Here is a 277,187-nt window from a genome sequence, read left to right as displayed (position 1 = left end):
TCTCCTGGTAATAACCACCCAAATCCAGCAGACTTTGTAGAATGACAATTTTGTCATATTTTAAGTAAAACTTGACAAGTTACAACAGAACCTCAAAGGAGGGGGGATTTCAGTGCCGATGTTTTACATTTCATTCCACTTGCTTGAACAGTGTTGAACAGCTACAGCATCATTCCTGAGAGGAAATGTCAACAAGATACACGTGTGCAGCCAGGGAGGGGAGTTGGGGGCGGTGTGGACGTGGGATACATGCACACGCTTGTGTGAACGTTTCTGAGGACCAAGTTCAATGACTGCTGAAGCAAATGGGAAAATTTGGGTTGTGCTGGTCACAAACTGTAAAGAGAAGGGTGATTCTTGGGTGTGCAGTGTCTTCTGTAGTCTTACACCAGATGTTTGGCTGCCCAGTCTTATCCCCATGAGTTGTATCACCAAATCTCATGGAAATGAAGCGGTAAATTTCAGCATGGGTGTTGTTGTTTCTCTGCTGAGTGTGATACCAACCTTGCATTTTCACTTGCAAAGTAGGACTGAAATAATTTCTACAGAGCAGCTGGTGATGCTTCCAGGCTTAAGATTGGAGAGATGAAGCTGTGCTCTTCACCTACAACCATGACGTTTCTGAGTCATAAAATAATCTAAGTTTTAAAATAGTGTCAGCTAAACTTATGTTGTGGAGATGAGTTATTTCAATATTTCTATTTCTTATTAAATATGAATTGTGTGCACTACATTATTTTTAGGAAAGATATTTAGGGCCGTGTGGGTGGAATTGGGTTTGTGGCCTCCATTTTCCCTTTCACTTTCATGCAACTCCTTTGCCTTGAGAAGAGCTCCTTTTGCCAGAAAAATGTGAAAAAGGGGATCTGACTTCATTTCCCAGAGCTCTCCAGTGCACTGCTGCAGGAACCAAGCCCAGAGCAGTTCCTGGAGGGCACAGCCCCTGCAGGTGTTGCAGGGCTCATGCACATGAGAAGAGGTCAAGCTGTTTTGTCTTCTTTATTAATGTTAAAGTCATAATTTGCCCACAGTGTGATTTCCTTGTGGAGAGTGGACTTTTTTATGGCAGAAAGTACGAGAAGGTTTAACAACAGTCTAGTCTTTTCCTGAGATAATAAGCAGTAATGCAGCCCTCCAAGAGGCACAGTTGATCCTTCTTAGAGTGGTTTCTTTGCCTCTGGGTGGGATATCTTTAACTTTGCTGGGATAAAACAGGATGGATTTCTTTTGTGTTCGGTTGAGATGCTACAGCTCCCAACCAAAAACTTCAGGTCCGGGTCACCATCTGTTTTGGTGTCCAAAGTAGCTACAGTTCAGGAGTTCCCAGTTTGGTGCTTCATCTTCCTAATCTTGATACCTCTGAGTTACAGGCTGCACACACTAATTAGCTTTGCTCATACAAACAGGGAGCCTGCAGACTTTCTGTGAAGTTATTAGTGCCAGGATTTTATAGATAACATTAGTGTCTGCAGAGTTGACCCAATGTAATTTATGTTCTATTTGCAACTTGGGGAAAGCTCTTAGATGTTTTACATCACAACACAGTAAAACTGGGAGATTTATTACAGGGACAGAGACAAGAGGGCACTTGAGCTGCTCTGTTTATCATAGAAAGCTGGGTTATTCAGACATGCACACCTGTCTCCTGTATTTTCTGGGTTTGTTTCCCTGCTGCTCTTTGACAAGCTCAGCTGTAGAGGAAAAGTCCTGGGTGCTTTGGCAAAAGGTTTTGTAGTCTATGGGAGAAGAATTATATTTGTATGTCCAGTGGATGTCTATCTCCCTCCGTTCATAGAGAACTGACAATGTACAACTGAGCTCTTGATCAGGCTGCAACTTCGGGAGAAAGGCAATACAAGAAATCCCAGTGGGTGGATTGAGAGGGTGCTCCCAGACTGTGCTGGAGCTCTCAGTGGGATGTCAGCACCTCAGAAACGCTCATCCCAAAGGATGATGGTTGCAGGTAAAAAGAGATAAACTAAAGAAACTGTTTAGAAGGCAGCTAGGAATGGCTCTACAGGGCAAGCTGGAGCTTTGTGGCTCACATCAGACCCCAGCTGGTAGAAGCAATAGGCCAGTGGAATGGACCTGGGGAGGATATCCCAGAGCTAAGTGTCCTGGTTGTTTTGGTTGGCTCAATAAGACATTCCTTCTGCCTGGAGACCTCTTCCCACCACTGTCCTGAGATCCCTGTGGCTGCCACAGCCCTGCCTCTTGGGGGTTTCTGCAATACCAGTGTGAGTAACATCCGAGCATTTTGGGAGGGGTTGTAGGGAAAAACTGTGACTTTGGAGGTGCAGTGACCAGCAGAAAGGGGTTTTCCCAAACTGCAGAACTGTGGCTGCACTTAAAGGCATGAGCAGCATCTGCCAGATGAGCAAATGTACAGCCTGGATGTGCCCTTGGGGTTAGACTTTGTCCCAGTAAAGAGGCAATCCATCAGAATGGAAGGAACCAAAGTGTGGTTTTCCCTGAGCTTAGCATGGAGTACTTTTTCCAATAAATTTCCTGCTGTTACTGGCACTGGGTGTCTCAGGACCATCTCCATCCTGCCTGTTATAGCTACTCTTTCTAGACCAGTCATCCATATACTATGGACATGTGGGATGCAGCAAATCGAGTTTTTCTGATTCTCCCAGGCCAGCAGCAGGAGAATCCCTCCAGGTTTCTTAGTGGCAGTGGTCTGTGAACAGAAAGAGAAGGACTGTTAGCTTTGCAAGGCTCCTGTGATGTTCAAGCAGGGTGAAATGTCTGCATCTGTCCAGGCATGCCTCTGGCACAGGCGTGGATGGGAGGGCAGTGGGAGGCTCCCTGCCAGACTCAGGGAAGTGGGGTCACTCAGCTGACTGGTTCCTTGGTCTCCATACAGCCTCAGCTAGCTTCCAGCTTCCTCCTGTCTCTCCTCTCCAAACACCTCCTTTGGAGGCTGCATCAGCAGGAAAGCTTTGGTTAAGAAGGAAGAAAACAAAAAGGCAGATGCCTTCTCCAAAACAGCAGCCCTGCAGGGTGGGCTCATGCTCAAGGAAGAAGTCCTACGGGGACCGGAGAAGCTGAAGCAGATCTAGCACGTGTCTCAGGAGGATGCATGGGCAGCTTCCTGCAGGACAGGCTGGGGAGATCCGCTAGCCTCAGCATCAGTGAGAAAGGAGGGAACTGAGTGAACTGGTGTTGCCTGTGCAGCTGAGGGTAGTTAAGCAGCAAAACCGGTGACTTGATGGGATTGTTAGGGCTTTCAGGTGTGGTGAAGAGGGAGCTGGGGGAAGGAGTGTGTTCTGGATTGTTGGCGGGAGTGTCTGCTGCTTCTCGATCCCAAACAGCAGGAAAAGATGTGAGTTAAACAATCCACAGGTTTTGGACTTCCCCTCTCTGAGGGCAAAGGGGGAAAAGGGAGGTGTTTGTGGCAGTAATTGTTATGCCATTGACTTGGGGTAGAGGTTTTCTGGGCAGAAGTGGGCTGGCTTCTGAGGCTCTCTTGGGGCAGGGAGTGTCTCTAGGCAGGATGGTGGCTGTGCTCCTAGGCTGTGATGCTGCTGTCACAGCAAACTTGTTGTCCTCCACAGACCATGTACCTCCCCAAGAACTGGCAAATAAATGCTCTCTGGAAAACAGCAGGGCTCTGGTGCTGCAATGACTTGTCCAGTGCTTGAGACCGAAGTGTTTTATGGTGAATTGGGGCATTTAAAGCAGGGAATTAGACCCTGCCATGTTTCCATCAGCTGGGGTTTTTCTTGCCGTGGGTATAAAACCAGGAGAGTGGTCCCTGTCTCCTGGTTGCTATGTTTATCCCTCAGAGATGGAAGGACAGGCCTGTCCCTGCCATGGGTGACCAGCCTGTGATTGCCCAAGAAAGGCTCTCAGGGCATGTATTCTGTTCAGCTGCTCTGCTGTCACCCTGTGGCCTGTGCTGTGGCTGGGGCAGACATGTCTGTATTGTTTGGAGTTTGTGAAAGGGCTGACTGGGGTGGCTGTGGCCACAAAGAACTCCTACAGACCTTGTAAGATAGCATTGTGTTGTGTGATGTAGGGAGGAGGGTGCCTTTTGCCCCCCCAGATGAGGGTCTGAATAGCTCCATGGATGGCATGGATCAGATTCAGCTTTTCTCTTCAGGTTGCTCTTTGAGTGACAGGTACTTCAGTGGGTAGTTTGTAAGCCCAACCATGCTTTCCTGGCCCAATGCAGGTATCCTTTAGGAAGCACAGGGTGCCTTCCCGCATTGTTAACAACCTTAAACCACTGTTGCTGTGTACTACGTACAATACTCCTTACATACTGTCCAGAGACGACCAGGCTTCAGACACATGCTTCCTGGGTAGAAAACCACATACCCGTGTGATCCAGTTACCCAGCTCCTCAGAATCTTGCCACAGGATGTGTGGAACCAGGTGTGTCTGCTTCTTTACTTCCCTCTTATTCCAGCCCTGAATAACTCCCAAGTTTCCTCCCGCTCTTTCTCTTAATGAGTTGTGCTGCACTGGGACAGACATCTTGGCTGAAAGAGTCTAGTGCTGGAATAAGGACCAAGTACCCATCAGAGTGTTTGCTGGTAATTAATTATTGCCTGTCACTGCTGAGAAGCAGAAGGGCTCAGTTGCAGTCTAACAGGCTTACTGGGGCTAAATGATCTTGTTATTTACCTGCAGGTTGGTGGTTGCTCTCTGCTTGTAGGGCTGCTCTTCTGGGGACATAGGAGTCATAAGCCCCTGTCTGTATTACGCTTTTTTTTTTGTTCCCCTTTTCCTCCATTGGTTGGGGTTTTTTTCTGCAAAATCTTGGGGTTTCTTGCTCATCCTCACTGTCTTTAGTTGGTTTAAATGGATGGTGTCTCCCTTACCAGCCAAACCTTGTTCTCTAGGATACCTCAGAGAACTAATTAACCTGCCAGACTGCTCAACAACATTACAAAAACATTTATTCTAACTAAATACAGGCCATATCTGCTGCCTAGTTTGCTTGTTTTAAATTTAGAAAAGGTGCAAAGCTGGTGGGGAGAAGAGGAGAATTCTGTGCATCCAAGTGGAGAACTTGGTTGACCACATGGTGGTGATTTACGGCCGGGTAATTTTCCAGCTGCCATAATTTGTGTCGGCTCAAATGAGACCTGATGGCAGTCTGAGTTAATAGCTGATGCAGTGAGGACCTGGCACATGTAGCTTTGATCTCCTCAGCCAAGGACCAGGCGCTTCTCAAATCACCCAGGCTTCGCTGCCAAAGCTGAGAGGAGCGGGTGGGCTCCAGCTGCGTGGAGGGACGGGGGTGTGGGAGGAAGGAGGGAAAGTGTGAACGCATCCAGACGAGACCCGGGTTTGTGTGTGGGGCCCTCAGACTGGGCGTTACACTCTATATAAGGCGCTATTTTTTCACTGAATTATTTTCTGTTTTAACACTGATAAAAAGAGGCTTTTATTCTGATGTTTGTTTTTAATGATTAAGAGGTATAATAAGACAATTGCTGGCAAAGTGCATTGCTTATAGCAGAAATAGTCTTTGTTTTGAGGCTTTCCTGTGTCAAGGTTCTTCAGTTGCTCTCATTAAGAATTGCAGTACCTGCCAGCCTTTCACAAGCAGCAGCAGGAGGAATGTAGCCTCGCAAGAAAAGTCTAAAATATTTATATTTAAATAACTTGCCTCAAAAGTTTACTCTCTGAACGTTTCTTGCCATAGTACCTGACCAATTATCATGTTATCAAAGGAGTGTGCAAACCTATAAGCTGTGGGCCTGGAATGGCTTGACAGATAAGCCTTCCTGATGGGAATAGCTGTAACTTCACTATTATCAGTCGGGTTCACTTTTGAATTTTGAATTACTTTTTTTTTTTAACTAATAGTCAATTTTATGCAAACTGCTCAGTGATTAGGAGGTAATTTCAAAGATCATCCTCCATAAAGTCTCTTGATCATATTTTATGCTTCCTGTGACTCATGGATGTAATCTTGTATCCCTGGGATATTCATGGCATGCTTGTCTAATTCCCTATGGTAGCTAATCTCACTTCTCTACCTTAAAAAAATATTAAAATATCTTTAAAGCATGACTGGTAAGAAGGCAACTTTTACAGCCAATCTCCAGCTCCAATTGCTCCTGCTGGGGAAGTCATAATGATGAATTTGTGACATAATTTCTACGGCAACATGCTGGGATTTCATAAATGGGGATGGTGATTATAGAGCAGGATCAGGTGAAGCTGGATTGTGATAGAAAAAGCCCTGATTCAAATGCAAATTGTTCAATAATGGCATAGGGGATACCAGAAATTACTGGCAATTTATTTTATTTGGGTTAAGCTCTTCATTCAATCTTCTTTAGTTGGAAGTCGCTTTTCCAAGGATGTGAGCAAAAGAAATGGCTGGAACAAATATTTTTCTCCTCTCAAGAGAACAAAGTTGTTCTAATTTAATAATAATTAATCAGTTAGTGTAATTAATAAGGATGTTCTCTATTTCGATAATTTCTCCAATTCAAGACTCTCCAAGTGCTTCACAAACCTTAATTGATTCCACCTTAGTACTCCCTGTAGCAGGACCACATAATTTACCTCATTTTCTGGAGACAGAGGTGTGTGAGCCAGGCAAATTGATTTAACCAGGTTAAATGATTTGCCCAAGGCCAGACAAAGAGCTGAAGTCAGGAAAGAACAGTGTTTCAGAGAGCAGCCTCTACCCAGCTGGGTTTTGCTGTGGGAGAGTGGGTGCAGCTATTGCACAGCCACGGGAGTGGGGGCCATGCAGTTGCAGCCTCCAAATAAATCTGCTGGATTTGTGTTGTCCAGCATATGAAGCTGGAAATAGGAACAAGCCCCATGAGCACACACTGGTGGTGAAACCAGCTGAATTGGCTGTTCATTAGTTATTCTCACTGAAAGTGGAAACAACTTGGTTTGTTTTCTGGATTTTCTTTTCCTCAAACCACTTGGAATTTAAACTGTTTATCTGAGGATTAAACTAATTGCTTCTGCAAAATGCCATTCCCACACCATCTAGTGTACATCTGTTAACTGGGGAGGGATAACTGAACCAGTTGCCAGATGGTCTCTTGGATTTGGGTGGCGAGGAGCCAAGGAGCTGCCAGTTGGTGGTTTGTGGGGTTCTAGCAAAGCAGTCACGCTACATGCACATTCCCCTCAGTTACTCTTTTCTGCCTTAATGAAGATATTGCCTAATGCAATAAAGCAGCCATTAGCCCCCTCTCTGCACTCCCTCCTTCCCAAAAGGGGTGAGTTTATAAGCCTGATTTGTCTGACTGAGGCAGGCTTTTCCAGGAGCTCGGTTCTCTGCACGCTATGTGTGCAAAGGCACTTTCTCAAGTATTCAGTCCTGTGTCTGCCGGCTGCCTCTTTCTATGCCATAGTGGAAAGATGCTGTACTGACAAAGCTGCTCTTTGAAAGATGTTTTTATAGCTAGAAACTCAAAAAATCATTACTTAGTCTTGATTATCAAATGACACATATACATCTAAATGCAGGACATACTGGCCCACATCATACTGGCTATTTTAAAAACTTCAGCCTGAGGGCTGGATGCTGTACTTTGCATTTTAAAAGCATGTAATATTTGCCAGTGCTTGGAGTAGAGCACAACCCCTGCTGTGCTGGAAAGAAGTGTTGCATCAGAGTCTGAAGAGACTGTTCCTGTAGGGGTAATACAGGTGTCTTTGCCAACACTCAGAACATCTTTTCCAGGATGGGACCAGAACTTGGGATCCTCAGGGCTGACAAGTAGGTGGTGTGCTTTGCACGGGACTGCTGTGAGGGGGACAGCTGGGGCACCCAGAACCCAGCCTGTTTCTGACGATGCCCTGGCATGGGCTGTGGTGCCCATTAGCTGTCACAATGTGTTGTGGAGTGAAAACCACCCATCTTGAAATGACAAAGTGACAAGTGACAAAGCAGCTTTCATCTAGTTGAGGAGGTCTGGGGTGGTGCAAATTATTTTACCCCTTCTTACACCAGCAAAGTCTTCCCTGCTGTAAACTCACAGCAGGGAGGAATTTATGTCTTCAGCATTAAAAAAAAAAAAAAACAGTTTGGTAGCTAAGATTTTGGTTTGCTGTCAGAAAGGTGGTGGACATCAACAAAATTCAACCAAAACAATTTGTTAGAGGGAAGTCAAATCAATGTTTTTTTCTCCATTCTGTGAAGTGGAGCAGCAGCATCTCCAAACTCACCAGTGCTGGGGCCAGACTGTGGGGCTGCACACCCAGCCACACCATTTGGCTACATTAAAGATAGAGTTAGATGCACTGCTAAGCAACTCCTTGTACTTTGAGAGGTGAATTTTATTTTTTTTTTCTTTAAAGGAGGAGTTTGGCAAGGGGCAGAAGTGATGTGTGCTCCCAGGGCTGGTCTTACACCACTTGCAAAGCTCCCCAGGGTGGGTTCTGCTGGTGAACAAATCTCCTGGCATTGCAAAGCAGTGACTGTTTCCAGATATGGCCAGTGCTGAAGGGCAGAGCTGAGACTCCATCTTTGGGGAGCTGCCCTGGGTGTGTGCAAGTCAAAAAGCTCTTTGCTTTTTCTTGGAGAAATGCTTGGCCAAGTTGTGCACAATCTTTATTGCGACAATGTCCATGTGGCATCACTTAGTGAACAGCTCTGGGTGGAAGCAGGGCTGGAGTCTGTGGGACAGCTTGCGTGGGCATGGGAAGCAGTCCTGGCCCTGTGGAGCTTTCTCACAGGTCGCTATGGGGCCCTGGGCACACTCCTGGGGTTCCCTGGCTGTGCCTGGTGCAGCACATGAGCACAGGGTGGGCAGGGGCTGTGTGTGGTGAGAAGAGCATCTGGCTCTACAGGGAGGTATCTGTGCTACTGTTCCAACCCACATCCCTCTGCTGCTCCTCTGGAGGAACAGCACGTTCCCTGCCAAGCCCTGTTCTCTGGGGGAATAACACCCTGTCCTAAGGCTGCTGGGAGCAAGCAGCTGCCTAGCCAGAGACTCAGGGGATCTGAGGTACCTATGCCTTTTCCTTTTGCTCCGGCTTTAGTGTGACAATTCCTGTAGAAAAATACACCTGAATACTTCCCTGGGCAGGAGCAGGGAAGGGAGGGAAGGGAAAAGTCTCTGAGGGAGCTCCCTTTAAGTTCCAATTTAAGTTTCATCTGCCCCAGCCCTGGGAGTGCCACAAAACGGGCTTGTGGATGCAACTACCACTGCTGTCTGTGTGTCACCATTGTCCCTTGACTGCTGCAGCTCTCCTGGGACCACATCAAACCTGCTCCCAGTCCTCCTGCTGAGGCCTCTGTTGCCCATTTGGCTTTGTGCCTGCTTGGCTTCTTATGTGCGTGCAACACTGACGGAGAATTTGCATGTGGCACTGGAGAAAGAAGATGAATGGAGATTTGGGCTCCGAAGGAGTTTTGTCTGCTGTCTACATGCAATGATGTGGTTAAGACCTTGTCTGGAACTGCCAAGGGATATAAAGTAGAAAATAGCACACTTTCTTGGGAGTGGAGAAAGCAAAAAGATGTCCTGAACATGATCCATCAGGAGCACAGTGCTGCTGCTTGGATGCTCAAAGAGAAGGGGCCCCGAAGCTGCCCTTGGATATATCACCAGGAGCAGATATGGCAATGTGCAAGATCCATCAGGAGTTACACACTGCCCATTTTTGAGAAGGGAGCTGGTGCTTTCTCAGCTACTTCTGAGAAACAGAAGATGGAATGTGACGCAAGACTTTATAGCTGTTTTTAAGGATGAATCAAAGAGATAAAGGCAAGCTGGGATGCTGAGAAGGTGCACATATGGAAGAAGCTCCTTTATTGAAATTACAGGCACACAAATCCAGAAAAGCCTTGTGGGTTAGGTCTAGGTGCTGATTTTGGTAAGCTTCTTAATTGGCATGATCCCTCCTTGCCCGGGTTATGGGCGAACTGACCTTCAGAAACCTGGTTTGGGGATGAGCACTGGCAATCCCTGAGGCTGGGTGGTGGCATGCAAGGGCCCTGCTCCACGGGGCTCTGACACAGGGCAGAAGACTGAAGGAAACGGTCAAGGGCACAGGGCAAATCCCTACTCTGACTCCCAAGACAATACTGATCTGGAATGCTTAAAGAGGATCCTTTGAAAATGACTGGTGGTGAAACACCAGCTTTGGTTTCTGTACTCATCCATTGCACTTTTAGGAGGGTAGATGTTTAATGTGGTCTTGAAGCTCAGGTTTATTGCAGCCCTTGTGCAGAGAGGATCCTTGGAGGCAACAAAAGCCGTGGGCAGCTTGGAAATGCCAGGCTGGCTTTCGGATGGCGTGGGGCTGTGCAGGAGCCATCCTGCTGCGGGGCCTGCGTCACTGCTTCGCACATCCCGGTCCCTGCAAGGAAACTCAGGGCATCATCACTCAAAACTCTGTGTCTCTCACACAACAGGATTGGTTTCTCCAAGCTCATTTGGAATGTGTTTGGGGGTCAGATGAGAAATGAAGCAGGATCAGAACCAGCCTGAGGGAAGCTTCCATTTATGTGCATTTCTCTTTTTTCCAAAAGAGGTCTCCAGCATATGTATGTTCAGCAGGGAGAGGTCTGGGCAAGGAGCACGCCCTCAAAGCAATTCCAGTTCTGCCTTTGGGATATGCCTTACATTTCACACAAAATGAACTGGGTCCAATATGCTCTGCATGATAGAATATGGCTTTGTGAGCACGTTCATATGTGAGACTAGCATTAGGGCATTTGCGCTTCAATTTGTGCTAAAAGCCAACAGATGGGGAAAGTAAATGCCAGGAAACCAGGCCCTGATCAGGTGGCTTGAGCTGTGCTCACACTGTATTTAGACAATAGGCTGTGTTGTGTATTTGGAGTCTGATCTTGTGAAAATGAAACCCTGCTGGTGCTAACCCACAGAGGCTTTGCACACTGGGAAAATGGCCAAATTCCTCTGGAAAATGGTGAAGCTCCAGCTGGGAGAATTAATGAAAGTTCACTTTTGCCAAAAATGCAGAACTTCATCTCTTTGCATGAAAAAAATTGGCTGTCATTGATGGAGATTCCCCCTCTCCTGCCACCCCATCTCACACATATACAAGAGGAACATGGCAGTCAAATACCCAGACCTGCTGCAGGGATCACAAGTAATTTGTTCCCTGTATCTGAAAGGGGTAAGGTGAGAAGTCAGGGTTTGGGCTGCAGCAGGAATGGGTAGACTTCATGCTGAGAAACCCTTCCTAAGTGTAAAGGGTGGGATTGCCCGGGACATCTGTGGCACTGTGGGGTGAGAGCAGCGTGGTGAGCACGTCTGCAGCCATGCAGGTTTATACAGTCTGCGTTGAAGTGGGGGAAGAGACTCAGGCGTCTTTTCTAGCTCAATTTCCTATGATTTCTGGCACCTTCCAAGCTGTCTATTGGGCAACTTGGACCCAGGTGCTGGAGGAAGGTGTGCAGCTCTCCTGCTCCCAGCACTGGCCTCCTGGAGTTTTACTGTTTTTTGGGAAGCTTCATAAGGATTTGGCTGTTCATCAGTTGAATCTGGCTTTGTTTGCATGCTTCTTTAAGTCTCTCCATCCAAAGGGAAAGCAAGCTTTTTCTCTTTGTACCAGCTATGTAAGTGAGCTCCCAAAAATGCTCTGCCCTCTTCCACTGCCCAGACTGACTGCAGGGAGGCCAAATTCACAAGGGTTGCGTGTATGGGGCAAGGTCTCTAGAGGGCAACAACTCCTCAGTCCTCTGTGGTTCAAGACTTTCAGAGAATTTTGACCTAAATTACCTTCCCAGGCCGCTTTTTTCAAGTTTCCTTCTCTAGCTTCCAACCCACAATTTCTGAGGTGGGCCTGCAGTTCGCCTCCACAAGGCCAGCTCTTCCCCTCCCCTGGCACGGACTGGAGGATCTCTGCTGGTAGCACAGGCAAGGTAACCACCTCCGGTGAGCAATCCAGGCATTAGTTTAGTCTTTAAAGTGCAGTGAAGAGCATTTCAAGGATTTTGCCCTTCTGGCAGAGCTGTCTGCCTGTTTCTGAACAGAAACCTGATCCAACTGCTCTTGTAGAGCTCTTATTTTCTTCAGTAGTCCAGTGGTTAAGTTCCTTGACAGTAACTCTGAGCCAAACTGGCTGATAATCACAACCTGACCAAGCAAGGACAGTTTATCTTAAAATACAACAATTATACAGAAGAAAAAAACCTGAGCATGGTGCTCTGCTGTGTTTTTCTGCCCTGCTTAAGGAGGATGGGCTGCAGGACGACCTGAAGGATGGGCTGCTGCTGTACTAGGCTCGAAGGCTTGTCTGAAATCCAACCTTTGACCTTGCTCCACTGGATTTTTGCTTATCGGGGGGAAAGGGGACAATTCAGGATATTTACAAATTTCTAATGTGGAAGGAAAAAGAATTATCTGGGATCACTTATCACATATTATTTGAATGACCTTCAATGAGTTGCATTTACGGAAACTTGACTAACTTTAAAAGAAAAACGGGATTTGGGTGTAAATTTTTAGCCTCCTTGAACAATATTGCTGCAGTTCCTGAGAATAACCTGTAGAAGGATTTTTCTCCTTTGGGGAAAGGCAGGTCACAGTGCTGTTGGAGCTGGGGATAAGGGAATTCATTGCTTCTAGTGCAGGTGTGGAGCCATCACCCACTCCTTGCTTGGCTCCAGCAGGTTGAGTTTGCCCAGGTACATATTTTTTGCTCCCTGTAACAAAGGCTTGTCTGTTCATCTTAAAAGCTAAGGGTTGCAGATTTCTGGCAGCTGATGGAAAGGAGTTTTTGGAGCCCGGTGCCGTTGGCATGCAGAGCAATGGAGGGTGTGTGCAACACTCTTGGAGGGTCAGGGTGGCCAGGTGGGAACTGCCCAAGTTGTCTCCCTCCACACCCAAGAGCTTCCCTGCTGCGGGATGGGCGGCCTGAGTGGAGGTGCAGCTCCTTTGCCCTGGGCTCCTTTGCAGGCCCTTGGCCACCGAGGGCTCTGGGGTCGCAGTGTGGGTGCAGCTGCCGCCCTGGCTCTGGCTGCCCACTCCCCAGGGCCCGGCATCCCACCCTCAGCTGAAGCACTGGCCTTGGGAACTGCCTTGCTGGATTTAACAAATATGGACTGTAGGGAGAAATGGGAACATCTTTAACATCCTCGGAGAGATTTGGGTCATGCTTATGACTTGAATGTTTACTTGATGAAGAGTGAATTGCTTCAGTCCCCTTGCAGCCCTTGGGAACCACTTGTGAAAGGAATAGCAATTGTTCTCTGCTCAATTATTCTTATATAAGTGAATGCCTTGTGGTGGACATCCCCAGAATGGTGCATAATTGATGCACTTAACTGATGATTACACCAGAAGGATCTCACTTTGCATGGCAAAGTACGGGGAAAAGACACAATGCTGGCGGAGCTGTCCTGGCCTCTGGGAAAGGGAGTGTGCAATGGCTGTATGGGAAGCTATTGTGCCCAGTGCGGTGACCTTGAAACATATTGAGCTTATTAGGAGTGCACGATGACTGAGATTTCAGTGTGACTGCATGGCAAAGCAGTCAGGCCAACGAATATGTGATAATATTTTTTATAAATGTGATAATTAGATAAAAGAAGAGGGAGTTGGAGTTTAGACTCGAAGACACTAATTAAATTCACATTGACAAATCAGCATATTGGTCTTGTATGGATTAAAGCAGCTCTGAAATGCTTCTTTTGTTTAGATTACACTAATTAAATTCACACGTTTTGCCAAGCCATAACAGTTACCTTGAAACACAGAAGGCTGAACCTAAAGCTTCAAAATGCATGTCAATGAATGTGTCAAAGTCAGAGCATTTTTGCAGAGGAAATAGCTGAGGATTTTAAGAAATTTTGGGACTAACGTTTGTGAAGTTTTTATACCCTTACAACTGAACACTGTCAGAATGATGCATGCTCTTACTTAAATGCTGAGTGCTTAACTGCAGTTTTAAATTATGCTCAGTGATGAGGTAATAAAGTATTTCAGCAAATATGTCTCAGAGGAGAACTTGAGAAAGAAAAAACCACATCTATTCCCAGCAGCCAGTCTTTTCAGGTCAGTATTTAAAAACCATAGGTCACACGTCAGAGGGTTATGAGCTGCTGCTGGCAATATTTTTGGAAGTTAGGACTTCATAAATATATCAACTACTTGATGCAGGGCTGCCCCACAGCAGCCACCACTGAGCCAAAGCCAGAGGATGGGAATTTTGAAATTTAAACCAATATTTGTGTTCTTTCTGCTGGGTTAAATCTGAAAAAAAAATGAGCTTGTTGATGTGCACATTGCCAAGAAATGGGAGAGGTGTTGTCAAACTGGAGCACCCTGCTCTGAGCTGGTGGAGCCCCTTCCCTGCAGGGCAGGGAGGTGCCTTGGGAAGATGGTTTTCAGGGCTGCAAGGTGCTGTTCCAGCATCCCCTGCCTGGAGAGGAGCCCAGTGGCGTCACAGGGTTGTGTTTTGTGCTGTACAGTCCAGGCAAAAGCCTCTCTGTCATCTTTAAGGACAAAAATCTCAATGTAAGCATTACTGCCTCATTGCCAAAGCCTTAGGTGTGAGGGCCCCACAGTAATCCTGAGTCATCACCATCTCATCATTAGTGAATATTCTATTTTCTGTCAGTAAACACAGTTTACCCACTTTACAGTTAAGCTTCTTAAGATTCATAGCTGATGAGGGAGCAATTAGGACAGAATTTAAATGAATACACACAAACTGGGGAGTTCCTGCTGGGGGAAAGGAGAGGCTCAGGCTCTGCCTAGAAAAGTGCTCAAGGCACACGGCAGTAAAATGCACTTAACAAGAAACTCGTTACTTTGGGGCTAATTCGGTGAAACTTTGCTGTGTTATCTGCTTCAAATCTGTCTGTTGAATGGACAACTGGACCTGAAAATCTCTGAAGTGGGGAGGTTTCTACTGAAACTCATGCTGTATTATTGTAATAATTTGTTCTATTTCCTTGATTACATGAAACTCATTGGGCTCCTCCCAGAAGATTTAATAGTTACAGGATTTGATCCAAGTTCAGGGAAAGTTTTGGGACTTTATTTTAAAGGCTGGACTTTAAATGCATTTTAAATGCAAGTGAGCCTGCATGGGGCAGTGGGACAGACAAAGGCAAGGGCTCTGTGAGGGTTGACAGCACTTCTCCTCAGAGGTTTTTCATCTCTGCTGTGGTGGGGTTTATTTTTATTTTTTTAATCAAAGCACTGAAATACTGGTGGATGGAGAGTGCTGTATAAATGCAAATCTCATTTGCCTCTGTCTGCCGTCAGCTGGGGTGCAGGTGGATCACAGTTCTCAAGGAGGGAAGGATGAGGCAATGCAGGGATAAATGAACATCATGGGGAAATTCAGCACCTCTGGGGCTCTGCTCTCTCTGCTCTGGTTTAAACAGCTGTGGGGACAGCTGGGCAAGGGCACATCCCAGTGATGGCACTGGGCCCCTGGAGCTCTCCCAGCATTGGTGTGGGCCATACCTGTGGGAGCAAAAGGGGATGGCAAAGTGGCTTTGACCTTGAGGAGGGTCCACTGGAGTCCAAGACAGAGCAGCTACAAGTCCTTGTCTTCAAACCTCTTTACATGTGTTGATTAATTAATTCTACCTAATTTGATCTGTTAGTCTGTGATTTGCCCTCAGTTATCACCAGCCAGGTTGAGGAGTGGCTGGCTACTGCCACACGTGTAAAGTGAGAGCTGGTTGCTGAGACTCTTCTGCTAGCAGTCCTCATTTTGGGAAAAAATATTGGTCTGTTGCAATATACGTTTTCTGTCATCAGTCTTTGCCCAAGGTGGGTTTCTGCGTTCCTCCTGCCCTGCACGGTGATGGTTGGGCTGGCACCAGTACAGAGGCCCCAGCTAACGGTGCCCAGCGGGGAGGTGGCACTGCGTCTCCGATTTGGATCAGGGAGAGACAGTCCCTGTGCACAGCTGTCACTTCTCTGGGATGGGTGAAAGTTCCCACTTGAGCGCTGAAAGCTCTTAAAGGCTCCGGCTTTGTCCCGCGGGAGCCGCTGCTGCGGCTGGGTTGCAGTTCTTGTGCAGCTCTGCTGGTGACAGTGTCGACTGAGCTAAAACCCGCTGCGGCTCTCGGGGTGGCAGAATGCTGACTGCTCCTGTCCCAGCCCTGCTGGGATGCCGGGATCCAGCTGCGCCCCGGGACGTGCCTGGCTGCGCATTGATGGATGGCAAGGGGACTGGAGATTGGCACTGAGCTCTGGGGGCTGGAGAGCAGGTGCAGTTTGGGATGGGAGGAGTGATAAAGTGCAGGAGGTTCAGCCAAGTTTTACCTACCTATCCAGATGTGACATTTGTGTCAGCTAGCCAACACTCAAGATAGAGGCTACTGCAATTAGTTTAAAAATGCCCCTTGTCCTGGAGGGTGCTCAGGTCCTCAGCCCTTATCCAGAAAGGTGCCTTGGGAGATGGGCTGGTTCAAACCTCTGAATGCAGGTGTTTTTTTGTGGGGCTGCACCAAAATCACCCCCCTGAGATGGTCATATGAAAATTGGAAGTGGCAACTGTCCAAGGTAGCTCCAGGTCTGGAGCCATCCAAATTCTGGACAGCACGAATGCATTTTTGTTTTTTGTACTGGATCACAGAGGATACAGAACAAGGCACTCAGATGAGTCTGCACCTTTCCCAGGATTTGCCCATCCCTGTGTGCTTTGGCTGTGTGGTTACACCTTGCAGAGGACCTGTCGGTGCCACGTGCCCAGCCTGCAGCCAGTGTGTGGGAGACAGCCTGGCCCTGGAGACACAGGCTGGGCTCTTCCTCTCTCAGCTGCTGACCGGTGTCCCTGTAAGAAAAAATGCTGAGCTGTGCACTGGAAAATTTCACAATAAGTCAAGTCAAGAAGAAACTTGGATGGGAAAGAATTAGTTAATGAAATAAATGATTGCACACTGCCAGTCTTCCTTCATGTGAGGGTAATGAGTGCGTAATTCAGGTAGTAAGCAGAAGCTAAGGGCTTACCCTGCCCGTGTCTGGGCAGCAAAAGCAGAGAACTCCTTGGGACTTCTCTGACCCTGGTGTAATTCAAATTGTTGATGTTCCACAGTGCTTTCAGTCCTCTGGAAAATCAGGTACTCTTAGTTGTTGCCTGTCCCATTCTATGGCAAATGCCCCCTCCTGCTGATTACCCCTTCCCTTTAAAATTAAAAAGCACCCACCGTCAAATTTGAGGATGATGAGCCTTGCTACACCTCCAACCTCTGCTGTTCTTGATGAGAACTTGCACCTTGTGGGCACCCTGGGCCTGGCAGCTTGAGGTGTCCTTGGACTATGTGGATGCCAGGGATGTCACTTACCACACAAATACCTGCTGGTGGAGAGTGGCTGGGGATGCTTACGTGCACAATTCATTTTTCCTGAGGCATTTTAGCTGTAATATGGCTCTAAAGATAAGTTTTCCCACCCTAAAGGAGTCTGGTAGGTATCACAGATGTCTTTTAGGTAACATAGCAAATCTCTTTTTTGGCTATTTGCAAGCTTCCAAACTCAAAGCTGTCCTTTCTTTTTTAGGACAAGCTATGCTATTAAAAAAAAAAAAAAAAAAAAACAAAACCAAAAAAACCCAAACAAAAAAAAAAAAACCCCAAAAAACCAGACCAACAGAATAATTTGTTTAAGCCTCAAATTCACAGCAGCAAGTAAGATATAATTGCACCCTTTGATCTTCAAAGATCTCATCCACTGTGTGCTGAAGTCAGTGAAAGCCACTCTGTTTGACTTCAATGAACATTTATAATATACAACTCAGAAATATCCTTCCATTTTATCTGTACATGTCTGAAGACTCTCTGGTGGAAATAAACTTCAGTATGTAAGTTTGGGTGTTTTAACATAATTTTATGTGGCATGAAAGTGTTTCATATTTGAACATGAAAGGAATAAAATTTGTTTGCCCTGAAAAACACTCCTGCTATTAAAGAAGCATGTGGCATCAAGCCCAGATCACCTAGCAGGAGTTAATACAACACTTGTAGCTGCATCAGTATTGCTGAAACAAGTGCTCAGTTGCTAATGAGCTGCCTGCCAAGCAGTGATGCTGCCATCTGAAAACCTTTTTGGTCCTTGGCATCTGCCTCTAAGAGAGATATGAGCTATATAAACCCAGAAAATGATCTTCATTGTGTCAGATTAATTCTGCATATAGTCCAGTGTTTTAGCCTACTGTAAAACTAAAACTATCTCTATGTAAATACACTAAATAATAATCTGAAATTTGCCTTGGTGTGGATGTTTGGTGTTTTCCTTCTCTACTTCTATGTACATCCTCAGCACCAAACATTACTGACTAGTCTGGAGGGGGAGGTTTAGCAGCATGAGAAATTTGTAATAGAAATCAAATATTAGTACAAGCAAGATGATATCTTGCCCAAATGAGACTTGATTACATAATTAATCTTGATCGTTATATGTGATTTTGTGTACATGTGATTTGAATACTGGATTTAAAAGCCAGGAGGTGAGCCACTGAGATGATTTGCTTTCTAGGGACATCCAGGCAGAAAGGTGAATGAAATTTCCATGGGCCCTGGGATAAGTTTGAAGGATTTCATCGTGCTCAGATTGTGATGGAGGCCTTTCCCTGCAGAAATTCTGGACCAGAGCTACCCATCAGCCAGGCCACGCACAGCAAAGCGTTTCAGCACTGGAACTGAGCTCTCTGGTGCAGTTCAGCGCATGCTCATGGTTTTGGTGATCAGGGATGTTTTTAAGGACGCATTAATGACAAACAGCATTATGGTCTCAGTACATATTCTTCAAACATGTCATCACCTCATGGGATATTCCCTTTTGTGCACAGCCATTGCTGTAGAGCCTTATCTCCCTTGCAGTCTGGTTCTGCCTCGTTCTCTTTCCATTGTTGTTTGTACAGCTTTGTACGCCCCTTTGCACCCCACAGCATTTTCAGTCAGGGGAGCACCAGGCCGTGGTCTCGCCCTGCTATGGTCCATCCTTTGAGGTGGGTGTTGTGGGAACTGCTCTCATCAGCCTCTTCAAGCTCAGTGAGAGCTCTGTGGCACAGGAACCTGGAGCAGCTCCCGCCATGGATCGGGATGCGCATGTTAAGGATATGTACATATTAAGGATCTGTCAGACTAGATCCCAAACATTTCAAAGACAAAATATTTCACATTTGGGGTGTTTGACATGTGATTTTTTAAACAGACTTTTTATTCCCTAATTTTTGTATGAACTCGTGATAATCAGAGGAGGGGGATGAAGCCTCAGTGTTTGATCCTTATATTTACTTTTCAGTGGAATTGTTCTCTTTCTTCTACATGTTTTTTGAGCACTGCTCACAGTGTATGAAGTTCAGCAAACTAGGATATTGCAAAAAAAAAGATAACTTCTGCAAAAAATCACTGAAATCTCAATTTATATGCTTATTTATTTTAATTACAGCTGGACAGTTGTTGTTCTTCCCTGTGTTTGAGAGTCCTTTAGGAATCTGCTGTGATGGAGAAAAATCCCCTAGAGAACCTTTGGAAAAGTAAAGTAAAGTAAAGAAAAGTAAAGGCATGCATGTGTTGGTTTGGCATAGGAATGATGACAGAGAATAATCTACTGTTGGAATAAGAATTACTAGCATTTCTAAAAGGCCTGAGGTTTTGGACCATGAAGAGGGAATAGTGAGTCATGATTGTAACCATTGTCTTTGAATTTTGCTTTTTAACCACCTGCTAACTGTTTGTTTTGTGGTGGAAAAGGCATGAACACATCCATTCCCCCATTTAGGACGTGATGCAGCAGCACTTCTGAGATCTGAGCCTGTGGCTTTGCCCAGGATCCTATTTAATAAAGTACTAGCAAGCAATTATTTTAATTTTGATTTACGTCCCTGAGAGTTATTCCACTCTTTCCCCATTCCTTAAAACCCAAGCCCACCTTGATGAAGCCCACAGGGTTGCTGTCCCTCTGACAGTTCTTCTTTGGTGACGGGCACTGCAAGTGTGTTTTCCCCAGCAGAAAGATGCAGGCAGGAGAGAGGATGTAGAAAGCTCAGGGCATAAACCTGGTGAGAAACCACAAACACAGGTGATACTCCAGGGAGCAGTGGGGTATGTACAGCTGTGTGGCTTGGACTTAGTTCTTGGGGATGGGTTTGCGATTGGTGTTCCTGTCTTGCTGGTTTCAGAGGAATTATCCTGGGTGAGGGATTTTTATCATATCAGCTAGATTCAAGGCAACACGAGAGGAGCATGGAGCAGCAAGCAGTGAAAGGAAAGTGCTCTCCATGGAGAGGGGCCTGTGTGGATGGGGTACCTTGCAAACTTTAGGTGCCAGCACTGGGTGGTTCTGTAAATCTTACTGCTGCTGCCATGTGCATAACACGATGCTATTTTAGGAGAAACCTCGGGGAGCAGATACAGCCAAGATGAGAGATGGATACTGTGCCCATTGGCATTTCTGGTGTTACATGTCAGCATAAGTCCACGACACAGACACCTAATCCAGCATCACAACTGGAGAGAGTAAATGCCACCATGTTCCCAGGAATATTTTGGAACTCCTGCCATTAAAGATTGCCTTAAATACAGATGGGCTCAACCGGCCATAGCTCAATTTTAATGGTGCAACAGTGACAACCAGTGGCCAGCTGGGCTAATCCGGGATGAGTGCCATCCCTCCAACCCAGAGCCGGGCGCCTCGGGGGTCTGGAGCCACACTGGCACAGCTCTCTCCAGGCACTGGGGGATCCACCAGAGAGGCTCCTGAGCGTGGCAGGCTTTGATGTTTCCATCTTCTGGGTCATGATCCCACATTGCTAATGGGTGAGATGTTAGTGTAGCATTTTGGGGTTGAATTTCTGCTACTGAGCACTCAGCTGCTGGAACAAAATTTGAGGACATTTTGTGTGAATGGTTGGAGAGGGCAGAGCATAGGTGGGGGGCAGGTTATCTAATTATACTAGATCTAATATATATAACTAACTATACTGTACTGTATCTCTAATTATACTAGTTTATATTTGGAGTTGTGCCTTGCCTCCAATAACTTTATTTCCATATTGCACCCTTCTGTGCTTAAATAGACGTGACCTCAGGCACAGCACAAAACAGTACATGGTTGAATGTCTCATGTAAGACTTTGTTTTTCCCTCTCCTCAAAATCAAAGAAATCATTTGGACCCCAAAGTGCTTGTCCTGCACTGTGTGCAGAGAACCCCACGGCTGACCAAACACTTTTATTGTGGGAAAAGCAGAAATTCCCCTGCCTGCCTCCACCCGGGCACTGCTGTATCCCACTCACAGCATACCAAGGATTCAGTGCTGTGCCTAGCACATCGTCCTAGCGCAGTCTTTCCCCTCCCAAGAGAAGTTTGGGGCTGTGTGGGAGCTGGTGGGGCTTGAGGTCCTCCTGCTCCACGTCTGCCATCTGTTTTGGGCAGGCTCGGTCCCTTCCCAGGGCCACTGCAGGGAGGGCACATGGGGGAGGGCAGCGTTTGCTTTTCATCTGCACGTTTGGCAGTTCAAAGGCTCCTGCTCCTTGTTGCTGCTCTCAAATCTGTAGATGACACAGATGTGAATATCTGGTGATAGCACAGGGAAACTGTGGTTCCATAAGCAAGGGTCTGAACAGCTCGAGGACTGCCAGTAAGGTGCCGTTTGCAAGATCTGGACGTTTGAGAATTTAGGACAAAGGTAAGACCCTTGTGAGCTGGCACACGCAGCCCAAGGCTATTGACCCTTCCTGTGCAGTGACTGGTGTTGGATCAAACTGTCCCACAGGCACTTGTGATGTCCCTATAACATTTTGGGTCTCAACAGGCAAATTTTGCTGAAACCCAGAAAGCTTTGGAGAAAACTTTTTGGTCTTTCTTGTCCCAGTGCAAATATGTTGTATGTCTCAGTTTGGTGAGTTGCAGCTACCAGTGTTATGATGCTGATGTCCAACTGCAATGTCAGTCACCTTAACTGAGACTGACTCACTTCGTTGAAGTTTGTAGTTTATAAGAACTTAAATTGTTTCCTCCTTAACCACTTTGACCTCTGGGTTCCTTTGGAACAATTCTGGTTTGTCTTGGATTTTTAAATTTAATAATTACTTTAGAAACTCAAGAGTTTGGGCAATAGGAGCACCTGGGCATGGCATGGAGCTGCTCCCCGGTGGGGAGAGTCAGAGCAGAGCAGAGAGTCAGGCACACCGCCGGGAGGTGCCCGGGGGCTGGAGAGGCGGCAGGGAGCGGTGGCCGGGCAGCACGGTCCCTGTCCCTCTGTCCCTGTCCCTCTGTCCCTGTCCCAGGACAGAGCGGTGCCCGGGCAGCACGGTCCCTGTCCCTCTGTCCCTGTCCCTCTGTCCCTGTCCCTCTGTCCCTGTCCCTCTGTCCCTGTCCATCTGTCCCTCTGTCCCAGGACAGAGCGGTGGCCGGGCAGCACGGTCCCTGTCCCTCTGTCCCTGTTCATCTGTCCCTGGACAGAGCGGTGGCCGGGCAGCACGGTCCCTGTCCCCCTGTCCCTGTCCCTCTGTCCCTGTCCCTCTGTCCCAGGACAGAGCGGTGGCCGGGCAGCACGGTCCCTGTCCCTCTGTCCCTCTGTCCCTGTCCCTCTGTCCCTGTCCATCTGTCCCAGGACAGAGCGGTGGCCGGGCAGCACGGTCCCTGTCCCTCTGTCCCTGTCCCTCTGTCCCTGTCCCAGGACAGAGCGGTGCCCGGGCAGCACGGTCCCTGTCCCTCTGTCCCTGTCCCTCTGTCCCTGTCTCAGGACAGAGCGGTGGCCGGGCAGCACGGTCCCTGTCCCTCTGTCCCTGTCCCTCTGTCCCTGTCCCTCTGTCCCAGGACAGAGCGGTGGCCGGGCAGCACGGTCCCTGTCCCTCTGTCCCTCTGTCCCTCTGTCCCTGTCCATCTGTCCCAGGACAGAGCGGTGGCCGGGCAGCACGGTCCCTGTCCCTCTGTCCCTCTGTCCCTCTGTCCCTGTCCATCTGTCCCAGGACAGAGCGGTGGCCGGGCAGCACGGTCCCTGTCCCTCTGTCCCTCTGTCCCTGTCCATCTGTCCCAGGACAGAGCGGTGGCCGGGCAGCACGGTCCCTGTCCCTCTGTCCCTCTGTCCCTGTCCATCTGTCCCAGGACAGAGCGGTGGCCGGGCAGCACGGTCCCTGTCCCTGTGTGCCCTGCCTGGGACCTGCTCTCTTCCTGCGCCTTGTTTCCCTGACCAGATTGGGCTGCAAGTAAAAAGTAAAACAGGAGGTGAAACCCTTTTACTTCTGTTTGTTAATCTTTCTTCTTCTATCTTTCTTTCTCCCTCTTTTTTTCTCCCCCTTTCTTTCTTTCTTTCCTTCTTTCTCTTTTTCTCTTTTTTTTCTTTTTCTTTTCTTTTTTTTTTTTTTATTAGCAGGGCTCCTTTTTTCTCTCTCTCTTGCCTCAATAGAAAGAAAAAAAGTTTTGTCAGCACTCCTGTTTCTTTTGTTGTTTTCTTTTTCTCAGAAGTCTTTTCTGCTTTTATCCTAATCCCAGGCATGCATGAGGGAACAGTTGTGCTCTGTTGTTTGTCTGTTCTGGTAGTTTTGAACCAGTAGGGCTCCTGCTTTGTTCTCTTTATTTTCTGAACACAGAAAGGTAAAAGAGTAGGAATAGCGATTGAAACCCTTAAGAAGAGAAACCTTCGATATTTATTTAGATTTAATTCATTTTTTGCCATGTTGGTAATAATTAAGGGATGATGACAAATAAAAAAAAAGAGGGAGGAAAAAAAAGGAAAAGGAAAGAAACCTCTTTTCGCTCCCCTGAGATCAGAGTTTTGCTACCCAGAGCATTTTTAACTTGTACCCCTTGAGAGGCACGTTTTTAACTCTGTTGTCCAATTTATTCACTCTCTGGAACCAGACAACAATTTAACATATGCCAGGGTTGTTTTTTTCCCCTAAACACAGAATTACTCCTTTGTAGGGCTGCCTGTATGATTTGAAAAGCAGTGTTAGCCTGGTTTACCTGATGTGATGTCAGCCTGACTTTCAAGTCACATCTCAGTTTTAAGCCTTATATTTATGGTTTTAAATGCACTCTGGTGCTTCTTTTTGGGGGGCATGTTGCAGAACTGTCACTAAAGGTTTATTTATGATTTTCCAGGTATTTCTTTACTAGTTGGGCATGCTGGCTGATAAATTGCCTGAAATGTTTTTAAAAATTAAGCTAAAACTAACATGGATCCATCTGTCTCTGTTTCATTCCTGCAAAACAAACCTTTTATGATTTTGATACCCAACATGTGCTTGTTCTCCGTTGCCATGGAGATGCTGTAGGCCTGAATTTTTTTTCACAGGCTCTTACGATGAAGTTTTTTTTGAAAACTGTTTTGATTAATTTTTCCTCCACTTCAACTTCTCTCTCACTTAAACTGTTTTCCTCTTTTGTTTCCCACTTGATTTATGGCAGGTCGCTGTCATTTAAATAGATGCGCGTTTTGAAATTCCTTCTTTCTGTTCCAATGCAAAGAAAAAAAAAGAGAAAAAAAAATAACCCATGCAAGTCATGCTCAAAGACTTGGTTATTGTTGCTTGTTGGATTTCTGCTCTCTGTGGTTGTCGGGCCTAATTCAAAGTAATTCAGGCTACTCAGTGGGGGCAGTGCATAGCTCCACAGGAAATTATGATAGCAAAAGTCTTCCTGTAGAGCTCTACACTTGGCACTACAAAGTGCCTTGGGCTGCAGTTACCTGAATAGGGTTGAATTAGACCAGACAACCGCATCATCCCACTTCTTAATCTATTAGAGCGATATACAAGTGGCAATTGTTGATTGCAAAAATGGGATTAAGAGGCTCTTCAAGTGAATTGATTTTCTTGTGAGAACAAAAAGAGGAAAGAGAAGGCTCGTTTGAATCACACAGCCAGCAAGTTTCGTGAATGGGTTCCACTCCAAATGTTAGAATTAAAGCAACCAATATTTCCCCATGAAGCATGCAGGTGAGAGGAATAAAGTGCTGAAAAATAGAAAATTATGTCTAAAAGTTTGTGGCGCTCTCAGCAAATCTTGGCTCTTCCTCCATGATCCCTCCCTCCCTCCCTGCTCCAGGCAGCAGCAAAAACAAATCCTTGTTTGAGCCAAGCACTTCATTGCTCTTCATCATCCTCTGCTTATTATTCTTTAATCTTTATTTTTACCCACACATTTCACTTATTTATTTTGCTTTATCTCAGGCAAGAAATGGGGTGAGAGAACAGCTCCTTTGACTCCTGCTGCTTTTCCCTGAATCTTTCCACTTATTTCTTCCCCCCACCAAGACCAAAGCCAGTGCCATGTCTTTCCCAAGGGACCTCCAAAATCTGTTGCCTGCATCACTCCAGAGCAACTCCCCACAGGGATTTCACCCTGTCCCCCTGGTGCCTGCTTTTCTCCTCATGGTTTCTGTTTTCCCTGAAACCACAAGTTTTGTGTGTCATAAATTTCCCACTAACCTGAGTGTATCATCCACTGGGAAGAGCAGAGCCTGGCATCTACCTTCACTGGGATGGGTCCTGCTATTTATTTTTGGGTGGTTCTCAGTGATGCTGGAAATCCTTTCACCTCAGCTGGAAGACAAGCTGGTTCTGGGCTGCAGAGGAAAGGCAGTGGCGAAGGCAAGTTCTGCCCTGGGTGTACTGGAGAGCAGCGCTCAGGCATGGCTCAGTGTCAGCAGTGTGGAGAATAGAAATGACACCCTGCAGGGAAAGGAGCTGCTGGAGCAGATGGAGGGAGCCTGGTGCTGTTGTTTGCCTTGGGAAGGGACAGTGGGGAGGGTCCCCTCTCAGACACAGGGATGAGAATCCTCCCCTCCCACCATAAAGCATGAGATCTCACCCTGGGTGCTGGCGCCAGTGCAGGGGTGAAGGGCGTGAGCCCCTTTCAAGCGGGCTTCAAAGATTTTGGGGCAGGGAACAGTTGGCTGAACTGAACTTGCTCCGTGGGCTGGAGGGTGCGTGTTCCTCCTCACCAGCACGTCTGTTCAGGCTGGCTATGTGGTTGGTTTGCCCTTTCTTTAAATTTGCTATAGCAGGCTTGTTCCCTCAGCTGGACCCTGCTTGGGATGGGGCTTGAGAAGTGTCTCAGAGCAGAAAGGATTGATGGAGTCACTGCTGTGAACTGGAGGGGGCACAGCCACCAGGGAAACTCTCACGTGATGTTTTGGGAAGGGTCAGAAGTCTATTTGGAGCAAAAGCACCATCTCAATGCTTCACTTAATGATTTTTTTTATTTCAGGGGATAGTTATGTTGTTGCAAAACTTTTCCTTTTGGGTAGGAATTGTAGGACAGGGATGAACTTTCATGGCATCGGAGACTCCTCTTGCATCCCAAGAACCTCCTGTGCATGTTTAGAAGTGCTGCAAATCCAAATGAAACAAGACCAAATGTGCCTCCCTTAGGAGGTTGCATTCGTACTTCCCTGAATCCCTCACCATGAGCAGGCACTTTTTCCTTTTCCCAGCACATTCCAGCCCTTCCTACCTCTCGCTCAGCTCTCACAGTTTTAAAGGGTGCTGTTTCTAGACACACATTTGCATGGGTTTCCCTTTTTCACCTCTTCTGCCCCATGGAAATATTTTTGCCAAAATCGCAGTCACAGGATTCCAGGAGCACCCACCAAGTGTTAGCATCCATGAGGAGCAAGCAGGCACAATTTTTTCCTTTGGAACAACATCAGTATCTCTAACTGCGACCCGGTAATTGCTCTGTATTTAATTACCCGAGATTGCACCAGGCCCGCGTGCTGTATTTGCGTGTGTGCTATCAATTATGTCATAATAAATGAATTTCCTTTTCAGGATTCCCTGCAGCCGATGGCTGGGCTTCTGTTCCTCCTTGACTGTTCTGACTTTGAACAGGTTTATTCAGCTGTTGTCTGCTAAGCCCTACAGAAAAGAACAATAGCTTCTGATCTGCCTTTTATGGGTTATTGGAAACTGGTGGTCCGCACTACAGCTTTGGTCAGTGATTAACCAGAGTGAAAACAAACTACACAAGGCTAAGTTGATGTTGGAGGAGGAATGAACCCACTTCATTAAGGCTTTAAGAGGAAACCTTTTCTTCTTCAATGCTTGTTCACAACTTTTCAGGTCTCTATTTAATCACGTAATTCTCTCTAAGTAGGAAGAGAAGCTTGCCTCACAGCGAGAGGTCTTTTGCCACATGACAACTTAGAAAGATAAATTATATATAAATATCTTCATGGTTTTGTGGAAAGGAAACCAAATTCAGTTTCACTGCATGCAGCTAATTTACCAGAGTCTTAGGTGTTGTGGGCATCCCAGTGTCCATTGCAGGTAGAGAAATTTTTGCAGCAATTGCCTTAACTTTTGGTGACTGTCTGTGTGTGTAGGGTGAGCAAATCATATCTGATCAGTGCCAGACATGGGCAGCTGACAGGGACGGAGGGCAGACGAAGAGGCAGCAATTATAGCAACCCTCCTTTACAACCACTGAGGCAAAATGGAAGTGCTCCCCAGGGTGGGGGTTTGTTACATCTTCTGGACATATCGAAGCCTCCTGCATACTCAGATCTCTTTGCTGTTGGCAACCTAGGGAGCAGAAATGAAGGACAGGAGATTTAGGGTGGATGAATTTGGTGCTGGTGAATATGATGAGTGACTCCAGCCCGTGAGGTCCAACCCTCGTGCTGTGCTGGGTAATCACACAAAGTGCATCATGTTGAGGCAGCCCCTGGGCTTTTGTTTAGTGTAATTTATTATTTAAATTTTTTTAGCATGGCAGTTAATAATGGTTTGAAGAGCATATGACTTTAACCCAAAGCACAGCCATAATAAATCAACCCTCTGGCTCCTCTGTGGGTATTGAGCAGCAGCAGCAGCAAAGTCTGTTTTTTTCCACAACCCCTGCTTTTCCTGCACTGTGGGCAGCAGCTCCTCCTGGCTATCAGTGCACGCCCAGGGAGGGATAACATGGATACCCTGGCAAATGCCAGGGAGCTGCTTGCTGATCACCTTTAGCAATTCCTGGTGGACAGCAGAGATCTTCATCAGGTAGATGCCTGAAATGCTGAGGGGCATGTGTTAAACCGGTGCTTGTGGCATGGGCGTGGCTGGCCCAGGCTCCTGCTCATCTGTTGGAATAAGCAGGGGTTTGTTTGGGGGGCAGGATAAGTAGGTTGCTGTTGAATGTATGCAGGCCATGCAGTCTTCTAATGTTTCCCTCTGAGAGCTCCAGTGGTGATGTGTAGGAGATCCCACTGAGCACAGGTGACTGTGGCCCTGGGCACCTGCGCTGACCCACCTGGGTGCAGCAGTCTGCCTTCCCTGCAGCTCGCTCAGCACCCTGAAACTCCCCGTTCAACACTCCAAATCCAGCAGGAATCCTGGGTTTGAGTGCTCAAGACCCCTAGCTGCAGTTGTGCTCCCAAGGCCTGGGGGCACAGAGCAGGGTGAGTCCCTGCATGCGCCCCAACACCTGCGGTTTTTCCAGGGCTGCTCCCTTCTCCTGCCAGCCCGAGTCACAGTCCTATTCCTGAGCACTCTTCCCATCTAACAGGGTGGATGCAGCATTCCCCTTCTACTTGCCTCAGATGGTGCACATTGCTCCTTTGCAATCTGTTAAACTTGGTAAGCACAGCATGGACCTTGATGAAAGGATATTTGAGGAGGAGGAAGCTCTAGTCCCAGTGAGACAGGAGATGAGCAAGAAAGTGTGACTTTGCTTGGGGCTCTCTCCACACATGGAGAAGCCATAGAAAAAGTTTTGCTCTCTTCTTGGTGCAGCAGTGCACCGAGGAAGGATGGACCCATCAGGGCTAGGAACAGAAAAATCATCACTCCATTCTTGGGGGAATGATGACTGCAACTAAACAGGTTGGGAAATATAGGAACAAAGAGGGTAAAATGTATGTAGAGATCTCCCAGTTCTCATGAAATCAAGAAAAGTAATGGATGATCATTTCCTCAAGTTAAACAGCAGGGGCACAATTTTTCCTCCAGAGATTCATTGTGAAGCATGATTTTCCATAAAACTATAATTTTGTTTTCTCCAGGTGTTTTTAAATTGATTAATTTTGGGTACAGAAATGTTTAAATATTTCATTAGCTGAATTCTTTGAAGTCCAATTAGAGAAGCTTGTTGGAATAATTCAATGAAATGCTTTGGTAGGAGTGGAGGATGGAGGGGCAGGAAAGCTGGGGTGCTGGGATGGGAGCAGCCTGGATTTGCAGCAGGTGAGGATCTGTCCCAAAGCAGGGTTTGGCTATTAAATTACAGTGCTAAGCTGTCTCAATTAATAATTAAAATGTGTATTTAAATAATACATCAAAGGAAAATGCCTAAATTGCAAACTTGAGATTTTTGGGGTGAGCTTATATTCAGACTCAGGCTTCACATGTGGGAGGAATTCAGATACCTAATGTACCAACATGAAATGGGGATTTCAAAAGCTTTTGCTTTTGTGTTAAAATGATGAAAAGATATGTAGGAAAAGAGACTGCTGAGCTCCTTGGAGTGTTTGTGAACAAAATAGCACCTTTTTGGGGAAACAAAGGCAACCGTTCAGAATCTATCAAACAGTTTATGCCTCAAATACCAAATACCACAAAAATTGGTCAGCAAAAAATGTGAGAGATCCTTTAGATGATTCCACCAGGGGGAAGGCTGGGTTGCAGATCCAACAGAGAACACGAGAAGCAGATGTGCCTTGGACAAAAGGATTATCAGAGTAAGAGCCATTTGGGAGTCTGCAGCTGAATGAGGAGGAGAAACTGAAGCAAAGTGAGACTTCCAACAGTGTTTCATTTCTGGCACAGAGGTGTCCTTGGAGGCTGTGCAGGGTCTCATGGCGCCAAAGCAGGACCTGCAAGTGTACCTGGAGGTGCAAGATGTGCGCATCATTCCTGTAGTGAGGCCCAGTGCCTTCCTGTGCCCGTGGCAGCTGGCACCAATCAGTTCCTGGCTGTAATCAACCATTCTTGGCTTTTCTCAGAACTTGTGTGGTGCTGGGTGGTTTTTGCTCTCAGGCCTCTCTGCTGGGCCAGGCAGTGGCAGAGCTGCCTTGAGCAGGCACTGCCTTTGCTTTGGCTGGAGAAACAGAGAAGTTGGGCTTTGCCAGCGTCGTGTCCCTGCTCTGCTCTGGGGATGGCACTGCCACCTTTCACCCATCCTGCATGAGCCTGGCTGGGCTCCTGACCCTTTGGGTGCTTGCAGAGAGGCAAACTTGCCTCCAGCTGCCCGCTCCCAAATCCCCCTCTCCCGTGCCTGCCCAGGGATGGGGTTGGGTGGCAGTGGCATGCTCAGGCTGGCTGTCACCATCGTATTGCCCCGCCTGTAGGGCTTGGCCACGCTGATGTCTGTCTGGTTTGACTCCAAACACAAACTTCTCTGGGGCTGAATAGAGGGGATTCCTCAGTGCAAAAGGCTGGCTTTCACTTCACACATGAGGGATTTGCTCCAATATGCTTTGATGTCCTGCAAGGAAGCTGCTGCAGCATCAATGGCGTCTAACACAGTGACACATGTAGGGCCCGAGGGCCCTGGGAGCAGGTTTAAATAAGAACATTGACTCATCCACCCGTGCACATGACTGGCGATGGCAGGAGCCCAGCCATCGATTGAGCTGTCAATGTGTGCCCATGGACCACGTTTTGGTCTTTCTGTCCTGTGCAAAAATGACTGGTCTTGGTGCACTGGGCCTGATCCAAGCCTTGGAAAAATACTTGGCTGCTCAGGAAGTGACTAGGGGGTACATGACCTGTCCTCTGTGTGTGTAATTAGTGCAGCATGGCTTTCTCAAATCTGTTGAAATGAAATCATTTCAACTGCAAATTGTTTCCCTCCATAGCTGAGCACTGCACAAAGGAAAAAGTCTCCATTCAGGGTTATTATTACACCCTGGGGCTTTGGAGATGTTGTTCCTAATGGAGAGAGAAGTAGATGGTGTTTAACCAACAGAGGAAATAGTGTTTAACCATAAGCATGTCTCTCTAATTTCTGCTTACAGTCCTAATGATGAGTGGGTCTGAGCATCAAAGGCAATTTTGCTGAGGCCGAGACCACAGGGATTTCATCCCTTTTACCAGGGCACAAGAAAAGTCACTGCTTTCCAAGGACAGATTTTCCCCCAGATTGCTGCTTCTAGTCCAGGCTTCTCCAGATGGAGATGGCCTTGGAGACTGTGACCAGGCAACTTTCCCTCCAGCCTGCGCACAGTGCTGAGCTCTCCAGCAGCAGCCCAGTGTGCCACCTCAGCCTTTACTTACAGCAAGCACCTGAGCAGGCCTGGCTGGTCCAAAGGTACATCCTCCAGGAGGGAATGTGAGTTTGTTTATCACACAACAAGGTGCAGGTGTTTGCTCATCTGTGAGGTGCCTGTCAGCATTCCTTGGAGCACACAGATGGGATCTTCAGAAAACTGGACCCGTGCACTCAGCCTCTGAAGTGATGCCCAAGTAGGGAGGCTCTACGTGGGATGTGGTTATGACTGAAATTTATTAAGGACATTTAGGTGTCTATTCATTTTGGCTGCTCTTTGTGGCCCCAGAACCTCACTTTTCACCTGGGAACAGTTGGACAGAGGGTCCCAAAGGGGAGAGGTGTTTCACAGCAAGCAGCTCTTTGCACCTCCTTAGAAAGCATGTACTGGGAGAGTAGCGAAGCTGCTGGTCCTGGGACATTGTGACTCTCTGCAACAGTGAAGAAAGATGATACAGCAGCTTTGAACCATGCTGGCTTAACAAAGTAATGTGGAATTTCTGTTTCTTTGTGAGTAGGTGAACTTTTTATTCAAAATTTTTCTTTGCAGAAGCCCTTTAGCAAATGTACATGGTAGTGTACATCTGCTAAATGGTAGGGAGGGGTTTGGAAGAAGACGGGTGATGTTGGACTTTCCTTAGCCTTGCAGGGAGTCTTGGATCTTGCTGGGATGCTGCTGAGGGGAGGCCTGGAGGGCAATGCAAGGTCTGTGGGATTCCCAGGGCACAGCAGAGCAGGGCCCTGGGAAAGCCTTGGGAGAAATGAGCAGGGCAGCTGGGGCAGCACAACCCCTCCATGTGCAACCAGCTGCAATCCCTGTGGTGGAGTCCATGCTCCCAGACCAGCTCCCTGCCCAGTAGGAGATAGCCTTGGGCTGATCCTGGCTCTCTGCATGGCCAAGGAGGGCTGGTCAGGATTGTTGGAATCCCAGGGATGGCCCTGCTTTAACAATCAAAACCTCACCAAAACCTGCATCTCTGCAGAAATTCACAGCTCTGATAGCATGGAAGTTGTGGAGAGACCTTGCCCAGAGATGGATTAATTTCAGACCCAAAGTAGGGGGTGTAGAATCAGTTCTCTAGCCATGCAAGGCAAGTTTCTGGCTCTGGTGACTTAGGATTAGTGCTCCAGAAAGGGAGGGTAGGAGCATTATAGCGAAATGTGGAGTCTCCATAGGAGGCACTGATACATCCTGATGGTGCGGGGAGGGAAGAGGGGGGAGAAAGGCATCTGTGGCCCAGTCAAGTTCACAGAAGGAGCCAGATTGCCCCTGCCAGTGCCCAGGCACAGGTGCCAAACCTGAACAGGACGGGTGGAAAGCACAGCGTGTGTACCTGCAGGTAACGCCCCACGGGAGGCCCAGCCCTGGTCCTGCAGCACAGATCAAAGGATTGCAGAGAGAGGACGTGTAAGAGGTGGGAAGAGAAAACGTGTTTGCCTGCGTGTCGGTGTTCAGGGCTAATGTTTGCTGGGAACTGCAGTTAGGAAATGCATGGTCAAGTGTGAAACAAGGACCGAGGTTAATGCTGTGAAGGAGCTGGCTCTGTCAGCTCTGCACCCCTGTGTGAGGGCACACCCTCTGTGGCACAGGCTGGCCCTGTGTCCCGTGTGCCTGGCAGACACAATGCCTGCAGGAACCCACCTGCATCTCCACATGGGCCGGGCAAGAGGAGTGGGGGAAGAGTTTGTTGTGGGAGAGTGTTTTTTTCCCTTGCTCTCAGAACTTAATTTCATCATGAGAGTGCTTCTCTTAAAATGCAGATGGGGAGCTTCTACTGCTGGGTTGAACACTGCCACGGCAGGTTAACCTTCCATCAGCCTCTGGCATCAACAGCCAGAACATGGCATTCCCTATGGAGATGCTCAGAGGAGGAGCTGGTGCCGAAATAAAATCTCCAACTTTCTGGAGCATGCTAAAGGGGTGAAGGCTCTGGTGGGATGGGGATATGAAGGGTGTACAGCTTTGCAGCTGGGATGGGAGGGAAAAGCCAGTGAGTGCTGGTGGTGCCTCCTCTGCACCCACTGCTTCCTTCCAGGACTCTGGGACACTGGAGAGCAGTGTTGGGGCTCTGGGGAATTAGTTACTTGCATTTAACTCACTTTATCTTCCACTGGAAAAATGGCATGCACAAGCATGTATGTAGTTTTCTCTATAACTATTTTTTTAATATGTGTGTATATCTACATATATATAGATATATATAGCTATATGTAGTCTGAAGACTTCTTGTGAATAGAGATCTTGGAGGGTAAATACAGGACTGAAACCAAGGAATCTTAATTTTGGCTCAAATTTTGGCTATACTGTTTCTATAGAGACCAAAAGGAAGCTTTGGCTCCCCCACTCAGCTATTAAAGTTTAGTGCATTGAAAACTGTCTTCATGCTGTGATACCCTTTCACGGAGTAGAATAGGGTCTGAGCTAATCCATGAAAGTTGTCATGCTATGAACTAGTAGTCAAGCTTTTTCCTTTCAATTGAGTCTAAAACTATACTGTACTTCACACTTGATTGGCCCTTCAGATGGCAGGACTCAATATCCCTGCTGGAAATAAGCTCGTCTTCACACAGTGATGTTGAACGTGGAAAGATCTTGTTTCTGTGGCATAATTACCAGCACCGCAATATGAAAGTCGTCAGGATGAGACTTCTTTTTTTTGGTCTAATTAATATATATCAAACTTTGCTTTCTTCTCCTCAAAGATCGGGGAGATTTGGGTGCTAGCAGCATGCCAAGAACCTGGACCCGAGCACAGGCTCCCGCTTGCTGGGGCGCTTTCCTCTGCTCAGTGTTGCACATACAAATGTAGCAAGGCAAAGTTATCATCTGCACACCCGCCTCAGCCTTCCCCCATTGAGTGTACTGTAGCAAAGGTAATGAATGGGTCTTTTTTTTCTCCTTTTTTTTCTTTTTCTTTTTCTTTTCTTTTCTTTTCTTTTCTTTTCTTTTCTTTTCTTTTCTTTTCTTTTCTTTTCTTTTCTTTTCTTTTCTTTTCTTTTCTTTTCTTTTCTTCTTCTCTCTTTTTTTTAAAATGATATTTTTATTATTTAAAATTTTTTTCCTACTGTCTATAAAGATAACTATATAAAACAGGGGTTTGCACTTGGGGCAATTTTTCTAATGGAAATCAGCCCGTTCCTTTGACCTTAGCCGCTACTCGTGCGTGTTCACAGGGGCTAAATCGATGGCAGGGACAGTGGACTGTCATTAGGAGGGAGCAGCCATGAGACTCTCGATTAAGACTTCACTAGTGAAAAGTTACTGTATTTTTATGATTAAATTTTTAAACGGGGAAAATGCCTTGAACTGTATAGACCAAAAGGGGGCACCAAGGTATTAAAAAAAAAAAAAAAAAAAAAAAAGCAGTGTTGGTTTGGGTAGCTTACCTTTGTCAACGGTGGCGGTTTTTACCATAGCTTTCGTGCTTAGTGTAGTTCCTAAACAAGCACCACAACAAAATTTCTCCTCAAAGTTTATGCAAATTTCCAGTATTTTCACTCTTCCGATGTGGCACTGATTCAGCTGGGGAGGCTGCTTTGGGGACTTCTTTTGGTCTTTTTTTTTCCTAATCCTCATCAGTTAATTTTTAAAGATTTGTAGAGGTTTTAAAATGCAGAGTTCAGTTGAATGGATTTTCTTAATTCAGGAGTGATATTTTAGAGAATAAGCACCAGATTAATTTAATTAGATAAATTCTTAAAGTATTGTCTGCTTTTTCTGGAGCATTCATTGTTGCCTCTGTCACTACTTTTAAACAGAAGTTTGCTGTTTCCTTTTGCACGAAAGGAGGAATTCTCCTTAGCTGGCCGCGGGATGCAGGGGAGGGCACAGGTAGGGACAGCGTCACCCCCTCCGCTGCAGGAACCAGCTTTAGCTGCAAGCAGCCTCATTTCTGGGCTGAAATTCTGCCCTGTGACAAACAGGACCCCAAGGGTCTCTTCTCACACTGCTACGAGAAAGGAATGAAAGTGCAGAACAAACCTATATTTCTTCCATTTTCCATTCCTGTCCTGTAGCCAGATTTGGTTAAAAGCCTTCTCTCAGTGAAAGGCTGCAGCACAGGGAGGGTGCAGGGCAATTGTGCTCTTGAGTCTGGGGGTTTTCTCCTCTTGACCGTGTGGAGGTTTATGGTGCTCAGTTTATAATCTCCATTTTTTACAAGCATCTAGCACGTAAAATGCCAGTCAGACGATTATGGCTATTTTGTAATTACTATGGTCTATTTGTGCTTTGTAGCTCTGTTTAGAGAAAGTCCTTTCATAAAATTTTCAGATTAAATTATTTTTCACACCAAATTGGAATAAGTTTGTTTTCCTTACTTTTTGAAACCACCTTTATTAGTTTTTAAATAATTTAGAAATGAAAGATGGGGTATTTTCAAGCACTGACTACAGTGTTTTATAGTTTAATTTGTACTGAGACCTAAGCCTTTATTTTTGGTTTTGTTATGTTATCTAATTTATTGGATCATATATTGCATAATGCAAGTCAACTGAATAGCTGAGGTTACATTAATAATTTTGATACATGTGGCTAATTAGTTTGTATTTTCTGTGGATCTCAATTAAAGAAAAAAAAAGCAGAATCTACATATCTAGTTTGGATTTCTGCAATAATGTTAAACACAGTAAATACCTAAATACAAATATTCATACAAAATTGTGAAATTTACTTTTAAAATATAAATAACATGGTATTATTTTTTAAGGGACTATCCCTTTGGTATCTCACAATTTGTTCACAATAGAGTACACTTGTCTTATCCATCCATCATTTAATAACAACACCTACAAAACTGCAGGGCACGAACCTGGTTTGTTCTCTGGTTTAAGAAATGGCATTTTGATCCCATCAGCCACCTCCCAAGAAATGTAAAGTCGTTGAGGTTTTGGTAGCAAATGCTTTGTAAGAAAGTATGGAAAGAAGGAGAGACATTAACACCATAAACTATCCCAAAGAATTTAGTTGGAAAAATCATTTGTTTGTCTAATTTTCCTCTTGTTGTTTTGCTGCAGTTTAAATTACTCCATGATCTGAGTATATTAGTACAATATTTTAATTTAGTTTTTCCAACTAACTAGTTCAAAATAGTTTCTGGATTTAAAAGGTTTCCTTCTGCTTTTGCAGTTTACTTGGAAAAATAACCACTAAAGAGCATTAAACTTCAGTTATTCATTTCATGATTATGATAATAATAATAAAAAAAAATAGAGTCTTTCTATTGAAAGCACTAAAATATTGTGAACCTTCTGCTGCCCTGTTTGGCTATACCCTGTACACTTCGATCTTGTTTTAAAGGTCTGCCATAATTTATTAAACCAGTTAACAAAAATATGTAGGTAAAGAAAACTCATTCAAACACTAACATGAACCACTTCGAGCAAGAGCTGCAGAAAGCTGATTTATCAGGTTAAATTCCCTTTCCACAATGAATATTATTTTGCTCCAGAATAGATTTGCAATGTAAAATTTATTATTTTTTTGTGGGAAACAGAGAGGGAAAATAAAAAAAAAGATACTTTCTTAGTTTAGCCTACATATCTTGCTGCAATTGCAAAATAAGGTTTTATGTCTTCATTTCAGAGGCATAGAGGCAAACATTGCCTCTTCTGCTCCCATGTAACTTGGGTAAATCAAAAGTGCAGATGTATAAAGTGCAGGCAGAATTTGAAATCTGATTCCCTCTCTGATTTACAATTACAACGTATCAAAAGAAAAGATTTAAAAATTGAATATACCCCCAATTTTATTTTTCCTTATCCCTTGTGCTTGTGCTTTTTAAGCAGTGGGAGGACCTGTGCTCCTGCTTTGGGTGCTGCACTGTGGAGTAAATTATCACCTGAAATTTTTATTGTTTGAAGCACAGAGGAAGGGAAAAATCTGCCTCATGCTACTCCACTGGCATTGGTACCTCAGCGAACGCAGCTTCCTTGCAGACAAATGTATTAGCAGAAGAATTTCCTGCTGGTTTCCCTGTGCTCTGCATGAACAGGAGCAGTTTTTTGTTTTGTGAAAAAGCAAATCAAGAAGCAAAAAAGGCAAGAAAACAATTTCCAATTCCTTGTTTGGTTAAATACTAGGGATACAAGTGCTCTGTGCCCGTGGCTGTGTTGGGAGTCTATGAGCCCTGTAAAAGCTGGCATCGTCAGAGCCGTAATCCAGCTGTATTTTAATTTTCAGGGTAGAGCAGAGCACTTATTTGCCGAGTCTCTCTCTGTCTCCCTCCCTAATGTTAGTGCAGAAAGGAAACTTAATCTCTTCTGTGACCCTGCTTCTGTTCTTTAGCTCATAAAAGCCAAAAAAAGTCAAGCCCCAGGCTCCTATATGTGGCAGATCCTGTAAATTACCCCGTAGCACTGACAGGATAACACCTTCCAGGGAACAGATTTTTTGCCTGGACTCTGAGTTTTATTTCCTTTTGTGAGTTTAAGAGACACTCATGATAGCAAATCCATGTATGTGTATGCACAGTATTTGATCTATAACAAATTGTTTTATTATGGACAATGACTGGAGATAATTATGATGGCATACAAATTTTTAAATGAATTCCAGGGTGTTGATGCCTCGTTACCTATGCAGAGAGGAAAGCTGCTGTATTTCTGCCTGCAAAAGCAGAGACAAAATTTAATCAATGCATTTAGAAATAAAGTCCTAATGTCTCATTTCAAAGTGGGCAAATTAAATGCACAGCAGAGCAAAAATTTTAACACTGTCATGTATAATTAGTGACTCAAATGTAGACAGATATTGCTAGATTTTTTTGCTTACGGCTGATTAACTTAATATTGTTACAGAATAAGGGAAGAAATGGGTTCTGGCGAGGTGGTTAGGACAGGAGTCTCAAGTATGAGCTGGATTTGGTGGTTTTATAAAAATGTGAAAAAAAAAATTGCCATTCCATTCTGCTTCTTGCTTTGACACTGCCTAAATTAAATACAGAGTTGCATTGGCTTTGCACGTTGTTTTTTGCTCATTTGACATTTAATACTGTTGTATCAGGACGGCTCATCTCAGCTGAGATTCTGAGAGGAAAATATGCAATTTAGACCAAATGTGTGAGGGACGGGCTGAAGGCGAGTGCTGCGAGCAGGGAGGGAGTTTGCTGGGCTGTGAAAGGCAGATTGCCCCAGGATGTGGCTGGGCAGTGCTGCTGCCAGCACAGCCCTGGCACCTGGGCAGGCACCATTCCCTCTTCCTTCTGTAATTGCTATTTCCTTATGCAGATGGATGAAACGTGCTTTCTCCATAAAACTCTCATTAATCTTGTGTATAAAGTATACTTTTTAAGTTTATTGTAAGCAACAGAGTTCTCCAAGCTTTTTAGTATCACAAGCACTGCAGCACTACCACATTCAATAAATATCATGTTATTGTACGTCTGAAGTTCAAAAAAAAAATAAAAAAGGAAGGGGGGTTTAGTTGCAATCTGTAATTAAATCCAGCGGTAAGTATTTCCTGAATAGCAGAGACCTTTCACACTCCGTTACCTAATTCTTTACAGGTGATTTTCTCCCCAGACCCCCTCCTCTTTTTTGGCACTAGGAAATGGTAGTCATAGCAAAACTGGCTGGATTGCAGAGCGAGAAAATGCTCTGTTGTCTCATAGTGAAATGGGTAAATGTGATGGCTAGTCCTTAGAGTGAGAAAAAGTAACTTCATATTTAGTTTTTCCTCCATAAAAAGCAAAATGTGATGGAAAGGATTTGAAAATAATTCTTTTTATTCCAAAGTAGCCCTCTTTTGGTTGAAAACAGCTTGGTGCAACGCTGCGCTTTGCCGCTTTGTGTCAGACACGACGGGAGGCAGCGCGGGGCCGGGGCCGTGTTTGCCGCAGCCCGGGGAGCCCGGGCACGGCAGAGCCGCTGCCCCTGGGCAGGGTCTGCCGCTCCCCTCGGCCTCCCTGCTGCGGGAAGGGCTCTCCCGGGCGAAGCAGCTTACGCTGGGAGGAGCTCTTGTGGCCGGGCTCGTCTGTTCTTTGAAAAAGTGGCCCTTTCCCCCCACTCCCTGAAGAATAAAGTGATGCAAAGAAATACAAATGGCACAGCAATGACTTGGGCTGTTACATTCAAGTCTGATTTGATATATGAGGTCGGTTCCTATAGGATAATTCTGCTCTGGTTTCCTTCCAAGCTTTGTGCTGAGCTTCTCATCCAGTGTTTTGATAATCTCTTCTGAGCAACTCAAGAGTCAGTTAAAACCATATTTCTTCCAGGCAAATAAATGTATAAATGCTCCCCAAACACACTTGCAAGCAGAAATGTCAGCTAGTGTTCTCCAGATATTTTGATGTTAACAGAATATCATTTTGCATTGACAAATATGGAAATTTGTAACGATGTGATGCAACAGCCTTCAAAACAGTAGATAAAAATTCAGCAAAATTTCTTTAGTGTTGATAGAAAATATTGTTTTAATTAAAAAAAAAGGGCAATTGCACCAGTTTAGTGATGTTCCTGACCTCTTAGTATCATCCTTTGTACAAGGGTTTCCCTGCCAGTGGTTGCCACAAATGCCGCTCCTCTTATCTTGTGTTGGCCACCAAAACGCATCACATGGGAGTTACTGCATTTCCATGGCTTGGGAGCAAAACTGTCTCTTTGAAGCCCACAGCTCTCAGAGAAACTAAGTCACATGTATTTTTTCATAATAAATGGTGCAGAAATTCCTGCTTGCCTCAACACCAGCATTAGCACTTTCTCCATGGCTGTAGCTGTGGATAGCACTGCTAAAACAGGACTAGGGGTTTGGAGAAGGGGGAGATGTGGTGTTCCTCACTTCCCACCTGGGAACAAGGAGACCTGCCACTTTGGTATTGCCACAGCTGAGCTGATTTGCCTCTTGGGACGCTGGAGAGTCCCAGAGCTTTGTAAAACTATAGGAGGAATACAATGTCATTGCTGAGCAATAGCCTGCTTTACGTTGGCCGCTCTGAGAGAAGAGTCGCTGGCTCATACCAGCCCCAGAGTGTGTGTGTGTGTGTGTGTGTGTGTGTGTGTGTGTGTGCAGCAAGTCCTGGGGAAGCTGCCATGTGGTGGGTAGGACACCAACTCCCCCGCTCTTGCAGCTCTGCATGGTTGCACCAGTGTGCAGCAATAAAGTTCATCTGCAGGAGCTATCCTGTGAGTGTGTCACCATCTCTGCTACAGGCTATGTGCTTTCTAAAGGGTCTGGGTACATCAAAACTGTCATATGGTGTTTTGCCCCACCAGTGGCAAAGCCTCTAGGAGGCTTTGCCTGCAAATCAGGCTGAAGATCAGCTGGTAACAAACACCATTGGTGCTGTGTGGGTGCAAACAAATGGCAGTCACAAAGCTCTAATGAAGGTGACTTCTCTTGACTTGGCCATGGTTTGGGTAACAGTACCTCTTTCTTCTCCTCCAAAATGCAGCTGTTTTCCACTTCCTCAGTGGCTACAAACTGTAGTGCTCACTCTCTGGGAAGCAGCTGATCTCTTTGTTGTATCAATAGAGCCCAAGTAGCCCAACCAATGCATGTAGGATTGGAAAATACAACCAAGGGGTTGAGTGCTTTGCTGTATCTGTTCTCAGCACAAAGTGAAAGTATCTCATCTGCACCAAACCTCACTCATTTACACTTTGCTTATCTGCAAATTCCATAATTTTCCTACTTTCATTGGCAGTGATTTTTCAACTTTATTAGCAGTGATTAACAGCAGAACACTGCACGAGCCCTCCTCTTACTCCAACTTCATTACTTTTACAAAATAGGCTACAGCCCACTTAATCGAAGATGCTTTGCTCAGAAGAATTATTGATGACTAAAACCAAGCTGCACTTGTTAAAATAAATTACTTGAGTACCTTTGGAGAGGCAGCAGCCCTTCCTCCTCAGAGCAGTTGCCTGCCATGGTAATTTGCACCACACAGGCACTTGCAGTGGGATGGCAGTGCTGGTGGAGGCCCTGTGATGCCGTGGTGCAGGAGGGTGCATGGAACTTATTTGAAGTCTCATGTTTCCTTGTACTTTACCAATATTACATCAGCTGTGCACCTAGTCAAGCTTCATTGATAGGGGAGGTTGATTTGCCATTGGATGCAGAGCTCGGGTGCCCCAGGATTGCTTCCTGTCCATGTGGTGCCTCTGGGTTTTGCACGTGGATGCAGGAGTCAGCTGGGAGCTGGATGGAGAGGTGGGGAGCTCCTTGTTGGCTGTGAGATGAGGTGACATGAGGTGGCAGAGAAGAGCTTTTACTTTCATTAATAGTTTCATTATTAGGAAGGAATTATACTCATGAAATTTGCTTCAGGTCTTCCACTTAGAGTAATATGTAAACAAGTGATTAGACTTGATGATCTCAGAAATCTTTTCAAACCTTGATGATTCTGTGATTCTTTGGAGAAGCAGAAAGCAGCTGCAGACATAGTGAGAGCATGATGCCTGGAGGGTATCCAGGGACCTCCATCGGTTCCTGCTGTTGAGTACCCAGCTCACTCACTTTCCTTGGCATGGGATAGTTCCCCCGTACCTGCACACATAGAATTGTTTACATTGGAAAAGCCCTCAAAGCCCTCTGAGAGTTCAACATGAAGCCAGCACTTCCAAACCCACCACTGAACCTTGCCTCCAAGTGCCACATCTACACATCATCTAAATGCCTCCAAGGACAGTGAGCCTGTTCCAATGCATGACAGTCACCTTGGTGAAGAAATACTTTCCAAAATCCAATCCAAACCTCCCCACGTGCCATGTTTCATCTACAACGTGGCTCATCAGAGGTGTTTTTTGGGGAGCACTCAGTTTTATTGCCAGAGTTGGTTGTACAGAGATGGGTTTGTAAAGGACCTGTTTCTGAACTACCAGCAGTGTGTTCACAGCAGTATATGGGGGAAAACTTATAGGCAAAGCAGAACTTGCAGATGAAGTTGCCTTTTTAGACTGAAGCAAGGGGAGATGCATTAACACCCACAAGTATTAATTATGCTTTCAGTGTTTCTTCTTGGGCATAGGCTTAAAGCACAGAGGGAGCCTCTGACAGGCAGTCACAGGGGTTCATATCTTGAGGAGAAGACTCTTCTCCCCTTGCAGAGAGGTATCTTCAGCAGGGTGTCCTGGGTCTATGGGACTCAGTAGCCTCTGTCTTGCTGCAAAGCAATGCAAACCCTGAGAAAATCGAATTTCCCATCTTGGCAGTGAGTGCCTAAAGCAATGGGAGCACCAACTGTAAACAGAAAGAACAGTAGATTGCTTTAGAGGAACTGTATTTTATCAGGCAAATTTTTTTTGTTTATTTTAAAAAATAAACAACAAAAAAAAACCAAAACAAAAAAAAACCCCACCAACAGAAAAAAGGAGTAGTAAATCAAACATCCTGGGGAATGGAGTAGAGGTAATGCAATAGTTTTTAATTGAAAAATTAACTCAGATTGGTGGAGATATGGCTGCTGCTGTCTGGGTTGAAAACTGGCTGGAGGAATGTAAAGAAAAGACAACGAGAAACAGGATTTGGTTGAGGGGTGGGCCTGTGCTGCTGCAGACACACCAAGGGTGTATCCCCTCTGAGCAGCACCCTGGTGGTGGTACAGGAGGCAAAGTGGGCAGGGGAGGTACCCATTGCACAAAAAAAATTGTGAGGAAAACCTTGGCTAAAGAATCGAAGAAAACGTGTGAGCTCAGCAGGAGGAAGGTGACAGAGGAGATGGGAGCCTCTGGGAGTGGTAGTCAGGACTTGGAAGCATAAGGTGAGGGAGAGTGCGGCTGTGAGGGGTGGCCAGAGCCCTCCCAAAATACCTACCCTGGCGAGCCAGCCAGTCACACCAGGACCCTTCTGCCTCTGAGGTGGGATTTCACTGAGGTGCTAGTAATGCACATTAACCACCACATCAAATAGACCTTTATTTTTCCTCCCTCCCAAACAGTAATTATCTATTAGAACCAGATGCTTTTTTTCGGTAGGAATTTCCAAGCAGGGAATGCCAGGCTACTTTGTTGTAGTCAGAAAGGTGACGATCTCCTCATGAATTTTTGCTTTTTCAGGCACATAGAAATGCAGCCTTTTTCCTTGTGATGAGAAACATTTGCAAGGAGAAGAGTTCAGCAGACACTTGTTGTTGAGCAGTTTGAGGGGCTGCAGCACAATGCCCCGAAAACTTCACCCACTGTATTCACTGAGACACTGCAGATGCACACGGATTATTTCCATGTTCTCCTTTGTGCACCTTGGTCACATTTATTTTTTAATGATGTATGAGTTTGTTTTCCCCTTTTTTTCCTTTAATAACATTTATTTCATTTATAGCTGTTTTGAAGTAATAGACACCTTTCTAGGTAGCAGCTTCTTACATCGTATAAGCCCATTTATCAAAGGCAGGATTTGCTGCTGTTGTTTTTCTATTAGGGAGGAATTACACTAAGCCTGTAGCAGACATTTTGTGTTACCATGGCAGCCCATATTTCCTACAGGGTTGTGACCTCTAATGACTACAGTGGAAAGCTAGGAAAAATGGGGACTCTTTGAAGATTAGTAAATAAATGCATACTTATGCAAACTATCCAAGAGATGGCTAAACTATAAGAGGGGGGGTGGCATGATTCAGAACACTGAGTAAGTGGCTCTTTGTAAATACCTGTGTTTTTTAAAAATCACCTTTCATTTCTCCATGCTTTTAAAAGGCTGTTTTGTTTCCATCAAAGTGGCACACCAAACACATTTTCTACATAGGGCTCATATTATTTTTCATGTAATGTTATGGAAATACAGAGTTCAGAATTTCAGCAAAAGATGTTTCTTACTACCTAAATAATTCCTTTTTTTATAGCCTTTTCAAATATTATTGCCATCATGATTGAATTTTCAGTGTTCTTTTAGTTCATCATTGCTAGATAAAATAAGGCAGCAGAATGTACTGAACTTTTAAACAGACATCTCAGTGGGAGCTGTCTTTATTCTTTTAAAATAGCGTATTAAAAAAAAGTCTGTTTTTAAAAAGAACAGATTGATTTTTACGTATGGGATTTAGTAAAAAGGAAAAATTGCATCAATCGAGTAGTACACAGTACTTGTTTTGGACCATTAAAATACCTACAAAAGGTGTTTTATAGTATTTGTTTGTGAATTTTAAATGATCCTGCATTGTACTCTGCAGTGATCTCCTAAATTGTATAAAGCCTCTGTAGACATGCTGGTACTCTGTGCATCTTCAGTTAATGACCCTTTTCATGTAAGCACAGCTGTTGCAATGTAAAAAAAAATTAGCAAAATGTGCCTCTTCTCCCTGCAGCTTCCCTTTACTTTTCTGTGGATTTCAGCATTTTTCCCCTTCAGTTAGTAACCTTCCAGACTCTTGCAGCCCAGTTGTGTGGTTCCAAACTCTCTCCCATCCATGCTGTCAGCAGAAAAGGAGCACATCAAGGTCTTACAAAGCAAAAACCAACACCAGCCAGATCCTGAATTTCCTGTCAGGAATGCCGAGGTCAAGACAACACCATTGTTCCTTACTACGCAGGTTGTTGTAACCCTATTCTCTTCCTTCTGAAAATAAAACAAGCCCTTTGCAGATAACCCCCCACACCTGGCTGTCACAGAGAGCACTGGAGTCCCCTGTGCTGGAGCCACATCTACTGACGGGTGCAATGCAGCCAGATGTGGGTCCCCCCACCACAGACTGGGATGCTCTGGGAACACATCACCCTGGTGCTGAATCTACCCACCTCGTGGAGTCCTCTTTCATTTGGAAATCATGGAGGCTTGGGGACACCAGGAAGGACTGGAGAGCAGTTTTGTTGTACCCTGGGAGACACAAAACTGCTATCCACAGGGCTATGCCCTGTTCCCAACAGGCTTGGCTCTCTGACATGTTGGGTGCCCACACAGGATGGGGGAGCCTGGGTGAGTTTGTGATCCACACTTGTATCAGCATCTATCTAATATTGTAGTGAATTTTAACAAAGTTTTGGGATAGCTGCAAGGGATGTGGTGTGGGGAATTGCTGTGCTCTCTGATGCACAGGAAAATGCTGGAGACTTGAGGCAGATGGCAAAAAGCATTAGTTTTGGTGTTGGCTTTGATTTCTTTGCATATGATTTTGCTTCTTGATAGCTGCACTGGCAGTACAAACTTAGCAGCCTCTTGTAGGGATGGGGGACACCAGGTGCCCTCTGGGTTAGTTTGCATTGCTGAAAGCTCGTGGTGTTAATTTCCTTGGAATTGGGAAATACAGTACAAAATGAGACATTCCCAATGTCATTATCCTGCTTCTGTTGCACAGCACAACGTGCTTATGAGCCAGGGTAATTTATGCTCCTCTTTCTTCTCCTCTTGGTAGCTCTGAGTTCTCTGTTAATTGTCAGCAATTCAAAAAGGGCTACCTGGGGAGGTGCCTTCTCCTCAGGCACTCCCCCCTGCTGTCAGGAATGAACCCTGCCTGGAGCAGGGATGGGGCTGCACAGCCTCAGCTCCTGAACTCCTGCTCTCCTCACCCGGGGACAGAACTGCTCCTCTCCTTCCGCATGGCTCTCAAAGCTTTTTCTGGCAGCTGGAACTTTTCCAACGCAAAGGTTTGCCTGCTAGCCAGCCTAACCTCAGCTGTGAGGTGTGGGCAGATCCTGCCCTTTACCTGATCCCAGGCTCTCTGAAAATCCTGCCGTTAGTTTCCTGGGCTCCCACAGGATGTGTTCTACTTTTTAAAGCTCAAAAAATTTCTGAGAGAGAGGGGTTGAGTGCATGGCCTCCATCTGTGTGTTGTAGATCACTTGCCTCAACCATGAAGCAACCCTATCCCCCTGCCCATCATTGAACACGTAGTTTCCAGTCCAAACTACTTGACTAATCTGACCCAGACTAGCTAATCACTTCAGGGTGACCAAGACCTTGTATCTGATGAATTTATTATTCAACTGAAAACTCTTTAGTCAGGTTCAAATGTAGAGGGGAAACTGGTGGTTAAGGCAGCAGGGAGGAAGAGAGGAAAAAGAAATATGGTGTTGAATATGAGGGAGGCTGAAATGGGATCCTGATGTGAGCTACAGGGCTGGCAGAGCACTTTGGAAAGGGGATCTCCCTGGTGGAGGACCCCTGTGTCCTGGTTAAGGGGACACCCTTCCACCCCTTCCAGTGGTTTTGTGAAATTGCTCTGTCCTTCCTCTGGTTAATATCTTTCTTTCTGTTTTATTTTGAAGGATATTTTTTACTAGTTCTTGAAAGCAAAATTTTTTGTCCCTGCTGACATGAGGTCAGAGGGATACTCGTGTGAAATGAAAAGGGCAGCGTGGCCTGCTTTGGAAAGTGGTGATTTGGTTGTGCAGTGTGGCAGCTGAGCAGACCGTTGTGTGATTTTCCACTCCAGGCCACTGTCACTGAGAGCTGCTGCCATCCCCAGCACCCCCGTGGGCTCCCTGCGCTCCCACCTTGTGCAGAGCCCACTGCTGGGCAGCAGCACCTCAGGCACATGGGCACCCTCAGGAGGGCGGATGCAGTGCATGTCCTGCTCCTGCCTCTGCCCGCTGAGAGCCTGCAGTACAACTGATTGAGAAGATTTTGCAGCCCAAATGCAGCAATTCTGGGAAAAATGTCTTCAGCATTTTGATCCAACCATCCTCGGAGCTATGATCAGCCCACCACCCCTCTTCCACCAGGCTCACCCCAACACTGGTGCTGCAGCTGGGGGTGACTCATCTGCTTTGCTTTTTTTTTCTGAGGCTTATTGGTTTGCCAGTTCAGTCCAGCTGAAAAATCAAATCTGTATGTCCAGTGTGCTTTCTATCTAGTTAACTAAACACAAATAATGCGTTCTGCCTCTTCACTTTGAAAGCTTTCAAACCTTTCTCTTTTATCTCTGCCTGTATTGTTCTTTAACAGCCTGACAGTTGATTATTACATGGTTTCTCTTTTTCCTTTATCCTCTGCCTATAATACTCAATGATTTTTCACTGGGCATCACTCCCAAAGTGCCTCTGTAAATTCAGAGCTAGGCAAGGTTGGACATTGATATGATTCTTTGATTCTGAAAAATCACAGGTATTGAGAAGGTGTTTCTTCTCTGGGGCACTTAATCTTTTCTGGTGACTCGAAACTTGTCTCCAACCCTGCTAGAGAGAAATTTTGGGGAAATTAAGCAAGCTGAAATGACACATGCTTACTGCCAGCCATTTTTTTGGCATGTTGTACTTTCTGCTCTTCTGTCACCAAAACCCCGTTTCATGTCTGTGCAGCCTGATAATAATTAAATTGCTTTAACGTGGTTTATTAGCTGCTGTGGGGAGTGTCTTTGCCTGCCATTGCCTGTGACAGGACGGTCCCCATCAATGAAGTCACATTGTGCTTGTTCAGCAGTGCTCTCATCCACTCTCCCATATACCCAGCACACTGTGGAGGGCATTTCTGAAGCTCCACTTTCCAACATGTGAGTTTTAGCCAAAAATGCTGATATTCCCCCTAGATATTTTTACCTGGTGACACTGCAGACTGGTGTGTATCTCCTTGCTTATTTGACCAAATTAGGATAAAGCCAAGCTTTCTGACTGAAATACTTGTGAATATTGCAAAAAAAAATTATTTCTCTATTTTAGGAATTTTAGTGATCTTTCTTTTCTTTGTGCATCTGTGTTGCTGGCCCCCATGACTTTTTCTGCTGTGTTGGGCCCATGCATTTGCAGAGTCATTTCTTGCCACTCGTTCTCAGTGAATAGTTGTGTTATGGTTATTGGTTTGCTGATAAAACTGTAATTTTGATGACTTTTAGCCTTTTCCACATTAGAGCTTGAATTTGGGCTGAATTAGAAGCAATAGTCAAAAGAAACAACTCTGTAAAGATCAGGTTCTTTTCCAGCCATTTCCAGCACAGGAATTGCTAACACAACCACTGCATAGCTGCATGTAAAATGTGGACAGAAATATTTGTAGCAATGATGTCAGCTGGAATGAAGTTACGGAATTCCTGCTATGCTGAGACACTAAAGTATGGTTTAAATTAAAACTGAGGCTAAACATATTATTCACTTGATGAGTTTTGTTCTACTCCTCCTCCTGAAAGCAGGCTGCTATTTCTTCTTCTATTTTTTTTTTTTTTTTAATTCCACTAAGGTAACTGATGTCCTCTGAGTCAAAATGGCACTTAATATTTGAAATTCACCTTCACTTGGTTGCACGTTTGGTCATGTCAATAACACACTGGTGTTGCTTCTGTTACTTGAATGGCCATGGGTTGTTTCTTATGATTGGGAAAGGGCAAGAAGAGAGGCAACAGGGAAGTTCAGCCTCTTGAGGAGATGTGATACCAAAACCAGCGTCTTTTGCAGCCATTGCTATTTTCCCCCTGGTTGAGGCAGTGCAGGATTCCTAGAGGCATCCTAGAGACCAGAAAGGACTGGCAGCTGGAAAGTTCCCAGTCTGAAGGTGGGATCTGGATTTAATTTTCTCTCCTTACAAATGTATGCAGTAATTGGGCACTTGTAAGTGCCTTGGGTAATAAACAGTATCATTGCATCCCTGTCTGGCTTCTTTAGGAGGCTTTTTTCAGGCTGAGACCAGACCTTCTGACTTCCCAGTCTGGTACGAGGCCCAGCAGAGTCAAAGGCTTCATCCAGGAGACTTCATCACCTCCAACTCCACTGTCATAAAAGGGAAGCGCTCCCTAGGGAAAGTGCCCACGTTACAAATAATCTCGCATAGTCCCTCCAGAAGCTGATTCACTGCTCAGTTGCCCTCTCTTACAGATGAGCAGCTTTTTCCAGTTCATGAGTGCTGTGACCTTTGGGGCTGAGCTGGCTGTGCAGGACTGCCCAGGCAGAGAGGGGTGGGTGTGCAGGGTGCACCAGGGCTGCAGGGAGTCAAGGCACTTTTGTGCTTTGCTTTGCCCTGATTTTTGTGCAGTTTGTTCAGCAAATGAATATTCCTCGCTGCCAGATCCAAGGGCCTTGCTGGGTTAACTCCGATGTGCTGGATCTGCAAGAACCATCTCTGGGACTTCCAAATGGCTACTGCCCTCATGTTGTGTCTTGAAACAAATCTGAAGTACATGAATATGTCATATTGGCCAACTCGGATGCACCATGTCCTCACTCTGCCTGGTGATAAAGTAACTTTTTGTGCTGGCTCTTGAGATGTTAAGTATAAGGACATGTGGTGTGAAAGGGTGAACCAGCCTCACATTATATTTCACCTTTTCTTAGTCCAGAAATGGTGCAGTTTCTGCCTGCATTGTGCAGCGATAGCCAGGAGCTCACTGTGCTGAACATATCCCTGTGCACTGTTGGGCTTTATTTTGGAGTCCTCCTTCAGTTTCTGGGCCCAAAACAAGCAAGGCAAAAACAAATGGCTTTCTTCTACACAGATTTGACATGAAATAACTGGACTATTGAAAATGGAATAAGTAGAATAACTAGAATATTTTGATCTTGCCAAACCATGTGTCTTGTAAACAGAAATCATTGCTCTCTTGTATTTTTAGGGCACAGAGAAGGCAATCCTTCTCTGCAGTAAATAAATCACAACTAACGTGGGGTTTCAGCAGGACCTGATGCAGAAGGACTCAGTGCTCCTGGCCCACCCTGAGCCTGCCAGAGACTCCAGAACAAACCTGGAGGAGCCTGACTGGAGACCTTGGCACACGCCAGGCCCCCGCAAACCTCCGGCTCCACTCTGCTGGTCTGGGAGCCAGGAAAGGTCACCAGAGAGGGGGCCAAGGGCCTGGCTGGTGTTTTCCTGGGCAGGGAGAGGGCTGGGGCTGAGCCTGGTGCTGCTGATGTGGAGCCAGAGCTCCCTGGACTCTCCTGGCACCCCACAAGGCAGCAGCTCCTGCCTGATCCAGATGGAGGGCACAGCAGGGACACCTCCCCACGGGGACCGTGCCGTGCCACAGCAGGGACACCAGGAGCACCGGGACAAGGGCTTGGCGTGGTTTGATGCAGATATGGAGCTGTAGCTGCTGCAGGTGGTGACACCTTTGGCATGGAATGGGCTGTCCACAGTTCTTTGCTTGGTTTGTCTGTCTGCCCTGCATCAGAAGGCAGACTGAAAACAGAATTTGTGCTTTAAATCATCCAGGCTGAGGTGTAGATATTTCTTCCACTAATGTTTCTAACCCTGTGGCTGCTAATTATCGGTTAACAAGGAAGTTTTCAGAATTAATTCAGAATAGTGGCACTTCTTTATTGCATTCCTTGCTTTTCACACACCATCTTGCTCAGTGGGGCTCTCTGCTGCCTGCACTGCTTGGAGCAGAGGTGAGAAATCCACACCCTGAGCAGCATGGAGGGTTTGTGGTGGAGAACAAATCTGAACCAAAGGACAGAGCTCCTGACTAAACAGAACTTGTGGAAAAAATTCAGAACTGTCAGCACTGAGACCAGGGAGAAGAAAGGAAGTAGAAATCTTTCCCTGCAAAACTAAAACTTGTTTGTAGACTTGATAATATTTCAAGGAGACACATTTGTAATTCTACCTGGAAGCCAAAGCAGAAGTTAGTGCATGTGCATCACCAAACCCAAAGCTGCAGAAAAAGGAATTGCCAAGATCAAGAAAAATGAATATCAAAGAAACATAAAGGTTATGCCCAGGGGTCCTGTTCTAGGTCAGAATACTTGTTCTTTGGGTGCGGGGCACAGTTGCTTCCCTCCCCTCTGCCCTGTGCTGCCCTGTGCTGGCTTTCCATGCAGAGCAATCCCTGGGCAGCAAGTGTGGGATATCCAGCACAGAGCTGCAGCACAGGCAGAGGGGCATGTTTCACCCCTAATATAATGGAAAAAGGCAAAATTTAAAACAAAGACTTTTTTCTTCTTGTAGTTTCACAACAACTTTGCTTTGATGAGTTCCAGGATGCAAGCTAGTTGTGGGAAGCGGAAAGATACAGATATTTTTCTTCTGGAGTGCTTAATTTATTTTTCATAACCTTGTACCATTCACTGGTTTTAGTATTCTGGACTGCATGGTCTGTGTCTCCTTCTGTGCTAGATCTAAATGTGGCTTCTGAGAATTTTGTCAGAGAGCCTTGGCTGTACTTTTGTACTTGTATGCAGCAGCAGAAGCAATGGCGTCCTGTGGGCTGCCCAATACACCTGGTCCTGCCTGAGAGTCTCCTTTCTGACTAAGGATCTCAGCTGGGAAAGGACTCTCCAGGGAACCGTGAGGAACAGACTTCCTTCCATTCTCACTGGAAAGCTGTAAGGTAGATTTTTTTCCACTACCAAACTGCTTTCTTTATGCACAGAGAAGATGTGGAGGGAAAGGAGCAGCAAGACCTCAAGGCCATGAAAACAGAATGGAAATCAGGCAGCCCCTGAGCTCCTAGGATGGGATGTGCCTGTGTAGGAAGGCCCATGGCTGAGGACCATGGTCTGTGGGGCAGCCTGTGATATCACCAGAAGTTACTAACATTTCCAAAGGTCATGAGAACTCCAAAATTTCTCTCCAAATTTCTTTACACCTTGGCTAAGGCAGCCTAGGATCTGAGCCTCCCCTTGCTGGGTATTTATGAGATACCCCTTGCTCTCCCAGGTAGTCTGGCTGAGTTCAAAGGCACTGCTGCAGTTTCCTGGACAGGGATTATTCTCAGGAGCAAATCTCCACAGGATCAGGCCCTAGGTGTGCATGACATGATATTTACAATTTGATTTATTTCTATTTTAAATTCCTTCACTTTAAGCCTGTAGGTACATTTACTACACAAGTTCTGCTTGCTAATATTTACTTGGAAAAAGCTAAGGGGAAAAAAACCAACCCCCAAAGCACTGAAATAGATGGCTGCCACAATAAGAAGGATCACCTGGAAGTCACCATCTTCAGCCAAAGCTGTCCCAAGAGGCCTGTCTCTGTCCTAGCATGAGATGAAAGCCTCCATGGGCAGACGGGCTCTGCCTGTGCCCGGGAAAGGAAAAAGCCTGGATCAAAGGAGACTGGGATCTCTGAGCAGCAGCCAGCCTCTGAACCACAGCCTGCCGACGCCCCAGTCCTGGCACTGCGCCATGCCCAGCTGTGGGTGACTGACCTCCCCTCTCTTGTCCATCCAGGGGTGAGGATCCTGGCAGGGCTGTGTCCCCTTTGCTGCGCCTCTGCTGCTGTCCCAGGAGCCCTCCAGTCACCCCAGGGCAGTTAATCCTGTGGCTGGGAATTAGGGAGGCGCTTTTCCGTGGTGGACAGGCACAGACAGGGTTCTCAGGGGTGGGTGGGTCCAACACAGCACTCCCAGCCTCCTGGCACGGCAGGAGCCCCACTGTGCATGGCTCAACACAGCCCTGCGTGGACCTGCACAGGCTGATCGAAATCAACCCCTCCTAGTCCAAAATCTCTATGCCATGTCCTGTCACAACAGGCCCTGCTGAAGTGGTTGTCCCCACCTTTCTTATAGCCTCCTTCAAGTATTGAAAGGTTCCAAAAAGGTGTCCCTGGAGCCTTCCCTTCTCCAGGCTGAACAACCTCAGCTGTCTCATTCTGTAGTCAAGGGAGAGAGGGAGATGTGTATGAAAGGAGCCTTGCCTGGGCCACTGGGATCTCATTTGGCAATGTAAATGCTGCCCAAGTCACTGAGACACCTGCACAGAAAGCCCAGCACCCAAGTGAAGTGCTCATGTCAGAGCCAGGATGGACATTCCAGTAGTTGTCTAAAGATCTGTACAGTTCTGAGTCAGTGTGCAACACCCCTTTCCTGAATGTCTTCAGATGTTTATTTCAGAAATGCAGCTGGGCTGACCCATCTCTCTCCAGTGGTATGAGAAATGGAGGATCAGTGCTGGGATAGCTTAGACTTTGGTAGAGTTAGTGTTGTGGGGATGGCTGCAAAACCTTTAACCTCTTGTTAATGATTTTGATTGATTGATTTTGCAATGACCAAAAGGACAGTGGTTAGCAGAGGTGCCTCTGTTTAACGATAATGATGATGATGATAATAATAGGTCAAAGAATAAGAATAACATGCATAATAATAATTAAAATAATAAATAATATATTACATTTCTTGTCTCAAAGTCATGTTCAGAAATAATAACACAGTGAATTCCAAGCCAGGTCCACAAAACCCTTGACTGTAGTGCCAGCATTGCAGGCAGCCAGGCTGGGCCAGTGGCATTTGGGACAGCAAAAGTCAGAGGTTCAGGAAAGGAGGCAAAGTGCCTGCAGCACGTGGGTATCTGGGCACCTCCTTCACAATCACCCAGTAAAATACAGCTTCTGTTCTCGTTTTCAAGCTGCACTGTGTTCAGTGGAAGAACTTTGTTCCAAAGGGAAGCTGTGTTTGCTGAAGCCATTTGTGTGCTGGCATGTGTTGCGTCAGCTGAGAACAAATGTGCTGGGTGAGGGCTTGTGATGTGGCTGGTGGCACCACATGTGGGGACTGGGACAGAGGCTAAAGAGCACTCTGGAAGCGAAAGGAAGTCAAAAATCAGTTTTGAAGGGACACAAAAATAAAGCTGGCATGTCTGGTTTTAATCTACTTCCCAAGATGAGACTCTGGCTTGTGATTTTGGGTTGCTTTTTTTCTGCTCAGCACATTTTTCTGAGGGATTTAAAAAATGGTCAGAAAGCAAATTGCTTCACAATAGTTATTCCTTTTCTTTGTGAGTTAGAGTTTGCTGAGAGTTTATACTCTTCTTTTCATGAGAAAAAAAAAGCTTGAAAATCAAACTCTGTTGGTTATTTTGTGACTGATTATTTTCTAGAAAATTCACCTGTATGTTACCCAAACTGGTTAAAGAAAACTAAATATCTTGAGGGTTAAAAAAAGGATACTTGATGGAACCATAAATACTTTCCTTATAAGAATATATTTTCTGTAGAAAATATTATTGACAAAAAGAAAACCCTGAAATCCATATGGATTTTTTTTTTATTATTTGCTTTTTTTACATATGTGGAGCTGTCTGCTTGCATGTCAGATATATGTGATCATTTTGGTTGCAGTTGATTCATTTAACATAGGAAACAGAAGGGTTAAGAAATTTTTAAAGCTGGTACACACATCAATATTTTGGCTTTGAAGCAAGCAGCCTTGCTGTTTGGATGTGCACACATTTTCCACATTTTCTCATCATGTTTTGTCTTCTGTTAATAGTCAGCTCCTGTTATTGATGGGAGGCAACATGGGCAGCACCCTGACTGGCTCTTTATTTGGATGTGTAACTCCAGGCACTGCAGCTCTGGCTGTGTTTGGCTGTCACCCATGCTACGCAGTCAGCAGGAATCCAAAATTATGATGATCGATATTTATCCTTTGTGTTATGACATCTTTTAGGAAACCAGCTGAGTGCTGTGCTGCTCCTTCTAGGCATGGCTTGTACATGGGAAGATGGGGTTTGCCCTCTGCATCCTCTGGCAGACAAGGGACAGGAGGGAGAGGGGAGTCAGCTGAACCAACCCTGCCCTGGCAATCCTGCACAGATTTTAGGGAATGCGTCAAACATTACTCTTTAGAAGGTGGTGCCCAGGCAGGGAGTTTGGGGAGCTCATTATGGACACAGGGAGAGGAGTTGTGGAGGTTGTCAGGGGTTACAGCAGCTCCCCTTCCTCAGCAGGGATTCCTGCAGGGTCCCCCGGGCATGGGCTGCGGGGTGGGATCTGTCCTGCTCGTGCTGCTGCCTGATAAGCTCCATCCCAGCTGGTTGCTTTCACAAGAGTTATTTTCAACTGAGCAAGAGTATTAGGCAGCCAGATTAGGGTCTAAGGTTTGGCTATTGTATCTAGAGCAATTAAAGCAATTTCCTTCTGCAGATGTTACGGGGGAACGGCTTGTTGGCTTCACTGGGAGCTGTGCCTGTGGAAGGAATCCCAGGCTCTTGTGGGTAAGATTTGCTTATTGCTTCTCTGCCCCCTGCTTAGACATCTCTTTGAATCCTGTGTCTGCAATATATTCAGAGCTCCAGTCTCTTGCAGATGTCCTCTGTCCAGAACTGGTGCTGGCTGTAGACTTTCCATGGTTTGGAAGCAAACATGAGAGTCTTGGATTGGAGTTGCGCCCTCCTGTCAGCCTCTGGAGACAACAGGTTGTCCACCAGCCATTTGCACATATAATGCTAAAGAATTCAAACCTGGAAGACCATCTCCTGGCTTTTCTTCTTCCATCTTCCCTTTCAATTGCAAGTTCTGCTCTGATGAGCAAATCTAAATCCCACTGTAAGCAGGTGCTTTTCTGTTGGGTTGGCAGCCCTTCTGAGAGATATGGATTCAACATGCAGACCCTAGTTTTGGAAGGGTTATCCTGAAGTCCAGGTTATTTCTAATAGCTGGGCAGCTGTGGACCAGGTAGGATGACAGTATCTCCCTGGAAATGTCCCACATTCATGCTTTTATGTGCAGTGCTGTTGCAGAAATGCCTGTGGCTGTGGTGAAGAAGGAGCAGGAGGAGTGGTAGGGCACAGACTAAGCCCATGTGCAGTCTTACCGAAGCAGCCTCTGTGGCAAAGCACAGCCCAGGCTTGGTCCTGTGTGCCATTGCCATGGTCCTGTGTGCCATCCTTGGGTCCTGTGTGCCACCCCTTGTGTCCTGTGTGCCATCCTTGCTTGCAGCTGCATGACTGCACCAGGGCTTTTGGTATGTATAAGTGAACACACAGCCATGGAAAACATCTCTCCTTAAAATTGATCTCAGTTTAGGGGTGGTCTCCCTGAACATGCTTTGTGCTTTGGATGAAGCCTGTTTTTCCTCCTGTTCTGGAATATTCATACCTTTCAAACTGATGCTGTTTCAACCACCTCCTGAAACGCAGCTTTGGTTTTCAAAAGCCGACTGCTGGGGAGGTTGTTTTGGTTTCCCAGCACACAGTGCTCTGTCTGCCTCTGCTTTGTCTGCCCCTCTGCCCAACCCGGCCATGTGGCTTGGGATTCATGCCCTGGTTGGAGTTCTCTCATTTAATTTTCATGCATCATTTATAGCTTTCTGTGGTGATTTTGTGAAGTGAATGTATGTGGTTAACGCAGGGGGCTGACTGGGAGCCGGTCATGCAGCTGTGACAGAATGGTTGCTCCCTGCCTTTGTCATTATTTTCTGTACTTGGAGTGTGTTGGTGAGAAACTGCTTCTGGGCCGAATATTCAGACTTTAAACTTGATTGCTTCCCTGAGGAAAAAAAAAAAAAGGATTGCCTTCCCTTTCCTGGAAATCTGGAGAATTTCCTACACGCGACTTCTGCCCTTCAGACAGACGGGGTGCAGCTGAGCAGGGAGACCCTGAGCTGGTTAATTTAAGAGAGTGCAGGGCTCTGCTCCTGTGAAATGATGGTGACTCCTGAAGCCAAGCCAAAAAACAACATCCAACTGCCAGCAGGAGTTTACACAGGAAACTGCCTTCTGATGTGGGCAGCTGCACTCCCAGCCTTTGTGTTGGCCCCTCCTTTGGGCAGCCTGTGTGGCCTTTGGTGGGAAAAGGTAGGCTTGGAGGGGAGCTGGTGGAGAGGTCTGGAGGTACAGTTGAGAGCAGCTGTCCTCCTTTCCCCACCCTTTCCCTTTTCTTGGGCCAGCCCATTAATTTCACAGATTTATTTGATCTATTTAATAGATTTGCTTAGGCTGGGTGACTTCCTGCAGTGTCTGCATTTCTGGTTGCTTGTATTAAGTTGTTTGCTGAACTGATGTGTATAACATCAGCTTAGAAATTACTAACAAGGAGAAGAGAACAAGAGAACCTTATTGATTTCCATCTGGTTTGACTGGCAGCACTTGGAAATGGTAGAGGAACTGTGTCCAGTTTGAAATGCCACATGTTCACAGGCTTGTGCCACCACTGGAGAGGTGATGGAGCAGACGACTTTGAGCAGGGGTAGCCAACCAACCACCATGGACCTCAGAACAGGGGCTATATATGAGTGCATGAGTTTGATTTGTTATTTTTATTGGGCCAGTTCGGTGCAAATCGTGCCCCTGGGATCCACAGAGGCTGGACACCTCTTAAAAAAGGATCTTCATGCTTGCTAGGCTGGAGCTCTGACAAGGATATGCAGGGTGTACTGGGGTGAAGGATGGAGAGCCTGAGTCCCTGTGAGCCAGGATGGAAACTGGAAGTGATATTTAGAACATGGTTTCCCCCAGGATAATGCCTGACTGGAAGGTTTAAACACAGACATGCAGTAATAGCTTTGAAGACAGCCCAGAGGTGGTGCTTCATCCATGAGATTTGGGAACGAAAATCCTTTTGGGAAGGCAAGAGGTTAGCAAGTACATCCAATCTGTCTGCTGGATGACATGCAGTAAAAGCTGGACTGGGATCCAGAACATAAAGCAGTGATAAGGAGACATGTTATGACCTTGTCTGCTGTTAGCAGCTTACACAGCCTGCCAAGGAAAAACCAGCCTGCATTACAAGAGCCATATGGTATTTTACTAACTCAGTGTATAAATCCCTAATACAATTAGAAAATCCAACTTCCATGCTGAATTAGCGCCTCTATGTTGCTTTATCTGGAGGAATTTCTGGATCACTCAAGATTGTTGATATCAGGAAGGAATAAAATATATATGAATGGACAAGGGAAGGGGTCTGTCAGCCTCCTGCATGCAGCAGCCCTCTTTCTGGCCTCTACTGTAAGAAATCCTCTTTCTGGCTCGTGTAGGCCCTCAGGAGCTGCCTGGAGCTGGCCCTTTGGAGCTGGCTGCCCAACCTCATGGTAGCAGTCATCTTTTTTTGCAGGAGAATTTGTGCAGGATTCCTGAGCGAGGTCAGGATTTCCATAGGAGGCCATCAGGAGCTATTGCTAGCAAAGTAGGGTGAGGAGGGCCTTGTACCCTCAGCCCTCTCCTACCTGTTGGGTTTGTCTGGATCAGACAAAATTGTGGGTGCAGGAGGGAAAGGGATGCCCATGGTGTCTGGGGAAGGCTCTGAGCATGCCAGCTCCAAAGGTGCTCAGGCCCAGAGCATGGGCTGCCAGTGGTGATGGGCATTGAGAAGAAGTACTGGGGGAGGACTGGGCAGATTTGGGACTGTCTTGTGTGATGCAGCCAGTGGAAGGGCAGAATGTCCAGAGCAGGTTCCACATGCTAGGATCATCCCTCTGAATATAGATCTGTCCTTAGTCTTATCACCTCTTTTTCTGATTTGGCCTAGGCAGGTTTACCCTGATGTTACCTGGGTCTTCTCAAAAAATTTCTGTCTTTATTCCAATATATGAACCTCTTCAAGAGTTACCACTTCATTTGCAGATGAGAAGGGAAATGATCACATTATCAATAAGCCATTGAGTTCTCTGAAGGGACGTGGCTGTGCTTAATGGTATCAGTATTGAGGGACAACCTTGAAGCAGGCTGGGATGTGCTCTCCTTTTCCCTGCAGATGCATGTATTTTCTCCCTGCCTCAGTTTCTTCCTCTTACAGAGCTGGCTGAGGACATGTCTTGCCCTGCTTTGTGCATCTCACAGAAAAGTTGCATTGCTCTTATTTTCTTTGCTGTAAAATGACACAGGCACTCAGTGAAGCAACCTCCCTTTTACCTCTGTTGGAGGCAACATAGCTTTTATATGGATGGTTGTAGCTGTTTAAGCTGATCAGATGCCTTGTACAACTACACAAAGCCATTTCTTGGCTGTGCCCTCTCCCTTCTCTGTGCATGCCTATTTCCAAGTGAGTCGCTCCGTGCTGGAGCATGTAATTGCAAAGTGCAGCCCTGGCTCTGCAGGAAGAGACCCTGAGCTGGGAAGGATTCACCCGGGGCTTGGCAGGTGCTGGTTACTGTCAGCTCAGAGCTTGGAGGAGGCAAGTGCCACGGGGCAATGTGTGTGGATGAGAAATGTACTTTTAGCAAGAGCTGGATGCTGCAGGTGGCACAGCCCAGAGCTCAGCCAGTGAGTGCTGTGCCCCTGTGCCCCACGGCCCTGCTGTGCTGCCAGCAGTGATGGGCTCATCCTGCTGGCACGTGTCTCCAGGTGTGTCACCTGTCCCACGGCAGCCCAAGGGTGTCGGGGTGGGGTGATGCTGATGCTGCACCACTTTCCCCCACTTCTGCAACTCTGGGCATGGCAGGCACAGGCACTGGATTAGGGGCAGTGACTTCTTTCTTACTGTGACCATCTGGCAGCAGGCTTCTGTGCACAGCCTGCATTTGTTTTGAAGGGAGGAACAGCAGTAATGCATGGGTTACCTGAAGTTTTCATCAAGATGAGACTTTCAGAAGCTTATTTGTTGTAGCTCCTATGGTAACTATTGCTTGCTCAGAGCTTGGCTTCTCTGAGCCCATAGTCAAACTGTCTCGCTTTTTTATTTTGAAAAACTTGAGAAATTTTTAAGTGCTGTTACAACTCTGGAGCACGAATAAAAGTATATACACATACAATCAGGGATGAAATTGCTGAAAGCTCCTTCAATGAAATGGCCAATATGGCGGCAATAAATTCAGAGGAAATGGACATTATCTGCTGATTGACCTTCTGGAATGTTAAACAGCTTTTGCTTTTGCCTTGAGGCATCTGGCTGCCTGACATGGTCAATTATCCTATGATAACATCAACTTCATTGGGTCTTATTGCTTCATTATGAAACTGCTTTAGCTGATAATTCACTGCGATTAGCAGGCAAATATTCTTGAGAAGGGAGATAACTCCTCGCCCACTGTTCGGCCTTGGAGCTGTGCAGTTTATCTGCCAGCAGTGCAGAAGGCAATGATTTGGGGAAGGTCCTTTCCTGCTCCTGAGAGCTTCTCTGGCAGCAGTGATGCTGCTTCCCCTGTTTCCCTCTCTCAGCTTCCCATTTCCTACCTGGTTGCTTGGATCTCTTCCTTGTCCAAGTGAAATAATTTGCAAATGTTTTTATTTATGGCATAGCTGTCTTTGGGGAAACAAAAGTACCAGTGCTTAGTCCTTACTTGCCTGGAGCACTGAACCCTTTTCTGTTGTAATCAGAGCTGTGCATAGCTCTTTGTATCATGATCCAGCCTGGCATGTTCCTCCCTTTGTGTCCACATCATTAGAACAAAAGAGGGCCTCCCCACAGAAGCACTTCATCCTTACACCCATCTTCTCCTCCTGGCCAGTGCCAGTGGTGGATCAGAGCCTATGGCCATGACAGTGACAGGTGCCAGTGCCGATCCCATGCATGGAGTTCTGCTGTGAACCCACTGTGATTCTGCTCAGTGCCCTCTTCCTAGAGTCCTGTGGATGTGCGAGACTCCCCACAGCATTGAAAATGGGAGACTTGTCCCTGGGGAGGGTGAAAAAGCATGAAAATACTGCTTGTCTTTTGCAATTTTTTTTCTTTGTCATGATCAGAGCAATGGAGGACTCTGGTGGAGATGCAGCTCCTGTTGAAGAGCAGTGAGGAGCCATCCTCTCTCTGACACCCGCTGATGTGCATCACCACATTATGGGTGTCAGTGTCCATGCAGATAAATTACAGGGCCCAAATTCTGCAACCATGTGGTGCTTGTGGGAGTCAGAGATTTTAGGGGCCCAAACACTCTTACATGGTGAATATAGTCCAAGCGTACGTCTCCTTGGCACCCTCCTCGTGCCCTGGGACCTGCCCTGGGCATGGAGTCACCCAAGAGCAGGGACCTGGCCAGCCTGGGGGCCTGGCTGTCCCCCAGTGCCGAGTGCAGCCCAGCTCCCGGGAGCACCCAGCGGCGGGCAGGGCCGGGCTGGGCAGGGCCGGGCAGAGCCGGGCAGAGCCGAGCCGAGCCGAGCGGGGGCTTTGTCTGTGCCGGGAGGACAGCGAGGCTCCAGATGGGAGCAGTGGGAAGGGCAGATCAGAGGCTTAAGGAAGCCAGGGGAAATCAGCGGGCCTGGTGCAGCTGAAGAGGGAAGATCAGAGTCCCGGAGCAGCTTGGGGGGAGATGGGATTAGTAGTTGAGAGATCAGAAGCCCGGCCCAAGCGGGGAGGGTGGATCAGACGGGCGAGGAGCGGGGAGATCAGAAACCCCGCTCGCCCGCGGAGGGTTCGGGCAGGTCGCGACAGCTTCGCAGAGGCGACACCAGCGGGGCGAGGGGTTTGCCAGCGCTGCCTGCCTCTGCTAAGCCTTAACGCGCTTTAATGTGTGCTGGGTTGCGTCCCCCGTGAGCGCGCTCTGTCCCGCCGAGCGCTGCCGTGCGGAGCGCGGCGCTGCCCGGGGATGCCATCTGCGAGCGCCCGGCTGCAGGCGGGAGCACCGCGGAAACTGCCCTGTGCTTCAGTGAGAGCTCCCAAGAGCCGCTAAAATGCTGCAATCACTGCTGAGACCCCGACTGCAATGCTGTGAAACGCTTCCTCCCACCTGCAGGCACCATTCACCAAAGGCTGCGTTTGGCGAAGTAGAGCCCTGACATCCTGCTCCTGCCCATCCGAGCATGGAAACGCAGCAGTCGTGAGGGGGAATGAGCTGTTTAACACAGATAACTGATAAACAGCAGCTGTGCTGTTTCATCTCCGGCACACTGGGGTCCCCGTGCAGGTCCAGCACCGGTTCCATCTCTACACTGATTCTTGGGGCACCAAGTGCAGGCAAACAGACCCATCCACCGCCTGTGCTGGCAGCCACCCCTCCTGCTGCGCTCCCGGGAGCCGCAGCCTGTGGAAAGCAGCCCCAGGAGGGCGGGTTGGGCCATGGGGCGTGACACATGCCTGGCAGAGGGGACAGCTCTGGTAGGAGGCGGGTCCCTGCCCCGCTGCCAGCAGTTAGGCAGCACTTCGGAGGCTTCTGCTTCTCTGTCTTTTCCCAAAGGAGAATTTTCTGATTTTCCCAAAGGAGAAACAGAAGTGAAGATGGACGGAAAATCTTTCTAGAGTAGAGAGCACTGATCACTTCTCTAGGTGTGTGCTGTCCTGACATTAACTGCCTATTAATATTGTCTTTCTTGGGCTTCTTTGCTTCCTTTCCTTAAGCAGTGTGGCTTTGGTTCCCGGTGCTGCTTTCTATGGTGAGAACACCTGAACACAATGCAGAGGTGTCGGGTGACCCCCAGAGCTGTAGGAGTGCCTGGTGGGGGAGCTGGCTGGGTGCTCAGTGCTGCCCCTAGACCATCTGACCTCCGTTTTGGATCTGGCTGCTCATGCCTTGATTAAAGGGATGGAGCTCTGGCTTCTTGGTGCTCCCACCTTCAGAGATGTCACCTAGGGCCTTTGCCAGGTGGGCCTTGGCCCTGTAACTGGTGAGGACACTTTGTGCTGGCTCTTTCCAGTGCAGACTTTGGTGTCCTCCAGGTGCTGGGCAGAGCCATGGGTGGCTGGATGGAGGCAGATTTATGGAGCATGACGAATTGTTTTGTTGTGCCTTTCAGGCCCCGAAGGTGGGCTCAGGCTCTGAGGATGCGGGATCAGAGAGAAAGGGAGTGAAGCAGGACCACTCAGAGCAGCCTTGGGTTTGGCTTTGTGGTCACAGGCAGGACATGGATGAACCTTTTGTAGAATTTCTGGATGTTTTCCTGTCCCTCACCCACATTCTTCTGTTTCTAGTTTGGGTTTCTTATTTTCTGATGTTTCACTGACCAGGGAGATGTGCCTCTCTGGGATGGAGGGCACTGCAGCACAAGCTGGGCATTCCTGTGCTGGCTCCAGCCCCACTGCCATGAGGTGCACTGGAGCCAGGGCGGTTTGATCCCTCTGGATCTGCTCCAGCCTGGCTCAGCCCAGCTGATCAGGGCCTCCTCTGCACCCTGTGGGAGGGTAAAACCTCTCTGCCCTGTGGGAGGTGTAAAAAGGAATGTGTTGGCACATGGCAAAGCACAGATGAGAGGAATGCTGCAGTTTGGATGATGTCCTTGTTGTTCAGTCAAAACAGTTTGATAGCAGAGATGGGAAAATTATTTATACGCAGCTGATTTGAGAGACACAAATAGAGGGAAGGAAGGTGTTTCGCCTGGATGATGATGCCGTGGTTTTGGCCATACTGGGTCCAGTACACAAAAAGCTGAACTTAAAGCAGCCCACAGGGAAGACATTGCCAGCACCACACCTGGCATCTCACATCCCTGCCATCCTGAGCCCCTCGTGTTCAGGACACTGTCTCCCTACACTGCAGGCATACAGAGCTCCAGGCCCCGTGCTTGGGGTTTCTAAAGCCACAGCAGGTCCTGCCCCAGGGAAGCTGCAACTGCTGGGGCTTGGGATGTGCCTGCAAGATGGTTTAAATGGAAAGCTAGGACAAGCTCAAGCAAAAAGGCAACAGCAGAAGAAGAGGAAACCTGTAAAACCTTTGAGCCATGTTATTTGCTAAGCTGATAAAAGGTAAAGTGCATACATTTATGGAAACGGGAAATCCCTGCTGTATTCATATAGACTGCTTTTGGTTTGACAGTTAAGTAAATATAGTTCAGAATAAGACCCGCTTAAAGGGAATCTGAGAACATAATGAGTCTCAGAGAATTGACTGGATAGCTTTCATTTGAGATTACAAAACCACAGTGTAATATAATGTTTAAATACAAATATGGCTTCGATATTACATAAAATAACCAAACTGAGATAAAACCACTGATCTGTCCTAGCATCAGCTGGTAATCTTATTACTGAGTTAATATATCCACATGTGTTATGATCACCCTTTTCCACTAACTTGACAGGCCAAGGGAACCAATGAAAAAATATCAGAAAGGGAGCACATATTGCTTTTAAAGCTCACCAAGCTGCAAAGCCTGGTGTAAAGCAAAACATATACTGTGCTGCCAAAATGTTGTCACCCTGGCATTGGATGGGGCAGGAGGGAGGTCTTGATTTTGGGTGTCTGGAAGAGACTGGGAGGATGCTTCACAGTGCTGGTGTCAGCCTTCATGTAGCATGGGAAAGACTTCATGTTCCTGGACAGGGAACATGACATTGAACTCTTGAATTCATTGTAGAAGGAAGGGAGGTGAGAGGGGTGAAGGTGTGCAGTGGCTGCTGGTTTGCAGAAGGAAAGCACAGGTTTTCAGTCTCTTGTGGTTCCTCTTGTGGCTCTTGGGCTGAAGCACAGTGCAAAGAATGTGTGTTGGGACATGGTGCATCCCCACAATGGATTCATCTGACACTCTGTTGCATCCTTCCACATGGTTTGAAGGGGAGAAAGTGAAGAATTTACTGCAGTTTTGTGGCTTTGGTCTGTTAGTGTTGTTACTGGGAGATTGAAAAATCTCCCTTGTTTGGCTGCCAGCTTTGCCCAAGTGATACACTGTTCTGACACAGCCATCCTGGCTGCAGCATCCTGGGAGGACGCAGAGGAACATGCAGGAGGAGCAAATGCTCCCCAGACCCGTCCACAGCATCCCTAAGGGGGCAGATGTCCAGCACCAGGAAGCCAGGAGGAAGCAATGAGCAGTGAGCATCAGGGGAAAACGGTTACAAATGATTAACAGTAATCTAAATTGATTATGTCCTTTTTCAGTGGAGTTTCTGCCCAAATGGTCACCACTTATGTCAGTGTTTTGGGGTGAGAACCATGTTTTGTGGTCAGCCAGGGGCTACAGCTGGCAACGGGACCAGCACAAGGGATGCTCGTTCAAGGCCCCTGTAGGTGTGGTGCAGTCAGAATGCTGCTATTGCTCCTCTGGGACCATTTTTTCATGTTGTGTGGAACAGTGGGCAGTATTCTCAGTGCTTTGGCATCTTGCAGGTCTCCCTCTGGTACAGTGATCTGGCTGCCTCGGCAGAGGCTCAGAGGTGAAGGGTGGGGGACGCCCGGTCACACCCCCAGGGTGTTGCAGATCTCAGGGTGTTATTTGCAAAACATGCCAAGATGGCTTGGCCCAGGGAAAACAAATACCTTCACATCCATGTTCACAGCCAAAATGATTTGCTTAGCTTTGAATTGTAGTCCAAATGTTTTGAACTCTGGGATAATGCTGCTCAGCAAACCCAGTACCTGAAAGGCCTCTTTTATGTGACTATTACTTTGGTGACCAAAGTGCCAGGGTTTTACAAGAGCTGCTTATCCTTTGATAAAACAAAATCAGTGAATTTATGCTGACAGCTTCAGATGCTGTGGAAACCTGAGCAACCTTTCACCAGCATATGTTTCTTGCTGGATTCTTCCTCAAGAACAAACCACAGAAGCATCTTTAGTAATTTAATGAGCAATAAAGGAAACTATAAAAAACCAAGGATAATTAAATGCAATGATAGATTTTAGCACCCTAAATGGTTACCAGAAGTGCTTAATCAAAACTAAGGTTTCTGCTAGGCAGAATGAATGGTTCTTTGTTGCCCCATAATAGAAAACAATTAAAAATAAAATGCAGGGAAATATTTAGGATATGTTGGAATAACAGAATCGTTAAAAACCATCACAGCCTGCCTCCTAATGCCCCTCTGATGCTTCGATAAAACAAATAAAACAAAGCAAAATTAGCGAGCTATTTTGTATATTGCCTTGATCTTTGTTTCACCTTTTGAAAATATTTATGAAGAGTGCTTTAAAACTTTGGCTTCTAATTTTTGGATTGGGAAGAAGAAAAAATAGATTGACAATGCTAGAGGTTAGTCAGGGATGTGATTTTTTTTCCTTCAGCCTCCTGATGTGGGAGGTATATCCCAGAGCATGAAACATTGGCTACCTAGGCAGAATGAAGGGTGATGTGTGTTTGTGTGTGTGTACTGTCAGGGTGGAGGGTACACATACTCCAGCCTTGTTGCTGCTCTCGTTTCCCCAGGAACAGGAAACTAAGGAAGGCACCAGAATTGCCAAAAATTCTTTCTTAATACAATAGCGTTTTGGAAAATCTGTGGATTAATGAAACATTTTCATGCAATAGCATGATGCTAATTGTTTACACTAAGTCACATTTGCTTCTGTGATTTGCCTTAATTGGTAAATTCTTTAGCTTATAATTGTCATAGAGTATTAAAGAAGTGAGGAAATATGGAGAATGTCGAGACAATGCTGTGCAGATGATGCTCAGGTGTGATTCAGGGTGACCTAATCAGTAAAGCCAGGCACTCGTTCCTGAGGTACAAAAGCGCTTGGAACGATGTGGAAGGATTGTGTGAGTTGCAATTCTGGCAGTGCATGGCCTGATCGTGCCCTGGCTGCTGCAGGAGCCCTCCCTGAGCCGGGAAGGGAAGGGAAGGGAAGGGAAGGGAAGGGAAGGGAAGGGAAGGGAAGGGAAGGGAAGGGAAGGGAAGGGAAGGGAAGGGAAGGGAAGGGAAGGGAAGGGAAGGGAAGGGAAGGGAAGGGAAGGGAAGGGAAGGGAAGGGAAGGGAAGGGAAGGGAAGGGAAGGGAAGGGAAGGGAAGGGAAGGGAGGAGGGCAGAGCCCGGGCCTGTGCCGGTGGGGCGCGCAGGCCGAGCGGCCCCAGCGCTGTCAGAGGTGCGGGGTGGAACCAAAGCTCTGCACTTCAAAGCTGCCCCGTGTCCGAGCCGGCCGCAGCTTTTTCAGCAGCGATTAGACACGAAGGTAGGTAGAGGAGCGGAAATGCCGGGCCGTGCCCCCCTCGCCCCCGCAGCCCCTTTGTGCTCCCCGCCGCAGCCCCGGCCAGGAGCGGCCCGGCCTTTTTGCTCGTATTATTCTCACCATCTCCCTGACAGGCGTAGTAATATATCAAGCTATCTCAAGCTGGGACTGTTTGAATGAGGAGAGATTAAAAAAAAAAAAATATTAAGAATGAGATTTAAAGTGTCTCACCAGAGGTTGGTGCTGCAAACTGCCGCTTCAGGAGGGTGCAGGGATAGAGGAGCCAAAATTGCTCCAGGGAGATGGAGGCTGCCCTCGGGAGCAGGCGGAGCTGAGCTGCACCGCCGTGTACCCATCGTCATTCAATACAAGTCACTTAATACAAGTTGTCCAAGAGTGTGTTTACAATCAGATAGGGCTCTCCTACTGCTGCATTTAAAAAGTACTTTTTTTACTTTGACTCAGCAACTATTCTGATGGGAGGAAGAACATCACCCTTTAAGGTCTGAGATCTAGTTAAATGTTTTCAGCATAAAAACCCCAGGCAATATCTTCATATCCTGCTGCAATGATATTTCATGGTCTCATATGCCCAGTGGAGTTGTATTCTGGATCACTAACACTGGTCAGAATCCAGCCATATTTTAGTGAGGGGAGGAGGGGGTGCAGGGGGGAAAGGGAGGGAGGGAGGGAGGGAGGGAGAATAATCAAATATTCTCATTTTTTTAAAATTAGGCTTATTTGTTCTTAGTTTTACTTATGGCTATCCACAAAATGTTTTCTTAAGAGTATCTATTCTTGATGCTATGTAAAGATTGGCGGTCTGTAGCATCATAAAGAAAACGTATCTGAAACACTTGCTCAGTGGAGTCTCAGAGGCACCAGGCTGTCCAAAATTGTTAATGCAGGCAGGCTGCTACTAAAGAGGCTTTTGCAGCTCCATCAGATGTATTAATTTTGAAGGGTGTTTCTTTGAGCATTAAGCCTTTCTCATGCTGCATGCTGTTGGCACTCTTTTGTCTTACAAACCTTTTAAAATTTATCCCAGGACACTTCAAGTTGAGACTTTCTCCTTTTTTGGGGGAGGATTTTTTTTTGAACACTGCCTGTTTCTGTCTTAACTCAATAAACGAAGAGCGGATGAAGGGCTGAGTGAGAATTTCAATCTCCCTGCAGGATAGTTTTGGAAAAGATTTTATGGAAAGAGGAAAAACAAAAGCACGTGTGTTGAAAAATATGCATATTTTACATCACCATTTTGTATGGTAAAAGGGGCTGTTTTGTGTGTATTTTCAAGATGTAGAGGGAATAAAATTATTCAAATATTTTGGCAACTCCTACGCACTTTTTTTTTTTTGTATATCATAAAGCACTTGCTTAGCAGCTGGGTAGGATAGTAATTAAAAAGTAGTGGGTTTGCCAGTGGTCATAAAAAATTTCCATGGTTACTGAGGTAGTGTACCTAAAGAACTCAAAATACATTCAAAAATTAAGTTTCTTTGAAATGAAAGCAGAGGTATATTGAGTAACTGCTGTTTAAGTTTATTGTTTTAGGAAAACTGGGACTTGATCTGGTGCTGGTGCAAGCAGAACCAGTGACCCTGCAGCACACCTGCTGATTGCCAGTGGGGAGCCTGTTCCTTGTCTCAAACTCTGTTTGAGTAGATTGCCCAGAGAAGTGTGGCTGCCCCATCTCTGGAAGTGCTCAGAGACAGGCTGGACCGGTGCTGGGAGCAGCCTGGATTAGTGGAAGGTGTCCCTGCCCATGGCAGGGGTGGGAATTAGAGGATTCTTAAAGTTGCTTCCAAGTCATTCTATTCTTCTATGATATTGGCAATCTTTGAGGTTTCTTGGGGTTACCATAAGGATCTGGACCATATATTAGAATCTGCACTTTTGGGGTCAAAAATATGATTGGAGAAACAAAAAGTTCTTTTTAATGAACTATATGCATTCTTCAGAAAGAGCTGTGTGATTTCCAAACTTAGCTTATGAATCAGGAGACCTGAACCCCCCATCCTGCCTGGTGTCTCATGCACATCAGGCAGAGGCTGCTGCAGGTGGGTGGTGAGGGGTCTGTGCCCATGGGCTGCTCTCCTAGAGGGAAGATCTCAGCCTCGAGTGTGGTGATTCATGTCTGAGAGGAGCTGGAGGAGCTGGCATGGAAAGGCTGCCTGCTCAGTGTCTCCTCTACAAATAGCGCTATTAAATCTGACTTTTAAAAGCACTGAAAAGTCCTGGGAGATGAGACATGCAGCCAAGAAGCACTTATGGCTGGGCTGTGTCTGCCTACCAAGGTGAAATGCTGGAGCATCTGCTGCTCAGCTGCTCTGAGGCTGCTGTGAAGCCCTGAGAATCCACAACCCCCTCACTGTCCTGCCTGTCTGCCCCTGCGCTCAGGTTCAGGCTGCCCAGAACCTGGGGTATCCACACTAATCAACAACACCTTGGTTTAATGTATACTGAAAGGGGTTTGCCATGCTTTAAACATGAAGTGCTATGTGAAGAATGTATTAATGTTCTTGAGCAAAGTCTATTTGGGCAGGAAAATGCCAACAAAGTGTGACCAAATCCATGCAAGAAGGACATAATTCCTTTTTTTCCAACTTGGCAGAGCTGTCCCAATGCCAACAACGATGAGAAGCATTGAAGGCTCCTAAAATATAAAATGAAACAGCCAATCTTAAATATTCAAGTTCACCAATTAGAAACAATTTTGCATTTCCTGATGGTGAAATGGCAAGCAGCAATTTCTGCTCCTTTCTTCACAGGCCCTGCATTCCCTTGAAAGGATTGAGATTCATGGACTAGAAGGTAACAGATGGGGAATGTAGAGAACTTCAGATGCAAGAAAGATACCAGTGTGTGATTGAGTTATTAATGTAAATATAAAAACATCAGTACTGCACAAATGTCATATTTCAGCCAGAGACAGCCCTGGCTGTTTGGAGTTGGCAGTTTGCTTTCCAGCTTCTTTACACCTTGATTTTCTCAGACTTGTGTTTTGAGTACTTAGAGCTGCAAGACCAAGTACTTTGCTGCTTCTCTAGCAAACACCCCTGCATGAGGTGGCAAAAGATATTTGGGGGAGAGAGATGGACTCATTCATCTTCATGCCTTCTCCTATAAAAAAGGAAAATCTGTGAGTTTTGTCTAAGGAAGATGCTTGTAGACAGAATGATTGTTAATGTACCACTTTCTGAGGGTAAACAGTTTCTTGATGTTCACCTGGAATTCTCATTTATCTTGCTGTTTTGCTTCTCTCTCCCCCCTGGGGAGCATACACGGGTTTCCGTGTTTATCTCCTCTGAGCTGAGCTCCTGAGAGGTTGTTGAAGGCTGCTCCTGCTGCAAAGGGCCTGCGGGGATGGGCGTGGGCTGTGGGTGCTGGAGCAGCACCAGCAGAGCGCGGCGGCAGCACCAGCCAGAGGTGCTGAGCCTCTGCACTTGAGTGTCCCAGGGGCGGATGGAGCTGGAGGGGGGAGAGCTGCATCCCCAGGGAGCACTGGGGTGGGGCGAGAGCTTGGAACCACCTCCAAGCCCCCTCACCAGCCTGTGCTGAGGGGCACGGCGCCCTATGCTCTCCCAGTGTGGCTCTGCAGAAGGGCACCTGTGGGGACAAGGTTTCTCAAGAGCAGCACGGTGAAAAGCAATGCTGCTGGTGCCCTGCTGCTCTCCCGGGGAATCAGGCCCATCTTGGGAAGCACAGGCACAGCCTGTGGTGGATTGGGTTGCCTGTGTTGTCACCTCCTGTGCCATCTTTGGTGCAGCTCAGCAGAATGAAGAGATGAGCCTGGGCCGGTCCCAGCGCTGTTGCCAGCTCCTGCCTGGGAGGTGTTTCTGTGCTTGAAGGGTCTCATAAACTGAAGGGGCAAAGCCATTTCTTTCCTTTCCATTCCTGTGCTGCTTCCCGAGGCCCATTTCTCCCACAGTCAGCTCCTCCTGCTCCCATCTTTCCCTGCTCTCTGGCAACTGTGTGGCTTTTGGCAAAAGGAGTCCCCAGATAACTATTTTGTATACACAAGCCATGCGGCTTTAATGGAATTACCTCAACCCTGGTAGTAAATAATTTATAGGAGGCAGTAAATAAAATATGTTTCTGTGTTCTAAAAAAAAAAAAAAGAAAAAAAAAGAGTTGTCTAACTGCAATGCCTGCTGTGGGGGAATGAACCCAGAACCTGTCCCACTGCAGAGATCCTGGCCAGGAATGGGACCTGCTGGGCAAAGCAACCAAGCCCAGAAGAACTTGGATGGGAGGGGGAGTGCTTCAGAAAAGCTCTGGTTTGGGCAGGGGTCTGGGAAGCCGCCTGCTGACTGCCTATGGTGTGTCCGTCTGTCTGTCCGTCCGTCCATCCAGTGGGGCATTTCCGAGGTTGCCTCCCGGTAGCCTTGACCGTGAAACCCGAGCCCGCGCCGCTTGACCTGAATTTCCCAGGCACCCGCTGCAGCCCTCGTGTCACCGAGCCCCGATTGAAACCCGACCTCTGTCACTAATGGCATTAACGGGAGCTGCGGGCAGGGCCGGCGGCCTGAGGGTGCCCGCAGGGTCTGGGAAGGGATGCTCGGAGCGGAATGCGGGATGCGGGAGGGCGAGGATGGATATTCAGAGGGGGATGGACGGAGGGCGCAGCGCGGGGCATGCAGGGTGCATAGAGGGGAGGATGAAGGGTGTCCGAAGGGATGTGGATGGAGGGGTGCCTGAAGGGGAGCGTCAGGGTGATGTGGGTGCCTGGGATTGAGAATGAAAGGTGCCCAGAGCGGGAGGAAGGGAGGAGGGTCTGAAGGGATGCATAAGGGGGATGGTGATAAGAGATGCCTGGGTGGGAAGATGAAGGGTACCCAGAGGGGTATGAGAGATACTGGGTGGGAGGGTGAGGGGTACCCCGAGTACGGAGGGGTGCCTGCAGGGGCGCACCGAGAGGGATGAGGGGTGCCTGGGGGTGCACGGCTGGGGATGCAGGGTGCTGGCTGGGGGCGGATGGGGGTACCCGAAGGGGATGCACGGCAGGGGGCCCGGGGAGCGGTTCGGGCCCTTCCCGGGACTGCATCCCCCGCCTGCGGCTGCGGCTCCGCCGCACAGCCGGGGCTCCTCAGGGCCAGCCCGGCCCGGCCCTGCCCGGGGAGCCGCAGCCGGTCTCCCGCTGGCGTGGGGAGCTCGGGCCGGGGACGGCGGCAGCGGAGATTTACGATGCGGGAGGACAGAGCGTGAAAGCAGTATATCATCATCAGGTTGGGCTGAAAGAAAGAAAACATATCTTCAACAAAAAGAGGGGCTTCGCAATTCAACTGCGTTGTTAGGACAACGCAAACTATCCTTGAAATGATTAGTTCCACTTCAAAGGCATTTACATTCAACAGGGGCAGACGAAGCCTCTTTTTATGTCGCCAGAGGAGGAGGAAAAATAATAATAATAAAAAAATAGCAAGGAGGAGGTGGGGAGGCTTTGTGCTAAGAAGAGTCATATGTTTGCTTCTTCTGTTTATTTTTCCTTATTCAGGGACGTTTGTGTAAGACAAACGCAGCGCTGGCAGCCCCAGGGCTCTGGGGAGGTGGCGAGGGGTGGCCAGGCCGGCAGCTCGGGGGCTGCACTTGGGCTCCTCCACCCATTCCAAAGGAGAAGTGAAAAGACAACAGGGGAAAAAAAAAAAAAAAAGAGAAAAAGAAGGAAAAAAATTCCCTGACCTCAAGAGCTGTCTTTCCTGGGACATCTATTATTAACTTGAGGAAGCATGACGTATGTTCGGTCGGATCACAAAGACTCAGGGTATCCTGACAGAGTTTGGGAAAGATTTGAAGACTGAGATGTCTCCACTTTGTGATGGCCTGGGCTGGAAAGAAGTTTTTGCATCTGAAACCATGTATCTAAACTGCTTCCCAGAGGCCTCTGCATGGGAAAACCCATTTTTTGTGTTCCAGGTTATCCTGAATGGATAAAGAATGTGAAAGAGGAGAAGGGTTCCAACATTAGTCCAGAGGCAATATTTACTATGCCCCTACAGCTTTCTCAAAATCCAACCCATCTCCACTTGCTCTGATCAATTCTTGCATCCAGTGAATGGAGACTTGTCTCCTATTTCAAAGCACATCATGTATTATAACTCCCAAATTACATATTGGTATTGTTTCCATCATGCTCGGTGTTGGAAGTCAAAAAGCAGCCATTTAAAAAAAAATTAAAGTTCAAACTACAGAGCCTATTTGGAGAGTTATCTGTGCTTGTGGAAGGATTTCCCATAACCTGAAATATGTTGCCCCAACATATGAATATGTGTAGTGTCAGGGAGGAGGCTTGGCTCTCTCTCTCTTTTCCTTTTGCTGGTTTCTGCCTGATGTTTTGCAGCTCATCCTGGGGTTAGACCTCATCATTCTGTTGGAGAAGAAAATTGAAATTGTAAAAGATCCTGGGCAACAGCTTTCTAAAATATTTTGTCTCCCACAGCTATCTCAACCCATATGAACTGAATTAGTCTCAATACTGGTGCTGATCAAAAATCTTTCTTTCAAGTCACTTTTGTGGGGAGGTTAACACTTTGCACATTTGAAACCTAACAACTATATTAGGGTTTTTAAAGACAAAACAAAACAAAATATTTTAAGGTGTTATGAGCATTTTAATGCCTGCACCCATAAATTCTCTGCTCTAGCCTTACTGGGAAGCCAGAGATGATGTTGGCCCCAGCTTTATGAAAAAATAACAACATGCAAGTTAGCATTTGAAAATGAAATCCTTATTCCAGTCAAACTGTAGCTGGAGTCAAGGTTGAACTCATCCATGATCCTTGTTTTAGGCTTTGAACGTGTGTGTGAGTCACTTCTGATCATTCCAAGAAATTTTCTTCCTTTTTTTTATCTCTTTCCCCATTCTCTCTTATTTTCATCATCTTCTCCTCAGAGGCATGGGGAGGCTCAAAGAGGGAGAGCTGGAGATGTCAGCATTCCCTTTCAATTACTTTCAGACAGGTTTTGTTAATTTCAGATATTTTGTTTGCTCTGGAGAGCTGTGGTCCAAGGAGAGCCAGTCCCGTTCTGGATCATGTTCGGACCATGTGCGTTGAGGAATTGTGCTGCAGCACTGAGAGAAAGAGCTCAGAGATCAGAAATGGGCCTTCCTGTCATGGCAGCTCTCACGGTGGTTTTGGTAACCAGCAGAAATGTGGCTTTAGAAGTGTGGTAGTGGCTTTAGAGAGAAAAGTGGTAACATTTTTTATTTTAGCAGGTGAATGGCATCAGGCTGGTACTCCGGAAAAAGAAAGATATAAAATGACAAAAATCCTAATAAAAATAATATGGTCTTGAAAATTAACAACAACAAAAAAAGATGTAATCTTGAAAAGAATATTGGACTGGGGGAGATGGGAGAAGTGCTGGCTGCTGTGCTGTGTGAGGGGCACTGCAGCTCAAAGGTGAAGCTGCCAGAGCTGCCAGAGCTTGAGCCATGTTAGCCACCAGTGTTAGTTTTCATTCCTGAAGATAAAGATACTTTTTCAGTCAGAAAAATGCATTTTTATTGAATTCCCTGCAAGTTCATACTTTTAAAATGTGTTTTCCATTTCTGACTTTCTTGTTTTATGAAACACTGGAAACATGAGAGCTTTTCAAATATCCTTGAGAATGATGGGAGCTTTACATTTGTTCTGTCATTTACTCTGTCATTTATAGAGATCTTATCAGGAAACAAAAGCTGATGTGTGTTTTAGCTCTACAGCATCTTCTAATGTGGATCTTCCTCCTCTTCTGGGTTTTATTGTTATTCTGCCACCCTGTCCCTAAAATACTAGTGAGGCTGCTAGGGCTGCTTGGCTGCAGGAAGGAGGGAAGTGCCCCTGGGACTCCCAGGTTCGGCGGGTGCTTGTAAAGGAGAGGAGTGAGGCTGGGTGAGCCATCAGCATCCTACATTCCCTGAGTTTGAGAGCAGTCCTTAGAGAGGTCGTTTGTTTACCTCAGCTGATCAATGCCTGTCCCTGACCTGGCATTTACTGCGACCAGCTTTTGGTTTTGCAGGCAGATGCTGGTGACTGTGGCATCACCCAAGGTGCATTTTTTGGAATAGGAATAAGGAATATGTCTGTTGGTGAGAAACTCACCCAGTTACTCCAGGTCCCTTTACAGATCTGCTGATCACAGCCTCTCCAGTAGCAAGGCAAAACCTGGGCAAGCAGGAAAATCCTCTTGGACATGGGCGTTCAGCCCAAAGCTCTGATGCTGGGGTCTGGCGCCCTTGCACGGGCAAGCAGAGAGTGAGAGGAGCAGTGTGGAGAGAGCGGACCAGGTGAGGAACGCCCTCGCCCATGTGGTCTCTTCCTCCCTTGTTATCCCCTTGTCGTTCCCTTTCTCTGATTTTTGTGTGTGCGTGCGTCTCCCTCCCCTCCTCCTTGTCCGCGCAGCTCCTCTCCCATTCTTGTCTCGCTCCACCCTCCGTTTCCCTTGTCTGGCTGCCCCTCACCTCTTTTGTGCCGCTCGGCTGCTCGGCTTCGCTTTTGTGTGGTGATAGCAGCGGCTGCCTCGGCTCCAGGGATCCCAGCGCGGCTGCCATCGCCCCTGGCCTTAAATTCACTGCTCGGGCCAGGGAGGCTCCTGTGTCCCGGCTGCCGGCGTGGCTGACACGCTCCCGGCATGGGTCCCCCCGGCTGGTTCCAGCCGCGACTGCCACGGCCTGGGGCACAGCCCTGGCCCGTGCCCCACGTTAGAGCACATGGACAGGGCGGTGCTGAGCAAACTGGAGCTGCAGCAAGACCTTCCATGTTGCTCTGGGCCACGCTGGGCTGCCTTACCGAGGTGCCGGCACCCACGTGGCAGGAGCCAGGGAATTGGACTCGCACCGCCGTGGGGATTTAGGGGCCCCTTGTGTTTCCATCCCCACCTGAAATGTTTCTTGGTTTGTGTTACGTTCAACTTAAACAGTCAGGAAAGTTTCTACGGGAACTTTTCCTTTGGACGCACGGGATTTGCTGTTTGTCGCAAGGCAGGGTCGGTGGCTCCCGCAGGCTCTGGCAATCGGCCTTTGCTGTCTCCCAGCCCAGCCCCGCGCGGTGTGCGGGCTCCTCTGCGGGTGCGGGAGCACCCCGCCCCTCCGGGAACTGGGGGCGCTGGGGCAGCAGGGGACAGAGGTGACGGACCCCGCGCGTCAGCGGCTCCTTCCCACGCGCGCTTCCCCTCGCATTGCCGGCTCCGCCTGGCAGCAGCTCTGCCGGGTGCTGAGTCTCACGAACGGCAATTCTCACAGAGCCGTAGTTGCCCCTTTCCCCCGCACTGACAGCTTGCCACATGCTTTATTGCTCGTCTCCCTCCTGGGAAGGCTGTGACTGCTCTCGGGAGCCGCCACGCTCGGCCGAGCGCGTCCCCAGCCCCGCGGTGCGGCCGGGCCGCTCCCCGGAGCGGGGCCAGCGGCGGGCGCCCGGCTGCAGCTCCGTGTCACATCTGCTTTCCTAAGAGCCGCATTCCCCGCCCTGGCTTTGTCCCGGGGAGCTCCAGGCTGCGGCCGTGTGTCTGGAGCGAGGCTGGCAGGAGCCTCGCCCGGGAATGCCAGGATGCCGTGCGGAGATGCTGCACGTCAGCCAGGGCATGCTGAGACCTTTGGTACCGGCTGCGAGGAAAGCAGCCAAAGATGATGCAACCTGCCTCTGGTAAATGCGAAAGAGTGGCAAAAATTGCTAAGGAGGCTGAAAAAAAAGCGGCCGGTTATCAGATTTTTTTTTTCTAAGGAACTAACCTATTTTCCTCTGAAACTCTTTACGGTCATTTGTAAGTAGTCTGTGCATTGCAGCTATGCTTAGATTTAAAGGTGGAAACCATAGGAGTGAGTGAATGCATTTTTCTTAAACTTCTCCTTTTTGAGACTTGTTTGAAATATTTTTCCCCTGAAGGAAATAAGTTAAAAAAATAGCAGAGATAGAAGGAATAAATACTAATGGGATGTTAAATGAAGTATTTATGTTACACACTGATGATTTTCATTTGTACACCTGAGGTAAACATTCCCACAGTAAGAATAAAAATATATATGTTTATAAATGTATGTGTATATATATATATATAGGCTGAGATATAGGTGTTTTGAGAGCTTGTGGATGTTCAGACACGTGTTTGTGTGTGGTAGGTGGAGAGAGAGAAACAGAAATCCACCTGTGCTACTGTAGGTTTGGTTTGCAGAGTGGTGGGCTGGAGTGAGCGAGTCTCTGATACACCCCACGGGTTGCTCTTTGTTTAAAAAATAGATCTCCCTTAAAACCCACTGTAGGTTGAGATAAAACAAGGCAGATTCTAATGAACACCAAGCGGTTTGAGCCCCCCGAGGAGGAGCTGTGTGCGGGTTTCCACAGCGTGCTGACCTTTTGTGTGAGTGCTTCAGCCTGCCACAGAGTCAGCCTGCGTGACCTTCAGGAGTGTGCAGCAGTTGCAGTGTCCTGGAGAGAAACCCCGTCCCTGCTGAATCTGCTGCAGCATCCCAGTGCCAGCCAGAGCCACAGCCAGCATCAGTAGCACTCAATTTTCTGGAGATCACACAGCATCACTGCTGTCAGAAAGGAATATAAAAGCCTGTTTTTATTAATCTAGTACAGCCTTCTACGTATTAAAAAATAGTTGTGCTATTAATAATGAATTTGTCACATTTCTCTGTCAGTTCCAATTTGTGTTACTTCCCAGCTGGCAGCAGGTTTGTTAGCAGTGCAGTGGGAGCTGGCAGAGCTCTTACCTGGCACCTTGGCTTCCCCTCTCTGCCCTGTGTGCAGCTCCCAGCACACCTGGGTGCTGCTTGCCAGGGGCTCCATCCCTCCCACTTTCCAGAACAGTGCCCTGGTTCTTAGTGCCATGAGAAAGGGGAGGCTGGCTTAGCTGGCAAGTGTGCACGAGAGGTGTTTTCTATTCCTCGGAATACTAAAAAGAATCAGAATGGTGAATACACAGGTTTTACATGAAATAACCCAGTCAGTTTTTTTTCACTCTGAGAAGTTAAGTAGTTGATCATGGATATCACTGGGTAACTAGTAAGGCAGTAAGTTAAAGATTCCCAAATGAATGTTTGGGATGTTTAAGTTACTGCCTTTCCAGTTACCCAGTGACAGCCACTCGGTGGCTGCTGTGGCTGTGCTCTGCTGCTGGTGTTCCAGCTGTGCCAAGGGCACCTTCCCAGGCACAGCATCCCTGCACTCCAGTGCCAGTCCCTTGGCACTGTGAGGGTACAGCAGTCAGTGTAGACCCCAGCTCAGCACAAGATGGGAAAACCACTCGAAAGTGATAGTGGAAATACACACCAAGGGCATTTAGCACAATTTAGCAGCAAGGGTTTTGAAGGAAACTTCTGTTATTGGGAGTGTTTGTTTTCTCAACTCTCATTGCTTGCTTGCTTGTCAAAGTCCATAACCAAAACATTTGCTTATCCAGAGAACAGGCTCATGAATGCCTCAACGGGGAGCACAGCAGTGGGTGGTGCTGGCAGGGTCCTGTGCCCCTCGGTGTGGGGAGCCTGGGGACACCAGTGGGTGCTTCTGGGACTGGCATCTCCACCATCATCCTGGAGCCCTGGCAGAAATGCTGCAGTGAGCCTGGTGGGTTCTGTTTATCCAGGCATCCAGCCCTCCTCCACTGCTCTTTGCAGGTCTGCTTGGTGAGCGGCCGCAGGTCCTCCCGCAGTGAGGGGAGACAGGGCTGGGGGCTCCACATGCAGCCATCAAGGGGGAAATCCTTCCTCTCCCTGAGCCTCCCTGGGGCGGGCAGCACCTGGAACACTCACCCTGGTGGGGTGGGGATGGAAGACCTCCCCTCGGGCAGGAAGGGGTGGGGTGACATCCTCAGACCTGCTGCTACCTTCTTTTCCAAAGCACTAAATTCTTCTTGCAATGCTATTCTGTCTATGAGGCTTATTTCTCCTTCTTAGCTGTGAGGTTTCTGAATTTTGCTGCTAATGCCTCTGCCGCAGGCTTTTAAATTATTGCTCATGCCCCAGTGTTTGTAGCCTTTGCTCTCTGTGCTGTTATAAATCTTCTTTTGTTTAAGACCCCAAATTCACTTGACAGCAAGCACAAGGCATCAGCTGCACCACCAAACATCTGCCCCACAAATTCAGCCCTCAGTGGGCACAACAAGCAGAGGCAATATTTCCCCTTCTCTTCAGAGAAAAGTTACTGAAAAAGGGAGACCAATGAGCTGTAATTATCAAGTGTTTGTTGGTGTACCTGCGCCTGAGTGCAGCCAAAAACTGCTCTCAAGTTCAGAAAGAGACAGGTAAATTTGGAGTTACTTGAAACTGGCATCATTAAAAAGCTGTGGGACTGAATATAAAGAGCTGGTAGGAAAATATTGGAACTGTTAATTTGAGACCAAGATGGAAATGTGGCAGAGGTGTCTCCAGGCTGTACCACACACAACTCCCAACACCTTTGTTTAACTCTTACAACGGCCTGAGAGTCATGGGCACACTGAGGGGGCATCCTGGCAGTGATGCTGCTGCTGCACCTCTGGGCTCACAGGACATAAAGAAGAAAAAGTGAGAGAATTATTTTTATTAGATCATCTGTTAAGTGAGACCTGGGTGCTTTTAGCGAGCCCTCTGTGACAATATTTTAAATATCTTCGCAAAGATCTACATGATTAACCAAAGATTCTCCTCGAATGTTGGTTTCAAAGTTACCTTTGTAGGAAAAAAAATCTATAATATAGATGTGTGTCTGTGTACACATATTTATTCACAAAAGTCCAAAGCTTGTCTATAATTTGCTGGAGAAATACAAATGCGGTGGTTGATCTTTCTTTTTAACTGAATTGAATATTAGCATTCTGGGCTTGATTTTCCATCTGTGTCCTGCAAAAAATTATACAGGAATTTTCTCTGACTGTGATGTGAGTGAGCCTTATGAATTGTGTGTGTTCAGCCTAATAAATTAATGACATTTTATTTTTATAAATAGGTGTTTTTCAAGAGTTTGGACTGAAGCAATCAGAAATTCTTATTAACCTATCACAGTTAGCTTTCTAATTAGTGTATGATTGTAGTTTTATGGAAAATTCCAGCTAAGTATTTTGAGTTTTTCCCCAATAATGACTCCTGGGCACCCACAGAAGCTTATTCAGAATGTATAGAACCAAATAGGGGAAGAATTTGTCCTCAAAGCAGCAATTTTCTGAAAGAAAAAACAAAGAAGCTTCTGAGTAGCAATGCAAGATGCTACTTTCAAATTCAGTTATTGTCTCAGTGATTGACTGCACTAACTGTATCGTGCCAGAAACGACTGGCTTTTAAAATATATATTTGTGATTAGTTTAATTCATGGAGCCTTTTTCCTCTGAATTGATTTGATGAAATGAACTAGACAAATAATAAATTTTTCACTGGAATGAATCTGCTTAATCAATTTAGACAATCAGTTTGTTCTTTGCTTAATAACATTTGCAAAAAGAAAACAAAGTCTTTCATTAACAAGGAAGGCCAGACATTTATAATGAGAGGTGGCATCTAACATCAGGTTATGTCTTCTGTTGGAGCAGAAAACAGGATTAAACATCTGGTACAAGTACCTGGCTCTGAAATGCTCCTCCTGCTTTTCAGTATGGGATTCAACATTAAGGAGCAGGGAAGAAAACCCTGGCATGAATCCCATTTTCATCCCTGGACATTTTGCCAGGGCAGGAGTTAATGACAGGTACATGGGTCCGGATCTGAACCTGCCTCAAAACCCATGGATGTTCCAGTCTGCTTCCAATGGAAGCTCAGGGAGCAACACAGAGACCAAATGTGGTGTCAAAAGCCTGCATTCAGTGAAATTCTCTCATTTGCTATTTAGAGAAGGAGTTTATTATGGAGAGTCGTTAAATATCTGCTTCTTACAATGGGCTGCAAAGTAACAGCTCGGCTGGGAAGCCTGGGAGTTCAAAGCATCCCTGTACAGGGAAAACAAACACTGCTAGCCAGAGAGTGATTATGCTTGCACTGCAGTGCAGAGGACTAGTAATTTTAAAGACATTATCTCATAATGTTTTATTTTCACTGTGTTCTGGATTTTATGTTGATTTTAATTATACCTCTTAGGAATAATATCTGGTAAACTAATTTTGGTGAATGGCAGTGAAAAAGCATTATCCACCTACGGTAATTACACATATTTCTTAGTCCCTAGATTAAATAGTTTTACTTAAACTGCACTACAGAATTTATAAACACCTTTTTGCAAAGTCTGCCAGTGGAGTTTCAGATAATAGAAGTCTAAAATACTAATCTCAGCATCCCAGATGGCTGCCTCTAGGAGCAACATAAGCTGTTACCCCTGACAAATTTCCTTTTGCAGCTTTCTCAGAAAAACACAGCAAGCCAAGGCAAAGACATTCAATATTTTCCCTCATGGTTGCTATTAGTTTAATAACTTGGGTGTTAATCCTTCTGTCTTTGAAATCAGAAGGGTGGGGTGTTTTTGCCACTGAGTTTTGATGCTGAGTTTTGCCTGTCCAGTTGCTCTCCCAGGGGGTGGTAGAAATGCCCAGCTGCCTGATGAGGGGCATTTTCTGGTGCTGCTCAATATACAGGAGAATTTTAATGATCCCATCTTACATCCAATAGAATAATAAACTGACACTTTGGGTTCTTTTGATTAAGCAAATATACTATTTACTAAACCAAATGCTAAAAAACATTATTTCTAATATTTTATTGTGACAAACATTGACAAATAGTATCTCTTCCCCATGTTTTCATCACATTTGGAAACAGAAGCTGAGGATGAGCAGTTGATTTCACTTGTGGGTGGTGTCTAATCACTGACAGCCTCCTCCTGGGACACTCTCCTCTTCTCTCCACCGTTGCCTTCTCCTTCAAGCCTCTCCTCAAAGCACATCTTTCCCCCAGCACTTTGCATGTAGATGCGTATGAAGTTCTAGACTAGAATAAATAATAAAATAGAACTAAGTCCAGGTGTCTGCAGGATGGGACAACTTTTCCTGCTCCCGAATGACTACTGTGTCTCTTTCAGCTCTCACTTGCTCCCAGAAGCATTATGTGTGTCCCTGGGGTGAGAGGTGAGGATTTTGGGACAGTGACCCAACCGTGTGATGTTTCCTGTGGAAGGGTTGCTTGGTGCCAGAGCTTCCTTTTGTTTGTTTGAGTTTGGTTTTTTCTTTTCTTCTCCTGAAATCCTTAAGGAAGGCTGGGCCAGGAAGCTTGAGTCAAGAGTCTGGTAGTTCAGTGTAAGGATGTTAAAGAAATGATGCAAAAGATGCATAGCAAAGATTAGGGGAGCCAAAGGCAGCAGCACATGGAAAGAATAGAGGGGTTTGTGCCAGCATGGATATCCCAAGCAGGGTGGCGGTGTGAGCCCAGCTGGGGGGAGATCCTGCTGGCTCCTTAGCTGCACCCAGATCTGCGCAGCCTGTGCTGCAGATTAAGGTGCAGTTACACCCTGTCCATCCTGGCATCCTGTAGCTGATCACCTACTGCGGATTTTCCCTTAGCATTGATTCATGCTAAAGCCAGAATTCCATTAGTGTCTTTGAATTGCTCTGTGCAAATGCACTTTACAGTCAGATTCTGCCCCACTCTTGCAGCTGTGGCAAATATCTGCAAGCCAGCCTCCTACCCAGGCACGAGCTGTTAAAATCTTTGATTTTAGTTGGCATTTCTGAGTGTCAGAAAAGTGTAAAGCAGGGACACAACACATCAGAAGCAGCTTCCCTATTTAGTGCTGTAGATACATCGTTTATATTTTAGGCTAAACTTGGACTATTATGCAGTGGCAACACCTGCTCTTTCACAAGACTGGACTTCTCATCAAGCGATGAAAAAGCACCGCTCCTAAGCCTAGGCTTGGCTTTAGGGTAGCTTTACTCTGTCTATGAGCAGAAGAGATGTGCAAATAACAAACAAAAAAAAGCAAATTCTCTTCCGCCTGATCTGCGGTAACTGTCCTCCCTGTAAAGCCCATGCCAGCCTGCTTTCCTTTCATCCTCCAGGAATGCCTTCTGAAAAGTATTTAAGCAGCAATTTGGAGTAACATGGGGAGGGGGCTGTTTAATGGCAGCTAATTGAACACTTCTGACTTTCTCTGCCACTGTAACATTTTCCAAAAGCTACTAGAAAAGATATTGAGCCTTTTTATGCTGAATATGTGTCAGGCTACATGTTCTCGGTGGCTTTGGGTGAGCCAGTTGTGAAAAAACACCAGACCCGCAGACTTGCCGTTTTGTGGGGGAAATATAAATTCTGACATCCATAGTTTGCATCTCGGCACTTCGTGGCTGCAGCATTAATCATCCGTTATGGCATTATATCCTTTTTGTGAGGGTGTGAGGTTTTTTGTGGTGGGTTTTCTTTTGGTGTTTGTTTAAGCACCAAGAAATCAAATATTAACCTGATTAAGAATTCAGTGTTACATGTAAGGCAGAGAAGAGCTGCAGGTGGTGACAGGCAACTGGATTGTGTTTGATCTGGCAGTTTTCATCTATGCCACCATTTTATTCCTGCTGTGGGACTGCAGCAAAATGGTGGCTCCCTTGTTCCATGCCTCGGGGATGAAGAGGGTGTGTGAAATGCCAGCTCCTGCATGCCAGGGGCAGCACTCACTGGGAAAGAGCTCACTGAGAGGTGTACCCTTGCTAGTGTGTGAGGTACAACAGGATTTCCTGCTGGGGAGCTCCTGGGACTGGTGTGGGGAAGGAGCTACATTAATTCTTCTCACGGGATGAGGAATTAGGAAGTTCATTGTCTAGTGAGTTTTTCCCTCTCACTCTTGTGTTTTCTTTGGGCAGGGGAGAGAGATAATCTCCTCGGAGCACTTTTACAGGGGTGCCCTGTCATCATGTCTCTAAGAGAGCCAAGTGCCATGGCTGGCTCCACACCTTCAAGCAGCCCCAGTTTTTCCTCCTGTAGGCTCTGGGAGGAGTTTGACTCAAAGATTTTGCTTGGAAGAGGCTAGGTGTGGAGGAAGATGGCAGGCTGTGCAGAGCTGGCTCACCCAGGGGTTCTCACTGGGATGGCTGTGGTCCAGGCAGGAGGGCAGGGACACCCTGCAGCTAACTGGGACCCCAGTATGGGAAATCTTTTCCAAGCAGAGGCTTCTGCAGGTCTCTGCTGACCCAGGAGTGTGTCAGCCTTTTTTTGGCCATTTCTGACATCCCCTGAGAAGGTGCAGCAAGGTTTTTTTGTTTCACAGAACCAGAGAATGGGTCAGGTTGGAAGGGACCACAGTGGCTCATCTCCCTGCTCTCATCCCAGAGCTCATGGCACACGATTGCATCTGGAGGGTTCTTGAATCTCTCTGTTGAGGGAGACTTTGAACCTCTCTGGTCAATCTCCTCCAGTGCTTGGTCACTGCAGAGGAAAGAAATTCTTCCTCATGTCCGGGTGGAACTTGCCGTCCATCAGTCTCTGCCTGCTGTCTCCTGTCTCACTGCTGGGCCCCGCTGAGCAGGGCCTGCTCCAGCCCCCAGCACCAAAGAGCTGTGCTCAGTGCTGGCTGCTTTGGCTGACCACAGCCAGCTCCATCTGCCAGGGATCTCAAAAAAATCACAAAATCATCACCAGTGATCTCTCCAGTGAACTGCCAGACAGAAGTGGGGTGCTTTGGGCCTTTTGGGGAGTTAGACTGGGCTGTGGGGTCACATAGCCTGAAGGTTCCTGCTATTCTTGGAGCCAAAAGCTCAAGTTGGAACTGGCATCTTCTCTGCTGAAAGAAACCTGTCTCCTGGGTGATGACTGCATGTGGTAACCCCCATGCAGAGGGAGGACCACCTATGGCATCTCACAGCCATCACTGGACAAAAAGGGACCTTCTGGTCCAACTGAAGTGTCTCTTGGGGGAATTCTGATTCTTGTTGGGCCCTGAGACAGGTACAACGGTGAGCCAACAGTGTTCAGATCCCCCTGTGCCCTGCCCAAGCACTTCTGAAGGAGTTTCTGGGAACGTGTGTGTGTGTGTGTGTTTGTGCAGGGAGCCAAGTGGACTGGGACAAGGATTTGCTGCCTTCCAGTCTTACAAAGTAACTTGCACAACTCTGAGCTGACTGACATAATAGTAATCCATTGGGGTTGCTTGTTCACTAGTAACTTAAAATGGAATTTTGTGCTGGGATGAACTACAAAAGAGAAGCTATTTCAGCAAGGATTTTTTTTTTGGCTTCAAGTTTTCTGCATGCTTCAGCCTCACAGTTGTGCTTAAAACTGTTGTGTATCGATAAGAGTTTCCTTCCACTCATAATCTCTTCTCTCCTTCTGTTCCCTGCTGTAAACAAGCCATTAAAAATGTGTTTATGACATCACAGTTGGTGACCATGGAAATGACTTTGATGTTAGAAAGACAAATATAGCATCATGATTTCACGGCAGGATCAAGGCAGGAGAAGACCCTTGTTCAAATGGTGGGTAATTAACAAAGGTGGTGGAGGGGAAGTTTGAAAAAAAAATGTGACGAGCCAATTGACTGAATATGATACACTTTAAAGTTTTTTTACAGTGTAAAAAAATAAAATAAATTTCAAAAATCTCTTTCAAATGAAAAAATTGCAATGCTCTGGCTGTACTCTTTTAAATAAAAGCCTATAGGGTAAACAGAGAAGTGGAGTCAGGGGGAAGCTTTGGAATAAAAATTGTACATATGCCAAAAACTCCAGAAGGCATCTTTCAAGCTGTAGTGGTCTGTGCTTAAATCAGGCTTGGAGTACTGGGGCCAAATGAGACCATGGGGCCAGTCTTCCTCCAGTTCACACCAGTAACAGAGTCCTGAAGGTTTGAGTACAAATGGATGCAGCTGGGATCTTTATCTGGGAAAATCGTCAACCCTTGCCATGTTATCCTCATGGTCATACCTGCCTGCAGCCAGATGCCTCAAAGGAGCCAGGGGAGCCAAGTCTGGCAGCCAAGCAAAAGTCTTTGGCACCTGATTCTGCTGCGATTCCAACTCCTCCTCAGTCCATTAGGCCAAAGCTTCTGGCATGGAAGCATCCATCATTTACACAAGCTGTTGAAAATAAGCCCTTGTTTTCACATACATTTTATTAAATCATTAGCATTACAGGCTTCAGAGGTAGCAGGACCAAGCCTACTAGGAAATATGGTCAGAATCCTTTCTGGGCTCACTTTCTGAGCAGTTGTTCCAACATATGTAATTACAAATCAAATAGCCTCTGAAAAGACCTCCTTGGATTCAGAGAGAAATGAGAGCAATAATGTAGAGATTTAAAAAAAGATGGTTTTTTCTCAGATAATTGTTTTTAATAAAATGGTAAAAGTTAAAAAAATACCTGGAAACTATAGTTAGGATGATAATGCTCTGTTCTGCAGAAATATGTGCCCTGTTGCCTCTCTTATTACAGAGCAACAAAAGGAATGAAGTGTAAGGGAAGGGAAAAATGGGGATGAATGGAGGTTGTTAAATACTGCACTGGAAAGGTCAATAATCTTGTCTGGAAGGTAAAGCTGATCTAAAGAAAGCCCTGCAGCAAGGCTGCCCTGAGTGCTGCCTAGCCTCTTTAAAGGGTTACTCAGGTGTTGGGGCAGGGGGGTCTCCTTGGCTGCCCCATCCCCTGCGGCCTGGCTGGGAGCATGGCTTGGAAATGTTGCCCGGGATTTTCAGGTCCTGATGCTGAAGTCCACACTTCCTCCTGTGCAAGAAAACCCCTAAGGTTTGGGGGGCTTGCATATTCCTCATATCCAACTTCTCTCACTGCTGAGGGCTCAGCCCAGCAGACAGAGGAGGATGCAGCCCCTCCATCTCAGGTCTCAGTACTGCCACCTCTCTCAGCTCTGCCTGGCTCTGTGTGCCCTCTCCAGCCCCCAAAACATTCCTGATCCCATTGCTGCAGAGCAATAGCACATACACAAATTAGCCCCTGTCCTGGCTTTGAGTGATGTGCAGGCAGACTTGGCTTGTCCAGCGACAGCCCTGAGCTGCCGTCAGCCTCTCCCTGTATCATTGTTATTGTGAGCAGGTTTGGTGTATGATTCACTCTCCAATCTGCTTGGAAATGGTTTTGCTTATGAAACAAGCTGTGGTACTTGGTTCTTCCTCTGACTGTGGAGATGTTATGGTGGCCAGCACAGGGTTGTTGGGGTGGATGCTTGTGCCTGTGCTCTTTTGGCTGAATTTGCTTGTGTGTGAAAACTGATTTATGTGTAGCTGTTAGCGAGGTTTTTTCATGCTAGTGTTTTGCTGGTTTCACTCTTTTACCCCTATGCACTGCCCTTTGGGGTATGAACCTTGCAGTTTTGGGATGGGGGAGAATGGCTTTGCCATTTTAGTGTGGGCTGGGAGCACGTGGGTCCTGGTGGTGCTGCAGCCTTTCCCTGGGCAGGTGCCTCACTGGTGACACATTTGTTTTACCGCCATGCTGGGGTGGTTGTGGACTGCCACAGAGACCAGTGATTCCAGCAGTCTGGGTGTGTGTCTGCAGTCCTCACCTGTGGGAAGAAAGCTGGTCTTTATTGAGCTTCCCAGGGGAGGCTGTGATGCCCCCAATTAACCCCTTGCGTAATTACCCATGGAAACAAGCAGCCTGGTCCTGGGATGGGGGGCAGGCACTGCTGGCCAGGAGCTGCCCTTTTCTTTAGATGGACAGGTCGTGCTTCCCTTTGGGGACAGCCGCTGTGTGGGGGTGGCCGGGGAGCTGGGACACCTCTGCTGTGGGGTGACAAGGAGGACACAAGGGCAGGGAATCCCCGGAGGGCTTTATATTCAAGTATAGAGAAATCCAGTTCTCCTTGGGCTAAGGACTCTGTGGTACCTGGGCAGCAGAAATTCATAACGGAGGAAAAACTCTGCTACTGAAGGGAAAGGAAAGCTTTGGATGTGTCGGGGGTCTCTTTTTGTTATGCTCCTGTCTGGTATTTAATGACCACTTTGGAGAATGAAAACATTTATTATCCAACAGTCCCTCTGCTTCATCTCCTCTAGTCAGACCAGATTTTACATCTATGAAATCAGTACAGTAAATCAGAAAACAGCATCTTTCCCTAAAGAAGAGTGAATCCTTTCAGCCTTATACCAAGCAGCAATAAAGGTCATAAAATTGAAACAATCTGAAATACTCCTGGTTCACATTTAGCAGCTGTCACAGAGCAGCAGGGAAGTGCAAAGTTTAGTTATTGCTTATTTTAGGTACTTAATTTTGTTTGTTTCATTTCTGCCATACTCCGGAGACAAAATGTTGCAAGTTTGCCTCGTCAGAAAGGAAGAAAATTTATTTTGATGGGTTGCTGAGGGGCACCTGAGAAGCCACGCTGATGGGGGAGAGCTGAAGCCTCTTCCTTTCCTTGACTGCCATGTAAGAGTAGGAACCCCCAGTCCTCTGCCAGCAAAGTGAGTTCAGGTATCTTGTTTGAACTCATCCGTGGCAGGATGGGCAGAGACCCCCAATGCTCTTGCCCCAAACTGCCTTTTTCAAAGGGAAAAATGTTGGTGGAATCTCATCTCACACTCACACCTTTCCTGCATGGCCAGTGTGCCTTGGTTCACTGCTCTTCTCCTCTGCATTTTGGATCAACCCTGCTGGCTCATGTTGATGTCTAAAGCCATGACATGTCACCATCATGTGGGGATGGAAGGTCAAGGTGCTGGCAACGTCTGAGCAGCCCGAGTTCCTCACCTCAGCATGTCTATGGCTCTCCATCTGGAAAGAGCTGATTCTTCGATAAATTTTTTAATATTCCAAATTGTCACTACCATCTGACACAAAAAAACCCCCACCCTCTGATTGTTAAATCTGATACATCCTAGACAAATATTTAAGTGATGGTTGATTTTAGAGCAGTCTGTCTGTTCTGGGGTTCTGTGGGCTTCTGCAAGCTCTGGAAGGCTGAGTCTTTATACAGCTAGGAGGGGATAATGCTTGAAGAGACTACGTGACTTGCCTGAAGCCAGAAATTCAGTAGCTGAGGAAAAAATTGGAACCAGTTCTTAGTCTGGCAAGCTGGATGTGGGACTGTCCTTCCTCTTTTAGCAATGAGACAATCCATTTAAAAATAACCAAATAAAATGGAAGAAAAATATTATTTTAATGTTTTTTGTTATAATATACAGCTCTTTGAGCCAGTGTAAGCAATGGAGTCAGATATGAGAGATTAATAGAAGCTTACTTAATTTATCACTGAGCCAGGTAATGTAAAACAAAGCTTTGCAGTAACTACATAGTGTTTTAAAAAATGTTTCAGACTGATATCAACACTTCACTATTGCATTTTTGAAGTGAACTCCCTTAAATTCAAAGCACTATGTCCACCATTTATTCATTCTCTTGTTTTAAGGTGTGTTTAGTGATTCCATTTCCTGTGACAACCCTCCCTGGCTTCACTGGTGGCTCTCTCTCACGCTGCTCTGCTGGGAGGCATCCCCATGCCAGGGCTGTGCAGATCCGGCCCCTGCAGGAAACAGTTGGAAAGGAGAGGGGAAAGAAGATGCAGCCCATCTATCTTGGATGCCTTGAAACGCATACGGCCGAGGGGAACCTGCCAGGGGGAAGCATTTCCACATGCTCTCCTTGTCAGAGGAGTAAGCAGCCTGAAAAAGTTGGATGTGCACAGTGAGTGGAAGCTGACCCGGGCAGCCTTGATTTACATAGTGCACACTTGGGACCTGCTCATTACCACAACATCCCCCTAATCATCACCTCGGCATGATGGGCACACGGATGGGAACCTGCCCCGGGATCCCCAGCACTTCATTTTCCCGAGCAGCACCCAGCTCTCTGCAGTTATTGTGATCTGACAGATGCACATATCATCGAAAGCAGGTCTTGCATGGCATTACACAATGTAAATCAATAATGTGAAAATACAGCCGTTAACACAATGTACAGTTTTGCCTATTACTACAATGCCCTGCTTGTTCCAAAGGAAAAGCAATTTTATGCTCCACTGGAGCATGGTTTGCTTAGCCTTCAACTAGCGGCAAATGCCAGATACTGCAAAATGTTATTGTTACGCAAGCAGTGTCCTGGATTTATTTATAAGTACCCATGCAAAGACTAATTTCAACAGGGACTAGGACTGGAGCCCCTCTGAGTATGGGCCTGAACTGCTCTGACCCTGCATTTCCAGCTCTGCTGCCTCTTCCTTGCACCCAGGTTCTGATCCAGCAAAACTGCACAGTCCTGTGCCACCACTGTGGCTGTCCTGGTTTTGGCCGGGATTAAATTCTCACAGGTTTTAGGCTATCCTAGCACACAGTGGCATCTCACAAGCCAAAAGTCAGACACACCCCAGATACTCAGGTCTAGGTGCCTGGCACACCTGCTGCCCTGGCTGCTTGCTCCTTGCCTCTACCATGACATTGCTTTCCTTGGATATGGGGCTTGGTTGCCTCCCTGCATGGCAGGAAAGCCAACACTCCTTGGGCACTTTTTGTCCCTGTTGGCAGAGATGTAGGGAAACAGAAGCATGAAGCCTCTGAACCCCTAATTATTGATGTGCACCTCATTGGCTGCTCCCAGTAGAAGTTAATTCCTTTTAGTTGAGGACACAAAAGGAAGAGCTGCTACAACAAAAGGAAAGATCTGCTTGGATCACTGGGGTAGCAGGGAAGAGGAGCAATGCTGCTGTGTGAAGGTAACCTCTCCTGACCCTCTCTCAAGGCAGAAATTGCTCCATGTTCACTTCTGAGCAGGGAAGCCTTGATGTGTTTAACCTGCAGTAGAAACAAAGATCCCAGAAAAACATGTTGTTGAGATAGAAAAGCCATAATTCCCGAGCCTATCAGCTCAGCTTCGTGGGGCATGAGAGGGCAGCACCACTTGCTCACGGTGTGTGCAGCCGCCCTCGGGCGTGAGGCTGCCCTGTGCCCAGCCGGGCTGGGGTTGGGCTGGGCCTTTGTGCTCCAGGGGGAGAGCAGGGACAGGGCTGCACCTCACAGCTTGCAGCTCACCTCCCACCTTTCCTGGCAGAATTGGTTTCACTGGGAAGAGTCGGATTTGTCAGACTGGCTGCTAGTGGAGTCAGATTCAATATCCTGAGAGTGTAAACAGGAAAATGTGAAAAACGAAAACAGGTGGGAATCCGCACAGGCCCCTGTTCTACCAGCTCTTTACACTCTAGGTCTCCTGCCTGGAAGCAGTTGGGCAGCTCTGAGAGAAGTTTTCTTGTTCATGTTTGGAATAATTTCTGGGTCTTGATTTATCCCTGAGTTGGACAGGAAGCATGTTTCAAAATGCTTAATTATTTCACAGAACAGAAATTCCAGCATTGCTCCGTTCTGTTTTCTGCCTATGAGGTGAAGCTGGGAAAGCATTAGAAGCTCCTGCCAGTTGTACTGTGCTGGCCTCTAGCCACTGCAGGTATGGCTCTTAATGAGAACTTAATTAGAATCGCGAGGTTTGTGGGTGATGGAAGGGTGCAGATGCCAGCGTCTTTCAATAAAGGGGAATTGTGTACAGAGGGGGAAAACCACAGCCCCATTCCTCCTCTCAGCAGGCTGGTGTGGGAATAACTTGAAAATTAGGAGGTCTTGCAGGGGGCATGGCCCTTTGATGGGCAGCTTGGCCTGACCTGCTCAAAGGCCCTGTGGCAAACTCAAGTGGGTTTCATCCAGGACAAACCACGCGTTGGGGTTCATCTCTGGGTTCTTCAAAACCTTTTTCTTTTTCTCACTTGGGCTGATGTCAACTTGAAATGCAAACATGCAAACGCAGCATTGAAGTTGGAAGTGGGAGCATTTTGTCTTTGAAATGTCCATATAAAATATTTCTTTTCTTAAAAGACACCTTTTTTTTTTTTTTTTTTTTTTTTTAATAAATCTCCAGAAACATTTTCCATGTTTGGTCCAATTTCAGGAGTGTTTTGGTGCCTGTCCCCTTCCTTTTACCATTGCATATTGTTTGCTGGGTGGAAAAACCTATTCCTTCTATTGGGCCTCCTTGGTCATCCCCTTCCACCATGCCCCACGGGCTCTTGGCCTCCCCTGCCTCCACCTCTGCTGGCTCCAGAGCCCTCTCAGGTGTCTCCAGGTGGGCCTTGCCTGACCACAACACAAGATGCAGGCCATTGCTATTGATCTTGGGATTTGGTCCCGGCCATGGTGTGGCTTCTGGTGAGCCACAGCTTTGCACACAGAGGGGAGGGGGAATCCTCCTTTCCCCAGTGCTGAAGCTGCCCCTCCATGCCTGGGGGCTCTTGCTCATAGGGAAGAAGGGACAGGTCCCCTCGGCATTCATATTTCTGTTATACAGCCTAGATTAATTTCGATTTCCCCTTTTGACTCCTTTGTTGTGTTTATTTCAAGGGATTTCTGTCACCTCCCTTATGCACTTCAATGTGCCTGAAAAATTTCTGTCAGGAGTGATTGTGTGTGACTTGAAGAAAGTACAATTTTTAAGACTTGAATTCACTTTAAAATCCCCACTGCTTTCTATTATTGTTTTTCCCCTCCAAATTAGCATATCTCCATGCTGAAGCTTCCCCATCTGACAACACTGTGTGTTATTACTGCCACAAGACCTTCCCACCACTGGGTTTCTCTCTTTTCCATTTTTTGCTATGAATATGAGATTTGCAGGGAATCTCTCTGTGCTGAATATTTGCATCATGGCCTGGGATGCTTTGAGTAAGACTTCAGGGAGCTGAGAGAGCCTTGAGATCAAACCAAAATACTCCAGAGAAAATTCCCCAAAGCCGTAGACAAATATTCCCAAACATGAATATTTCCTCCCTGGCAATTTTATTTAAATATATTATTGCTACAGACAGCTGGAAAGACAGGCAGACACCTACGGATGGCTGACATTAGCATGGAGCTTCTGCTGTCACCCACAGATGGGCTGCGTGGCTGGAATGATGATTTTCCAGTCCTGACTTTGGGGAGTTTCACATATTAGACAGGACTAAAAGAATTTTTAATTGGACTAATTTTACTTTTTTTTTAATCAGAAATGAGACAATGTGTGTGAACCCCTGTGGTTCCTGTAGTCTCAATCAGCTGCCAAATAATATCATAGAAGTTGTGATTGGATTAATGAAAAGCTTGTAACAAAATTACGATTATGAGGAAATTATCCTATTGGGGGCTTTAATTTAAACTGGTGGGACAAAATTAGTCCTAAATTAAAGAAAACTACTAATTGTCTAGATATCACTTGGTTGATAAATGCACCAGTAGGATCCCATTCCCAGGGTGTCACTCAGCTGTTCATAGGTTTTTGAGGGAAAATGCACTTGGCAGCCTTGTTCCATTCCTTTTTCTCCTTTTTCCATGGGTGTCCTGGACTGCAGTGGGCTGTGAGCTCCTCCTCAGCCCCATTTCTGAGGTCACTGGTCCCACTGGTCCCTGGAGCACCCTGTGCTTCCTTGGGGATCCAATCCCTCACCTGGGATGAGAAAGCACCCGCATGGGTGGGACTCACAGGCAGTACTGGGACAAAGGGATGAGGTGAGGGCTCGCCCCGTGTGTCCCATCCAACGCTTCCCTTTGGTGCTTGCGAAGGAGTCATCTAAGCCATGTCCTCCATTAGCTGCTGCCTCCTTCCATGCCATGGGCTTGGGAAGCTGCCTGCAGGGTGCTGGTCCCGCCCTTGGTGCTGCACCCTCCCAGCAGCCCCACAGAGCGGGACCCCAGCTCACAGCCATTCCTCATTTCAGGGCAGAAAAAGGAATTGAAACCCCGTGTTCTACAGAAAGAGCTGTTTTCTTCTGCTGGACTCAAAAACCAGCCACAGATCTGTAAATGCAGAGCCACAGCTGCGCCTCGTGCTGGGAAAGGGATATATTGGTGGGTAACTGTATTTAATTCAGGAGCAGAGCTCAGTTTTCCGCATAGCTGAGACACTCTGGGTTTTCCTTTAAAGAACCACAGAGGTGCTGGAGGCAGTGAAGCCCAGAGGACACCCCCACAGGAGAACCTGGTTTGGCTTTCATCCCACTTTGTACTGCTGATCTGGACCTGGCAAAAAGATTCTGTGGTCCTCAGCATTAGCCTGTTGCGTGCAGCTGCCTTGCTGTAATATTACTGGGGAATGGTATAGTGGGATGTGGCGGGGTTTTTGGGCACCAATTTAATCCTATTAGAAAAATCCCATACAGGAGGGCTGAGAACAGATCCCCCTTTCGATGCACCTGTCCTACAAAACCTGAGTCACTTTGAGACAGGACTCCTGGTGACCGTAAAGGGTGTTGCTAAGAAAATATTAACTTGTGGGCTGCGTAGACTAAGTTTTCCCTCTGTTTTTGAGCCCTTGTTAGATCCCAGTGTTTTGCCTTGGGTCAGACTGCATTGCTGGATCAGTTGTCTAAGAAAAAAGAAGCTCCATTTCCTTTGGAAATTTTTTCTCTCCCCTAGGAAAATATTTCTGTTGCTTGCCTCTGTCATTGGCCTTCAAGCGGTAAATCCCAAGCAAATAAGTCTGTATTTAAAGAAAAATATTCAGTGCCTTTCTTCCAGAGGCTTTATTTTCTCATTTAGTGACCTCTTGTTCCCCATGTCTTTGACACTTCTCCGATGTGCATTAAGCAAATATGCAATCATCCTTTCATTCTCTATCTTTGCTTTCATTATGATTTTTTACACTTCATTACATTTCCCTCTATAATTGCAACTCTTTGTTGTCCCAAAGTTTTATGGCGCTTTCCTCTCTTCTCTCACTTCTTGTGTTTCTTTGTTGTTCACGTTAGCTTTTCTTGACACTGTGTTCCTAGTACATTTTCTAGATGTCAAGCAAACACTTAGGCCTAAACTCATTTATCTTTGAACACTTTCCATTTCCACTTCAGTGCTCTACCCCAATGAATTCCATCCAGAACTTCCTTTTCTTCTAAAATTGGCTGTGCTGCTTTTATTCAGCGTTCTTCCCTTTTTAGGCCTAATTATAAATCCAATTGTTCGGTCCTGAATGCTTCCACGAGCTCCATTCATTTCCGAGCACGGTTCCGCCATAACTGCCGGGGGAAGTTGCGTGACTGCCCTTTCAAAATCCTAATATGATCTAGATGAGAAAGAGATGTTATTTCTAACTTAAACCCTAGCGTAAGACCAGGCTGTTAAGTCTCTCCGCCTGCTCTCCCGTGGCTGCCCCTGCCCACCCTGCAGCCTGGGATGCTCTCTGTGGGTCTGTGAGCGCTCCCAGCCCCTGGCAGTGCCCAGTTCAGCCTGGGATGCTCTCTGTGGGTCTGGGAGCGCTCCCAGCCCCTGGCAGTGCCCATTGGAGCCTGGGATGCTCTCTGTGGGTCTGGGAGCGCTCCCAGCCCCTGGCAGTGCCCAGTTCAGCCTGGGATGCTCTCTGTGGGTCTGTGAGCGCTCCCAGCCCCTGGCAGTGCCCATTGGAGCCTGGGATGCTCTCTGTGGGTCTGGGAGCGCTCCCAGCCCCTGGCAGTGCCCAGTTCAGCCTGGGATGCTCTCTGTGGGTCTGGGAGCGCTCCCAGCCCCTGGCAGTGCCCAGTTCAGCCTGGGATGCTCTCTGCGGGTCTGGGAGCGCTCCCAGCCCCTGGCAGTGCCCAGTTCAGCCTGGGATGCTCTCTGTGGGTCTGGGAGCGCTCCCAGCCCCTGGCAGTGCCCAGTTCAGCCTGGGATGCTCTCTGTGGGTCTGGGAGCGCTCCCAGCCCCTGGCAGTGCCCAGTTCAGCCTGGGATGCTCTCTGTGGGTCTGGGAGCGCTCCCAGCCCCTGGCAGAGCCCAGTTCAGCCTGGGATGCTCTCTGTGGGTCTGGGAGCGCTCCCAGCCCCTGGCAGAGCCCAGTTCAGCCTGGGATCCTCTCTGTGGGGCTGGGAGTGCTCCCAGCCCCTGGCAGTGCCCAGTTCAGCCTGGGATGCTCTCTGTGGGTCTGGGAGCGCTCCCAGCCCCTGGCAGTGCCCATTGGAGCCTGGGATGCTCTCTGTGGGGCTGTGAGGGCTCCCAGCCCCTGGCAGTGCCCAGTTCAGCCTGGGATGCTCTCTGTGGGTCTGTGAGGGCTCCCAGCCCCTGGCAGTGCCCAGTTCAGCCTGGGATGCTCTCTGTGGGTCTGGGAGCGCTCCCAGCCCCTGGCAGTGCCCAGTTCAGCCTGGGATGCTCTCTGTGGGGCTGTGAGGGCTCCCAGCCCCTGGCAGTGCCCAGTTCAGCCTGGGATCCTCTCTGTGGGGCTGGGAGTGCTCCCAGCCCCTGGCAGTGCCCAGTTCAGCCTGGGATGCTCTCTGTGGGTCTGTGAGTGCTCCCAGCCCCTGGCAGTGCCCAGTGGAGCTCAGCAGGGCCGGTGGGCATCCCGTGCCTCCCACCAGCACCGCCAGCACAGGCCTTTTGAATCCATCCAAAGCAGCTCAAAGTGCAAATGGCTGATTCCCACAGATATACACCACAGCTCGCCTTTGGAATCTGTACTGGCTGCTTGAATAATTGGATGTTAATTTGTAAGCAGAAAGCGCCAACATTACTGACGTAATTTTGAATGTCTTTGGGATAAGCGGTCGATGGGAAACAGGGTCTTGCTGCAGCTCTCCACCTGAGGATCAATTATCTGTCTGGGCTGAATTTTGGCTCTGCAGCTGGGCAGGAGTTGGCACAGGGTAGCTGGGGCCTGTGTGGGGACAAACCACCCTCAGTTTGGGAAGCTCATCCTGCTGCCAGGCTCTACTTGAGGATCAGCTGCTCAATCTCAAGGCAAACAATGCCCACTGCTCCACTGCCTGACTCCAGCCCAGTCTTACACAGTCAGATCTCAGCAGCAGCTAGATGACATGATGGATCTGCTGTATTTCCAGATGCCCTCTGGCAATATTTGCCTGTAGGTATGCTCAGGTGTTAGGCTGCTCAGGTAACTTCCTCTGGGTTAAATGTTCTCTGGAGAGGAACACACAGGACTGGCAGTGCAGTCTAAAATAGAGAACAAATGGGAACATGATGTTCTTTCAGTGGAATTGCTGGCAGGATTTGCTAAGCTTTCATAAGGGTAAGGCAGCACTCTTCTTTCTCCTACAAAATTGCCCTTGGAGGAAGGTGATGACAAAGAGAATTTCTCTTGTCCACTTACTGATTTAACCTGATTTCTTCCTGTTTTTTGAGCATCTGGAAAAAAACATGAGTAATGTGATGACAAAGTTCATCCTTTGTTCTGAGGCAGAGGATGTCAGTGACTTTGCAGACCTGGGGCACTCTGTCATCCCCAGCCAGCATGTGCAGAGGGGCTGCTCTGCTCTCTGGGCATTGCTTTCTCTTGAAAGCCCTAGGAAGAGCAACCACTGCTGCATGACCTGTCTTCTTGTGACCTTTCAGGTGGGTGCAGCAGTGCCAGCAGGCCCACACCTGCACGGTGATGGTCCCACAGGAATGTGGGTGGGAGCAGTGCACACTGAAGTGTGCATGCTGGTATGGTTGTGCACATCCTTGAGCATCAGGAATGTGGAGATGTGTTCGTGTTGCAGGATCCTGGTGTGGCTGCAAGTGGGTAAACTGGGCTCTGCTTCCCACCTGTAAAGCAGAATGAGTATTGCTGGCGGCAGAGGATGTAGGGTGGTATTGCTGTATGATGCTTAATCTGCAGAAGGTTTTGAGATGCTCTGTGTTGAGCTCAGTGATGCCAGGAGGACTTGGCTGTGTCTGGCTTTGCTGGTGCAGAGCAGAACTGTTGTGGTTGAAGAGGAGACAGACATTATCAGAATGCACCAACACCCACATCAGAGATTGCCACACGTCGCTGTGTTGGTGCCATGCACACAATGAACGAGGGCATGGGAATAAATGCATTTTTTCTCATCTTAAAATATCTGATAGAGGGAGATAGAAAGACCTCTTGCAGCAACTTCTCTGTATCAGACCAGTCACAGCAGATGACCTGAGAAAACTAGCTATCATATACCATATCATGCCAATAAATACCTCTTGCAGTTTTTCTAAGCCTCTATAGTCAGCTGTGTGTGCAGGATAGATATGACTGGATTATTATAGTCTGTCATTTCAGCATGAATTCAGACACTCTGTTAAGTGAGTATTATTTAATAGTCTGGAAGAAGCCTTTGGAGCTGTTATTATCTCTCATGTAAATGCACGTTAAAGCAATTTGAACAGGCGAATCATCTTGCTGAGGGACTATATCCCTCCAGTGGGAAGGCTGAGGGGCTTATACTGTGCCACAGCAGAGCTACCTGTCCTCTGGAATGGCAAATGGAGGTGTGTGGACCCCAGGATGTCAGCCTGCTGTGAGGAATGGCCAAGCTGCTGCTTAGGCCGTGGCCATGTCCTTAGGGATGCAGAGGAAACAGCTTTGCTTGGGAGGTACCAGGATAAATAAATTTAACACAAACTTTTGACCTGCTATCAGCAGATCTGCATGGGCTGACTGCATCAGTTGCCTCCTTGCAGCGTGAGACAGCTGTGCTGCCTGCAGGCTGCAGGTGAGCTGGGAACCAGGAGCCCACTGGGGAGAGAAAATAGTCAAGGTCCCAAAAGGATCCTTTGGGAAACCCCTGGGTGTGGAGGGTTGGGAGCTGTGGGGAGGGAGCCACACCGTCAGCAGGCAGTAGCAAGACATGGAGAGCAGGTGGGGAGGAGGGATAAAATCCCACACAGCACAAAGCTGCTTGCTGGGGATGTTGCTCTAAGAGACCTCCATGGCAGGGCAAAGGAGGTTTTGAAATTGCCATAGGAGAAGGTTACATTTGTGCTGGTTTTCCAGCCCTGCAACCTGCGCCCAGACCCGACCGCAGCCGCCCTCCGCCCTCCAGCTGCCTCATGATATTATTATTTTTTTATTTGCCTCAATAAAAATCTGTGAGTCATTAAGTGCTTGTCATGTTTTGATACGTGGATCAGGAACTGATCAATAGCCAGCCAAATTTAATAAAAAGGAGCTCTATTCTTGGGGAATGAGCTTGTTACCATGCCAACTATCGATCTTTTCTGACGGGCTCTGTAAGTCACAAAGTGGGGTCCTGGTGGTACATTGGTTTCCCTGCCTGCCAGAAAGGGTGTTGGTTGCAGCCCCTGTGTCTAAAAGACTTCAGAGAAAGCCCTGCTTTTTAATACTGTCTCTATAATTCTTTGGCAAAGGTTCTAGATTGCCTGGAGCTAGTGGAAATCATCTAAAGGCTTTATTTTTCTTACTCTGAGGTGGTGGAAATATAAGACAGAAGGTAGCAGAGCTCTGGTTTTGCACCAGAGTCTCACCAAGGCAAGGAGGGATGGAGTCCAGTGCCAGTGAACACGCCTGCCTCACTGATGCAACCACCAGCTGGTTCCTGCAGCCAACATCCCAGAACTATGCCTGGGAGAAGAGATCAGCCCCCGTCTGGGTGCAGCCTTCTGTCAGGTGGTTCCAGAGAATGGTGAGGTTCCTGCTGAGCCTCTTTTTGTCAAGGTGGAACATCCCCAGCTCCCTCAGCTGCTTCTCGCCACACTTGTGCTCCAGACCCCTCGCCAGCTCCACTGCCCTCCTCTGGAGCCGCTCCCCGGCCAAGGCCCAGCCTCTCGTGTCTCTGTCCCTGCAGTGCCGTGGTAGCACAGCGAGTGCCGAGCAGAGGGTGGAGCAGCCCTTTCAGCACAATGTGTGCATGCCAGATTGAGCTGCAATCAAGGTCTTAAAATTGAGTGAAAGTTGGTTTTGGGATTGCAGACCCCCGCTGTCTGGGTAGAGCCTGGGACGGTTTTAACTCCATACTGACCGGATATTGTGTTCCTCTCGCAGTTTGCAATGGAGCCTTGCAGACACATGAGAGCGGCCAGGAGCCGGCGCTGGGCAGCGGCGGGCGGGACCGGGATGCGCGGGACAGGGATGCGCGGGACAGGGATGCGCGGGGCAGGGATGCGCGGGACAGGGATGCGCGGGACAGGGATGCGCGGGGCAGGGATGCGCGGGGCAGGGATGCGCGGGACAGGGATGCGCGAGGCAGGGATGCGCGGGGCAAGGATGCGCAGGGGAGAGATGCGCGGGGCAGGGATGCGCGGGGCCGGGATGCGCGGGACAGGGATGCGCGGGACAGGGATGCGCGGGACAGGGATGCGCAGGGGAGAGATGCGCGGGGCAGAGATGCGCGGGACAGAGATGCGCGGGGCAGAGATGCGCGGGGCAGAGATGTGCGGGGCAGAGATGCGCGGGGCAGAGATGCGCGGGGCAGAGATGCCCTCCCTGCGGCCGCTGCCCCGCTCCGGCGGGCAGAAACAGCCCTGCGGGCTCGGCGGAATGCAAAGCGCGGGATAACCAGCTCGGAAAACACCTTCAGCTCCAGAGAGACAGCTGCCAAAAGCAAGCTGGGCTGGCCAGCGTTGGCTCTGCAGACAGCTGCCTTCCTTTCCCTTCCTTTCCCTTCCTTTCCCTTCCTTTCCCTTCCTTTCCCTTCCCTTCCCTTCCCTTCCCTTCCCTTCCCTTCCCTTCCCTTCCCTTCCCTTCCCTTCCCTTCCCTTCCCTTCCCTTCCCTTCCCTTCCCTTCCCTTCCCTTCCCTTCCCTTCCCTTCCCTTCCCTTCCCTTCCCTTCCCTTCCCTTCCCTTCCCGCAGGGTCCCACATCAGCACGAACCCCAGCGCGGGCGGGACCGAGCTCGGGGCTGCCCGAGGGTTTGTGTTTTCCCATATTTGAGGGGCCTGCTCTGCAGTTTTGAAGATGCATCCACGGCCTCACAGCACAACGTGATTTGGCTGCAAGTTGAGCTGAATGTGTATTATCTCGGCAGACTCATGGTGTGCATCTCCTCCCCATCTAATATATCCCAACATACAGCGAGGGTTTTACAGACAAGATAATGTGTTTTGGCTGCATGAAATAGTTGTGCTATTCCTATAGGAGAAAAATTTAATTTTGCTCTGAATTCCTCTATAACCAGACAGCTCCCCATTTATATCCTGGGTAATAAATCAAAGCAACATGAAGTCTTGTGCATGGAACTGAAGTGGTTTCTTAAAGCAAATTTGGCAGGAAACAAGTCATCATCATAAAAAGCCAGTTCATTCCTGATATACAATTCACCACTAACTCTTTGCTAAAATCTGCAACCAGGCACATGATTGTGTGAAAGATAGAGAGAAGTACACAAGCCCTAGCAATGCTGTGTGAGATAGGCCATTTGATTCTCCTATCAAAATCACCCATATCTTTATCAGAGAAATCACCCTGTGAGTTCCCTGGCTCACAGGTTTGCAGTGCCCAGGTACTCAAACACCACAAGGGTCATTAGTTTGACTTCATATAAAAATTAGGTCATGCTGGTATCACATCTTCCCTCTGTGTTTTTCCTCTTTCTTCTTGCCTCCTCAACTGATTTTTTTCTCTCATTTTTTTTCTACCGACTTTCCTTTCTAGTTTCTATTTCTATCGTGCAAACATGCCATGGCAAAGAGATGTAAGCAATGCATAATATATTTGCAGTAATGTATGATTCATTTACTAGCTTTCATAATTAATGTGGCTGTGTTTTACATACACAGTACTTCCTGCATGCATTTTATGATGTGAACGCTCTTCAAAAATCTAATAAAATGTAATCCGTTAAAAACAATAGCACTAGTCCTGTGGTGAGATATGTGTGCAGTTTTGCAGCAGCTGCAGAAAGAACTTGGTGCCAAGTTTCTATTCTAAACACCTTTTTTTTTTTGCTGCTGTTTTATGCAGCTCCTAATTCTCAAGGTGGAAATTATTATAATTATATATATTATTATAGTGATACCACAGTTGCTCTGAGTATAATTTGCTTTCATACCCTGAAAACTTTCCAACCCAAATAATCTTTCTGTCTGCTCTCTAGAGTTCAATAAAAAATACAAAATTATGCTGAATTTATGAAGAAATGTATCAGAACTATACAACAGCATCTGTAAAATACGGCTAAATAATGCCAACATCTGCACCTCCAAAAAATTCATTCTTGCCTGGGATTTAGTGAGGCTGAAAGCACACTCAGCTTCATCCTCTGGGCCCCAGAACACTGTTTCCAAAGGTATTTATGCATCTAATTGCCAAAAATATCAGAAAAAGTGGGGAATGGCTGGAGAGCTCAAGCCATACACTCTATTTAAACATTATTTTCTTCCTGATGAGGATTTGAGGACCCCAAATTAATTTTCACCCCACAAAAAAGAAATCCAATATGGCCATTTGTAGGCTGTTCCTTGTCCCAGGTGGACAGATTTGGAAGGTTTTGGTTTCCTATCTTCACATTAAAAGTGTGTGTAAAATGATTTGCAGCAAGAAAATCTACACTTTTGAAGAAGGCAATCTAACATGAATGTATTGAAAATTCAAAATTGTATCATTCCAATGTAAAGCTAGAAATCTGTTTCCATCTCTCCAGACACCAGTCCGATGTTTTGCCTGCTTTCCTCCAGCTGAATCTTCATTAAAGCCAACGGGCACAAATCATTCCAGCTCCATGGCAGTGTGGGGTTGGGGGATTTACTCTTGTTTAAGCTCTGACCCCCAGCCTGGGTGAGAGCAGCCAGATCAGGCCCATGCTGCTCCTGCCCTGGCACTTCACACCTGCACAGCACCTGAGCGCTGCCTCAGCTGCCAGCAGGTGAGGGGCACCATGGCTTGAGGAAATTAAACCTGGGCGTGGAACTGATGGGATGAGCTTTGCAGGGGATGGTTGTGTATGGTAGGAAAGTGCAGCATTTTCTGAATGCTGCTGCTTGGAACAGCAAAGGGACAGCTGCTCTTCCAGCATGACTCCAGTCCACTGGTTTTGCTGCACTCGCATCACCAGGCTTTCTCTGAAGTATTTGACACAGAGATTTTTATTCAGAAGTATTTAAGCTTTGCTTTTGGGCTGTCCTGTGTCCCTCCTGGTGAAAGTTTTCCTGCTGGAGCAGCTGGCTGTGCTGCATGGGGAGCTTTGGGTAACCTGCAGATAACTCGTGCAGGGGCTGATGCTGCTCCAAGATGGAGAGCGCGCACTCCTGGCAGCAGCTGGGCTGGAAAGCTGTGAGCTGCTTCTCTTCCCAAACCTGGAGCTAGGGGAAAGGTGGAAAACTGTTCACCTGGAAAAATGAGCTAAAGACCTCACTGCCCAAATCCTACCTTTTAGAGGAATCAATACTTCTGCTGCTGTTGGGAAGTGAAACGCTGCACTGCAGCAGCAGAGTGTGATGTGCTGTGTCCCTGTCCAGGGTGAGCATCCTGCCCTTTGCATGGCTGGGGGACACCGAGGGGGACACCCAGGGAGACACCCAGGGGGACACCCAGGGAGACACCCAGGGGGACACCCAGGGGGACACCGAGGGGGACATTGAGGGAGACACCCAGGGAGACACCCAGGGGGACACCCAGGGGGACACCCAGAGGGACACTGAGGGGAACACCCAGGGGGACACCGAGGGGGACACCCAGGGGGACACCCAGGGAGACACCCAGGGGGACACCCAGGGGGACATTGAGGGAGACACCCAGAGGGACACTGAGGGGAACACCCAGGGAGACACCCAGGGGGACACCCAGGGAGACACCGAGGGGGACACCGAGGGAGACACCCAGGGGGACACCGAGGGGGACACCCAGGGGGACACCCAGGGGGACAAACAGGGAGACACCCAGGGGGACACCCAGGGAGACACCCCCCCAGTGCACTCTGTCTCCCACTTGGCCGCCTCTCACCTTGCGTGCTGCAGGAAGGGCGTCACAGCAGTAGCAAAGGACACTTGCACAGTGCCCTCCTGGCAATGTGGGGGGAAGCTGTTAAAATGGTTGTTTCTAAGATTTTCTAGTTCTGACTACGAGCTGGATTCTATTTTTCCCCCTGAATTTGAGGAGGTTGATTTTAGTGTTGTGTTTACTGCTTGGATCTTTGGACTGAAGGTTATCTTGTGTTATTTCTTGCCACATCTTGGGTTACTTTTGCATGCTTATTTTTACCTTTGGGGTTTAGGTGTTCTTTTGGTGGTTGCCTTAAAAAAAAAAAAAAAACATTTGCTAAATTAATTATTTAGAGAAGAAAAGCCAGGTAAAGCCAAGTAAGTGTATCTCTGTCCTGTGAAGGTTCAGGAAATGCAAAGCTATGGAGGGGGGAGGGATCGAGCATTTTGAAACAGCAATATTTGAAAACTGTTTTAAAGTGAATCTTTTCAGTATTGGAGACCAATAACAACTTCTTTGGCAGGCTTGTGCAGGTGATGCTAAAGCTTTCCTGGCACCTGCCTCTGTACCTGTTCTGCTGTGATTCCATCAGGTGCTTTTGCTGCAGGGTCCCTTCTCCTTCTGCCAACAAAGCTATGGTAGGGCTGCGCCCCTGGGCAAGCAAACACCCCTGTCCTGTCTGTGCTGAGCCCCCGGGAGTGGCAGCAATGGCAATATTTCTGATTCTCGGCATGTGACAACAGGGTCTGTGCTGGGACTTACGCTGGTGCTCAGCCCGGGGAGCTGCCCCTCAGCCCCAGCCCGCCGAGTGCCGCACCAGTGCTCTGCTCTTCACTTCCAGAGCCCTTGGCGTCCTAAATGGGCGAGACACGTGCCGGTCCAGGGCGCCTCCTGTCCCCAGAAACTGCCCTCCAGCTGGGAAATCTCTGCCCCTGCAGCCCCCTCCTCTCAGCGCGTTCCTACCCACACCCCCAGAGAGCCCCGGCTCCAATTCTGCCCTCTGGCAGCTGGATGAAGGGGCACAAAGTCCCCTTGGGCAGAGACCCGGGGAGAGAGGAACAGTGTGAGTCCCCCAGAAATGCAACGGCAGCTCTGGCACACGTGTGGGGCTCGGCGTGGTCCCATCTCATGGACCTGAGGGCTGCTCAAAGCATCGGTTTTGGGGAGGGTCAAAGAGACAAATTTTGGGGGGAAGGCGGAAATGCAGGACAAAAGGGAGACCTTTCCTCTGCCTGATGGGGAGGAAATTAAAAAAGAAAAATGCTAATTAGGGGGGAACACGACACAGACGGGTGAGGCTGGAAGCCACAGACCCCTTTGCGGGATGAGGAAGGGCTGTGGCATTGCCGGCAGCGTTCCCCGCTCGCCCCCACTTCCAGCAAGCGCCGTTCCGGGGTCCTGGGATGGTGACTCTGGGGTTGTGGGGATCTCCGGCCCTGCTGCGGGCGAGCGGGATGGGCGCAGGGGCTTCCCACGGATGCGGAGCAACAACGCGGATGCCCGACAGCTTCTTCCTGCGGGGCAAATGGGAGGGCATGGGGTGGCTCCCGGCATCGAAGTGGCAGGTATTGAAAGAATATAAAATATATATTATATATATTTAGTTTTTTTCCCCTGCACCAGTAAGCCACAGGTCCATTTGTACCTGTAATTGTCTTTTCAGGGTGGGTGTGACGCAGCAGCCGCTACTGCCTCAGAGTTAAACGAGAAATAAAAGAGGAATAAATGCCCGCATCTGCCCCGTTTTGAAGGCAAATGACAAAATAATTTCGTGTCTCCCGGTACAGCCAAACCAGTGCAATGACCACGGGAGACCCCAAAGTCTGGGGAGAAGGTGCAGTCCTTTCCCGCAAACGAGCGGTGCGAAATCTTGGGAGATAAAATGATGGAGGCAGGTGGGGGATCTCTGTAAATACGTTGAGCATCGGCAGTCTTTATGCTCAGGTCGCCTTGGAAGGCGGAGGGGCGTCGGGGATGGCCGTCCCTCCCGACTCCCCTTTCTGTGGTCTCTGACATGGTCACATCAAAGGACCCGCCGGGGCGATCTGTGCACAACCGAGTCCCTGAAATTTGAGCCTGGAAAGAGATACAAAACCAGATGATATTGATATGTTACTGAACAGAGAAATATTGGATGTGTCTGTACGTGCGCGATGCCAGAGGTTTGCACAGTTTGTCTGGAAACGCCCGGAACTGGAGGCGGGTTTTAATAAAAACCATTTGCCACTTGTCTTCAATTAGGGTCTAGAAATTCAGCAAAAAGAAGAAATGTCTATTTTTTCCCTCACTTGCTGTTGGGATCAAGAGGTAAAAGCGGCGCCCCTGCAACGGTTTCGGGGCTGCGCGTTTCAGGAGAGAGGAAATCCAGGCGGTATTGTCGCGATCCGGTCGGTGCGGCTCCTGTCCCGACACACAGCTCGCCGCGCTCTGCCGTTCCCCTGCCCGCAGCAGGACCCGCGCAGCCCCCGCGGGGGCTCAGGAGCGGCGGGACGGGGACGGCGGCTCCGGGGGCCCGGGGACCGCACCGGGGCTCTCCTCAGCTGGGCGTGGAAAGGTCGAGTTGCAAGGTGGGGCGTCCTTATTATTTCACAGAGCTCTGGGGAGAGCCCCGAGCCGCGGCTGGGCGGCCACGAACCATCCTGGCACCCCTTTCCGGGCAGGTGATGGGCACCTCGGCAAGCCAACCCCCACCGCCACCCCCGCACCCAATATTCCCTGCATTTCGTGTCCATGACAAATAGAGGCAACGTGAGACAGGAAGAAGGGAGGAGGGAGAGAAAGACACGCACACAATAGCCAGGCAAATTGTTAATAACTCCGGCGTTTGGGGAAGCCGGTACTGTAACTGCGCTCTCATCAGTCACCGCTCCTGAAGTGATAGTAAAAATGCATCTAAACATGCTGCGGTGTGATATATAAAAGCACAGCGGGATGAGCTGCTTTCCAAAAAGGGACTTGGTGATTGGTTATGCCTTGGCATGATTGACAAGAGCTTAGTTTGGTAAAGAGAAGACACGCAAGCTTTCACAGCGGGATTTCTTTTCTAAAATATATCACACTAGCCTTTGAAAAGCGCCGCACACTATAAGGGAAATAAGGTTGCTTTATAGTGCGCTGACATTTCTTTAAAACACAACTAAGATCAAAAAAAGAAATAAAATGTGTTCCAAACACAATGTTTTAATTAGTTTATTCTGTGCATTTGCTTTTATCTGGTGTATATATCACGGATCCCCACCCTTTAATTAAAACAACTGGCTGCCTATACAACAACATAGACAAATGCTTAACTTTCTCCTTTGTAGCTACAAGCAAACTCAATTTACTACGGCTCTCAGAAGAGTTTTTAAAATAAACGTGGACTCCTTGAAAGCTATTGGGGAACGGGCGAAGGTAGCGGGAAATGGCTGTTTCCAGGCTTTGAAAACTTGAGAGGATGTGCAGTGTCGCGGGCAGCCCTGCCCGCAGCGCTCGCCCGCCGGCCCCGCCGAGAGAATTGAAACGCAGCGAGGGCACAGAGCTGCCTTCATCTGGGCTGCGATGGGGCTTTCCGTTTGCTTGGTTGCGTTTTGGATTTATCTTGGTTTCTCTCTCTTGATCTCTTTCTTTCTTTCTTTTTCTTTTTTTTTTTTTTTTAATTTTAATTTTAATTTTGGTGCAGTCCTCATCGAAGCCCAGATTGCCGCAAGCCCTCCCTCCCGCCAGCACTGCCCGCTCCGGGCTTGGTCACTTGAGGCACCTTTTCCACCGCCGTCTGCCCCGCCTCTTCCCGACAAGGTTCTCGTTACGGAACTGATTCTCCGGGTAGGGGAATAAAAGTCCTTTAAAAGGCTTCGACTCCTTCATCCCGTGGCAAGCACGTCGTTTACAGGCGGGTTAACCGTCCCGCGGGGGCCGTCGCTGTGCCCAGCGCCCGGGGTGCGCTCCCGCGTCCCGCAGAGCGGGGCCTGGGGAAATTCCATACCGAAAATACAGAAGGGAGGGAGTCAGACCCGAGGGCACGTCTGTGTGGGGATATCGGCTGCAGGAATAGAGCCGGCTGTCCCCGAAGCCCCGCGGGCACCGGCAGGGGCTGAACCACCCTGGTGCCAACCCGGAGCCGCGCACAGGGGGACACTGGGGCAGAAGCCCTCGCCCCACCCGCACCGCTGCGATTCACCCGCCTTGGCCCCAAAGCTTCCAGCGGGCTTTGCCGGGCAAAGCGGCTCCTATTGCAGGGTTATTTAACCCAGGGAAGCGTGCGAGGGCTGAGCCCGGTTCCACCGGGCGCCACGGCCGCCCAGCCCCGCTGACCCACGGCGCCCGGGGCGGCCGGAGCCCGTCGGGGCTGCGGAGCGCTGCCCTCGTTGGCCAAACGAGTGGGGCAGGGGCGAAAGGAGGAGCGGGTCAGACCCACAGCTGTGCGGGGGCACCGCCTGTCCCAGGGAGGAAAAGAACACAAGAGAAAAAGGGATGAGCAGATCACCCAAGGGGACCGTCGGGGATGCGTCCCGGGCCGGAGAGCGAAGGGGAGCTTGGTTCTTTCCCCGACACCTTGGGGAAACCCCCCGGCCTTCGGGGGAGAGTCTCTGGGCGATGCGGCCGGAGAGAGGACGGCGAAAGACGAGCTGTGGAAAATTGTCGTTTTAATTGCTTAAAATACTTTAAATCGTTCAACACCTTGTTCCAACACATCATCGGGGCTGGCGAAATCCTGTCCCCGTCTTAATGGAATGCCGGCTGCGGTAGACGCCCACGGTGCCCGCTGCCGGTGTGCCCGCCGGTGCACGGGGCCGCGCTTGAGGGCGTGAGCCGAGCCCCGGTCTCGGGCCCACCTGAGCCCCCCTCAGATCCCACCTGAGCCCGGAACGGCTCCGCTCCGGGGCCACACGGAGGGCGAGTCCCGCTGCCCGCCCTGCAGCTCCGGGCCGCGGCTGTGCCCAGTGCTGGGAGAGAAGAGCTGGGAGCCAGAGGAAACCCCACGTTCTCCCCTGGGACTCCCGGCAAGGAGAGCAGAGCGCTGGAGCCCCGGCACCCCCGGGCTGTCCCCGCAGCCGCCTCAGGGACCCGCAGCAGCCTGAGGAGGGTGCCCAGGATGGGCTGGAATCTGCTTCCCCGGAGCTCGGCAGCTGCCTGGGGGTGACCCTCGGCAGCTAGAGACCGCTGTTTAGAGCCCCTGGGGGTGCCGGTTCAAACGGGGCGGCCTGCCCCGGGAAGCGGGTTTGGCGCCGGTGTTTGCACCTGCTGTGAGGCCCCGGGGAGAGGCGGGAGCGGGGCTGGTGCCGGGACAGAGCCCCGTGCGTGCCTGCCCCGCATCCTCCGTGTGCGGGCAGGGCCGCTCCGCAGCGCCGCCCCGCGCCCGGCCCCGCCGCGGCCGCTCCGCTCACGGGGCCGGCCGGCTGAACAACCGGGGCGAGGGCTCCTCCCGGGACAGCCCCTCCTTATTCTTCCTCCCGCTTTATCCCCTTCGGCTCCTCGGAGAATCTCTGCATGTCAAACCCCAACTCTGCACGACCAGGGTCCCCCGTCGGGGCCTCTCCGTCCCACCGGTGCTCGCCATTGGGAAGGGAGGGTCTGCCCGGCCTCGCCCGGCTCCCGGAGAAAGGCCCAGGGCAGGAGGGGGCCGCGTATTCCGGGTGCGGGCTCGGAAACAGCCGGGGCGAAAAGGCAGCGGCCTCGGCACGCCGGGGAAGGGGCGGCTCTGCCCCGGCAGCTGGTGCCGGCCCGGCGACTCCCGAGGCCGGGATGCTTCCCCGGAGCCCTGGGCTTGCGGTTGCCCCTCAGGACTCAGTCACGCAGAAAGGCTGCCTAAAGTCTGTGTCCCCCGCAACAGCGGGACAATAGAGCCACCCTTCGGGTCACAGGTCACCTCCTCGCTGATTGAGATATTCGCTGCTTCCCCCCAGCCTCTCCGCTCCTCGGAGGCGTGGGGGGGTTCTCAAGGGGGCGGCCGGAGGGTGCGGATGCTCTCGGCCGGGCCGGGGCGCCGAGGCCCCGGCTTCCCCCGCTGCCCGCTCGCGGGTCTGCGCTGTTCCTCCCACCGATGGTTTAGCGAGCGGCAGGGGGTGGGGGAGATGAGGAGTGGGTGCTTTCCCCTTCCAGAGGGTGGCCTTTCCTGGGGTGACTCCGGTGCGTGGGCACCCCAAGGTGCAGGGAGCCGCCTCAGCTCCCCGCAGGGCTGCGACACCCGTTGTTCCCTACTCCTAGGTTTGCCTCGGCCCCATTTGGGCGACAGGACACAATTTATTATGCAGCATTTGTACCGGTCCTTGTAGTTTTCCCACTCGCTTCCGAGCCCGATGCATATTTCCCGCGCAGCTGAACGGTTATCTTCATTTCAGGGGGAAACTTCTCCCATCACCACAACACGAGCAACAAACCCTGGTACCCGGGCGAGGTTGCCAGCGTCGGTGCCGGCCCGGCTCCCCGGGGTGCAGGATGGAGCCCGCTGGCACCTACGTTTCCTCGCCACTCCAGTCTTTCTGCCTGCCTTCGTCTGGCCTTTGATATTCCTCGCCCCCTCCCCTTGCCGAAGTTCAGACCTGTTTACTCCAGCCCGGATCTCTGAAGTTCAAATGTACATGTGCTTCCCTCTCCGCTGAGTGACAGCTACAATGGAAATGTCTCGTTCGCTCCTGGTTTGCATATAATTACACCGGAGATGCAATATGTTTATGGCAGGAGAAAAACTACTTGTCTTTACGCTTGTTAAGGATATTCATTTAACCGCGATACAGCGCGGTTTAAAAGCTCTTTAGGGTGGATGGAATATTCCCCTCGCCGCCGGCTCTCAGCTCAGCGCGAGGGGACTTTTGTTGCTGTTTTCCCGAGTTTGTTCTGCCTTTTCCTCGCATCCTCGGTGCAAGGGACGAGGGAAATCCACGGACCCACAGACCTGCCACTCCCGGGGCCGTTGCTGAACTTCACCTGCCCCAGCCCCGCTGCAAAATCGGCCGTAATGAGTGGGCACCCCCTGGGGACCGCGTTTTGCTCCTGCGCTGGAGGGCCTGGAGCTCGCGCTCTTCTCCCTGGCAAGGCTCTCGGGACCGTGCCAGCGCTCAGCCCCAGGGTCCCCGGGCCTGGCAAGCCTGCCGGGGGGCACCGAGGGACCCGCACGCTTTCCAGGGGATTTTACATTGTTGTAGCTCTTAAGTTCCAAAACCACTCAAAACCAAACCAAACCAAACCAAAACAAAAAGGTGGGAGAACTGCACAGTATTTGTTCTTGACTTAAAGCAGGGGGTCTTCCTCTGCCTTATCCTCGCGTTGGGAGCACGGAGGGAAAAGGGAGCCTGGAGACTACTTTTCCGGTTGCTGTTGTTTTCACGTTCGCAATTGAGATAGATTTTAAATAAAAGAGATGAGAGGTACCCCGACTTCTGGAAAATTAATCGAGTTTAGCCAGAAATACCGCTGAATAAAAATGGAAATTACTGAATTGATAAAATAAAGTACAAAATATATTTTATATATTTATATATATGCACACATATATTCCGAGAGCTCACCAAGGGAAAAACAATCACAGGCTATACGGACAATGATAAAAAAAAAAAAAAACCAAAACAAAAAAAACCAAACAACCAAAAATCCCCACCTCGTTTTACACAATTTTTGCTCCCCGAATTGGCAAATTCCAATCAGGAAGCGATGGGCTGTAAATAGTGCTAGAACGCCAGTGCGGATGCTGCCGGGTGAACACACCCAGGCAAAGTTGGCAGAGTAGAAGTGGGAAACGTATAAAAAGAGATTTATAGGTTAATTGATGTAGCCCGATCCGCAAGTACACAGCTGCTAGGCAGGCTGTGGCCACCAAACCGTCCCGAAACGGGGAGTTCTCGTCCAAAGCTACGATCGCTTCGTTTTTCTTCCCGATCCCAAGCCCTAGGGATGTTTTTCTCGAAGCCCCGTGTTCGCGCCGATGCCGACGCGGCGAGATTTTTTTTAGGCGAAGAACAACTTAAGTGTAATTTTTTAAAAGCTTCTGCCGCCGTGGAGCCACACTCGCTCCTTCTCTCCGAGCCGGAGGTTTCCCAGCCCACACCCACGCCGCCGGTCGGGGCAGCCGCAGCCCCGCGTGGCGTGGGCACCCGGGCGGGCAGCGCCGCTCGGCCACCGCCACCGGCACCGGCACCGGCACCGGCCCGGCCCCGGCGCGTCCCCCCACTGGGGACACAATGCCACACGTGAGGCCTCTGCACAAGCAGGGGTCAGTCGCCCTCGGTCGCTCCAGGTCGGCGACTTCAGAGGCGCTGCCCTCCCCGACACTCAGCTGACGGGAATAATTGAATTTGCACCCCCTCCCCCGGCCTTTTTTTTTCCTTCCTTTCTTTCTTTCTTTGTATTTTTTTTTTTTTTAATTTTTATTGTGGGGTTGGTTGTTGTCGAGAAAGCCCTACATGCGCGGGAGGTAATGAATGACCCCGCCGCAGCCCTCCGGAGACAGGCAGGTAGAGCTCGGGGGAGCAGCAAGGGGGGTCGGGCCTCGCCCCTCGCCCCGGGGGCCGCAGGCCGCGCACCGGCTCTCCCCGGCTCTCCCCGGCTGTCCCCGCCTGTGCCGGGCCCTGCCCCGGCTCCCCGGCGCCCGGGCTCAGGCTGCGCTCCTGCCGGCCCCCTCGGCTCCCGCGGAACGGCCGCGGCTGCGGGGCAGAGCAAAAGGCGGCCCCGACCGCCCCCGGTGGGTGCCCCCAGGGCGGGTCCCCGGTGGGTGCCCCCAGGGCGGGTCCCCGGTGGGTGCCCCCAGGGCGGGTCCCCGGTGGGTGCCCCCAGGGCGGGTCCCGGTGGGTGCCCCCAGGGCGGGTCCCCGGTGGGTGCCCCCAGGGCGGGTCCCCGGTGGGTGCCCCCAGGGCGGGTCCCCGCGCTCCCGCCTCCTGCTCTGCTGCCATCGTGCACCAACGGCAGCGGCGGACTCACCTTCCAACTTTAGGACTGTTCTTGGCGGCTGTGGCCTGGGAAATTTGAGTGTTTGACGGGTACCGGTGCTATCTCTCGGGGACATTTTATATCGGTGGCTTTTTTGTCTCCCCTTTCTTTCTTCTTTTTTTTTTTTTTTCTCTGTCTTTTTTTTTTTTTTTTTAATTTTTCTTTTACTCGCTCCCTACAAACCTTAAAATAAAGAAGACGAAGCCTTTCCCGGGGCTGATTGGGGGAAGAATGTGAAAGGGCCGCGGTTATAAAGAGCTGCTTGAAGCGGGCTCTCAATGCGTCTCTGAACTTGATCAGATTTTACGTTTCCTGCAGAGAGCCGGCGGCGAGCCTGAGACCAGCCCAATAGCCAGACTTGGGGGCTCAGCAAACCTCAGGATATTACAATTACAGCCATCTTTCTTTCTGCCTTTTATTTCCACTCTTGCTCCCCATAGTTCTTTGCAAATGCTTTCCAGAACAGAAAATGAGTGGATTTATAGCGCTGTCTGCAACCGATAATTATTCCAAGGCAGAACGTTTCCCTTGCAAAATAAAATTTAAAAAATTAAAAAAAAATAAAGGGGGAAAAATAGAGAAAGAAAGAAGGAAAAAATAAGAGAGAGAAAGAAAGAAGGAAAAAATGAGAGAGAAAAAGAAAGAAAAGAAAAGAAAGAAAAGAAAGAAAAGAAAATACGAGAGTAGGAAAAACGAGGCAGGAGCCGCCGTGCCGGGCGCTGCCGGCCGCGCTCCGCGGGCCGGCAGGGGGTGGGGGACGGAGCGAGGGGGGAAAGGGGCTGGGCTCGGCCGGCGGGGTGAGCCCCGGCGCGGTCCCGCTGCGCACCGAGGCTGAGGGGCAGGAGCGGGCTCCGCTCGCACACTGCGGGCCGTTCTGCTCCCGCGTTTAATCAGTAAAGATAAAAATGGACAGAAAAATAAAACAAATATATAAAGTATATATGATTATATATAAATGTATGTATATATATATATATACATAAATAAACTCTAAAGAGCCTCGGCTTTAGCTTTTTTTTTTTAATTAAATTTTATTTTTGAATCAGCGCGGCGGCTTTGCAGCGGCTTTACGCCTCCCCGCCGCGCCGCCCGGGGCGAGCATCCCGCACGGCGTGGGGCGGCGCTGGCAGGGCACGGGCGGCGAGACACGGCGGGACGCGGCGGGACAGCGGCGGGACAGCGGCGGGACAGCGGCGGGACACGGCCGGACCCGGCGGGACAGCAGCGGGACACGGCCGGACACGGCCGGACACGGCCGGACAGCAGCGGGACGCGGCGGGAGAGCAGCGGGACACGGCCGGACACGGCGGGACAGCAGCGGGACGCGGCCGGACACGGCCGGACACGGCGGGACAGCAGCGGGACGCGGCCGGACGCGCGGGGCCGCCCCACTCGCGGGGCTCCCGCCGCCCCGGGCCCCCCCGGCCGGCCCCGCTCTACCTGCGGGGCGCGCGCGCCCAATCAGCGGCCGCGGCGGCGCGGGGCGCGTGCCAATCAAGCGCGGCGCCGCCAATGGGGCGGCGGGCGGCGGGTCAGGTGACCGGCGGCGCGCGGCTCCCCATTGGCGCGGCGCGGCCTGGGCCGGGGTTGGTTTATGTGCGAGGCGCGGACGGGCGCCCCGTCAGTGCCCCGACGGCGCCGAGCGGGAGCGCGGCCGCCCCGCGCCTCCTCGCCCTGCTGCGCCGCCCTGCCCGGCCCGGCGCGGGGGGCGGGTGGCTGTTTTGGGTTTTGTGGTTCTGTTTCTGGGATTTTTTTTTCGGTTTTTTTTTGGTTTGGTTTTTTGTTGTTGTTGTTTGTTTTGTTTTTGGTGCCGGCCGGGGGGTGCTCGCCTCGCTGCCCGCCCGCGGCCGGGACCGCGCCTGCCCGCAGCGGGGGGCGGAGCGGGGGTGCATTTTGGGGTGGTTTTGTACTTTTTTGGGGGCGGGCGGGAGGAGGAGGGGGGCGGGCAGGCTGCTGCCGCGCCGACGGCCCCGCGCCCATGACGATGCTGCTGGACGGAGGGCCGCAGTTCCCGGCGCTGGGGGTGGGCGGCTTTGCGGCGCCCCGCCACCACGAGATGCCGGGTCGCGACGCCGGCGGCGGCGGCATGGGGCTGGGCCCCTTCGGGGACTCTTCGCACGCCGCTGCCTTCAAGCTGAACGCGGCCCCGCACGACCTCGCCGCCGGGCAGAGCTCGGCATTCACGCCGCAGGCGCCGGGCTACGCCAGCGCCCTGGGCCACCACCACCATCACCACCACCACGCCGGCCAGGTGCCTTCCTACGGCGGGGCCGCCGCCTTCAACTCCACCCGCGACTTTCTGTTCCGCAACCGCGGCTCCGGCATCGCGGACGCCGCCTCCGGCACAGCGCAGCACGGGCTCTTCGGCGGCTCCCCCGGCGGCTTGCACGGCCCCGGCGGCATCCCGGACACCCCGGGCTACCTGCTCTTCCCTGGGCTGCATGAGCAGAGTCCGAGCCACACGTCCCCCAACGGGCATGTGGACAACGGGCAGATGCACCTGGGGCTGCGCGGGGACCTCTTCGGGCGGCCGGATCCCTACCGGGCCGTCTCCAGCCCCCGCACGGACCCTTACGCCGGAGCCCAGTTCCACAACTACAACCACATGAATATGAATATGGGCATGAACGTGGCGGCCCACCACCACCACCACCACGGCCCCGGCGCTTTCTTTCGGTACATGCGCCAGCCCATCAAGCAAGAATTGTCCTGCAAGTGGCTCGACGAGAGCCAGCTCAGCCGGCCCAAGAAGAGCTGCGACAGGACTTTCAGCACCATGCACGAGCTGGTGACCCATGTCACCATGGAGCACGTCGGGGGGCCGGAGCAGAACAACCACATCTGCTACTGGGACGAGTGTCCGCGGGAAGGCAAGTCCTTCAAGGCGAAATACAAACTGGTGAACCACATTCGGGTGCACACGGGGGAAAAGCCCTTCCCGTGCCCCTTCCCGGGCTGCGGCAAGATCTTTGCCCGCTCCGAGAACCTCAAGATTCACAAGCGGACGCACACAGGTAAGGCCCGTGTGCGTGTGTCCCCCCGCCGGGACGGGGGGCTCCGGGGGGCTGCGGGGACCGGCTGGGCCGGCGGCCGCCGGCTGCACGGCGCTGCCTCCGCTCTCGGCCTCCGCAGAGGAGGGAACCATAGAAATGCTAATGAAATCTCATTTTCGGTGACTTCCGCTCCTGTTTTATTTTTATTTTTAGGCCTGATTGGCGTCTCTTCTAATTAAATCGGCGATACTTTTGTCAAAGTATTTTTATTTGCATCCCCGACTTTCCTTCAGCCCTCCTGCATGGGTGGAGGGAAGAGAGGGGGAAGGCTGGAAGCAAACGTACTTTGGCTTGTATCCTCGAGTAGGTCTTGTAAAGCTGTCCAAGCCGCTGAATTTATCTCGGGTCTTCTTTCCCAAGCTCGCCCAGCCGCCTTCCCTGCTGGAGCCCAGCGTGGGCCTGGCGGGAGGTGAGTTAAAAATCATAAAGGCTGATCCAAATTTATCCGACACGTAACAAATCTTGCCGTCCATCTTCCCCTTCTTCATTTGTTGTGGTGCTTGTGCATCCATAAGGTGGGGCGAGCAGGGCAGCTGCTGTCCTGGGAGGAGGCGGGTGGGGATGGAGAGGGGAACGGCCCTCCTTCACCGTCTCTAAATTTCACAGGTGAGAAGCCTTTCAAGTGCGAGTTTGAGGGCTGCGACAGGCGCTTCGCCAACAGCAGTGACAGGAAGAAACACATGCACGTCCACACCTCGGACAAGCCCTACATCTGCAAGGTGTGCGACAAATCCTACACCCACCCCAGCTCACTTAGGAAACACATGAAGGTAAATCACCGCAGTGCTCCAGCCCTTTCCTCCCTGAGCAGCGGTGCTCAGTCGCTGGTGTGCTCAGGGCTCATTCCCCCAGAGCAGGGCAGAGCTGAGCTCCGTGTTCCCAGCGCGGCCCGAGCCGTCCCCGCTGTCTGGGCTCTGGCTGGAGCACAGCCCGGGGAAATGGCGTAGTTTCTTTCCGTGCCGCCCCCGGTGCAAGCGCTGCCCGGGGTGCGGAGCGGGGCTCGGTGCGGGCAGGCTGTGCCAGTGCAGGCTCGCCCGTAGCTGCGGCCCCTCGTGCGGGGATGCTGCACCGAGTCCGGGGCCACGGCCGGCGTTTGTCGCGGGGCACGGGCTGCCTGTCGGCCGGGCAGGGCCGAGCCGCTGCTCACAGGGCGCCTCCTGCACGGAGGAGCAGCCCAGCGGCGTGGCGGAGGCCCCGAGCTCGCTCCCATCTCTGCCTCTTGGTTTTAGGTGCACGAATCCCAGGGGTCGGACTCTTCCCCTGCGGCCAGTTCGGGGTACGAGTCCTCCACCCCCCCTGCGGTGGGCTCCGCCGGCAGTAAGGACTCCACTAAAACGCCGCCGGCCGCCCTGCAGAGTAACCCCGGCCATAACCCTGGACTGCCCCCCAATTTTAATGAGTGGTATGTGTGAAGGCAGCTGCTGCCCGGCCACAGACTGGACCAAATGCACAGGGAACGAGGAAAGAAAAAGGACAAACCAAGCCAACTGCAGCTCGCTCCCACGGAAATGGAGTTTCCACACCGACGACCGCATAGGGCTACACCTACTTAACTGCCAGGATGCGGAGGGGGGTCTTTTATTATTATATTATAATTATTACTATTTTTTTGCAAGCCCAGACGCTGGACTAGCCATGTCCTTTTCTCAGGATTAGATTTTTTTTTTTTTTTTTGTCATTTTTTTTCAGTCTCAGTCGTTTCTTTGATTTTCACCCCCCCCCACCTTGCCTGAGTCTCTGTTCCTCCAATTCCCCACTTACTTTATTTTTCTTATTTTTTTTTTCTTTCTTTCGGTGGGATGTTGACATGAGGATGAAAATTCTCCTTCGCCTTAGTGGTGATTGTTTAAACTTACAGTCTTAAACCGTGCCAAAGTCCTGTTATGTCTTGAACTTTCCTTTCTAGCTCTCCTGCTGCTTCTTTCTCTGCTCTTCTCTTTCTCCTTCTCTCTCCAAGCATTACACTTGTGAATGTATTCTCGTCTGATGGGGTCGGTCAGTATTTTTCAGGATGAGGATGTGGTGTTTATTCTGCCCAGATTGTGACGTTTAGTATAACAGTTGCCTTTTTGTAATAACTTTTTTTGTAAATACATACCCATGATGCCATATTTATCGTTCGTAATTTAATATTGATACAAAGTGCCGGGAACTGAACAATATTTATGGGGGAGAAAAAATTGTTTTCTAACAAAAAATACAAACAAACAAAAAAATTCCAACTCTGTACAGCTTTTGGTTATAACTGCTTTAGCATTAAAAGTTTATTGTTTTGGAAAGAGCCGTTTTTGACCTCCTCCGGGGCACGGGGCAGCCGCGGGTCCCGTGGCGGGCCCGGCCGGCGCTGCCGCCGGGGCCGGGCCGTTGTTTTCGAGCCGGCGATGCCGGTGGGAGCCCCCTCCTCGCCGCCGCTCTCCGCTGTCCCTTTGTCCCCGCCCTCCACCGCCCAGCGGCTTCGCTAGCGGGCCGAGGTCGGGGCACGGCGCCGGCGAGCTGGAGCAGCCACGGGGGCAGGGGGCCGCCTCGACGGGGCGGTCCCGACGGTGAGTAGCGGGTGAGTACCCAGTGAGTACCGAGCCGCGCGGGGCAGCGCGGGGTGCGGGGCCGGGCAGCCGTGCCGACATCGGGCTGCTTGCCGGGGGGTGCCCGGGAGGACCGAGCGGCGGGCGGGACTGCCTCCGTTATCGTCTGGTTTGTTTTGTTCTGTTTTTATTTCTGACTAGGATGCGGAAAAGCCTTCCCGTCTTCAGGAGAGGGATCGAGATCAAACATCTCCCCCGAGAAACTTCCCGGCGTCGCACAGGAGCCCCAAGCAAGCAGAGCGACGGTGGAAATCGCGGTGCACCGCGGGCCGGAGGGCGCCGGCTGTCCGGCGGGCCGGCCGGGGCTGAGCGGGAGCGCCGACGGCCAGCCCGGCCCGGCCGCTCGGCTCCGCATCCCCGTCCGGCAGTAGGGACTTGCCGCGGGCTGAGCCCAGCCCCGGGGGCAGGCAGGGACCCGCGCTACGGCCGCCGCACCTTCGCTGACCGGGGAGACCCCAGACCGGCCCGTCTTGAACTTGACGGGGGGCACAGTGGAAGGACGAGGGGTGGCCCAATCCCTCCTCTTGCCGCAGGGGCCGCTCGGGCGAGCAACCCGCGGAACCTTGCATGCTTTGAAATTTACATTGAGCAAATTTACCCTCTCCTTCCTGCAAAGGTAGAAAAAAAAAAAAAAAAGGAAGAAAGGTTTCTCGGGCAGAAAAGGACAGGAGAAAAGTGGATTGCAGCCTCTGCAGCTGCACAGCTAAAAAAAAAAAAAATGTCCCCGAGATCCCCACTGGCCCCTTAAAATAGTTCCCTTGGAGGTGTCCCGGCTAGACGTGGATGTCTGCTTCTCTTTTGCTGTGAAGTCTTTCTCTCGCTGCGCGCAGAGCCCGGCCCGTGGCTGGACGCGGAGCGCTGCCGGCCCGGGTCCGGCCCGGGGGGCGAGCGGGACCGCCCTGCACCGCGGCGGGCGAGGAGCAGCGGAGCCACCGGGGGCCGCCGGGTTTTCCTCGGACACCCACCTGGGTCGTGTCTGCGTTGCTCCGGACCGCGCCAGGCTCGGAAAAGGTGCCGGTAGGCTCGGTTTCGTTACTGCTTTGCTCGGAGCCGGGGAGGCGCGGGGCGCGCTGGGCTCCGCGGGAGGGCCTGGAGCGCCGTCCCACGGTGGGGCCGCTGCTGTGGCTGGGGTTGTCCTGCCTGGGGAGCCGTGGCCGGGAGGTTATAGCGTCTCGGACCCGGGAGTAGCGGCCTCACTGGAGGATCAGTGTAGGGGCCGTTTCTGGCCCCACAGTGCCTCTGGCTGGTCCCCGGGGCTTTGGGTCATGCTGGCAAAGCTGCGCTCCTGCCTGCCCCCGCAGGTGCTTCCTTCAACTGGCAGCACTGCCCCTGCCATTTTTATAGCCAGGACTTAAAAGCAGCATCCTGGCTCATTTGGCTTCCCTGGTGTCACAGCCGGTCCCCCACCAGACAGGGCCTCCCCATCCAGACAGGGCCTGCAGCCAGTTTGCAGAAGAGTGGAGCAAACTGTTGACTGCACCCCACTGAGGTCCCGCGTCCCCCTAGGCCGTTCTGCAGCCCTCCAGAAATGGGGCATGGATTGGGCAGGTGCAGCTCTGTGTGTGTGTGTGTGATACGACATGAAGCAATGGATTTGGGGTGGGTTTAGAGAGAGCAGGGGACCTGCTTGGCCCTGAAGCGCTTTCGCAGCGCAGGGTGCAGCGCTGTGAGGTGGGGCAGGGGCCGTGGCCGTGCCTCCCGAGCGTGAACCGTGTGCGGTGGGTGCTGGTGCCAGCGCCTCTGCCCCGGCACCGGCTGCTGCTGGCTCAGACCGCGGAGTGACGCCAGAGAAGGGCTGTCTCTCCCTGCAGCCTAGTCCTCGGCTTTCAGGGACAAGTAAAAAGGGTTTTTTTTTGTAAAAAGAGTTTAAAAGTTCCTGTTCCTTACCCTTGCTAGTTGCAGGGAGATACAGAGAGTTCTGGAATGGGAAATACCTTCTTTCCTGGATGTCTTAGGCTGGTTTTGTGAGTTAAGGAGAGACAGCTCATGATTTTCAAAGCCAGGGCCTGCAGTGGAGATCTGTGCTCGCAGTTTGGACAAAACCATTACAAAGCTGACCAGGGCCGGACAGTACTGACAGGACAGGTGCCCTGTCAGCTCAGCTTCTAGTGTGTCACGAAAATGGGACTTGTGTCACACCCCAGAAGAGTCCCAGGACTGTTCCCAAACAGGGGACATGTTCTGCTGGCCTCTCCCAGCTAGCAGCTCCCTTGAAGTTGCTGTGCTTGCTTGTATGAGCGGGATTAGGTGGATTTGTCCCCAGATGAACACAACTCGGGATGGTTTTCTTAAAGGAGTAATGTTGATTCATTTGCTATAAGGAATCTAAGCAGGGGCAGGCGATGAACTGGAGCCATTCCATCTCTACCATGCTTTATGAGCCATGAACATTTTGATTCCTTTGGTATCATTGTTTTTGCATATCTGTCTCTGTGTCTAGTGTAATCCTCTGAAAAAAATTTTTGTTTCCAAGCATTGTGCCTGCCATTAGCATGTAGTGGTTGCACACTGTGTGAAGGCAGAGTCCTGAAGGCATTTTGATCAGGTTGTGTTCAAGTGTCTCAGCCTTACAGCATCAGGAATTAAGTTTCTATTACAAATCTGTTTGCTGTAAAGCTCCGAAGTGGTGGATAGGGTGTAGTATTGTGTGTTTGCATTTTATTTTTTTAATATAATGTTCTCCGATTAAAAGCATCATATACTAACACTAGCTTTTTTAACTGAGCGTAACTTTGAGAATTGTTTGCTAAACCATCCTTGTTATTTATGCTTGTTACTGTGATCACCTCTAAGGAAAATATTTCTGCAGAGATGCACTCCTGGTTTGGAGAGGTGAAATTTCAGAGAAAGCCTGTATTCTTTGAGAAATCTAATTTTATAATGGAGCATGCAGAATGAAATAGCTTGTATTGTAGTGACTAATCTGTACATCCCCTGAACTAAGACATTTAGTTAACCTTTCTATGCTGTTTGTATGGGATAAAAATATAATCTGTCTTGCTAATGCCTGCTCACCTGAACATAACTGCAGGCAGTAAAAATGCTTTTGTAAGAGCTTGCAATGGTGAGTGAGAATGGCAAAGCAAGGACCTGCCCTGCAGACCTGATAGGAGATGGTTTAGGATGGCTTTACAGACATCTGTTCTGTTCTAGTCATGGAAAAACCCCCTGCAGAATCTGGAGGAGGCAGTTGTCAAAAGAGGCGCAGATATATTTTAATATTTAGATGGTAATTTTATTCTCAGTAGCGAAGGTTGTGTGCTGCTTAGGTTTTCTTTTAGCTGATACTTTGGTAATGTTTATCCATTTCAAATGTTTGTGTGAAAAGAAACTTTAATAAAAAGAGCTGGGAAAAAAAAGAGTTTAGCTGAATGATTTTGTTTTGGCAACTTGTTCAATAGTGGCAGCTTTGAAATTGTCAAGGCTCGACTTTGAAATGAGCGATACGTGGAGTTTCTTTTGAGGGAGATGCAGTCTGCATGTTGGGGATTCATTCCTGTGCGCGCTGGGCAAGGTGTCCTGGCCTGGGACAGGGAGGCTCAGAGAGGGGAAAGTCACTGGCCGAGCTGCCGGGCAGGGGCTGGGCAAGCTGCAGAGCCTGATGTGCGAGCATCGTGAAGGATACGTGCAGAATAGGGCTGGTTCCTTGCTGTATTGTTTTTCAGAGCACCGTATAATCCAGTCTAGGCCTGTGGGGTTCTGCAGGCACAAAATGGCTCCTGGCAGGGCTCTGGGCAGAGCCCCTGGGCCCCCGGCTCCCAGCAGCCTGTCCCGGTGTGCCCCAGGTGCTGTGGGAGGGCACCTCGGCGGGCTTGGCAGGGGGGAAGGTGCTGAGGGTGTCCTTCTGTGCAGGGACGTGCCCGGGCAGGTGCGGGATGGCAGCGCTGCACAGGGCCTCGGAGCAGAAAGGGCTCTGGGGCTTTATCCGCAGCCTGCTGGGCAGCCTGGCAGGGCCACAGCAGGGTAGGAAACAGCAGCATTTGGTTTCTTCTGGCCGTGGGCTTGCTGCATCTGTGTGCCACACAGAACAGCCACTTTGGGAAATCCAGCTCTGTCCGGAAGGGTTGAGAGGCAGGGCATTCACCTACAGTCTTTGCCTGACATAAAACTATTACTAATCTATACCTTCTTTAAATTCGTCTCAGCTTTGCTCAGACATTATTTCAGTGCAAAATCTGGTGTTGGTTATTTTTTAAAGTATTTTTGCCACTTTCTGTAATTTACATAGCATAATTCTTGTTCTGAGAAATACGTTGTTCTTTTTGTTTGCTTTTGTGCTTATTTTGATTTTGTCCTGTTTGTTTTTTTACCCGTGTAAGTAGAATGCTGTTGGATTTAGGGTTTCCACTACTTCAGCATATTCTTACTGAAAATAAAATTTTTTGTTTGCATTTATTAAATCCATGGACTTGAGTTTTTCAGGGATTATTGCTAAATTCAAGAAAAAATGTAACGCTTAGGTTGAGATTGGTGAAACTCAGTCTTAACTATCAGAAACATTTTAATTCGGAGTCAGATATTATCTTTGATTAAAAGAAAAAGCTTCATGCAGCAGGTGATGTGAGTAAAGTTTCTCTGAGTCATGCAGAGTGCAGAGTTTGCAAGGAGTCCTGGTCCAAGGACTCCTGGTGAGGAAGGCAGATGTTCCCCAGAATACTCATTTCCCTGCAATATTTTTTTATTTTTACTAGAAAGAAGATGCTGCAAGAACTTTCTGCGAATCATAAATATTTTAAAATCATATGCCAGGCGCACGTGAAATGGATTTGCTCAATTTTACAAGATTATAAAAGAAAAGAAAATGCACCATTTTTTTCCCTTTGTCTCTTATTTTTCAGAGCTTCACTGTGCAGAATTTATTTTGCTGCTGTTTCCCCACCCCACCCCCAGTGACAACTTCAAGGCCAAAGGGGCACTTAACTTTCTTTAAAAAATACGTTTTAAGTCTTTTAAAGTGAGCTCGAGTTTTTGGGTAAATTTCATGATTCTAGGGCTTGACTTACATTTTTTAAAATGAGGCTATTGCCAACATTGTAAAAATTGGCAAAACTGCCGTGGTAAAATATATATTTAATTTTTAATCTTGACCCACAGGAGTATTTTAAAATAATACAGCAAGTAGAATGTTTTACTTTAATGGCTTTGCAGCACTCATTTTATTTTCAAAATGAGATGCCAATGTGTCATTGCAATCTGCTACTTTTTTTCTGTTTCCTTTTTGTTCTTTGCTGATGCAGAAGAAGGCAGGCAAAGACCAAAGGAGTTGAAAATGTGCCTTGAAGACACTCCCCATACCTTCGGGAGGATGCTGAGCTGAGGTTAAAAAAAACCCCTTTCTGTTGCTGCTCACTTTATGTTGCTGAGGACTTGATTTCAGAGGAGTTCCCTTTAAAAATCTCTGTTCGGAAATATTTTTTTAAAAAAGAAGAAAAAAAAAAAATTAAGCATTAGCTCCTTTTTTAAACTATGAGATTACATGGGGCATTTTTAGAATTATGATTGGATAAAGAATTTCCTGGTCCTGCACGGAGAGCTGCTGTGGGGCTGAGCTCTGGCAGCCTTGTCTCACAGCCGTGGTCTCTCTGTATGTTTAACACGAATGGACCCTGTAAGCTATGTCATGATGTCTGCAGTCAGAGGACAGAGGAGAAGACCACAGAGGGCTCTTCTAAAAGTCCCAGTTTCAGACCACGTCTATTCGATCATCTTTATAAAAATTTATAACTCAAAACTCCAGAAATTTTTAACACAAACTTGAGCAATTGTAGTATTAAAGCAAAGTTCTTTGTTGTTATTTAATTTTCATCCGAGCTAGGAAAAAAAAAAATAGAACAATAGTTTATATCAGCACCTTAGTTGTATCACACTTATATTTCTAGATTTTGTAATTTTGCTGTAGAGTAAGAAATAGCTCCCTTCCAGATTGACAATAAATTGCACTGAAAAAATTAAACTGACATAAATGCCCCCTACAAAGTATAAAATTACATATGTATTAGTGAAACATTAATGCCCTGAAAATGTGTTTTCTTCTTTTTGTTGGTTTTCTGTTCTTCATCTTGGCCAGTCTTTTACAGAAAAGCTGGTTGTGAGTACAGCAACGGGACTAAATCACGCTCCGTGGAGAGGCTGACGCGAGGAAGGGGCATTGGAGAAATACTGCATTTCATAAACAACATCACTAGAGCATTAGGAGAGCAAACATGTGGTTTTATGAACATAGTTATAAATATTTAAACATGCAAAATGAAAATGTTACTAAATATCTGTTTTTCATTATCTTTCGATGAACATTTTCATTCTTGGAAGCGTTGCTGGCTGTCTGCACAGAGCGATCACCACCCCCTCCCCAGAATGAATGATGTGTAATGTGAAAACGTGTTAAAATGCACAGTTGTTTGTAATATCTTCTACCAAAGTGGAAGACATTCTACCAAATTTGGTATTCTACTGAATTGCAAAATATTCTTGCCCAACAAACAGGCAACCATCCTGATCTGTCAGCAGCTTGCTTGCTGGATGTTATGAAAAATCTGAGGATGGTTTAGAAAATATAAGATGTCACTCAACGAGCTTGGAGTCATGGTCTACCATCCTTTCTCCAGCAAAATTCCTACAGAAGTCAGCAAAAGATGGGGCTGCTGATTTCATCATTAGCAACGTATTATTTTGACGTGTCAACAAGCGTGGAACAGTTCTGTGTGTCTCGGTGGAAGGCTGCAGCAGGAAGTTTGGGGTGGGTGCTGGGCTGTGCCCCTTGGCAGGGCTCTCACTGCGCCCTTCAGTGGGTGAGGCCGGCAGCGGGCACGCCGGGGGTGCAGCTCGGCTTGCGTCCGGGGAGGCCTGCGAGCAAGCAGAGGCCTCGCTGTGCCTCCTGTGCGTGTACGGCCGGCGTCTGATTCCTCAGACTCAGCATAGGCAGCCGTCTCTTGGCTTCGCTTCTCCATCGCTGCCTCCCCACCGAGCTCTCCCTGTGCTGTGGATGTCATGAAATCAGGTGCCAAATGAGATATTCCTTTATGTACCAGAGAAACCATTTTATATTAGTCCCATACCTAATGTTGGCTGTGCTGAGTTTCTGGTGCAGGCACGGCCCCGGTGTGCTGGCGCATCCACACGCACGCGCACGCTGTTTACTATTCCTCCTGCAATTGCTCCCACCAATAAATCTGCACTTGCTGTAGCCAGGATGGAAATCTTTGAGACAAAGGACTTGAATGGGCAGTTTTTTATTGCTGTTATAGAGTAGAAGGCCCCAAGCTGGGGGCTACTGCATGCATGAATGCTGCCCCCCTTGGCTTGGTACTGTCTTCTGTGAGCTCTATACCAGTACCAGAGACTGTTAAGGGGAGAGGGCCCCAAGGCTGGTATTTCCCCATTTCAATTCCTGCTCCTCTGATTGCAGCAAATCCCAAAGAAATGATGGCTGAGAAGTAAACTTGGAGAAGAGTGTAGAAGGGCAGGCTGTTGGGTAGTGCAGGGGATGCGTGGGAGGGCAGCACAGAAACGTGGGAATGAGGAACGGAGGAACAAAAGAGATGCGGGTTGGCGAAGGAGGAATAGCGGAGTGAAAAGCGGCCAGGCTGGTGCAGCAGTGAGGAGCTGCTCCTTGTCCCTGTGTGTGAATACATCCAGCTGAGCCTTTTGCATTTGCAGGCTGTTCAGGCAGAGCCCCCACAAAAGTGTGTGAGTCTCTGGAGACGTGCACAGGGTTTGCCCTGTGGGAAGCAGCGTGTGGTGCTTGGGGTGAGAGATGTTGCGGGCTCCACGCTGCTGGCTCCCACGCCGCAGCCGTGCAGGGCTGCTGTGGGTGGGTGCAGCGCATGGGCACCCCCGGTGCCGTTCCTGTGCTGGGGCTCTGCTGTGGGGATGGGGCGAGTCCCTTGGCGAGCTGGGCGTGAGCTGCGAGGGGGAAAGAACACGCTGCCGTCCTGCCGGCAGCTTCGAGCCCACCAGGCTTGGGGGGAGAAGGGCCCTCAGGGAGCTGGTGTTGCCCTCCTGCTCCCCGTGGCTCCCGCTAGCCCCCATTCTTGCAGGCCACAAGCGGGTGCTGCCCTGGCGCAGGGACTGGGCTTGGCTTCTCAGCAGCAGGAGCGGTGGTGCTGTGCTCCATCCACTTGCGTCAATGCAGACCTTTCCACGGACTCCAGTCGGGGTTGGATCAAGCCTTGCATGATTGTGGCCCTTGTGCATTTCAAAACTGTATTAATCTATATCTGGATCCCAATGGGGGCACTCGGGATGAGCTGAGCTCAAACAATCCTTGGCAGGAGCACAGACCGGAGTTGGCAAGGATTTTTCTCCCATTATTGGTTACTCAGAGGAAGGAATTTACGCACCATTTTAATATACGACAACTTGAGGTCTGTCATCTTTAGCCTATTAGAAAAGCCTCATTTTTAACAAATCCCAGAGCGTTTACCAGGCATGGTGCTGCAGCTGGGTTGAGACTGCATGCTGGTCCTGGGCAGGGCATAGGACTGGGCTCTGTCTCTTTAGACACAGAGCCACTTCTGCTGTCGGGTCAGCCCTGGCGGTGCCAGCCCCAGCCCCCCGGGCTGCTCACCTCTCACTCCCGTTCGACCCTGCCAGCAGGGGAGCTGGGAATTTTGGGGCAGAAAAAAGCAGTCGCAGTGCAGCCAGTGCAGCATACCCTGCTGAAAGCTCTTCCCAACTGGTTAAATCTGCCTGCGTGTGCTCAGCAAGTTTAGCCAGGGTTGTTTACCAAGCTCAGAGGAGACTTGCCTATCTGCACTAAAATCTTCAAAGTATGCCCCAAAGACCCAGAGAGAGATGTTACACTCTTTCAGTCAGTTTGCTCTTTTCTCTAGTGAAAAATCCAGATGGGTGCTTGTCTTGAAAACTGGTTTGTATGAAGTCACGCTTTCTGCTTTATATTTCTGGATTTCTAAAGTAGAAAAATTCAACTTGTAAAGATTTTCCAAGATTATTTAGGCTTGTTGTATCAAGACCAAGAAATTAATCCATATAACCAGAAAATGGCTAGGAAGGATGGAAGAAATATGTTTGGGGTTTTATGTTGTTTGAATATTTTGGGGTTTTTTTGGGGGGGAAGGGGGTTGTTTTGTTTTGGGGGTTTTTTTGTTTGTTTATTCTGTGTTTGGGTTTTTTGTTTTGTTTTGTTTTTTGTTTTTGAGGAGGAAAGAATTTTAAAATAGTTTCTTTGTTTTACAAGCATTAGTTGTATTTTTATCAACCAGCAAAGCAGCCGAGTACTTAGCAAACCATTTCCTTCAAAAACATCCCCATACAGAGAGTGCTGAAATAATCAACCAAAAGCATTGGTGTCAGCCTTAGACAGACAACTGTGTATCTTGGTAATCTAATGCCATTTCAATATCTTGCTTTTAATACAGCTGAGAGAATGGTTTGATGGACAAGGCATTGATGCTCATGAGCCTGAGTTCAGTTGTTAGGGCTGTGTCAGAAATTATTTTTCACAGGCAAGTGTAGTTGGAGTGTCAGCTCCCTTTAAGTATATTAGGGCCTCTGAGGTTCAGTGCTAGCACACTGTTTTGTAGCCTTTGGTTTGCTTCTGTGGCATCAAAACCAGAAGGTCTTTGGGTAACTTCTGACCACTGACATATTAAATGAAGATAAGCATTTGAGCAACATCAGTGATTTCAATTGACTCATCAATTGCCATTGCATAGCAGTCCTCATGTTTCACTTTGGTAACAAGCTCATCTGCCACATCTGATGCCAGCAATTCAGTCCTTCAAACAAATGACATGTTTGATAAAGAAATCTTTTAAAATTCATTATGCACTTTGGCTTTTGTCTTTCCTTTTAATGCAGCATCTGTTGCAGCCAGGATACATTCCTTGATCGTTTCTGAGTCTACAATTATTTTTATGCTTGCCCAGTGTCCCGGTGATGTGAAACTGCCATGCTATGCTGCTGAGCCCTGAAACTCTACACAGACATTCAATTTAATCTCTTGGCACAGACTGCATTAAAGTAGTGTCATCAGTGCACACTTGTGATAAAAAGACAACATGAAGAAAGACAGTGAACTAAAAGGCCCTGCTTTTTTTCTGGGAAGAAAATAGGATATCTGTCCCTTCATTTGTTTCATGGCTTCCTTGCACAGCCATTTAAATTCAGCAGAAGGCTCCAAGTGTCTAAACTTTATCCTGAGCATTTTCTTCAGTGCTGGAAAGGAATACAGTTAAGTGTCCCAGGGGGAATTTTATAGAAAATGCTATGTGCAATGTTAATGACTTGGGATGGGGTTGTACGTTTTTCCATAGAGAGCCAGTAGGGAAACAAATACAGGACTCAATGAGAAGTGTTCTGCAGGAATCCACTGCTCTGTGGCTCTAAAGACAGGCAGAAGGATAATAAGGGCTTTAACCCAAAGTGCTGCCTTGTGCCTCCGTCCTGCTCCATGCCAGAGCCCGGTGAAGATCTGGAGCTGGAAGAAATGACAAACTTCTTGGGTGCCACAGGAGATTGCATCAGCATTACTGATCCTTACTCGGCTCGTTACTGAAAATGCATCAAGCAGCTATTTGGGTCAGACTGCTAAATTTGTAGACACGGAGTGTCAAGAAGCCTTTTTGTCAACTTGGTACCGTTTAGTGTTATTTGTCTTCAAGTTCAAAGCAGTCGTGGCCTCAGACTTGTGATATTTTCTGCCCTTTCCCCTTTCTGTTGGCTCAGACCTCTTCCCTTTGAGGTCAACATCAAAATAAAGATGTATGTTTCCTCAGCCTGACCATGGCTCTGACTCTTTAGATCAGCAATCCTATAGTCCATATGTCTTCCCATCTGTCAACTGGCATTTGAAGCCAGCTTGCTCCTCTATTCTTTCAGACAAGTGTGAGAATCAGGAGTTTCTTTAATGACGGTTTCAGGCCTTAAAGCATTTGCTAAGATACTACCTATTAAGATCCCTTGATGGCACCTTGAATAGAGATCAAAAGCAACTGAGTTCACTCCGCAAATCTGATTCCATCAGTCAGTTTAGGGCATTGAGAGAGGGGTGGGGAGGGCTCCGGAGGGCACCGCGCTCCCGCAGTTAGGAGACAGGCTTGGGAAGTCTGAGCCCTGGCTTCTGGGAGGGGCAGAACGCAGCAAACAAGCACTGCTGAATCCCTCCAGTGGTGGCTGTGCTCCAGCTGCCGGGGCTCCTTGGGCTCCAGAAGCAGATCTGTGCAGCAGGGCCAGGGCTTTGCCAGGGCCCTTCTGGGCCTGAGCTGTGCCTGGTTTGAACAAGCGCTTTTTGGTGCTGCATTAGTGCCTGTGTCTGCGCCTTTGGCTGAGAGATTACCCAAAACCTGTTAGTCACATAAACAAAAATCTGACAGTACAAAATATTCTTCTCATTAATAATTACTACCAGGCTGCAATTTGTCTCTTATACTTTGGAAAGCTGCTAATAATGGGAATCTGTTTGCTGCTTCACCACTGGGACTGCATGAAAGGTGACGTGGAGAGATGCTGCCTGCGCAGCATGATCGCAGCAAGGTGGTCACTCTTTCTGGGAGCACAGTTTGACTTTCAAACTCCCCTATTCTTAATGCTTGTCAGGAGATGATGTAAAGGCCTTGGAATATTTGGGAAAGTGTTTGCTCTGGTGGTGCCTTTCTCCAAGTGACTATCATAGAGAAGTTAGTGGGAAGCTGTGGACATTATTTCAAGCCCAAAGCCTAAACCTCAAGGCCTTGTTGCATAGGGGGGCTGGAAAATGCAGGGTGCTCACCGTGGGAAGGGTGGTGGAAGGCATTCCCCAGGAACCCTCCCTAGCCAGTGCTAACAAAAGTTGCTGTTTGTTTATGGGACCCAAATGTCTGAGAAGAGCTGAAAAGCACCAGGATGTGGCTGAGTGCCGGAGGATGGTGTCACAGTACTGACTGTCAAGTAAAACTTGACTTGCTGGAGTCAAGGACACCATATGTCCTTCGATTTGTGTTGAAGCCTGTTGAAGTGTGAGCATGAACCTGAAGTCCAGACACAGACTTTCTTTGGCCTCAATGTCTTTAGCTGCAGTCATAATGTAATTTCTGCTCCCTGAGCGAAAACAGCTGCTCTGGCTCTCTGCTCTGGAGCCTCCCTGCCTTCAAATCAGGTGGTTAGTCAAAACTTGGGGCATGTAGATTGTTTCTTTTTAGGATGGAAAACAGAAATTACTTTGATGCAATTATGTGTCTTCCTCCAGGAGATGCACCAGCTCCTGGACACTGCAGTCAACAAAACATCAAGAGTCATTTTGTGTTCCCACTCCAAGCCAGCTCAAAAGTGATCTCTGAGACTGTCATTGGACTTATTTAAATGCATTTGGCTTTCTGCTCTTATTCTCTGCCTGTACTCTTGGTGACCCACTGTTTTTCTTTCACAACCCCCCCTCAGTCTATTTTGTCTCTTTTACATGACGATACTCAGCCAAATTTGTCTTCAACACAGTAATTTTTAGTGTGAATCCATATCTGCCTTTTTAGGGGGTAGTAGCGAGGGTGACGTATATTTGTGGTTGCAGCAGAAGCTGCTATTGAGTTGGATAAAATAGCATGAATGCTGTATAAAAGCCTTCAGAGAGCTGTGAAATCTCCATGCTCTCTTCCTTGTTCTCCTGGGAACACTTGCACAAAGAGTATTTTTAATGTGAAGCAAAAAGGATTCTGACGAATACTCATTAACATTTTGTTTCTGCAAAGATACATGATTATCACAAGGCTGCAAGGGACATGTATTCAGTAAAGCTCTTAGATGTATGCTTAGTTTTATGTATATGCTTAAATCTTCCTGATGGCCGCTGCTTTGCTGAATAGACTTATTAACCAAGACAAAACCAGGTATTTGATGGAGCTGATTTGTACTGCTCAGGTATGATGCAGGTCTCCAACCTCACTGCATAATAATACTCTGTGAGCAGTGAATCCTCTCAAACAAGTGTTGCAGTGGACTGGTTGAATTACACACCAAAGTCACTTGTATCAGAATTGTGAACAACAAACCGTAAGAGCAGCATTCAGCCAGAGAGGTTGGAAGGGGAAGAAACATCAGAGCCATCATATGCTGTAGCTTGTTTGCTTCATGTGCCTTTGTAGTGGGAGCCCAGATGGAAAACATCCGGCGAAGGTATTGCTTCTCCATTGCCACTGTGGAAGCTCCAGTGCCATGAATAAAGATCTGATATGGGCTGCAGTCTTTGTCAGACACTGGCTATCCCTCAGGGCGTATGCAGGCAGCCCCATTTCCTGCTGCCTGTTCCGAGCTGGTTAAACCCAGAGCCGCCTTTGTCAGGAAGAGTTAATGCAGTAGCATCGTGGTGAGTGTCCGCCACTTATCTCGTCTGAAGGCAGGAGAAAGCCCGTCTGTCTGTGCCTCTTCCTGCAGACATTCCGCGGGTACGCGTCTGCTGCTCCGAGCGCCCTGTGGAAGGCGCAGGGCTGGGCTTGCTTGGCTGTGCCATTACATACTGCCCTAGATTCACTTCAGAGTAAAGATTTCCCATTTGTGCGCAAGAGGAACATGTTTTGGCGGGCACAAGACGCAGTGGAAGTAAGCAGACATGACAGAAGGGTTTCCAGGCTTGCTGGAGTTCTCATATCTTGTCACAGGGGGAACCATACACTCATTTTTCATGAGGTCCCCATTCTTCCAGTGGTTGTAATCCACTTTTTGTGCCTCTTTCCATATGAAACATTTGGTTCCTTTTAGCAGTTGTTCGGGTGGAATAATGAAGTCTAAGAGTTGGAAACAAGCAAACAAAAAAGTCCCCCCCAAAAGATTGCATGGTCCTAGCTATTTCTTTTATGAAAATGAAATGTTCTGAAGATGTTTTGTATAGCTGAGTGTCATTTTGAGTCACTTGAAGCATACTGAAGGTTTGACGCGATATCACTGGGAGCTGCAGTTTCTGTCGCTGTGCAATGGATGGTTTGCTAAGACCTTCATTAATGTAGCACCTGTAAATACTGCCTAAGCCTCAGGGCGTGATCCAGTGCGGACCAAAAGCCCAAGTGTTTCTCCTGGGAATGAGAAGCTCTGGGTTCTGGTTCTTAATTACAGGATTTTCGGTTTTACATCCGAAGAACACTGAGGAGCAGAGGTGTGGCTCAAGGATGTCCATGGCTGCAGCGTTCAGGTGCTGCAGCCAAACGAGCTCATCGGGTGGTGGTTCGGTTCTGGTTCTGTGCCCCGGGGCAGGAGGGCAACAGTCAGTCCCGCTCTCGGACACAAATCCTAATAATCCTAATTCAAGCGGGCCTCTTGTCCCTGCAGGGCAGGGTGAGCAACTTCAGAATATGACAAGTACTTAGTAATTGTCACTAAAGATCAGTCACCCAAGAAGAGCTCTGTTTACTTTAGACTAACTGGCCAAAAGCATCCTGGTTTCATTTCAGGAGGGACAGGGGTGTTACACTGCTGCTTTTTACATCACCGTTCATTTTGACTGTGTTGCAACAACTGGTAACTTATTATGTGTGTGTAATTGGGAGTAGTTTTATTAGTTGATGGAAAGATAGCTGTAATTAATGGACTGGGTAAGTCGTTCTAACAATAAGCCATATTGTGACATGATTGTTAAACAATTCTACCTTAGCAGAAAAAGAAACATTGCAGAATAAAACTCAGGGTTTCTAAGAAAGCTGTGCTTGACCTTTGGTGAAGACTGGAGACGGTAGCACCTGTTAGCATGAAGCAAATGAAGATGGTGTATCACTGCTATTTATGTGACAGAAGTTGAGCATTATAAACATGTCACTTCTTGCATTAACATATCTTCCAAGTGCACAGAGCTGGTGTAAAAAATATGGAACTACAAATGGTTAAACTCCACCCAGCATTTGACATAAGTAGTCTTTCTCAGCACGTAAGTAATGTGAATGTTATGTTGCACAAATACTTAGAGCTTCATTTACCCTCATCTTCTTTTCATTATTTGCAGGAGGTCTTGTTCTCTGATGGTGTCCTGAAAAATACAAAGTGGATATTATTCTTATCTCCGCTGCTGATATTTACTGCTGATAAATAGACTCAGTAAAATGGGAACAAATGTTTGTTTCATAATCCTCCTGCAACTGCTGCCTTCATTATATATGAAGAACACAGAGATTAAGTCTGCCATTTGCCAACAGCATGTTTCCAGTTTCTGTTTATATAGTACTCACAAGCAACTGTATATTAATATTAACCTGTACCTGAACTGAAATATATTTTTTTTCCTTCTTGGGTAAGATATGAGGATTAATTATTGATGTACTCACTCTACCCTTTCAACCTGGCTGGGATGGCAATTTTTTCCCCCATGCTGCACTATTTGAAGTATGTTTTCTCCTTGGTGGCGGTGAAGTTTGTACTGCAGTGAATCGATCTTTACCTCCTTAGAAGTTTTATATTTTTAAAATATTTTTGTGCACGTGGGTAAAGTCCATTTTCTGAAAATGAATTTCTTTTTATCACAATATGTTATCAGACCACATCTTAAGAGTTAAAGTTTTATCATAGTCAGATTCTATTTGCAGATAGCATCATGTGGAGACTGTTTTCAAAAGCATTAACTCAAACCACACGGATGCACAACTATTTTAGAAGATGAGAATTCACACATGCTTTTTATTATAATGCACATAAAACTGAAGTATAATACAGTAGGCTTGGCAATAAAACAGAGTAGTCGATATATAAATTTTATGCCTGGTTCTTTAGATTAATGAACTGCTTTTCTTGATGAATTGAAGATGAATGAGTAAAACCACAATGATCTGATTAGATACTAAATCAATTTTTTTCTGGCAATTCAGAAATTGTGCACCTAGTTCAGTTTTGGCTTTGGGTTGGTGTTTGGTTTTTTTTGTTGTTGTTGTTGTTTTTTTTTTTGGGGGGGGGGGGGGTTCCTTTTCCTCTTGGGACAACTTGATAACCTTCTTGTGCTAGCCAAACCACTAAACAGGCATTGTCAGTCTCTTCAAATTCCCTATTGTTCTCAGAAAATCACTTCCTTAAGACATATCCATATGTTGAGGGTCTCAGTAGTACTTTGTGGGAAACAAAGTTATGGATTAAATTCATTTAGTCTGTAACACCACTGAAGCTGGATTCAGCTGGCACAAACACCTCTTGATGCTGTTATAGCAGGGAGGAGTCTGCCTTTGCCTTCTCTTTTCTGGCACAAGAAATGGGGAGAGGCCAATAGTCAATAGGGACAGCTGCCCGTGAGGGAGATTCCTCAGGGCTGAGATTTCAAGTTGATCCACTTCATACGTTTGGAAGTTCAGATTTGAATTTAGGAATATAAATGAGGTCAGTGATTTTCCAAATGAGGTGAACAGCCAGACGACCTCCTTCTGCAGAACGGGCCCCATATGTGTTTGTGGTAGAGAGAGACCTTTTCAATTTTAGAAGTACTGGGAAGAAAAAATACAGGTGGGAGGCTGCCACAAGCCAGACAGGCCTCTAGAGGCTGGCAGGGAAGGAGTTAATCAGCCCCTTGACAGCAGCTAGAGCAAGGCCTGTGTAGCAGGTAGTGATTTGTAGGAGGGTTGGGATGGGCCAGCTGGGAGAAATGATCTGATTGCTTTGGAATGGGTCTCTATAAAAGGCTGTCTCAGCAGAAGGGTCTGTTGGAGAGGCAGCTTTGCTCTTTGGCTGTAAGAAGTTGTGGCTCAGCCTGTTGTTACAGGTTTAGGTGAGAAAAACTCTGTTTTGCACTTTTCTTTGGCGTGCTGCTAGTGGTTCCCAAAGAGGTGCTGCTTTAGCAGTGAAGGCCTCCCTTCTCTACGGTGAGAGCAGAATGGTGGTGAGCCTTGAGCTTGGTGGCATCCCCTTTTGGTGCTGCAGGTCCTGGCTGGGAGGGCAGATTGGCCACTGTGGGAATGGAGCCATGCCAGAAGCTAGCTGAGATAAACTCTCCCATGGGAAAAGATGCTTGTCCTGATTCTCCCTTCCCTTACCATCTTCTGTAGTTGCTGGTCCAGAGCAAGAGTGATGTGGATTACTCCAGGAATGAGTGGTTCCTGGAAGGTGGAGGGCTATGGCATCCTGTGTCCACAGGGCAGCTCTGGGGTGGTGGTAGAGCCCCTCCATACAAAGGGTGAGTGCTGTGAAGAATGGGAATGCCTACATTTAAGGCTGTAAGGGTTAAATCTGATGGTGATGGTGAACCCTCCAAGGTGGAAGGAGCAGCTGCTGTAGAGGTGGTTGGAAAATGCAGAGTGTTGTGAGACTTTTGCCAGGGCTCTGGGACAGTTCTTGTGGCAGAAGGACAGGATCACTAGGGCAGCCCGGGGGTTTCAGTGTGTGCAGCTGTGCTGTGGCTCACATTGGAGAGGGCTGAAATGGAGGGAGAAAGAAAACAAGTGGTGGAAAAGGTGGCAGCACTGACACGGTGGTGAGCTGCTGAGTGCAAGCTGCAGGCGTCTCTCAGATGGGCTGTAAGAAAGGGAAGGAGAAATGTGGCATGCAGAAAAAAAAGGAATTAATAATAAAAAAAAAAAATTAAAAGCTCGAACAGAGCTTGAAATGAGCCTGCCAGGAGTGGGGGTCTTGTGCCGGGGATCCAGAAGCTGCCCTGGCATGCACAGGCTCTGCCTGGTCCCTTTTCTTCCTTGGTAGCGTCTTCCCCCTCCCCCTCCTCCTTTGTCAGGCAACTCGTTAACACTTATTAGCGAGCATCTTCAAAAGGCCAGGAGGGGGGAGAGGATGGGAGATGGCTAAAGGAAATGATTAGGAGATTCGTTTTCCTTTCTGCCTATTGAAGCTTTAATGACCAGCCCTTGCGCTGTCCGTGCCCTCCTGCATTGTTACCCAGCCCTGCCCTGGGACCGCAGCACCCCAGCTCCCCCCGGCGCTGATCCGCTCTGACATCTGGGGCACTGAGGTGCCCACGGCCGCTAACCTTTCTCATGCTGGGGTGCTCGCCGGGGTTTACTGCTCTCGCTGCCCTTGGCATCGATGGCAGTGCTGTGCCAGCGCCCATCACCCCTCCGCGGGTCCCTCTGAACTGGTGTCATCAGTGCTGGGCTGCCTCGCTGGATGTGCCCCTGTGTGATCCTGCCTGGGACTGATCTCTGTTTCTGTCTAAGCACGGCTGGTAAATGCCGGGTATCCAGTGCCAAGGAGCTGCTGGGCAGCACCCAGGCTGGTTTCGTGGGCAGGATTGTGCTTGCCTGAGGTGGAGGAGAGAGGGTTGAATAAGGTGACAGAATTTGGCCCATAGCTTTGTATTTCTGCCTTATAGTTCCAGCTGCAATGCATGTTCAGTTGTTTCCTCTTGAGCTAGTTATCTAGAGCTGAGAGCTAATCCCATTGGCGAGGATGGCAGAGCTCCCACTGGGAGGAGTGCGCTGCAGCAGCAGAGGCTGTTCTGTGCTGCTCTGTTGTGGAGTGTGGGTTATATTTGTTTTGATCTGTCCATCAGAGTCTTCACCCTTTCCAAGTTACAGTACAGGAACAGATCCTGGGATAGTTTTTATGCATTAGTGAACTCCACGGAGAAGGACTGGTCTGTCAAAAAACTCCTCTAACTTCATAATGAGAACCATCCCTCCCCCTCTCCCATCCAACAGACACAAATTGAGATTGAGATATTTCCAGAAGTTGCTGAAGTTCTGCATCTACCAAGGACTCTGTAGGCATAAAAAACCAGTGTATGTTTTCCTTTCACAAGGCTTCTGCCTTTTCCTGCAGGAACAGCACCTTGGCATCTAGAGAGTTGGCTGCCAGCAGCACATGCTTGAGCAAGCAGGTGACCTTCAGTGCAAAGTTCCTGCTTTGCAGAGGGGAAGAAGGGTCTCATAGATTTCCTGCCCCTACTTGATGATCTTTAAGTGGGGGTGTATATGTGTAACTGCATGTAAAGGCAAAGCCTATATCCCAGGAACGGGTCCTTTGGGACAGAGACTTAAAAAAGTAACTCTCAGAATATCTGTGTGTGGCTTGGGGCTGGAGTTAAAGGTCTAGGCTGCTTCCTGAAGTCAGATCTGACTCTGAAAGGCAGTGCTGCATCTGCTCTGGCCTTGCTGCCGACCTGGCATCTCTGCTGGGCTTCTTCAGTGTTTTCTGCTGACCTACTGGTGCAGATATGTGTTTAATATGACTCTGTGGCCACCTACCAATACCTGAGAAGAGGTTTTGACCTTGGTTAGGGCTTGGCTATACAGAAGATAGATGTGATTCTTAGTAATATAAAGTCATTTGCTCCAGAAGATGTTTTGAGGGCTCTGGCTCACTCTTTGGGGATGTAAAGTCTTTGGGGCAGTGACTCTGTGTAGAGACAAATAGAGCCTTGCTAAATCAGGGGATGTTTTACTATTGAGCCCAAGCTGCAAAGGAAATTTATTCCGTTTGTTGACAGTTGTGTCAGCATCAAAGACGAGTACAAATTTGAAATGAAAGCGAGTAAGTGATTTAGTTTGTTCTGTTTTTTAGCTTGTATAACATACCATGGGTAATGTGGAGAAAAAACAGACCAAGGAGCTGCTGGTGGCTGGCTGGAGTATTCCTGCTCATATTCCTGCTCCAAGTGCCGGGAGCCTGAGTTCACACCAGCTCCTAGAAGGCTCCTTCTTTCAACAACTTATTATTACAGTCTGCTGAGAGTGTGAGCCAATCTTCTCTGTGTCAATAGCTGAGGGTTTAATTTTAAACAAGGGGAAAAGTGGATTTTCAGATGAATACTGGAAAATTGGAAATATGCATGGAAAAAAAAAGCCCAGAAGAACTGATGAGCTGGAAAAAATAGAAAAATATTATTTTTTGGTGTTTTTCAGAGTATATTCTTTATCTGGTACTTATTCCATGCCACATTTTGGAAAGCATTTGGCAAATGCATAGAAGTAATCTGTAGGATACTTTGTAGTCAGATGCCGTAACTTAGATTAATTTACTGCCTTCAGAAATAGATGCAAACAAATGCAGTGATTAATGTGTCAGTTTAAAATTTGTGTGGGGAAAGAGTTATAACTGTAGAATACAGGAAATATTTAGGACAGACATTTCAAAAATGTTACAGCTTCTGAGTAAGAGAAGAGGGAAAACTTTCAATTATGCATTTTATTAACATCTCCTTTTTAGCTCGATAAAATGGTAACAATGTTAAAATCCCCTCCTGGGAAATAATGTCACATGGCTTGCCACTGATAGAACTTGAGGAGGTTAGGAGATGCTGGTGGAGTTAACCAGTTGTTAATCAGCTGCTCATTTGCAGCCTAGTCTTGCTCTAGCTGGACTGCAGATAATCAGATGGTAATTTTGACTTGGAGGCGGGTTTGTTGTGAACTTGGTGTCTTAACAAGATCTGTAAGGAATGACTTTATTCCCATGGTGAAATCAGGCCAGCTGTTGCACTTTGTGGTGGTGGCAGGTCAGCAGGTGTTGGTGCTGAGGGGTCTGTGTGGGGTGGAGCAGCAGGACGGTCTCTGCTGGGCACTGGTGGCTCCCTGGCAGCCCCGCAGCTGCTGGCTTTGCCGGAGGGCACTGTCCTGAGCCCAGCCCTCTGGAGAGCATCTGGAGCAGGTCCAGAGGGGCTGGTGCCCAGTACAAACCTCTGAGGGGCTGGTGGGAGCAAGATGCTTTTGTAGGTTGTGGGTCTGGACTTGCCCTGCTGGGCTGGGAGAGGGGCCCTGCTGTGACACACCTGATGGTGGGGTCTGGGGCAAGTCCCCTCAGAGAGGTCTGGGGAATATGGGAGGGCTGTGGGACTTGGCCACTGAGGTCCCAAAGGCTCTGGGGTTCAGCATTTCTGCGACAGGCTGTTGGTAGGGCACCTGGGAAATACCAGGAGCACCAGGGCTGGATATAAAGCTGCTGTGGGCCTGCTTCTGATGGGATAGTCCTTCAGAAGTGAGGGAGTCCCACAGGATTTGCTGTGAAACCTCTTCACTGCAGGTCAGTAACTGAGAGTTGGTTCATTACACTCCTGTCTCCTGCTCCTTATGGTGTTGGTTCCCTTTGCCTCCTTATCCTTGAAGCATGAACTCCATGTAGCAACTGGCAGCTGTAGTGACTAGCTCAGCTCCTTGTCTTCCTGTAAATACTAGTTTTCTCCCCCCCAGAAAAGGAGTTTTGGTGATCTAATACCAATGAATGAAGGGGTTTTCTTAATTAAAGTAATAATCTGAAACTTGTCATTGATAAGTGTGTAAACAAGCTGATTGCAGCAGGCACATGAATAGCTCTAATGAGCACGTGTGGGTACTGAATTAACCATGGTTCACAAGCCATGCATGGCTATATGGTTGTTCACAAATAACCACTTTCCCCTTTTGCTTGACTTTGCCTGCCACCCCAAAAATCTTGTCTTTACACAGCAAAAAGGAACCTGCATCTCTCACAGGAGGAGAGCTTTGAAGGCAATCACTGCTCTCAAGGTGGCTGGGGAGGCAGTCCGTGCTCTTGGTATTTTTTTCCCCGAAGTGAAGTGCAGGCTGGTGGGTACAGCATGTGTGTTCAGCATTGGCCTCTCCTGCTGGTGGGTTGTTCCTTGGCTCTGAAGGTATTTGTGTTTACCAATGTCTGATTTTACGTGCAAAAACTCAGGGAGGAGATTTCTGTGGGGCTCTTCCACAGCTTGCACTGTCTGATATGTGCGTGTCCCGTGTGCACTCCCTTTCTCCTGTCCCTTGGGGTCAGATAGCCATTCTCCTGTGAGTGCTTAAAGCAGCACTCTGGTGCTGCTGGAGATCTTGTTACAGGATGGGTTCTGCTCTTCTTCCTACTAAATTCTGAAAAAGGCCAAAACAGCCACACAAATAGAAGCTCTGGTAGGGTTGTTACAGCAGAGTGTCCTGTGCACACACAGTCACTTCCATAGACATTTGAGTTCAAATGGAAACTCCCAGGTGGAATTTCTACACTGGTGTGTGATCTGTCTGGCTCACTTCCCTTTCCTGCCAAAGGGAAGGTGGTGCTGCCCTGCTCCCCGGGAAGCTCCCTCTGGTGCCTGCTCAATGGACACGAGTCCAAGCTGGCTTTAGGGAGCAAGATGTGTGCCAAGCTGTTGTCCACTGCCCTGCAGGAATTGGACTACAGGAACCGTGGGGAATTCAGCCTTCAGCTGTATTTCTTCTATCAAGCAGGCTGAGCTTTGCTGGAGATTTCTGGTTTCAAGGTTTGGCAGAAATTGTCATTTCATGTTGCTAGCAAAGAGTCTGAATATATACTATATAATTAACACCAGGAAATTCTGACTCCTGAGGCTATAGGGTTAAACAAATATATGTCCCCATTAAACTTGAATAATAAGAGGTTAACTCATTAGGAAAAGAACACTCTTGATGTGCTTAATGGAGGGAGAGAGTATTAACTCTTACAGTTCCTTGTGAACCCTTATGTTAGTTACACTTTCATTTTTGTGTGTTGATTTTTTTCTGCTGCTTTACGTGTCCAAATTGACCCATTTGTTCTGTTTATTCTGTATGAGTTGTCTTTTGTTTCCTGGATTATTGATATGCCTGGATCCTTTGGAGTTTTAAAAATTATGCTTTGTTCGTGGTTGGTGCATACTTTAAAATAATATGCAGCACAGAACAAAGGCAAATCTTTAAAACCCCTTATTTGAAAATAGGTGAAGTACAGAAAAATTAATATAGCCAAGGGAAAAGCCCTGCAAGCCTAATAGTTCTTTGATTGTGGTATAAGCAAGCCTTACCCAGGCTGTGGCTCTGGAACGCCTTTGGTGTTCCCCAAATACTGCTGTACTCTGGAGAGCAGGAATTGTCTGAAATCATAACCTGGCAGAGCTGATTGCTCCCTTCTTGCAGGACACTGATGGAAATAAGTCAGCTCCAGCTCCTCCAGCCGTTTCCTCCGTGTCCTCTTCCTTGCTGAGCACTGACCATGCACTCCAGATTGCAGCTGCTGGTAGAATGGGAGCTAAATCACTTTCATGTTTGAGATTCTCCTGGACAATTCCTCCTCACTCCATGCATATTTAAGTGTTGTTATTTTGAGTAGTTTGAGTCTGGCTTCTTGGGAACTTCTGGCACTATGAAGTCAATAACCCTATTGCTGATCATGCTGTTGTCAAAATAATTATTCCAAGTGTGGGCTCCATATGATGCAATTAAACTATTGATTAGTACAGTTTGGTCCAACCAAGGAAAAAAATGTGGTCCTTTGCACAGATCTTCTACAACTGAGAGACTGTTTTTTCTTTGAGGTTGACCTATTAAACAAAAGGAACTGATTTAATTCAATAATTGACTTTGGTAAATGGAGCACAGAGATCATTTGATTCTGTTGTAAGCAAATAGGAAATTTTTCTTCATTGTTACTCTCATTCTGGATCCTTTATAACATCTGGATGTTTCTGGCTGTGCATTCCTTCTACTTGGCAGTTAAAAAATTCTAGAAAGGATTTGAAGTTAGGGGCCCATGAGGTGAGAAGGGCAACCCAAAGTATTGATGATCCACTTAAGAAATGAGATTTGCTTATGAAACAGCAACATGTGTGAAGTAGCTCTAGCTGGGAACAGTTCTAGGCATGGAAAAGACTAAGAGTAGTCTCAGACTATGTAATAATACTGTTCAAGGCAGAAATAATAATTTATAATTCATGCAGCTGTGTAAGCTCTTAGCAGAGTCAATTATGGAACATTTTATTTTGTGGATCACCTGAGAATAGTCTATCTTCCCAAGTTTTGCAGAGAAGAGATGCAAGAAGTCTGGGAAATGCTTCTAAGCAAGGAGGTTTCCAATAGCAAATAGTACACCAATGATGTCAGCCCAAGACAGGAAATCAGCATTTTGGATCCTGCATCCTCCATGGCTCGGCCTCTTTCCTGTATGTGGGAGTGTGCATGTGTGTGGAACTGTATAAATAATCACACACCAACGTGTTTCATGTGGTGAGGGACTGCCTTGGAGCGACTGGCTCCTGGGATGGTAGGTGCTTAGCATAAACACATTTTGTGTGCTCTTAAAAAAGCTGAGGAACCTGTTTTTCACCTGTGTCCTGTGGAATGATCCTGAGATCCAAGATGCTTTATATGCTGCAGCAGGGTAGAAGAAATAACACTTTTTGTTTTCCTTTTTTTTAAAGTAACATGTTTTTGTTGAATTTACTGTCTCTTATGTGGGCAAACTAATCTCTATGTTTTTGTCAGGTGTTTCATACAAGACTTCTGTTGCAGCAGCCCAAGCATTTAGATTTCTGTCTTTATTTTTATTGGCCTGGTTTCCACTTTAGCAAATTCACAGCTTGTGAGCTATTGCTGGAAAATTCAAATGTGCAAAACATTAGGGAAGCACTAAGCACAGCCGTCCTCTTAATTTGTGCTCTGTCTTCTCTCCTAAGAGTGTGCAAGACGTGAGTGCAGCAATGCCCAGAGCAGCAGCTCCATCAGCCCCGCTGCGCCGTGCCCGTGGGCGGGAGGGGAATTCCTCCCTTTGGGCTCCGGAGTGGGAACCGAAGGAGATGGGCCAGGGAAATCATCACAGCAGGGAAGGGAGCAACTGCCTTGGTCACACAGCCCATCGCTGGCAGAACAAGGAGCAGAATTAGGTTTCTGCTAGGATATTTAGTCACATCTAAACTAATTTTTCACGGAGCCTCGAGGCAGGCTAGGTGACTTCTTACAGTACTTTTTTTGTCCTATTTTATTATGAGCCTATGGATGAATTAACTGTTACCTGCTAATTAGTGAAAGCAGATGAGGACAAATCCTGCTCAGGCTCACCTCAGCTTGCCTGGGGTAAACTTAATGCTGACCATGACTCTTCCTTGTTTCCTGGCCGGTTAGCTGTTGTGCCAATCTTGATTAACTTGGTAGTTTAAAAACTGAATTCAATTAATTTCATCGCAGAGACAAGCCCTCTGGCCATGTGACTTTGAAGGGAGAGGCACAGAAATTAGACTTGGATCAGTACCTGCATTTCTCTGGAGTCATTGAAATCCTACCAGTAGTTCATAACTGGAAAGTACAAAAATAAAGCTAATAGTTATGGCAAAAGAAATCTCACTGCTGTGTTTCACAGAATGCCATGACAGGCAAAGCATGCTTTGAAGGGAAATACTGTGTTCTTGATATGGTAGAGCCTCTTCTACACATGCAGCACATTAGTAATAGCAAAGAGATTTTCCAATGGATGTCAATTTAGGCAAAATAAGATGGATTAATACAGGTATTCACCTTCCCTGTCAGTTTAATATCAAGATAATTTTATTTGGTAGTTCAATGTAGTAAACTCCCCTTTTCCTGAATACATATTTGCAAAAAATAGGCAATATTGTAATACAGTAATTAGCCATATTTGCCTTTACTACGTGTGAATAAGATTAATATACTAGAGTGTTCAACCTAATTGATCTATTATGTGATAGGGACTCACAACCAGACTGCAAATTACAGTTTAACCCCCCAAAGGGCTAGACTTGTTTAGAAAATGTGTGAGTCTTTAAGAGATAAAATTAATAGAACTGACGTTGACCTAAATATTCAGTGTTATTAATTGTATCAGTGGATTGTGCTGCTTTTATGTGCAACTAGGAAGGCAGTCTTTGGAAAGGAGAGGGTTTATGACAGCAGTGGGAAGGGTGGCTAACAGAAAACATGACAATTATTGCAAGCCAGGTTTTCTGGTTAAAAAAGTGATTGTCACAGGCCCTTAAAATTGCTATTCCATGTGGTTGTGATTAAATAAATCATCCGTGCAGTGTGTTTGGAACATAATGGCTCTGTGGGAAAAAAATGTAAATCAGGTTTTTGTATTAATGAAAACAGTTTAATATGGTTTTAATGACCCATTTTTCAGTCTTCACCAGAAAGTAATTACCAGTTAGATAGTTAGTGCTCTGGGCTTTGTTCTGGCTCTCAGAACTCCTTCAGCCGGTCACCCAGGGGAGTCCTGCCACGCTCTGTGGGCAGCCCTGGGCCAGTGCCCCGGCAGGGCCGGGCTCTGCACTGCTGCAGCCCCTGCCTTCTGCTCCTGAGGTGTGGGGAGCAGCGAGGGGAGCAGCCGTGGTCATGCCCCGGGGCGTGGGGAGCAGCTCCCGGGGCGTGGGGAGCAGCCAAGTCTGTGCTCTGACCTCCTGAGGTGTGGGGAGCAGGGAGGGGAGCAGCCGTGGTCATGCCCTGGGGCGTGGGGAGCAGCTCCTGGGGCGTGGGGAGCAGCCAAGTCTGTGCTCTGACCTCCTGAGGTGTGGGGAGCAGCTCATGGGGCGTGGGGAGCAGCCAGGGCCGTGCTCTGAGTTCCTGGGGTGTGGGGAGCAGCTCATGGGGCGTGGGGAGCAGCCAGGGCCGTGCTCTGAGCTCCTGGGGTGTGGGGAGCACCCCCAGCACCAGGCTCGGAGCTCCCGGGGCATGGGGAGCAGCGGGGCCGTGCTCTGAGCCCCCAGTCCCTCACTGTACGGAGGCCTGAGGACAGGCCGCGGCTGCGCCAGAGCGGGGAGAGCTGGTGTGCCTGGTGAGAGACTCCTCTCTGCAGTAGGACGGGAACTGGCACTGGCACTGCCAGAGAACCTTTGTGCAGGGAAGCAGAGCCCAGACCTGGCCTGGCCTGGGCAGCTGGGGCCCTGGGGGAGGATGCTGCCCGGAGGGGCCCTGGCAGGATGGACAGGCAGCAGGTTCGAATGGCTGTGACTCCATCCCCAGGAGGAATGAGAGGAGAGATACCAGTAACTGAGGAAACAGGTCAGGAGCCAGGACTTGTGTATTGCTGCCAAAGCCCACTGCCTCTCTGCTCGATTATAAAAATAAAGGTCTGACCAGTGACTGAGGACTTTGTATGTTTGTAATGCTTGGAAAGGTCTAGCAGCCAGTATCAGGAGTGGGATTACTGGATTAAGTTCTGCTGCAATGCTGCTTAGCACTGGTGTTTGCCCTCTAAGAAGGGCACAGAAGTGGATCCAGACCAGGTGAGGCACCTCTGAATTGAGCAAATTAAGGCCCTGTTGGATGCTCAGGGTTTGCACCTTTTTATGTGGGAGCAGGTGTTTCATAATAAAGGGTTCTTTGCTCTTCCAAAGAAAGGCACAATACAGCCAATTCCTCAAGACAGGAATACACAGGGTCAAGAAGATCCATCTTCACTTTAGTAGTACATAACATTGGAACAGCTTGCCGAGGAATATGGTGATTTAATTATCATTGGAAGTTCTGATATCAAGACAGAATGCTTTCCTCTAGGAACCTGCTGCAGAAGCTCAGAATGTGCTCTTTTTGTTGATACTGGATTTGGACAGGATCTGTGTGCTGCACTGGGGTGAAACCCAGGCTGTTGTGATGGTCTCAGGAGTGGTCTGTGCATTTGGAGATCTTCTTTCTGAGCCTTCTGGTGGAGAGAAGGCCAGTGTTGTCTCATACTCATATGGATGCAAAAATAATTAAGGTCCAGATGAAATCTAGAAGTTGCAAAATTTCTGATTTCTGGAAGCTTCTAGGTTAGTGGACTTGAGTGTGCTTGCTGAAGCTTAAACACATCTGGAATGTCTCTTGCTTGGAAGCAAAGGCAGGAGTCTTTTGGCTCTATCACTCCCGGTGAAAGCCAGCTGGTTTGTTGTGCTGTGTCTACCCTACCTGGGATGCTTCAGGCTGTTCAAAAGTTAAATGTGTGGGTTGATACAAAGCTCTGTGTGACAGCAGCACCTGCATGAGCTGTGCACCTTGTTACTGCAGCTGGCTGGGCAGGGATGTCAGAGCCGATGGCCTGAATGTCCAGTGTATCCCTGGGGGAGTTGTTTGGGGGCAAGGTATGTTTGGGCTTGGTGTTCCTAGCACTTATTTCAGCTTGTAAAATTCACAATATGAGCATGATACCAGTCAACACAGAGGGACGAGCCTGTGTTCAGAGTTCCTGATGCTATTGAGAAATAAAGTAGTTTGAGGGCAGTGAGTGAGAACAGAAAGATTTTGAGGGAGGTGAGGGTCCTTCAGCCTTTATTTATCCATTGTAAAGAAACATATGAAAGTAAACAGAAATCAATTTTCTGAAAACCCCTCCCAGGTCACCTGCAAGGGAAATAATGTAACACTGCTCAATGCCAGGCACTGCAGATTTTGTCAAGACATAAAGAATCCTGGTGCTTTATTTTTATTTTTGAAGTGAAAGTGGTTCACAAGGTACACCAAGGAGATGATTCAGTGCTTACAGTTGTGACATGTCAGAGGCTTGTAAGCTCAAAGACAACTGTCTTTATTGTGTTTGCCTTTTTATCTTCCAAACTTTGAGCCCCTGTGTTCCTATCATTTTCCCTTTCCAATGTGAAATAAGGAGCATATTCTAAACAATGGTGCTCTTTTGATACATGCCATAATAAAGAAACACTGACTCGGAGAACAGCAGATCATAGCTGTCCACAAAGGAGTACAGAGAGGTGCAAATCCTTTTGGCATGGCACCACAGCAGTTGTTCCTGCTGGCTGATGGAAAGCCAACAATTATTTTTCTCATCTAACATAACAGGGACAAAGGAGCTTCCCTTAGCAGCCCATCTCTGCCCTAATTTATGTTGCAGCTTTTTAGGGAAAGGAGCAAAAGTCATTTTAGGAGCTATTGAAAGATACCTTCCTCTTTTGTAGCTCCTGTATGTTTTTGGCAAGTGAAGTGGAATACATTTGTGGGGCACATCAATGGCAGCAGCCTGGAAAGGGCTCAGGAAGGGCCTAATCACCTCCTCAGTGTGGCACAGCTGCTCCGAGATCTGCCACAGGGGAGTGGGGGCACAGGGGAGGGCAGCTGGGCTGCCCTGTGCAGCAAGGAGGGCACGGGGCCAGCTCAGGGAGCCGGAGCCCAGGCCCTGGGGGCTGAGTGAGTGTGGGTCTGTGCCCTGGGGGCTGAGTGAGTGTGGGTCTGTGCCCTGGGGGGCTGAGTGTGGGTCTGTGCCCTGGGGGGCTGAGTGTGGGTCTGTGCCCAGGCCCTGGGGGGCTGAGAGAGTGTGGGTCTGTGCTGTGGGGGGCTGAGTGAGTGTGGGTCTGTGCCCTGGGGGGCTGAGTGAGTGTGGGTCTGTGCCCTGGGGACTGAGTGTGGGTCTGTGCCCTGGGGGGCTGAGTGTGGGTCTGTGCCCTGGGGACTGAGTGTGGGTCTGTGCCCTGGGGGGCTGAGTGAGTGTGGGTCTGTGCTGTGGGGGGCTGAGTGTGGGTCTGTGCCCTGGGGGCTGAGTGAGTGTGGGTCTGTGCCCTGGGGGGCTGAGAGAGTGTGGGTCTGTGCCCTGGGGGGCTGAGTGTGGGTCTGTGCCCTGGGGGGCTGAGAGTGTGGGTCTGTGCCCTGGGGGGCTGAGAGTGTGGGTCTGTGCCCTGGGGGGCTGAGTGTGGGTCTGTGCTGTGGGGGGCTGAGAGTGTGGGTCTGTGCTGTGGGGGGCTGAGTGAGTGTGGGTCTGTGCCCTGGGGGGCTGAGTGTGGGTCTGTGCCCAGGCCCTGGGGGCTGAGTGTGGGTCTGTGCCCTGGGGGGCTGAGAGAGTGTGGGTCTGTGCCTTGGGGGGCTGAGTGTGGGTCTGTGCCCTGGGGGGCTGAGTGTGGGTCTGTGTCCTGGGAGCTGAGTGAGTGTGGGTCTGTGCCCAGGCCCTGGGGGCTGAGTGTGGGTCTGTGCCTTGGGGGCTGAGTGTGGGTCTGTGTCCTGGGAGCTGAGTGAGTGTGGGTCTGTGCCCAGGCCCTGGGGGGCTGAGTGTGGGTCTGTGCCTTGGGGGCTGAGTGTGGGTCTGTGCCCAGGCCCTGGGGGCTGAGTGTGGGTCTGTGCCCTGGGGGCTGAGTGTGGGTCTGTGCCCTGGGGGCTGAGTGTGGGTCTGTGCCCTGGGGGCTGAGTGTGGGTCTGTGCCATGGGAGGCTCCTGAGGCATCTCTGTCCTCTGCCGTGGCAGGCACCCAGCACAGCTGGTTACGGTGCTGCTGAGGAAGGGCTCTGGGACTGTCACCCTTGCTCCTGCAGGCTGGGTTGGGACTCAAAAGGGGCTCTCCTGTCCTATCTCGACCCTGGGAACTGCTGCATGTTCTGTCTTTGGAAGCGCTTTGTAATTCAGACCTTTTTTTGCCTCAAACAGAATGACTTCTGCTGTCCTGTTGTGTGAGTGTTATGGCAGCTCCCTACTGAATGTTGGACTGTGATGGGAGCCTTAAGATGTAACACACATGAAGCAGAAACTGTAAAAGGAAGTTTTGGGGGAGGATCTTTCACATGGTTAGTAACAGTACCTGGTGAGATCCAAGCTGACTGACCCTTACCAGGCATCAATACTGCCAGCTAAGATTGCTTGTGAAATCCCTCAAGGGACAGAAAGTTCACCAGGGGTGGAAAACTTGCTTCCTTTTTCTCCTGTGCAAGGCTCAGGATGAAGCAGGGACATGCCAATGAGTGGCCCTTAATGTAACAGAGGAGCAATGAGGGCTGGAGCCCAGGGTGGCATGGTGTTGTTACAGGGTGAGGAATTCCTGCTGGTGCCCAGCTGAACTTAACGCTGGATTGATCTGGGAGCCCTATCCTGACCAGGACAAAATAGTTAAGAGTTGGTTCTGTGTATTACAGCTTGTGCTGCCTGTCCATTTTAACTAGACAATCATTTTGTCTTCTTGTCCCTAAGGAATCTCTGGCCTTCAAGAAAGATTTTTCTGACTCTCTCTGTGACTGACTTATATGAGGGACACAGATGCTTGGGTCGAGGGCTGGCTTTTCCCTATGGAAGTGTAAGACTATGCCGTGTTTAGTGGCTCCAGCTTCTGACTGAAACCTCTCTAGACTTGACTGCACCATGAGTAAAAAGTAATGAGATTGGCCAGAAACAAAAAAGCCTCAGGAACTCTGGTGCCAGACTGAGCTGCATAGAGTCCCTCGTCCCTGGAAGGCTGGAGAGGGAGTATTTCCATAGCCATAGGGTGTCTGTGCATGAAAAACTTGGCATGTCTTTGCCATGAGGGTTTAGCTCCTCCGTGACTGCCTGCTAACACTGTGTTTGCTGCTTGAACGAGCTGATCTCTGCTATAACCAGTGCAAGTGTCTGTCTTGTCATACCAGATGTGGCACCACTTTCTCAGGCTGGCTTGTTCCTGCTGCTGGTGCTGTGCCCATGACCCCTGATATTCCAGTCATTCACACTGCTGGGACTACCAGATTTTGTCAAAGGATCCTCAAAGTCTGTGGATGCCAGTGGATATTGGTATTTTTAAGCTCCTAGTTTGAAAACATCCCAGAGCTTTTAAATTGCTCTCTCCTTCCAATCACAGTGACACTTCATTCTGAAAAGGCTGCATTCATCCCTTTATTTGCCCTGTTAAAGGCTGCTTTGTGGCTCTCTGACATCTATCCTTCCGTTAGGCTGTTGCTGTCTTGTCTCCATGTTTGCTGGCCAGATGGCTGGGATAAGCTCTGTATATGGAAGACACCTGGGGACACCAAAAAGGAGGGTTCTTAATATTTTGGCTGAACAATACTTGATATATCTTGTTTCTGTCGCTGCAGTTTTTAAAAATCTATTTTTAATGTCTGCTTTTCTAAAAAAACAAACACTGGGGGAGGATCAGGCTCCAAGTTAGACCTCAGTGCTGTGACTTTGTGGGACTATTGCAGATTCTTGAGTCCAGTGCTGTGTCCTTTGCTTTGCCCCAGACTCTGGCCCATGCTTCCATATGCTGTTAGTCCTGCTTGTGCCAGGGCTGTGCTCCCTTGACTGACCTGCAGGAAAAGCCAGGAGAGAGTGCTATGGGCAGTGATACACAGAGCTGGAGGGGAAAGGCCAAGCTCAGGGGGTGTCTCTTAATCAGTTTGAAGATTTTTACAGATGGGGCTTTCTGGAGCTGAAAGATGCTGGGAGGAGGTGGCGATCTCCTGCGAACAAAGCCCTGTGTCTTCCCACGGAGGTTTGCTCTGCTGCTGCCTAGAGGAGCTTGGGGAGTTCCAGTGCAGCTGGGTGGGAGGAGAAGAGGGATTTGTGGTTGAGCTTCTGGGAATTAAAAGGGTTGAAATCTTGCCAGCCAAAAATGAGAACCCTTCCAAAACTAGTGTGAAATCCAGGCTCCACTGAAGTCAGTGGCACAGTTTTGTACTGGACTTGAGCAGCATTTTATCCCAGCTGTGTGTGGGAAGTTGGAGTTATGTCCATTGCAGTTTTTGCTGCCGAAGCTCTATAGCACATAAAGGTGTTCCTTTATAGAAAATAAGTGTCACAGCTGCAGTAACAGAGCTCTCAAACTCACATGTCTATGTCCAGACAGCAGAAGGAAAACCTGTGGATATTTGTAGGGTTAAACTCTCTATGCTCCTTTGTATAATCAGAAGAGAGTGTGCTCCAGTATGGACCATTCCTTAATTTTAAATGTGTCTTTTCCTCTGGAGGGAAGCATCTGCTTCATGTCTCCAGGACTGCGTGACCTGCCTGATATGTTGGTGAAGTGAAGGGTATTATAAATACTTCTTACCCACACAGAGAAATCAAATAATTAAAAAGAACCAACTAAAAATGTTTTATTAATTCTATTAGACTAACAAGAACTTGCAGAAATTGGGTATGTATGCAGTTAATATGTGAGTACACACAAGGTAATTTGTCTTTTTTTTTTTGTAATCTATGATTTTTTAAATTGGGTGCTTTGGTCAGAAGATGGTGCTGTAAATATGTCCAGTTGTCTTTTACACTTCTCTAAGCATCCCTAGTGCAATGTGGTGTTGAACTCTGAAAGCAGATTGCCCTGAAGATCTGATGTGCTGTGAGATCTGCCCTGTGTAGCTCTGAGAAGAGGAATGAATTACATGGTTGAGGAGCTGTCAGGCAGCTTCTGTACCTCAGATGCGGTCTCCGGGCAGTTTGCTATCACCTGATCTTCCCCAGCAATGAGGATTTGTCCTATCCTTTGCCCTTAAATGCCCCTACTCCCCCTCAAAGGGTGTGTTATTTGGGCATAACCCAGATAACTGGTATCAAGTCTCAAGCACTGTTCTTTTACCGGCTGAAACAGAGTTCAGTGAAGCTCCTTTTAATAATGTGAATTCCTGCTGACCTTAGCAGTAAAATATTATGTCTTGCATGCTTGAGGTGACTTGGATGTGTACCCAGTAGGGAAAGCTGTCTGTTGGCATGTCTTCACAAAGCTTTGTCTCAAACCTGAGACTCAAACACAGAATCTAATAGGAGCTGGTGAGTCCAGTAATGATTCCTGAAGGATTGCTGGAGAGTTAACAAACCACTAATGGCTTGCTCTTGGTTGTCTCCAACTGGTGTAGTCTTCACTTAATAGATGTTTTCTTGTATTTGCTTAACAGTAAAAAAATACTATGCAGTTTAAATGCCTGGAGAGCAAAATAAGCTCCAAAAGAAATTGCAGCTAAATGGCGATGCATTTGTGACAGTACATAAAATACATGTGCTAAAAGAGCACTGCCAGGCCATGTAATATTCCTGCTTTGCAATGCCAAGACATGGATCTGGCTTTGAGGCCAGGCTGCTGGCTGGGTTTACAGGTGCTTGACTGCAGGGCACTCTCAGCACACCTGTGAACTGCCCTGGCTGAACTGGCCCGGTGTTACCTCAGGGAATGGGAAACCCGTCCTGGTGCAGCTGCAGGGTGAGCATCATCCATGGGCTGTGGGCTGCACTGGCTGTGGGGTGTGGGCACCCCAGTGCCAGAGCCTGCTGTCCCCGGGGAGCAGCACTGCAGCTCGCAGACCCCAGGCGTGTGTGGCACCGCTGCTGCCCGGGCTTGTGCCTTCTGCAGAAGAGAGAATTCTGCTTTACAGTTCTGCTACTGTCTTTTTGCAAATAAAACCTTAATGACTAGAGTGGAAAATACTTTAAATTCTTTTTGATAACTTCAAAAATGTTTTCAGTAGCAGCCGAGTTGTCAGAAAATATTTACATAACTGCATCTGTGAACCTACAATATCTTAAGATCTGCAGCAGCTTTGTCACTTCCTTACAAATAGCTGTGAGCGATCTATTATGTAAAAAGGTTCAGTTTAATTTACAGGAAGCTTACATTTTTCTCTAAGTACTGTGTTTAGTTTATCTTGTTGGGTTTTTTAAAACCACTGTGGCTCTCTTTAATGCTTCTCTGCAGAGGTCTGAATGATCAGTAGGGCAATGTAATGCCTTTTTGTGGGCAGGCTGGCTGGAGGGGGGAAGCGAGCAGCCCTTGTGGAGGCGAGCTGTTCTCCAGGCATCCCTTGGCGCTCCTGCCCAGCACCGATGATGCTGGCTGGTGTCTGCAGGGTAAAGCTTCCCCGCTGGTGGCTCTGAGTGACACCATCAGCCGTCCAGGGGTGCATGTTCACCCCCTTGCAGAGCTCAGGGAAACTTTTGGGACTGAGGATGACTGTGCCTTCACACCTGGAATGGGCAATTCTGGCTTCTCTGTTGGAAAGACCACCAGCCTGGCAAATTCCTGCTAACTTCAGTGTAGTTATTTTTCAGGTAGTTTATTTGATCCAAAAATATTTAGGTCTGTGTGGTGACTTTTAAAAAAAGTAATAGGCAGTATTTTTGTTTCAAGGCCTGATGTTGATGCTGGTTTAATGCAGTTTTCCAAAACTGCTGGAACTAGTTGAAGCCTGTGTGGTTTGATTCCAAAACAAGTGGATGGTGTTAATGTAAATTAGCTTTTTACATTAGAACTGACTTTTAATCTCTCCCCTACATATTTAACTTGAATGATAAAGCTGTCCCTTGGTTGAACTGGTCTGAAACAAGTAAATTGTCTTAAACTTGTACCTTACATTGTTCTGAATGTGAGTTTTATACGGACCCAAACAACTCGATATCTTTAATTGTGTTATGTAAATTTGACCTCCCCAAGTTGCAAAGCTTCCCTCAACAACTCGAGGCTTGTTGGCATATGTCCCTAATCAGCCGAAAACAATCAGGGACACTTCCTGAGGCTGCTTTGTTCTTCTCCACTGCCATGTGTATTGTGTGTGGTCACGTTCTCTAAGTGTGTGAAGACTTACTCACACTGTGGGAATTTCTCCTCTATCTGCATTGCTGATGGAACCAGCTATTCAGACATATTTCTCCCTTAAGTGTAAAGCTAGACACAATGATAATAATGGGACCAATTATTTTTTCCTCGCAGTGTCCCAGATCTGACTTTCCCTAGGGACAATACAATGTCTCTCTCTATTTTATTTCTTTTCCCTCCTAAACACTGGATGATAAATTACCAAGGAGAAGATTGAGAGAAATGAGCGATCTTTCTCTCAAACATGGTAATGAAAGAATTACATGTTGCTATCCAAATAATAACTGAAGGATTGCAGCAGTGAAGGCAGATTTTGGGCTGGTGCAGCATTCCCTGTAGAAAGGGAACATGTTGGCAGAAATTTCTGTTAATTTCCATGTGTACTTTCATTCAGCGGAGGATAAAGATATGGGGTTGCTGATACTGGAGAGAAATTTGCATGGGAAGGGGGACTTTCCTAGTTCTACTATCTAGAGTTACTTGAAATTGAAAATGGTATATTTTTTGTGGAGGAGAAAACAAACTTTGTGGGTTTGGTTGTTTGGGGTTTTCGTGGTGTTGTTGGTTTGGTTGGTTTTTTTGGGTTTTTTTTTGTTGTTGTTGTTTTTGCTGGGTTTTGTTTGTTTGTTTTTTGTTTTGGTTTTTTTTTTTTTTTTTTTTTTTTTTGGGGTTTTTTTGCTATTGTTTTGGCTTGGGTTTTTTTTTATTATTTTTAAAGAAGGCCTGTCCAAAGCAAAACTCTGCAAACTTCATTTTCTTGAAGGTAGTGTTTGAAAATATTTGGTTTAGGGTTTCTTGCTGAAAAGCCAGAAACCTGTCAGAACAGACCAAGCTGAAATGTTGGACAAAGACAGGGACATTTTTCTGAGCAGATTCAGTAATGCAACAGTTTTACTATTCCCAGTTTGCCAAATACAGCATCTGGCAACATTAGGTAGCCCTATGTACTTTTTTCTTTGTAAAAATGTGGAAATAAATGCACTGTTAAAAGTTAAAATAAAAGAATAGGAACAAATAGAGTTCAGTGAGTTAAAACTTGGGTTAGGAGAATTGCTTGGTGCTGCCAGTGAGAAGAGCAGTCCACTTCCATGCACTCCCAAATGTTGACTGTAATCTCAGTTTCTGGTATTGATTTAACTCTTTTATATCCCAAGAGCTGCAGCAGGAGCACTTCCAGTCTCTCTTCCAGAGGGATGAATAACAGTCAGTTCCCTAAAGAGCTGAATTCAGTGTTTTCTGGTGACCCAGGTGAACGCAGCTGCAGTCTGCTCTGCTGGGAGAGCTCTGCTCCCTCCTCCAGTCCCTGTGACCTTTTCTGACCAGCTCCCTCACACATGGCCAAACCCCAGTCTCTCATCACACACTGAGAACAAACCAAATTTGATTGCTGTCTCACAAAGGTATGCAAAGCCCACTGGATGGGAATAGAATTCACTTTGCCAGTAGTTTCTTTAAAATAATTGGAAGAAGTTGCTGCACTTCACGCAACCCTTGGATTATGAGAAAGGACATTTTCCAGCCTAGCAGAGCCATCCAGCTTGGCAAGACTGTTGCTCTTCCCCCATCCCAAAGTGCTGGAACTTCATTATGAGTTTTCTTCACCCTGCACAAGCTTGATGGTTCCCCAGGGTGCAGCTTCCTGACGAGCCTTGCTGCTTTATAAATGTGTTCTCCTACCTCAGCTCTTGTGTAAGACCCAGGGTTAACTCTTCTAAAGTTCCACAGTGTGCGTCTCTTCAGCTTTGCTACACTAGTAAGTTTGCTCTCACATTATTTTTAAATTTAGAATTTCTAATATTGTTCTGTGCACCTCCAAAAAACTTACATCCCTCTTCACTCTGTTTTAAGACTTAGAGTTCTTTTTTTCTCTTATTTCCTAAGAAAAGAAAACATTTTCAAGATTTTTGAAATATTGATTTAGGTTCAGATATTAAATGGACGAACATTTAGGTAACCCAGTGTGTGATTTCACCAGTTATTTAATATATGAAATTGGGCAGGAATTTGAAGCCACTGGCTTGGATAGCCGCTAGGCTGGGTTTTTTTAGGTGCCCAACTCCTGGTTTGTACTACCTTGATTTTTTTAGAGCACCTCAGTTCTTGATGTTGCACTCATGGGCAGCATAATAATGGCTCTTCTATTACTGTAAAGGACCAAAATTGTGATCACCTGTGAAGCACAATACTGTTACTGTGTGTACTTCCATGTAATGAGGGTTTTTTGTGTATTTTTTTCAAAGTGCCTGTTTAAGGATAGATGTCGGTACTCTCTGAATTTGAATGTGGAAGTAATCTGCTTGTAGAAGTGTTTTGTGGCTGTGTTGTATCTTTTGGACATATATTTAAAGATGAGTTTTACAGGAATCTAAAATGAATGAGGGAGTGAACAATAGATCAAATTTTTTGTAGAAGTAGAAATAATCATGGGTGCCAATTGGAAGCTTAGATGCTGCTTAACTAAAATTGATTTTGAACACTGAGGATTAAATCATGAGATGGAGACTTGGATGTCGTTTCAGTTCTCAGATCTGCTATTTCATTGAGTAACTTGTGCAAGTCACTGAATCTTCTGGTGTCCCACTTCCCCTTCATAAAAGGAGGCAACAATGCTGCTTTTCTCTTGGGTTATGAGGCCTCTGGGACAGGAACAGCCTGTTAGTTTGAGCATGTGTAGTACTTAGCACAATGGGGTCCTCCTCTTAGAGATAATAACAACAACATGTGTGACATTCACAGAACACAATTTATCTTTCATCTTCTAATGCACTGGAGTTCCCAGATTGCCATAGTGTTTTCTTTTTTAGATGTGAGGGATCTTTTTTTGTCTTGTGAGAATGCAGACTGCTTTTTGTCTTTCTATCCTCTTGCCATCTGAGAGGAGGGAGGTGTGTGGGATAAATACAGTGATATAGTGCTCAATTTTCTGAAGGGTCTCCTTGTGAAGGTTGTCAAGATGACTTCCCAGTTTCAAAAAAATCCACCCTGGCAAGGAAAAGTACTTGTGATATACAGAGAGAATTGCTTCTATATTCATGGTTTATGGTGCACCACATGCTAAAGACCAAGTAGGACCATCTTGAGCATTGCTGTACTCCAAGGTAAATTACTTGGGTTATATGTAATATTTTACAGTGTTGGGGACAGCCTCAGAAAATATAAGGCCTTACAATGTGGGGATAGAAATTATTGCCAAAAATCAGTTAAATCCATGAGACCAGTATCTACAGAGTGTTAAGAGATGCAATGGGGGAAGTGCCTATTTATTGTAAATAGCATCAGGTGGACTGTCAGAAGAAAAACCGAAATTTTTGAAAAAGATATTTAAGGGTAAAAAATATCTCTTATGCTCACAAGAAGTGGGAAGGGTCTTTTGCCACAGCTGACTTTAAAAAAATAAATATTTGGGATCCTAAGTATCTCAAAGTAGGAAGTAGAATTGAGCTGGAGAGATCGTGTCATTAAAGAGTGGGACATTCAGCTGGTCTGTAGATGTACAACTTCTTCCCACATCCAAGTCATGGACCAGCACATCTTAAAGGGGTAGATGGGCAAACTTCCCATTCAGCAGATCTATTCCTTGTGCTGTTTTAGAGTTGTGCTTTGAGATGGAACTCAGCAGACTGTGGAAACATGAGTGGCTTTGTTCTGCATCTCTGCAGCTCAATGGAAAATCACTGGCTTCTCCTTAAAGCTAAAAAGCTGCTCTGAGCAAATGCAAGCAAAGTTTTTGTAAATTCCATGTGTTGAACTATTTTAGCAAGTTTTTCCAAGTATTCTTAACACAGGATGCTTCTGTTCTTCTGAGTCAAAAGTTGTAGGATGGCTTCAAAAGAGAAAAATGCCGATTGGGTTAAGGAGAGCTTATTCTTAAAAATCCTTTACAGGGAATCAAGTGGGAAATGTTTAATTGCTGATACAGTGCACAGGTAAGCAAATTTACTTCCTGTAACTTCTCTGACTGTTCTCAGAAGCTGCTGCTCCCAAAGAAGGGTGCTGGACTCCAGAAGCCCAGAGTGGCAAGTACAAATGGAGATGCTCTGGGTGCATTCTCTGAGGCTGGCAGTGGTGTGGCCTCAGCCCATGATGAACCACGATGTGCCCCTGTTGGGCTGCAGCTGCCCTGAGAGCTGTGCCTTCATCCAGGACTGCTGGAAGAGGCTGCGCAGGCACAGCAGCGAGAAAGCACCATGGCAGAGCAGTGTTGGCCTGAATGCAGCCAGCAGCGCTGAGACACTGGGTTGGGATGGGTAGAGTTGTTCCAGCCAAGAGGCAAGATTTAGCAAAAGGTTCCATTCTTCTTGCCACAGACACATGTGGAGCTGTCTTGAGTCTAGTAAGAATTTTACGAGTTTTATAAGTCATAGTTTATTGAGTTTGGGAAAGAATTTAATATGGCATTGTGATCTTGGAAACTGTTTTTCTCTGAAATAATTTTTTAAAGTAAGCTCTGATTTTGTGATAACAAGTGAAAGAGAAGCTAAGTATTTTTTTGGGGGGTTTTTTGAGGGTTGGGTTTTTTTTTGTTTGTTTGTTTGTGTTTTTTTTTTTTTTTTAAATACTGCTTCTCTTCTTTGGAGTGTCCTCCTGTACTACTCTCTTTGGTTGCACAGTGGTATTTTCTTCTGAGTGATAAACAACCAGAAAGCTGAATCAGCACTTTGGAGCAGCATGAATCTGGCTTAGCTTTGCTTTGGAGAAAGTTCTTTACCAGGTTGCATAATGGCTGTGGAATGGAACAAATAAAGGGAGCACCATTTATGAACCATGTTGGCCATGGAAAGTGATATATTTATTTAGATGAGCAGTTTAGGTAAGTGAAGGACTCCTTAGGACACGGGCAGTGCTGCACATCACAGCAGGCATTCAGAGGGAGGGGTTTGCTTTGGGCAGCCCTGCATTTGGGAGATGCAGCCCTGGAAGTCAGTGTTATTTCTATCTGCTGAGCACTGGGGCTACTGATAAAAATGAGAAATTGTGATAATTTTATAACCGTTTGTGAGGTTCAGCCTGTAACTTGCGCTACTATTTAAAGTGTCCCATTGAAATTCTCTTGATTTGGTTAAGCTCAATGAATTTTACTGCTGGACTTGATTGCTGAGGGGAGAGTGCTCTATATCAGCCCTACTGGTGTAAGCTGAAGTTGAAAGCATTTGGGTGTGAAACAAAAGCAGGGGACTGGAGAGACATTGGAAGGGAGATGACAGAAGGCCTAGTGTAGACACACAAGGCTAACAAGCATTTCTGCTTTTAAAATGCCTTTCAGAAAGAATGGCTGCTTTCTCAGCATTCCTTCCAAGGGTTAAGAAGTGCAGTCACTGGAGGCTGAAACCTAAGTTCATTCCCAACAGGAAAACTGGATATAGACCTCAAAGCCCCTGATGACCAGTTCTCTATTCAACAGTGACACCTCCATCTTCTCTTGCACCTTCTGCTGAATTATAAGCAGGAATAAAGCTTGTACAGCACCTGGAAATGCACCTTCCTCATGGGCATAGCTGAGAAGAGCAGTTTGATCAGAACTCCACAGATGTGACAGGGCTGAGGAGGGGGAGGAGAAGGGGTTAAACACCTGCTGGCACAGTCTCGGTATGAAGGGTCTGCCACACAAGTGAGTCACACTTCTGCTCTCCTTTGCATACGTCAGTTCTCAAGACACCAACGCCACAGAGGAGGATGATGTTGATTGACACAGCCCTAACAGAAGCTGCCAGCAAAACCAGCTGGCTGCTGTGCTGTACTTGTTAGCGGGCACAACATTTGGAAAAGCCCAGAGTAAAAAACCACCATCTCAAAATCTGCATCTGATCCACAAATGCGAATTTGAGAAACAGGACTGCCAGAAAGTGATTCTCACTCATTGCTAGCGTGGGTTTGCCTGGTGGTGCAGCCTGGAGCAAGAGCAGCTCTGGGGAGAGTCTGAGACAGGTGTGCTGCTCCGGAGCACAGTGAGCAACATCCCAGTAACATTTCCTGAGGAGCTGGGGGAGCAATCACTGATGAGAAATGCTGAGCATCAGTCATGGCAGGTCAGTGTCTGACTCCTCCTCGGCTTAGGGTCTGCCTTTGTTACGTTTCTATTGTTTCCCCAGATGAGGTATGACAAATGCAGAGATTCCCAAGAGAGGTACTGTCCATCCTGAATATGTGAGTAGCTCTCATTATTGTTAATGGGAGTTGCATGTGCTCAAAAAGCCAAGACTCCCTTGTGATGCCTTGAGATAGAAGACTAATATCTAAATGATGTGTAATTATTTGAGCAAATGGTGTAACATGTGATGTCTTTGTTAGGGCATTGTTGTTCAGAGAATCGTCCCAATATAATTTTTCCCTAGGAAAATGACCACACACACAAAGTAACAGACTGTTAATTTGTTTTGTTTTATTTAAACACTCTGTACTCCCTTCTTGTTTTCTAAAACTTTGTTTCTAGCTTCTAAAACTTATAAAAGATGGGAGTCTGGCCCTTCAGAAATAATGTGGTAACACACTGGTGGCTATGCTCTGTTCAAGAACGGAGCTGGATTAGTGAAGAATCTCTACATGGCAATCAACTCTGCAGAACTCTTCCTCATGCAGTCAGGTTCAATGTTAAAGTGTCACAGGTGAACTATCCCTAATGAGAAATGAAGTTTTTTAAAGAATAAGTTTTCCCCTCTTTTTCCATGGCAATGAAGCTGATTTTTGGTGATCTTTAACTCCACGTGAGCTCTGACTGAGCTCAGGGTGCTGTTAGGCACGTGCAACACAAGATCAATGTGACCAGAAGGTACAACACACTTTGCAAAGGAGAAACTTCTTGGTTGCAGTGTAGCTGTTTGAGGACAGCAGACGAGCAGTGGAAGGGCTACTCGCCCTCATCCTTGAGGACAGAAGCAAAAATATCATTAAGGATTGTAGGGTGGAAGCTTGTTTGGCAGTGGGGTTCCTGGCCCCTGCACATTCGATTCTGATTCGTTTCAGAGATGGGATGCCAAGTAAACCTAATATGCGCCATGGCAAATGCTATACCCTGTGCCTAAATGGGCCGGACAAATGAAGCTGTCATGCTTTGCCCTTCCTTCCTTCTCCTCCGTGGGGCAGAGAGGTCTTTAGAGATCAGCCTTTCCTTCCCCAGCGGTTTCGGCTGGTGTTGTCGCTTGCTGCTGATGCCCCTTGGCCAATCATGCATTGCTGATCACCATTCAGGTGAGGGACAAAGGAGGGAGCTTAGCAGTCAAGAGGATACTGATGAGAGGGGAAATTGCTTATTTCAAAGGCTTTTTACGCGTTCTTCTCCATCTTGACAACAACAGACTTATCGCTCTCCTTTCATCCCCCGTGCAGAGTCAGGCGCTGCCCATTATGAGGAGCTCTGAAGGAACCCTCCTCTGCTCTTTGTTCGCCTCTCTTGGCCGGTGCGTGCCAGCGAGAGGGCGCTGGGGCATCTGCATGGCCGAGGAGGGAGTGCTGGCCAGCGCCAGTGCCTGGAGAGGCTGCCAGCCGCGTGGGCTTGAAACTTGTCATAAAATGGACACGAGGGAGAAAGAAGGCAATAAGGGCAAAATGCCACAGAAAACTCCACCGGTGTTTTGAAATATGCTGACTGCCTACAGCATTGACTTTCTATTATTGCATAATCCAGCCTGGACTGCTCCGTTTTACAGCTGCATGGTTAGCTGGAAAATCGCAGAATTTCTTGGAAAGTAGCTCAGTTGTTCTCTCCCTGCACTCCTGGATGTCTGTTGTGAAGTTCAGTACTGGCAGCTAACGTTGCTTGCATGCCATTTGTCTGATACCAGTGGCACAGCTTAGGGTGATACAGCTGCTTTCCAACTTTGCTTCTTTCCAAGGGTTGCTCAGGCTCTCCCTATTTCCTGCATAGTTTTTGTTGGTATTTGTCACTCCTAAAGGGCCACCACCCCCATGTGAGGCCTCACCTGCACTTCTTTCACCCCAAAGGACTTGCAATTGCGCACAGAAAATAGATCTTTTAGGAACTGGGAAGGGGCACTGGGGCCAGCCCTTTAGAAATAGGGCTTTGTGGAAGACTTGCAGCTGAACATAATCAGTAGTGTAATCTTCTGGCTTCTTCGTTGCAGGGACAAAGAGACTTTTTTCCAGGTTTCAGATGTTGTCATTGCCACCCACTGCATGGTGACCAGTCTGTCTTGCCGTGTAGCTGTGCCAACTTGTACCCTTTTATAGTCCCCCTTCAGTTACCTATGCAATTTTTGGCTGTCCTGGAATCAGATCCCAAAAGGTTTAAGGTAGGTTAACTGTAAATTCTTGGATTGGGATACTTTTGTGTTCACTCTCAACAATTCCAGCAATTGTTATTTTGGAAATACATGACTCAATGGAGTTACAATACTAAATTTTAAAGTGTGAAGTATTTCATTACACTTTTCTGAGTCAACATAAATGTTTTGTGTCTGGGCAGCTCAGCTATTAAGTGCAGGTTCTTGAGGAGTGGTGTTTCACAGGGACATTATCTGGGAGACAACTGTTCTTGCTCTGTGGTGGGGCCCTGGGCAGACTGGCTCCTATGAGGCATCACAGATTAACCAAAATCTGACCCTGGGCAAGAGCAGGGCCTATGTTGGCCTCCTTCTTGAATGACAGTAGTGAGACTGGTGGCAGACACACACTTGAAGTCCTGCACAGTGCCTGAGCAAAGTGTCTCGCATTTTCCAAAGGATCTCCTACAGAAACGGTATTTTTCACTGGAAGATCTTCTCTGTACTTTTACATAGTTAATACAGGCTTATGAGGGTTTGTTCCTGGTAGAGGTAAAGGTTCTTCCCATTTTGGAAGGTGGAGAATATCAACTGTCATAATTGAAATTCTGTTGTTGATGTGTTACGCATAAAAATGTGTTTGGTCAGCAAATGTGGTTCAGAATTGTAACACTCTCAAACTGCTCCCTGCTGTACACAGAAAGGATGTGAAATGGCATTTTTATCAGTCAGTGAAAGCTCAGTTAATTGGCTCCAGTCAAGTTTCTGTATTGTTCTGGTAATCTGAATTAAACATTGGTTTGACTACATATGTGGCTTTATCTTCCTTGAAGACATAGGGTGCTCAGTCAGACAGTAGCGTCAGCTTTGAAGTTAAGTTATTCATAGCTCAAGGATTGATTCTGACATTAACACTGTTTCCCTACACTCCTTGAAAATGCATCCCACCACCCCATTCTTTCAGTTCCTGCTTTAGTATTAATTTTAAATATCTGCAATTTCATAGTGAAAATAAAAGCTCCTCTCCTACTCTACACATGAAAGGTTGAAAAGACCAAAACTAGAGCTATTAACAGAGAATGTTGCTTTTTAAAGAGTATCTTCTTGCTCATGTTTATAAGTTACCAGCTGTCATTTGCCTTCATGTAGAGTTGCTTTGCCACCTCCATCTGTGAAGAGGTTCTGTCACTTCACCCCAGGGCTGGGGCAGAGATTCCTGCAGTGGAAATACTGAAGGCTTAACCATACAAATATTTAGCCTGGATCTTGCAAGCCCATGTTTATTACTGACATACATGCCTAATAGCTTAGAGTCACCCGCTTAACTAGCCTTTGCTTTTAGCTGGCAGGTACAATTGGGTTAAGTGACATTTCCTTCTCTCTTTTCTCTTTTTTCTTTCTTTTCTTTTCTTTTTTTTTTTCTTTTACAGGGACATGTGGGGGAGGAAGCATGACTTTATTCTGAACTTTCTTCTTGTTTCTTTAAGGAACTTTTTGTGTGAGAAAGACTTGATGTCAGTGCACAAAAAAATGACTTAAGATCTGCATTCTTTTGCCACAGGAATAAATGAACAAAGTTTGCAACTGAAAAGGCATTTTTACACCTTTTGTTGTTTAGTAACGTAGAAATCCCATTATGCTTCATGCATAGCCCTAAGGAATGTGCAAACAAGTATTAGATCAATGGCATGTCTCTGCAGCTTCTTTTATCATGAGTATTTAAAATTGAATATTCAAACATTCATTCATATTTCAAACATCTGTCTCAAATAGTGGATTTGTGTTGGAGTATGTTTTATTGCCAATAGATAGGTTAAATGTAAAGCTTTTAAATGTTTTATAAGTCGCAGATGCTTAGCTATGGTCTTGTAACAGTGTTTGCAGGGTTTTTTTTAAGCAACAAAGCGGCAAATCAGCAATAAGCTCTGAAAGGTAGCCAGGGAAAAAGAGTTTAAAAAAAGAAAGGTACCCACCTGAAAGAAGGCATGTGAAAAGTTGGTGTGTAATTCAGAAGAGCCATCTCGGCTTCAGTCAGTGACAGTGGGGTCTGCATCACTTATGGACACTTAAACTCCTTCCTTCCTTCCCCGGGTCTCCCCTCAGGAGAGAGGACCCGAGCAGTTTGGCCATGGCCTCATCCGCACTGCAGCGGCTCTGCTGCGGGGCAGGGCACCGGGGTGGGTGACAGGGATGGGTAACCCAGGCGGATAAACCAGCGTGGGTGACAGGGATGGGTGACCCAGGTGGATTAACCAGCGTGGGTGACAGGGATGGGTGACCCAGGTGGATTAACCAGCGTGGGTGACAGGGATGGGTAACCCAGGTGGGTAACGGGGATTGGTAACCGGTGCGGGTGACAGGGTTGGTAACCGGTGCGGGTGACAGGGTTGGTAACCGGTGCGGGTGACAGGGTTGGTAACCGGTGCGGGTGACAGGGTTGGTAACCGGTGCGGGTGACAGGGTTGGTAACGGGTGTGGGTAACCAGCTCTGCTGGCGCATGTGCTCCTCCTTGCTGGCTCCCCGGCTGCGGGGCAGCATTCAGGAGAGGCTCGGTCCCCGGGCCGTGTCCCCGGGCCGTGTCCCCGGGCCTGCTCCTCATGCACCTCCTCAGCCCCACCTCAGCTCATCCCTGTCTCTGGGCTCTGTCCCTTGACTGCCCTTCCAAGGGACACAAAGCAGACGTGCTCATGCGCTCCTGTGCAGAACGGATGATTAAATGTCAGGGCAAGGGGAAGGCAGGGTGAGGTGGTTGCTCCCCATCCAAATTAATAAAATTCAGCCTTTTTTGAGCTCTATTAGCTGTTTTACCTGGACTGGTCCCATCCTAGCTGTGGGAGCTCCTGGTGCAGAAGTGCTGCAGTGCCTGAACATGAAGCTGGCCTTGGTGGTTTCCCCAGTGCTTGAGCAGATGTGTCACCATGTGCATCTGTGCTAAGGGTTCTCTCAGAGGAAAATGTCCTTATGTTGAAGAGATGTTCAACATTAGAATTGAAAACACGTTACTTTTTGTGGTGAAAATATTTTTCAATGACAGGAAAGCTTTTATTTATTATTAAAGCATTCCTGGTGTTGGTGAGATTTTTGCTGTCTCTCTGGAGTATAGGCTGCAGGCTGTAGCAGGGAAATACAGCAAGTCTCCAGTCCTTTAAAGAGTTTTTCATATGTTCATGTTGTGAATTCTGACTTTCAGCCATAAAAAAAACTTTTGTAAAACTATGACTTTAAAAACAAATTAATATTCAAACAAACCAAATAAAAAGCAAAGAGAATACATTTATTTTATAAAAAGGCACCTCTACTTTTTGTTGAGCCCATTATATCTGGAATTATTATACTGAATACTTCATAGTTCATTTTGCAAAAATAACAGATTAGAGATGTCTTAAAAAGGCCTCTCTTCTGGCAATAATTTCCTGAGAGTTAGAATTCTTTTTTCTTTTCTTTCATTTTTTAAATTTTTTTTTCTGTCAGGACACTAATAACTGGTTTTGCACCACTTTCTGTTGTTCTTATCTTGCTTGCAGTTAAACTTAAGGAGTTAACTTTAGTTTTTGTGGGTGCAGATACTTCAGCATCTGAACATCTGGCCTTTACCAAAAGATGCTGGCAAAATTTGTCTTGCTTGTGGATTTTCTGCATGTATATTTCCACTTTCAAACTGTAAAACAGTGTGGAGTGGTTCAACAAAGTTCTTAAATTTAATAAGTTCCTAATCTGTTTACAATAGGCTGAAATAAGACTTACTTTTAACAAAACTGGTGTTTAACATTTAGCTTTTTGTAGACTGAACCAATTAAGATGGCCCATTTTGTTAAGCCAGTAAAAATGTGTGTATAAACAAGATCTCTACAGAGGGCACTGCATCAGTTTTTAGGTGATCAAGCTTTTTTTCTCAGAGATCTACTTTTTGATCCAAGTATTTGCACCCAAATATTGCAGCTTTGTAGTAATCAAGACTGCAGCTCCCTGACAGGTTTGATGTGTGTTTCCTGTAATTGAAACAGGACAAACAGAAAGCCGGGTAAATGCCTTCATGTGTGATCTGCCGTGAGGGGACCGAGCCCTTACAGCACCGTGATGGATGTGGCAGATGGAGGACCCTCAGTTTCCACGTCAGTGCCTGCAGCAGAGTGCTCTCCCTGCCCTCTCTGGAGTGTGGTGTGTCTGTCTGGGGTTTATGCAGGTTTGCCGTGCCGTGCTGTGCTCCCTCCCTGCTCGGTGTCCCAGCAGCAAGCCCTGTCCCAGGTGCTGCCCCTGTCCCTGTGCTCCGTGCCCCAGCCCTGGAGGCTCCCAGGCCGGGCTGCTCTGAGCAGCCTGACCAGCCAGGGTGAGCCTGCCCGTGGCAGGGCATGGAATGGGATCATCGTCCAACTCGGCCCAGTCTGTCAGCTCTGGGGCCTTCACCCTGGAGTGGGATCATCGTCCAACTCGGCCCAGTCTGTCACCTCTGGGGCCTTCACCCTGGAGTGGGATCATCGTCCAACTCGGCCCAGTCTGTCACCTCTGGGGCCTTCACCCCGGAGTGGGATCATCGTCCAACTCGGCCCAGTCTGTCAGCTCTGGGGCCTTCACCCTGGAGTGGGATCATCGTCCAACTCGGCCCAGTCTGTCACCTCTGGGGCCTTCACCCCGGAGTGGGATCATCGTCCAACTCGGCCCAGTCTGTCAGCTCTGGGGCCTTCACCCCAGAATGGGATCATCGTCCAACTCGGCCCAGTCTGTCAGCTCTGGGGCCTTCACCCCAGAATGGGATCATAGTCCAACTCAGCCCAGTCTGTCAGCTCTGGGGCCTTCACCCCGGAATGGGATCATTGTCCAACTCGGCCCAGTCTGTCAGCTCTGGGGCCTTCACCCTGGAGTGGGATCATCGTCCAACTCAGCCCAGTCTGTCAGCTCTGGGGCCTTCACCCCAGAATGGGATCATCATCCAACTCGGCCCAGTCTGTCAGCTCTGGGGCCTTCACCCCGGAATGGGATCATCGTCCAACTCAGCCCAGTCTGTCAGCTCTGGGGCCTTCACCCCAGAATGGGATCATTGTCCAACTCGGCCCAGTCTGTCTCATCTGGGGCCTTCACCCCAGAATGGGATCATTGTCCAACTCGGCCCAGTCTGTCAGCTCTGGGGCCTTCACCCCATCATGGTGGCTCTTCCAGCTGCTGCCTGCCCCCTCTCACGGGGTCCATGGTGGCTCTTCCAGCCGCTGCCTGCCCTCTCTCACAGGGTCTATGCCCCAGTCCTCTTCAGGGGATGTCCTGGCCCCGGCAGCAGCTCCTCATCTGCACTCAGCAGCTTCCAGCTTTTCCAGCTCAGTGCTGCTCCCTGATGTGTTCTCACAGTCCATATTTCCTGCAGCCTGTTCACTCAGGCTGGTACCAGAAGCAGCAGGATCTCGGGAGTGGTGATATCCCAAGCCTTGGCTCTTCTGCCTGCTGCTTTAGGGAGCAGGGGAGGAGAACATCCAGCTCAGCCCCTGTTGAGCCAGGCTGGAGTCTGCTCTGTGAACACGGTGTAAGAGAATGGTGCTGATTTGCTCTTCCCCAAAGGTTTACAACCTGGCCAAATGTGATTTTCTTTTTCTTTTTTTTTCTCCTTTCTTTTAAATTAGTAAAATGCATAGTGAAATCCCTGTCACCAGCAAAATCCCTCTGCTGAAATGTAAGGGACAATTCTGCTGGGGAGCTATCTGTGCCTTGAGGCAGTCAGCAAGAGTTCGTTATAATGCCTGTGGAATGATGTATATTCCTGAAGTTGTTTTCTTAAAAGTACATTAATATTTCTTGCAGAACCTATCAAAAGAGAACGCAAAAATTGAATCCAAAATGTACCTGGCACGAAACGTTGTCCAAACTTTTGCAAAGCTGTAAGTAACTGAAAACAGAGCTGGTAAAAGCTTTCAGTGCTAGCTTTGTCCTTAATAACAGCTAATGCAAACAGAAACTGCTGCAGTGTTTTTGGAAAGATACTCAACTTCTGCTTCTGCTTTCAGGGATTAGGAAAACACCCATGGTGGGAGGCAGATTATCTCACATCTGTCTACTTCAAGGCTTCTTGTGTCTTTCTCTGAAACATCTGGTACAGGCTGTTGTCAGAAGAACATCAACTAATTTATATGTGCATGTGTTTTTTATAACTCATTAGCAGGGGCTGGTACTTTTTTTCAGTGAATTTTTGGTGAATTGGTAAATTATTTTAGGTGAATCAAAACAAATGGTTTGTTGCAGCCCAGAACACTTGAAATATGTTTGTAGCTTTAAAAAGATCTGCCCAAGTAACTGGTTTTTTTTTTTAATTTGGCAATTATTTGGCATCTGAAACAGTAATATTTTTTTGGAATGAGCTAAACCAGAAAAAATTTGTCACAGCAAGGAGTTGCAAGACATTTTGTTTTGAAAGAAATAGTTTTATTTTTTTACTAAGACAAAAAGTTTTCATTTGGCTCTTAAATATATTTTAAGTATGAAAATTTTACTAGAAGGAAACTTGAAGAAATGTAATGTATTGATGTTTGACTAAGGTCCTGAACTTTTTTTTTGCTGGAAAAGTTAATAGTGGGATAAAGTTGGTTGTGCCAGCATTTTGATTTTTCTGAAAACCTCTCCAGTCTAATTTTTGAATATTACCTGGCCTTAAGCAGTGACCATTAGCAATGCACTTGGCTGGATGGCCACAAACCTTTTGTTATGCTGAATTTCATCTGCTGAATGAGGGTCTGATCACACGGGACACAAGGGGCAGCTTCAGAGGCAGCTCTGCAGCTCAGGGTCCTGTCCAGTGGGTCAGTGCTGGAAACACCTGGAGCTGAAATGCCTTTATTGGATAGCATTAATGTGTGGAGCCCTGACTGAGGGGCTCACTGAGATGGAGCCTGTGGCTCCTGGGCCCAGTGGAGCCAAGCAGCAGCAGCTCTGCAGGAGCAGGGCAAACAGCCCAGTGCCTCAGCTCAAGGAAGGCTTGCACCTGCAGAATCTTGTTGCCAAAAAGTGCAATAAAGGGTGGTTTTGCAAAGCCAGGCTGTGATGCAGGTGTCACCTTAGTGTTGGACCCTGCTGGCCTTTGGCACTGTTGCTTTTTCCCAAGCAGGGCAAAAACCTCCAAAACCTTAAACTTTTGAATACCTTTAAATATCTTTACTCTTAAGCATCCCTGCCATGGCTAAATGTACAAATCAAACGTGACAAATAGTGAAGTTAATTAGTCAGCTGCTTTTCCACTCTTCCTTTCTGCAGAGAAGTGATAAAAATAAATATAAAAGTCCGATCTAAGGTCCACGAATTTAAGAGTAAGAGGTAATTTTTAAAAATAAAGATCTGCTCATAGTGGTTTTCTTTCTTCAAGCTTTAGTCTCCTATCTGAAGGCTGACCTCTATTTGAATGAGGGAATCAAACTCTTTGGTTAGTGTAAAGGGATGAACTGAATATGAAAGCAATTGAGGGAAGGGATGGAACATCTAAAGACTACATTGTCATTAGTTTTATTTTAGTGAAAATAATTGTACATGTTTAGTTTAAAATGTAGGAGGAAACATACTTTGAAATATAATTACATTTAGCAGTCTTGTAGCTTTGTACCTTGTGCTATAAATTGCGTTCCCAGTTGTTTTTCATCTCCTGTAATTTAAATAAGTAAACCTTTTGTTCTTAAACTCTCTTAGTTCCTTCTAATTCTGTTGATGGACATCCATTTCTACTGCTTTATTTTATGTTAATATTTAACAATGGCATGCAGTTACCCCCCTGCTGGCACCGCTCCACCTCCTTTGTTTCTAGAAGGCCTCTTTTTGCCTTGGTCTTTAGTTTTATAGAAGAATCCAAACTTCCTGTCCCTGCATCTAGCAGGAGCAAGGTTTCTGCATAAACGGACACAAAATCCCTCGGGAAGGGCGCTGGCCCCCAAGCAGGGAAGGTGGTGCTGGGCTGTCAGTCTCTTTTGTTCCTTGCTTAGATGGAAGTATGGAGTGGAGGATGCTTTGTGGGCCAGAGGAAAGCTGTGCCAAGGGAATGCAAATCCGCTAGGTGTGCCCAGGTAATTTAAAATGCTCATGCTGGCAGCTTTTCTGCATGAGTAAAGCTGTTTAATTAATGCGTTTTCTCCACTTTCTTTTCTTGACAAGTTGATTTGAATTGAAACGGTCTGTAATAAGCTTGTCACGGGTCTTGGGGACAAATAACCCCTCCCTGCAGGTGGAAAATAAAAAGCCCGTGTGTTTTGTATTTCTGTGTGATCAGAAGGGCTGGTAGCAGGTATGGCAGACTGGTCAGGCTGCAGCACCCCCTTACAGCCCGGCCCATGGCTTGGCTTCACAGCCCTTCTGATGCTCAGAAAGGCAGGAGAGCTGGCACTGCTGTGGCTTTTCTGCTCCCCTGGCTTTACACAAGGAACGTGAGAGTGGAGTGAACATAATGGGCACATAGGCTGAGGGAGTGCTCGTCCTTGTCTCCCCCTCCTCCACCCCTCCAGAGAAAGCTTATGTTTAATTTGCTCAGCCTTGTGGTTTGACAGAAGTGAACATGGAGACCTGAGCCCAGGATCAACAAAGGCAGCACTGGGCATTTCAGCCACTGCCTTTGAAATAGGCCTTGACAATAATGGAGTTGGGAAGCCCCACTGTTCAGCCTTCTTTATAGTGTTAATAACTGTCCAGAAAGAAGAGAAGCAAGAAATTGCTCAGATTTCATCTCTCAGATTTCATCTTGCATCTAGAGTGCCGCAACAAATCAAACTGAAATGGGCCCCATCGTGGCTTCTGCGCTGCCATGCTGAGCTGCCCTGGGCCCCTTCTCCCCCTGCTTTGCTGAGGGTTATAATGCTGAGCAAGTGCTCAAAGCAGGCTGGTTGGGGCAAGCACATGTGCTTCCCAATTGGGCAGGTGTCCCAGCTAGGGCGGACTCAGAAAGGAATTGGTTTGTAGAGTGTGAATTTGGAGGCTGAGGCAATAGCATGTGCCCAGGGACAGACACAGTGAGGCCAGAAGAGATGTGTTCTGTCCCTGTTCACCTGCCCTGGCTGTCCCCAGGACTCATCTTCCTTCCCTGGAATGGGCAGGGGCAGGTCTCCCTTAAGGGATCAAGATGAAAATGAGAGTTGAGCTTGGGTGAGGCAGAGTTCATGCCTGGCCATCTCCTCAAGCTTCGGGGGAAGATGGCTCCGCCAGTGACAGCAATGTTTGGGCAGTGGTTCTAACAAGAAATGATTGTTCATTGTTTTACAAATGCAAACTCTTTGATGCCATTAACAGGTAATGCTATTTTTTATGCCTCATAGCAGTGATGGAATTTGGAGTTGTATGCTTTGTCCTCAGGGATGCCTTTGGAAGAGTGCTGGAAGTCCATGAGGATGAACATGTGTATCGTGTATTGAGTTACACTTTAAGAACTGATAAGAGTTGCAAAAATATTTAAGTTCTGGGAAAAAAAAAAACAAACCAAACCACCAAACAGTAAAATGTGCAAAAGAGTTCCTAGTTTTAAAGCAGAATAATGATAATCAAAATAAGTTGCATCTTTTCATGTTCATCCATCTCAGGTCTACGTAGTAGAAAAAACTGTCACCTTCTTTTAAAAGCTTTTTGGATCAATAATCTCCACCCTCTCCGTACATGGAAGCAGCTGGAATGCATTCTCATGTTGCAATAGACAGTGCATGGTCTTCAGCAGTTTCCTTATTATCTTTCGTAATTAGCAAATCAAATTTTTGTCTTTAATCCTTTTGCATCCAGGGATATTTTGTGCTCAGAAGGCTGGGAAGTATGCGTGAGCAGATTGTCTTGCCAGTTGGAATTCCCCAGGGCACTGGGGGAATCACTGCTGAAGAAGAGAGGCAAGTTGATTGTGTGAGTGTTTGGAGCTGCAGCATCACAGCATCCGTTCCCAAGGAGTGCAGCAGGCAGACAGGGAACACATGCTATTGTGTTCACATCTGGCATTAACATATAAAATTTGAGGCATATAAAGTTTCTTCCCGTACAACTAAATTAAAAACCTGTGGCATAAGGTAAATTGACAAGTGCAAAACTTCTTGGGTGGGAAATTTAAATGGTTGCAAATGTTTCCTGAAAGCTGCTTCTGGAAGTGTGTTCCTGAGCACGGCTGTCTGCAGGCTCACTGCCTAGCAGTGTCAGGGAGAGCTGTCCTGCTCCCATGATTGATTTCATTTTGGGGGGAAAAATTCTGTTCTGGTCATGAAGACAGCACTGCCACGTGGGACAGAGTCCAGGCTGCAGAGCTGAGTTGTGCCACGTAAAATAAGCACATCTTGGCTCTCTTTGGCTCTCTTTGGAGGGGACAGGGAAGGCACAGTTCACTGTGGCTTGCCTGGGTAAAGTGGCACGTGCTGATAGCTATTGATGCACAGACACCTTATCTCTGGGCTGGGCAATGTGTTTCTAGTTTAAATCTGTAACTCATAGAATGTCTCAGCTGGGGTAATGCCTTAGAGTGTCCTTCCTGGAGACCTTGCTCCTGACTGAATTTGATGTACCTAGTGACCTGGACAGAACCTGGTCTAGATAACATGGTGATGATGAACTTCCTTCTGCATGGCACTGAGGCAGGCCCACTGGAAAGCTGCTGTGCTGTCTGGCTTCAGATCGCTTGGGACTCTGATGTTGGTGACTCTGTCAAGGCAGCTCAGCACTTGTGCAGCAGCTCTCACCCATGAGGTGTCCACACCTTCCTTGCTCCAGATCCTTTGTCCTGGGGTGCACTGACCCTGACTGTTATTGTAGAAAAGCAGAAGTTATGCAGGATGTTGGGAGCTACAGGTAGGCTGAAGTCAGGTAGAACTGCTGTAGCAGAATGAGACCATCTGGGTGTCTCAGCACTGATACTCTGCTGCTCAGGTAGAGAGTAGTGTGACCAGTCCGTGTCCAGGCTGGCATTCCTGTTTAGACTAAAATTTGGTTGTGGCCTTTCTGGTGTTCAAAGGGAAATGAAACTTCTTTCATAATGACCATACTTGTTCCCTTTTGATGATGACCTCCATTGGCTTTTGTCCATGCTGTGTTACATCTCTATTAATGTCTTTTCTCATTTTATTAGCAGCCCTGCCATTTATAGTACTTGTGTTGCAAATAGTCCTACATGAAGGCATTTAGAAAGATATGTTATGGCTGTAGAGACCCAAGTGATCAATAACTTTTAGATTACTGTGTCACTAAACAGCAGGCTGAGACATGGAAAGGCACTGTTACTTTAGGGATGAGAGATTTTTATAAAATAAATCAATAGCGAATACAGGCTGATTGGTTTCCAGTTCAAATAATTCCAAGAAACATGGAGCCCAGGGGAAACCATGCCATTCATACTTGGAAATAAACAACACACGCTTGCTTTCATTTATGTATTTGGGTCAGTACTCTTGAAAATGGACAGGGAGCTATTGGGCAGGGTATTAGTCTGGAAATGGGAAACCTGGGTTCTCCTTTGAGTGCTCCCAGGGACCTCTTCTCCCTCTGTTTCCCAAGTTCCTTTTGGTACTAACAGCCTTCACTCTGGGGCATGGTTGTAAAACCCAGTTGGAGCCCTTTTGGGGCTATCAGGAAGGTAAGTAATAACGAACATTGAGGAGGTGATTTTGCTTTCACAGCGTTTCCTTTCTCAGTGCTCAAGCAGCCATAAGTGGGTAAGTGGCTGTCAGGTGCAGCCAAGAGCTGGCTGGTTGGTAGGCAGGGATGACACGAAGCTGCCAGGGAGGTAGATGCTGCTGTGACACCTCCCAGGTGTGTTCACATGGCATGGGCTGGCTCTGCTGGTGTGCAAGATCCCTGGGGCAAACGAGTTCCTGCAGTACCAGTGCTCATCCCTGCTGGCTGGTGCTGCCCTGGCATGCATCCCTGGAGATGGGGGGCAGACTGACATGGGTGGTGGCTGCAGGAGCACACCTGTCCCTTGCCAGTGGGGAAGGGATCTTTCTGAAAGTGTTCCAGCACTTCAGGGATTTTGCAGCATCCACTGCCAGGAAACATTCCTGTGTGAGCTTGAGGTGTCTTCAGTTAATTCTTGTTCGAGGCCAAGACCTGCCTTCTACTCTGCACTGAATCCTCCCAAAAGCTCTTTTGTGGATGTGCTTCAATGACAGTGACAATGGAGTTACCTGCTAACTTTGGGACACAGTGGACAGTGACTGGCATTATACGTACTGGTTTATTGGAGCACTGCTTTTATCTTGGGATGGGCTGCTGAGTCCTGCAAAGCAGCCAGTGGAGATGTGTAAGCTGTGAAGGATATTTTCTAGAACTGCAGCATAGTGTAGCAGCCAAGGGCTGACTCCCATTCATCCAGTAGTGACTGAGGAAGGTCAGTGGCAAAAGACAAGTTGGAAAAACTTATTTGAAGAAAGAAGTGAGAGATACTTGAATGTTGTTTTCTCACGTGGCTTTGTTCCTCCTTGTCCAAACAAGAGAAGAAAACTGGCTGCTCTAATCTGACTTGTGTGTCTCCACTTGATAAAGGTGTTTTATGGTGGTGACAAGGTGTGGAATAGTACTTTGGTCTAAGGTTTGGGATACTTGGAGTTAAGACCCTTTCCTGACCTGGATATGCCTGTGACACATAACTACATCACCTGGTCTGGCTGTGCTCTGTGTGCAAAGGAGAGAAAATAGAATTCCTCAGACTCAAAAGGATGAAGGGTCATTATTTTGAGGCACTGAGATAAGGGAAGCTGTATAAGCATATAAGGCAAATAGATCTGCTCCCACTGAATTCAGTGGCAGAACTTTTAATGGGAGCAAGATCCGGGCCCCATCTGATAAAGAGTTTCATCTGGATTGCATATGGGGGTAGGCATTAAAGGACCCATCTAAGGATCTCCCCTCTGGAGTACATCTATAAAAGACCCTCTGTAGTTGTGTTCAAAGCTCACAGTAATGCCAGTCTCCTCAGGACCATTCACTTAGATCATTCAGAAACTCTTTCTTGTCTAAGCCCTGATGCTCTCCCCCAGTGGAAGAATGTGGTTGAAACTCCCATGCCGGGAAGACTTGAGATTTGTTTTTTATTTGAACCCAAAACATTAACAAATTGGACACACGTGCTCTAAGACTAGAGCCCGCTCTTATTTAAGCCAATGCAAAACTCTCCTTGATCCCAGCAGGATCAAGGTCTTGAATATTGCTTGCACCTTTTTAGAATATCTGCCTCTAAACGAAACAGACAATGACAAACTCATTCTGAATTTATCCCCCTTGACTGATTTGCAGCCAGAGAGGTTTGCAGACCCTCCCTCTTGCAACAGAGGAATTCAGTCTTAATTGCTGAATGAAAGACCAAGGGCAGGTATCACAGTGCCTTCTCTTGTGGCCCGTGTTTAGCATGTGAAAGTCAGTGCTGTGATTTAGTCTTTTTTTTTTAGCATTTAAACATCTTTAATGCTCTTGTCAGACTGTTGCTCCAGGTAGCATAGTGCTTCTGTTCAAAGTCTGTGATTTTCTTCCTCTTCATGCCAAAGTACTGACAGGTGAGTATTATATGTGTAGGAAGCTATTTGGCAGAAACATGTGCCTTGAATATGTTTAAATTCCTTGTAAGTCACTTGATGAATGTGTAGTATTTGTGTCCCCTCTATCTTTGCTCTAAATTCATATTCATCAACAGAGGTTGCTTGGTACTTAATGGGACACTGGGGGCACGAGTGAAGGGAAGGGACAATACACAAGCAGGGTGAAGAATGAGGACAAATGTAGATGAACTTCCTCCAACAGGCACAAGATGCTCATTCCTGAATAAAAAATGTGAAAAGGTCAAGTGCCCCCAGAGGTTTCTATTGTGACAGGCACTTAACCCCTTCACTCCTGGTTATCTGCTTCAGCTGCTAGGCCGCTCAGTGCACAAGTGCCATTAGCATCAGTGAAATGTGGGGCTGGGAGCTGGGGAGACCCACCTCCCTTGCAGGCAGCAGGCACTGGGTGAGCAGGAAGTAATCCTTGTGGACACTGACCTTGTCAGTAGCTGTGTCTAGAGATAATTATTTCCTAACATGTAACCTTTTCATGGTCAATTGCTCCAGTATATTAGACAGAATTGTGATTTCCTTCTATCTTCAGACACACACAAGGTCTTGTCCTCCCTGCTTTGAGGGCGTAACTTAGCAAGTGCACAGACAGCCCAGTGCTGGCTGAAAAGTGTTGTTTCTATTTTGCTTAAAAGGAAAAGAGTTTTACTGCTCTTCCTTGCCACTGAGCAGAAGGGATCTGTGGTATATGCCCACTCCCATGTTTTTTGGCCAGACAGACATTTCCCTTTGAGCATCTAATACTAACCAGGCAACTGTCAGTGTTTAGTAATCTTCTGCTCCACCAGATTTCTTGCTTGTTGACTGATTTTGGTTTACCTTTTCATAGCCTGTGATGCCTCAGGGTGCCCCTTGACACATCACCAAGGCGTCTGCAGAGGCAGGATCAGCAGGGTGTGTCAGTACGGCCGCTGAAGGCGTTGCCTTTGATGCCGTCAGGACCAACATCAGCATGAGCAGCCAGGGGTGCAGGCGGCTCTCGTGCCCCACCCCTGAGCCCAGTCTGCCCCTGCCTGGAGTGCGCCCCACAAGGGCTCTGGGGGGCTGGGGCTGAAGAACGTGAGGGAGGACACTGTTCTTGCTCCTCCACCCCAAATACTCCTCCTCGCTTACTCGTGTTGCAGCTTGTTTGGCAGACTTGGGCATTCCAGCCAGAACCTTTCTCTGGCACAATCCCTTTTGGGAGCACCCTCAGCTGACCCCTTGGAGACACCTTGTGTGCACTGCACTGATCCCAGCAGTAACACAAAGCCAGCTCCTGCAGCTGTGTGCGATTTGTAGGTGATATGTCTACAACCTGCTCCTTGTTTTGTAGCAGTATTTAATTGGCTTTAAAATAAAATTGCAAAACTAGGTCAGTTTGCCATTGGGCCTTGTAAGACTCTTTAGCTAAATCTCCAGACTTTACCTAGAAGTTAATTTGAGCCAGACTTAGGAAAAATATATATTAATATACCCAAAGTCTCACGTGAGAAACTTGTAGGCAACGATTTGGGATTCAGAGCCATATTCATATTCCTAAGACTAAATTCAAAGCCGCAGTTTTAAAGCAGCCTTGCACATGTGTATGTCCTGATCTTTAATTAGGCAAAACTCCCACTGACATCAATAGGAGTTTGACTTGAATAAGAACTGCAGGATCAGGTCCATAATTTGGTACCTGGGATTTGATTAAGCAGCTAAATACTAGAACAGTTTCCCCATGTGTATAATTGCCTAATTAATTTTTAAAATAGCTAAGTTCAGCACTGGATATGGTGTACCTCTTGCCACATGAAATGTATGCTATTTAATCCAAGCTGATGGAGCTATTTGGAAGAGCCTGTAGAGTTTACTTTACCATTAAGTAGTACTGTATTTTAAGCTCAGAAATAGCCACCATTGTGTTAAAATGTCATGCTCCAGAGTAGTGCTCTGCTACATTCTAATTCTTGAGTTCTGGCTACTGTAATCAATCTGGCTAATATCAATATATTGCAGGTGAGAAAACACTCTAGAGGCTGGGGAAGAACATATTATCTAAGATGATTTTAGAATTCAATGCTTTGATAAGTTTTTTTGTCTTATCAATTTTTTTTTGCTTGTTTGTTTTTGTTTTTTTGTTTAGGGCCACAGCATATTGCCTGTGGTAGACTATGTATCAGAATAAGTGTGCATTGTTTGCTTTTTGCTGAAATTTCAGCAATAATACTGTGGGCTGGAGTTGATCTATTTGCTGCAGAAGGATGACTTGCTTTCACAACTGAGAGACTTTGTTGGTTCTCTGTTTGAAACAGAGAACTTGCTCTGTAAGAAGAATGGGGTGACCATATATGAGTTTCCTAAATGGAAAAATACTGTGGAAGGACTTGCAATGCAAAAAGTATAATCAGTTCTCCCTAAATGTATATATGCATGTGCGTGTTTGTATGTGTGGGCCCTGGTACAGACATAAATAATTACACTTGTAGCTGGCATAATGCACAGGGACTACTCATGCTGTTGACTATCACTTAATCATGCATGTTCTCCCATTCTCTCCAGCTGGATTCTTAAGGCATTACCATGTGATTTTTCCCTTTTTGGGGACTGCAGCAGAGCTCCAGGACTCTGTTTTTGTGATGTGCATCTTACAGTAGCCTTTATTCAGGAACTCCAGCCAAGCCTTTCCTGCAGAGAATGAAACCATCAGTTGTCCTCAGAGAAGAGCTGCACACTGCAGACACGGTGAGCCTTTGGGTCTGTCAGGGTGGTGGGAGCTTGGATGCATGGCTGGGAGTTGGAATTCCAGCTTAGCACCAGGTGGAGCGGGATGCAGTCAAATGTACTGCTCAGAGAGGTAGGCTTGAAGCCTTTAGAAATCATTCTGCCCCTTTAAGGATCTAAGAGTGCTCGATAGGTAAACAAGTCATGGCTCTGAAACTGGCTGAGGTCTGCAGTGTTGCTGTCTTTTCAAATGATAGCTTTCTGTCTGTTCCATCAATGCCAGAAACTTGCCCACAAAATAAGCAGTCCTGTACCCTTGAAAATTAGCGATTGGGCCCACCCAAAATGATGAGATGGTCTTAAAAATGAGAAGATTATCATTTATGTATAAATTGGAGTCCTTTTGAAGGCTGTCTTGCTGTCTTGGTTTGTCAGCTTTTATTCTGTATTCAGCTCATATTTTGAAGACTTTCTATGGGGATTAGAGACATGAGTAGAAGGGATGGAAAGTTTCAGCTTTTGTTTAAAAAGAAAAATGGGTAACTGTCTTTCAGACACTTGATTTCTGCAGCTGAAATTCTCAGAATCATCATGATTTAACATTGTTAGTGATGACTAGAAGTGATGTCTATGGGTTTGGGATCCCTCGGGTTTTAAATGAAATTTGGAGATCTCTTGGGTGTGTGTGTCATGTAATTTCCCCCAGCTCCTACCGAATCTCGTCAATACTGAGGAGACTCCTCGGTTACAGAAACAGAAGCGGTGAGGAGGGAGTGCAAAGCCTGTTGGCGGTCGCTGGGCTGTGGTTTGTCCGCCGCAGCCGCGGGAGCGGGGCCCGTTCAGTCGGTGGCGCTCTGCCCTCCCCTAGCGGCGGCGGGGCCGCAGGGAGCCCCTGCTCTGCCGGCAGCGCTGCGGGCACGCGGCTCTGCTGCCGCCGCTCTCAGCCGGCCAGCCGCGCTTGCAACTTCGGCCCTCGCTTTTCCTTTGGACAATACCAGAAGTTCTTGTCAGCGTGTCACTCGGAGGAGCCAGAGAGACGCGCTGGTGGAAGTCTGACGGCTGCCATTGCCCTCTTGTTTTTAGTCTAGGTTTCTAAAGTATGAAACCAGCAAGGAAACAAATGCCAAAAGGTGATGTTTTCTCTCTCTTTCTTCCCCCTCTCTTTGTAAAATGCAAACATGGGGAAAAGAGCGAACTTTCAATTTCTCTTCAAATTTATAGTAATTTTCCTGTAACTGTGGATGCTTGGAAAATCCAGAGTAATGTCACAAAGGGGAAATCTGTTTGTCTCATTCTTCTTATTGTCTTGGCTTGCTTGACCCTGTTGGGGATGTGCCCTGTCATTGTGTGCTGCTGTTGGGCCTGAGAGGACAAACAAAGGGAAGGAGCTCTGTATGAGCTGTGTCTGCATGGGGAGCAGCTGGGGGAGCAGGGGCAGTGCTTGCCTTGGTGAGCTCTGTGTGAGCAGGAGCAGGGGCAGGAGCAGTGCTTGCCTTGGTGAGCTCTGTGTGAGCAGGAGCAGGGGCAGTGCTTGCCTTGGTGAGCTCTGTGTGAGCAGGAGCAGGGGCAGTGCTTGCCTTGGTGAGCTCTGTGTGAGCAGGAGCAGGGGCAGTGCTTGCCTTGGTGAGCTCTGTGTGAGCAGGAGCAGTGCTTGGCTCGGTGAGCTCTGTGTGAGCAGGGGCAGTGCTTGGCTCGGTGAGCTCTGTGTGAGCAGGGGCAGGGGCAGTGCTTGCCTTGGTGAGCTCTGTGTGAGCAGGAGCAGTGCTTGCCTTGGTGAGCTCTGTGTGAGCAGGAGCAGTGCTTGCCTTGGTGAGCTCTGTGTGAGCAGGAGCAGGAGCAGTGCTTGCCTTGGTGAGCTCTGTGTGAGCAGGAGCAGGAGCAGTGCTTGCCTTGGTGAGCTCTGTGTGAGCAGGAGCAGGAGCAGGAGCAGTGCTTGGCTCGGTGAGCTCTGTGTGAGCAGGGGCAGTGCTTGCCTTGGTGAGCTCTGTGTGAGCAGGAGCAGGAGCAGGAGCAGTGCTTGGCTCGGTGAGCTCTGTGTGAGCAGGAGCAGGGGCAGTGCTTGCCTTGGTGAGCTCTGTGTGAGCAGGAGCAGGGGCAGTGCTTGCCTTGGTGAGCTCTGTGTGACCAGGGGCAGTGCTTGGCTCGGTGAGCTCTGTGTGAGCAGGGGCAGTGCTTGCCTTGGTGAGCTCTGTGTGAGCAGGAGCAGGGGCAGGAGCAGTGCTTGCCTTGGTGAGCTCTGTGTGAGCAGGAGCAGGGGCAGGAGCAGTGCTTGCCTTGGTGAGCTCTGTGTGAGCAGGAGCAGGGGCAGTGCTTGCCTTGGTAAACTCTGTGTGAGCAGGGGCAGTGCTTGCCTTGGTGAGCTCTGTGTGAGCAGGAGCAGGGGCAGTGCTTGCCTTGGTGAGCTCTGTGTGAGCAGGAGCAGGGGCAGTGCTTGCCTTGGTGAGCTCTGTGTGAGCAGGAGCAGGGGCAGTGCTTGCCTTGGTGAGCTCTGTGTGAGCAGGAGCAGTGCTTGCCTTGGTGAGCTCTGTGTGAGCAGGGGCAGTGCTTGCCTTGGTGAGCTCTGTGTGAGCAGGAGCAGTGCTTGCCTTGGTGAGCTCTGTGTGAGCAGGAGCAGGGGCAGTGCTTGCCTTGGTGAGCTCTGTGTGAGCAGGAGCAGTGCTTGCCTTGGTGAGCTCTGTGTGAGCAGGAGCAGGGGCAGTGCTTGCCTTGGTGAGCTCTGTGTGACCAGGGGCAGTGCTTGGCTCGGTGAGCTCTGTGTGAGCAGGGGCAGTGCTTGCCTTGGTGAGCTCTGTGTGAGCAGGAGCAGGAGCAGTGCTTGCCTTGGTGAGCTCTGTGTGAGCAGGAGCAGTGCTTGCCTTGGTGAGCTCTGTGTGAGCAGGGGCAGTGCTTGCCTTGGTGAGCTCTGTGTGAGCAGGGGCAGTGCTTGCCTTGGTGAGCTCTGTGTGAGCAGGAGCAGGGGCAGTGCTTGCCTTGGTGAGCTCTGTGTGAGCAGGAGCAGTGCTTGCCTTGGTGAGCTCTGTGTGAGCAGGAGCAGGGGCAGTGCTTGCCTTGGTGAGCTCTGTGTGACCAGGGGCAGTGCTTGGCTCGGTGAGCTCTGTGTGAGCAGGGGCAGTGCTTGCCTTGGTGAGCTCTGTGTGAGCAGGAGCAGGAGCAGTGCTTGCCTTGGTGAGCTCTGTGTGAGCAGGAGCAGTGCTTGCCTTGGTGAGCTCTGTGTGAGCAGGGGCAGTGCTTGCCTTGGTGAGCTCTGTGTGAGCCCCTGTCTGCATGGGGAGCAGCTGGGGGAGCAGGAGCAATGCTGGGGGTGATTTCTACTGGGCACACCGTTCCTGGACTTGAGGGGAGAGAAAAGCTGAACCAGAACTTTTAGAGCTACTGAATCAATAAAATGAGAGGGCAAGAGATGTTTTTAGTGGTCCCTTCCATGGGACAGAAAGCAAAAAGGTTTAGTCCAGTGATCTTCACTACAGTCTCTGGTTTGTTGTGTTATTACTTTCAAGGAGGTGCAGGTGTAGTTAAGCCAAGTCCTGCACAGCAGAAATGGCAGGATTAGGTCTGGGGTGGGGTGGGGCTCTCCCTCCCAGCACACTGGATTCTCACTTTCAGCAAAAATAATGAAAGACCAGCTCCAAAAGGGTGGAGTGTCCTTCTCTTAAACTCCTAAAGGCCTTGCAGTTGCTGCCCTGGACTGGTTTGTTTGTCAAAGGGCTCCTGTCTAGCTGGCAGTCCTTTCTCTTTGCAAAAACTCGGTGCTTAGTGGCCTGAAGCTGAAGGGGTATACTTAGGTTAGATATTAGGAGGAAATTCTTCCCTGGGAGGGTGGGCAGGCCCTGGATACCTGACAGTGCCCATGGCCAGGCTGGACACTGGGGCTGGGGGCACCTGGGACAGTGGGAGGGACCTGGCACTAGATGATATTTAAGGTACTTTCCAAGCCAAACCCTCCCCTGATTCTCTGGGCAGTGAAGGCATTGTTTTAACAGCATGACTGTCTCCTGAGGCTCAAAAAACTGTGTTTTTGTTTTTTTTTTTTCTTTTGGCTAAGTCTAGGTGAAATACTTGATTTATTATGTTTCAAAAAGTAGTATTTGCTGCTGATTTTGCTACTCTACTTCCTTTTACCTCAGATGATTTTTATGTTACAGAAATGCTGGAAATAACAGGAGTGCAATAGATTTTAGCTGTATTTATGATACACAGTTTAGTATAATGCATGAAAATAGAGTCCTCATTCTGCTTTTATTTCTTTAGCATTGAAGCCCAGGAAAAGATTTAATACAGGAATAGAAGTGAGGTAAAGACCCGTGGTGTGTTTAAAACCTGCCCTAAAACTGATCAGTCATGATGTGGTCAGAGTGGTGGAAGTACTTGGATACAGTCCTGTGCCACCACCTGAAATTGTCCCAGGCAGTTCAGCACATCGGAGTGGGTGTTGGGGTTACAGTTTTTATCATGCACTGGTTTTTTTTCTTTCCCCACAAGTTTGTTTTTTAGAGGACTTCTATGTGCTTTAGTGTTCTTCCAAAAGTTAAAAAGAAAATAAAGAACAAATATCAACAACCAAAAAAAAATCAAAATCAAAACAGAGTGAAAGTTTGGGGCCAGAGTACAGACAGATGTAGTTTTCAGGAAATCATGGTGATTTTTGGGTACGTGAGATTTGGTCATACTGTCAAATGTTTTAAAACCTCAGTTGTCCTAAACTTGCACGTTAATGGTAGTTTTGGTAGATTTTGGATAGAGCTGAGAGTGATACCCTTGAGTGCCTGCAGGCAGCATCTGCAGGCAAAACCTCTGGGTTATCTGGTTCCTAAACTCTCCATCATCCTGGGTGGATGTATGCAATTTTGGCTTTGGTACATCAGTTTCTGAGGTGAGCAAAAGGGAAGATTAATTCCCCTAGAAAAAGCTTTCTCTGCTTTGCATCCATATCAATTTCAGTGACTTAAGATCTCTTTCCTTTCCTTTTCTTTTTTTTTTTTTTTTTTTTTTTTTGAGAATGGAGGGAGTGTTTAAACTGAAGGCTTATGGAGCATGGCACTGCTGCAAACTTTTCTAAGCCCCAGGCAAAAACTAAACATCAGTATATTGCAGTCTGTTTGTATGGAATATTTGAAGAGCTTCATTTTTATCTTAAAGCAGTTTAAGACTCTGGAGAGAGATACAAACCTCTTCCTTCTCCCTATGAAGTAAATAGAAGCTAATATGTATTGTTGCTACATTCTAGTACTTTTTTGTGATCCTTTACCCCACTATTCAATACTTTTCAATTTGATTAATCCTTGTTGTGCAGGGAAAGCTGTGTTTAGTTCTGTTGTGATCACCTCTCCCAAACAGGCAACAGGATTTTCCTGAAATTAGTGAATTTGTTTGAATAAGAGTGCTTTTCCAAACCATCTGCTTTGTCCTCATCAAAAAACTGTAGTGCTGGATCTGCCTCACTGTCACCTGTGGTGAGTGACTTCTAGCCCAGTTGGGCTGTGCTTAACTTCTGTTTCTGCTAGGCTTTGCTAGATGGGGAAACTGTTCTCACAGTTTGGTTCCCACAGAGGTGTGCATGAACCTAGGCTTTGATAAGCTAATTAGACAGAGTTCTCTCACTGAAATGCATCTCCACAGCCTTTAATCAGCTCTGTGACTCTGCTCCTGGCTGCTCCGAATTTAAAGAGGTATTTTCTGCCCCTACCCCTCTGCCTGTTCCCTTGTCCTTGCTGTGCTCTGTGGTTTGCCTTTAAATATCTTTGGGGGTGGAACTACCTGTGTGTTTTGTACATTATTGAGGATCTAGGAGGGCCTCTTGGTACTGCCTTAATAAATGTTAAATAATAAAGCCGAGAGGAGGTGTTGCTTTAGCAGTGTATGGGTGTACCAGTGACGAAAAGGAGAGCAGATCCTCTCAGTCTGTCCCCTTAACCAGCCAGAGTCTTGGGAGATGCTTTGCAGACCCACTGTGGCAAAATCATCCTATTTCCTTTATAGCTATATTGATGGTCAGGATCTCTGTCTCTTCGATGTTACGGGCTTTTTCCCCCCTGAAAAATGCTTCTGCCTTCTTCTTGAAAGCTGAGAGAGATCCCCAAAGCTTACCGGGCAGAAAAGCTCAGGGAGCTCTCAAAGGATATTGCTGCTTTTCCCTCTAACCTCTTACAGTCTACCTTTCCTCTGTTCTTTTTTCTTTCTGTGCCAGTAAGGCGCTGTGTGCAGTCTTTTGTGAACCTTTGTGGGCCAGATTTCTCCTAGGTGCCTTTTTTCCTCCTCAGTAGCTGCAGAAGAGGCAGTGGATCTGAGGGGGAGATGTGTTTTATGATTTATGACACCTTATAAAGTGCATTTCGTAGCAGGATTGACAGAGCTGGAGACTGAAGTCCATGGAGTTTTGGTGATGCAGAGGCAGGCAGGGGGTGGATCTGCTCCTGGCCACTGTCCGTGTGTCGTGGGCTGAGTGGGGACACCTCTGCTTGCCCAGTCCTTGCTTCCCTGCCTAAACTGCATCACGAGCTGGGGTGGTGCCAGGAGAGCCCAGGAGCTGCCTGTGCTGGGAGCCAAAGCCATTTTACACCTCTGGCACCTCTCCAGAAGCCATGGCAGGGCTCCTGCATGTCACCGGCCTCCCTTATCAGCTGTTGCTCTAAAGCTGGGCTTATTTTGACAGGCCTTCCTCTTCCTCCTTGGGATGCCTCCTGATGGCAGGGGTGTCAGCACAGCTCACAGTGTGAGGAGCAGGGCTTTGCTCTGTGTTCCTTGGCACTGGGGTGCTCTGTCAGAGACTTCAAACAGGGCTCTTTCCCACGGTTTGTCTCTGCCTCTGCCCCTTTCTTGCCTGTAGCCTCAGGGCTGCAGCTCTCCAGCCATCTATTTATATGGCCCTCATTTGTCTTTGTCTCCTTGGCACTTATATGGCTCCCCTTGGCCCAGGGCCTGAATGCCTCCCAATCTTTAATATATTTATCTTCACACATGCAGACACACAGGCATACCTGTGAGGTCAGGAAGTACCAGTGCTGCCCTTGTACAGATGGAGGACATTAAATGGTAATTGGTAAACTGGGAGCAGGTGGTGGTGGGGATGGAGGAAGGCTGCTCTCACATGGTACAGGAAATGGCATCACAAGAAATGGTTCATAAGCCACAGTGCAGTCCTGGGAAGATGCGTCTCCCCATGCATACATGAGTCTGGCAGCCAGTGGAATATGAGGTCCTAGTCATGTCCTATCCCTGTTTTGGCCTCTTCATTCTTCAGTCTTGTTTTAAAATATTTTTGTCCCAGTGGTACAACTTCAGATGCGAAGCTTCTGTCAAATTGCCCGGCCAGGATGGGGGAGGGAGGTTGGAGTCCTCCTAGTCTGACAGTGAAAGCAAAGGATCTTTTGGTGGCAGGATCCTTCTCTCTTGCTCACCGGGTTAACTGTTCTTGGAGGGGGGGTGGTCCCCTCTTTTCAGTGGCTGCAGGGTGGGGATGGGCCCAGCGGCACCATCAGCTCAGGGTTTGCTTTGTCTAGCTGGAGCACTAGGAGCAGACTGTCTGCTGGGGCAGGAATTCCTGAATTCCTGGCAGCTGATACACAGCCACACTGTGCCTTGGCAGTGGCTTTCCCTTAGCCTTTCCCAAAGATGGCAATGCTGCCAAACACATCTCCAAGTGCTTTGCAAATGTGACCCATCAGCAGTGTCTTCAGCACAGAGACAAGCTCGTGGCATTTAGGGAGCTCAGCCGAAACCTGCTGGGGGTCAGAGGTGACCCCCTCTGTTCTGTGGTGCCTTCTCCTGTGCCTGAGGCTGGGCTGGAGCCCCAGGGCCAGTGCCAGGCTGTGCCAGGCTGTGGGGATGGCCAGGGGAGAAGTCAGGTGGCTGTTTGCTGGGCCTGGGCCTGGCTGATAGAGCACGGTGCCTAATTAGCGTGGCAGCTGTTCCCCGTTAGCCAGGCTTTCCTTAGGCGCCTGCACTAATGTTCATGATAGCAGCTAAGGAGAGAAGGGAGGAGGAAATTGCATCTATATTTAATTAATACTGCATCCATATTTTATTACAGAGAGCCCTTAGGTGCAGGAAGATTCTCAGGACAATTGCTTTGGAGGGCTGAAGCTATTGTATGGTGCTGAGGAGATGAACTTTGATTTTGAAAACAACCCCAAATTCCTTGCAGGGTAACCTGGGAAAGCCCAGAAACCCTCTGCCACTCACCTCTCAGCCTCAGGCCAAAAAGCAAGTGGAAAATTTGCTGATAATTCATATTTGATTAGCTTTAATATCTTCTAATATTGCAAGCAAGAAAGGTTCAGTGGCTGCAGACAAAAACCATACTGATTATTTTTTCCTTTTGATAAGCTTCCAGGACTGGACAGGTTTCCTTGTCCATTCTCTGAGCTTACTCCTGTCTTCCAGCTGCATTCCAACTCTGAATCCCAGTGAGGAGACAGAGCATGTTGTTGCAATGGCCATCCCATTCCCATGGCTGGCTGTGCCTGAGGTGGCCCGTGGGGCAGGCAGGGTTGGGCTGGTGGAGCCGAGAGCACCTCAGAGATGCTGGTGGCCGCAGGGGCCTTGGCAGCTTCCGAGGCCACCTTGAGGCACTGGGGCCAGGTGGGACATGCTGCAGACCATGGGGGAAGCGGGGGATGTTTTGGAGCGTGTTTCTGAGCGTGGCCAGAGCGGGGCAGCGGGTCAGCCTGGCCAGAGCAGGGCCGTGGGTCAGCCTGGCCTGAGCCTGTCCAGAGCAGGGCCGTGGGTCTGCATGGCCGGAGCGGGGCCGTGGGTCAGAATGGTCAGAGCGGGGCCATGGGTCAGCCTGTCCAGAGCAGGGCCGTGGGTCAGCCTGTCCAGAGCAGGGCCGTGGGTCAGCCTGGCCTGAGCCTGTCCAGAGCATGGCCGTGGGTCAGCCTGGCCAGAGCAGGCCCGTGGGTCAGCCTGGCCAGAGCAGGCCCGTGGGTCAGCCTGGCCAGAGCAGGCCCGTGGGTCAGCCTGGCCAGAGCAGGCCCGTGGGTCAGCCTGGCCAGAGCAGGCCCGTGGGTCAGCCTGGCCAGAGCAGGCCCGTGGGTCAGCCTGTCCAGAGCAGGCCCGTGGGTCAGCCTGGCCTGAGCCTGGCCAGAGCAGGCCCGTGGGTCAGCCTGTCCAGAGCAGGCCCGTGGGTCAGCCTGGCCTGAGCCTGGCCAGAGCAGGCCCGTGGGTCAGCCTGTCCAGAGCAGGCCCGTGGGTCAGCCTGTCCAGAGCAGGGCCGTGGGTCAGCCTGGCCTGAGCCTGTCCAGAGCATGGCCGTGGGTCAGCCTGGCCAGAGCAGGCCCGTGGGTCAGCCTGGCCAGAGCAGGCCCGTGGGTCAGCCTGGCCAGAGCAGGCCCGTGGGTCAGCCTGTCCAGAGCAGGCCCGTGGGTCAGCCTGGCCAGAGCAGGCCCGTGGGTCAGCCTGGCCAGAGCAGGCCCGTGGGTCAGCCTGGCCAGAGCAGGCCCGTGGGTCAGCCTGGCCTGAGCCTGGCCAGAGCAGGCCCGTGGGTCAGCCTGTCCAGAGCAGGCCCGTGGGTCAGCCTGGCCTGAGCCTGGCCAGAGCAGGCCCGTGGGTCAGCCTGTCCAGAGCAGGCCCGTGGGTCAGCCTGTCCAGAGCAGGCCCGTGGGTCAGCCTGGCCAGAGCAGGCCCGTGGGTCAGCCTGTCCAGAGCAGGCCCGTGGGTCAGCCTGGCCTGAGCCTGGCCAGAGCAGGGCTGTGGGTCAGCCTGGCCAGAGCAGGCCCGTGGGTCAGCCTGGCCAGAGCAGGCCCGTGGGTTAGCCTGGCCAGAGCAGGGCCGTGGGTCAGCCTGGCCAGAGCAGGGCCGTGGGTCAGCCTGGCCTGAGCCTGTCCAGAGCAGGGCCGTGGGTCAGCCTGGCCAGAGCAGGGCCGTGGGTCAGCCTGTCCAGACCAGGGCTGTGGGTCAGCCTGACCTGAGCCTGTCCAGAGCAGGCCCGTGGGTCAGTCTGGCCTGAGCCTGGCCAGAGCAGGGCCGTGGGTCAGCCTGGCCTGAGCAGGCCCGTGGGTCAGCCTGGCCTGAGCCTGTCCAGAGCAGGGCCGTGGGTCAGCCTGGCCTGAGCCTGTCCAGAGCAGGCCCGTGGGTCAGCCTGGCCTGAGCCTGGCCTGAGCAGGCCCATGGGTCAGCCTGGCCTGAGCCTGGCCTGAGCAGGCCCGTGGGTCAGCCTGTCCAGAGCAGGCCCGTGGGTCAGCCTGGCCAGAGCGGGGCCGTGGGTCAGCCTGTCCAGAGCAGGCCCGTGGGTCAGCCTGGCCAGAGCGGGGCTGTGGGTCAGCCTGTCCACAGCAGGCCCGTGGGTCAGCCTGGCCAGAGCAGGCCCGTGGGTCAGCCTGGCCTGAGCCTGTCCAGAGCAGGCCCGTGGGTCAGCCTGGCCTGAGCAGGCCCGTGGGTCAGCCTGTCCAGAGCAGGCCCGTGGGTCAGCCTGGCCTGAGCCTGGCCAGAGCAGGCCCGTGGGTCAGCCTGGCCTGAGCCTGGCCAGAGCAGGCCCGTGGGTCAGCCTGTCCAGAGCAGGCCCGTGGGTCAGCCTGTCCACAGCAGGCCCGTGGGTCAGCCTGGCCAGAGCAGGCCCGTGGGTCAGCCTGGCCTGAGCCTGTCCAGAGCAGGCCCGTGGGTCAGCCTGGCCAGCGCTGCCCTGTGGCCAGAGCCCCCGGCCCTGCGCGCTGCTGCTGGGTGGTCACTGCTGCTGTCCAGCTGTAGCAGCGAGGCACGGCCTGAGCTGCTGCAGCACTCGGCCCTCTGCCCTCATTAGGGGCAGGCTTGGGCCAACAAGGAGGCGTTTTATAGTCCAGTCAGAGAAGCAAAAAATAAGCCTGTGTGTTGGGATAGCCTGAGCCTCTTAAAATATTTTGTACACACCCTTCATGCCCCATTAGTACCATTGTTTTGTTCAGTCAGCATGTGGTACAGCCCTTCTTGTACTCTGCAAAACACATAATTTTCCAAAATGTTGTTGTACTCTGTGGTTTCCGTTATAATAAAAATATGCAAACAATTGCTATCCAAAGAAAACTAACTACCATTTAATTTTTAAATCCTCCTCCTTCTCCTTTCACTGATTTCCACAGTTTTTCCTTGGTAGTATCCAAATTCTGGGGAGAAAGGAAGGCTGAAGACAAAACGTTTACAGAAAGGAGGATTTCTGCCCCTCCACAACTACAAAAGAAACATTTGTTGCCTCAGATAACTCCTAAACAAACTGCTGCCAAAACAATTAGTGTTATTTTTCTATTATCCTCCTATTTGAGAGTAAATAGCCATTTCATGAATATGTTAATTATCTGGTTGGTGCAGAAGATAAGTGGATGTCGTATCTTCACAAGTGATGATAACTCTTCTATTGTATACAAAAATTTCCAACAAAGATTTTTCCCAAGTATTTGGGGTCAGGTGGCTACAGTTAAACTGCTCACAACTGGATCTTTTGCTTTGATAACTTAAAGATTTAGCAAAGATTGAACAATTCAGTAAATGAAGATTTTTTTTTTCATTTTTTAAGGAAAAAGCAGGCAGCTAAGCAATAAGAACCAAATCCCTACAACAGCTGAGCTTTTAAATTGTGTTGTATTTCTGTATTAAGTTTTAAAGGCTAACAGAGAGGTTCGGGGAAAAAATCACTTATGTAAGTAATGCAGGGTCGTATGTCTGTGTACTATTAAATACATGGTATTTTTAGAGTAAAGTAAAACAGTGTTATTCTATTTAAGTTGGGCTGTCTGCAGGACAGAAATTATTTGTGAATTTTTTTGTCGGTAAAAACTGCAAGTTACTAGATAGATATGTTTGCTTATGTTTTAAATCATCCAAATATTTATTTTAATGATACTATGCTTATTTGGGCTCTGGAGAAGCACCAAAGTGCTGATTTTCCTTTTGGAGATGTGTACATTTAGGAAGAAAAATTCAATATTCTGCAAAGTTGAATGCACCATTGTGTCAGATAATTAAAATGTAAATTTAAGTATCTATGCCTGCTTTGTGATTTTTTTAATACTTTTAAGTTAGTTGTCTTTTAAAACATGTGGTCAGCTGTTGTATTCACATATGGTCAAATGATCAAAGTCTGAACTCCTCTCTAATTGTCCCCTGCTGCTTGTCTGCTCTGTCCATGATCAAGGCCTCAGCAGGTGATAAGAAAGGCATGAGAACAGGCTGGAAGGAGAATGAACTACTGAGGGGCCCAAGCTGAAAGAAATAAAGACTTCCAGTACATCACCCTGACAGTAAAGAACCAAGAAAAAGTGAAGTCTGGTTAGTTCTTATTTTTTCTTTCTTTCTCGCCCTTTTTCCCCCTTGCTCACAAATCTGCATATATTTTTTAAACAGCAGAATGCAAATAGGGTCGTCTCTGTGTATTCTCAGCTCATATAAAAGGCAGAACCAAACAGCCTTCTGCAGACATGTTTATTTACTTGTGAGGAGGAGGAAGCTGCTAAGTCACACAGTTTATAGTATTTCACATGTTTGTGGAAATCATTGCAATTCTTTTCACTTGTGCTTGTCATTGTTTGCCTGGAGTTCACTTTGCCAGATGGCGCTTTATTGTCACTGGTGTCCACACCTCAATCTTGCATCACTTCAAGACCAAATGGTGTGAAGAGCTTTAATACTTAGAGGATTTAGTAAAAGTAAATCCACACTTTGTGGAAGGTTCATTCTCAGCTATTCAAGCAGGTCTAGCACTGATTCAGAGAGGGAGTAGCTGACCCCAGGAGTGAAGAAAGGGTGAAATAAATGGATTGTCTTTGCCACTCCTGTTTGTCCCCTGCTCTCTTGCAGTCAAAACGCTGATAGAAAATTAAGGATCAATATTAGATTTAGAATAAAGAGTTAACAGTTAAAGAAAGGAAGGTGCATTGTCAGATTCTCCTCTCCTCCCCCCAGTCAGTGTAGAAAACAGTTGACTGCATTTGTAAAGCTAAATTTCTTAGGCTTGCAGTAATGTATTTGTATGCATCGTGTTTTTGGAACCACGTGAGGATTAATTTTTTACATGAATTTGCATGCAAATAGAGTACTCCCTTTTGGCTTCTGCAGAGTCGTTTCTTAATGTTTGCAAACACTGTCGCTCAGATGCAAGAAGTGCCATTGCCCCATTTTACAGATGAGGAGACAGTGGCTGGCTGAGAAAGAAGTGGGTACTGTTCAGACTGTCATTCAAACGTGGGGGTTTTGGGCAATCTATATTTCATTATTTAAAACAGGACTGAGTGCCTATTTCTCCATTTTTGCAGGTAACTGCAGTCTATGTGCCCAAGTGACTCCAGCAGTAAGACTGGACAGAGAGAGTGTGTGTCTCTGCATGGACAAGGAGTATTTTAGCAGGAGGCAGATGTGAGAGGATTTAGAGGATATTATAGAAAAATCCTTGTAGTGCTCAGGCTGTTATATGGCTGCTGTAAACCAGCAAACAGGTTAGAGGCTATAACCAGAAGGAAAGAGCACGCATCACAACTGCAGCCCCCTCTGCAAGGAGGCAGAGCTGTGGTCAGTGCCCCAGGTTTTTTCTGGGGTCAGCTCCAGAGGGTTCTCCTTGTGGGCCATGTGGGTTTTAGGAAGGACAATTCTTGGAGCAGGTTTGTGATGGAAGGGGAGACTGATGCACAGGGAGGGTGGTGGAGAAAGAGAGGATTATGATCATGTCTCTGCATGGGGCAAAGGGTGAGAGAGGCTTGAAACAAAGGGTCTGGAACATTTTGACCGTGGAGATTTGTGGGAAGGAGGGCCCCAGTCCTGCTGGGGGGCTGCTGAATAGTGTCTGCCTCAGCAGTGACCCACGGAAGGGAAGCGCCCTTGGGAATGTTGGCGCTTCCTTCCCTCCCTCCTGCGCTCCCTTCGGAGCAGACCTGGTTCCACTTGGTCATGCTCAGTGACTTCCTGAGCTGGGCTGGCGAGGCCCAGTGCCACACAAGCTGAGCCAGGGCCCAGCAGCAGGGTGTACAAATGAGCTCGAGAGACAGCCAGAGGTGGGACCTGCCTGAGCACTGGGAACTCGCCCTTGCCTGCTTAGGGTGTCTCGCACATCCCATGTACTGCAAGATCCATCCCCTGCGGGGGGATACACAGCCCCTCTGTCAGGATTTGCCATGCCCCTATGACCTTCCTGTGAATATTTATTGTCCAGAACATCCAGAAGTAGGAAATATCTACTGTGATGGCAGACACACAATGGGAACAGAGGCAGCCAAAGTTAACCAGCTTACACATTGTATCTTCTGCCATTTGGTCCTCTGTTTCCTTCAGAATAAAACTGGCAGTGCCCAGAGATAGCTGTTGAGAGTCACCTTTGCACCTGGAACATTCTAAGCTGGTGTGGCCTGTCTACCTTCAACACACTTGAGATGCTTATTTTTTTTATAGAGAATTCCCAGCCTTGTCTGTGAATTCTGTTTCCTGACTGGTTTTTTTTGTTGAACATGTGTATTTTTATGTATACAACAGTAGCCTTCAGTAATACATTGAATTCCAAAATTGGGAATGTTGAGAAGCAATGAATGGAAATGCTTTTTTATGTAATACTGCATTAACTTGCAGACTTAAATGGTTCAGTGAGGAGTTACTGGTCACAGTAGCTGTGACTAAACTCACATATTCTTGTTTTCATATTGGTTCAGGTCCCTTTCCTGGCAGAAGCTGGTCTTTCTGCGAGTCCATGGAAAGTTCTTGAGCAGAGAGCTCTCCATGCCTGCTGCTGATAGCGGGTAGTATCATGCTGTTTTCTTGGAAAATGCATTTGGATGCTATTTTCTAGAATAAACAAGTTTAAGTGGCCAAGAAATAAAATAGATTCCTCCCACTTCTCTCCTTCCCCCATGTGCTCAAAATAAGTGGTTGAAGTGAAAAAAAAGGTAAGTGGTTGATTCTCACTCCTGCAAATGGTCAAGAAAATTACAGAGCCAGCAAAATCAATTTTCAGGTTTAATAGTCCACAAGCCCAAGGAATTCTGTGCAGTACTCCCTGGGGTCTGGGTAGGTGTTTAATCTCTGAAATTCTATCCAGAGGAAGCATGTTGAAAACAAGAAGTTTTTGGTGGGGTCACGTGCTCCAGGAGGTTTGGGATCAACAGGAGGTGCGTGGTTTGTTTGCTCTCAGTGGTTTTGGGCAGCAGCTCTGACCAGTGGCTTTGGTGGGAGGGGATGAGGTGCTCCTGAGGCTGGTTTTATATTGCTGTGTGAGGAGCTGAAGGGGACAGCTCTCCTTCCATGGCATCCTTATGTAGGAAGAAGAATTTGGTTTATTACTTGCCTGCCTGTTGTGAGAGCTCTCTGCAATAACAGATTTTTGAGGAAGCACCCTTGGGCTAAGCAGGGCAGGCCCTGTGTGCTGTGGGATTTATTTCCTGCAGGATGTGGTCCTGTAAGAGGCTCCTCCTGGCTGGACTGGGGTGACAGTGTGAGCCCACCCTGTCCCTGCACGGTGCCTACAACTGACCACAGAGAAGGGGTGATGGCTTTGGATGGACTGTGAGGCAGAGCAAAGCAGGAGGCTTTAGCAGAGACTCCTGTGAGGATTTTGGCTGGTGGAGGGAGAAAGGTCCTTTCTCTGCACTGTGGGTCAGGTGGTGGGATAATGAGGAGAACAGCCCTGATGTGCAGAAATGCTGCCTGTCAGAATGACTACTCTGCAAATCTACTTAAAAGTGATTTTCTGTGTGCCACCCTGAAATTCATCTGGCAATTAAATGATAAGGTTAATATGTTACATGCATGGAGGCCAGAAAATTTGGAGGTAGTGTTGCCATAGCAACTGTATCTCTGCCCTCCTGGGCATAGGCATCCCTGTGGGGTCAGCCAGGGCCCAGTGCTGGGGGTGGGAAATGCCGCCAGCGTGGTAGCAAAGGGGTGGGAAAAGTCATAAAAATGTAAAAATAAACCCAAGTCTTTGATCTCGTTGTGTGCTGTCGGTGGAAGAGCAGTAAAAGGTGAAGCTCCTCTCCATTGTGTGTGTCAGAGGGAGCACTGCAGCGCTGCCTCGGGCTGTGCCAGGGAGCTGTGCCTTCAGGAGGGCAGGGCTCAGCTGCTTCAGCTGCTCTGGTCTCTGGGATGCTGCACTAACTGGGAAAAGGCGTTTCCAGTGCAATTCCAGTGTCCTCCTTCAGCTCCTACAGCTAAAATCCCAGTGCCTAAAGAAGACACCCTCTCCAAAGAGCATATACTCCAACAGTCAAATACACTCAAACAATGCCATGCCTTGAAGGGAACCCAGAAGGGCTCTCTTGCTCTTCCACTAATTTTGAAGCCATTTAATTTACCTCTGAGAACTACAGAGCACTTGCTTTTGTACACAGGTGTGTTTGTGAGCACTCGGACTGGTGCCGCGTGGCTGTGCATCCCTTTGGGAGGTGGCGGCTGAAGCTCTGCTCTCTCCCCTGGGCCTGTGACCAGGAGCAGCAGGGTGCTGTCACCACTGGGGACCATGAGTCCTCCTTCTTCATCTCTGCAATGTCACTGCCTGGCACTCCGGCGTGTCCAGGTTTTGTTAGTGCAGATGATTTTAGGCTCTTAAAAACCGCTGTGGTGAATGGTGTAGCTCCTCTTAACTACAAAACATAAAAGCATTTTTGTGGTGAAATCAGAAATGATGAGTTAGCTTTCCCTGCTTTAATGAACTAAGTGTTCAAATCTCAGTAGCGTTGCAGAGATTGTGATTCTTGTTTCAGTCTCCAAGCTTCACTCCTGAGTCATCTCTGGGTCTATTGTTTTGCTTTGAGAAATGGTTTAGTTTTCTGTTGCTGTCTTTTCAGAGTAGATCTGTGCTTAGGTATTACCACAAAAAAACAGATAATCTTTTAAACTGAAAAAAATATCAGCTGGTTGCTGGCAGATACCTCTCATCTGGGAAGGGCTCTTGGCTCATATGCTGGTTATCCCTGCTGAGATAAAGCGAGCAACTGGAGCAAATGAAGCACTTATGAAGTGTGTTAGAGCTTCTCCCCATAGTATGCAAATGAACTGCAAATAATCTGTGTTCCTGCAGGAAGTCCTTTATGAAAAGCAAAGGGATGGAAAAGGAAATGGAGGCCTTGGCACTGGTGAGGTTATTTACATGGAGGGCACTGTGTGTTTGCTGTGTGGTTGGGCTGTGATAACAGAAGTCTGCTTTCCCTGGAATGTTGTGGCTCTCGAAGGCAGGAGATGAAAGACCTAGAATGATAAAGTAGTACATCTCAGGGCATTTTATTTTATATTAAAGCTTGCTTTTTAAATTTTTTTTTTCCTTTTTCTTTTTCTTTTCAGCAAATGCATACCAAATGCCAGAGGGAAAGCCTATTGTGTTACCAGGGTAATGCCAAAAGATGCACAGAGATCATGCAATTGTGTTATTGTACTGAGATGTCATCCTAATATCACTCTGGTTTATTTGAATAAATACAGGTATTTGCCATAAGAATTCCCCATAAGGAACCTTGCAAAGGTACATGATGACCAGGCCCTGAAAGGCAGTGTTTATGGAGAAAGTGCTTTCTATGCACTGTTGTTCAATGTTGAAACATGTTTCTTCAATTTACATTCTTTTATTTTAAGGGCGCATAATAACTTGCTGTAGCTTTGGAAACTCAGGGCAGATATAACTTAAGTAGATTTATCTAACTACACACAATACTTTGCTGTTGGATGCAGCAGTAGTTGCCATAGCAACTGCAGGATTCCCAAATTGTTATGATACCTCCAAGAAACAGGTTGTCTTTTGGAAGAACTGCAAGCAATTTAACTTCATACTACAGTAGCCATAGCTTTAGGGGATAAATGATATCTCCAAATGTATGCTTCTCTCCATGTGGGATCTTCATGGTTTATTTCAATTATGACATTTTTTCACTTTGCTGTAATTTTTTTGGTCATAATTATTTTTTTCGGAGCTGAAGGAATAGAATATGTTTTAAACTGCTCTTCATTATTAGTTCTGTATACCATGATAGTGTCTAATGACTCTTACAAACTTTGAGATCTTCCTGCCAACACTTAAAAAGAGAAAAAACCCAGGGGGAAGGTCAGTGGCATTTTTTTTCCTCTGGTTGCTTTGTCATCAAATAATATATCCCAGATGCAGATGAACATACCTTCCTAACAGCCATGACCAAGGTACTGTCCCTGCTTCACAGGTGGGTGAATTATTCCACTGAGGAGGTAACAGAGTTCTGTAAGACTGAGGATGACTCTGTTGAGAGGTGGGACTAGGTCTCATGAGTGCTTAGGAGAATCGTGAACCAAGTCCCTGCAAGCAAAATTTTTCATGGGAGGTGACAAAATAAAGCATGGATTTTCTTGCAGCCACGTCCTGCTCCTGCAGACAAATCAGTATAAATAAGCAGCTGTATCGAGGTTGTTCACTTGTGTATAGTATTTGGCCCAGATGGTTTATTTTTGTGATTCCAGATTTATTTTCTTTCTTTTCTTTTAGAAAGGTCGTGGTAATGTTTCCCAGCTCCTGAGAGAGTTGGGATTGTTGAGCCTGGAGAAGAGAAGGCCCCAGGAGACCTTAGAGCCTCTTCCAGTGCCGAAAGAGCTGGAGAGGGACTTTTCAGAAGGCAGGTGACAGGGAAAGGGGAGATGGCTTCCAGCTGACAGAGGGCTGGCTGAGACGGAATTTTGGGCAGAAAGTCTTCCCTGTGAGGGACAGGCTGCTCAGAGAGGCTGGCTGCCCCTTCCCTGCGGGTGTTCAAGGCCAGGTTGATGGAGCTCTGAACAACCTGGGATAGTGAAAGCTGTCCCTGCCCATGGCAGGGGGTTGGAACGAGATGATCTTTAAAGTTCCTTCCAACCTAATGCATTCTATGGTTCTGTGAAGTCATGTTATAGATTGGTTGGGGAACTAAAATGTGTCTGTGAAAATAGAAGAAATCAAGAGAGTTTCTCAGTTCCTATTAATAACACATGCAGGGGATCTACACACATTCAGGTTAACTCTTAATGGGTTCATTTTCTTAGGATTTGTTACTTGGTTTGTGAGGCCAAAGAGTCTTAGTTGTGCTCCAGGATGTCAGGGAATGCATTGGAACAAAACAAAATGGTTTTGTCCTCAGACCACTTCCAAAGTGAGCCCAAGACAAGGGGTTGCAGATAGGGGTGTGTGAGGACTGATAAGGAGGCTGGTCTATGGATGTCTCTCAGGAAAGATGCTGTTTAAGTGCTGACAAGCTGTTTGTTTGCATGGTGGTTCAGGAGACTTTGAAGGCTGTCTTGAAGACAAACAACAAAGGCACTTTGGAGGTGGCTGTTGGGAGCTCTTCCTTGTAGGAGTGGCAGCAGGGGGAAAGCACAAAAGGGATTTTGTTGGAAAACACAGAGTGTAGGCTAGGGACATGTTAGGGTGCAGAAATTCTGTGTAAAACAGACCTTTATCAACTCTTCCTCTTATTCATCAGACTTGCTGTGAGGAGGAATCTGTGGGTCTCCCCCAGAGGTGGCTGCATTTTGAAAAACTCAGAAAGATGGGATTCCTGGATGCAGTTGGGCTTTCCCAGTCTTGCTCCCTGATAAAGCCCTGTCTTACATGAGTGGCTGGCTCTTTTCCTTCTCCAGGGAAAGGGCTGGGATGCCATACCTGCTGGGAATAGCTCAACCAGGGACTTGTGCCAGGGCCTCGACTGCCAACAGCAGCACTTAACCAAAGTGGCAGTGACTTGGTTAAGGTGGATGCTGAAAACCAGCCACTTTCTGGTTGAGTCCAGGTGCTATCTGTGACCTGGGAATTCTGAGACCTAGCTGTGCATCTTTATAAGAAGTTTGTATATCTTTGCAAGCCTTAAGTGCTCAAAATTCATGAGTTATACCTCAGAAAGTTCATGAGGATGGGTTTTTTTTCTTTTTTTTTTTAATTTTTGGATGTGTTGTCATGTTTATGAGCTTTTTGGCCCAGCTATGTTGCCTATTTCAAGGTTTTATTTGCAACTGAGAATTGGAAACTTATTTTTATGGTACATGTTCTTTTTTTGTGCAGAGCCTAGATTTGGGTGAGTGACGTGCCTGCAGGTTCTCAGGCTTCCTGGAAGCACCAGCTGCTGCAAGACTGGGATGAAACTGCAGGAGTGTGCAGTGCTGCTGGTACAAGGAGGCCTTTTCATCCAGCATCCTTTGGGTCACGTGGGTATAAAATGGGGCTGAATTAGTCTTTTCTTCCCTCCTGACATTTGGCTGGGTGGGAGGCTGATTCCTCATATGTTTTAATACGGCATTTGAAAACTTAATTTTCTCTCAGCTTTACATGTAATTTGCCCATATTATTACTATAATATGGGTTTTATTCCTCTGAGGCTGTACAAGTCTTCAGGATACTCTTAATATGTATGGTGGGAAATGGGCTGTTTGCAAATTAGTAACAAACTATAATAATTACTTTGCTTTCCCCTTGAAATGCTAATCTGAAGCTTTGATGACCACAAAATTCCCATATAAAGCCACACAGACCTTCAGCTGCATTTGTTGGATCTATTTAGATCTCTGCTTGGTGTCTAAAAGAGGCAATAACTCTGCGAACATCTCTGGCCACTTCCTCCCACACATTGCTTGGTGTGGCTCCTGTCTGCTTGGGTATCTATATACAGCACAACTGTAGGTGTGAATTTTTGTGGTTTGACCCGTTTCCATAAGTTAAAGTTGCTAAGGATGGCCACAATGATCATTTAATAGGAAATGCTGAGCTAGTGGTGAATTTTCTAGAAATATCTGCAATGAAAATATTGAGCATTTGAAAATTCATGGGAAAAAATATACATTTTGAGGACTTGAAGACATTAAAGGAAAAAGAGTTTGTAAACTAGTGCTAATCTTGGTCAGTGTTGTAGAAATTAATGTTTGTGGTAATACAAAAACTCCCAATGTACAATTCTTGAAGTGATTCTATCCTGTCCACTCTAAGTCCAAGCATCTGTTTGACTCTTCTTCCTCATGGACTACCCTGGTGCCATCTCTAGAAGGCAACTGGAAGACCTCAGGTCCAGCTCTGTCTCACAGCATCTCCGAAGATGTTTTCCTCCTCTGCTCTGAAAGCACAATACCAGTGCAGACAGGCTGAGTCCAAGGCATACTCCTCAGCAGCCATCAGCCCTTTTCTGTGGGTGGAGGCAATGTCAGTGAAATGTAATGTGTTGGCTTCTCCTGGAGCATGTAAGGTGAGCTGGTTATGTGAGTGGCCTCTCCTGTGTCTTTTAAAGCTGGTGGCTGGATTATCTTTGCTTTCTCCTAGCACCTCTGAAAAATTTGAGTAGATTCTCTTTTGACAGCAGCCACTGCTGCTGCTGTTTCTCTAGCAGAAAGCCATTTCAATATCCCTGTTATTGTTTCTGGACTCTGCCACCTGGATGGAACTGGTGGGAAAGGCGTAACTGGGAGGAAGGAGGTGCCAGCAAGGGAGCAAAAAGGAGAATGCTCTTGAGGAGAGCCGTGCCATCCTGCACCCTCATTCATTGCTTTGGCTGAGCTAGGAGCTGCAAGAGCCACATGGGAGAGGGCAGGTGCCCACACAAGCATCACTGTGCCAGGGGTTTTCACCCCTTGCTCTGTATTTAACATCTGCTAGGAGAAGCAGTTGTGAGGATGGAGATGCTGCTGTGTGAGCCAAAGCAGCCCTGGAGACGGGGATGCTCCAGGTCGGTTACAGCCTTCTCACCCTCCCAGGAAAGCAAACAGGGAATAAAGGTCACACGAGAAAGTGAGGGTATCATCTTAAAGAGAGCCTCTGCTGCACAGGATTGTCTCGTGCAGTGCTGCTGAGCATCTTGAAAAGCAAACCAATAGCATTAGGGTGGAGGAATTCCCACTGCATTCCCCTCCTCTGGCCCCCTCACCTCGGCCCCAAGATCAAAAAGGCAGCAGCAGTGCAGCCTTCTGTCTGCATAAGAACAGAGCCTGTGCAGGAGAGCTGCCACAAGGGAAAGCTGCTCTCTGAAGATGCTTGAAAAATAAACAGTGCACATCAGCCCAGTGTGAGGTGGCTACCCAGGTCTGGAGAAACCACGTGTGCCTGGGGTAGTGATGCCTGCCTTCCCTTCCTCTTGAACGGCAAGGACTTCATTTCCATGCACTTACCAGACCTGGGGCAGCATTTCTAGGAAAGGCAGTTTGGTAGAGGGAGATGCTGCATGCAGTGTGGTGCTTCAGGGATTGCTTTCTGTCTTCTGAAGGCTGAAATGCCCCAGCACAAGCCATCTTGCAGTGTGCCCTGGGGAGCAGGACATTAAAGGGATGTGCCAGCAGCGTTTTCTTACCTTGAACATGTGATGGAAAAGAGTGGGAGAGCTCAAGGTTTTTCTGTCCTCAAATTCTTGGCATTAGCCTGACCTCTTTCTGCACCTGACAAAATCTCTCAGTGGGCTGGGTTTAGTGTAAAAGGTGATAGTAGAAGAGACCAAAGTGGTGAACAGTCCCTGAAGGACACACTGGTGTGTGCCAGGTGCCTGACAGGATGTGCACAGGGCTGTTTTTTCCCCTTGCTCTGTCTGGGTTTCCCAGGAAGCTGTTTTGCTGCACGCCTGGTGCTGCTGACCCACCGCATGGGAAGCCTTGAGTAATCCCACACTGCTCTGAGCATGTTTGAGAAGTTCTGTATGACAAGATCGCTGAGTGCCCTGCCCTTTGCTCTGCCCCCTCTCGTGTTTGTCACATCTAATAATGGACAGAAATGTGGTGTGTGCCACTGAACACGGGGAATTTGTTTGTATTCCATGTTTGCCACAGCCTTTTAATTTGAGGAGGGAGCGTGGGAGCAGGGAATGGCTAAGAACACTTTGGTAGCTCTCTGCTGCAGGCTAGGTACAGTTCTTAGGGAGTGATGTGAACTTGAGCTGAAGTGTTGGGTTTAGAGTGGCAGTGGTGTCTGGAGGGGCAGTGCTAAGTGCTTTAAAAGCACTGTATCTGTTTCAGGGCTTGGTGAAGGGTGGTGAGATAAGCTGCTCTCTGTGCTCTCTTATCTGGGTAGGGGTGTCAGGCACTGCACTTTCCAAGGAGGATGTTGCCACATTTTATTTTGCAAGGGAAGTGCTGTGGAAAGATGACTCAGGCTGCCTGCAGCCCTCAGCCTGGGCGGGTGCTCATTCACACTGAGCTGTGCTTGTGCTGCTGCAGGTGCTGGACTGCCCTGCTGCAGCCAAAGTGGGCTTTTGTCCCTAACCTCGATATTGGTACATCTTGGGCTTGTTCCTTGCAGAGACCCCATCCAGTTAGGTAACAATAATAAGGTGTAAAAGAGCAGGAGAATCCTAACTTGTGAAATCCTGATGGTTTTTCCATGCTTACATATTTGGTTGTTGAATGTGTGTATATGGCCCTAATTTCTGTGCACTTGCTTTCTGTTCCTAGATGTAGCAGATGTTGTTCCAGCAACCACCTCTCATCTTTTCTCCCTCCTCCTTTTTATTCCTTTCTTGCATGTTCAAGGCATGGTGAGCAAGTAAGGACACTGTTGTTAGGTTGAAGACTTCAACTGTCTTTATTGCCTAGTCCAAGGGGAAATGGGGCTGGTATACCTGGGATGTTGGCAGGAGACGAAGGCATACAGAAGAAATTCTTTCTCATGAAAATATTTGTCTATCCTCTTTTCCCTCCTTAGCCTCTTTAAAAGGGGATAAGGTCTACTTTTGGATACATGGGAGTATTCAACAGGGAAGCTTCCACAAGGCAAAAAAAGTCCCTGACATATCAGAAGGGCATGTGCCTTGTTCTGTAGACTTTGTAAGTGTGAGGTCTTAAATGAGAGATGGCAATGAGGTGAATTGTGCCACTAGGATAACATTTTTGAGAAGCATCTGGTTCAGGATTGTACAATGTCTAGCATGGATGCTTCCTGGGACAATTCCCCATCCAAGGCTTGGTTCCATTTGCTTTATGTCATGCCCCTTCCAGGAGCATATTGCAGAGATTTCTGAGATGATGACAATCAGACAGGAGTGGGGCTGTGGAGCATGAGAGCTTTGTCAGCGAGATACTGCAGCCAAGTGAAGGAGCCCTGTGGACAGGGTAATTTCACTGCTGCTGGGACCTGGCTAGCATTTCCAGAGGAAGCTCTGTGTGCACAGGAGGAACATCCTCTGGGATGGCTGAGGGCAGGATGCCTGCCAGGATTGGTGCTGCTCATGGGTAAAGCCTGACGGTTACCTATTATCCAGAATATTTTAATAGGATCTTTAGGGTATTTTTTCTGAGACACACATTTTTGGATGACTGTTCTTATCTTTAGTTATGTTTTCATGAGCATTCCCAATATCCTTCTCACTTCCAGCTGGGAAATCGAAATACAGCGAGCTTTTATTTATTTGTTTGTTTGTTTTTATTTTACCTCATGTGGTTGTTGTGGGCTTTGTTATCTCTTCTGCTGCACTTTGTGTGACAATAACTTCTGAAGTCAAGCAGTTTAATTGCAAAAATGAAGAAACAGAAAAACACCACACAAAAGCACCAAAAATATATGGGAAAAGCCACCTATTTTACAGTGTCCATGAACATCTGCTAATGCAACATTTGCCATGTGGGTGGGGAAATTTGTAGAGAAAGGAATGTCATTCATGGTCCAAGATAGGTATTGCAAGTAACTTTCCTTTCATCATCAGAGCTGCCAGGCTCAGGCACAAGCTTCTGCACTGGGCCAGCCTTAGTCAAGGATAATCCGCCTTCACTTCAAACTGAGATTCTTCTTTTTTCTTTTTTTTTTTTCTGGATGATGTAATTTTTTTTCTCTTTAATAATTGGATCATTGTTTTGGAATTTAAAGCCTTTCAGTAAAGGGCAAGAGGAGGGAAAGTTTGAAGCTGTGAGGGTGCTGAGGCACTGGAACATGCTGGCCTGAGAAGCTGTGGCTGAGCCATCTCTGGAAGTGTTGGAGGCCAGGGGGCTGAAAGGTGAATATTTGTCAGAGCCTGTACAGAGCAGAGCCCTGTGTAACCCAGGTCACTTTGGAGGGGAGGAGAAAGCTGCTGCCAGATCTGCTCTCTGCTTTGAGTTGTATGCTGTCCAGTTCTTACACTAATATATGAGAACATTCACTTTGTTGGGTTTGGTATTACCAGCAAAATGTGTCAGGCATTTTGTGGTAAGATGATATTGGTTTGACAAAATCTGTGGGGTTTTTTTCAAACTGTGCTCTTTCTGCTCAACGTTTCTGTGCCCTGTGGATGCACATGGATTGTACTCTGTAAAATTATTCTAATGTTAAGTAGAGTGTAGATGGGATGAGCAAAGAAAGACTTGGAAGCAATGTGTTGTAAGCTCATCAAAAGTCTGGTAAAGTGTCCATTTGAAAAAATAAGGTAAATTGTAGACAGTTTATTCCAATTTGGGATGAAACTATCAACATTTTAACATTTTTCATGGTGGCTGGAAAGTCTTGTTAACCAAAGAAAATGGCCTAAGTATGATGGCATTGTTACTTTGGTAGGAAGGGAAAGAAAATGAAATCAAAATTATTTATTGCTTCAAAGACCTGATGATCTAGTGCATCACCAAAAGGAACTTGGAGAAAGACCTCTTACATAAAATTAACTCTCTGAATCTGACTCTTACCAGTAGTTTGGGGTAGTGAAGCCACTAAGCGAGGGTGGCTCTTAGCAGCCAGTTCCCATGTCCTGGCTTGACTGCATTGCTAACTGGGGTGCAAGAATGGGACAGCCTTTCCCAGGGAGTTGTGTGAGACCTTTGTGCACCTTTTTCTCTGTAATACACTTCACCCTTTGGAAAAGTAGCTCCTTTTTTTTTTTTTTTTGAGGAAATACGGGTTTTTGGTTTGCATTTTGAAACTTGTCTTCTCTTCCAAAGGAAAACTTGGCACTGTGAACCTGCTAACTCCAGCAGGCATCCAACACGTGCTTTGGAGAAGGTGATTATTCCCTGTTGCTGGGGCAGGTGTCTTTTCCTGTGAAGATTTTGATGCTGTTAAGGAGTGATGTCTTAAAGGGGTTTGTATTTTTAGCAGCTGTGATTTATGTCCTGCAGGCTCTGTCTTTAAATCATGCCTCAAAGAGGGATAGGTTATTTTACAGAGAAACCCATAAAGTAATGTATGCTTCTGGTGTGACTTTCTTTAAAGCTGTGCATTAATTCCTGAGGACTGAGGTCAGCCTGCCTGTGCTGAGATCTGCACAATGACATTTCCATAGGGGGCTTATTTCATGCTATGGGAGAAGCAGGAAGTAATATTTACCATATGAAGACACAGTACTATTAATAATAATAATGGTAACAACCAACTAATACTTATGCAGTGCATTTTAAAAATGATTATTTTTTCTTTGTCTCAGAGTACTTAAGAAGATCTCCAATCTATAGAAAAAGTAATGGAAGTGTTAATGAGAATTCAGGTTTTGTGGGGATCAGTATCAGCCTCTGGTACATGTACAAACCACTTGTTGGAAAGCTGCTGGCTTTGGAGTTCTTGCTTTTGACCTGGAAATGTTCTTGCCCTGCTGCTCTGGAGACACCTCTGCAGGGTGGGGAGGCCTCTGAGTTTTCCTGTCTCTCCTCAGCTTCTGTAGGCAGCGATGCAGATCAGACTGAGAGTGCAGAGGAGGTGCCTGATGTGTGACTTCACTGCAATGTTTCCTCCACTCCCCAGTACCCCATGCAATGCCATAATTTCCAGCTCTCAGTCTTCCCAGGACAGAAACCTGCTTCTGTGGTGAAGGTTTGTAGGTAAGTTACAGACACTGAAGCTTAGTGATGTGTCCTTCTCAGCAGTGTTACCCGGGTGGTTCTGATTTGGCAAACAGAACTCAGTTCTTTATGGGTTTAAGAAAATGGTGCTGTATCTCTGATGGTAAGACACTTATGGAGGAGTCTAAGAAGGCTGTAATTTTTTTCATGTGTAACTATGGAGGCATGCTTTGATATCAGAGAATTGCTTTATAAATGAAGTTGTAAGAAACATTTAAATGTCAAGTATCCTTCATCTTGTTCATTCAAGCGCAGAATATTTATGAGGATACTGTTAATAAAGCATCTTTGCCTCTCTGACAGAGACTGGACTTAGGCAGGGTATTTGACAGTGGAAAAGACTAAGAAAATGAGAAAAGGACATTTTCCATGAGTTACTTTGAATTTCTCCAGCATGCCCTTTTCTTTTAAGGGTTTTGTGAATTGCTCTGGCAATTTGCTAAGTATTAAAGGGAACAATGAACAGGGCCCTCTTCTTACAAAGACAAAGAAACAAAGATTTGAAGATTTTTCAGTTTGCTTCAAAAATAGCTTGATGAAGATGGACATTATAGCAAATGAAATATTTAACTAGAGCGACCCTCACTGAAGTGATGTCAAGGGTAGTAAGTAACACAATTGTCACATTGTATGTAATCACTCCTTTGTAAGCTACTGAGGCGCAATTATTTCAAGTAAATTGAAATGTCTAATAGGGACAATGCTGTTTTTCTTTAGCTAAAAATAGTAACACGAAATACTTATTTAATCTTTAAAATGTTTCAGGCTTTTAACACCAAGACTGGATAATTTCACTCTTTTGGTTTTGGTTTTATTCTTTCTAGCTAGTGTCTTTGCTCTGAAGCTTTCTCAGAATACAAGTACTTACCAGTTTCCTCTAAAACAATGAAGTTATTAACCACTTAAGTTGATTATCTCCCTGAAAAGATTAAAGAGGTTTCATTTTTCGAATGGCACTCTTGAGATTTGGCTCAAGTGTTTGTGATTTGGAGTAGCTGCAAAATTGTTATAAGAAATATGACTCAAGAAAAAGCTTCTAAAATACCCCCACATCCAGGAAGCAGTTTCAGGTCCTGAGTTTCTCTTACTGATGCAGACAGCAAACGCTGCACTCCTTGTCCTGGAGTGACAGTATGGTCTTTGCACAGCCCTTGGGCCCCCTTCCATCTCCAGGAATATGTCAGGAAAAACGCCAGGTAGGTGCCACACGAGTCAGCACAGCCAGGCTTTGCTGTGAGAGCCCCTCAGAAAACGCTGCTGGTGGAGTCTTCCCCTCCAGACCTGCTCTTTTTAGGCTGTTGTCTCTACCCCCTCTGGATGAGATTTGCAGGAGCTGAGCCTAAACACCTCTACTCTCAGAACTCTGGGCTTTACTGTTATGTGTGGCATCCCAAATCCTTTATCTTTAACCCTGATGTTCCACTGGATTATTGTATTTCAGCCTTTGAAAGATTTTTCCTCAAATGCACAAAATTATTGTTGAAAGTTCCACTCATTGTCAAGGCTATTGGTGCTTCCAGTTTGCTGCCAGGGGTGCAGCACAGAACTATTTTAGATGGATCAAGGAACTTGCCTAATTACTGGTTAATTTTCTCCTTAGATGTTCAAAGACGAGTCCTCTTGTAGTACGTCAGCATAATTTTAAAATATTTTTCCTAATTATTCTAAAGCTCTGTTTGTTTATGAAGCTATTGCTACCCTTTTGAATCCAATTATTTATAAGTAATATGTTTAGCACATGTTCTTGAGGGAACCAAGCCCTGTAAGTCAGACACTGACTGGTGTTTTGGTGTTGTCTATTGCCCAGTGTCAGTGCCTGTGAAATTGCCTGAAAACTCTTACAGTAAAGTTCCTGAATATACCCACAGAGGGCTGGAAAACAATCTTGTGTCACAGATGGATTTACCAGGGTCTAACCTATCACACTGCCCTCCTCTCTTTGGCAGCAGGAATCAGAACTTTGACCTGTGACTGTGAAAGAAAGAAACATCACTGCCTGAACTTGAAAAAAAGGGAAATCTTAGTGACAATCTTCATAGCATTTGATAGTTTCTTTCCTCAGGGCCCCATCACCAGTGGAGAGGTGCAGTGCCAGTCTGCAGAGCAAGCTCTGTCACCTCAGCAGAGTCTCTTGATGTCCACCGTCTGAAGGAAGGACAGGAGCTGCTGCACGTGCTCAGCAGAAGAGATTTCCCTGCGAGGATCTCGGGGAACGTGTGGCCCAGCAGCCCTCCCCGAACCCTTGCCCTTGCGTGGTGGCCCTGTTGTGATGGCTGTTTGAAGTGAGCACGAGCCTGCAGCTCAGGTGGAAGTGCCTTCCCTGATGAGTACGGAGCTGGCAGCTCCTGAGCCTTCGGAATCAGAGGCGAGGCTGATGCTGAGTGCCCAGACTGGAGCGTCTGCTCTCTACCTGTGCCCTGCCTGTGGCAGCCCCCTCAGAAGGGGCTGGGGGCTTTGTGGGACCGGCTCAAAGGCCCGTGCCTGACCTTGATGCGCTTAACAAAGCCAGATCCTCTGGTATCTTAGTGTGACCCTGATTTAACAGGGCACTTCTAAGCCCTGCCATCCTGGTTCTGACAATGTCCTGACTAATCAGATTAACCCCAAATCTCAAGCTTATTATTTCTCCTCATAGGTAAAGAATACAATTTTTTCCTGAGAGAGATTATTTTCCAATACTCCTTTATGGGCATGAGTTGAATAACTACAACCAGTTACAGTTTCATCAGAGAGATGAGCTGTTAAGGTGGCAATTGTTAAATAGCAGTATCATTTGATTGAAGGGCAGTATATGCTGCTAGGTTCTGAGTTTTTCCCTAAAGAAATCAAAAACTTGTCAGATTTCAGCCTGGATCCTTATTTATCCAGATGGAAGGCTCAGTCTTATGCTGCCAAAGATTTTGCAAGCTTTTCTTACAAGCATATTAAAACCCTAGTGTTGCCATATTTCATTTGGCAAAAATTATGTCCTTTGCCTCTCTTCTGGATAATATTTAGCTTTATCATCATCGTTATTAGTTGCTACTGTTCTGCTGGGAGCACTAGTTTGCATTTAATTACAGACCACTTGCAAATAGCCTATGTGGCCCTGATTCAGCAAACACTTGTAGCAGGTGTGTCATTTTAAAGCAAGAGGACGAGCCCATTGAGGTTCCGTGTGGCTCCGGTACATTCTGTGCCTGGCATGCACTGACTGCAGGAGCCCTGGCTCCAGAGGGTGTCCATGCCGAGGGGCTCGTAGGTGAGGCTGAGGCTGCAAACTGACACACTTGTCATTTCTTAGGTTATCTACCTCAGATGGCTCTGAAACTGCATCTGGCAGCCCACTGGCATCAGACAGAACTCGAGGACTTTTGGACTTCTTAGAAAGGACAACAGCTTTTTGTCAGCTGAGGACAAAGTAGAACCCTCTATCTTGCATGTTTCCTTGGCTCAGTATAAATTTTAGCAAGATTATCCATACTAGAAGTAAAACTTGGCTAAATGACCTACCAGGCAGCAGGATATGCCAGGCACATTCACAATATTGTATAATTTAATTGGCTAGTTGGAAATGCATAATAAAATACAGGGTGTTTTAGTTATTACTTAGCTGCCTATGTAATTACTTCTGTTTAATATTTAATTGTGTTGATCTTTCTGTCTTGTCTTTGTTCCACACAGAAAATAGATCCCCCTTTTTGTCTATTCACAGGCACTGGGCTACTGGGTAGAGGGCTTTGCAGCTAATCTTCCTGATTGTTCAGATGTCACCGTAAAATTTTTAGCATCTTGATAACTCCAAAGCTATCAAAACAGATTGGTTGGTAACAATTAAAATTATGCTAACATCACTAAAACAGATATAACGGAGTGATGCTTGTTAAGCACTTAATGATCCCTTTCTCCAAGGAATTCCATTTCAATTTCTTTATGCTGCCTGATTGCTTTACTGCATCCTGCAGGTTCTGTGCACTGCTGCTCCGTGTAATACATATTCAAACCCTTCTCTGAGCTCTCATCATGCCAATCAAGGATGCAAATGGAGTCTGTATGACTGTGTGATCAGAATTTCTTGCTTGTTTGCAAGCCCATAAATAATGGAGTGAATAAGGATCTGATGTGTAACAGTATAAAAGTAATCAGACCTTGTATCTGGCTCCCAGTAAACATCAGTATGGCCCTGATCCAGCCACTGCTGTAGTCAATGGGAGGCTTTTATTGACTTTAATGGGAGGTGAATTAGGCCTTGTCTGAGGCTTGAAAATTCAGCTGCCGCTCTTGGGGCCGGTCCTTGGCTGGTGTGACCTGGCTTTGTGCTCCTGGAGATCAGGCAGCTGATCTGCCTCGCCCTGCCCTGAGCTGCTGTCACCCTCCCACACGGCAGCTTCCTGAGCCAGGCCAGCTCTGGGCTCTGCTTCCTTCAGCTGCTCACCTGCGAGCTTACAGTGCTTGAAATGTGCCATTACCTTTAGAAAAACCTACTTCAAACGAGTTCTAATAATCATTATTTTGAACTTTAGGTTTTTATATTTTCATTGTTTATAAAGGAACAATATCTATTCCTTTTGCTTTACTTTGGCTGCAAGGGAAAAATGAGCTAATTAGCAAAACCAAAAATAAACTAAGTTGATCAGAAGAGCAGTTCTTGCAAATTTGACAACCTTCCCTTGCAAACGCTGATATGAAAAAGGATAAAGATTTTATGAAGTGTCCTTGGTTTGGAGTTTTGTGGCAGAATGGGTAGAGAAAACAGTAGTAGCTGTGTGTGGATGAAAGGCTTTTAGAATGTAACTTTGTGTATCATCTATACTACGAACCACTTAGAACTGTGATACCCTTGCTGTTTCTCAAGTACTACAATGACTATAAAAGACTTTCTAAAATTCTTTGAGCTGATTCTTATTCTGGCCTCTCTGCTTTGAAAGGATATGGAAAATACATCGTTTGGGAAGTCTTCTGGCCAGCTGAGCTCTCCAAGGATAAGCTTGAGAACATGCTAGATTGATGTTCTGGGGCAGCTCCAAGAAAGCTTGGCCGGTGTGTGATGGTAACTGCACCTACCCCAAAATGCAGGGAGGGAAATGTGTGCCTGCCTCTGGGTTGTGTGTGCTCCAGGCTTGCTCCTCAACAGCGACAACCAGCACAGCTGCTGTTTCCTCCAGCAGGGTGAGGGTGATTTCTGCCAGCTGAAAATCTGGGTCTCCACATCCTTGTGCCTGCACAGGCACCACTGGCTGCCTTTTGCTGAGGATTTTTCCCCTCGGGTCAGTGTTACTTCCAGCACAGGCAGTGGAAGCAGCTTGGATGTTGGTTTTTCAGCAAAGGATCTGTGCTGTGTGTGGGGGTGTTCTGGGCTGCGTTGGAGGCAGGAGACAGCCCCGGTCACCCCTCAGCAGAGGGATGGTGGCAGCGCCCCTCGTGCTGAGCCTGGGCTCGGCCAGGTGACCAAGCACCCACGGGACCCCTGTGCTGTGTGCTCTGGGTCCCAGCTGCCCCGCACCCCGCCAGCTTCTCCTTGCTCCCAACCGACCTGTGTGCTCCTTAGGGAGACAGCACTTGCTGAGGTCAGGGTGCCTGTGTGGGTCCTGACTTGTGTAGCAAGAATCTCCTTCCAAAAGCTCTGAAAATGTCTCAAAGCTTTAAGATTAATTTGAGAAATCCCACTTCAGTCTGGCATTGAACGTTGCTATGAACAAATGTTCTGCTGCTCCAGTTTTCAACAGAAGGGCTCCTTTGCCTGGCACTACCAGGCTTATTCTCCTTTTCAGACCTAAGTTTGAAAACAGTAGGTTCTGCTAGTCTTTACAGGGTTTAATTTCTCTTTTGTTTTATAAAATCCTGTCTTTGGAGATGAGTTCCATAATAACTCCATTTTTTAAAAATGGTGTTTGCCATTAGCTGTTTTCCATTTGGAGGTGTTTTATTTACAGTAGATTAAAGCAAGAAGGCAAAGTGAATTTTATTTTCCTATTTTCCTGTGTTCTGTATTCATAGGCTTTAACATCTGCCCTCCATCCCCTTCCTGTGATCATGCAACACCAAACCATGCAGGAAGAAGTCAGGGTTGATCTTTCTGCCATGCTATGCTCTTCTTGATCATTTGACTGAAAAGTATTTGTTTGTAGGTGAAAACTACCACTGCTTTTTCTTTTTTCTGTAGTGACTTTGGAGTTGCACCTTTTCTCTTATGTTTAAGAGTTCCAGTTCATGGTGATATTTAAGAAAGAAAGCCGAACTCAGCCAAAACACAGAAGAATTGAAGAAGGCCAGTCATCAGAGGGGAAGAATATAGCCTGACAAGTCTACAGAGTAAGTAAGGTTGTAAAGATGTGTCACTTCATTTCAATTAAACATCTGTGCATTCTCACCCACTTGTGTTCTGTGGCTTTGCTGGTGAGTAAAAGGATTTCCTCAGTGATGTTGTTTACTTTTTGTTCATTCACATTTGAGCTTACAAATTGCTTGAAAGCAACTTAACTTTTTGCATAGAAATTTCACCCAGGTGAAGGTTTTTCTGTGCTAGAGAGAATGTGGACAGAATTTACATTTGTTGATTTTAAAGTCCTAGCGTGTGGAAGCCTCCAGAACTGCCCATTGCCAATGAGTGGAGCAGTTCTTCTGCCTGTTTACCTTCTCATTTTCCACATGATTTTTTTCCTAGACGGATGTTTTGTTGCCTCAGATCCATTTCCTGAAGAGTTCATTCTCTCTGCCACGGGCTCCCAGTATCTGCTTGTCTTTCAGCGCCCCGTGGGGCTGTGCTGGCAGCTCTGGTGACCCAGGGAGTCTGGTGCTGCTCTGCTCAGAGCTCAGCCCCAGGGACGTTGCCCTTGTCATGGCCATGTGCAATTAGCAGCGAGGGCAGCAGGGCTGGCTGCTCCTGCTGCTGTGCTGGCCTGGGGTTTAGCCCTTGGGCACAGCGCAGCCTCTCAGTGCAGCCTCGCCTGCCAGTAATTCAGAATATGAGATGGACAAACACGGCATGATTAAGTCCTTAGTTTTTTCCCAGCCAGTCCTGGTGTGTTGAGATGAAATGTCCTGTCACACTGGGCGTGTGTACACTTCCAGGCAGGAGCTGACCTCTCCAGGGGCTGTAATTAGAAACAATTTTCAGATTTCTATGATGAGTTCTATTTCACATGAGTGTGCACATACAGTCCACGCAGAGAAGAAGGTTTTTTTGCAAATTGAACTTGTTCTCTCAAATGCAACTACATCTCCAGATGTCTTCAGAATACCTTGCACTGTCTGTGAGAGCTGTAAAGTAACTGCAAGCTTATAAATTCACCTTTTTGCAGTTATTAAATGTGCTTGACTCATTCCAGCCTGTTGCTGTGGAGATAGGTACAATATAGAACCTTGGCACTATGACAGGCAATTAAAATACCAAGATGTTTAGCCATGTATGAGTATTTTCACACAGTGAGACCTCTAAGCTTAGCCCGCTGCTGACATTGTTAGTTATTGAATCAGTTGCATGAGATGAGGTTGACAGGTGTAATTATATATTTCTATGGTGATTATGTATGGCCTGTCATAGAGACCAACGTGCCTGTAACTGCCCTCAATAAATGATTACTCATTTAGTAATCATTTATTGAGTGAAGTATTGGAGTTGGCACGCCGTTTACAAGGGGAGGAAATGGAAAACAAAACAGAAGTCCATTTTGAAATATAATTGATTCATTAAACCATTTACCAATGCTTCATTTTAGTGCATGGAAATATATCTTTCTGTATTTCCTACAGATGTCACAGTTATTTGAGGATATTCTTGCACCCTGACTTTAACAAAAGAATCAAACTCATGCAGTGAGTTCATGAGAAGCTGGGTCTGAGGCCTCACCCTGGGAGAAGTTATGGAGCTCACTGGAACTGTCTGAATATGGGACCATTTAAAAATATTTGGCTTACTTGTTAAAAGAGCTCAAAATCGTTCAAAATAACCACCTTTCTTTGTAAACACATCTGTACAATCATCTTCTTTGTAGTGGCTGCTCTTCAAAATGTGTTAAAAATTATACAAATATTTTTGGAATTCATTGAAGTGAACTTGGGCCGTTGCTGGAATTCCTTATTCACTTTTCCAGATAAAAATTTTCTGTGTAGTGACATCACTCAAAGCTTTGCTCTTTTATTTCCCATGTGGTTCTCCCTGGTGTTTGTGCCACTCTGATGATATGAGTGAAAAGTCTCTGCTTCTCAAAGTGAGAGGAGGCTGAGAGAAATGAAATATTGCTCTCAGTTTATTAAGAGGTCCTTGGACCTGGTTGAAGTCAAGCAAAAAATTTGACCTATTTTCCTTAGCCACGTCTCTCTGCAATACAACTATTACCTTATTCACAGAAGTTTCTGTGTCTAAGATAGTTATCTGAGACGGGCTGGTGTTATTTGCTGGTGTTTTTGTTTAGTTTGGGGGTTTTTTTGTTTGTTTGAAGTAAAAGAGTAGCAGCTTTCAGTGACTGCTTTAACAAAAAGAGCCCACTGTATTTTGCAGAAAAACAGGATCCATGTGTTCTCTGGTCTTCTAGGATGGACTGAAAAATGCAGTAGGAATTTGTGGATATAAATAATAAAAAACCCATTTTCCCCTCATTTTATAGGATACAAAAAGAGGTTTTTACATAAGACTTTCATTATGTTCTTAATTAACCATCAGAATTTTTTATCTTTTTGTTTTTAACCAAAGCTGTTCCTCACAGCTTTTGTGATAGATATGAGATGATATCTATGAGATAGAGAGAAAGAAAGAATAGAGATAGTGGGGATGTAGCCAAAAGATGAATATTTAGAAAACTGTCCTTTGGAATCAGTAATTAAACTAGGTTCAAATGCCAAAATGTGGATGCAAACCTAAACTTGGAAAGTTTCATCACAAGGTTTGGAAGAACCTTTTTTCCCCGGTCTCATCTGCTTAGAACACATTGGTTTCCATTAGGAAGCATTTGGGTTAATATCTGGCTTTCTAATCATGTGCTTGGAAAGACAGCTTTTGTTGCTTTTCCAGAGAACTTCCCAAGTGTGCAGTAAAATGTGTGCTGTTCCAAAAAAAAAATCCTGAATAAAGTGATGTCTGGTGAATTGCATTTTGGTCTTTCTGTCACTAAGATAGAGTTTGAGGGCTTTTTATTTTTTTTAATTTTTCTTGTAGTGAAGTTCCATTCAAGTAGAAGAATATTTGATGTTGGAAGAGGTCTCTGGAGATCATATCATCCAACATCCCTGCTCAGGGGAGGGTAAATGGGAGCAGGTTGCCCAGGATCATGTCCAGTTGGGTTTGTAGTATCTCCATGGATGAGGAGAGTTCTCTTGTTTAGGTGTCCTGTTCCAGTGATCAATCACTCTTACATAAAGGTTTCTTATGTTTAAGTGATATTTGCTGTATTTTGGACATGGCTGTATTTGAAAGACACTGCCTGTCTTTTTTCACTAGACACCATGGAGAAGAGTCTGGCTCTGTCCTTTGCTCCTCTCATCCATTTATAAAAACGGGTGAGATCCCAGTTCTCTCTGCTTTTTTGGTCAGATGCTCCCTTGCAGTTTCTGGTACAGTGTAGAGGAGAAATACCCATTTTCTCTGTGCCTGCAGAATGTGTTTTTAAGGGGTCTGAGGAGAGGAGCAGGCTGGGGCCGTGTGCTGGAGCAGATGGTGCTGGGGCGCTGCTGGTGCTCTTGCGTGGGGCCCTTTGGAGCTGCCTGCCCAGGCAGGGTGGGATCGGTCCTGGGCAGAGGGGAGCTCCAGGGCCCTAAGGCAGACCCCAGCATTTATGGTCAGCAACAGCCATGGGCATGAGCTCTAATGGAGCTCCCTGGCTCCGTGCTCATCCCTCGGCTCCAGCACTGCGCCTGTCCCGCTGCTCCCTCCCTGCCTCTTCCCGCGGGGCTGCACACCTCATCTGCAAAGAGGGGTCGTGTATTTATCTGATCTCTGGCTTTAATGCCCTCCTGGATAGCCCTCAGACCAATCAAGCTCTGAGGGAGGACAGGAAATGGAGCGCAAGCCTTCAGGGGGCAGCCAGGACCACACAGCCCTCACTGTCATCACAGCAGTGACATTTTCTCAGGATCGGATATGAGCAAAGGGCAGGATTTGCTTTTCCCTTGTACACTTTCTATTTTCATACACAATTTATTTCTGACTTTAATGTCATTCTCTGTTTTTTATTCCAGCCTTGACCACGTGGCTCCAACTGTTCCCATAACTCCCACTGCTGATGTTCTAACACGATGCAGCCATAAACTGGATCTTTCTTTTCTTTTTATGTACTTTTTCATTATCTAAAGACTAAACTTTTGACTGCCACTTCTCATTTGCACGCTGGATTTGGGGCGAGAAAACAAGTTTGCTTATTTAATATTTGCTTTGATTTGGTGATTAGTCTTTGCTCTTAATTATTGTTACCATTTCCACATGAGTGATCAGGAAATTAACAGCTGTCTCACACTTTCAGCAAGTTAAAAACAGCCTATGGTATTTCCTTATTGACGTTTTACTTGCCCCCGTGCAGAATGTTTTAAGATGTTGTTTCTCTTGAGTTTCCCACCTCACAGCTTGAGTAATGCCACAGCTTTTAAAAATGTTTCCCTTTTGCCTTGCCAAGGTGATGAAGACGAGTAAAGTCATCCAGCATAAAAGGTATATGTGAACAAAACATGAATGGAAGGTGTGGGTCAAGTTTCAATCCAAACAAGAAGAATATTAGAAGCAGTTTTGGAGACTGAGGAGACCAGTCCTGTGCCAGTGAGAAATACTGCCATCCTGGGATCCTGTGTGGTGTTTACACACTCATAGCAAATCCTCTTTAAAAAGTAAAAATAAATGGATGGCTGCTCCTTTTTCCACTGATGATTTCCTTTTATCTTTTCATTCCTTTTCAAATTGGTAATGATTGTAAATCGCTCCTTGCCACAGAAAGTGCTGTTTTCCAAGAGCAGTTATTTGATTCTTGTAATCTTATTTATTAGTTAAATTCAATAAGTGCCCAACCTATGCTCTAAATGCCTTTTAAAAATACACTAATAAACAGGTCTTGATTGCTTTTTGATTGAATTGCAGATAATGACATTTGTATCGTCAGTGAGTTAAGGACACCAGCCCTCCCAGGGAGGCGTTTCCAGCTCTGCACTCTGCGTCTGCTTGCAGACATGAGATGAAGATGAGCATGGTGGTGGCTTTCTCTGTGCTCCTGCAGTCTTGGGCTTTTGGGGCTTTAACAGATTTGCTGCGATTGTTTGACTGATAAGTGACAGAGATCTATTTGTACAAATAGTAAGTGTTGCAGAGTTGGACCAGGAACTGCTGGGGCTGGTGTAATTTGTGGTGTGAGCAAAGGAAAGTGGTGTGCATATCTTTTCACTTCATGTACTTTTTGTGCATGCTTTTCAATGTGAATCCTGGTTTCTTTGAAGTGGAATTTAAGGGTTGGGATTTGGGCACTGCACAGCTGGATTGGAGTCATCACGAGATGCAGCATGGCTGATTTTGCAGCACCTATAGGTGTACCTCATTTTTGGTGGGTTGGAAGAGAGATTGGTGAAGAACTGAGTGGAGCTCATCATGATACTCCTCTCAGGGCTGGGAAAATGCCCAAGAACATCCTGCAAGACCTTTTTCTTAGCCAGCTGTAGAGGGACACAGCAAGAGAGAAGACACAGGAATTCCTCTGCTTTACATGGGTGCTTTGAAAAGGCTCCTGGGCCTTCTCTGAGGCACGAGGCAGCATCTTCTGCTTGGGTGACACACCAGCCACGGAGTTCTCCAGAAACTGCCATCCTCTGCCCCACGCTGGAGGTCAGAGGGATCTGACTCAGAGCACTTGGCACAAAGGTGACAATCACTGGGGTTCTCAGCGCGGGGCACGCTAATAGCAGCACTGTGATGGTGTGTGGCTTTCTGAACCTTACAGCTCCTGAAAGGGTACATCAGTACCAAAGGAGAAGAAATAAAGTACTTTGCAAATGTTGCTGCAGACAGATTCTCTCTTAGTAGCCAAACCAAGATGGTTTCTTGCATTTATTTTATTTAGTCAGTGTATTAATGCCGTGATGCTGCTTATAAAATCTGATCCTAGCCAGTTGCTTCAGTCTCATTGAAAACTGTAAGTAATTTAAAATCAAAGGGAATCTTTGTTTGCCTGGCAAACAGCAGAAGGATGAACTGAGCATCACCCTGCTGCATCCCGAGCTGGGGTGGGAGGGCAGCTTGCACGGGCCGGTGTCTGAGAGGGGAGCAGGCTGGGGCTGCAGCTGGCTTGCACTGGTAATGCCTCTTCATGCATCTTTTGAGCTGGGCCTGCGAGCATCAAACCCTGTCACAGCCTCTAGGTGACAAAACTATTGCAATTTGTCCTCTTCAGTGAAGGTGACCCCCAGGTAAGACCCAACTTTTTGTTTTAAGGCTGAAGTTTTATCTGCATCTCTGACTTGCTGGGAACTGAAAGTGCTGCCTCCCTTCTTGTGATTTAAGGGCTGCTGACTTCCACTTCAGATGGTTTGGGTGTGATAGCAGAAGGCTAATACACTCTTACAGCTGCCTTGTCTGGCTGCCGAGCTGGGGTGTAATTGGAGCAGGTTTTCAGTGGTTCAGATGTCAGCTGGGTGTGGGCTGAAGTTCACGATTTATTTCAAAGGTTTTTAGAGCTGGGCTTCTGGGCCTTATGGAGGTATTGAAGTCAGTGCAGTGATTTTTTTCAGTGTATTTGCAGTTGATTCAAAGAGCTGGGGGAACTGTTGGGAGATGTGTGACCTCTGAAGCCAGATTCTGTGTACCTCATGTAGCAGGGCCAGAAGGATTTGCCCTAAAGGTTGGAAGAGTATTTCTCAGGGCAATGCTTAATGCTCCTCTCAGCTTATTACAAGATACAGATTAGGAACTCTGAGCACTTTTATTTCTAATGTGGTTTTTTTTATTTGACTTGAAAACATTACTGTGGATGTCTGACCAGCCACTCTATTTTAATTTTTTTTCCCCTAGAAGGAAAGGGAGCTTTTAACATGCTCTCATGTGGCTCTGATTTACACTAGAATTTGCAAATCAAGGCTGGTGTGACTCTAATCTACTGCTGTGCTCCCCCTGGGAGCATTTCTTCAGCAGATGTGGCATGGAAAGATCCGGTGACTCTGCTTGAGGACAGCAATGAATGGCAGCAGAGGTGCTTGTGATCTGCCACCAATCCATTCTTATTTACAAATAGTCTTTACAACCATCACAACTGCAAAACACCGTTTTTAAAGAGAGAAACAAATATTCAAAAGACAGACAAGATAGTCTAATATTAAACAAAAATGAAACAGTTATGTTTTATATTTGTCTGTTGAAAATTGTACTTACAGCTTTTAAATTATTTTGAAACAGAGAAATCAATATGCCAGGCTGAAGATAATCCTAGAGGTGAACAACTCTGGGGTTTCACCTGCTGGTTGCATCCCTCACCTCTTCAGTTAGGCCCGGAGCATACACCATGGCTTCTCACAGCATAACTTGGACCTCCTCTGATCAGTACATAAGCATTTTGGTTGGGAAAAAAATATCCAAAACTTCAGAGATTTCTAATCATGTTGTGAAAATAGAAGTGACAGACTTTTCACATTATTGCTTTTAACTGCTGTGGTGAGAAGTGCTTCCAGAATCAGAGGGCAGAATCTAACATACAACACAGGTTTTGTTCTGTCTTTCTCTTTTTAAAATTACTTAGATAGTTGCAGGGAATGACTGAAGGAATGCAAATCAATGCAAACAAGCTATACTGCGTGTGGCTTAATGTGCCTCTAGGCTCCTTTTTGAGGAGTGGGAGGTCACTAAAGTTTGTGTAAGCCCCAGGTGGAGAAGCCCCTGCTCCCTTTGGGATCACCCCTGGCGCTGCTCGGTGAGTGAGGGGTGTCAGGGGTGCTCAGGAGCTGCTCAGGCTCTGCTCTGGCTGCACACAAGAAGGTGCAGCTTTTGCCTTGCCCTAATCCTGCCTTGCCCAAAGCCAGCTCAGCAGAGCAGGCAGCAGGGTGAGAGCTGTGTCCTGCAGGAGCTCGGATGTCGGAGCACTGGAGGTGACCGTGGGGAGCTTGGGTAAGGGCTGGGGCTGCTTTGATTTTTGTCCTAAGGAGAAAGAGAACTCCCTTTGAAATGGTGTTTTTTCTCAAAAGGATACTAAAACACAGCACTATCTCTGTGTGATCAGCTGCCACAGTAGCTTTGGTACCAAGTTCTGATGAAAAACATATTCCAGTGCAACTGATCCACTACTAGAAATGTGAATTATATCTCTTTCTACCTGTGGTTTTCATACCATTTCTGGCTCTGCATAGTATTATCTCATTTGACAAATACCCTGAGATTGTATGAAATGAGTGCATTGTGGAATTTGTGGTGCAGCTCTTAGGAAATAAAAAGCATATATGTGGCTCCTCCCTTTGCACATGCAAAGTCTGTGCCTGGGTATGGGCAGGGGGCACAGAACGTTGGCACGAGCTTCAGTCATGTCATGGAACTCAGTTAGGGGTCAGTTGTGTGCCTGGAGGCTGTGTGTGCACTGCCAGAGGCGGTGGGTGGATGGAGGGGGCTGCCAGAGGGCCAGAGTTCCCTGCCCTGCTGCTGCTCCGCAGCTGGGTCTGCCTCTGGAGGGACTGATCCTTTCCCCTGTCTCTGCCCTCGTACCTCATCTGGTAATTGTTTCTAACTGTTCGAGCATCTTCAAGTTTTAATTTTCCCCGCTTTCCCAGTAACTGTAAGAACATTTACAAACAGAAAATTTACTGCTTAATCACTCGACTTGGGAGTTTTGGAAGAAAAGAAATCTTGCTGTGGTACAGCTCAGTGCCAGCATTCACCACAGTAACTGAACAGCATCACCTTGGTCTGTGCAATATTCCTGGGCTGTCAAATGAGAGTCCGGGTTGGAGAGCTTCATCCAGCTAATCTCTTCATCTTACTCTACTATTTTTGTGACAAAGATTATTTTGTGCTATTGTATGTGTTGGAAGATCCTAAAAGTAGTTTTGTTACTACAATGTGTAGTGGATGCAAACTTTCAAATGTGAGTTAGCCTGGCTGGTTTTCAGTGTTTTCTAACAAAACGGAGGAGATCTTTGTGGATGACTAGAGCTTATCAAGGCTCTTTATAGCTGCCTGAAAGCAGAGGCAAAAATATCTGTGTTTTCAATCTTATGTTTATTAATTTTATATTTATTATTTATTTTATATTTATCGTCCATATATAGCTGACTTTGCATATCTTGTTATAAAGAATCAGCATTTTGGGGGCTGTTTTTTTGTTTTTCTATTCTAAAAATGGTGGTAGTTTAAAATATTTTCTGAGCCAAAGGTCTTATTTAACTTTGTGACCTAGGTGTAATTTAAAGTGAATTATGATATTCTGTGCCTTCTTAGATTTTGGCTCACAGTCTTTAGATGCTTTCATTCCCACACCTGCCATCCATTAGGAGACCTCCTTCTGTGATCTTTCATCATTCAGAATATATGATGATTTTCTTAAACACTTGAGCTAATTGGGAGTGACTTGGTTTTAAATATATGGCAGTATTTGTAAATAGCAGACATTGGGCAGGCTTGAAATAAATACATGCAATTGGGCAGGAGTTGTTAAAAAATGCAAAGCCACTTTCAGATGACATTCCAACATTGAAATGACTTCCAAAAGGGGCCTGTGTACACAGGGCAGGCCAGGCAGAGCCTGTTCCTGGAGAGCTTGCTGGGAATCCCAAACGCTCTTCACTACCAGAGAGATCTGCTGGTGCCAGTCCTTGTCCTTCAGCCCGCCTCCAGACTTCAACACAAGGTACAAAGGAAGGCGAATGAAGGTGCCAGATCTGTAACCTTTTATGTCATTGGGATGTCCTGTAATGAAGTCTCTTCAGGGCAGGGCACACTGAGCAGCTCTGTCTGGCCTCCAGCCACTTTTGGCTGTGTCAGCTTTTAGGAGAGCAGCTGACAAATCATCCCAGTGCTGTGCTGGCGTAATAGGAGAGACTCACTGGGTTTGAAGCTTAAGAAACTCACGTATGAAACATTATCTGCATAGCTGAAAGCTTCTCAGAGTTGTGATAGGATCACTTTGGGCTTGGGACTGTGCAAGGAAAACAGCTGTTCTCTATTTTGTTGGTGGTACTTTGACACACGTTTGGGGCAGATCTTAGCAAGTGCAGGCCCTGGCGTGCTTCACACTGCTTCCTTTTGGTGTTCCTGTCCTGTGTGCTCTACAGATTTAAAACAAGGCATGCAGACAGGACATCTTCCCCTTTTGCTGCACATTTCTTTTCTAGCAGGATGCTGACCAAATGTTCTTCATTCTAAAACACACTGAGAGCTGCATGAGATGCTAAAACACTAAGGCTGGGGACACCAGGGAATGGGAGAGCTTGGGCTGTCTGGAAAATAATCAGCCTCCTTGAGAGGAGGATGCTTCCATCAGTAACTCTTGTGCTCTGAGTCTAAAGGAAACATGTGCTTCTCTTTCTATCTTGCCCTCCCTCTTTGCATGCTTTAAAAAAAAAAAGTAATTGTTAATAGTTTAAAACAGGTTTTAAGCCAAAATTTTTAAGAGCTGCAAACAGACTTACTGGCAGGCTTTCAGATCTCTCATGGCAATCAAAAGCAGCTGATCCATGTTTTGCAATCTATTTTCAGGCTGCCAGAACTTATGACTCAATTAATAAAACAAATGTGCCTATCAACTACAGCATAACCCTTTTGACCTTAATGAAGTCCTAAATCTTTGGTGAATTTGTTTCAGGATTTCAAATGTGCACACAGCTAATATCTGCACTTGTTGCACGATCGTTTATTGCCATGCTGCTGGTGTAGCCCGTGCTAAACTCCTGACCCTTGCCTGCACACACCCTTTCCAGATGACCGGCAATTGGAAAACCTCATCAGAGAAAAGGTCACATTTCTGTGCCCTGTTACTCGATATAACTCCTGTCTGACTAATTGGCACAGGCCAGGAGCAGCTGCCCCCTCTCCCTGGCCAGCAGAAGCTCCGGTGGCACGGGAGGATTTTCCTGTGGCCAGGAGCAGGGTGGGTGCAGATCCCACCTCTGTCCTGGGCACGCTGGCACCAGACCTCGGCACCTTTGAAGGGCAGTGGGCTCGATCCCCAGCTTTGCAGAGCCTTCTGCAGCTGAGTGACCACAGTGGTTTGAGTCACTGTGGGACTGCTCCCTTTCGCTGTGATGTCTCTGGGTTTGCAGCCAGGCTCCAGAGTTTCTTTGCCTCGTGGGGAGATGGGATCTAAGCACAGAGCTGGACCAATGCTGGCACAGAGACAGATGTAGGTCTTGACATGGGCGTGGCAGGCATTCGGGAAAGGTTTATTGACATTTTAAATGGAGTTTAAAAGGTAGCAATTGGAACATCTCCAAGGTTTGGGGTCATCCGAGAGGTTTTGTTACTTTCTAAAATAGGATTAAAGATTGAGAGGAAGGTAGAGCTCTCGTGAGGGGTCCTGTCAGCCTCCTTTGCTCTTTAGAACCTAATTCTATCTGTGAGTGCCAGAGTAAAGGGCGAGGAGCACCCCTGCTGCTCTCTGCTGTATCCCCGGTCATCCCTGAGGCCGTGTCAGCCCAGTGCTGAGGAGGAGAGGCTGGAGCTGCTTCCTGAATCCAGGCAAACTCCCATCAGCAGAGGGCTTTGTGCTTGCGCAGTGCCCCCGGCCCTGGGCAGAGCAGGGGCTCCCTGGGGACAGGCCAGGCACCAGAGGACGTCTCAAGGGGACCAGGGCTGGATTTGCTCCACAGCTCTTCACAGGGAGGGCTCCTGTGAACTTCTGGAAGACAGCTTAATAACTGAGTAGTCAACGTCAACACAGACTATTAAAATCTGAATTGTAGAGTATCCATTCTCTCAAGGACTTTAATAAAGGGAAAGGCATTGCTTCCCAGGAGAGCTGAGCAGGCTGGCACTGAAAATTGAGTGTAACAACACTGCTCTCTGCACTTTGCTTTGTCTCTTTCTGCTTATGGCAAGTGTTCTCCTCACAAATCTTCCACCCTAACTTTTATGCAAATGCATGAAATGGTTCAGCTTGCCAGGGATGCTCACAGCCCTGACAATGTCAGCACAGTCAGGTAACTCACTGAGCTTAGTGTATGTATGTATATTTTATTGTTTAACCTGTGATACTGCTTAAAATGACTTTTACAAATATGAATTAGCTTTGTTTTCAGATCATAAGAGCATTTTAATAGTCTGTCACACGGGGAGGAAGGTGATTTAAGGATCAAAGGGGGAACCTAAGTGAGTTTTAATACTGTGACTGAGTTGTTTCATTGTTTTGATTTAAATCTCATTCTTACCTTCATTTTCTGCATGGACTGAGTTGAGAGTACAGCTCTCACAGGTTTAAGCAGACCTGGGGAGGTTGGGTGAATTTCACAGGTTTAGTCTCCCAGGCTTGCTGAAACCAGCATCTTGCAGTGTCCTTGCCTGCTGTTGTTGAGGAGGAAGAGGCTGGGCAGTTTCCTGTGGAAATCTTTCTCCATCGCATTCCTCTGGATGATGACACAGCTCCAGCCTGGAGACCTCGTTTGTGCCCCAGGCAATGGCTCTGTCAGACAGAGGTGACTTTTCTCCCTTGGTTATCACTCACTCCCTTCTGGCCAAGTGGGGTGAGCCCCATGGCTCAGTGTGGGGCTGGGAAGGGTGACAAACCCCCAAATACCCCCTTACAAACCCACAAATGTCCCTTCTGGCAAGAGACTTCTCTGGGATTTCCCAGGGCGAAGAGGGGAAAGGCACCGAAGGGCAGATCCACTCCTCATCCTCCTCTCCTCAGCATCCACCCAGGGCTGGGAGAGAGCCAGAGGTGTCCCAGCAGGCCAGCAGTGCATCCCAGGGCATGGCGGGGTTTCTCTTCGGCTGTGCAGGATTTTTTTCTTGTCACTGTTTTGCCTTAAATTGTGAAAACAGCAGAAGCAGCAGTGATGGCTCAGCACCCCATAAGGCCAGGAAACAGGTGGCCTACTCAGTCTGCAGAATTTGTTTCTTTCTGAGCAAAGTGGGGAAAATGGAAAACTCGTACGTTTCAGAAGCATAAAACGTTTTAAAAATTGTTGTTATTATTATAATAATTCTGATTTCACTGAAAGAACATTCAGTGAAAAGTTAATTTCTGTGCATGCTGGGCACACCGCTTTCCTGTGTCTCCCCGGTTCCTCCGTGGCCAGGAGGGACTGGAAGGGACACGCGGGTGGCAGCAGAGGTGGCTCGAGCAATGCCGCCCTCCCGAGCTGTCCCCTCCTGTCCCTGCCCTGCGTGCCCGTCCCTCTGCCTTCGGGCTGGGTTGGGTGGCTGGAGGTTCTTTGGTTTTGTTTGGGTTTGTTTGTTTCTTTGGGTTTCTCTTTGCTTTACTTTTAAAGGCAGCACGCCCGAGCAGGATCCTGGCTGCTGGATGGGAGTTGTTGCACAGTTCAGCTTGTCCCAGTCCATCCTTGCTTAGCTCTGAAATGGGAACAATAACCATTATCTTTGCTCTTTTAGCTCCTTAGCAGCTTTGACTATAAGCCCTTTGGATCTCATAAATAGATGTACACTACCAAGCACAGCCTGGCAGTTCCAGCTGGGGACTCCTTACAGTCTGCTAATTAAAATATAAACGTTGTAGTGCAATAGATTGATTGCATTGTCTTAAGCAGTTAAAACCTTGAGATACCTTAGAGAGAAGGGCTGAAGTATAAAATGAAACCACTGCTTTTCAGATACAGGAAGGCCAATGAGTCCTGCCTCTTGTAATGTTCTATAGAGGTCTGTCCAGAAACTGCTTGAGCAAATCACTGCTTCATTTTTACAAGTTATGGTTTCCAGTTATCCTGAACGCTTCTTGAAAGCCGACTTGCAGCAATTTATGTATTGTAATAATAATCAAATTTGTAATAATTATCAGTCTGTGGGGCTGTTAATTATAAATTTAAAACGGTATATCACAAACTAAACAACTACTTTAAAAAATCCCCATAACTCTATAAAACAAAAAATAGTCCTCTGCACCGTGTATTTAAAAAAAAAAGGTAAAAAGTCAAGCTTGATCCATAAGCTGACAATAGTAAGGAAATTCAGACATGAGCAGGGAAGTGTTCCATATGTTCTGCAGTACCTAGGCACAACTGGGTGCCTCTTTAATGATGAGCTGAATGCTCCCTGTTGTGCCTAGGTACTGCAGAACATATGGCGTGTTTTCCCCCTTAACTGTGAATTTCCTTGCTTTTGTCAGTAGGTGTCTTAACTCTGTTGTGTTTTAATATAGTGTTTGTGCCTCTGAGCACAGGCCAAATTTGATCTTAGGCAAATAGGAGGGTGGATACAGCTGTTGATTATCTCATATTCTTCTTGAAACTATATTTCAGTACATAATCTGTATCTATATAAACACACCTTGTAATTGTTAATCAGGACCCTCAGAGTTTAAAAATCATTCCACTCACTGTGCTCCAAACTTAGCATGGATGATAAATGACTGTTTAGTTGCCAATATAGCACAATATTTCAATTTCCTGCCTTCACAGAGGTATTTCAAAGGTTGAATGGAGTTCATACTCACAGTATGTGTTGCCTAGAACTCTGTGATCTCTTGCTGGCAAACTTTAACCAAAACCTTTTCAATTAAGTAAACGCATTCCTCGTGGAAGTCAGCCAACCCAAGGCTGGACAAGCAGAGTTTCAGTGATACTTTGCAATAACCTTTCCCTGCTCCTAGCTCTGGATAAGCATAGCCAGAGTGAGTTTATTAGTTGATAGCAAGTTATGTCATTGATAAAAAGATTAATGTAACTTTGCACTAAATTTTGCTCTCTGACAGTTCTATAATTCCAGTGCAGTTTCCTTTAGTTCTGCTGGAATCCCCATTTATGTGGTGTAAACATGGGTAAAGTTTAGCCAGCAGAGCAGAAATCCCACTGTCAAAAGCACAGGACACTGAGGTGTGAGCTTAACCAGCCTGGGTGAGCCTGAGCCTTGGTTCTGCTGCTGCTGGGTGATACCTGGGGGTTGGGGCTGCGCTGGAACTGCAGGCAGGGAAGGGGACTGAGGAAAACCTGACTTAGTGGGAAAAGCTGGCAGAAGAACCCTCCCAGAGCTCAAAATTCTGCCACTGGAATTGCCCAGGAAAAGCCTTGGAGGAGCATGACCGCCCCCGTGCATCTGTACTCTCGTGGAGCACATCTGGGGACAAGGGCCGGGCTGCAGGCACCTTCTGCCTGAGCTGCTGCATTCTTGTGCTCAGCACGTGCTGCAGTGGAATGTTTGTAAAGACAGCTTGTTCCCACCACACAGAGCTCCAGATTTTCTTTGGGTAAGCCCTTATTAAACTCATTTGCTTTGATATGAAAATGCCACCCCAAGCAGTTCCTTATTCAGACAGTGCCAGTGTCTGACTGTTTATCAGTGGAAGATGACACGAGGGGACACGAAGTTGCATGCACTGGTGGAGGACATGCCTTGTCTCCCAAATAAACTGTTTGTCATTTTTGCCCTCCTTTCGTGTCATAACCTGGATCTACCACAGCTTATGAAGTCCAAGTCAGGCCGATCTCTTTTACCTGGGACTGGACAGGAAACCTGCAGCTCTGTCTGGAGGGTTACCTGGCAGCCAGGTTTGCTGTCCCAACACCAGCTGGTCTCTGTGCCTTGTGCTGAGGCTTTGTCATTATCCATGGATGCCATGTGGCTCCTTGTCCTTGGGTCCACGTACACGTACAAGGGCAGAAATGGTTCTCATCAGAAGCCACCATTTGTGCCATGAAACAGCAACTGCTTGAATGTGTGTGTTAACCACCTGCAGCCCCCATGCAGTTATCCCCATCCCAGCTGGCCAGCTCTCTGTCCTGTCCTGTTAGCTCAGAGGGAACCTTCTCCAGCTGCAGAGCATCCAATTCCAAAACAGGGCAGGGGGCTATTTTCCATCTCTCTTCCACTTTCTCTATATTCCTGCTTCATTCTCTGCCTTGATGCCTCTGGCTGCTCTGGTTCGTCCCACCAAGCACAGGGGTTCTCCTGCATCCTTGGCTGGAGGGTGTCCCCTGTGCTGCTCACCAGGACTCTGCAGTGGGAGCTGCCCTCCTCTCCCTCACCGTGGGGCTCTCTCTGCAGTGGCCACTTGGCACTCACTCCCTTCCTTTTCTGTTTCTTTGATGCCATGTGCCTTTTGAATGGCAGAAACCACACAGAATTTTGCCATGTGCTGCAGCTGGGCACACCATGAGTCCTTTAGTATGTGCAGAAATCAATATTTGACCACAAACACCCCCACGCCCCAAGTGGCCCTTGCTTTGCCTATGGAAAGATAATTTGCCTATTTCAGCTGGAGTCTGTATAAGGCACTCTAACGAGCTGTGGCCATTTCTGGTTTTGTAACTGACTCACCAAATATGTCGCATAAAAGATATAAAATATATTGCATGTTTATTGTAGCACCCCCATTTCTGTTTTCTTTTAAAGAAACTTCTTGTGGAGCTTAAAAAGGGAGGAGAAGAGAGAAATATTTGCTTGTTGCTAACAGCTGGCTCCCAAGCACTGAGCTGTGTCTTTAAGGCAGTACAGACCCAGTAATCCAGTAAATACTGTGTGCTCCCGTTGAATAATGCAAAGGATAATTACTTAAAAGACCACACAAATGACTGGAGCTCAGGCAGTGTGTTCAGTGCTGCAGAACAGGTTGGGTGCAGCTGGGACAGGGCTCTGCTGGAGCCCCAGGGCACTGAGCTGGGCTCTGCTGGAGCCCCAGGGCACTGAGCTGGGCTCTCTGCAGCCCCAGGGCACTGAGCTGGGCTCTCTGCAGCCCCAGGGCACTGAGCTGGGTCTGCTGGAGCCCCAGGGCACTGAGCTGGGTCTGCTGCAGCCCCAGGGCACTGAGCTGGGTCTGCTGGAGCTCCATGGCACTGAGCTGGGCTCTCTGCAGCCCCATGGCACTGAGCTGGGCTCTCTGCAGCCCCAGGGCACTGAGCTGGGCTCTCTGCAGCCCCAGGGCACTGAGCTGGGTCTGCTGGAGCCCCAGGGCACTGAGCTGGGTCTGCTGCAGCCCCAGGGCACTGAGCTGGGTCTGCTGGAGCTCCATGGCACTGAGCTGGGCTCTCTGCAGCCCCATGGCACTGAGCTGGGCTCTCTGCAGCCCCAGGGCACTGAGCTGGGCTCTCTGGAGCTCCATGGCACTGAGCTGGGTCTGCTGCAGCCCCATGGCACTGAGCTGGGCTCTCTGGAGCTCCATGGCACTGAGCTGGGTCTGCTGGAGCTCCATGGCACTGAGCTGGCTCTGCTGGAGCTCCATGGCACTGAGCTGGGTCTGCTGGAGCCCCAGGGCACTGAGCTGGGTCTGCTGGAGCTCCATGGCACTGAGCTGGGTCTGCTGGAGCCCCAGGGCACTGAGCTGGGTCTGCTGGAGCCCCAGGGCACTGAGCTGGGCTCTCTGGAGCTCCATGGCACTGAGCTGGGCTCTCTGGAGCTCCATGGCACTGAGCTGGGTCTGCTGCAGCTCCATGGCACTGAGCTGGGCTCTCTGGAGCTCCATGGCACTGAGCTGGGTCTGCTGCAGCTCCATGGCACTGAGCTGGGCTCTCTGGAGCTCCATGGCACTGAGCTGGGTCTGCTGGAGCCCCAGGGCACTGAGCTGGGTCTGCTGGAGCTCCATGGCACTGAGCTGGGCTCTCTGCAGCCCCAGGGCACTGAGCTGGGCTCTCTGGAGCCCCAGGGCACTGAGCTGGGCTCTCTGCAGCTCCATGGCACTGAGCTGGGTCTGCTGGAGCCCCAGGGCACTGAGCTGGGCTCTCTGCAGCCCCAGGGCACTGAGCTGGGTCTGCTGGAGCCCCAGGGCACTGAGCTGGGCTCTCTGCAGCCCCATGGCACTGAGCTGGGCTCTCTGGAGCTCCATGGCACTGAGCTGGGCTCTCTGGAGCCCCAGGGCACTGAGCTGGGCTCTCTGGAGCCCCAGGACACTGAGCTGGGTCTGCTGGAGCCCCAGGGCACTGAGCTGGGCTCTCTGCAGCCCCAGGGCACTGAGCTGGGCTCTGTTCTCTCTCTGGTGATCCTTGTGCTGCCCTGGCTGGGGTCTCCAGGCATTCCCAGGGATTGCAGGGCTCCCCAGATCTTCACAGCTCACTCTGGTTTGCATAGGGCATCAAGAGGCTTTTGGTGGAGCATGTGAGAGATAGAAATAGTGTCTTGGTGCAGGAATTTCTCCATTTTCCATCTGGGCTCACTGTAAAATCGTATTTTGTGATTAGCACCTAGCTGCACCACCCTAGGGAGCAGTTCCCTGTTCCAGCTGGCTCCAGGGATCTCTTGGGTTCCAATTCAGTTACATTTCCACTCCTTTATTTTTTAACCCTTCTGTTTGTCCTAGACTCCACCACGCTGTGCAGTTTGTACCACAGTGGCCTACATGCTGATGAAAAGTAACTGATTTTTCTCTGCAATCCCCTTATTTGCTGTTATTATCCATTGAAGTACCCTGGAAATCCATTTTTCCAGTTACTAATTTTTACTTTCACTAATTATTTTCTCCTTCACACACACCCACACGCACCCACCCCTGCCCTCAGCCCAGACCATTTCTCAGTCATCACAATTTTGAGCTATGTTTTCATGATGGGGAGAGCCTTCCTTGGCTTGTGTTCCTTCCCTTCAGATAGGTTTTCACTTCTTTTTGAATTCTACCTGGTTGGCTTAAATAACCTCTTGAACCTTGCTGTTTTCCCATGCTAATTTTATTTTTCTTGCCTTCCGTGTTTCTTTGAAAAGCTGCGCATTCCTTCTGGGACTCTATTATGGTTGCTTAAGTAGCCTCCATGCTGAGTTGAAGGATTTTAATTTCCTCACTTCTGACTTCAGGGCCTTTTTGACTGGCTTCCTCTTTTTTATTTTTTTCTTTTTTTTTTTTTAAATCCCCTTTCTAAAGCTTAATGTCACAGTGCTAGGTTTTGTTGCATTCCCTCCCACAAGGACACTGAACTTAATTACACTATGCCCCTTTGTACTTAGTGATTCAGCTAGAGTGAGTTCTTCAACTCTGCATGTCATTTTCACTGGTAAAGGGGCACTTTGTAATTTTTTTTTAAGCAAGAAAGGTAACTTTCAACAGTTATCTTGATTTATAATCCAAAAGGAGCAGCTCCTCAAAGAGCTCTGCAGCCCAATGAGTGTTGCCCTCATCCAGTGCACTTCTCTAAAACTGCATTTCCTCATCATGGCCAGGGTTGATCAGGAGAGCTGATTCTGCAGGTAGAGATTGGGGATTTGGTTGGGTAGGGAGGACCAAGGACTGGAATTGCTGGGCAGGGTGGACAAGGAGAAGACTGTCTCTTTCCCAGTTCTGTGCCTTAGCTTAGAGCTGGTACAGATCCCTCCCCTGGGTGCCTTGATGCCTGGAGAGAGGATGTCTGTCTGTCTGTCCTGTGGGAGCACTGGGGTTCCCAGCCGTCCCAGGACTGCAGGATCATGGGCATGGGGTGCCCTCCCCATCCCAGCGTGGCTGTGGGGCCTCAGCTGCTGCCCCCCTCGCCTCTGTGAGTGCCCGGCACAGGATCGGAGCTGGGCAGAGCCCCCAGGGCAATGGTCCCTAAAGACTTGGCCTGCACATCTCAGAGATGTGCAAGAAGTCCCTTATTGCTCAGCAGACTGGTGCACACTCACCTGCTTCACCAGTGTTGCATGGGAACCTCTCGACTGCTGCTCCAGCTCTTGTGTTTGATCTGCCCTTCCTCCTGTGCCCAGCCCAGTGCCCCCTCTGTTCTTTGTGGGGATGCCCGGCTTCCCCTGGAGTTCAGCTAAATGGCAGGGTGAGGAAGAGTGATTTCTGCTTTGTTTGAGCACTGCTCTGTTTTAGTGAGCACCTTCTGTGATGCTGAGCTGTCCCTGGATGTCTCCCCCAAGGGACACCTGCCTGTGCAGGGCTCAATGGAATTTTTGCCTTCTCCTTCACAGTCAGAGATGTTTTTACTGACACGTAGCTGACAGCTTGCCTCTCTCTGCCTTGTATGCTTGGTTTGCCCGTTTCCTACTTTAACCAACACCCTTGTGCCTTGGCAGGTTTCTTAAATATTCTGATCTGATTCAGCATCCTCTGTGGAGTAGCCCTGCTTCATCCTCTGCTTTCCCAAACTCGGAGGAATATTTTGGGCTGTGGTTATGCAGTTTTCACCCCCTTCTCTGCACCCAGAGCAGACACCTTGGCTGCTGTCATGGCCATAAGTTTGGTTTCTTTATCTTCAAGGCAAGGAACTGGCAAGGCTCTTTCTGAAGAAAAGTTCAGCAAACATTCCTGATGGTGTTTCATGGTGAAGTGCAGGAGGAAGCATTTTCTGTTTCTTTATGATAAACAGGGAATTTTAACTCTCTGGATCCCCGTATTAGCTGAAGTGGCTTCTTCAGTGTGCTGGAATCCTCCTTGGAGTGTGGAGAGGATTGGAGTCTGTGCAGCTGAACACCATGGAAAGGATCCACAGCTAAAGCTCATGGTGAGGGGATTGCACTTAGAGAACTTGGGCAATTTGGGGTTTTCTGTGAACGTTCCTGAGCATGGTTGGCCATCCACTTGATTGCAGACCAGTAAGATCCCATTCCTGGTCTAAGCTAGACTGGAAAACATAATATGCCTGCTTCATATCAATGCTCCAATTAATTTAATGGAAATTTTTGTGCTTATTCAGGTTGGAAACCATATGGAGTTGTCTTATACATCAGTCAGAAGAAAGAAAGCCAGCAGCAGAAATTTCAGTGTATAAACCCACTTGGAGATCCCTCCATAGGTACTTTGGAAGCAATCTCAGGCTGCTGAATTACTCCTCTACAACAATATTCTACAACTAATAATTAGCATGAAGGAAATTACTTTAGCATGTCTTCATGACATTTTTAGGATTTGCTGTCTGGGATGTGAAATATGGTCAAAGTAGCCAGCTTGTAATTTCATTTCAAAGAATCTGCTGCCAAAAAGATAATTTTTCTAGAATTTTAAGTGGGAAAAATGCAAATTTAAGGCATGAATAGTAGGAACAAAAATTTTGTATGTGAATTTTGAAAAAACATTATTTTGGTAATGCCTTATATTTGCAAGGTAATTATTGTAATAATTTGATATGTAGAAGTGAAGAAGGTTTAAAACTGGAAGACAAATGTTGCTTAAAATCACATTCTGCCCCCATTTTCATGCCAAAATTGTCGTCCCAAATTTTCAAGATAATTGCAAATGCTTCCAAAATAGTTGAACACATGAGACATTACTTGCTTTTGGAAGGGAAAAATGCACTTAGCAGAGGCAAACCTTTATTTAATTAGCCCCAGTGTAAAGGTTTCTTGTATTGCTTTGCAGTTACACGGCCGTGAGAGACTGGGGAGTACCTGAAGGGTAACTCCTACTGGGACTAATTCAGTCCAGACAGCTCCAAGTATGTTCATTAAGCTCTGGCTGGGTTTCACACAGGTGGGGAAGGTTAGAAAGCAACAGATAGAGAATGGTCCTGATTGTGTTAAGCATAAAACACCATTTGTTTCACAAGTAAGAAGGGAACTAAATCGGCACGTCCTGAGCACTACTATCCCGCTGCTAGAAGTCAGCTCTCTTTTTTATTTATTTTTTATTTTCTTGCTACATTTTCAAGCCTCAGTGTAAAGCAGCTAGAATGTAGAAACCCTAAGCTCATAAATCAGGGGGCTGCTGAAAAGATGCCAAGGCTTAAACTGCCATGGAGGCTTTCAGACTTGTAATACGTCAGGAAAAGAGGGAATTTTAAATAAGTGTTATGGTTGGCAAGAGACAGGGAGAGAATAGACCAGGGTTTAATTCTAAAGTTTTAAAACAGAGCCAAATGAGCTTGAAAGTCAACTGGTGTAGCAATTAAAATGCTCTACATTGACTACTGCTTTCTCTTCATTTTTGAAGAATTGACAATAAGAGGGGCAAAGTGTGTTGGAATGCACAGTAACTATGTCAAAATATTGAGTACTTCATTGTTGAATTAGCAAATCTTTAGAGGGTTGCTGGTTAAGAAGAAACATTACAAGCAGACCTGAGTGGTTGAGTGCAGATGTGTCTGAGGGCTACAGAGCCTTGTGGACACTGGGGGCCATGGCAGTGGCCATATGGGGAAAGAAGGCATTTTCCTCCGTTTTCCTCCATGCTCTGCCTGTAGGAAATTCTGCTTGGAAAAACCAGGGGTGGGACATGGTGTCTGCAGGGCTGCAAACATCTGGTGCCCCGGAACATCAGAATGCAAGAGCAAGGTTTCTGCAGATCCTGAAGGTGATGGTGCCTCAGCCCTTCAGAAATCACCTCTGGGAGGGGCTTTGCTGTGAATCCAGGGACTCAGCCTGTAAGTCCCATTTTGTATAATCTTGGTTTATTGTATATAATCCCCAAACTCTGCTTTACTGGGACTAAAAGTGCAAGAAGTCAAGTAAACTGTAAATCTCCACTGTCACAGATGTATCAAAACTTTAGTGGTATTTGATATTTTTGTTAAAATCTCAGGTACTGAAATCACACAGAACTGGAAAATCCCCTTTTTCTTTTTTGGCCTCTCTCTCGCTCCCCCTTTATCCTTTTTATTTTGTTTTCTGTGTTTTTAATATAGTTCCATTACTTGAACAGGACTAATTTCCTGACCCATTAGACCAATAATGGTTTTGCCATTCTTTAGCTGTTAAATGCTGACCTAGCCTTGACTTGCACCAACAAATTGTTCACATTAGGAACAGGATTTTGGGATGTGAGCCAAAGATTTTACAGGAGAGAGTAGAGATGAGTGTGGGCCCACCAGAGCATTGGTGGAGGTGGAACAATTGCCATCGGGGCTGGCATGAGTCCCTCTGACACAGGGGCGATGCAGCGTGGTGGAGAAAAGTCCTGTAACAAAGGTTTGTTGGTTGCTCCACCTTCACTTCCCCGAGGAGAAGCATCATAGATATTCAGTTCATAACCTTTGCACAAGCCTGTGCTCACCTTTCAATATTTGTCTGGCAGATTCAAAGGCTTGGCTTTTTATGTTTAGAATAGAATTTTCTAGACAGTTTAGCTCCCATCTAATGCAGGCTCTAAGATTAGCTCAGATGATAAGAGCACGATGCTAAAAACTACCAGGGTGGCAGGTTTGATTCCCATATGGGTCATTCATTTAAGAGTTGGACTTGAGGTTTTTTGTGGGTCCCTTCCAATTCAGAATATTCTGTTGTAAGAACCTGTGGTAAGGTGACCCCCAGAGATGCTTTGAATGGTGTCAGCCTACCTGGAATGTGATTTTTGGTTGGCTCTCTTTAAAACAAGGGCTTTTGTTCCTGTTTCAAAACTCAGGATGTTTTGGTTTACAGAACATTTTGACCATATGTGATTCCCTTCACTGGTGTGCACCTGGACACCCTCTCCCATTTAAAAGAATCTGCTGAAGTACTCCCAGAGCACGGCACAAGGTAAGCCCATGAATCCTCTGTAGAGAGGGTGTCTGCTCAGGGTGACTGGAGATGGACCTGCTTGGGAGCAGGACTGCTGAGGCAGGACCTGTCAGGGATGTGTGGCTTTGGGCTGTTCTGGGCAGCAGTGAGGAAATGAGACAGCTCAGCAGCTTTGCAGCCACTGCAGAGGGTTCCTGGGGAGAAGGTCTGCGCTTACTTTTCCAAAAATTCCCATCTTATACTTGGTTGAAACCAAGGTCCAGATTTCTTTGCCTCCTTCTGTCTGTCCTGGGTGCTTTTATGTAGGGTTAAACTCATGTGAGGCTGGACTGAGAGCTGCTGGTGCTTTTGGACATCCTGACCTTCCCGTTCAGCTTTATTAACGGGAACCTCCCTGCACTCCTCATCACCTCCTGTTTTCCAGCTGGGATCCTCGGCGCAGAGGTGAACCAAGTGTCCCCCTGCAGTGACACAAAGCTTTGGTCACATGTGGGGTGCAGTCAGGCTTTGCTTTTACAGAGCCCTGGTGTCTGCAGTCCCCCTGGCTGTGGCACTGTTCACTGTGCCAGGGGTGTGGGGCTGGAGGGGGATGGCCCCAGACTGTTGGCATGGCGACTGAAGCATGGCTGGAACAATGTCGGCCCTCCAGAAAGCCTGGGCTATGCCACAGAAAGTTCCAGTCAGTTTTGCAGCAGCTTTGGCTTGTAAAACTCCCATTCCATCTCGCAGTCAAGCGATCGTTTTGTGACCTCCAGAGTTTATCACAGAAAGTACAAGACATTAAGTTCATTACCGACTGTAAGGCATTTCAGCAAACAATAATTAGCAGCACTTAAAAGATATTCTGTAGCCTGAAACACTAAATCTGTGGGTATAGAACAGCCAGCCGCGGAGCACATGTGTGTGTAACAGTATCAATATTGAAAGCCCCCACTGTGATGAGCCATAGCAAAGCATTTTTAGTCGACATACTTTTGGGATCGCTAATGATTAATTAGTGTGTATCATAATGTAAAGCAAATGTCACCTCTGCTACCTGGGGCTGCTGTCATTCGAGAGGGGAGCTGTTGGCGGCGGCAGAGGCTGAGCAGATCCCAGCCTGCCATCTCGCGGGCACCGCACTGCGCTCCGCACCGCGCTCCGCTCAAGCGGCCCCGCACGGTCCCGCACGGTCCCGCACAGCCCCGAGCTCGCACCGCGCTCCGCTCCGCACGGCCCCGCGCTCCGCACCGCGCTCCGCTCCGCGCGGCCCCGCACGGCTCCGCACAGCCCCGCGCTCCGCTCCGCGCTCCGCTCCGCACAGCCCCGCACAGCCCCGCGCTCCGCTCCGCGCTCCGCTCCGCACAGCCCCGCACAGCCCCGCACAGCCCTGAGCTCCGCACCGCGCTCCGCTCCGCACAGCCCCGCACAGCCCCGCACAGCCCTGAGCTCCGCACCGCGCTCCGCTCCGCACAGCCCCGCACAGCCCCCGCTCCGCACAGCCCCGCACGGCCCCATACGGCCCCGCACAGCTCCGCACAGCTCCGCTCCGCACAGCTCCGCACAGCCCCGCACAGCCCCGAGCTCCGCACCGCGCTACGCTCCGCACAGCCCCCGCTCCGCACAGCCCCGCACGGCCCCGCACAGCCCCGCACAGCCCCGCGCTCCGCTCCGCACAGCCCCGCGCTCCGCTCCGCACAGCCCTGAGCTCCGCACCGCGCTCCGCTCCGCACAGCCCCCGCTCCGCACAGCCCCACACGGTCCCGCACGGCCCCATACGGCCCCGCACAGCCCCGCACAGCCCCGCGCTCCGCTCCGCACAGCTCCGCACAGCCCTGAGCTCCGCACCGCGCTCCGCTCCGCACAGCCCCCGCTCCGCACAGCTCCGCACAGCCCCGCACAGCCCCGAGCTCCGCACCGCGCTCCGCTCCGCACAGCCCCCGCTCCGCACAGCCCCACACGGTCCCGCACGGCCCCATACGGCCCCGCACAGCCCCGCGCTCCGCACCGCGCTACGCTCTGCACAGCCCCCGCTCCGCACAGCCCCACACGGTCCCGCACGGCCCCATACGGCCCCATACGGCCCCGCACAGCCCCCGCTCCGCACAGCCCCGCACGGTCCCGCAGGGCCCCGCGCTCCGCACCGCGCTCCGCTCCCGCAGCGTCCCCGGGCAGCGGCCGCGGCTCCCCGCGCTGCAGAGCGGCCCCGAAGCAGAAAAGGCTCCAGCACCAAAAGTTCCGCTCGCTGTCCGGGGGCACCGCCCGGGAGGAGCGGCCGCGGAGGGCGCTGGAACCGCACCGAGGTGTCTGACAGCGGCGGAGCCGTGTCCATACACACGGCCATCGGGAGCCTCAGAACAGCATCGTTAGCCATGGTTTCTCCTTAACCAGCCTCATTATTTGAAGGCGCTGCAGTTGAGGCAGTTTGCGACACAGCCACGGAGCAAAGGCTTTTCACTGGGGAAGTCCATGAATTTCCTCTCTGTGCATGGAAACCACATTGCACATACTCCTGTGTAAATTCACAGCACTGTGCTTTATCCCACCCCACTCTTTCTTTTCATTCCTCAAGAGCTGCAAGCTTTCAGTATAAATTATATAATTTTATAAATATTTGTTGTTCATTTTTAAAAATAGCTCTCTGGGAATTGTTACTAACCGAGAGGAAACACTGCAGATGTAGTCCCACATTAAGATCTAGAAAAGCAGATTTTTCTGTTTGCAATGAGAGAGTGCCAAGGTGTATCTCTTTGCAGGCTCAGCCTAAAAGTGTTGGTTTATTGATTTTTACAAAAACCAGGGGTGCCACAGCTGAACTAATAAACATTTTCTATTCAGCATCATTTCATACAAATGGCTGAACTGATGATTTCAACTTATGAATTTGTCCTCTAAAACTGCAGTATTAAATTTTGTAATTCTACTGTCAAAAAACAAACAAAAAAGGCAATATGACATTACAGCTGTGGATCCCTTAATACTGTAATCAGATATCACTAATCTGGACAATTTGTGTGAACTCAATACAGTTGCAGCTCAACTTCAATTTGAAAAGGGTAAGATTTGTTTGATTTATCACATTTTTTTGTGCGTGCAAGTTGAAAAGCGTGCTTGATTTCCGCTATAAATTGTATCCATGCCTCATCACTCCATATTTTTAGAGGTATGCTGACATCCTAAGCACAGTAGGATCTATTCTTGACATCTTAAAGCAGCTTTTATAATTTATGTGGATGTTTGATACAACATATTTTTTCAATCTGTAGTGTGGGAGGGTCATGAATTTGAGCTTTCATTTCCCATACATTCTAGGAATAGCTAATTTTAAAATGTAAACTGTATAGCTTGCATATATTTTCCAATTCTTTGCCTAAACTATATAATGGTAACTTACTGTGCAATTGATAAATTTCTTAGGTAAATAATAGTAGCTGTAGTGGACAGAATTGTCAGACTTTTATCTACCTAATTGCCAGTATGCGTTTGATTAGTTTTGATCTTTTGCTACTTATCGTAGCAGATTAAAAAACTTACATTTCATGTTGCTATTTTTTAGCAAATAAAATTCATGGAAATATTCTATTACATGTCAGACAATACTGTGGTTGTCTGGTAAATAAATAATACTTAAAATGACAGTCTTGTTACTGAGACAGACACAGAGAATAGCAAGGGATGGGAATTGGTGCAGCCAAATTATAAACATCTCTTTGCTGATAATCATGACCATGAAGAGGGAATTTTCACTTAAATATCTATTTATATCTATTTATAGATGTTAATAGATACTAATAGATATTTGATATCTATTGATTAACCTGTCCAGAGTGAAAAGCAACTACTGAAATATTGCTCAATTTCTGTGTGATTTTACTATTTTATTTGATTTTATTCAAGATTCTGTTTGTGTTCTGCTTTTATGTTTATTTCAGCAAGAACTTGGCAACCTAGAAATGGCAAAATCCAAGGGATACTTCCCTTTCCATCATATCTCTTAATCCCTTTATGGAAGCAGAATGTGCATCTAGTCTAATGTGTTGTTTCACAGGGTAGATGTTTTCTTCTTAAAATAGCTGAGATTTGTCTTACACTAAAATCTCTAAGAAAGAATGCAAAAGAAAGGCACGGGAATTTCATAACAGTTATGGATCTTCTGGTTATTCTGACTGTACACTCCTGACCCTGTTTTCCTTGTCACTTAGGAGATTTTCGGGGTGAGTTACAGGGGTTCAGGAGCACTTGGGCAATCACAGCACCGGGACACGGAGCCGTTCCCTGATTCTCCTCTGCATGGACCAGGGCAGGGCTGGGCAAGGTTTTGTTCCTCCCAGGGGGGGTGTGGGGTCCCTGGGGGTCCCTGGGCACTGCAGGGCCGGGATAACCCCTGCAGGTCCCTCTGGGGTCCCTGGGGCTCCTGGGCACTGCAGGCTGTGCAGCAGGGCTGGGATGAGCCCTGCAGGTCCCTTTGGGTCCCTTTGGGGTCCCTGGGCACTGCAGGCTGTGCAGCAGGGCCGGGATGAGCCCTGCAGGTCCCTTTGGGGTCCCTGCAGGTCCCTGGGCACTGCAGGCTGTGCAGCAGGGCCGGGATGAGCCCTGCAGGTCCCTCTGGGGTCCCTGCAGGTCCCTGGGCACTGCAGGCTGTGCAGCAGGGCTGGGATGAGCCCTGCAGGTCCCTTTGGGGTCCCTGGGGGCTCCTGGGCACTGCAGGCTGTGCAGCAGGGCCGGGATGACCCCTGCAGGTCCCTTTGGGGTCCCTGGGCACTGCAGGGCCGGGATGAGCCCTGCAGGTCCCTGTGGGGTCCCTGGGGTCCCTGGGCACTGCAGGCTGTGCAGCAGGGCTGGAATGAGCCCTGCAGGTCCATTCGGGGTCCCTGGGCACTGCAGGGCTGGGATGAGCCCTGCAGGTCCCTGCAGGTCCCTGGGCACTGCAGGCTGTGCAGCAGGGCCGGGATAACCCCTGCAGGTCCCTGTGGGTCCCTTTGGGGTCCCTGGGCACTGCAGGCTGTGCAGCAGGGCTGGGATGAGCCCTGCAGGTCCCTGCAGGTCCCTGGGCACTGCAGGCTGTGCAGCAGGGCTGGGATGAGCCCTGCAGGTGCCTGTGGGGCACACCCTGGCAGGGGGAGCTCCTGTCACAGGGAGCGGTGCTGTGGTCCCCAGGCAGGACCTCCCTCACCTGGACACTTCATGGGAGGGATCACCCCAATAATCAGAGTTACAGCCCTGCTCTGCTCCTGTGCTGGGGAGTGGGCTGCGAGGGAGAACAGGGAGGATACAGGAGAGCTCAGGTGGCAGGGCAGGGCTGGCACAGCGCTGGGACTGCACCCCTGGACCTGCCTGGGGCTCCCCTGCCCTCCGGGGCTCCCCTGCCCTCCAGGGCTCACCTGCCCTCTGTGATTCACCTGCTGGGGGCTGCCCAGGGTGTGCCCACCCAGGTCTGTCACGCTGTCATGTGTCTGCTGGGAACACAATCTGATATTGCTTACATGCACAGCCTGTGATACGATCTGTTCAGAACTATTCTGCATATTCTATTAATATTTAAGGTGTAATTATATTATTAATGCTTTACACAAAGAGAGCGTAGCGTTAGCTTGTGTTAACTGGATGTATTCTCCACCTGAGCACTCACTCGCTCTTCCCTGGACCTGCCACATTCTGAGCATGAAGGAACACAGATTTCTCTGTCCAAAGGCCAGCTTTGCAGACTCTGTGTATGTTTAATAAAGTGCATTCACTGATTTTTCACTTCACTGTGTGAAGACACTACACAAGGCTGAATGCTGAGTTTCATAGACATATACTGCTAAAATTGCCTTGCCTATTATAAAGATAAAAATATCTTTTTGTTCAAATGTTCTGCTTGCTTCTTTACAAATGAAGGAGTTAAATACTGAAAGGCAGGTGGATGCTGTAACTACTTTAGAAAAAGATGAATAGGGCTGATGGCTAAAGCTACAGGGAATCTATTGAAGGTCCAGATGCAGACATGGCTCTCACTCTACACACAGTTCAAAGTGGGATGAAGCTGCCTGGTTAATTGGCTATGAAATAACTAACCTCTGGGAGAAAATTGCCCTTGTAGTTAATTGCTTGTGTTCAGGGTAACATGTAGCCACCTGGCTGATTAGTGCCCTCACCTATATTTACACCCACCCGTGTTTAAATGCAGGCAGCATTGTCAGGCTGGCTGTGTGCATTCATCTCGTGGCCCTCTTGGATTAAAGAAAATATGGCCATCAAGGTCAGTGTTGCTTTTCATTCTTCTTTTATCTCCTTCTGAATCCCCCATTTCTCACATAAGAAGAGCAAATTCAATCCTAAAGTAAATCCGTAGGCTTTAGCAGAACAGTTGTGGAATGGATTTTGCCACAGTTGTTTAGTTTGGTCGTATTGCAGAATCATCTGGGCTGGAGTGGGGAAGTAAAATCTGACAGCCTAATGGAAGCCAGAAGGCAAGGCTGGTGAATGAGTGGAAGGAAAGCAAAGTGCTGAAATACAGACAGGAAGTTGTGGTGTTTTTGTGATGGAAAAATCTGTGGGAATAGGTCACACAAACGCCACTCAAAGAAGATATTAAACTTCTCTGAGGGGGACAGATGGAGAGGAGGGAAATGATAAACAAGTTGCATGTAGAATTGTGTGACTTCTAAAATGGTTTTGTGCTCTTCTGCCGCTTGTGTTCGGGAGTGGGGCTGGGCAGTGTCCCCTGGCCCCTCTGAGCCAGCTGTGCTGAGCCCCTGGGCTCCCTCCTGAGCTGGGCAGCGCCCTCGGGGCTGTTCTCTGCTGGGAGATGCTCAGTGTGCAGCACGGGAGAGGCTGTGGCAGGTAAATGTCAAAGGAGTTTCTTCTGACACCACTTCCTTCCCAGTGCTTTTTTACTGTCGATTGTTAGCGTTGCCACTTCCCATCTGTCATGGATTTGCTGATGTTTTCCTACTTTTAGAGCAGAAGAGCTGCTCCCCACACCTTCTCTGAGCTCTGATAGGTGGGCAACCTTGGGTCCAGGCAACAGGAATGTTCCACAAACCTGTGCTGTAGATGACGTGTGATGTACAGTGGCTGACTGAGCAGAGTTCCAGGCTGTTCCTTTGTTCTCAGGATGTGCCCTGTTTATTCAGACAGTGCATATGCCACAGGTGGTCACACAGAAGTAGTGATGGAGTTATGAATGGAAGCAAACCCATGGGACAAAGGGGTTTTTCTACTTTTGCTTAGCTAGCTAGGAGTCTGGCACTTGTCTAAGCTTGTCATTCAGGGTCCTCCACCTATGAGCTCTCCACCTCCAGAGCGAAATTCATCTCACCTGTGTTAGGGGGGAGCCCTGCTGTGTGTCTCCATGAGCACCGAGGAATCGCAGACAAAAAGCTCAGACACCTGGGTTTTCCACAGCCCAGTGTTCAGCAAGGTTAATTCATCCTGAATGATTCATCTGTCCTGCAGCTCTCTACTGAGAGAGACACCTCCTTTTCAGTCTCAGAGTCCTGCTCAGACTGACAGTCTGTAAACACTCTGGCTGTGCTTGGGGAGATCACGAGGTTTAGGGAGTGGTTCTGCCTGTGGAATCTAAATCTCTCATGCTCTAAATCCTGTAGAACAAACTTCAGTTTAACATTTTAGCCCTTTCTAATACTTCACTGTTTTCTTTTACATGAATATTATTTTACTCTTTCATTTACTTAGCTGAAATGTAAACTTTGTAAAGAGAAATGAACACTACTTCTTTTACTGATAAAGATTGTAGTAGAGTTGAAGGTATAGGGAAGCTAAATGGAAACCTTGCTCCAATAGGATGCAGCAGATTCTGTGAGAATTGTGACAGGAGAGTGAGATTAACACATCACAACTCTAAGTGATAAGGACCTGACGAGGGTAATTTCCTTCACACATTTGTACAAGGATCTACATATACAGAACTTGAACTTGAGAGATAACACAGACATAAAATACACATAAAAATGGTGTGACAGAAAAAGATTATGTTAACAACTATTTCCCAGTCTGTAAAATGTGGGGAAAGTGCATAAATTCATGGGCTGGTATGAGAAATTGTCTCCCTTAACTCTATTGTGTTATAATGAGGACCTTCCACTTGTATTAAAAATGGAGCCTTTTGAACCTAGCAACAAAAAGGGTCCATTTGTATTAAAGATTTGTTTAAGGATGGGCATTTAAAATCGTTTGACCAATTTGTAGAAGATTTTAATATTCCTGGAGCTCAGTTTTCCCGTTTCCTTTGGGTAAGACATGCTGTTCTTTGTGAATTAAAAGAAGGTATAGAAATGCAAATGTAGCAGATTGAAAAATTGTTGTACAAAGAGGCTGTCTCACTAAATTGATTTCAAGGCTACATAGGACATTGTCAGTATCCTTAGACAAAGGCAAATTGGAACTTAAAGAGAAAAATGAGAGAGATTTAGGTAGAAATCTTAATATACAAGAATGGAAACAGACAGTTTAATAAAGTGGATTTGTATGAAAATAAGACATTGGGTTGTTCAATTTAATTACATCCTATTCAGAGAACCTATTTATGCCCTCTAAAATGGCAGAAATATAGAAAGAGATTGCTACTGTGCTATAATAACAGCAAGGTGCAGCATAGGGGGTAATGTATACATGTACTTAGGTATTGTATGGACATCAAATGTTTTCACAAAAAGGTGTCAGGAATTCTGCAAAATGAGACCTTTTGGTGTGTTTAGATTGAAATTTAAAGACTTGTTGATTATACCAGTGGGAAAGAGATATTTTTTGTTGCGTTTCAAGGAGTTTTTAACAATTTCTTCCTGTGTTTAAACATGAAGACATTAGAAGGCCAGAGGAGAGAGGTGGTCTGTGTTATCTGTGGTAGAATATTTAATTTATTCTGTGCTTCAGCATTTTATTATTAAATATTGCACAAGAATAGTGAACAGAAGAAAATCACTTTAAGCTTGTGAAGTGTATGGGTTGGGTGGAAGTGGAGGCTGGATAAACAGGTAGGCAATGAAGACACTGAGATGTGGCCAAGACACAACATTACTCTGTGAAAAGAAGTGAAAATATCCAGGAACTGCAAAGCTATTACCGTGCAATTTCTCAGGGGGATAGTAAGATAAAATACTAAAGAAACACTGAAATAATAATTAAAAGAATATCTAGAGTTTTGAAACTTTTTCCTGATATCTGAGTTTAGAAAATCTTGGTTCTGCATGTTGAACGGAGTTGGTGCTGTTGTTAATTAAGTTGTTAATTCAGCTTTGTGAGAGCTGGTCAGTCGTCCCTAGCACGGGTGGAGCCTGGCTCACAAGGACAGGTCCTTCGCCATGGCTGGCACGTGCTGGGGTTTCTGTTTGTGACACAAACGGCCCAGGAGGTTCCTGCAGTGACAAACTCCCCTGCGCCATTCCCTGCCTGCCAGCCACCTCTGCTCGGGGCTCTGCTGGGGCTCCTCGCCCTTCCCTGCACGTGTGCACTCTTAATCAACAGTGATGTGCCCTGCAAAGTGAGACTTTGCCTGGTTTCATTTTTCCTGTGGACTCAAAGTGGTGCCCTGGTGAGGTGTCCTGGGCTGTCCTGGTGAGGTGGCAGCGCTGTCACCACGGGCTGGTCCTGCAGCTCTGTACAGGCTGTTGTGTTTGTCTGCCCTGGGGCTGTGAGCTGCAGGTGGGGAAGGTTTGCAGCTCACACCTGCTCCCCACTTGGGCCAAAGCCTTCTGCCTTAGCTCTGGGACTCGAAATCACACGGGCCACGCGTTCAGTGGGTGTTTTTGTGCCAGAGTGGGGTGGCTGGTGCCTGCAGGCTGTGCAAACACAGCAGCAGAGCAGGACTGTGTTCTTCCAGGACTCCCACAGGAGCCTCGAGCAGGACACAGGGAGAGCTGCACCAGCCAGCCTCTCAGGCTGACCTCAGGGATGGTGCTCTGGAGTTCTCTGGGCAGTTCTGACATCTGTCTGGTTGAAAGCTAAATTTTGCTTTGATATTTCCTACTCATGATTTTCTCCTAGTGAAACTGCAACACTGTCAGGCATATGTTTTTCACCCACCCAATCCAGCAGATGACAGTGCCACTTCATAAACCCCTGCAAAATGAAAGGGGATATTCTTTATGTTCTATAAAGTTTGTTATTCTTCAGCCAAAGTTGGCTTATTCTTTTCAGTCCTAAATAAATGTGTTTTCCTCCTCCCATAAATAAAAGGCCAACAGTTTATAGAAGGAAACAAAAGGGATGACTTTAAATGTAGCCTTACTAATGAGTTAATCAGCATGTTTGAATGCTAATAAGCACAAGTTGATAACTGGATCATCTCTTTTCTATTGTCCACTGGGAAGCTACATTTAGGAAATTAATTCAAAATTCGTATTTAACTCACTTTGCTTATGAATTAATGTGCATATTTAAATCTACCATGCAACAGTATCTTTGGTTTCTGCTTTTTTTTTTCCTGTCTCCTTCCTCCATTAATAATTCTTATTCTCTAATAAAAATTAGAGGAGGGAGGAAACACTACTGATCATGAATTCTAGCACTGTCATGCAAAGATTGCCTCTGGAGCCTGCGATCACTTGCTATTTAAATAAAGGCCTGTAACTCTTGCCTTTGCATTGGGAGTATCTGTTGTCCCTGTGCAGCATCAGTACAGCCTCTCCCTGCTGCCTCGGGGGCAAGGGCCTGGCCTTGGTGCCTGGGGAGTGTCAGTGCTGTGGGCTCAGCCGGGAGGGAGCCCAGGGCCAGGTGTGCTCTGGAAATGAGCCCTTGTAGCTCCTGGCCTTTGCAGGACCAGCAGGAAAATGTTTGATGCTTGTTTCCTCAAGTGTGCTGCACAGGATTGCTCAGGAGGCTCTGGAGGACTCAGAGAGCAGCCACGGACAGCAGCCCTGGGGAGCCGGAGGCTGCACTGGTGCTTCCTGCAGCCTGGAGGCACCGGGGTGCTCCGGGCAGCTCGGGGATGCTCCGGGTAGGTCGGGGATGCTCGGGGATGCTCTGGGCAGCTCGGGGATGCTCCGGGCAGGTCAGGGATGCTCGGGGCAGGTCAGGGATGCTCGGGGATGCTCCGGGCAGGTCAGGGATGCTCTGGGCAGGTCAGGGATGCTCGGGGATGCTCCGGGCAGGTCAGGGATGCTCCGGGCAGGTCAGGGATGCTCGGGGATGCTCCGGGCAGGTCAGGGATGCTCTGGGCAGGTCAGGGATGCTCGGGGATGCTCCGGGCAGGTCAGGGATGCTCCGGGCAGGTCAGGGATGCTCGGGGATGCTCCGGGCAGGTCAGGGATGCTCTGGAGATGCTCTGGGCAGCTCGGGGATGGTCCGGGCAGCCCGCAGATATCAGCAAGTACAGCGAGAGAGGTGGACCTGAGGAGCAGCTCCCGCTCTACAAATAGATAAAGGTTCCTTGCTGTGAGGGGTGGAGCAGAAGGAAATCTCCCGAGTACAAACGTCGTGTCCGTGGAGTGGATGGAGTCCCTGAGTGTGATCCCAGGAACTGCTGATCGCCAGAACTCCTGACACGGCTCCTGCCCTGTTTGGCAGTAGGAAACTGTTTAGCTTTTCCCGTTAATTTTTTTAGTTACCACTAAAGGCAATACCACAACTAACATTATATCAGGCCAAATTACGCGGGTGTGCTGCTCCTATTTTTTTTTTCTTTCATGCTGTGGCATTTCCTTTCCCTTGAAAACACTCTTTCACTCAGTCTAGCAATTAACTGCTTGAACGGTATAATAAGGAAGCAATTAAGAGGTGACAGAGAAAAATTAACACTCCATTTCACATTAAGGGCCAAGTGAGTATCCTGGCCATTGTGAGTTAAATGTGTCTTTGAAAACCCGTAGTTTGGATTTCTGAATAAGAAGCCAGCTTCATGTTTTTTAGTCTAGAGTCCCAGTCTGAAAATGGATGATAACTAATTGGGTGCTGTCTGCTTAAACAGGCTGTATTAATTGCAGTTCTCCTGTAAGTGTCAAGGAAAACAAAATCTTTGTAATGTGTAGGCACAATGTATGCAGCCCTAATTTGAATATGCATGTATCGGGGCAAATAAAGCAAACTACTGCATGCAATGTTGCCATGGCAGGGAGCATTTGCATAATAAATAACAGCTATCATGAGACTTTCTTTATGAAGTTCTCTCCTGTGTTGTCAGCTATAAGAGGCGGCAATAAAGGAGCCAATATTGGGAAAGTAAGAGTTTGTTTTGCTTGCAATTGCAACGCCCCGAGCCCAGCGGCTGTCAGGGATGGGTGCTGTGGTGGAGCGCGGGGCTCGCCCGGCTCTGCACGGCAGCTCCGGCTCATCCGAGAGAGCTCGGGACGAGAGGGCAGAGCCCGGAGCCTCCGAGAGCCTGTGCGGGGCCAGGGCAGGGCCTGGAGCTGTGCCGAGAGCCGGGGCAGGGCCTGGAGCTGTGCCGAGAGCCGGGGCAGAGCCTGGAGCTGTGCCGGGAGCCGGGGCAGAGCCTGGAGCTGTGCTGGGAGCCAGGGCAGAGCCTGGAGCTGTGCCGGGAGCCGGGGCAGGGCCTGGAGCTGTGCCGAGAGCCGGGGTAGAGCCTGGAGCTGTGCCGAAAGCCGGGGTAGAGCCCGGAGCCTCCGAGAGCCTGTGTGGGGCCAGGGCAGGGCCTGGAGCTGTGCCGGGAGCCGGGGCAGAGCCTGGAGCCTGTGCGGGGCCAGGGCAGAGCCTGGAGCTCTGCTGGGAGCCGGGGTAGAGCCTGGAGCTGTGCCGAAAGCCGGGGTAGAGCCCGGAGCCTCCGAGAGCCTGTGCGGGGCCAGGGCAGGGCCTGGAGCTGTGCCGGGAGCCGGGGCAGAGCCTGGAGCTGTGCCGAGAGCCGGGGCAGAGCCCGGAGCCTGTGCGGGGCCAGGGCAGAGCCTGGAGCTCTGCTGGGAGCCGGGGTAGAGCTTGGAGCCTGTGCGGGGCCAGGGCAGGCCCTGGAGCTGTGCCGGGAGCCGGGGCAGGGCCTGGAGCTGTGCCGAGAGCCGGGGCAGAGCCCGGAGCCTCCGAGAGCCTGTGCGGGGCCAGGGCAGGGCCTGGAGCTGTGCCGGGAGCCGGGGCAGAGCCTGGAGCTGTGCCGGGAGCCGGGGCAGGCCCTGGAGCTGCTCGGGGTACCGCGGGGTGCCGCAGGGTGTCCGGAGCTGTGCGGATGCCGCGGGGTGCCCGAAGCTGCCCGGAGCTCTCGGGGTGCCCGGAGCCTCCGCTCTGCCCTGTCCGGCGGCGCTGAGCCGACCCGGGGCTCTGCTCCAGGCTGCACTGGACGATCCCGGAGGGATTTCCAGTCCCGGCCATTCTGTGCTCTGTGGTTCGTGAGCATCCAACAGGTGGGACACGGCAGCGAGGACCGAGCAGCGAGGCTCCGGTGCTGATGCTTTGCATTTTCGAAGCAGCCTAAGGCTCCGAACCTTTGCGCAAGAGCTTTAGCAGTCGAGGCGTCTTGGGAAGGCTCTTGCGCTGGGATGTGCCAGTGAAATCATGGATGTGCCGCTCTAATTCCGCAGGAACTGAGGCTGATTCTGTCTCTCAGAGATGGTCCTTGCCTTTTCCAAAGCTTACTGAAAAATAGCACATTGCTGAAACTTATAAGAGGCTTTTCAGAGTGACTACCTACCAGTGACTAAATGAAGCTGATGCCTGGTTTAGTTTGACATTTGGAATGTTCATGGGGGTTTCTGTTTTACTTTTCTATGTGAATTGTATTTAATAACAGATGTAGTCTCTTCACATTATTTTTGCTCTCTTTAATAAATTGTAAGGAATAAGCTGACTATCAGTATTATATGAAAAGTAAGCAATGATTTGCAGGTTTTATTTTGCTCTGAATGTCAGAAATTATACCTTTATCTGGGTCTGTTTTTTAGCTCATGGATGGATCGTGTAATATCTACAGTACGTAATATCTTCTCCTAAACAGAAAAGAAAAAAGTCTCTTCAAACAAGTAACCCCAGATCTCATACAACAGCACAGCATGTGTCAATTCACACTGTGTCATGTGACATGAAACTACTTAACACAACCTGCCTTGGAGTGACATTTGTATTGCCCATATCATAGAATAAAAAAAATAACACTTTCACAAGTGAGGAATTATCTTTTCCAGTTGATAGTATTTTGCTATTTGCAGGTAAAGTGAAAAACAGGTAAGGGTTAGTGAGCTACCTTGAAAAGAAATGTTACAGTAGGGAAGAGATTTGATAAGGGCCTAACCGTGCTGGCAATGCAAGCAAAAGAAATGGTTCTGTTCATGAAAGGATGCCTCTGTCTTTAGATGTGATTTGAACTGAGGCAGGGGGAAACCCAGAGAGGAAATCTCAGCTTTTGAACAACAGGCTTGTGAGCTAATTAAGGCTGAAATAAGATTTTAAGGAAGGAAAAGAAAACATTATCTATTGCCAAGGACTGAGGGCACGTTTTAACCCCGCAGCTCACGCTGCAGGGGATGGGGAATGCACAGACACCCCAAAGACACACAGGGCACGGGGCAGGAGGCAGTGCTGGGTGTTCTCCTCCCCATCCCAGCTCTGTGCGGGGCTGCTCACGTTACCTAGAGAGAGGACAGGTCTGAGGTCTGGTCCTACCCTGGAGACATTGAATTTTATGGTTTATTCATAAAAATCCTGATTTGATCCACAGCTAAGAGCAGTGAGTCCTGTAAATGCTGGACAGGCAAGTAGCTTGTGAGTAGTGAGAGTCCCCACAGGCTCTGGCACTTCCTCTGCCCACAGGAAAATCCCCAATCCTTCTGGAGACTTTTCTATTTACACTGGCTCCTCTTCCTACGCCCAGGAGTCCCTTTGCAGCAGCATCTCATGCTGAGGTGCAGCTGTCCCCATCTCCTGTTGCTCTGAAAGCATCTCCTGGTTGTGTGTTCCCAAAAGGCATCAGTGACCCAGGTGTGTCAGCCCCCAGTCCCAGCTGCTCCTGATGCTGTGAGATGTTTTGCACAAGCCCTTTCCTGTAGCCCAGGAGCTGCAAGTGGGTGTTACCTTTCCAAAATGGCCCTGGAAATAACCTGAGAGCTTGAGATGGCAAAACCATCCTGCCGTGGGCAGTATCCCTGCAAGGATTTCTGTGCAGGGCAGGAAATGTCCCCCTTTTGGATGAGGCTGGGTGATTTCTGCCAGCTGCCTGGGTGACACTGCTCCTTGGAGGAACTCTCCTCTTCTGGAAATTTCTCAGGGCTGAACAGCAAGGAACACATTCACACTGTGATATTTAAGATCTTTTTGGACAAAACCTTGTAACCTCATTGGTCTCCACAAAGTGACACAGCTCAGAGCAAAGTTGCACCTTGCCAATGTGCTGCTACTTGTGTGTTTCTGTGACTCCAAAGGATGGAGATCTTGGAAAGAGTGATTGCAAATTTATTTCAGCTGTTTTCACAGATTTTTTTGTAACGAAGCCACACAAAGAATCTTGCAGTGAATATTTTTTGCTCTCCTGCCATGGCCCCATGCTGCCACTGCCATGGCAACCACGACATCTCCTCTCCTTCCCCCTCTCCTGTCCTGGGCTGGGGAGGCTCTGGTGCCCCAGCAATTCCTGCCACTCCCAGCCCCTGCCTGCAGGGTGCCCCTTCCAGCCCCTGGCTCTGCCCTTGCAACCAGGGGAGCAGTCCCATTTCTGCTGGGGGAGCCAGGCAGCGAGGACACAGGAGGCCTCCCAGCGGTCAGCACTTCTCCAAGCGGTGCTTGGCAGGGTCTGGATGATGCTTTGTGGACTTGTTTACATGCATGGCCACCCCTCATCATTTCCTATTGAAAAGGACCGTTTCAAAGCTCTTTAATCAAATCTTAAAGCTTTAAAGATGTAGTCTATTTTATAGAGGGAATATGTCTTTACTACAAGGGGTGGAAGGCACATATCAAATCTTAGAAATGAAAATAACATGACAATTTTGAAAACCACCATGAAATAAGGATTTATGAGTTTGTTGATCTCCCCTGGGGACCCGGTGCAATGAAAGCAGGAATTGTGCTGACTGGGTGAAGTGAGGAACATGTTCAACTTGGAGGCAAATGGTTTTGCGGCACAATCCAGGGATAGAGCTCAGCTGTCACTCACACTGTTAATCCCTCAAATCTTTAGTGCTTGAGGATTAATTTCTCTAAATATTGTGCCAAATATAATAGTCTCTCTATCTCCCACACTATTAGACAGCTATGAACTACAAGGAACCTTTTGTCTCCCTAATAGGATTCATCCCTAATTCCAAAGTCATAAAACATGAGTTTAAAATAAAAAAAACCCCATCAAACATTTTCCACAGGTAGAAAGAGAAGAGTAGGACAGCCGTAGAGCCATAATCCTGGGCTCTGCTCCTTTACACCAGCCTACAGCAGGAGCAGGCCAGGGACAGTGGGGCTCGCTTGCTTCTGCTTTAACCTGATACAGAATTGCCAGGGTGACAAAGAAGGGACAGTGATTCAGTGCCCTTCCATTGCCATATCTTGATTTTGGGGGTATGGGTGTACACCAAAATGAACACACTCCAAATGACCCAGCCAATGGGAAAACAAAGGAGAAAACCAAAAATTGAAGTGGTGGCAATGAACATGGTCCAATTTTCAACTCTGAAGGACATTTTGTTCTGAAATATTAGCTCATTTTTACTTTCTGAGAAATCAGACTTGAGACACAGCATTCTGCTTTCATGGCTCCAAATCATTTGAGGTTATTGAGTATTATTCTCATTATATGAACTTTTTCTCCCAGATTGGGATGGCGAACATTGAAAATTAAAAACTAAATAAACTAAATATTAGGTTATTGACAGCTTGGATTCTGGTCAGAACTCCTTAAGCCCAGTATATTACATTTTCATTATAGCTGTTAAAAATGCCATTTCACTCCAAATGATCATTAATTAGCTTGGAAGGTGTGACATGAAATCAAAATCCAGAGTGAGTTAAGACTTTCACACTTTTGCTTTTAGGTGAAAGTGGATATAAAAATAGAGGAACATTGGATGCAAATGGTCTCACTGCTGTAGTTCCCAGAGTCTAAGAATAAATGGATATCTTTCTATAGAAGTGATCTAATGGGATTTTGAAATGAAAAGGTTTTCTTTATTGGAACATTAACTAGATCCTTTGAAAAAATGGAAAGCTGAAAATTTTGGTCTGTCAGCACCTGAGTAAAGATAGAAAACCTGTTATATCTGTGTTAAAAGTAGAAAAGATCGTGTAACTAGAAATGGAAGAAGTCAGCGAAAATTAGAAAGAAAGGAGGCTGGTTTTAAAGTGAGATTAATTAACCATTGAAGGAGCATCCCAAGGGGCATGGTACCTTTCCCTGCACTTCAAGTCTGTAATTCATTACAGGATATATATGTGGTGTGCAGGTGTGCAGTGTGCAGGATGCGGTGTGCAGGGTGAAGGTGTGCAGGGTGCAGTGTGCAGGGTGCAGGTGTTCAGGTGTGCAGTGTTCAGGGTGCAGGTGTGCAGGTGTGCAGTGTTCAGGGTGCAGGTGTGCAGGTGTGCAGTGTGCAGGTGTGCAGGGTGCAGGTGTGCAGTGTGCAGGTGTGCAGGGTGCAGGTGTTCAGGTGTGCAGTGTGCAGGTGTTCAGGTGTGCAGTGTGCAGTGTGCAGGTGTGCAGGGTGCAGGTGTTCAGGTGTGCAGTGTTCAGGGTGCAGGTGTGCAGGTGTGCAGGTGTGCAGTGTGCAGTGTTCAGGGTGCAGGTGTGCAGTGTGCAGGTGTGCAGGGTGCAGGTGTTCAGGTGTGCAGTGTGCAGTGTTTCAGGGTGCAGGTGTGCAGTGTTCAGGGTGCAGGTGTGCAGTGTGCAGATGTGCAGGTGTTCAGGGTGCAGATGTGCAGTGTGCAGGGTGCAGGTGTGCAGGGTGCAGGTGTGCAGGTGTTCCGGGTGCAGGGTGCAGATGTGCAGTGTGCAGGATGCAGTGTGCAGGTGTTCAGGGTGCAGGATGCAGATGTGCAGTGTGCAGGATGCAGTGTGCAGGTGTGCAGGTGTGCAGGATGCAGTGTGCAGGTGTTCAGGGTGCAGGGTGCAGATGTGCAGTGTGCAGGATGCAGGGTGCAGGGTGCAGATGTGCAGTGTGCAGGATGCAGTGTGCAGGTGTGCAGGTGTGCAGGATGCAGTGTGCAGGTGTTCAGGGTGCAGGGTGCAGATGTGCAGTGTGCAGGTGTGCAGGATGCAGTGTGCAGTGTGCAGGATGCAGTGTGCAGGGGTACAGGTGTGCAGTGTGCAGGTGTGCAGGATGCAGTGTGCAGGTGTGCAGGATGCAGTGTGCAGGATGCAGTGTGCAGATGTGCAGGATGCAGTGTGCAGGTGTGCAGGGTGCAGATGTGCAGGGTGCAGGTATGCAGGATGCAGTGTGCAGGTGTGCAGGTGTGCAGGATGCAGTGTGCAGGGTGCAGATGTGCAGGGTGCAGGTGTGCAGGGTGCAGATGTGCAGGGTGCAGGTATGCAGGATGCAGTGTGCAGGATGCAGTGTGCAGGTGTGCAGGTGTGCAGGATGCAGTGTTCAGGTGTGCAGGGTGCAGATGTGCAGGGTGCAGGTGTGCAGGATGCAGAGGTGCTGCCCCGTGCAGCTGGAGCCCAGGGCTCCCTTGGGAGCTCCCTCAGAGCAGGATGCCCAGGGCTCTGCAGCAGGGCCTGACTTTGCCCTGTGCTCTGCACTTGTCAGGTTTTCCTCACCCCTCCCTGCTGCTGCTGCTGCTGAGCCCCTGCTAACCTGAAGGCATTAGAGAAATTGGCTGGAAAGCTCAAATCCTTCTTGGGGGTCAGGAAGAAGAGTCTTACAAATAACAAAGAAGAAAATAGGAGTCAATGAGACACACAATGGTAGGAGGAAAATATTCTCTTTTACAAAATCCAGCGATTGAGGGAATTCCCTAGAGGACGGAGAGTAAGGTGCTTCCTGTGTGACAGTGAATGACAGCTTTTTTGTGTACTGTGCCTCGACAGTTACATTTTCTGAGATGGCAGTGAGAAAGGGGACGCTAACTCTTATTGCTAACTCACATCCCAGTTCTCCATGTTCTCCATTTCTAATCCAGATCTTCCCCTGCTTCCACTGAATCCTGCACAGGCCTTCGCTGCACAATAAGATCAGAATGACTAAAAGACCATGAAAAAAGGACTGGACCATCTTTCTGCTCCCTGCCCTGAAAAGGAGCATTCCCAGCTCCCTCTGTAGCACCTGCTGCTGCAGTGATGGATCAGCAGCAGTGGGAGCCACGATTCCCAGTGGCACCAGGGGTTCAGCATGGAAGCACAGCATGCTGGGGTGGCACTGGGAGGTGTCCGGTGCTGTTTGATGGGATTATGGACTCTGGGTCTGCAGTCCTGCACCCGGGCAAAGGGAGCACACAGCCAGGCAGAGTGTGGGGAGCTTTGTGAGGTCCCAGTGTCCCCAGGAATGCCAGGCCCTCCTCAGCCCCTGTGATTGTCTCTGGTTTGCAGTGGCAGCCCTGCCCCAGGGAGCTCCTCCTGGTCCTTCAGCCCTTGGGGTGGATGCAGGGCTCTCAGCACACACTCCCCCATCACAGCCCAGAGAGAGGCAGCAGTGAGTGCCAGACCCCATCCTCCTGGTTCAGGCACAAGGCACTGAAAAGGGACAGGAACTGGCTGCAGTGCCTGATCCTGGAAATTCTGACTCCTGTGTGCATTTACATATTTTATGGGTTCAGGCCTTTTTACAGTCTGCAGCCACCTCTGCCTGTTCCACTCTTTCCCATGCAGGGATGGGACTTATTCTACCTAATACCTGCCGCAGAGTCTTTATGTTTCCTTCTGATGAAGGAAAAATGGATCTAAAAGGAGCTGGCTAAATGGAATCTGCAGGTTTGGAGTGTGTGTACAGCCTCTCAGGCAGCAGTCAGTGATCTTGGGGTGAGGTTTGGTGAAAGAGCTCGTGTTGGTTTTTGGAGGTTACAGCTCCTTGCCAGAGCCATCCCCAGACGCTCTGCCTCCTTCCCCTGACTCTCTAGTTCAATATCAAGTTTGCTTTTGTCTTGTCTTATTTTCCTTCCCTTTTCCCAGGGAGCCTTGCTGGCTGAATTCCTGGTGGTTTTGATGCCTGGTTCACAGCTTTGGCTTGTGAGGTGCTGCAACAGGGAGGCTGATGTAAGTCCAGCTCTTGTTCTTTAATTCTGTTCTCTAAATTCAGCTTCATGGGGTAACAGATAAAAAACCCCAGCCCTCCCTGCAGGACTCGTGATGGCCTTGATCTTTGTGTTTTTTCAGCTCCAGCCCCATAAACCTTCGAAGCTAACCCTGCAGCTGCATCCTGCTAGGCTCTCCCACACAGGTCAATCTCATTTCTAGTTTTGATTGTTACAGTTTAAAGATAGAATTTCCCTTTCTTGCTTCACAGCATTCAAATGCTAATTAGTTCCCTTAAATGTCTAGGAAGTTATCCCAGTTTACACATATATGGTTTATTAACTCATGTTCATTTCAAACCTGTTCTTTGATGTAGGCTAATGGAATTATTCTTTTAGAATCTCTTTAAAAGGTGACTTCTCTTTCTTTCTTGATGGATAGTGTTTCTCTGAAGCACATTTGTGAGTGTTTGCCTTTGGAAAAAATACTTTCTTTTCATGGGTTAATGCTGAGTACTCCTGGATGTTCATACAACAGATAAAAATTTGTTTTCTTTTTGCAGCAACTTACTTTTCAGACTTCACACTTTTACTCTTTGCTGAAAAAAATATTTCTTTTAGCTCCCTTTCCATAGCTAATAAGATGGCACAGACCAGGTTTGCAGAAATGCATCTGCCTATAGAATACGGCCGTGAGAGCCAGCATTTGTTTCCAGCTGGTTTCTTGTCATTAGCTTTTAATTTCAACAAGTACCTGCTTGTGCCTCTCCTCTTTTCCCCCACCTCAGGTATTTCGCGCTGTTATTGTGATTGTCAGTTCTGTTCTGCTTGAAATGTTTCCATATATGTTGCCATGGTTACGGGTGCCAGAATTGGAAATAAATGAAGGGGGTATCGAGGCACCGGTGTGACTCTGATGGAGGCTTAGCACTAAGATGTTAGCTATTATTTTGCTGGAGTCCATGATATTTGATGATGGATCCATTTTAATAGAATATTGAAATGCTTGCCTGAATATAGATTGCACTAAAGTGGAATTATGTAGGACTGGATTTTAAATAAATTAATTTTTTTCCTTTTTAATGAGTACACAGCCTTTGGGACAGTCTGCACATGATCAAATAGTGTCTAGAACATTTACTGCATAAATGGTATGAATGTATTTGACTACATCTACTGCTGCAGCAGGGCTGAGTACTGAGTACAACTCTTCAGAAAAGTTCAAAGCAATAAGAGAAGAAATTTTTCGGAAACAGCTGCTTCAGAATGGTTTCTTATAGCTGACTGAGGAAAATACTTGGAAATTAGGTGGATGCTGTCTCTTTTACAGTCTGTGCAGCAGTACCAACTGCTTGCTAAGTCTTGTGGGAGGTTTCTGGTGGAGGTGATGTGATGGTTTCTGCAAACCAGAGATCTCTCTTCTCTTTCTCATTTTCTGGGCTTGAGACTGCATTGGAAGCTCAGCAAAGTCACTGGAGGAATTCCCAGTGACAACAGTGAAATTTGAATTGAATCTTAGGTCAGCTGTTTAGCAACCTTTTCCCACATTGTTCAAAGTGACTTTAGTCTGTTTTAGGTGCTCTTCTCTTTCAGGTTGTCTCGGTCAGCCAGACCCTCTGCATCTGTGGGAAATGTGTTTGATGTGTTTAACACATGGCATGGGCAAAACATGGGAACACTGCTAAATGTCTAAAATGGGCAGTAACATGTCCTGCTTGTCCCAGAGAAAGTTCCTGCTCTTCCTCCCTGTGAAGGGCTGGCTTCTCCTTTATTGGTGCTATCTGTCCCCACTGCAGTCAGCTGAAAAACTCCTGCTCATGTGAAAGAATGTGTGTGTATGTGTGAATATGCACTTGTTTATACACCCATACAGTTATGAATGTGCAATTAAATCTTTATATTTTTGAAGTAGCTTTAAAATAAGCTGTGGCTTTCTATTTTCTGAAATGTTATTTTGAGGCCAGCAGAAAGAAGCCAAAGAGTTTGGTATCCCTCTAGTGTTGAGTAGTGATTATAATTGGATGGTAATAGTAACATGAGATTTAACTGAAGATTGAGGTTTTTACAGTAACTCAGTTCAGCATGTCAAATGCAGGAAACTGCAGCAAATGCAGGCAGTTGCTGTATTCATCCTTTCCCTGAATTTGTATCTTCATTTCTCCCTAACCCTTCCTCTAGGAACCTCTCACCAAGGGTATTCCCCCTTTAGCCAGGCCAGAGCCTTTCAGAGTCCATAAGTGCTGAGGTTTTCCCTGGTGCATCCAGTTAAAAATGTGAAGTTCAACTTCTTAATTATGGTTGTGGCCACCTTTGTGTAGCTCTGGCCTCGACGGAGGGGCAGAGGCTGCAGTGCTTGCACTGGGTGGAGGAGCTGCTGCAGAGGGCCAGGGTAGCTCTGCACACCACGGAAATTTGCTCTGCAGCCCCCTGAGCGTGCCCTGCTCCTCTCTGAACTCTGCTCCACCAGCTGGAGACCCAGAGCTGAGCCCTTCTGAGTGCTTTGTCCTCTGTCCCTTTGTCAGTCTGGGCTGAAATGTTTAACTCTGTACTGCAGAGACTGCCTGGGGAAGCTGGGGAGCAGCATCTGCTTTGTCTGAGCTCAGCCAACACCCCCAGCCCCCCCAAACCACGGGGTCACATTTGCCTGTGAATTTGCAACTGCCTGTCTGTAGGTGGAGGGACACACGTGTGCAGGATGAAAGGAGCTGATCAGAGTCAGTTTGCACAAACTCTGTCAACAAAGCAGCATCTGCTGGGCTCTCTGGACCCTTCCCTGGGCACCACCACCCCGAATTGTTGTCAAACTGTTGTTTATTCCTTGACACGGGATATTTACAGCTCGAGGTAACACTGCTCATCTCCCCATGAATGAGCAGAGCTCAATTCCGTGCTTGCTCCAGAATTTGGACCCTGGTTTGTGCCTGGTGGAAGGCTCTGGCAGGAGCCAGGGCTGCACAGGACAACAACGACAGCTAGTGGCTCAGGGAGTTCTTTCCAGAAGTGCTGAAACGGGGAGGGAGAGGCTGAGTGTTCAGAGAGGCTGAGTGTTCAGAGAGGCTGAGCGTTCAGAGAGGCTGAGCGTTCAGAGAGGCTGAGCGTTCAGGCAGGCTGAGCGTTCAGAGAGGCTGAGCGTTCAGGCAGGCTGAGCGTTCAGAGAGGCTGAGCGGTCAGAGAGGCTGAGCGGTCAGAGAGGCTGAGTGTTCAGACAGGCTGAGCGTTCAGAGAGGCTGAGCGTTCAGACAGGCTGAGCGTTCAGACAGGCTGAGCGTTCAGAGAGGCTGAGCGTTCAGACAGGCTGAGCATTCAGACAGGCTGAGCGTTCAGAGAGGCTGAGCGTTCAGAAAGGCTGAGTGGTCAGACAGGCTGAGCGTTCCGAGAGGCTGAGCTGTCAGACAGGCTGAGCGTTCAGACAGGCTGAGCGTTCAGGCAGGCTGAGCGTTCAGAGAGGCTGAGCGTTCAGACAGGCTGAGCGTTCAGAGAGGCTGAGCTGTCAGACAGGCTGAGCGTTCAGAGAGGCTGAGCGTTCAGACAGGCTGAGCGTTCAGACAGGCTGAGCGTTCAGGCAGGCTGAGCGTTCAGAGAGGCTGAGCGTTCAGAGAGGCTGAGCAGTCAGGCAGGCTGAGCGTTCAGAGAGGCTGAGTGTTTGGAGAGGCTGAGCGTTCAGACAGGCTGAGCGTTCAGACAGGCTGAGCTGTCAGACAGGCTGAGCTGTCAGACAGGCTGTGTTCACCCTGCCAGGGAACAATTCCTTCCTGATATCCAATTTAAATCCACCCTCCTTCAGCTTAAAGCCATTCCCTGTGTCCTGTCCCTCCATCCCTTGTCCCCAGTCCATCTCCAGCCCTCCTGGAGCCCCTTCAGGCCCTGGCAGGGGCTCTGAGCTCTCCCTGGAGCTGCTCCTCTCCAGGTGAGCACCCCCAGGTGTCCCAGCCTGGCTCCAGCCCTGGAGCAGCTCCATGGCCTCCCCTGGCCCCTCTCCAGGTCTGGACTGTACAGAAATGCACACAGGAGCTCAGTTTTGTTTCCTGTAAGCTCTCTGTGGTTCCAGGCATTACCCAAATGCCAATCTGCAATCCTGAGTTTTCTCTGGCTCAGCTGGTGTGAGGAGAGTCCTGAGCAAGGACAGCTGAAGATCATCAGCTGAACACCTAATGCAAAAGCTACATCTTGTGTTAACAAGAACCTAATTATTTCCTGATGGCCACAAGATAAAATAAGGACAGTTCTCTGGTCAGGGCATCCCTTTGGCTCCAGAGGTCTGCACTGAGTTCTCCTGTGGGAAAACTCCTTTCCAGGTCCCCCCAAATCTTTCAGGTACAAAATTGCTTGGTTTTCAATTCAAAGAATGATTATTATGTATGTGGTTAATGCATAGCTGGGTCCTAGCTAGGAGGGAAGAAAGAGGAATTTCCTTATCTTTAAGGCAACTATTAGGTTATATATAGCAAGGTATCATATCAGCAAGGTATCACATCCAAAACTAAGAGAAAAAGAAAGATGCTTTTCATGTTAAACAACTTTATGAGTGCAGTTCTAGGGGCGTTTTGTCCTCTGTTCTGTCCTGTTCTGCCTGGAAACGAAACAGTTGTAGTCATTTCTGCAGTGTGTTAGTAGGTGGCAGTCTTGGTCCAGTTTTGGAACAGTGAAGTTCCTCCCTCCCTGCCGTGGGCTGGGCACGCTCGGGCTGCTCCCGGACATGCAGGGGGATCCCTGAGCACCCTGCCCTGCCCGGTGCCTGACGGCTCAGGCAGCCCCTGGAGGTTTTTAAGGTGAAACTGAAACCCACAGAGAGGTGACATCACCAGGGTTAAGGTGTAGATGGGGATTTTTAGCAGTAATTACTCCATCTGAACCCCTCCTATAAGCACCTTACTGGTTCTGACTCTGCCTCTTGCCTGTGAAAAATGGATAAAATAATTTCCCTGCTTTGGAGGATGATTCTGGGTTATGTGGCAGTGGAACTGTGGACTCAGCTCTGAAAACAGCACACTGGTGCCCCAGCATCTTTCCTCTCTCAGCTGAATCATGTCTCAGGTCTGGGCTAGGAGGAAATGGGAGGGCTTTCTGATCTGGGTTAAAAGCCCTGCTGTGCTCCTGCTTGGACCCTTGCCCAGGGTGATCTGTCTGTGGCAATAGACAGGGCACCTTTCTTGGCTCTCAAAGCTGATGGCTTTGTTTATCATACCAGTAAGTCTTAGCCAAGAGAGATGACTTGCATGTGAGTCTCCTAAAAAAAGATATTTCTAAAAGCAATCACTACAGCTAAACAGAGTAGAACACAGGTGATGGATAGTGAGTTTCCTTCAGCGCAGCTTCATGTACCTGGAATATCACTCCATGAAACTGCCCTGAATCTTGTAGCAGTCATCTGGTGAGTTGCAGAGAAGTGCTATTTTCAGCACAGCATTAATCTAAATGGACATTTCCCAGGCTTTAAAATATTGATTCCTTTGTGCTGTCTCCAGCTGGAGATATCTGTGGCTTTGGGAACTTTAATGCAGCTCCCGAGGCAGGGTTTGGGCAGGCTGGGTCAGTGTTTGGGCAGTGCTGTGGGCACAGCCCTGCAGGGAGCACCAGGCCTGTGTTAAGTGTGTGGCTCCTGTGGTGGGTGAGGGAAGGCAGAGGCAGCTCTGGCTCCTTTTCATTCCTCTTAACAGAGCCTGCTCTTGGAAGCTCCGTCAGGAAAATGGATTCAGTCATATCTCTGCACACTCAGGCAATGCCACAGGGCTGTTAATAAAGATTTCAGGCCACGAGGGATATCTGGTCTGGCTTTCCTCCTTGGACAGCATGAGAATGGGACTGGACCTGCTCCCAAATTCTCCTCTCCTCAGCTGGAGTACCTGCTCTGTGCTTACTTGTTCTTAACCAGCTGCTGAGGAATTTTGTGCCATCCTCTGATTGCTACAGAAAATTGGAGTGGGGAACAGAGGGTAAAATAATAATGCACAAATGAACAAAAAGTATAGTTATGAATCCCTCCTTGTTGGATAAATGTACACTGTGTGATCTCACTTTGCACAGCACTGCAAAGCTCTTCTCATTCCAAAGGCTTGATGGAAGTCACCAGATCCTGGGGCAGATTGCAGAGGTCCTCTGAGGTGGAAGTATCTGCTTCTGGGAAATAAGGCCTCCACTGTTTGTTTCTGCCTTGCTCTCTGTGTTTTGGGAAAGGTTTCCAACAGAAACACTTTAATGGCAATAACTATTGGCCTGTCTCAGCCATCAATAGATCTTTTTGGGGGTTGGTGGTGTTTTTGTAACACGACTGTTGGTGGCTGTGCCAAGCAGGAGGAACAGTTTTCAGGTGTGTGAGGATTTGGCTTTAGGATGGAGTGGGGTCCCTTTAGCAGGGGCTGAGGTTCTTGGGGTGACCCCAGCGCCCCTGGTGGGTGGCAGGCCCTGCTGTCACCCTGCCCTGCAGCCTGGGGACATGGGGGGCAGGAGCCAGCTGTGCAGTGCCAGCGTGGCCTGGGAGGGCAGGAGAAGCTCTGATCTCCTGCTGAGGATCCAGCCGGGCTGTGGCCCTGGGAGCCTGGCACAGGGAATGGTCCCTGCTCCAGCCCGCTCACAGTCAGTGCCGGGTTGTGCTGTCTGCCATAAAACAGGCAGGATTTATGGCTGTGGTGCAAGAGTTGGGTGGTAAAAGTTTTATGGACTTCTGGTGGGAGCCAGAGCTCCAGGGAAGCTGTAAATCTTGGAGCAGTGTCTGCAGCCTCCTGAAGGGAGAGCGTGTCAGGGATTGCAGCAGTGATTGCTTTAAATCCCAGTAATGATGGAGCACACAAATCCACCCTGGCCCTGTCCGTGCTGTGCAGTGCCTGTGGAGCCACGAGATGGCACCTGGTCCTCGTTTTACTCTGAGTTTGCTTTTCCCCCGCCTCAGCTTGTTAGCTGCTGTGAATGCTCACAGTCTGGATGTCTGGCTGTTACTCGTTTCATTCTGAGCTAATAATTTTCTATTTTAATTTGCTGATAGTTCAGAAATTTGGTAATGCTAAAAAGTCCTGAAAGTAATGCAGTAGACTCTGCTGTGACCCACAACTACTGTTACAGTTGTTTGTAAAAGAGACCCCTTTGGGAAAGAAAACTTACACCCAATATATAAATATTTTAATGGCATCTAATGGACTTTTAAAAAACCTTCCAAGCATGTTAAATTCCTGTTTTGATATCCAGCATCATTAAAAGTGTGTGATTACAGCAAGATATATAAATCCACAGTGATGGGGCATTATTCCAAACCACTCAAACTTCCACCAGGAAAACCTTAGCAGAGAGCAGCTGCTGGCTCTGTGACAGAACAGAGGGACTGTTCTTTGGGAACCCTAGAAATTATAGACTCAATTGGAGTAATTAATTCAACACCACGGGTTCATCTTCAGGTACAATGGTAAATGCATATGACACAAATGACACGGGGTGTGGAAGAGACAAAGGACTCTGTTGAATCTGTCTAAACTGGCTGGTCTGCGTAAAACTCCCTCTACAGCTCAGATTTTCATCCACAGAGCTTTTTTCCCAACTGGTTTGTTTTTCCCTTTTGGGGATCGGAGGCTGAGGGTGGGTGTTTGCAGCTGAAAATGCAGAATGTGTTTTCTCCCCGCTGGCAGAGGGAAAAGCAGTTTCTGTGCAGGGCAGGCTGCAGCCCTGGCTCTGCTCCTGGCCCTCCCTGCAATGTCCCAGCTTCATTTCCGTGCTGTTTCTCCAACTGCTTGGCATCTGCTCTGCTTCCTGAAAGGCAGCTGGAGCTGAGTCAGTCCTTGCCTTGCACTGAGTGTTCCACACTCGCACACTGAGTTCATTCATTGCTAAATTCTCTGGGATTTGCACAAAGATCTCCTTTTCCTGGATTCAGTTTGGCTTTTTATGCAGTCCTCTGTCATTTTAGAGTTCCTTTTCAGGAATTTTCAGTCTGGTGCTCCAGGAAAAGAGAATTTTCTGTGGGAAGAAATGGTGCTTACACTTGGCAGATGGCTTCACCTTGCCAAATGGCTCTGTCCATAGTGGGCAGGGTTTTCCCAGTGCCTGCAGGTCCTCCAGCAGGAACACCAGAGTGTGCTCCTGTCCTTCCCCAGCTGATGGATTTCCCAGTTACAAATGACACTGTTGGTGTGGGAGACACTAGTCCTGCTCCCAGTGGTGCTGGTGCCTGTCAGAGACAGTGAGATTAAACTGAAATTGGAGCTTTCTGCCTTGCACACCAGTGTTTTTATTGAAACTACAAATCTGCAAAATGGTTTGCAGTTGCCAAAATGTCTTGTGCTGGTTTTCATTTCAGACCAACAAACCCAAAAGCCAGGTCTGACTGGATGGTGATGTTTTAATGTCTAACATTTTCCTTCCATTTTAATTGTGAAATTTCATCCTATAGCTTTAAGAAGCTATTATTAAATTTGAAACATCATAAGTGTTCTAGGAAAAAACCCCAACCTAATAGTGCAGTCTGTAAAAACAGACTCTCCTTTTTGGAAACTGCATTTGTCCTTCTCCATATCAAATTTCTGATAAACTCTTCTCCTGCTTCAAAGTCCACTTCTGCTCCCCGTGCATCTTGGCAAGGTCAAGGAGAATTTTGCTGTTTTGGTCCCCTGAAGGGGCCTGTGCAGACAGGTTGGTTGGTTTGTTGGTTGGTTTGTTGGTTGGTTTGTTGGTTGGTTTGTTGGTTGGTTCAGCTCAGGGTTCCTACTAAATGGTACCAGCAGTGTTAAGTAATGAAATTTGCTAATACATTGGGATAAATTCTAAAGACAAATTAAACCAAAAAGAGTACAGAGTAGTGTCATATAAATATTTAATGTAAACTTATGGATTACATTGTCCTGGAGACTGCTCTCAGAGGCACTTTGAAGCCACATGTGGCTTGTGATAGCCAGACAGAGGCAACTTTAGCCACGAGTTCAGGCTCCTCTAAAAACTCCCCTCCAGGGACCCCTTTGAAGTGGTAAAATTTTATGGCTAGCTAAAATAAATCAGAGTTCTGCAGCCAAAAATAAGTACTGTTGTATTTCCTCTCTGCCCTTTTGAAATGGACAGAATGTATTTTTAACCCTCCTTCTCCAAGATGAAGGTGAGATAACAGGATCTGGGAGCCAAGCGCCGGGTGTTGGTGCAGAAGGGAAGCCTTGGCAGCAGTGCCCAGGTGGCCTCAGAGCAGTGGGGCTGAGGGGAGCCCCTGGGGCAGGGCCAGGGCTGGGCAGGGCCCCTGGGGCAGGGCCAGGGCTGGGCTGGGCCCCTGGGGCAGTGCCAGGGCTGGGCAGTGCCAGGGCTGTGAGCTGTGCCTGCTCATCGCTGCTCTTCCCCTCAGCCCTTTTCTCACCTGGCCCCGTCTCAGGGCTGGTCTGGCTGGGTGAGGTGGGAGCCCCCAGGTGAGCGTGGGCAGAACCTGCCATGGGACAGAGAGCGCTGGAGGGCAGAGGAGAGGATGAGAAGTGCCCACAGAGGTCTCAGGGGCCTGTCCACTGAGCCCAGCTGCAGGAAACAGAGATGGTTTCCAGCCCCACCCTTGGCAGAGCTGTGCACCCAGCAGTGCAGGATTGCTGTGCCACTCCTGTGGTTTGGGTGGGGATGTGGGGCAGAGGGGTGGTGGCACTGTGGGATCGAGCTCCTGCCTGCCAGCTCCTGCTGCACCCTCTCTAATCAGCCAGGAAAGGCAGCCAGAGCAGAGGGTTTCCTGCTGGGAAGCTGGGGCTGTGTCTGACGTGGCTCCCTGATTCACGGGGGTGATGGAAGCAGTCAGGAGCACTCTGCTCCAGCACGACCTTCCCTGACGGGGGGCTCAGATCCCCTCTGCAGGGCTGCACCCCAAACCCAGCTGTGCACCAGTCTCCAGTGTCACAGGCAGGCTGTCCCCGGTCAGCCCCACCAGCCACCACTGCAGAGGCTTGGCTGGCACAAACCTTTTTTAGGGAAAGAAGTTGAAAGCGGCGACTTGGAGTTAAAAGAGTCTTAAGTAATTCTAGCAATGGCAACTTAGGATCTACATGTCCAGAAAGTTTTATCGTGCCAGAGACATCTGTGTTTTTCACTCTACTGGGCTTTATTTTCAATCATTTTTCTCATTAAAAAAATGTGTGTATCTCATTATGTCTTGATATCTGAGCCAGCATTTAATTCTCTGATTACATATGGTCGGTACAGCATGTGCCATTACACCCACCAAAATAGTGGAGTGACAGTTCCCTTTGCAAAGTAGAAGACTAGAAATAACTTTCTGCTGAGAGATGCTATTAATTTTTCTCTCCTTTTTTTTTTTTCCTAATAAAAGCGAATGTATAAGTGGCCGTGATTCAGATCTCAGAAAGTGTTTTCTGACTAGTCTGTGACTTGTCATATAAGGGCTGCAGTGCAGCCTTGATATTTATGGTATATTATACCCACGTAAGAGTTATTTTAAAAAGCTACAAGAGCTATCTGCCTCTTGTTTTATGTATTATTTATCAGTCTCTTATTCTTTCCTTTATGCCACAGATTTTTATTTTTTTTTCCAATCTCTTCCCTTGATGTTACAGAATCCCAGGTCTGCTGTGAGTGGCACTGGGGGTGTTTGCAGCTGGGCTGTGCCCCTGCCCAGGCTGTGCCCTGCTCCCTGAGCTGTAGGTGGCTCTGGCAGCTCTTCCTTGGGAAGCTGTGCCTTTCTCACAGCACCCACACCCTTCACTGTCGTTTTCCAAACTTCTCTGCTGCTGTTCACCTTGTGTAAATTTCTTTTTTCCCTTTAGCATTCCCTGCACCTTGGGAGAGCCGTCCTCTCCCTCGCCCAGAAAATCCCTGATGGTCTGTGAGAAGGGCTCAGAGTGGCTGTGGAGGCAGGGAAAGGCAGCAGCAGGCTCGGAGCCTGGAACCAGCACTGCAGCCCAGCAGCACCAGCTGGGAGGGCCGAACAGCTCCCAGCAGCCCAGGGCAATAAATGCCCATCTGCCACACAAGAGCAGCGAACCCTGCTGATGCTGCAGCAGTGCCAGAGATCCAGGAGGGGCTTTGTGGGTGGACAGCTTCCCTCCACTTAGGATGGAGGAGGAATATTGAATAGAAATTTAGAAATAATTTTTAAAAAATGCATCCTCTTATTTCTTAATTTTCCTTGTTAATTATGTCTCCTGGCATGCACTTGCAGGAGAAACCAGTCTGTCAGCTCCTGCATCTGCTGCCTGATTCAAGTCATGGAAGGTATCAGTGCTGCTCGTCCCAAACACGAGGCACTCCTTTGGGGCAGGGCTGTGCAGAGGAGCCTCAGCACTCTGCTTTGTGCTGGGGAGTCCCAGCAGGGCCAGGGAGCTCCAGGGCCCCGTCTTCATCCTGCTCTGTTCCCTGCGCTGACAGAGTCATCTGTGCATTTTGTCAAAGCTCCAGTGAGCTGTTTGGCTGCCTTTAGCTCCCTGCTGTAGTCCAGGCATTGAATGTTGCTCCTGGAGATAATAAAGAACCAGCTCTACATTCACCACAAAGGGTATCAGTTGCAGTTTAATATTATTTTCCCCTTATTGCTTTTTTTCTCCTCTTTCCACGTGAACTCTGATGAAAGCCCTTTGAGCATCCGTTTCTTTCCATCACCATTTTATCAGGTCCCCTCTTGCTCCAGAGCAATTCTCTGCACACCCATTGTGCTGCTTGCCCTGGGTCTGCCTGTGCTTATTGCTCTGTGTGGGACAGGGACTGAGCTGTTTTCCAATGGGGAGGCTCAGTCACCAGCATGAATCACGTGGAAAAGACGTGTGCCAACCAGCCCAAAAGCCATCCTCATCCTGCCAGTGTTGTTTATTCCAATGCTCCTTGGTGGGTGGATCTAACACAAAAGACAAGCCCAGGAAATGGGTGGGTGTTTGTTCAAAGGAGAGGCCAAATATGCTTTTCAGCAGGGTTCACCTGTCAGGTGTCACTTGCTGTGATCTGTTTTGTAGCCTGTCCCAGCTCTTTGAAGCCACAGTACTCTGTTTTTCCTGATGCTGATGATGTGCCTGGAACGTGGTCCCATATCTGTCACTTTCTGTGTTTGTTGCAGTCTGCGGTGATGCGCCCTTTTTACTTTTCCTAGCAGGTGTTTTTTAAATTAAAGAAAAGGCAGACTTCTTAGCAGAGCTTGGTTATTCATCAATATTATTAGATTCTCCCTTCCCTCTCCTGATGCTAGGAATAGAAACCTATGAAATTACTGTGGAGGATGAGCTCTTAAAACAAAGCACCGAGTAAGGAGGATGGGAAAAACCCATAGAGCTAAAATGCAGAAAGAAATGTGGCAGTGGAGGGGGATCTGCACTGAATCCTGGGTGTGGGACCTGGCAGGGGAGAGGCACAAGGCAGCAGGGAGGGGATGCCATGGGCTTGCCCCGGGCCAGTCCTTCCCTGCACAAGGCTGCTCATGCAAGGGAAGCAGCTGGCTGGACCTCACCCAGCAGGGAATAACAGGGGCTTTTGAGAAATGTATTGGGTTTTTCCTTGCTTCCAAAGCAGAAGCTTACAAACACCAAGAGAAAAGGCCATGCCTTCTTAAATCTTGGAGGAATAGTTTCCTGCCACATTGCAGGGGCACAAACACCTGGCTCCTGTAAGACTGCTTGCAGATGGGGTTGTGTTCCAGCTGGTTTGCCCAAAAAGAGTTGGGGAGCTTAGGCAGCTGCAGAAACCTCTACACTGGCAGCTCTTTAATGCTGACAGCCCCCACTGGCAGGGTCATCCTTCCTGGTTTATCCTGGAGGGAGTTTGCTTGCTGAGCCAGCCTTGGGAAGGAGCTTGGCACCACAGAAGGGCTTTCTTTACAGTCTGTTTGTTGTTCATCCCTCCTGGCCAGGTTCACTTTCGGTGGGAGGCTTGAAGGGACTAAATCTGCCATCAGGGGACGTTCCCAGGCTGGGAGTTTGAGCCAGAGCTGGCTGAGGGAGAGGCACTCGAGTCCCCCTTTCTCCCAGTCACAGCCACAGGCAGCTCTCCAGTAAGAGCCTGTGTCTGTCTCTGGGAGCTGCTTGTCAGCCTTGCCCAGGAACAAGCTGGGAGCCTTCCTGGGCAGTGCCTTGCCTCTGGTTCAGTGAGGAGAGGAACAGAAAGGCAGCTCCAAGCCCATCAGAACCACTAACACAGAGAGGGGGTCACAGGGCAGCACAGGAGCTGTCAAAGGTCCTGTAATCCTACCTGTGCTGCAGGTACAAATGGACAGACCTTGGGCATGAAGAAGGAGCTGGAAAAGCTGCAAAGTGTAAATGCCACCTGCAGCAGAGCCTGTCCCTCCAGCCAGCACAGGGAGAGCAGCTCCCACCCTTCAGCTGAGAGCACTCTGCTTTTCCAGCTGCTATGGCTTTGTGGAAACACAGCTGCTGTTGTGCTTCTGCTGCAAACACAGAGCTTGCAGATGTGCCAGCGCCTAGAGAACTCCTGGGCTTCCCAGGAAGTTATTGTGCTGGCTTTTCCCACCTTCCTGGCGCGGGTTAATAAGGGCACGGGGTGCTGGATGAGAAAACGCGCAGCTTTTCTCTCGGCAGTTTCACAGGCACAAGGTTCACCTGTGGTTCAGTGTTTAACTAAAATTAAGGCTGACAGCTTTTCCCCATAAATTAAATTAATGAGCTGTTTGAACCACTGCTAAATTACTTGTGCAGATCTTTGCTGTTTGACATTGTCTCTGGGCTCCCTTCCCAAGGCAGCCTGTGCAGCTCCCTCGCACCCCTTGGCCACGCTGGGACTGATGGCTGGGCATTACTGGAGGGCTGTGCTGGGAGAGCTGGCCACACTGAGTGTTCAGAGAGCCACTCCTCTGCAGGGGAGAAAGTTTACTTAACAAAAGCAAAAAATCATTCCTGCTGTGGTAACCTGGCAGGAGGTTTTGCTGTGTGAGTCTGAGGGCACTGCGCAGCAGCAGTGCTGTCCCACACTGTTCATGTCCTGCCTGGCTCTCTCCACTTTGCCCATACCCACAGGCTTTTCACTCAGACCTGCCCAACTCCTCCTGCCCAGGCCCCCACAGCAGCTCTCACCCTGCACCTTTTTCAGCTAGAATGGGCTGGGTTAGCAGAGGCAGTTGATGATGCTGATGAGCTCATTTAGCCAAATTGCATAAGGGATGTGTGTGAGCAGGAGCATTCCCCCAGCAGAGCCACAGAGAGTGGGGCAGTTTGCCTGTCCCACCACCTGCAGGAGCTCGGGGGCTCAGCCCAGTTTGGTGAGGTATCAGGACCTGGACGATTATGGGAAGCCTGTCTGGGATAATTGTGCTCCCTGAGTAACTCTGGAAGGGTAGGAGGGTGGGTAAGGGTGTCTCATTTTCAAGAAATGCAGGGTTTAAAAAGGAGTGTCTGGTTTGTGGAGCAAGCAGAGTGAGTTATTCAATAACAGCAACCTTGTAGGAGATGAGCTTTTTAAGAGCAGAAATGGAAGCTGGTTTGATTTGGAAAAGCCCCTGAGTTCTTCCTTGGCTGTTGCTTTGCAGAGAAGTACTTTTCTTCCTTCTAGCACAGTTCCTGAAGCAGAGGAAATGGGCATTGTGACCTGGGAGCTGTGGTTGCCCAGCTGAGGAGAGGAGAGAGCACATTAGCTCTTTGTTGCTTGAAAATTAATCTCGGCAAGTATCACTGGCAGAGGAGTTAATAGCTGTAAAACAGACAGGAAAGCCAAATGCAGGCAGTGAGACTATTTTGCACATACATCATCAGAGAGTTTTAGCTGTGGTCTGATACCTCAAGGAACCAGGTATTTCAGTGCTGCTTGTGGCTAAAATATGTGGTTCATAGTTAAAACTGTGTTTGCTTTAAAGAATTTCAAATTTCTTTTTGTCTCATCTCCACTGCAGTTCAGGAGGGGCGTAGAAAGTGATGTTGAGTAAGTTACCTTCCTTTTCTACCACTGACCTCTGGTTGCATCAGTGGAAACACGCCCTGAAGGTGCAGTGCAGGCCTGGAATGCAGGCAGGACAAACATCTGCTTGTCTGGAAGTGCCTGGGAGTTCAAGCCAATTACTTGGCCAAATCCCAACATTCTGTTCCAGTACAGGTAAGATTCTTGACCATCGCTCAGACAAATACAGGATTTCTTGTGCCACTGGCAGATTTGCAAGCTATGTGAGCTGTGAATTTCCAAACAAGATGAAACTGTGACCAGGTAGAGCCATTTTTCTGATGGACCAGTGCTCTGGCAGAATGATTGAGCATCCAGGACTCCCCAGTCCAAGGGGCTGAACTGGACTGAATGCAGAATTGTGTGTATCTGGTGGTGTCTTTGCATCTGACATCCCATCAAATCAATGTTTCCATGGGGAATCCAGATGCTGTTTTATAGTCAAAGCATTTGATATTCTTTAGGGAAACTTAGAGCTCTGTTCCTTTCTGCATTGTCAAACAAATAGTTTTGTCATTAAGTTGGGTTTTAAAATACCATCTTTTTCACTTTCTCTGGTGCCATATTCAGTTTAATGCAGACACAATGCAGGGAATGTCAGGAGAAGCAGATATCTAGAGTAAAATATGACAAAAAAGACTGTGTAATGTGGACATGGCCTGTACACTTTGCAGCTCTGTGTGAGGTTGAGAGAGGCTGAGAAGGGCAGAGGTGAGCAAGGTGACAGGGACAAGAGGAGGGGGTTATGGGCAGGTGCTGGTGGGGATGCACATGTGGATCCAGTTCTACATTCAGTGCATTTCCATGGGCTCTGTGAGCTGTCTCTGTCCGGGATGTCCACTTTGAATGCCACCCCACAATTCTGAGCTGTCCAGCTGTTGCTGAATTATTGGCACAAGGTTTCTTGGGCAGCCTTGGGTAATCTTGGCCTCTGGGGCTGAGGCAGTGTTTCCTCAGGATTACCAATGAGTTTTGTGCCCTTTCCTGTTTGCGTTTTCATCTGAGATTTACAGCAAACAACAATGAGAGATGCCAGAGGGCAACTTTTCAATTCTTAGCAAAATAAAAATATGTGCCAGGGTTCATGCATATATTCATGTGACACCTGTGTTATTGAAACACATTTCCTTTGCTATTTGTGATCTATTTACTTGAACCACTCTAAAATTCAACTAATGCATAATACTGAAAATTCTCCTGTGGAGCTGGGTAGAAAACATGAAACTTTATTTTGTGCTGGGAAATTCTGCACTCTGTATTACCCACTTTTCCCTTCAAGCACTTCCAGCATGGAGCCTTGGCTCTGGTGCAAACCCAAGCAGTCTCAAGAGGCTCTGACCAGAGCAAGGCCTTAGGGGTCAATATTTGTTTATAAGCCATATTCCTGGGCAATTCCATTTTCCACCTAGTGCTGAATTTACCTTCATGTCCTGTCTGGTTGTTTAATATTTCCCATTTGACTGGAGGAGCTCACACCCCTGCCAGGCTCGTGTCCTGGTGGTAACTCTGCCAGGGAGGCCTCAGCCCTGCAAGGACCTTTGGAGAGGCTGGTGCTGTGAACACCTGACAGGCTGTGGGGCAGAGAGGGGCACTGGGGAGCAGTGGGGCCTTCCCAGGGGTGCTGTGTGCTCAGCGCCTGCCTCCCTGCTCAGCCACCCCCCGTGTGCCTCTCCTGTTTAACAGTGTCTGCAATGTGGCTCTCAGCACACGTGCAGAACTTCTGCTGCCACAAATCAACCTTAGCAAGACCTGAGAGGAGCAGCAGCAGTGGAGGCTTCCAGCCAGAGCCAGGGAAAGCTACCAGGGAAGGGGAATAACCCTTGTGTGGAAAGATCTCTGCCTTGGTGTCACACTGCCACCCGTGTGGCACAGGGCCTGGCAGGAGGGGTTTGCCTCAAAACCACGGTGGTCTGAGGAGCCTGTGGTGCAGCCAAGCTCACTCTGTTCAGGACTAATGGGGAAAACCAGGAGTTTCACTCTGTGAAATTACAGAGCACTGAGCCCTTCCCTTAGATGGAATTCAGCCCATGGGAACTTGCCCTGTTTGCTGCAGGGAGGTTGAGGCAATGGCACTGGCTTGATCCCCAGCCAAGCCTGGGTTTGAGGGCTCTTACCTGTGAAAAATAAATAAATTAAAATATTAGAGGGTACCATGCTGGTAATTGATTCTCCCAAGAATATTTTTCCCAAAGCTTAAACCATTTCCAATAGCAAGAAGTTATAATGAAGCCTAAGTGTATTTATGAAGTGAAATCATTAACAATGGATTAGCCAGTAGAATCCAATTTCCTTTTCCATCAGTGATGCTAACACAGACTGGAATTTCATTGATGTATTGGGCATCATCGTCATCCTCTTCACTGAGAGAAAAATTATATTTGCCATTCTCCAGTGGTTGCACTTTGCAGGAAAAATGGCATCTTATACAGAGGATCAAGCCAGAATCTTAATGGAGAAGGTATTTACAAGAAAATAAATGTGCACATTAATATTTCACAGGCATCTCATACATGCATTGTGTTTCATTATGTTTAATGTATGAATGTAACCATTTTACTTGTGTGAATTTTTTACTCTTAAGCAATGTCTTGAGGAGTTTAATGTCGAGAAATAAATTTGTGTGAATGCCTGTAGTGTTTTATAAGATAGTACATGGAAGAGGTAGAGGAATCCTTCTCCTAGGAGATCTTTTCCTTAAAGAAAGAGCTTACACTCCATAAGTATTGAGTACAAAAATCTGTGTGTTGGAGCTTTGATCCCTGTTTTTCTTGTCCATGCTCTGGGCCCTGCAGTGCTCTCCCTGTGCCCTGGGAGAGTGGCGTGAGGCTGGCCTGGCAGGGCTGGTTCTGGGTACCATTTCAGCCCAGCAGACCCCGGTGCCTGAGCAGGGCAGGATCTGGGCTCAGGGCTCTCCTGGGAGCCTGGCTGCTCACTGCTCTCTCCTGCAGCCCCTGGAGAATACAGCAGCAGAGATTTCTTGGAGGGCTCCTTGGGACTCCTCTCTCTGGAAATGTCTTAGTTCAAAGTTCTGCTCCTCGATGTCTCAGTGCTCTGCATCTTCCCCCTCCCACCCCGACGCAGCGCCAGCATTGCCACAGCCTGGCCAGGTGTCCCAGGTGCTGGGGTGACACGAGGGCTGGCTCTGCAGAGGGGCTGGCAGCAGGGTGGGCACTGTCCCACGGTGGGCACTGTCCCACACTCACACTTTGGGTCAGGGGGCTGCAGGCCCCTGTGTGCCTCTGCCACCTGTGAGCCCATTCACCTGCTGTGCTGTGCTGCTTACACCTTTCCTCTCTCCATTTTCTCTGCCACAATAATATGATTTAGGGAAAAGTCCCAGGAGCTGCTGATGGCCAGGAAAGTCCCCTGTGCTCTTGGGGGATGTGGTGCTGTAATTCCATGTGCAGCCAGGTAGGTACCACCTGTCTTCTGCTGAGCTGTTATCAAGGCTCTTTCCATAAAGGGAACATTTCCCTTTAGAAATGACAGCAGACCACTGTCTCAAACCAAAAATGAAACACTAGATTTTGACCCTAGTGATATAACAAGACAGTGATTGATACCAAGCAAAAAACCCCAACACTTTATTTAGGGTAAAGTAATTTTTAGGATTTTTTTTTTTTAAATGAAGGCATGGAAAGTTTAAATAGAAAGCAAACTGTAGCTTTTAATGAAATCAGTGTCTTTTTTCCTCCCTATTAAGAATCCCCCAACCAATTTCTGAACCAGCTCAGGGTGACCAAAGGTAATTCAAATAGAAGTTTAGACCAGATTGCATTTGGACTTGTCCTGGGTATTAATACATGCAACCAGGATATTTTCTCATTATGTGAACTCTAAGAGAGAAAAGATTGGCTGTTTTTTAATGCTGGTGCTAAAATGATCTGCTAGTTTTGAACATTTCTGTAACAGTAGTTGCAGTGTTAACTCCCACAGCCACAGGAGCTGGGGAGCCTCGTGGCTGGGTTTGTAGTGCTCAGATCAGCTCGGGCTGTGCATGAAGGAGGCTTTGCTCCAGTAAACCAGAGTTTGCCTCTGTCACCCACTCCTGGAGGGGGCTGACCTTGCTGGAGGGGATGGTGGTCAGAGGAAGAGTCAGTAGAAGAGGTCAGTCCTTAGTGCTTCTGCCTTTTGGCAGGGTGGTTAAACAAGAATTGGAGCTGTAGATCAGGTTTTGCAGGAGCTTTATTCCTGCTTTATCAGGTTTAGCAGGAGCTTTATCCCTTACCTTCAGTGGTACATGGCACAGTCAGCCAGTGATGCCAGTAGCTGTCCTGTTTCCTTATGGATTTCTGTTTTACAGAAATCCATAAAATTCCACACAGACAGTCAGCACTGAGCTCCAAACCGCACTGTGCAATCGCTGCAGCTTCTGCAGAGCTGGGCTCCTGCACTGCCCTGTGCTGGGCAGGACACGCATGCAGCATGCATTGCAGTGCCGGTGAGATGCTTCACTGCAGCACTGACAGCGTGGGGCTGGGCTCCTCAGAGCTTGAGTCACGGTGTCTGGAGCATGAGATCACTGTCTGTGCTCGGGGGAGGCGCAGGGCCACGGGCAGGGCAGGGCCACGGGCAGGGCAAGGCCACGGGCAGGGCAAGGCCACGGGCAGGGCAGGGCCATCGGCAGGGCAAGGCCACGGGCAGGGCAGGGCCATCGGCAGGGCCACGGGCAGGGCAAGGCCACGGGCAGGGCAGGGCCATCGGCAGGGCCACCGGCAGCGCGGGGCCACCGGCAGGGCAGGGCCACCGGCAGGGCCACCGGCAGGGCCACCGGCAGGGCCGGGCCACCGGCAGGGCCACCGGCAGGGCCACCGGCAGGGCAGGGCCACCCACCGCAGCCCGGCTGCTGCTCCCGGTGCCTGGGGCCAGCATCCCTGAGCCTCCCTCAGCCTCCCTCCGGCCAGCGGGGCTGGGCTGGGCTGGGCTGGCCACGCTGGCAGGGGATGCTCAGCTCCATGCCCAGCCCGGGCTGCCCACCCAGCCCCGTGCCCAGCCCGGGCTGCGCTCCCAGTTCCATCCCCAGCCCCGTGCCCATCCCGGGCTGCCCGCCCAGTTCCATCCCCAGCCCCGTGCCCATCCCGGGCTGCCCGCCCAGCTCCATCCCCAGCCCCGTGCCCAGCCCCGTGCCCAGCCCAGGCTGCCCTCCCAGCCCCGTGCCCAGACAGAGCTGCAGATGGGCAGTCTGGCCCCTCTGGGCTGGGAGAGGGGCAGGCACTGCCCAGGGACAGTGGGGCACAGTTGCAGCCAAAAGAATGAAAGAGCAAACTGCTCAAGGAGGAGCCCATGGAGGAGGAGGAGGAGGCTGTGTGTGCAGAGGCAGCTGTGGGTGAGATGAGCTCAGAGCAGGGTGTTTTCCCAATGTGTTTTCCCATCCAGGTGGTCTGGGGGCACTGGGGATGGGGTGAGTGGGCTGGCACCAGCCTGTGATGCTCAGGAGGACACCGTGAGCCCACCTCCAGTTCTGCCTTGGAGCAGCCCCTTCCCAGTGCTCAGTTACATGCTCTGGGGATTCAGGCTTCTGGCTGTGAGTCCCTATTTCTCCAAAGGAGACTCAGGAGCCTTAAGAGAAAACCAGTAGTCTTGAACAGTCTAGAAAAGAAATCTGTTTTGTGATTAAGTTATTCAAATCAGAATGTGCCATATGCAGCTTTTCCCAATGGGATGCAGCCAGCAGATGCACTGGCAGCCCCTTCTCCCCCACCCTCTCCAGCTCACATTGGGTAAAACAAGTGCTCATGAACCAAAGAACAACCATTCTTTGAAATTTGGGCCAGTCTCTGCTCTGCCCCTGTACCTGAGGCTCTGGGATTGTCTGAGAGGAAATGTCAGACTCACAGGAAATCTGCAGGGCAGGGCCTTGAGTGCCTCTTTCTCCATTTTGTAGTGGTGCTGTAATGAGTGGGCCATGCTGGAATAAGAGCAGTGAAGTAGAAGAATATTTAAATGTATTCTCCACTGGGGTGGACTGGAAGCTGAATATGTGGGATTAGGGACTGAGTTCTAGCAGAGGGTCCGTGGCTCAAGGATGGGGTGGTGAGAGCTTTCTGGTGTTTTTTTTATTCTTCCATCACCTACAGAATACCAGAAGGTCACGGGTAGAAGGAATTCTCAGTGCTGAGACAAAATCCCTCCTGAAGCATTTGTTGAGCGATGGAAATTGAACAGGTTTGCAAAGGTCATTGCAGCTTTATCAATTCTAATCTTAAATTTTTCCCAAAGTCAAAGTGGAAGGAAAAGGGGGCAGAGAAAGCCCCTGGCCCAAGGGCTGTGCCTGTAATTTTGTGATATGGTGCAGTGAGTGCAGCTCAGGCTGGGTGTGTGCATGTCCCCAGGCTGGGTAAGGATGACAGCTTGGGATGACAGCTTGGCTGGGCTGGTGCAGCCTTGGAAGGAGCAGAGGTTCAGGAGAGAGGTGAGCAAACAGATCCATCCCCAGCAGTGCCAGGCTGTGGGGCTGGGGATGGCTCCTGCAGCTCACCAAGGTCCCTGGCAGTGCCAGGCAGGGCACGCTCAGCCTGCAGCAGCCTTTGCTGATGGTGAGCTGCCAGAGCTGCTGTGGCCAGGTGAGACAGAGGCTTTGGGAAGGGCTCAGTGCCAGGACAGAGCCAGGAGAGTCCCGTGGCCAGGGGCGGCTGGGGCACAGAGGGCACAGAGGGCACAGAGCCCCGGGGGCAGAGTCCTGGCTGTGCCTCGGAGCTGCTCTGAGCACGGGGGCTGAGCCCTCCCAGGAACCCAGCTCAGCTTGGGCAGCAGCCACTGAAACACTCCGAATTACTGCTCTCCCTCCCCAGTGCTGCTTCATCTCAAATATGCATCCCCCCCCCCCGTGCTCTAACTAAAAACCAAATGAGAGGGAGAGAGGAGGAGGAGACCAATAATGCCAGTTACACATTTGGCTTAGAAAAAAGAAAAGCGCACTCTAATGTGTTTGAGGACAATAAGGAGGAAATGATTCACGCTTAATAAACCTCTTTGCTGTTAATCTCTGTTAACCTAAGGGTTCTGTTACTTTATTGGAAAGTCTTCTCACTTTCTGTTGTGTCATTGGAAAGAAAGAACTTCCATTATTGTTTTTTGCAGGGGTTATTTATTGAACCCTGGGAGCACTGGGGTGCTGTGGAAACTGGGCAGCCTGGTTGCTGTTAAGGCAAGAACATTCTGTCCCCGTGGTGCTCCGTGCCCTGGCTCTGTGCAGCACTGGGAGGTGCCCAGGTGCTCACCTGTGTAATGGGAGGGCTGCTCACAGCTCCCAGGTGGGTTAAGGGAGGCTGCTGGGCTCACCTGCTTGTTAAGGGGATTGGGATCTGCTGCCAGAGGGATCCAGGCTCCTACACCTGAGGGGCTGAAGGTGAGTGTGCGCTGGAAGGTTCCAGAAGGGACCCCAGAGCTCAAGATCCTGCTGGCCCTGCCCGGGGAGGGGGAGTGCAGCGGGTGGATGTGATCAGCACGCGGTGTTTGAACCCCCTGTTCTTCCTGCATGATGCACAGGCTGTCACAGCTTTCTCATCCCGTGGAGCCGTGCCCAGAAATTGATGTTGTGCTGCTGTAATCGGAGAGGAGCGAGGGGCAGGGTGGATATTGCCGAGAATCCCTCACATTTAACGATTTCCTGTCCAGCTGCATCATCTGGCACCCTCTCCCGTGTGCCTGGCCTTCAAACATCCAAAGGTTTGTGTCCTGCCCTCACGGTCTGTGGCAGGCAGTGCTGCCCCTGCTTTCCTGAAGCTGCTGTGTTGGCAGGGGCCGGGTGACTCCTGTCTGTGGCAGGGGCTCAGGGGCACAGGTGCCACCCTGTCCTGTCCCTGTCCCTTTAGGGACCTGCAAACTCTGAGGGTCCCTGTTGGTGACCCTCCCTGCCCTGTGGTGCTGCTCAGGTGGGCACAGGTGCCACCCTATCCTGTCCCTGTTGGTGACTCTCCCTGCTCTGTGGTGCTGCCCAGGTGAGCACAGGTGCCACCCTATCCTGTCCCTGTTGGTGACTCTCCCTGCTCTGTGGTGCTGCTCAGGTGGGCACAGGTGCCACCCTGTCCTGTCCCTGTCCCTGTTGCTGACTCTCCCTGCCCTGTGGTGCTGCTCAGGTGGCTGATTCCAGGTGAGGGAAGGTGGGAAATGAGGAGGAAGAGCAGCACCAGAGCTGGCAGGGGATGTATAAGAAGAGAAAAAAAAATATTTTTGGGCAAATGTAGTGTCAGGACCAGCATGTGACAGAGCAGCTGATGTGCCTTTGGCTCCTGAAGCGATTCCCAAGAATTGCTCTCCCTCAGTCTCAGCAGGGCTCCTCTTCCCTTCTGACCCTGCTGGAGCCAAGTGTTCAGAGCAAGCCAGCCCCCCAGTCTGGGGGCTCACAGGAGGTCACCCTTGATTTGATATCAAATCCTTCAAGGGAAATTTCCCTGTGGTTTTAATACATTGGGGGTTTAACTCCAGCAGGAGTTTTGTCTTATTATTTCTGTGGATCAAACCACGTTTCTGAAATCTTTTCATTTTCTTTCTGAGGGAAAAGCTATTTGAAAGTCAGAGCTGGATAAAAATTAAAGCATGAACATTGTCTGACTGGATTTTAAGTCCTTTATAAGATATTTAGAGTGACACCAGTACAGCTGCACATCATTCCCTGCTAATGCAATCAATCCCCTCCTCTTGCAGTGTTGTTAGAGGCACATTTCTCTGGTTCTGGCCAGTGAATTTTGAAATATTCTTTGCATAAGTTTGCTGATTTCTCACTGTGTTTATTTGACAATTATTTTGGTTATCTCAAAATCAGATTTTCAAATAAAGCAGTTTTCCCCCTCTGTGATTGCTGTGAAAATTACGCTTGGAAAATCAAAGCTTTCAGAGATCATTTTACTTTCATCTCTTGTTTTTGATGAGGTCCTAGCACATCAAAAAGCCCCACTCAGAGCCGTCCATCCCTGCTCAGACATTTGCTATAGCAGCAGGCCTTGATGGCCCAGGAGGAGCCAGAGCCCTCCCAGCCCAGCATTCACTGGAGCCTGGGATGAGAACCCAAAATGTGCCCGGGCTGGGGATGCTGGGCTGGGACAGGGCCCTCTGTGGGCACCTCTGGGCAGAGCCAGAGCCTGGCAGGGCCTGACTGAAACTGCACACAGAGACCCTGCAGGAGCAAATTTCCACAGGAACAACCCTGAGTGGAGAGGATTCAGTGCTGGGCTGCCAGCAGCCAGAGGTCACCAACCCTCTAAAGGCTTTCTGTAGCTGGGGGCATTAAATAATTCAGTAGTCTTTCCATCCAGCCTCATGGAAAATTTTCTCATGTGCTAAAAAATTCTCCAGACCACCACCAGTAACTGAAATGAAGAGAGAAACCCAGCCTGAGCACTAACACTATGGTGTGGCAAAAATGAATAAAAAAATTGCATGAAGGAGCAGCCCTCCTGGCAGAATATGACATTTAAATGTGTTTTCCTCCTACAATTTAAAATGCAGGAAGTGAGGAGATGCAAGAAGGCTCTCACTTGAGGTTCAAAGAGCTCTCATGTAAAGGATCAATAGATCCAGCACTGTATTTAGTGTCATGCTAAATGCTGGACCAGGCAATTATTTTGATTCATCACGGCGGTAAGTGAAGCATCAAAGTGTGACAGAAAATTCTTGTGTTTTCTTTTTTCTTATGTAACTGAAATATTTCATCTTTAGAGGCAGTTATGTTATGATTGCTCTCCTTCTCTTGGCAGCCATTGCCAATGGTTTGTTGATCCAGTGTGAGTTGTACCAGTCTGATCCAGGGGTACCTGTGCCATGGAGACCCTTCCAGCAGCACCTGTGGCCTGTGAGGCACCTGACTGGGGGATGAGGGTGCAATACCACATTTGTATATTAGTTCCTTTTGAAGTAATTCAAATTCCGCTTAAAAATTCTGCAGAAAGTTCTTTAGGGACCTGCAAACTCTGAGACT

General features: G+C 48.0%; 1 protein-coding gene and 2 long non-coding RNA genes across 5 annotated transcripts; 2 read left to right on the top strand and 1 right to left on the bottom strand.

Moving 5' to 3' along the window:
* Positions 1 to 102,764: 102,764 nt before the first annotated feature.
* On the bottom strand, positions 102,765 to 111,733 carry LOC136562665 (uncharacterized). 2 transcript variants are annotated; one of them, XR_010784542.1, is made up of 4 exons: positions 111,577 to 111,733; positions 104,330 to 104,760; positions 103,447 to 104,198; positions 102,765 to 102,995 (listed from the first exon to the last, which is right to left on the bottom strand). It is a non-coding gene; the product is annotated as an uncharacterized lncRNA (long non-coding RNA). The 2 variants fall into 2 exon arrangements; XR_010784541.1 differs by having other exon boundaries at positions 102,765 to 104,198.
* Positions 111,734 to 113,563: 1,830 nt separating this feature from the next.
* On the top strand, positions 113,564 to 116,917 carry ZIC3 (Zic family member 3). The gene is made up of 3 exons (XM_066559328.1): positions 113,564 to 114,599; positions 115,245 to 115,408; positions 115,868 to 116,917. Exons 1-3 carry the CDS (start codon positions 113,564 to 113,566, stop codon positions 116,048 to 116,050), a joined length of 1,383 nt encoding a protein of 460 aa, XP_066415425.1. The 3' UTR covers positions 116,051 to 116,917.
* Positions 116,918 to 118,161: 1,244 nt separating this feature from the next.
* LOC136562475 (uncharacterized) lies at positions 118,162 to 215,036 on the top strand. 2 transcript variants are annotated; one of them, XR_010784524.1, is made up of 4 exons: positions 118,162 to 118,237; positions 196,394 to 196,536; positions 209,234 to 209,382; positions 213,244 to 215,036. It is a non-coding gene; the product is annotated as an uncharacterized lncRNA (long non-coding RNA). The 2 variants fall into 2 exon arrangements; XR_010784523.1 differs by lacking the exons at positions 118,162 to 118,237; positions 196,394 to 196,536 and having other exon boundaries at positions 207,666 to 209,382.
* The last annotated feature ends 62,151 nt before the right edge of the window (positions 215,037 to 277,187 follow it).

Source organism: Molothrus aeneus, chromosome 14 (genome assembly GCF_037042795.1).
Source record: "Molothrus aeneus isolate 106 chromosome 14, BPBGC_Maene_1.0, whole genome shotgun sequence".
Lineage (NCBI taxonomy): Eukaryota > Metazoa > Chordata > Aves > Passeriformes > Icteridae > Molothrus > Molothrus aeneus.
Note: the sequence above shows the minus strand (reverse complement) of the source record. Positions and strands in the feature narration are given on the sequence as shown.

Coding starts and splice junctions, on each gene's coding strand:
- ZIC3 (XM_066559328.1), top strand. CDS start 113,564: ATGACGATGCTGCTGGACGGAGGGCCGCAGTTCCCGGCGCTGGGGGTG. Junction 114,600..115,244: donor TCACAAGCGGACGCACACAG/GTAAGGCCCGTG, acceptor TAAATTTCACAG/GTGAGAAGCCTTTCAAGTGC. Junction 115,409..115,867: donor CACTTAGGAAACACATGAAG/GTAAATCACCGC, acceptor TCTTGGTTTTAG/GTGCACGAATCCCAGGGGTC.